The 288,358-nt window shown below is 40.7% G+C and overlaps 2 protein-coding genes across 6 annotated transcripts; both read left to right on the top strand.

Annotated features, from left to right (window-relative positions):
* The first annotated feature begins 102,533 nt into the window (after nt 1-102,533).
* GHR (growth hormone receptor) lies at nt 102,534-232,530 on the top strand. 5 transcript variants are annotated; one of them, XM_065662419.1, is made up of 11 exons: nt 102,535-102,823; nt 103,389-103,577; nt 142,445-142,529; nt 159,402-159,481; nt 217,770-217,899; nt 220,408-220,568; nt 221,577-221,755; nt 224,194-224,365; nt 226,596-226,686; nt 229,395-229,464; nt 229,723-232,530. In XM_065662419.1, exons 4-11 carry the CDS (start codon nt 159,412-159,414, stop codon nt 230,677-230,679), a joined length of 1,830 nt encoding a protein of 609 aa, XP_065518491.1. In that variant the 5' UTR covers nt 102,535-102,823; nt 103,389-103,577; nt 142,445-142,529; nt 159,402-159,411; the 3' UTR covers nt 230,680-232,530. The 5 variants fall into 5 exon arrangements, with proteins under 5 accessions (XP_065518494.1, XP_065518491.1, XP_065518490.1 ...); XM_065662420.1 differs by lacking the exons at nt 102,535-102,823; nt 103,389-103,577 and adding exons at nt 119,738-119,894; nt 120,033-120,120; XM_065662418.1 differs by lacking the exon at nt 103,389-103,577.
* A 16,960-nt stretch (nt 232,531-249,490) lies between these two features.
* CCDC152 (coiled-coil domain containing 152) lies at nt 249,491-265,010 on the top strand. Its single transcript, XM_065663875.1, has 8 exons — nt 249,491-249,577; nt 250,565-250,670; nt 259,293-259,361; nt 260,916-260,980; nt 262,478-262,580; nt 263,285-263,412; nt 264,282-264,365; nt 264,888-265,010. Exons 1-8 carry the CDS (start codon nt 249,491-249,493, stop codon nt 265,008-265,010), a joined length of 765 nt encoding a protein of 254 aa, XP_065519947.1.
* The last annotated feature ends 23,348 nt before the right edge of the window (nt 265,011-288,358 follow it).

Genomic DNA, 288,358 nt, shown 5'->3' with positions numbered 1-288,358 from the left:
GTTCTTGGGTATTATCTTCCTTCCACGCCCTCATTGCTTCCTAGAAATATCTTGCAAACATAAGAAGAGATCTTCACAACTAACCCATGAACTGGAGCTATCTATTAGGAGTCATGTAAATACTTAACAGCTTCTAGAGGTGCTTGGTCAGAACTTTCAGAAAACCTTGACTAAGTAAGTGATCAGTCATAATTAAACCAGGTGTACTTCTTTGATGTTGAAAATAATACTGAAGTATTTCTGAAAGGCAGACTAGTGGAAAGAGAGTACGTATGTCTTATACTGTGACTAACCTACTCAGATCCTTTAAACTATCAGCTTGTTCAGAAAATCTAATTTTTTTTTGTTTGAGTCATTTTGCATGTACATATTAGGCATGGGTTAGTTCTTTGATGAATTGCTATTAACATTAGAGCTCTCTGGAATGAATCAGAAATTTTCATGCATTATGTCATCTTTTACAGTCCTTCACCCAGTACAGAAGAATAATTTGTAAAGTGTCTTTGAATAATCCTAAATTAAACACAGAAATAAAGCATTTTTTTAAGTTAATCATAGAATAAAGAATAACTGAATTCTCCATACAGAAAAAATGAATTCAAAGAGTACCTGTTTTTTTTTTAGGTGAGTCATATATCATAAGCCAGCTCACCTAAAATGAGCACATAATAAAATGAAATACATTCCAAAACAGTAAAAGCTGATAGGTATGCAGGTGATCCAACCTAAGTAACCTGAGGTGAGTAACCGAATTTCAATCCATTAGTCTCTGTAAATGATGAAACCGTCCCACAGATAAAGCTGTTTGGGGTGCACTTGTAAAGTCTGGTATATTACTAACACTATATAGCCCTCCATTGTATCTTTGATGTTTAGAGATTAAGAGCAGTTATATTTGTCTTCTGGTAAGTTGTGAGGGGTGTAACTTTGTGCAATTGCCAATGTGTGAGTCAAAGCTTTAAAGAAACTGAGATACTGAACTTTGCTCATGGTTACTGCAGTTTCCCAGCCTTGGAGTTGCAGTTTGGCAAGAGAATAACTGAGACATTGGCAGTTTTACAGAATTCAAACAGAATTCATGTGTGTGTACATGGCAGTAAAGAATAACTACAGAAATAATAACTTCCCTATCAGATAAAAAGAGTTTTCTGTTAGATTTGATGCTTTGGAATTATTATCATTATTTGACTGTACTTGTATTGCCAAGTAATTGTCAGGGAACAAAACTGAGCGCTGGATCACTGATGATCCCTATTGCTTAGCTGCTAGAAAACAACAGTTATGGCTGTGCCAACCAGTGTTTGACTTATCTGTCCACTAAATTATGACATCTAGTCGAGGCACAAGGTGTAGCATGCACCAAGATCATGCTCAATAGGCAGTATGAAATAGATACACTGCACTGCCCTCCAGCACTGTCCCTGCATCTTCAGATACTCATGTCTTTCTGGCCATACTCTTGGGCATTCAGCAAGTACCCTCGCCTTCCAGCTTCCTGTTATGAAAACACCACACTGAAAAGATGCAGAACAACCCCCATTCTTTCAGGCACTTTGAGCTGGAAATTATAGCAATAATATCTCAGGGTACCATATATGGCTTCAAAGAACCATATGTACTGGTATGTGCCTCCTTTCACAGGGTCAGGATGTGGTTCTTTTTGGTCATATCCTGACTATATATGCTCAGATTTCTGTGAGTTTTGCAGTTGGTAACTTCTCTGACACTTGCATTTGTGCAACAGAGTGCTGAGGGGTCACTTCTGCAATATGTTGTTTTACTGCTGTGCTAGAGTCACTACTGTTGACTAAGAAGGACTCCCCTTCCTAGGCCCCAGCTGAGCATTGTAACAGTCCAGAGTGTTTAATGCACAGAAGTAAACAAATAAAAATAGTGGAGTATTAACAGTATTCACACTGGCTGCTTTAAGTATAGTATCTGACTTCAATGCAACTTGCGGCGCCTGAATTTAGGAACCTACGTTTTCTACATCTTGCCGAAGAAGCGATGAACTTCTATAAAGCAATCTGGATAGGCTCTCTTAAAAACTAAATTTAAGAGGATTTAGCTTGAAGAACATATTTGCAAGCATGTTTGCTAAGACTGAAATGAAATTCTTCACCTAGAAGTCAAAAATGGTGAGGCATTTACTGGAAAAAAATCTATGTACTTCTCATTATCTTAATAGTTATAGATTTGGAAAGAGAATTCAGTTAGGGATGTGTCTGTGCTTGTCAGTTGTAGTCTGTCACTTATTGTCTGGAATTTAATTCTTCTGGCAACCTAAGTGTCTCTGACTTTGTAAGCCTTGCCCTGCACTGCTTATGGCACATGTTCTCGTATTGCCATATGGTCCCTGAACCTAAAGACATATTTGATGATGATGATTCCAAGAATCCAAATGGTTGAGAATGGAATACTTATGAGGAATGGTTCCTTATTGTATCTGCTGGATAATTGAAAGTTATATAAGGCATCTTTTCCAGGAGTTCACTGTAACATTCCTCTTTCCACCTAGGCTTGGCCTTCTGGCTCCTTGTTCTCCATGCACTATGGTGTATTGAGTGTGCACATGATTATTGTTTTGCAGCTTCTTCTCTACAAGTAAAAATTGCCACAATTATTTGCATTCTTATAGAAAACACTTTCCAAAAGAGATTAATTTGAGAAAGAGGGGAAAAAAATTATCAAGTTTGCACTGTAAAAAATTACAAGGCTAGCACAAGGCCCATTACAAACTGATAAAAATATTTGGTTGATTCTTTTTAGACATGTTTAGTACTATATCTAAGTTCCCTCTGTAAGATTTTAATTAAAGATTCTTTACATATTGGCATAGTCTAGCAACTGAAGAACAGCTGTGAAGGATGAAATAAGATATCTGGAAAGAAACAAAAATTCTGTAGCCATTTTCTTACCATAGTATTTATAAAGTGTGCAGTATCAGCAATATGGGTTCATAAACCAGAAGACTATGCATGTATCCAGGTGTAATACACATCCAAGACACTGCTGAAACCAAACTTAGGTGATGCAAATCCTTTGCACAAATGCAGGTTGCAGTTTGACTATTCCCATGAAATATGGCTGAAGATGATAAACAAAAGGTGAAACTGAAGAACAAGCTAGAAAATGAGTGAAGTATCTCCAGTGATGACACAGAGGGAAAAGCCTGTCTAAATATCCATTTTCATTTATCTTTTGAGAGTAGGAGTGCACTGAGTCACTGAGCTAGAGGGGAAGTGGTAATACATCACATAGGCATATAATTCCTTTATTGAATCTAGTTTTGTGTTCAGGCAATTAGCACCACCCTGTTAAAACCTGAAGCACTTCTTAAGGTATGTATTTTCTTATTGATCAAAGGCATTTATTGCAATTCACTTGATAGTGTTTTAGAAATTTCCTGCTAGATTATGTACTCACTGATGTTTTTGCTAGTGAAGTACTGAAGAATACGGTGTTTTTATTTTGCTTTGTGAAGGCTCCCAGCAGACTGTAAAGTGCAAATGATCTTATGTGGCAACAAGAATATTATTCCCAAGGGAGTATCATTGCAAGATTGTTATGGGTCAATACCTGTTGTATTTTAATAGTAATTTTACTAGTTATTTGCGCTATTAAAACTCTTTGGAATTTAGTTCTGTGAATAGCAATGCTGAAAATTGGTTTGTTTCTTTTAAGATTGCAATGCCGGCTATAGTAATCTCTTCATGCTGAAGAGTCTTGATCTCTAAGTGTTAGATGAATTTGAAATGAGCAACAACTATGCAACCTTCAGGAGACAGAACCACTTCAGTGAGGATCCTGTAGCCGACCAAATTTTTCAAGTCCAGCTGTATAAATCTAGGTTAACAGACCTACTTGCAGAAGCTGCTTAAGACCAGTCTAGGCTGGTATAAAAGAATGGCTAATGAGCAGCTAGTCTGTGTAAAAGAGCTTAGAAGAACATGTCCATATCAGTTAGAATCATAGAATTAAGGGAAAATTTACGTTTGAAGGAACCATCTAATTTAACCCCTGCTCATGCTGAAACTGGATCAAGTTGGTCAGGACCTCATCCCTAGAGTGTTCTAGAAATCTGGAACGATGGAGTTTGCAAAGTCTCAGGCACCTCTTCGGTGTTAACAATCCTTATTGCAAAAGGTTGGGTTTTTTTCTTTTATCCTGATATCTAGTCAGAATTTTTTTTGCATCAATTTCTGCCAATCGCCTCTTGCCTTACTGCTGTGTACCTCTGAGAAGAGTCTGTCTTGGTCTTCACTAAACCTTACAACTGAAGCTTAAGACAGCAGCTAGATTCTCTTGAGCCGCCTTTTCTCCACTGTGAACAAGCTCAAGTCCTGCAGCCTGTCCTCATACATCACATGCTTCATACTTTTAAACACCTTTGTGCTCTTTTTCTACTTACGCTTCAACTGGTCAATGTCTATCTTGTACTAGGGGATCAAAACCTGGCTCCAACCATGGTGCCACCAGCAGAATTTTGGGGGTTTTCATCATGGGTTGGTCTACATGACACCAGGTCTGCTGGTGACAGATGGGGTATACTTATCTCAAAGAAGGAGATAAGCCTAGGGACTGCATGCCAGTGTTTGAGAGATGGTGTGCTAGCAAGGTCCTTCAGTCTGCCATCTCACTGGAAGCAGTGGAGGGAGATTCACATGGGAGCAAAGACACAAGGGTTATTGACGTGCAAGAAACCATGGAAACACATGAGAATGGTCACATAGGAATTAGAGCTTCTCCCCCTCAGAAAGATGGTGGGATCAATAGCCCAACAGAAGTGCATCTACACCAAAGAATGCAGCATGAGCAACAAACATGAGCAGGAAGCAGTGGCGCAGGCAGAAAACTATGATACAGCTGCAATCAGAGGTGGGGTGACTCACACAACTGGAGTACTACAATGTATGGTTATTAACTCTTCGGGAGGGACTGGCAAAGAAGGAGAGATGATGGGAGAGCGTATGTTAGGGAGTGTTTTGACTGTCTAGAGTTTTACAATGATGGTGAAAGAGTTGGCCGTTTGTGGGTAAGCATCATGGGGAAGGCCAACAAAGCAGATAGCATGGTTGAGTCTGTTACAGCAGGAGGAAGAGGCAGAGGAAATATTCCATAAGTAGCCAGAAGAAGTCTCACAATTGCTAGCCCTTGTTCTTGTAAGGGATTTCAATTTACCAGATGTCTCCTGGAAATACAATACAGTGGAGAAGACACAGTCCATGAAGTTCCTGGAGTGTGTGGAAGATAACCTTGACACAGCTGGTGAGTGAGCCAGGGAGGGAAGGCACACATTGGAGGTGTTGTTTGCAAACAGAGGACTTGTGGAACATGTGATGGTTGGAAGCCTTCTTAGGAAAGCGGTCACATAATGACAGAATTTTTGATTATGGGAGAGGTAAGGAGGGTGGTTAGCAGAACTGCTACTTTGGACTTCTGGAGAGCAGACTTCCATCTGTTTGGGAGAGTGGTTGACAGAATCCTTTAGGAGGTAGTGCTGAGGGGCAAAGAAGTCCAGGAAGGCTGGACATTCTTCAAGAAGGAAATCTTAAAGGTACAGTAGTAGGCCATCCCCATGGGCTGAAACATGAGCCAGTGGGGAAGGAGAACAACCTGGCTGATCAGAGAGCTTTGTCTGCAACTCAGGAGCAAAAATAGTTTATGAGCTTTGGAAGATGGGGCAGAAAACTCAGGAGGACTACAAGGATGTCATGAGTTTTTGCAGTGAGAAAGTTAGGAGAGCCAAGGCCCAACTAGAACTTAATCTGCCTGCTGCCATAAAAGACAATAAAAATGACTCTATAAGTACATTAGAAACAAGTGGGGGGCTAAGGAGAGTCTCCATCCTTTATTTGAAAAGGGGAGAACCACAGTGACAAATGATGAGAAAAATGCTGGGGTATTTCATGCCTTCTTTGCCTTAGTCTTTAGTAGTGCAACCAATTGTTCTCCAGGTATCCAGCTCCCTGAGCTTGAAGACAAGGATGGGGACCAAAATGAAGCCCCCATAGTCCAAGGGGAAATCACTAGTGACTTACTATACCACTTAGACATATGCAAGTCTAAGGGTCCAGAGGGGATACACCCAAGAGTACTGAGGGAGCTGGCAGAAGAGCTCACTGAGCTAGTTTCCATCATATCAGCAGTCCTGGGTAACCAGAGAGGTCACAGTGGACTGGAGGTTAGCAAATGTGATACCCATCTACAAGAAGAGCCAGAAGGAGGATCTGGTGAACTACAAGCCTGTCAGTCTGACCTTGGTTCCAGGAAACTTATAGAGCAGATCATTCAGGGTGCAACCACATGGCACATACAGGAGAGCCAGATCATCAGGCCCAGCCACCATGGGCTTATGAAAGGTAGGTTTTGCTAGACTAGCCTTATCTCCTTCCATGACAAGGTGACTGCTTAGTGGATGAGGGAAAGGCTGCAGATGTTGTCTACCTAGACTTTAGTAAAGCCTTTGACACAGTGTCCCACAGCATTCTCCAGGAGAAATTGGCTGCTCCTGTTACCCACTGTTCACTGGGTAAAGACTGGCTGGGTGGCTAAGCTCAAAGAGTGGTGGTGAATGAAGTTAAATTCAGCTGGAGGCCAGTCACAAGTGGTGTTCCCAGGGCTTAGGACTGGGGCCAGTTCTGTTTAAAATCTCATCAATGATGTGAATGAGAGGATCAAGTGCACCATCACCAAGATGACACCAAGCTGGGCAGGAGTGTTGATCTGCTGGAGGGTGGGAAGGCTCTGCAGAGAACTCTGGACAGGCTGGGTCAATGGGCCAAGGTCAACTGTATAAGGTTAAACAAGGCAAAGCGTTCGACACTGTCCCACATGACATCCTTGTCTCTAAATTGGTGAGACATCAATTTGATAGGTGAACCACTCGGTGGATAAAGAACTGGCTGGATGGCTGCACACAAAGAGTTGTGGTCAATGGCTCAATGTCCAGCTGTAGACCAGTAACGAGTGGTGCTCCTCAGGGATCGGTATTGGGACTGGTCTTGTTTAACATCTTCATTGCTGACATGGAAAGCGGGATTGAGTGCACCCTCAGCAAGTCTGCTGATAACACCAAGCTGTGTGGTTCAGCTGATATGCTGGAGGGAAGGAATGCCATCCAGAGGGACCTTGACACGCTTGTAAGGTGGGCTGATGCCAACCTTATGAAGTTTAACAAGTGCAAGGTCCTACACCTGGGTCAGAGCAATCCCAGGCATGGCTACAGGTTGGGCAGAGAAGAGATTCAGAGCAGCCCTGTGGAGAAGGACTTGGGGGTGCTGGTCGATGAGAAAATCAACATGAGCCGGCAGTGTGCGCTCGCAGCCCAGAAAGCCAACCGTATCCTGGGCTGCATCAAAAGGAGCGTGACCAGCAGGTCGAAGGAGGCGATCCTGCCCCACTACTCTGCTCTTGTGAGACCTCACCTGCAGTATTGTGTGCAGTTCTGGAGTCCTCAACATAAAAAGGACATGGAACTGTTGGAACAAGTCCAGAGGAGGGCCATGAGGATGATCAGGGGACTGGAGCACCTCCGGTATGAAGACAGGCTGAGGAAGTTGGGGCTGTTCAGCCTGGAGAAGAGAAGGCTGCATGGAGACCTCATAGCAGCCTTCCAGTACCTGAAGGGGGCCTATAGGGATGCTGGGGAGGGACTCTTCCTTAGGGACTGCAGTGACAGGCCAAGGGGTAACGGGTTAAAACTTAAACAGGGGAAGTTTAGATTGGATATAAGGAAGAAATTCTTCCCTGTTAGGGTGGTGAGACACTGGAATCGGTTGCCCAAGGAGGTTGTGAATGCTCCATCCCTGGCGGTGTTCAAGGTCAGGCTGGACGTAGCCTTGGGTGAGCTGGTTTAGTGTGAGGTGTCCCTGCCCATGGCAGGGGGGCTGGAACTAGATGACCTTGAGGTCCTTTCCAACCCTAACTGTTCTATGATTCTATGATTCTAAGTCCCAGTGCCAGGCACTGCACAACAACCCCATGCAGCACTACAAGCTTGGGGCAGAGTGGCTGGAAAACTGCTTGATGGAAAAGGACCTGAGGGTGCTGATTGACAGAGGTGAACATGATCCAACTTGTGCCCAGACAGCCAAGAAAGCCAACAGCATCCTGACCTGTCACAGCAATAGTGTGGCCAGCAGGGCCAGGGCATTGATCATCCCCCTGCACTGGGCACTGGTGAAGCTGCACCTCAAATCTTGTGTTCAATTCTGAGACCCTTACTACAGGAGAGATACTGAGGTGCTGGAGAGTGTCCAGAAGCTAGTGAAGGGTCTGGAGCACAAGCCTGTGAAGAACAACTGAGGGAACTGCTTCTTTTCATTCTGGAGAAAAGAAGGTTCAGTAACCTTATCGCTCTCTACAACTACCTGAAAGAAGTTTGCAATGAGGTGGGAATAGATCTCTTCTCCCATGCAGCCCAGAAAGCCAACCGTATCCTGGGCTGCATCAAAAGGAGCATGACCAGCAGGTCGAAGGAGGTGATCCTGCCCCTCTACTCTGCTCTTGTGAGACCTCACCTGCAGTATTGTGTGCAGGTCTGGTGTCCTCAACATAAAAAGGACATGGAACTGCTGGAACAAGTCCAGAGGAGGGCCACGAGGATGATCAGGGGACTGGAGCACCTCCCGTATGAAGACAGGCTGAGGAAGTTGGCGCTGTTCAGCCTGGAGAAGAGAAGGCTGCGTGGAGACCTCATAGCAGCCTTCCAGTATCTGAAGGGGGCCTATGGGGATGCTGGGGAGGGACTCTTCGTCAGGGACTGTAGTGACAGGCCAAGGGGTAACGGGTTAAAACTTAAACAGGGGAAGTTTAGATTGGATATAAGGAGGAAATTCTTTCCTGTTAGGGTGGTGAGGCACTGGAATGGGTTGCCCAGGGAGTTTGTGAGTGCTCCATCCCTGGCGGTGTTCAAGGCCAGGTTGGATGAAGCCTTGTGTGGGATGGTTTAGTGTGAGGTGTCCCTGCCCATGGCAGGGTGGTTGAAACTAGATGATCTTGAGGTCCTTTCCAACCCTAACTATTCTATGATTCTATGTAACAAATGATGAGAAAGAGGAAACAGCCTCAAGTTGTTCCGGGACAGGTTTATATTGGATATTAGGAAAAATTTCTTAGTGGAAAGGGATATTAAGCATTGGAACAGACTGCCCAGGGAAATGGTTGCCTCACCATCCCTGGGTATTTGAGGTATTTAAAAGATGTGTATATGTGGAGCATATGGACATGGTTTAGCGGTGGAGTCTGCGGGATACTCTTGCCTGTGCAGCCAGTATTTTATTAGGTCTCATTGCCTCACGGGCAATTGCTTTTGTGAATCTTTGGTTTTTTTTCTCTCATTGCCTTTGTCAGCCATGTTCAGGTTGTGCAATGAGACTGCTGTCTCTCCCTGCAGAAAGCTCCCCAGCTACATAGAGTTATTCTGCACCAGGTCTAGAATTTTCTGTTTGTCTTTATTGAACTTCTTGAGGTTTCTGCTAGCCCACTCCTCCAGCCTGCCAAGATCCATCTTATTGGCAGCCCAGCTGTTTAGTGTTGCCTTTCTAAAGGCATAGAAATTTATCTGATTTGGGCATGGTAAATCTATGCTGGCTTTTACTAATCATCTCTTGTCCTTCGTGTACTTGTAAATGGTTTCCACGAAGATTTACTCCATTATTTCCCAAGGGCCTATGGTGAAGCAGACAACTGTACTGCCCTTTCTGTCTTTTTCCAAGATGGATGCAATTTTTGCCTTTTTCTAATCAATGTAGACCATCTACTCCAGTCTCCAGGGCTTTTTAAAGATAACGGAGAGCTGCTTAATTATGGCATTGAGAGCTGTTCTGTTGAAACTGAATTTTTGTTGTGCCATCACCTGTAGACAGAGTTTAAAGCCTGAACAATAATGCCTGAAAAAAATCACTCATTTATACTGTAGCAGCTGGAAGAAGCAAGGTATGGAGGTGAAAATGAACACAGTGAAGATTAAAAAGCTCAGGATGGTTAAGGGACAGATTTTCAGTTTGTGTCTCAAGAGCACTTTTGGTTCTACCTCTCTCATCCTCCCTTTAGCAGCAGCCTAAAACAAGCTCTCCATACACAGTAGCTACTCCAGTGTTTTCCTTGTAAAAATAACTGCCTCTGAGAGTCCTAGTGAGGAGCTGGCATCAGAACTGTTGCTACTAGGTCCAAGCTGAGCTGCTGTTTTTCACACCAAGGGGCAGGGACAGGTAGGAATTGTCAAAAGAAGAGCCTGGGAGGAGGATGCAGCAGCAGCTGGGATGGGACTTTCTCATCCGCAGTGTTCTCTGCCTCTCACCCCTTGGTTCAAGAGCCCAGATTTCCAGAATGTGCTGCCACTGCCAGGGGGTGGATGACAGAAGGTGCTTGGGCAGTGTTTTTCCATCAGATGCCTGTTTCTCCTGTCATACAAGGAAAAGAATAGACAATATCACAATGGCTTGGGACAAGATGATACACAGAAATGCAGTCATAAGTTATCTTCATCAAATTGAAGGAGATAAGGAAGGATTTCAAGGGGTTTTTTTTTAAAGGTTAAAACTGCTGTAGAAACTACACAAGACAGTGCTAGGATCCTGTGAATTCACATAACTCTAGAGGTATACAACATACATCGGTGCTAGTGCTGGGTGATAATCAGGGAGAGAAATAGTCACTTTTCAAGTACAATTCTTCTCCTTCAAAGGTACGTTCTTAAAGTAGTCACATGAATCACTTTCTGTAAGTGCCTATTTTCAGTAATCTATATTAAGTGAACCAGGAATCATTTCCATATTCACACTTTCAAAAGCAAAATTATGTCACTTTTTATTGGTGAAAAATTCGCGATTTTGAATATGATCTTGATTAAGTGCTTTTAAAGGTACAGTGTCAGAATTAGATTAAAATGGAGTTTTCTTAGCAGCTGACTGTTGGGCCACTTAAGTACTGCTGCCAGCCCAAGCTAATGTAGAAACTTTCCTTTTTGTGAAAGCACATTCATATCCAATTAAACAAGATTTTCACCACATCATGAATATTCATTTCTGATATATTTATTGTAGCTTTAGTAATTGTGTTTTTTGATTTATTGTGCAAATATATTTCATACTTCATTAATAAAATTTCTGAGTAGGCTTTTGGAATTCATCGTGGAAAAGAGGAAAGTTCAGAGCTATGTTAGAGTTATGCATGGATTCCTGTGGGCTTCTTCATCTAGTCTCAGAGGTTCTGCATTACCTTCTTAGACACTTTAAGTCATAACTTTTTCAGACATACCAGTTATGATTCTGCATAGGAAGTATGGGAAGTGTGTAGCTCAAATACTTAAGCTTTCCCTCAGCTTTTTGTTTGTAGTATTAAACACACCTTAAATTATTAATTTTTTAGAAAATCAGACCCCATATTGAAATGAGCAGTCTTAAGCACATAAGTAAGATACAAACAAGAAATGAAAAAAAGAGAAATTAAATGTGAAAGACATCTCTTTGCCATTTAGAACTTAAATGTCCAATTTTTTTTTATCAGGGTGTCTTAAACAAGCTGCTAGGGACAAAGTCAAGTTCACAGTAACTGCTCTTTTCTTTCATATTACCTGCAGTTCAGATTACCTGGTTGATCTGTTTGTTTTTGGTTTTTTTTTCTTTTGAATGAACAAGAAGCTGGGGGAACGAGAGGTGGCACCTTGTTTACAGGCAAATATGCAGCTTGAAAAAAGCATGGTATTCAATCTTGTGAAGAGAGAAATAGCTTACTTGGGCGAGTGGCAAAAAATCTTACCAATTGCTTGACATCTCTGTACTTTACTCTTTGCAGAGCTAGTCTCATGTCTTTTTTGGAAGCATAAAAAGTATTATATTTTTCTGTCTTTTAACTTTGAGACAAAACTTCCCAGATGTTTCTATAGCAAAATCATATTCAATAAAAGCATCTCAATTCAAGACTATTTGGTCACCTTCAAGTCCAGAAATAAGTAAATAATACCTTTTGACATTGGATTTTATAGAGAACTTGATAGTAGAGACCTTGTACTTTGTTCTACTACAATTTTAGAGAGAGACAATCAGATGGTATCAACTCTTAATTCATCCTTCCTACTGCAACCACAATGTGGTTAAAAATATGGAAGCCACTGCACAGTAAACACACAGTTTCTTTTTCTTAGTTAAACTGTAAAAATAAAAGCACCATCTTTGTATATTTGGCTTGGAAAGTGCTTCTTCACGCTGTGGCCATTTCAAACTTATGCTGGACCTTAGCTCAATCTCAAAAGGAGAGGCTCAAAGAATTTGTAAGATACTAGTGCAAGCAAAGTGCAGAAAGGCAACAGAATTTTTCTGTTGACTCCTTTTCTAGTATTTAATGAACTTAAAGTATTTTTATTTTAATGTGTAGTGGGTCTGTTCCTGCTTTACAGTTCTAAATCTTCACTGCTGAAAGCAAATATGCAGTTTTAGTTTGTAGAAAGACTTGCACTTGTTTTTATTTTCTCAGTCCAAGCCTGTGAATTGGAAATGACAATAAACCTTGAAAGGAAAGCCTAAAGAAAGCTGTTCTGCTGAAGGAAAGAAGAGCTTGGAATCAGTCTGCTCTGTACCGGTTTCTGTATTTTGTGTGCTGTCCCATTTAAAGTTTTCATGCCTATATCATCTCCTTTTGATCCATTTCAAGAACAGCTGCACTGAGTCAGTATCCCAGTGCCCACCACTGGTAATTTTTAGAGAGCATAAGGGAAGTGCAAACATAGAGTGGTCTTCCTCCTATCGTATCTCCCTGCTTTCTCCAGTCAGTGGTTAGGAACTCACCAAGGTGGAGGCTGCCTGATTAGAGATAGATGATCTTTTGTGAGGCAGACACCCATCCCAGTAATATTTTGTTAGCCACCAGATGACTAAAGCTTGGGTTAAGTTCTCAATACATCTGCTTGTTACGGAGCTCAGCTCTTACACATGCTATCTTCACCTAACAGATAATAATTTAATATCCTTTACCACTGGCTATATACTGTTGCAAAGGGATAATGCATATCTCCAGCCATTATCCAAGTGGCTGCAAACATTTTATCTATTCATACCCTTTCCTTTTTTACAGTTATTAGTATTTTCAAAGCAAGTTCTTGATACTTTTCTTCCAGATCACCACTAGCCATTCTGTTACTGTGCCAAGTCATTGTTTTGCATTTCCCAGACCAACAGACTGTTTCAAGTTTGCTGTGTCCTGTGCTCCTGTCTTCCACCACTCCCAGCCCTGGTTATCCTACTATCTTCAAGAGTCTACACAGATCTCATCCCCTTTGTATGTCTACAGCACAGACCATTTCCCAGTCCCTCTAGTTCTTTCTTCCTTCAGCTTTTCTCAGTTGGGTGGCTCTCAACTGATGTGTTCACTTGGTCCATTTTCTTGCACTCAGTGCTGTAAAAATTCTCCATTTCAAAAATATGTTGAAAAAGTTCTTTGAGAACATCAAGTTCTTTTTCCTCTGTTGCCTTACATCATCTTATTGTGGTATTGGAAAAACTTGCCTAAAAACAATCTGGTTTGCAGCTAATGATGACCTCTCCATTTTTATTTATTTTTATGTGGGTGAATTTGTTGGGGTTTTTGGTTTGCGTTGCTTTTTTTTGGCGGGGGGAGGGGTGGAGAAGTTTGTTGGCTTGTGTTGTTTTGGTTTCGTTTTGGCCTGTGTTGCGGACTGGTTTTGTATGTTGTATAGGCAGGGAAAGGAAGCAGGCCCGTCTCCAAGAATATTTCTGGAAGTCTAATGCATGGGTTTTATTAACTTGCGTGCATTCAAAAATATGGGATGAATAAAGAAAATGCTGAGTATAATAGAATGGCACAGTTAAAGATGTGAAAGTGGGCTAAATAGTACCATGCAGGAGCAGAGAAAAGGTAGAATATAGGGAATTGATAGACTAGGGTAATGCAATACCAAGAAGGTTCAAACTTTATAACATTTATGAACTCACTAAAGTGCTATGTGCTGTTGTTTTTGTTAGTGGACAAACATTCAGCATTCATACATCCAGAGCACTTTCTGTGAAGGCAGTGAGTGGGCTGTAGCTATGTACTACTTTGGCAGGCAAAACTACTATAAAATCCAGAATCAAATCCAACACAGTTGCATCACATCTCAAAGGTAATGTAGCAGATGATAGCCAGCAAATTCTGTTGTTCCTTGTGTTAAATTCCATTTCTCTCTATACAGTTGTCTGAACCCCTTCAGCAACTTCTTTCCAGGGTAGTGCCTAGAGCATATTTGGAAATGCACTAAATTTATAAATAAACAGGAATCACCATTATCCTGTTAAACAGTGTCTGTATTTTATATAAAATAAAGAGTATATTCTGCAGAACTGGGGGACATGCAGGCACTGAGCACCAGTGAACCTGTAAAAAGGCTCCTCCAGATCTCAGCTGTAACAGCCCTGAGGTTTGGACTGCAGTATGGGACATGGGATAAATGCTTTGTCTAGGTTCCCATGGTTTTTAATAACTGGGAATCAGGGCATATGTGTTCCATCCTCAGCCTATGTTAGGCTGCTGTTGTCCACCTAGTTTCTGATGTATACATTGTGCAAATGGAGCAGGTCCTATTAAGGGAGAATGTGGGTTCTGCCTGCAAAGGAGAATTGTGGGTTCTTTCCACATTGGCAGGTAGGGTTCCAAGTTGCTGGGAACCGAAATAACTGCAAATGCTATGCTTTGAAATTAAGTGACTGCAAAGCAAATGGTTTGCTCATAGCTACATCACGGTTATGCAACGTTTTAATGCTCTGTGTGTGTCTGAATTCAGACTCTCTGTGCTTAATGAGGACAATGACAAAAAAGTTCTATAGCTGCTGGCCACTTCTGTCCCAAGAGCACTAGCCACTGCATCTAAAATGTGTTGAAGAACTTTCTGTGGTGCTGTTCATTTTGCAAACACAGTAAAACAGATTAACGGTGATTATATGTACAAATATGGGACTAGACCCCAAAAAGAACATTGAGTGTTGCGATACTTGGCTTTTCTACAGTTAACTTGGATTCAGAAGTCTAGTATAATGGAGACACATGCAAACTTTCTGCATAATCACTGTCCACCATTTTTCATATGCTATAGCTAGAGAGGTATCACTTTGCTGTTTCCATTTAGAATGTGGAATTCAGAATCTTCTCTTGAAAACAGAAGTTTAAAAGTCCTGTTCTTGCAGTGGGATGGAGATCTCACTTTTTAAATGCTGAGTGTTGTTATCTCATCTACTGAAGGATGAGACATCCTCCAAAAGCTTCTGGACAAATGTCCAGACTCAAATCCTTTTTCCCAAACATTCAGGAACTGAAAGGTTTTTCCATTGTATCCCTACAGACTTTCAGGACCTGCTGCATAAACCAAACTTTACTACTCATATTTAGAGTGCTGCTAATCCTTTATTTGAATCATCTGGTCTTATTGTCTGGATCTGAGAGGAGCACAGAGTGGGCAAGTTGAAGGTTACACAGCTACAGAAGTAGTAGACCATCATGTTCTGGCTGAGGCATTCATGTGTTTTATTCCTGACAGAATAAATTAAAAAGGCTGGTGGCAGACTGATGACAGTGTTGCATTTAGGTCCTAGTGTCTCAGTTCACTACTTGAGCTGTGGGGGAAAGTGCTTCTCCTACTGATTGTGCTGCATGGATAAACAGGACTATTAATCTACTTTGACAGGAAGTGGCATGAGTCATATGAGATTTAGCTTCTTCAAACACTTACATGAATGTGCCATTTTTAAAAAATTCTATTGGGAATAGAATCGGGTGCAGGAATTGAATTTCCAAATAGCACAGGCAGGCAGCAGATGTTATTGCTAGTATCTGTTCTCTAGAAAACCCCATCTGAAGAATGACCTGTTATTGTGAAAGTCAAGATTGCTGAAGAAATTTGCATTTACATCAGGGAGGAAGATGCTTCTTTCAGACTGTTATTTTCAGAACTGGAAAAGGCAACACAGAAAAATGACCTGAATAGATTTTTTTTTCCTTCTGATTTGAAGTTTAACTCTTCCCACGGGTGTTTTGATGTTTACATCCTTTTTATCGCTACCTAGAACACTACAGTAACAAGGTGTGTTTATGGATGGAAAATATATTCTTTTCCACTATGGAAAAAGTACTAAGCAGCTGTTGTCAGCATCTGAGCTAAATAATAAAACATAAAAAAAAAATTACAATGTTTGCTGTCCCCTGGCATTTATAATGCTGTGTTCTATGGTATGGGTTTCCCTTTCCACAGTCATGGAAATGGTCTTTCCAAAGTTCCTTCAATTATTGTTCAGTCTTGTTAACAGAGGTGGTTCTTGTGTTGCCAGCCACAACGTGGGCAATGTTGATATTCCATCTTGTATTTAGTTTACGTTGAGACAGTGCAGCTCCTGGTAGATGACACCATCTGTCTGGATTGTAGTCAGACAGGCTCTTTTAGTGAGTTAATTTTTAGCCTTAACAAATAATTACTCAGAAAACAATCTGAAAATTAAGTTATTTGAAAATACTGACCATATATTTCAAAACATTTATTAATCCTTTATTGTTGCTGGCATTTAAGTAGATATTAGTGTATATCCACCGACAAGCTTTGACTAAATGAAAAGTCAAGAATATTTTTCCTGTTCTTTTTAGTACAGAAGAAGAGATTTTAAGAAAATACGACATGAAAGAATGCAATAACAAGATAAAATACTTTTAAAATATTCAGTAATTTCTAATCTGTTCTTTGAAAATTAATTACTAAAGCCTGATTAAGACTGGGTAAAGAATGATACTACACCTGCACAACTAGTAAAGTAAGATGTTTTGTGCGTTTAAGGTCTTTCGACTCTGTGCCAGTTACTAGGCATGTAGAGTGTCTTCTCTGAAAAAAGCTATGACATACTCATCAGGAATTCAGCATCAGTAAATCTTATCTAACATCCCTGAAGAGCATAAATATTTCTCTTGGTTTACAGTAACTGTAAGAAGCTGTAAAAATCCTTTATATCACCAACAAATCAAAGCAAGAACTGTCCATCTCATAGAAGCACATCATTGTTGAAAACAGATTTTATTATTCTTTGAAGAAAGTTGATTTTTCTTCATAACACAAGCAGACAAGTAAGAGAAGTCTTAAGGAGACACCAGACAGAGAGACACAACTGGCTTTGTTCTGAAGGAATAAAAAAAAAAAGATGAAGGAGCTGTGCATTAAATGCTAGTTAAGTGAAGAATACCTGAGAGCTTTTCCCCATGCTAGTGATGGTTATTTTTCTCTTTTTAGGAAACAGGACTGAGAGAGAGGAGATTGCCAGCACTTTCTCTTACTAGGATTAATAAACAGTAGTGAATAATGTGATAGAGTCAAGTCACAAAGCAGTAACCATGCTGCTTGTATGTTTGTACCATAGCAAGTACAAGATTTAGATAAAATGGCAGAAGACCTTGTCAGCACTGATGAAAAATGAGTGGAAAGATTCCTACTGGGATTAGGGGAAATCTGCAGTGTCAAATTCTGCAACATGCTGCACACCAACAAGGACAGAAGCAAAAGGTAAAAATGCTCTAAGGGAATGGCTGTAATCCTTTCTGGATAAAAACCTCAAGAGCTTATTTCTTTGTGTTTGATTTATATTCAGTTCACTCATGATTTTCTTCTGGTTCTTCTCTGGAAGGGAAAATGAAGTAGAAGCGACTGTCGCAGGGTGCGCCTATACTGTTGAGGACTGGAGTTAAACCACAGAGATGCAATCATTTACCTTGAGATGTTATGAAGAAAATTCTTCTCTTATCACAATTCAAAACTTAAGTTTAATAATCTAAATCTGTGAACAGTTTGCTCGCAGTCAGGTCTGGCTTTCTTAGTGGAGAGTGGTTTCAGCTAACAATGTACAAAAATATGTATGAATGTGTGTCATATTTAAGTTGAAGTCTAAAAACCTCAGGTAAACACTATAAAGGTGAGCAACTACAAGAATTAGATTAATGTACTTCTAGGAACTGCTAGTAGCAGGAAGCAACAGTATTTTTATCCACATAGCTGAAAAGGCAATATCATACTAACTGCCACGTCTCTTCACAGGAGGGGTTCAGACAGCTCTTGACCACCTGTTAACTAATTCATGTTTCTGAGAGAATAAGGGGGTGCTAAGGTCATATCAGGGACTCTTCCACTGTAAAGAATCTCACCTCACACAGCTCCTAGACAAATAAGAATGACATTTTTGTATGCAGAGATCTATTAGTTGTGCTTTGAAAGCTTGTACAAATGCAGTCACCAGCAGGAAGGCAAAAAAAAGTACCTGCTTGATATTTTCAAATTGTGAGGAAGGTACTAAGCTGCCTAGTACTATCAAAACTGCCTAAATACTGTATCATGGTAGTATCCTCCATATCCCGATTAACATTAATCTTGGAAATTTGAGCACCAAGGATTTCTGGACATTTTCATGTATAAATGTTAGTAACACAGGACTTTCTTCTTTTTTTCTTTTAATTTAGGTTCAAATATAATATTTTCTGTATACATTCACTGCTGCCATCCACTCCCAGTGATGGCAAAGACACCCAGTGCTCTTGTCTTTCTATTGTGTGCTAGTCATCAGGCCTGATTCAGCAAATATATTGCTTATTACACTTATTTCAGTAGTCAAGTCATGGCTCAAGAACGGAGTATAATGTTGCAGAACACCACTTCTCTTTTTAGGACAGTGTTTAGGACATATCCTCAGTAGCAATACTCAGCTATGCATTGCTGGATGTATGGGGACTGCTAATGACTGCTCCTGCAGGACCTGCAGATGGCAGATGTGCTTATACTCCAGCTGTGCTGCATAGATTTGCATTTCCGGTAGCCTTTTGGGATATGGAACAGGGATGCTAAACCTAGTGTCACCAACTTTTTGCCTTATCTCTCTTGTAACTTAATGGACTCACTAGTATTTTGCAATATGGTGATCTCATTCTCCATTTGAAATGGCTCACTAAATTGTGTATAATGGGTGAGTCTTATCTCTCTGCCCTGTGTTGTATTACTGGTTGGGTAATCATTTATCCATTCCAGCCTTAAAATAGACACATTTTGATCATAAAAAATGGGCATTCATTTGAAGACAGAATTTTGCAGTTCAGCTGTGCTAAATTACTTTTATTGTAATGAAGTTTTAGAGCAAATCTTATAGTCTCCTTCTTGTTTGTCCATTATGAACAGTATGAAGAGAAATTCTGATGTAAGAGTGCTACCTCCATTTAGTACCTTTTTTACTTTCCTGTTTAATATTTATTTTGCAGCCTGTGCCAGTCCTGTGCTTATCACTTTACAGCTGGTCATTCATGAAGCTCTCAATTAGGTTTCTGAGCAAATCATAGAATCATTAAAATGATCTATCAATACCTCTGTCAGATCAGGATCTTTGTTAATGGCTTAAATATATTTGCAGTGTTTCTGAAGGAGGTGCTATGGTCCTTTGCCCAGGTTTGGGGACTTGAGAGGCAGTTGGGCTCCCTTTAAAAGTCCTCCTACACAACTCTTGACAAATTATTTAAATATTTTATTCCAAATCTCTCTATCCTTCAAATGATGATAATAATTATATCATAAATCTTTGCAAAGTACTTTGAGGCAAAACCACCACACAAATTGTAGGTATGCTCTTCAAGGTTCTGTCTGACCCTTATTTTTCCTCATTCAACTTATTTACTCATTTTCTGTCATCACTGTCACTGGGAATGACAAACATTTTTAGGAAGAATGACCAGGGGAAACATAGGATAGGCAAACATGCCTATCATGACAAACATTTTTAGGAAGAATGACCAGGGGAAAAACAAATATTCAAAGTCACGTGGAATGCCAGAAGAAGGCATCTGTAGTAAATGATGCTTTTCTACAGAAAAATCATTGTCACAGATTTTTAGAGCAGAGGCCAAATCTTATAATACATCAGCCTGGCATGCCGCAAAACAAATGTCTATAAGCCTATAATTTCTGTACTGTGATGATAAATATTCAATCAACTATTTAAAATAAATTGTTCAACTAACAGAGAATCCACTGTGTACATATATGGATAGTTACAGCACTTGAAACTAGTAACATCTTTTAATGCCAGCTTCTGATTGCTGAATTCTGTTATGCCTGTTATGCTTGATGAAGAAACTGTCTGGTATTAGAAATCTAATCATCTATATAATTATAGACCACCTCCTCTTGTCCAGATTTGACTAGGAAATGGACCTCAGGATCATTCTTAGTCTTCTTTTCTGCATAATTTCTAGTTCAGCATCTCTTTATCAGTTGTGGAACAAAAACTACATACAGTCTTTCAGGAAAAAGCCTGTATTGAAGCTAGATAACAGACCTGAACAGGTAGGACTATTGAACAATTGTTGCATGACTTCTGCACACAGTGGAGAAACTGACATATGTATATACGGTGAAGTATAAGCAGTGTCAGCAGCTAGTATCCATGGCCCACAGAGGTCTTCATGCTAAGTTTGGACATACAAGTGATACCTGAGAGCTCATTAAGTAAAATATACCTTTATAGCCAGTTCCATGCTAACCATCCTACATTGCTCAGTGAGAGAAACACATTGAGTGTGTTGGATACTGTTTTCAAGTCATTAGTATGTAGAAAGATTATAAGAATAATCAAATTTGTTTCCTAACCAAATTATACTGCATGAAGAAAAACACAATCATCTCTGTCACAAGCACAAATGTATCAGTGCTAATGAAAACTCCAGGGCAGATTTTAGCAATTTCATTACACACTACCTTGGAACACAGTAGTTCAATTAATTTCTGCAGTGCCACACTGCATTCTCAAATTTTCAGACGAGTTTCATTGAAAAAATTGTGTTTGATCTGCAGCCTTTAAGTAGTTAAAACAGGGATAGAACATTACTGGAGTTCAAATAGCTAAAAGCAGATGGGCTTTATTAAAAATACCAACTTTCAAGCCCTCTTAGAATAAATTTTTGTAAAAGATTCCTGTCATAGGTATGAATATAAAAGTCACGAAGTCTCCAAGTGTGGCAATTTTATACTTTTCATTACAGTAGTCCACTTAGTACAAAGAAATATATAGTGTCAGCCAGTCTGGCATAAGAAATAAAACTTGTATAAGCAATACATATGCAGCATTTTACAACGGTACAACAGAAAAAAATACTTTCAAAGTGACAATATAAGTGATTTCTGATAAAGAAACATAGGGTTTCTTTGGGTATATGTCCATGGCCTATAAAATGCCATTCTTCATCAAGAATTCCCATTCTGGTAGTCCCTTTTTCTTTATTTCTACGGCTTTCTTTTATTTTCTCTGCTGTCCAAGTTCTAATGCATGTTATCAGTCCCTCTGGGTCTGCAAATATTTTGTTTATTTTTGGGAAGCCAAACAACATATTCACTTATTCCACAATCTGCCATTTTGTGGGCTTGCTTAGAAAATACTGTTGACTGAAGAGGGATGTTTGTTCTCTGAGGGATCATTGTTGTGTGATTTCATATTTAATTTATGAAGATATTTTTATGTGCATCATCATCACTACCAGTTTCGGAAGACCCCTGGGGAAACAAACTTATGCATGTCATCTAGGGTACCCCTAACATGAAGATTTTTTTCCTCTTGCATAACTGTGGGTTTTCTCAATCATCTTTTGCAGGTTAGTAGGGCTTACTCACTTGTAATAACCAGCAGCTTCCCTGTTCTATTATACAGCTGGAGGGAAAAAAAAACCCAAACAAACAAACAAAAAAAAAAACAAAATCCTGATTATTTAACTCTTAATTTGGGGGAGGTTTCTAGATACCACTGATTTTTACCAATAATTTATTTGTCTAGCATCACATTTTCTGTAGCATCTTTACCTGTGTTTGTTTGCCAGCTCGTTCACTACAGCTCTATTTCTGACATCTTTTATGATTAAGAGTGTTGCAAACACATTATTCTTAAGCCACTGATGTAACTCCTTTTACAGCATGGTTTATTAACTCAAGGGTGCCTCTGAAGTTCTCGAGCGTTAACATTGGGAGCAATAGACCACCTGCAGGGCTCCTGCACTGTATAATATTTCTGATCACCAAGAGGGTTTCTGTGGTGCATTCACTGCCAAAGAGGTAACAAACAAGGTGCAGAGGTTTCTTCCCTCTCCCCCTTCCCTGTGGCATATCCTATTAACATTTGGTTCACAGTCTGCAACCAAGCCTGTATGTAACTCATGAAAAAATTTTAAAGGGTCCATTTCTTTATCACAATAAGTTCTGGGTTGAATTTCTGAGTAATTTTTTCTTTTCTAGATTGACACAGGTTGAGAGGACAGGTCTTTTTGAGGACTGAAAACTGATTAAGGTGAAGAAAGTAAAAGATAGGAGCTAATTATCACTTTTCAGGGTGGAAACAAATCAGCAGCTTTCATCAGAAGACTGGTGAAGGACAGGTTTTATTCAATGTTTTCATCAATGACTTTTAGAAACAAGAGCACGGTGAAGGCCCAGTGGTCCTTAAATAGTCTGAATTTTATACTTTCTGAAAAATTTTTTTTTTATTTTAATTTTTTATTTTTTTTTTTTTTTAGCAATAGCAGGTGCTTTGGCTTCTGTTTCTTTCACAGGAATATGAGTTATGGCCAAGTTGGATTTTCTTGGCTCCTGTGGTTCTTCACCTCGCTGCTCTGTGAGGTGATGCTGGCATTGAACCTTTGACTTTCAGAATGATCCAGGGAAAAATTCATCACTGGATCATTCACATCATTAACTGACAATTAAAGAATGAAAATAGATAACTTGACAACAATTTTCTTGAAATGGCTGCTAGTTGAAGTTTGCTTACTGGAAAACATTGTCAGGATAGATTTGACTGTGCTTCAAATGAGATTTGGGTATCACTGCGCAGAAAGAAGAAAGGCTTTTCTCTCATGCTGTTCTAGAGAAGTTTTCAGCCTTCACACTGTGTACTCTGAGAGTTTTCCTTCAGCGGTGATTTCTGTTTTTCATTTTTCACTGTCACTTAATGAGTGAGGTCTGTCAATACCGAACACGAAGAACAACATTTCCTGTGGTGGAAACATCAAAATTTAAAGTTTGTTTCCCTTTTGGATTATATCGTTTAGTGTTATTCAGATCAGTTACTCACAGCAAATGATGACACTGATGTATGAAATATAGAATTTTTCCAAACAGATGAATTACAAATAAAGTAGGGTGGAATTATTTTTCTAGTGTCAGGAAATTTCAACCATTTAAAATAACTGTGTCTGTGCATCCTACATAAATAAATGGAGGTATCTAATTATCATTCTCAGAACACTGCAGCTATTTTGCAAGCTGTCAGACATAATGCTGTAAAACTGTCGCAAGCTTCAGCTAAATGTCGCCATGCAAATGAACTCAATGTCTCTCACCAGACAGTGGAAACTGTTTGCCTGTGGGAGTTGTTTTAAAACATTAACTTGAATCCTAAATCAAGCAGCTGACAACAGGGTATACAAACAAATCCTGAAGGGGAGGTAAAATTTTCTTCACCATTTCATAGCAACACATTACTTAATATTTGAGACTAAATGGTTGTCCAACTAAAACCATAGCGATTACCTTCTTTTTATTTTCTCTTTCCCTCTTTTTCCTTCTATTCAATGCTGTAAGGTGTCATTAATTTCTCTAGGAAAGTAGCCATTCAGACCACATAACAGAATGTCTTACATTGTACACTGGCGCAAAATATAATAAGGAATAAGTGGGTATTCAATGCCTTCCAGTGCTTTCAAATCTCAGTGAAATAGTGGTTATTTAGAGCTACAGTCTTTGCACATGATAAGTTTCACTACTTTTTGAACAATCTTTTTTTTTTTTTGATGTTATGGATGACTTCTGAAAATTATCTGTGTTTTTTTGCAACCTTATCCTGTTATTCAGCCTTATTCTGAGAAACATTTTAGCACATGAATGATGTCATCATAGTTCTTGTGATGTTTGAGGACTTCATATTTCAAGTTTTGCTGGTCTAGGATGATACATAAAAACATTGTTTGTCAGGTATTCTGTATCTAGCTTTTGCCACATGCGTGCAAATCAGGGTGTGAATACTAACCTACTCCAGATAGACATGTACCTTTACTCAAGTCAGATTCCCAGTTACATCTTCCAAATGCACATATTAAACAAAACAAAACAAAGCAAACAAAAAACCCACAAAAACCAACAACAACAAAAGAGTGTCCCAAAACCATAAAAGAAAATGTGGACCTCAATAGAAAATTAGATCCTAGTGAGCACATCTTGTAAATTCAAGGGCCAGTAGTCATTTCAAATAAATAGAGTAGCCCTGATTTTCTGGTGGTATTGGTTTAGGTTTTCTGTTTAAAAAAATTCTGGATCTGTTTGTTAGTTTATGATATCATGATTATTCATTCATAATTACATGGATATCTTTAAAGTGAGTAACAGCTTGTTTAGCAAAGGGCATACTCCGCATTTTACGAGCTCTTAGAAGCAAGTAAGAAATAAATGCTCAGTTTCTCATTCAGTTATAAAATTATTGTGGGTGGTGTTCTTATGCTTTGGCACTTGGTATTTCTGTTTCAGAAAACAGACAATGATTCTGAAATGTTAAAAAATTACTTTGCATATATTAAATTCAGAAGAGAAAATTAAGTACGTGTGAATTAAAGAAATAGAGTACCTTCAATTTTGAGTATACTAGAACTGATGATGTAGGCTGTACTTTCATTTATATCAGTTTGGGAAACATGAAAATCACTAACAGCACAGATGATGAAGTTGAATGCCTTAAATTGCTTACTTAATATAGGAAGATAAAAACATTAATTTAAAGTCTAACCAGAATTCGTAAAGCTGATGATAATTCTTACAAATGGATTTTCAATCTAATCCACAGTAAGGCAGAGACAACCACGTCTGGTGCTTTCAAGAAGATTGCCATTATTTGCAGATAAATACTTTACTGCTTGATTCCAGTCTAACTATATACGAATGGTCATTTAAGAGGGGAAATCAGGAGAGAGGAAGGAGAGTAATGATGAGGGTGTAGGTCTCCTTAAAGAAATCACACCACTTCAGTTTTCATAGAATCATAGAATCATAGAATAGTTAGGGTTGGAAAGGACCTTAAGATCACCTAGTTTTGGCTGTATAGGAGCCTGAATTGTCAGCCTTAAAATGATTTTGAAAGAAGACTCAGGTCTGGATCCAGATTTATTTTGGTGCAAATCTTTGATAGAGCATTGCTGAGGCTACTCCATACTCCAATGGACTGGACTTTGCAAGCTTTTAACTACATAACTAGAGCCTTCTTTGCTGCATGGCTTCCAGACAGCTATGCCTTAGCCAAACTGCAAACCAGAAGTAACAGTTTCTGCAAGGTCTGATTCCTCCATACAAATAAGTAAATAGAGATGGAAAGAGAAAAAAGACATGTAAGGAAAAGGATAAAGAGAAGGATTATTCCCAGAAGAAAGAGTAAAACTGAAGTGGCCTGAAACAAACAAACAAGCAAAAGAGTGCTTGTGCTTGCAATTACCACCTCTTTTGAAGAAGACCTTGCTCTTCTGTATGCTCAGCAGATTGTCTTTCACAATCCTCCCACCCCCTCTGTCGTGGTTTAAACCCAACCACAAACCTCGTCCACTCACTCCCCCACCTTCTTGCCCTCCCCCTGCTCCTGGAGGGACGGAGAGGAGAACCGAAAAGAATGCAACTCCCACAGGTTGAGACAAGAACAGCCCAGTAACTAAGGTATAACACAAATCACTACTGCTACCACCAATAATAATAATGATAAAGGAAATAACAAGGGGAAAGAACACAACACCTCAACACCAGCCGACCAATAACTTGCCCCACTCCCCCCAGCCAAGCACCGACCGATACCTCATCCAACCCTGCAGTCTCCTAGCCCTTCCAGGTAACTCCCCGTTACCTCCCTGGGCATGACGTGCTGTGGTATGGAATACCTCTTTGGCTAGTTTGGCTCAGGTGTCCTGTCCCTGCTTCCTCCCAGCTTCCCCTCCTCCCTAGCAGAGCATGAGGCTCAGAAAGTCCTTGGTCAGACCAAACATTTGAGCAGCAACTAAAAACATCAGCCTTATCAACATTGTTCCCAGGCCAAGAAATGAAAACATAGCACTGCACTAGCTACTAAGAAGGAGAAAAATGACTGCCACTGCTGAACCCAGGACACCCTCTTAGCTACCAAGTAGTGTCTACAGAAAGAGAGGTTATAACCCAGAAGCACAGAAATGTCTTGTCATGAACCTGAGCCTGCCTTCTGGGGGCAGGCCAGCAATTCTAGAGCCAGTTCTGCTTAAGAGGAAGCACCAGGTTCAAATGGATACTGCCACTGGTAGTGCCAGTGAGCACTGGCTGTGCCACACACTTTGAGGCAAGGCACAGTAAGTGGTGATCATTAAAAGTGCACTTCTGCACCAAAGTAAAATACTTCGGACAGACGTGATGTTTGTGGTCAATACCTTGCATGATGTACGCTTTAGAAACCACTGAAGAAATTTGAATGTTTGTCACTCCAAACCACATTGCCATGACTCCCAGCAGCTAAAGCCCCTCAACAGTCATGTCTTAGAAAGAAAAATCTCTTTGGTGTTCAGCATCACAGATGACTGCCCTGCAGTGCTGTTTCACACAATTTGCTGTGCAAGGGGAAAGAAGAAAGAAAGAAAAGTAGCAATAGGCTGTCATTGCTGCCAGAGAATCAATATAAAATAAATCCAGGAGGAAAGAGCCTAACATATTTGAAGGTGTGAACAACACATCCATCATATATTTGAATTCATTTTTCATATTTATCTTACTGCTAAAGTTTAACCAATCGTGCTGAGTACTAAAAGGTTGGAACATGTAATCTAAGCCCCTCAATTATCAAAACTTTTAAATTTCTTTAGATCTCTCCTTTATCTGTCTAAACTGAATTGCTAAATTAATGGAATTCCTGTGGCACCATGATTCCTGAGACCTACTAAACACAGGCCGGTAACTAAAATGTATCTGTGTAGCTGTGGCTGTTGACTGTGTAGCTGATGTGGGTTGGCAGAAATTTTTAATTTTTAATTTTTTTTTCACTGCTGCAGTGAAAGAAATAAAGAAATTACATATGTAAATTCCTTTACTTCCTCTTCTGTCATCAACACAAGAATAGATTAAATGGAGCGCTAAAGCTATGGTTTTAATTTAAATATCTGTGCCTTTTTAATGGCTTTAATTTTTATTATTACTTATGTTAGCACTTAAGAAGCATTAACAAAGCAACTGAGGGAATTGTTAAATGCTAAGCATGCTTTATAAATGTTATGATGCTTTAATAATAGCCCTGTAAGTGGACTCTAACACTACCAATTATTTTCCTCTGTCTTAAAAAAGAGAGATCAGAAACAGACTGCACAAAAACCGTAAAGAAGTCATACAGTTTTTATAGAAACTAATCTTACATTTCATGGCTCATCACAGAACAGAATAAAAGTGCTATATATATTATTAAGAAACAAGTAGAATTTTGTATGACTATTGGCTAGAATACTTATAGGTAGAATTACAGTGTGCAGGAAGAGTGCAGGACTTCTAATATTTTGTTTTCTAGGGTAAGAGCCAGATAAATTTTACAAAAGGTAATCTGGTAATACAGCATCTAAACCAAACCTTTTGATCTTTGAATATGAGTATAAAAATTTTTAAAAAATCTCTAAATTATTTTAATTCTAAACACTGAAGAGATTTTTTTTTTTTTCCTAGGACATGACTGACTGCTTTGGGCTCTAAGCAAATTGCCAAATGCTTTCCAGCTCTTTGCTCTTAATGGTGTGATCTCTCAGTCTGGTGAATGTTGGCAGAGCTACCTCAGAGAGATGAGGTATGAGAACAGTTCAAAGCCATTCCCTACAGCAACATCTTGGCAAGGTTAAAGAGTTTAACAAGCCAGAACTAGTAGGTTGTAATCTTCCAATTCTAATTCTTTCCACTACATATTTCTTCAAAGCAACTTCCAAACCTTTCCAAAGTTTTATTATCTCTCTTTCTGGGATATTCTTCTGTATGTAATACAAATGCATTGAGTAACTGTTATTCTTTATAAAAATAAGAGTTAATGAGTATCAATGTTTAGACACAGGTCTGACTGGATAGTTTTGGAAGAATTCCTACTCTTTCCTAAATTAGTCAATATAGTTTTGAAATAATAATTGTGCCTATAAAAACAAATCCAAGAAATCATTAATAAAATTAAAGTCTGATTCAGAAGCTAAACATTGTGGGGAGACACAGAAGCAAAAGAAGGGATATAGCTACCTATTCTGTGCTGCCTTTAAGTCCAGCTCTAATGAATGAAACAATGCAACCAATCTTCCTTATTGACAGCAGTTTCTGAATGGTCCTTCCAGACTGACAGCATCAGCAGGAGAAGGGGATGGAAACATCCAAGGAAATTCAGATGATGGGATCATGTGTACTGCAAAGCTTAGAATCTTTATGGGTATACAATGTTTGCAATCACATACATTCATATTTTTTTTATTTTCACAAGAAATTTCAGACCAGCTTGGTTTTTAGCAAAGCAATATACTCACATGTATTAGGCAAAATGTTGAATCCAGCTTTGTATTTGTAAAAACATAAAAAACAGTCTTCCAAAGCAATTAGGCTTCTAATGTTTCAGTTCTTTATCAAACATTAAACAGAAAAGACAAAGGAATTTGCTTAGCTGCCTGACAGGTGAACATAAGTCTACCTCAAAAGAAGCAGAAGAGCTTACAAGAATGACAGAGTTGAAGACTTGCTTTCAGAGACCAAATTCAAGAATCTGTATTTTAACATTTGCTTGCACTGTCAGTAGGAGAGCCACAAAGAGAAGCAGAGTCTCTTACAGAGGAACTGGAAGAACCAGCTGTTCTAAGATGTTGATGTCTTTTTCCTCATTATATCTGGAAGATAAGAACTTGCTGCTTCTAGTTTCTAATTAGAAAGGAATTCTTTTTCTAAAGAGTATTCTCCTTCACTCTTCAACATAGTATAATGAATATCTTTCCTATAAATTTAAATAATATAAACTGCTCTTTGAAGCCAGTAGAAATTCAAATTTTACATAAAATTCCTTCGTAGTTGCTGTTTCAAACTAAACACAAAGTGAGATTTTGTGACTGAGCAGATAGATACATTTCCCATAATTTCTAGGTATATTAAACTATAGTAGGGATAGAAAGGTAGTAGAAATTCAGTGTCATTTAATAAAAAACATGAATGGGAATTTCTCTCTAGTACTGAGAATTTTATTTTCCAATATTAGTCAGGAATACTTTTTCTTATTTTTTTCATCCCTTTTCTCATCTAATTTAAATTAAGGCACACTTTTATTCCTAAAAGAGTAGTTATCAGTGATTTGGGGCTGAATTTTATGCTAGGTATGGTTTTATATATGTATATATACATTATTGATGTTTATTGTCAGTGTATTCTATCACATTCTTGAATGGTGACACCTAATGCAAAACTCTCATGGTAAAAGCTCTCACTGACTTCAGCAGGCTTCTGCCTGGGATATATCAGTTGAAAGACAGGTTTTAGTCTGGATGCCTAACTTTAAGAGCACATCTGATCCGCATTCCACGGCTCAAGAACTGAGCAATATCTGGGTTTTGGACCAAGTTCTGCCATGACTGTCATAATGTCTCTTTGCTTCTTTTAGGGGATCTGAACAGTAACCTCACTGCTGTCTATGCAAAGATTATAGTAGCAAGGGTTATTCTGAAGATTTACTCCAAAGTGTTTTTCTCTACTCACATCTCTTTGCTATTCCGCTCTCTCAGACTTGCCTTATTTTTTTTTTTTTTCAGGTGTATCTTAAGCATGAACCCAGAATTTATTTCCTTCTGATTTGATTATTTGATTTTACTCAGTTCAGGGCTAGCTACCTGTGGATGAAAAATGAAGATCAAATGTGTGTCCATGCTGCCCATCTGCCTTTCCAGGACAAGGTATTACTTAATCATCAGTTACTAACAGCTGTGCTATTTTGCAAGCTTTGATTTTGCATCTGTGAATATGGCTAGTTTTCAGTTCACCCAGCTGTCAAGCTCTACTGTTGTGATGCAGCAGAAGTATTGTTTTTCATAAGAGCTGTATTAATTGAACAAGAGACCAAACCTGTGCTTGATCAGCTTAGTGCAATAAAAGCACATTTTGGCATAGTACAGAAAGGCAGAGCAAAATAACTAAAACTGATTACCCTCTTTATCGCTGACTCAATTTGTTGGTTCCCTTGGCAACTGACATTGAAGTAGATGAAGTTAATAGCAGCCCGAAGGAGATCAACACACAAGATAAACTCCAACAGAAAAAGAAAGACTACAGAGGATGGAAACAATGACAGGTAGCCTGGGAAAAATATAGGGCAATTGTCTGAGCAGTCAAGGATCATGTTAGGAAAGCTAAAGTCCTCATCGAATTAAATCTTGCCAGGGACACCAAAGGAAACAAGAACAACTTCTCTAGCTACTTTGGTGATAAAAGGAAGATGAGAGAAAATGTGGGCCATCTCCAAAAGTAAAGGGAAGATCTGGTTACCAGAGACATGGAGAAGACTGAGGTACTCAACTACTTTTTTGCCTCAGTCTTCACCGGCAGGTGCTCTAGCCACACTGCACAAGTGACAGAAGACAAAGGCAGGGACTAGCAGAATGAAGAACCTCCTGCTGTAGAAGAAGTTCAGGTTAGAGACCATGTAAGGGACCTGAGGGTGCACAAACCCATGGGACCTGATGAAATGCTGTGATTGTGCATCTCTCACTCACCTCCTAGTCTGCTGGGCTGCTCCACAGTCTCAGGAGTTCCTGCCAGGCATTGGCCTTTGTGTAATGAGCTGGGAGGTGAAATGTCCCTTGACCATACCAAGAATTCTCACACGGCTAAGGAGGGAGGGAGGCACTGTACCAGGGAGTCCTGTTCCATGGGTATGGTGAGAAGTGAGAGAGGGGATAATCAGTCACCCCCTGACAGCCTTAGGACACTCCTTCCCTGGTCATGGCCCGATTGCAACAACTGCATTTTTGCTGGAGGTTTGAAAAATGTTTAGTAAGTATCAGCTTGGGTTGTGGCCAGGATGGAAATTCACTGATGACTAAAGCAAACCATCTTGTGACCCTATAAACAGTGGTCCTAAGAGAAGCCCTTCGAGCTCTCCTAAACCACAGTGGGCTGCCAGCAGCATGTCCCTCCGAGTGGGATGCCTCTCAGAGCTGTCAAAGTCCCAATTTTGAGGTGATCAGAAGACTGTCACTGACAGACAGAACCTGTCGTGAAGTCCTCCTCTCCTTGAGACCTGACCCTCAGCCGCTGAGAAATGCTAAGACATTAGACTCATGGAGAATTTTTAGCAGGTACCTTTATATATCTTTGTGTGTCTGTGTGTGTATGTGTGTATAGATTGCGATAGCAATTGCAGTAAATTCTATTGACTCACTTTATAAGATCCACGTTAAAAGTGCAAAGTGCTGCTAGGTGGCACTTGTAGCCCTTCAAACGTATATCGTTGACCAAGTCTGAGACTGAGACTAGATCTAGCTGCATTTAGGCTTCTTTGGGAGTTTAGAAAGCAAGCGGTCTATTCTGAACCTTGTGACTCAATGAGAAGATTTTCTTATTTTCTCTTTCTTCCATTAGACATACATATAAGTCTGAGACTAAGACTGGATTCAGCCGCACCAAGGCTCTGTCAGGTGTTTAGAAATCAAAAGAGTCAAACCTGAACCTTTTGACTTAACAGGAGGAGAATCTCCCCTACCCTTCCAACCTTCAACTTATATACAAATCATTTTAGCTTGATTCTACTTTGATTTTCATTTATATATTCCATTATACACAAACCATTGACCAAGTCTAAGAGTAAGACTAGATCCAGCCAAACCTAGGCTCCTTTAGCAGTTTAGAAAGGAAGGTGGTCTGTTCCCAACCTTGTGACTTAATGGGAGGGTCTGCCATGTTCTTTGCGCCTACAGTCTCTTTATCAATCATCTAGACCTCAATTTTACCTTGATTTTCCTTTTATGCTTTGTCCATGTAATAAGTGATAGAATAAACCTTGCCATCAAATTCTGTTTAATGCCTTTACGAATCATATTAAAACTGCTCTTGCTCATACCATTGATACCAACCCTAAACCACTCTTTCTCACAACAGATGCATTCATAGCTCCTGAGGGAACTGGCAGATGAAGCATTTAAGCTGCTATCCATCATATTTAAGAAGTCATGCCAGTCCGCTGAAGTTCTCACTGATTGGAAAAAGGAAACCATAATCCCCATTTTTAAAAAAGGAAAAAAGGAAGACCTGGAGAACTACTGGCAGTCTTCCAGTATCTAAAGGGGACCTACAAGAAAGCTGGAGAGAAACTTTTCACTAAGGGGAATGGCTTTAAACTGGCAGAGGGGAGATTTAGATTTGACATTAGGAAGTTCTTCTCTGCAAGTGGTGAGGCACTGGCAGAGGCTGCCCAGAGAAGCTGCGGCTGTCCCACCCTGGCAGCGTTCAAGGTCAGTCTGGACAGGGCTTGGAGCAACCTGGTCTAGTGGAAGGTGTCCCTTCTTGTTTCAGGGGGTTTGGAATGAGATGACCTCTAAGGTCACTTCCAACTCAAACCATTCTATGATTCTATAATTTCTATAGCCACATTAACCATCTTTTCATTGTCAGAAGAATGGAGAGAAAGTGCAAGTTTAGTGGCTGATTAGATTGCTATCAGTCCAAATGTAGCTACTCTGACCTAATTATTTTTAAAATATTTAAATCATGCTGTCAAGAAAATGGGAAACTATTGCATTATACCACTGCATCCTTTTCATTTACTGTTCTGTTGTCTCATACAGAGAGTAAGCAAAGTAAAATTTAATCAGTGTTTTGTGTGAAAAATCTCTAAGAAAATAACCCTCTTTAGAGCTTCACTGAAATGTGATCTACGCTCTGATAGGTATTTGATATAAAGTTGCTGCACTTGAGTTTTGGTGGTTTTTAAACTTTGTTGTTTAAAATGCTTGGAAATCCTATGAAAATCAAACATGCTGATTTACAAGAGTAGGGATTTTTTTCACTGATTACATAGTTTGCAAATCCACTGGACAGGAGGAAGCACTGTACATAGCAGCAATATATTTCGAGCGAGTGTGTGGATTTTCCACAGTCTTGGTTGCCTGTTTGGATGTAGTAATCTCACTTGGATGTATTTTTGAGTGCTCTCTCCCAAGCTTACAGAAGGAGTGGCTGGGAAATTACATTGTTTGTTCTGCTTACAGGGTGTTGTTCAATAGCAGTACTACAACATTTCCTCAGAAATGCGTGTTCTCATGTGGTATGATTTACTCTGGAGATTTTCTCTTCTGCCTTAATCCGGCCCCCATGGATCCTTATTTTTGACTTCTAATGAAAGTGATCCATAAGGATCTGAGAGCTGGTATCTGAAGATTTTTCACAGTAGTTATTCACAATTCTCCTTTCTTCCTTGAAGACAGCTTTTATGAAAAAGCAAACAATGGTAGAGGCTTATAGGCCTGTTTTCAGACCCCTTTGGACAATTGGATCATGAAAACCAGAAAACTGGGGAGCCAAACCTTTGCTCCTTGTGGCTATGTCTGTACTTTAGGATCTGAGAAACTTCCCAGTTTCCAGACCTGGACACTTGCCCTGAGCATGTTGGCTCCCTGTAGGACAGTATCTATGCAGTTTTCCATGCACACACATACATGTGTACATTCTGTTTCTAAGGAGAAATTCTGGGCACGTAGGCCAGCAGGGAGACCTAGTGTGTTCCCACAGAATACCTCATCTGGATTGCCTTGGCTTGCCAAAAAGCCTGCTTATGATGCAATCTAAATGCATTTAATGTATTTGGAATTACTTTTTTTTTTTTTTTTATGTTCTCTGAATTTTAAGTGAAATCATCGAGCTCTTCATTGGGATAGTAAGAGCAATAGCCCATCTCTGCATGTGTAAAAAGACACCCTTTGAACATTTTACAGAGCAAGGAATAATTATATCTGAGAAGTTTCATTATGGCGCTGCTTCAGAAAATTTTAGAGCTCTTCCAGTTAATATAGGTCAAGAGAGCAGGATTCTTACACACTGAATGGAAAACATTCAGTTGCCCATAAGAAACATATGCACTGCTGGCAGTAATATAGCCGCAACTGCAGTCATCTTTGGCAGAGTCAGATACTTCTTGTTATGTAGAAATATTTTCTCTTCTATTCTGTTTCCCTCTGCTGTTGAATATATGTCTAAGAGTTTGTAGACTTCACAGTGGACTTATCTGCCTACAGATTTTAAATCTGTTTCATAAGGAGCTGCCTCCAAAAAATAAAACCAGAATGAAAATAATAATAGTAATTTCAGTTTTCTCCTTTGGTGCTTATTTTTTTTTTTTTTTTTTTGATGTTTAACTAAATAAATAAAGCCTTGGAGCTTTTTACTGCATTTAGTACTGAGTGCTCACATATTAACAGCTGCACACAGAGAAACCTTTTAAAACAGGGTTCTATTTAATTAAGCCATATGCTAGCAACAAATCCTAACCCACTCAATTGTAAATTGTCACAGTTGTGCAGTGTGCTTTCTCCAGCTGAAATCTTATTTGCGTCGTTTTCTGCCATAGGGCAGATATCTGGAACAAACCAAATTGTTAGGCTTAATGAAGAAGAAAGTAAAAGGTCCTGACAGCCTGTTTTGTTTGTGAGCTTGAGTTCACCAGAAAGATCAGCAACACTGCGAGTTCTGTTCCAGGGTGGAGCTCATACAGGAAACAGTCACAGAAATGCTCTCAAGTGTGCTTTTTGAGACACAGGCACTGAAACGGTCCCATCTGGGATCAATGTCCTAACAGACTGTGCTAAAGATCAAAATAGGGGAAGCCTTCTTGGCACTAGGATATTAGGTCTGCTTACCTATTTTTCTTCTAAGCATTCTTCTGTGGGTTTACAGAAATAAAGAAAACAGAACAGAAAGGAAGTAGTACAGTACTTTAGGATTTCATTTTCTTTCTCTCTGTTGCTGATTAAAACAGACCAAGTGGTAGTATGAATAAAATGTATAAAGTCATAGCACTGCTTTGAGATTTCTGCCAGTGCCATCAACGAAACCATGGCAGAAGTGATATATACCATAGAGACAATGATAGAATTGTGACAACATATTGAAATAAGGTGAGGACGTAATGCTGCTGCCTTCTAATAGTGGAAAAAACATTCTGGCCACTTCCCTTGGCACAAGAGTTCTCATTCATTTCCATAATGCCAATTTTAAAGTAATTTTTCCCCTGCCCACATGTGACAGAGAAAACTTGTCACCAGCACTTTCCCCCAGTGTTCCATGATGCCTATAGAGCTACTGCTCTTTCCAGACCAGGAAAGTAACGTAGATTTGCCTTTAGGGATTAATTGCTTTTATTTAGTGTGATCCAAAGCATAATGAAGTCAATGAAACATTCTTCCTCAATTAAAATAAGATACTTCCTTTTATCCCAGAATAAGTTACATATGAAAAGTATCTGCTGAGTGAGAAACAGCTATTCTGTTTTGTCAAGAAAGATTAAGTGAATTCAAATTAACTCAGTTATTTTCCTCTGAGGATATTTGTGTGATACTCTAGTATTAGTACTACAACAGCCATTTTAGAAATTTAGCCTAATATGTGTATTAATATTACAATAGATGTTGACCAGCATTCCAGGAGCTTCCTGCTCTCCTTCTTTAAACTTGTACTACTTACTGGTCTGCAGCATTTGCCGTGAAATACACATTCTCTGAAACTGAGATTGTAAACATGAAGCTATTCAAGTGTATCCACTACTAGCAAAAATTAATTATCTGTCACTAAAACTCAGCTTTATCATGAAATAACTCCTTTATACAATGCACTACTTTACAAAGGGTCCTGACACTGAACATTTCTATCTAGAATGGCAAAAGTCTTTTATAATATCCTTCAGGTTAGTAGGGAACAAAGAACTATAACTTTTTCAGCATACAAAAGACATATGGACAGAGCCTTGTGTGGGATGGTTTAGTGTGAGGTGTCCCTGCCCATGGCAGGGGGGTTGGAACTAGATGATCTTAAGGTCCTTTCCAACTCTAACTATCCTATGATTCTATGAAATCTTTGTAAATTTGTGTGTTGAGATATGATATGATTACAGCTGTACTGAATTTAGAAATTAAAGCTTATATCCAAGGTGCTGCTGCTAATGGTTTTCACATTTTCTAAAGCAAATAAATTATTGGTGAAATTTGTCACTTGCATCAGCTCTTAACAAGCCTTTTAGTATCTTCAGTCAGCACTCTGCAGAGAACAAAACTGAATCTGATGTGGTTAATCATACTGTCCGCTTGATCCAGACGTGCATTAGAAGGAAAAAAGAAAACGGCCCGTTTGTGCTGAACTTCTGTAATTCATCTTCCCAACTCTCATTTCATCTTTCCAGTTATAATTCTAATATTGTAGAAGTTGACTGCATCAACACTACAAAACACGGAAAACTGTGCCTACATTTGCTTAGGTATTGTGTTGCTGTTATCTCCCTATCTAGTCTCTTTACTTTTGCAAGACTACAATCTTCAAAGTGTTTTAAAAAAAATAATTGGTGGTTAAATATTACAGTAGCACATAAAAGAGCTGTTATGTGTAGTCTCTTGCAGAATAGGTGGAGAGGAAAATCACACATCAAATTTATGGTGCAGCTCAATGAGAGTTTTGATAGATATTTGAACTATAAAAATCAATGTTTATTCTCTGAAATTTTTTTGTTGTTCCAGGAACAGTGAACCTGCCATGTCAGGTTAGTCATTCTTAAACACCAGGGTAGCTACCTGAGCAAATCTTGCAGGGTGAGACTTTACACATGAGTTCTGCAGTCCTGAGAAGGCTTCTATGCACTCTCTGTCTTTATATTGTCACACTCTCTCTTCTATACCAGAAATAAATTAGTTGATTACACCAGGATTATGTTAGTTCATAAATTTAACCGTGTCTTCATCAAATGAATATATCTGATGGGTCTTGCTTTATGTAAAGTTGAAGAACTATTATTCACAAAATATTGTTTGCAAATTATTGTCACTCAGGAGAAATTTCTGAATAATCTCCATCTTTCTGAAGAGACACTGAGAAACTCATTTCTAAAAGGGAGACAGAGTCTATATATTACATAATATTGGCGGTGGTTGAGCAAGGACTGAGAAAGGTCCTGTCATGTATTTCTATCCCAGCAACAAATGAACAGTGATTTGTACTTTAGATCATTTTTCTCTTCAGTTTCATGTCAATAGATTTTTTTTCTACTGCAGACCCATCACTCAGAGGAACCTTCTCAGGGTGTGAATTCAGCAGGACGCCGTGGGGCTGTCTTTTCAGAGAGATTCAAGATTACCTTTTTGCCTCTTTATCTCTCTGTTGTTGCACTGTCATTTTGTTTACTTCAGCTGCACAGAGCTCAGTGCCATGTGCTTGATGAGACAAGATGTGCAGAATTGATTTTTGAAACACTGTTCTTTGAATGGAAAGCCTGTGCTTTCCCAAGCATTTCTAAATGTGTGCTTTAGTGCTCTTTGAAGGTTAGTCATCTTCAGGGCGTGCCCAGCTCAACAGTCTAAAACTGAGAGCACATTAGACTTTAATCTTTTAAAATGCAGGTTGAAACCTATGTGGTTCCAAGGGGAAAGATTGTTTCTGGTTTACATTGGTTTCATGAACTTCGCTGCCTCCAATTTGGTATAAGATTTTTATTTTTAATTATGCTTGTTTCCTACCGAAAAGGCTTCAGGCTTGGTTTCATAAACATCTGAAACATTGCTTTGATAATAGTTACGATTTCAAACAGGAAGAACAAAATCTGTTATATTCTGTACCTGACAATTTTCACTCTTTTTTGGAATATGTATGGACTTGCACATACTGCCTGCACATACTGCAGTATGCTTCAATAATACTATCTAGGCCATTTTATTAGTGAGAATCTGTCAAGCCACTTGGAGTTGTTCACATTTTATATTGTCTACTTTCCCAAGTTTTCCTGCTGTTCCCTTAATTTCTCTAATAATCTTTGCATTTTGTTCTCTGCCTGCATGTTTTTATTGCTATATATGACATGCTAAATCAAGTAATATTTTTTTCAGTAGCTTCTCATAAATTGTGGCCACTCCTAGCTTTCCATGATCTGTTCAAGTACTATCTGTAGTGACTTGTCAGGAGTCAGCTGTTCTACAGACCTGATTAATAAGCCCTGGTCAGTTCAGGTCCTCACCACATGAATGCTAGAATTGACTTTATTAGTCCTGCAACAAAACTTCACTGACTTTTCACAGGCAAAAATTAATTTTGCCTAGCACTTCCTGTTGGCAAACAGAAGTTTCTGTAGCTTTGTTTACTTTAGTATTTAGTATCTGCCAGGAGTATATCTTTGGCAAAAAGTTAGGATTTCCTTATCTCACACAATTGACTAAAATGCCTGAATCTAACATTAACTCAAATGTTCAGGTACATCTTAATGTCACAATGCAGCACTATGTACAGCAGGCAATATGCTTAGGCAGAAAGCTCTGTTCATGTTCTCATGCTGCCTTCAGCTCATTCACAGCTAGCTCAAGTATCTGCATACTGTGCAACAACATTGTTTTAAGTTTTATTTTCTAATAGAAACTGTCATTAGTGAAATGATAGAATCATAGAATGGTTTGTGTTGGAAGGGACCAGTAAAGGTCATCTAGTCCAACCCTCCTGCAATTAACAGGGACATCTTCAACTAGATCAGGTTGTTCAGAAACACCATCTAACCTGACTGTGAATGTTTCCAGGGATAGTGCACCTACTGCCTCTCTGGGCATCCTGTTCCAGTGTTTCACCACCTTCATTGTAAAAAAATTTCTTCCTTATACCTAGTCTGAATCTCACCTCTTTCAGTTTAAAACAGTACCTCTTGTCCTATTGCTACAGGCCATATTAAAAAGTCTGTCTCCATCTTTCTTATAAGCCCTCTTTAAGTATTGAAAGGCAACAATAAGGTCTCCCCTGAGACTTCTTTTCTTCAGGCTGAAAAACCCCAGCTCTCTCTATCTGTCTTTATAGCAGAGATGCTTCAGCCCTCTGAACATCTTCATGTCCCTCCTCTGGACTCACTCCAAAAAGGTCCACCTGCTTCTTACGCTGAGGGCCCCAGAGCTCAAATGGGGTCTCATGAGAGCAGAGTAGAGGGGTAGGATCACTACCCTTGACCTTTGGTGCACACACAGAGGTTCAGTTTGTTCCTCTTCACTTTCCTAAGACATTTGATGGGGAAAGAGACCCAGAGTCCTACAAATATGCTGTGTGCAGCTGTAAAGCAGGTGCTGTGACAAGGGGTGATGGGTTTAAACTTGGACAGAGGAAGTTCAGCTTAGATATAAGGAAAAATGTTCTTTACTGTGAGGGTGGTGAGACACTGGAAGAGGTTGCCCAGAGAAGTGGTAAATGCTCCATCCATGGCAGTTTTCAAGGCCAGGCTGGACAGAGACTTGGACAACATGGTCTAAAGTGAGGTGTCCCTGCCCATGGCAGGGGGGCTGGAACTAGATGATTTTAAGGTCCTTTCCAGCCCAAGCTATTCTACAATTCTATGATTATGGACCTCTTCATTTATTACATAATAAAACTGATCATTAAAAAATACTGCCTCTGTAACTAACGTGACAAATTAGTATAAATATTTTAAAATAATTTTCAAAATGTAATGAGGCATAGTACTTACTTATATATGCCTATACATTGGTCCATTTACAGTTCAACATTAAGGACCAGTTTGGGAGTGGGGAAATCTACAATTTCCATAAACACTAATACATTTTATTTTTGGTTTAGCCCAATAGTCAGTAGGCTGATCACCCCCCTGACACTTCTCTCTGCCACCTCTTTTTATATTGTATTTTAGCTGGTAGCATAAGTGGCTGACATCCAAGATTTTAGCTGGTATCTGGAAATAAGCAAGCCAGGTATTTCTTCAGAGAATGCAGCATTTCATCCCTCTATTCCTAATTAATTCCATCAGACTCTCACAACACTAGGGACATCATCTAGAACTTTTCTGTTGTATTTCATATTTGCTATTTTCCTTAGTTTATCATATACATTTTTGCAACTCTGAACCATAAAGAATTATGTAAAGAGCAGTGTTAATGGAAAAAAATCACTAATTTTTCAATATATCAATATGACATATATATCAATAATACATGTCTCTTGTGATAGAAAATTTAATTAATTTTTTTGAACATGCTTCCCAAACCCTTTACAATTCTGGGTACAATATATAACTTCTTATTTCCTGTTTGAGGGGTTTTTTGTGTTTTGGTTTTTTGTGGGTTGAGGGTTTGTTTGGGATTTTTTTTTCTATTTACATGCAGCTCTGACTGTTCAGCCTCCTTCTGACTCCCATGGATAAATCCATCCTTGGAAACCCAGGGTATTCTTAGCGTATGCTTTGCAGCTACACAGCATATATGTAGGACCCTGGTCCCTTTCCCCATCAATGGTCTTGGGAAAGTGGAGAGGAACAATCTGAACCCCTATGTGTGAGTGTAAGACTATGATGTGATTTGTAACCAGCCATCGGTTACTGGAAGTCTCTGCCTAGGTTGAGCCCTGTACTTGCCCGTAATTTGTTAACTGTGACAGTTGTGTGATACTGCTGCAGCTGCAGATTGGCCTGCAGGAGTCTGACCAACAGCTTGTTGCAAATACGAGGTATATGATCGGACTCTACACCTTGCTTTTTCTTACTCAGTGTGTCTTTGGATATAGGAAAGACTCATGTTCTGGAATGCCTGATTTCTGCTTCTCTGTCTCAGTTGCTCCTTTGATCATCCCAGCACTTCAGTCCTGGTCCCACTGCTGCCTTGGTTTCCTCATTCCCTAACTATTCTATCATTCTGTAATTCCAGGCTCCCTCACTGACCCTCTTCCCTAAGTGAAGGGACTCAAAGTTCTCCTATCATGCTTCAGGGTTATGCCATCTCAGACCAGTAGTAATTCTGTACCAAGAGCAGGATTTAGCACTGATTAGGAGTAATTTGTATTATGTCTGCAACTTACAAAAGTCAGCTGCTATTAAAAGGATGCCTTTGCAGTTGCAGGTCTCCATGAGTTTATTTTCATATTTATTTTAATAGGGACAAGCTACTACAGTAGATATCATGTAAAGAAACATCAGCCATGAAAAAAGTGATGCTTTTAGTCTACTCTCAGTTTGTACTCCTTTGAATGCAAAGCAATAAATTGGTGAAGAAACTTAAGATTAAATAGCATTCTATTACAGGTTTTGCGTAATTTTAATTAGATTAAATTACTTATGAGATCCATCCTGTCAATGAACAGGGTGAATTTGGAGCTTCATCACAAAAAGTTATCAATTTGCATGAACAAGGTAACCTTAAATGAACTGGTATTTGCGAAGAATTACAAAGGTCAGAGTCTACTCTAATTGGCAAACTTTTTATCATCTATCTGATTACTCTTTTACTCTTTTGTTTGCTAAGGCACCAAGTCAATGCTGCATACCTCTGCCTCACTAGTTGAAGCAGAGCAACAGAGAATCATAGAATCATAGAATAGTTAGGGTTGGAAAGGACCTCAAGATCATCTAGTTCCAACCCCCCTGCCATAGGCAGGGACACCTCACATTAAACCATACCACCCAAGGCTTTGTCCAACCTGGCCTTGAACACAGCCAGGGATGGAGCACTCTCAACCTCCCTGGACAACCCATTCCAGTGCCTCACCACCCTAACAGGAAAGAATTTCCTCCTTATATCCAATCTAAACTTCCCCTGTTTAAGTTTTAACCCGTTATCCCTTGTCCTGTCACTACAGTCCCTCCCCAGCATCCCTATAGGCCCCCTTCAGATACTGGAAGGCTGCTGTGAGGTCTCCTCGCAGCCTTCTCTTCTCCAGGCTGAACAGCCCCAACTTCCTCAGCCTGTCTTCATACGGGAGGTGCTCCAGTCCCCTGATCATCCTCGTGGCCCTCCTCTGGACTTGTTCCAGCAGTTCCATGTCCTTTTTATGTTGAGGACACCAGACCTGCACACAATACTCCAGGTGAGGTCTCACAAGAGCAGAGTAGAGGGGCAGGATCATCTCCTTTGACCTGCTGGTCACGCTCCTTTTGATGCAGCCCAGGATACGGTTGGCTTCCTGGGCTGCACTGTACTAATAAATAGCAATGTCTGAGTTGCAGACAGAGCTGTAATGTTTGGTGAGGAAACAAAATCTACAGACGGGAAACACTTCTAAGTAGTTTCAGGTAGGACTTAATAGATACTCATATTTCTTCACCTGCAAAACTCACCATATATGACTGTACATCAGCCTGTTGACTACAGAAAATACTGTAAAGCTTGAGCTCATTTCTGTAGTACTCGAAGCTAAGTTTCAGGTAAAATAAACATGAAAGATTTTTTTAGGTTCAAATAGAAGTTATTGAAATAATGCACCAAATGATGACTTCTGTACCTGAGGTAGCTTTTGTGGATATTATTGTTATTAGTTGCTGGTGGTAACTGGGAGTTGCACTGATGAATATCAGTCCTCAGCTTCATAAAGGCACCTCTGCTCTCTGAGGTAGCTCTGCTTTGTGCTTTTTCTTTCTATTTGCTTTGCCTCATAGAAATAACAGAGGCAGCAGCATCAACAATGTTGAATTATGTATAAGGTGCATTGTTTCATTTGAGCAACATTCAAATCAGGGAATGGTGGTGTGATAACAGCTGTAGAGAGTTGTTGGAACACGATGTTATGCCACCTCATCCATGCCTGTTTCTTCTGTCACAGTATGAAAGATAAAAAGCCCTATTATTACCTACCCAAGTGTCAGAGTTTAGGTTCATGAACTGTAGTTGTATGATAAATTATACAGTGACATCTGTGGCAAAGCATATGCAGATGTGTTCTTCAGCTTCTTGTGAACTTTTTTAATTGAGGGGTAAGTAGGCTTGAGGTACTTCATGTTTTTCATGAGAAAATAAAGCAATTTACCACAGGTAATTTGCCTGTGTGTTGAAATTTTATTTGCACTATCTTAACCTTTCTTTCAGCATCATATTGAGAGACAAGGAAAGATGCTTTATGAAAAAGCATCTCAATGAATACAAATTCTTTCAGGGAATGGACAGGCAGATCTCAAGTGCATAGGAAATTCAAGATTACTTTAGATGCAGTGTAAGGAAGGCTTAAAAGAAAGATGGTGTCACCCTTTTAAATTTATTCCTAACTTCTCTTTCAGAAACATAAGCTAAGATTTTCCTAAAACCATTTTGAGTGCCGTATTTTTAAAGTGGTAATGTAATCATGGCATATATTTTCTATTTTATTTCCTCCTAGATAAGATGCAGTGCACTATTGCCCTCCTCAAGACTGTCATGAAAAGTTAATGCTATGTTTCCTTTATGTGTAGACTTTAAATGTGAGTGTATAGTTCGAATTGTAGATCAGTTGTCATTTTATTTCTAACCAAAATTAGAAATTAATTACCAAAACCAATATTAATTACAATAACAACAAAAACCCCAAAACTTAAAACTAGTGGCAAGGCTGTTCTAGGGTTTCCCTGAAGCCTTTCTCTCCCCATGCTGAACATCCCCAACTCTCTCAGCCTGTCTCTATAGGAGAGGTGCTCCAGCCCTCTGATCATCTTCATGGCCTCCTCTTGACTTCCTTGAGCAGGTTCATCTCCCTCCTATTTTGGGTGTCCCAGAGCAGAACACAGTACTGCAAGGGGGGTCTCACCAAAGCAGAGTAGAGGGGCAGGATCACCTCCTTCGACCTGCTGGTCACACTCCTTTTGATGCAGCCCGGGATACAGTTGGCTTTTTAGGCTGCAAGCACACAGTTCACGTCCAGTTTTTCATGCACCAAGATACCAGAAATTAAATTTCCATTTGCTTTTCTCCAAAGCCATGAAGTTATAAACCAAAATTATCAAATTGTCATGTCTCAATTAATGTTTTAATTAACCCCATGGAAAGAAGAATATATCAAACAAAGGAGAACACATATAGAGTAAAATATGTATTATACAAATACAAGAGCGCCACATAAGATGCTGGGGAAAAAAAAAAAAAAAGGTATACTCTTTCCATCCCAAATATTGTGAAGATGTGTTTTGTATTTAGGCTCTCACTGTATATATGCCAGTGAATCATGGGCTGATTTTCTTCTTTAGAAAGACGCATGCTGTAGCTTTTATTTCAGAACCTCTGGCCTTCTTAAAAGTTGATCTTTACCATAAATTTGGGCTACCAGCCTTTACTCACATATATCAGCTCTAGCTCAACATGTAAACAACCTTCACACTGATCTAGACCCACAAATCTGTGTTTGCCCCTTTCCTAACAAGAGTTGTCTTATTTGTGCTGAAAGACCGCCCTGGCTGTAACACCAGTTTTGAGACTAAGAACAGTTTATTACATACTTTTTGGCTCTGCTATAGGAAAGATGTTTTTCTGATTACTTCTCTTCAGCTGTTGTGATAAATAGTACAAAAGGTTTGAACACAAAATTAGAAAAGTAAATACAATTATGAGGCTTTCTGTGGAGCTGAAGGAAATCTAAGTTGCCGCCCCTGATTTAATGTGTCTTTGAAATTTTACTGATAAGTAGCTTTGATGGAGCAACCTGCTTTTGAGATGAAAGACCCTGACAGGAACGCAAGTTAACAAGATGTTCTAGTATATTAAAGCCAGCCTTTGAAACCTAGTATATTACCCCAGGTCAAAATCATTAAGTTAGAAAAAAGTAGAAAAAAACATAAGGTCACACTATTGCAAAAAAATATTTATGTTTGAAATGTAGAGTTAGGAAACACCTAGTCCAAGAAGAAGTCTGAAAGGCATATTTGCCTCTGAATACCTTCACAGGATTATGACTGAAGACAGCAGAGGAATACAGACAGATTTAGACAGAGATTGTTGTGCAGTGTGACGATTAACGTTTGAATGGGAGGGAGCAGAAGGGGATCAGCTAATATAACCTGTGAGCCTTTAAGCTCAGAGCATAAAAGCAAATTGTACTATGAAAGCACTAGTTTTGTGCTTACTACTTGCCTACCAATCCTTGCCACCTGAGGCGAGCCTTAAAGAAATTCCAAGAAGCTAGTCAGAGGTTAAAGAGTTGGTCGTGAAGCTGCAGAAGAAGCCACTGCAGAGACAAGTAAATCCTAACAATGGTTCCTCAGTTCTGACAGGACCTTTTAGTGTTTTGGTTTTATTTATATTTTTTTTGTGTTGGCAAATTCCCATCTGAGGCACTGGCAGCAATGCAGCTGAGGCAGCAAGGTTGGAAAGCTGGAGTAAGTGAACATTTGCCAAAAAAATGTAAGCAAATCGTTGGATTTGTAGTGTGCTAAACTTCACGTTGCCATGCCTTCACTGCTAGAGTAGCAGATGTATCATTCACAACTAGCCTGGGTATGTTCAGTCACAGCTGTGAAGTTATTCCTGTTTTCTCCTGCACAACACTCTTACTTGGTATTTTCATAAAGCTTATGAATGATGAGATGAGCTTCAGTGGAACATCATGTCCCATTCTGTTCCCATATATCCGCTTAAGATAGCACTTCATCATTGCCATTCTTCATCCCAAAAGTTCTTTGGAGCTCCACTTCCAGTGTGTTTGTTCCTCTACTAGGAAATCCATCTCCAAAAAAGCCAAATCCTAACAACTATGTAACAGCCCAGTCTGTGACACAGAGAAAGCCATTTAAGACACTATTTGTCTTAAATAAGTATGATCCTGTGTAAATTTTTCCAGGAATGGGAGCTGAGGGTGAAACTGCACAGGTTTGAATAATGCCCTGTGAAAAATCACCATAGCTGCTCATGGTTCAAATGTCATTTTTCTCCCTTTCACTAGGATGTCTTTTTTATCTATGTACTGCTGTGTATATCTGCAAGTAGGAAGAAAAACTTGCAGCATGATTCCAAAAGCTGCATTTGTACTGCCTCCCAGATTCTTTCATGTTCTTTTCTTGGTTTTGGCTAGCTTGCCAGTTCCATCATTCGACCTAACAAAAAGGACAGTTCAGAAGTGGAAATTTGGTTCCATTGCTGCTGCTGCTGCTAACATTCAAGGGCCAGGCTTTTGGAAAAGGTTGGTTGCCCTCCATTTCCATATATCCTTATCTGTCACTCACTGTTACATTCACGAGAATGGCCGAGTTAACAGATTCCTGCTGCACAAAACACCAGATGTTTAATAAGCAGTATTTGCCAACATAAACCTCAGCTAATTTATGTATTTTCATCTGTTTTGATTCTGTATATTGCAACAAATAGGTAATACAAAGAATGATGTGCTACATCTTCATAATTTACTCGAACATACAGATTTCTCTTCTTGAAGTCACTTGGAGCTTTAGCATCATCTTGAGTGACAGTAACATCAGGACTTACACCTAATCATTCAGTTTTCGTAAGGTCAAAGTAACAGCAGTCAAGAGGCAAGAAAGAAAAATAACAGCAGAGAACTAGTTATGCCTTCTTTCAAAAAAATTATTTCTAGAGTTTTAAACATGATCCTGCCCCTCTACTCTGCTCTCATGAGACCCCACTTGGAATACTGTGTGCAGTTCTGGTATCCTCATCATAAGAAGGACATGGAGCTGTTGGGACAAATCCAGAGAAGAGCCAGGAGGATGATCAGGGGACTGGAGCACCCCTTGTATGAAGACAGGCTGAGAAAGTTGGGGCTGTTGAGCATGGGGAAGAGAAGGCTGCATGGAGACCTCATAGCACCCATCCAGTATCTGAAAAGGGCCTACAAGGATGCTGGAGAGGGACATTTCATCAGGGGCTGTAGCAATAGTACAAGGGGCAATGGGTTTAAACTTAAACAGGGGAAGTTCAGGTTATATTTAAGGAAGAAACTCTTTACTGTAAGGGTGGTGACGCACTGGAACATGTTGCTCAAGGAAGTGGTAAATGCTCCATCTTTGGCGGTGTTCAAGTCCAGGCTGGACAGAGCCTTGGGCAACATGGTCTAGTGTGAGACATCTCTGCCCATGGCAGGGGGTTGGAACTAGATGAACATAAGGTCTTTTCCCACCCAAACCATTCTATAATTGATTCTATGCAGTCACACAATATCATCTCAATCTTACCACCCCTACCCCACAAAAAAAGTTTTAACATCTCTTTAGTTTACCTACAAACATTTCCAACTTCTTTTTCCTTCAGATCAAAGAAATACATGCTTGGAATATGATTAGAATTTAAAACAGCCAACATTTCTCAATTTGAAAGCTATCTTCTAAACATGACTTTCCAAGTCACCTATATTATTCTGATTTTCTTCCATGTTTTTTATTTTCTCAATCCAAACTGCAGGTCTGGTTCATTACTATACTGAAAATGGGACATTTCCAAATCCTGTGTTTGTAGAGTTTCATTAAAAAATAGCATAAACTGATAAATATTTGATTGAATAAGAAATTTCATTGCCAAAAAGATGTGCTCCAAATCTAAGTAACAGAGTAAAACTTTCTTCCTCCAGCCCACCAGCTTTCACCTCTTTGTATTTCACTTCTAGCTCCTTGTACTTCTTGTTTAAGCAAATCTTATATAAAAGGGGGCAGGGAGCAGAAGATTCATGGCTTTTTATTTGGTTATTTGAGAATACTTGAAAGGCTTTTCTTCTGACTGTAGTATTAGAAATTCAGGGGCTTTCTTGTTTCATTTTTTCTTGCACATCAGCAGTATATGCACATTATAAAACCACCAGTAAGCTGATGGCTTTTTATTTTTCTTCCCTCCTCCAAGTGAATTCATACTTCTTAAGGAAGACCTGGGAAGTTGTCATGACTAATGAAGGGCCATTGGAAAATATAGTTTTAATATAATACAGCTTAAAGAGTTAATCAGTCATGCTTCCTTCATAATAAATGAATGCTTGTCAGTTTGACTATGAATCAGCTTACTCTGTGTACTGATTTCCAGCAGAGATTTTTACAGTGTTAACACAAAATATTTAAAAATATTCAAGAAGCTTTTTGAAAATTACCTTCTCCCACAAAATATTTTGGTTTAGATGAATCAATCTTTCCAATGGAAACATGTTTTACCAAAAAGAAATAATTTCCAATCAGCCATAGCATCCACTACTGCCAATACTAAGCACTTAAAAACTCATCTGTTGAACCTCTGAAAATCTTTGTAAGTTTAGTACATCTGGGATTCATTTAATTTTCTTTCTGGTACATGTGAGTCAGATTGTTAAGCTTGCCTCCACTATCATAAGGATTAAGGTCTTAATAACACAAAAACAGATCCTGAGATGTTCACGTTATGAAATACATTACAGGCCTTGTGATGATATCTGCGTAACATGCTGGTAATGCTCATATGCAACTTAGTAATCAAGAAAACTGCTCTTTGCCCTGCTTCTTACTTCCTCTGTGCTCATTCCAGGGACAGGGCAGCAAGAAGCAGAGCTCCAGGGGCTGCAGGTGAACCAGGAGAGAGCTGGAGGTCAGACCTAGTCAAGGAGCACAATCAGTGGAAGGTTCATGGGGTGGAGTGGTGCAGTAGACCACAGTGTGCACAGGAGCCGAACTGGTGAGAAGACCCCCAGAATATAGCTGGTTTGGAGCTTGATGGGAAGAATCCATTATATTTAGCCCTGAAATAAAAACAAACAAACCTTGAAGGAAAAAAGGGAGCACCCTTCAAATAGCTAGAATTACTTCTATTTGTTTTATTAATATTCGTGTCAGTCACATCTAAGAATAATATTGCAAGTTTTAATGGAGTTGCTAATTTGCTTGAGACAGAGAAAAATTTCCAGGGAAGTTTAAATTTGAGAAACAAACCAAAATACAAAATGTAATTTCCAAACCAGATGTCTCACACTTCTGAGAAGGTTTGTGTGGATTGTCTTGTTGCATTTTTCTTGATCTGTGATTTTTAAATTAGGAAGTAGGCAGTGCAGCAACTTGTGCTTGTGTTATGCATCAGATAAATATTGTAATAAATTACTTAACTCCCAAGTGTGACTAATGTTCTAGTACTGCTTTTAAGATGTCTCTCTTGTGAATCACTGATGGTTGTATAAGTAGATCCAAATATTTTTGCCTTAGTAAACCCTTGACTATACTAACAATTTAAAAGGAAAAATAAAATGGAGCAGAACCAGTATGTCACCTCCCAATTTCTCTCTTCTACCTATGTTATATGCAACACATTCTGTTGACTGACCTTATCTGTCAATGGAAGAATATTGCCACTACTGTGGAGACTGTTTCAAGAATAATAGAAGTACAAAAATAAAAGTATCACTCTGTATTTTAAAGAGATTTTTAAGTACTTGAAGGTGTTTAGAGTTTTGCTTCTTAAGGAATGCACGTTTACTGTAAAGCTGTAAATGCCACAGAGTGGCAAAGGATAGGATTCTTGCCCTCAGTACTGAATTTATGGCAATCAAATTCCACCAGAAAACAGCACTTCTGTAAACTAGTAAAATATTCTGCAACCTGAATGAGTGATTTAACTGGGATAACTTGAATGTATTTGCAGACACAGTCTGACCCTGACCTTTAAGCATAGCTAGGATTTTCAGAAGCTGCCTGCACAACCTCCATGAGGTTACGGCTACCTTCTCTTGCTTGCTGCTGCTGGCTTCTGTGAGTGACATCGAGCTTATACAGCACAAAACTGATTAATGGTTTACATAAAAATAAATCTGTTTTAAGATGACCAAATAAAAGAACTCTGGCCCACAGAACACTTTGTTGAATAAGTGAACAGGATACCAGTTGGCTTAATATAAGAAAATTAGTGCTCCTTTTCCAACTGAATTAGTTCTAGACCTATCTAGGCATACCATGTGAGCTATGGGCTTCATTTTGGTGGCTTCTGTTGAAACATACATTGATAGGGCTACTACTCTGAAGATACTCAGTCAAAATAGAGAAAGGAATACACAATCAAAGAACTGTTGAAATCAGTGTTTGAATCAGGAATAAAACCCAGTGCTCTTTTCTTTATGGAAGAAGGCATGAGTTGCCAAATCACACAATTTCTGTAGTTCAGACTCTACTGTAAGAAATTTTCAGCTTCATAACATCATTAATAATTGTCAGTAGTTGATTTGTTCTAAAAAAACTGAAGATTTTGTACATGAAATTTTTTAAGAACTGCCTATTTTGCTTTTCAGTAAGGCACAGTAATGAGATCACCCAATTGGTGAGGTCAAAATGGAAAGGGAATTCACCAGTGGGCAATGGGGAAAAAAACCTCAAAGTCCAAAAGGAGGTGAATCAAGCCCTAAACAAATACCTTGAACTGATCTTTTCTCAACTTTGAAAGAATTAGCTTGAAGTGCAGTAAGTTATATGGCACACAAAATCCTTGCCATAGGAAAATCCGAATCATAATACAATGAGTACAGTCAAACATTGTTCAGTGAAAATATGTCACTTCTCAATGATCACTTCAATTTGTGTAAACCCAGACTCACAACTCTAGGAGCTACTCTAGCCTTTAAGCAGGAGATGATTGTATGTTCTTCCTGTTAAAGCTATTTCTCTTCACGTGAAAATATCTAAAACAATTGGTAAAGTATAAGGTAGACATGATCTCAATGTGACTTGCTCTTCCAGTGGTATATTTTTTTGTTGGCAGAGATATGGATGGGTCTCCATTTCTCCAGAAAATGTGTATATTTTACATGAAGAGTGCTTAAATAATATGCATATGCAGAGCTTCAAGCAAGGATCTGGGCTAAATCCCTACACAGAGGCTCGCGTAGGAACAATTCGTGGATTTCAGCAGGATCCAGTAGCTAATAGCTCTTCATGCTTCTACAATTTAGAAAGCATTTCGGGATGTCTGCAAATAGACACATGGTGGTTTGAATGTCAAAGCTGTGCAGCTAACAATTTTAGGCCTTTTATAATTAGGTAGTGGTAGAGTGGGAGTCTGAACACATTTTATGTGTCTCGGGTGTGTGGATGCCAAAATATTACTGAGTTTTCACCCTATACAAAGGCAATGGCTCTCAGACTGTAGAATTTCATTTTACAGTGACATTACTCCATTCCACCTCACGGGAAAACAAAGGGAAGTAAAAATCAACACTTTCTACTTCAGTTTTCATTTTTTGCAATTTTTGTACAACCACTATGATGCTGTAGCTTCCTCAGACCAGCACTGAGCACTGTTAAGCTTTTATGTGGTGCTTTGTTCTTCCAAAACATTTAAATCCACTTAGCCTGTTTCAAAATGTTGGAGCTATCATATTAAACATGATACATTTTGCTGACTGCTCCAAATCTGCAAGAGTGGAATAATACTGAACTCATTCTCCCCTACCTTTTTAATCATAATAATGAGCGTTTTCAATGTGCACAGCCAAAAGCACTGTGACGTTTTAAAAGGCTATGACTACCTTAATTCAATGTTGCTGTCATTTTAGACTTCAGAAGTGTGATTTTTTACTTTGTGGCTTTATGGCATGACTTTGCACAAGAGTTCAACACCCACAAACACAGGAATATTTTATTTCCTTGGTGACATTCACGGTGCTGAGCTCTCTTGCAATTTTCACTTTACGGAGCTGAGCTCTGTTATTGATCAGGCCTCGTTTTAAATAACAAGTTCTTGAAAATGTGGGCTTCAGAGTGGTGTAATGACTGGCTCATTTACCTGGTTCTTTCTCTGAACCATTCTCTAATTTGATATCAAATATGGCACTGAAAGACAGTAGGCTGCCTGAGGGGAAAGCAGGATGCATCTGAGATATTGCCGGTCTACAGCTGACTTTCTGGAATTCATTTTCCCATATTGGGATGAAACATCAGAAATATACAGACATCCAGGACATGCCAACAGCTGCCTTTGGGACCAAACCAGGTTAAAGATCTGCTCAGAGAGGGAAAGTTATTTTTTTTCTTTTTCCTTATTTTCTGTCAGCTCCTGATTAGGACTGCTTGTAGTTTTGTTACACTGGATTTTTATTGAAAGCCAAATGTCATAGGCATAACACTCCATTGAAAACTAAATTTCCTACAGATATGTTCCAATTCTAATAACTGCTGCTGAAGTACAACCTGGGTTTCCAGGAAAACTCATCCCTTAAATTGCCAGGGGTAGCCAGGGATCTGGTGATTCCTGAGGAGCCAGAGCTTCCAGAAACCATGGCTACATACTGACCAACTCAAAGCCAAGGGTAACTGCATTTCCAGCTTGTAGCAAAATAAGTGGTTTAGGGTTGCTCAAAGAATCACCATTAATGGTATTAGCAAGTGTAGTTTTAACACGAATTTATAAAAGTGAGTCTTAGCAAAGTTCGATGACACAGTTCACTCTATTACTTCTTACATGGATGAAATTTGCAAAGGAAAATTGAGGTAAAATTGAAATAAATTAACTAAAACAGAGACCAAAAGGCACAAAAAGGTAAGGGAGACCCTCCCGTTGAGTCATGAGTTTCAAGATAGACCCCCCCTTGCTTTTTCAAGTCCTTGTGGAGCGAGGTACAATCCTAGTCTCAATATTGTACAACAGTTTATATTTAATGTAATATATAAAAGGAAAAGCAAATAGAATAAGGCTAAAATTTCCTCATAGAAACTGAAGATGTGGAATGGTGAGGGACACCATCCTGTTGAGTCACAAGGTTCACAATAAACCCCCTTGTTTTCTAAACTATTGGTGCAGGTTAGGTGTGGCTGGATCTAGTTTTAGTCTCAGATTTGGTCAATGCTTTGTATCTAATGAGATGCAAGTGCTCCAATTCACCACAGATGGTATTTTACATGGATTTTACCTAGCAGCAGTCTGAAGTTTTAAGGTTAATCTTGATATTTACTAAATGGCTCAGTGGGATTTACTGCACTTGCTATATGGTGTCTGAATTAATTTACACGCAGACGTGCACTCACACACAGACACAAAGATATATAAAGGTACCTGCTAAAACTTTGCCTCAAGATCAGTGAAAGATTCATGTCAAACATCTTGGCATTTCTTAATGGGTGAGGATCTAGTGAGGGACATCAGCCCATGTCCCATCATCAGCTTTTAGTGACAGTTTTGTGATCACCACAAGCTTGAGAGTCTGACAAATCTGAGAGGCATCCCACTCGGAGGGACATGCTGCTGGCAGCCCACTGCGGTTTAGGAGAGCTCAAAGGGCTTCTCTTGGGACCACTGTTTATAGGGTCACAAGATGGTTTGCTTTAGTCATCAGTGAATTTCCATCCTGGCCACAACCCAAGCTGATACTTACTAAACATTTTTCAAACCTCCAGCAAAAATGCAGTTGTTGCAATCGGGCCATGACCAGGGAAGGAGTGTCCTAAGGCTGTCAGGGGGTGACTGATTATCCCCTCTCTCACTTCCCACCATACCCATGGAACAGGACTCCCTGGTACAGTGCCTCCCTCCCTCCTTAGCCGTGTGAGAATTCCTGGTATGGTCAAGGGACATTTCACCTCCCAGCTCATTACACAAAGGCCAATGCCTGGCAGGAATTCCTGACATTGTGGAGCAGCCCAGAGAATAGTAGGGGTGAGGTAAATGCACCCCCATACAGCCACATATGACACAGAGGCACCTGAGAGCTCCAGCTCAGTTAGGAACGCATCAGACCCCTGAACTGGTCTCCTCTGCTTCTCTGCTCTGACACATTTTAGAAATTGTTCAATCTGCCCAACTTAACAATAACAAAACCCTTTCTTTTTTTTTTTTTGTTTGATGTTCTTATGCTGTTGTGACCACAAATTGTACAAAAGGGCCTTCTACTGGCTAATAAGCAATATAAACAATGACTCTCACCAACGCCAATTTCTCTGTATCTTTTCCTGGGAAAAGTTTATAGTCAACAGCTTGTCAATATGATGTTTGACAAGGGCTTCAAATAAGCTGTTATGTGCTTATGCTGGAGAATGCACACTGAAGAAGATTGCTTTGAGGCTGTATACAGGGCATGGGAGACATAACAACTTCAAGCTCATGTGGAAACTCTGCCACAGCTCTGGCTACAGCGGGCTTGGTAAAATATACCTTTATGCCTAAGAAAACAGCACAAATTGCCCTTTTCTGATAGCTGCAGGTTTAAAAAAAAAATAAAGTACGTGCATCCTTTTCTTCACCATGTATTGTCACAGTATCCAGAAGAAAAGTGCTTGGAACCACACCACTTCCTGGGGCCTGGTGGAAAATACTGTTATTAAATGGAACAGCCAGCTTAGAAATTTGGTCAAAGGGTTATTGGATGGCATGATGCAATCTGGAGAGGGTCAAAGATGTAGAATCTGTACCCAGTCATCCAAGAGAGAAAAACAAAAGTTCTGCTATTCCGCTCACCCTTTAATTATATTAAGCTACACCTGTGGAAACAGGATGATCAGAGATTTGCAAATCAGATTGTGATTTGGAAATAATAACTCATTACCTTTGACGAAAGACTGGAAAAAAAAAGACAAACAAAACCTTTAGATGAGGTGACTAGGACATGGAAATAAGGATAATAAGAAGGCACTGAAACTATCCATACAAATAAAAGGCTGAGCTCAAGGTATTAACTGGGATGATTAACTCACATCATTTCAAACTGGGCACACACAGAATGAGTGATGAGGTTAACACTTCCACAAAATCAACAAAATGTTCTACTTTATCCTAGCAACCTTAAGTAACTTTCTGGATGTATTGTACAATCTCAGCAGGTCTGGCACCTGCTATTCCAAGTGTTGTTTTCATATGCAAATCATAGGCATATGCAGTATTTAAGCCTTTTTCTTTTGCACAAACAACCACACACCATATTGTACAGGATTCCTACCATGCCTTTCTTCTGTAACCAAATTCATCCTAGGCAAAACTTTGAATGTTTGTTTATAGTTTATTTAGCCTGTTTTGTTTGCTTGCTTGTGTGTGTAAAGATTTGGTGTCTTTGATTTAAATTTCTATCTTGTGTGACAGCCCCCCTGTGATGCTCTGCAGGCCAGAAGTCAAGATGAAGAATGCTTTCCAAAGTATTCTCCTTCATAATTTATTTCTGGCCTTCTTGGTATAGAAGATGGTCTAAAGAAGGTGAATATTCTATAGAAAATGAAAATCAGTGTTACAGGGATGATTCCTGGGATTTTGTCAGGCTAGGGATGTTATTTCAACATGATACTAAATTAACACTTAAAGTAATAGAAGAATTTTGGCTTTGATTTTTTTAATTCCTTCTTGCAACCTCAAAATTTTAGAGAACATTTCCCCAGAGACATCTTCCTGTCTTATTTCTGCCTCCAACACCTTTGGTTTTCATAGCATCTTCAAAACCGTTTTACTTCCATAAAATTGTTTTTGCGCTTGCCAGCTGTAACCCACTACTAGTGATCAAAACAAAAAAAAATTGAGATACTATGTTCAGGCTTTTTTACCTTACTGTTCTCTTATCAATTAACTGTGATTTATGTAAGGTCTGTAGTAAAAAGGGATCTAGTTATCACAGCGCAGAGCACAGTGGGTATCTGCTCGCAGAAGTATACTTCACATCTCAGTGTTTGGCGGCTAGTTTCTATAAACAACATGTAAAAACATTAAGATGCTTAGAAAACACATCCAAAAGAGCCAGCACACCAGAGTACTTACCAGATGAAGTCTAAAAGAGTGTTCACTAAGTTTTGTACTTTCAGGAGGTAGAACACAAATGTTTGTGTCTATCCAGGAATACAAAGGACTAAACCCAAACTTCTGCCTTCTGAATGCTGGTCCAGTCTTTGAGCCAAGCGAAGAGGGCATGCAACTGTTTCTTTAGCCCCTTTTTGTGCAGAACCTAGTATGACAGGCACGCATTATTGAGCCTTGGATTAGACCGTCGTGAGACAGGTTAGTTTTACCCTCCTGATGACGTGCTGTTGCAATAGTAATCCTGCTCAGTTCTAAGTCAGAATCCCACCTAGACGCTTGATGTGCTGTTGCATCATCGGTCACTCAAGATTGACCCAGGAGATGACAGTCTTGTTCAGAATGTGTGGGTTAAAGCCCTTACTGAATCTTCATTAGCGAAGACAGGCCTTCCTCATAGGAGAAGGAAAACTATCTTCAAACCCGGGCAGATGGAGCTCGTCTAGCCTTGTAAGGTCTTCCATCTAAGCGAAGGACACTCTTACAAAACCTACAACCTGAGGACTTTGCTGTCACCGTCCTAGCTATCTAGGCTGTGGCAGTTAAACCTCAGGTGTAAGGGTGGGGGCGGTTCTGCACACACTGTGCCTCACCTAAAAAATGCACTGCGCAGGCTGGAGGGGTTTACTCTCACTTGTCTGTATGGACAGGAGAGGGTCAAAACAGCAGGTGACAAGGTTCATTGGAAGCTGCAGATCCAACTTTGCATGCGGGCAGTTCAGGGCATGGGTCACTCGAGATTGCTCAGGAGATGACAGTCCTGGTCGGACACTTCCTGATGGCTTAAGCACTCTTTTTTCCAACCAGATTTGCCTATCCCACATGCCTTTGGTCATCGTGCTTGTAGTAAGCATGGTTAAAGCCGTTCCCAAGTCTTTGCTCACGAAGCCAAGCCATCAATCAATCAATCAATTGAGCCTTGGAAAAACCAAGGAGCAAAAACCTATCTCACAAGAGTCATAGTTAGGATAAATTCCTGAGAAAGTTTTAAGCCAGTGAACAGAAAATGAGGCACTTCTAGGAATGTTCTGAATAAAACTGTAGGAAGCTTAAAGTTAAGCAGAGACATTGGCTAAGGTGAAAACTGTCTTCTGATTGTGCTGCCTCCTGAGTTGTACTGTGCAGAGATTGCAAGGATTATCATTTCAATGGCCTCCAAACAGGAAAAAGTAAATACTAGGAGATAAATTGTTTAGTTCTTGCCTCCCCAGGATTTATTATTGTAGTGTCCTTGCAAAATGCAAGATGGTACTCATTTATGCTCAATGATAGATGTCTAATATCAGGACCAACAGAATAAAACTTAAACTGTTTATATAAATCAGATTTATTTTTATTTTTTTTTTTTAGTTTATGTAAACCTTGTTGAAATCACTGCAGTGGTCTCATAATATTGGTTCTACTTTCTCTGAGGAAACCAAGCACCTTGCTGATACATTCTCTCTACATAGTGCTTTTATTTAAACCAGATTCATATTATTTACTTACAGCTGACCTTTTTCATCCACTTTTCATTATTGTCTTTTTGTTAAGTTGAGAAATACTTAGTGTTTAAAGGTAAATATTCCTAATTTCTGATCTGTGGAGATGTTTCTTCATGTTTATATTCTGGTACTTAATCACTTGTTTAGATTTGAGAAATCTGAGACTAGTAGAATAAAACTGCTGTTGTGGGGGTAAGGGATTTGTGTGCATTTGTTTCTTGTGTTTGTTTATTTGTTTGTTTCTTACAAACTCAGGAAGCACTAAGAATGCAATTCCATACATAAACATTCAGTAGTCTCAAAACATAAAATCCCAAAACAATACTGAACCCTACCTGTAAGTAAACCAAGTTTCTAAAGTACTAAGCGTCAGCACATGCTCATGAGAAATCCAGACTGCACAGGAGAATCTAACCATTTCTGAGGCTTTCTTTCTCTCTCCTTGTAAACAAGTAGGAAAACCTGGCATCATAACAGCTGCCTATATATGTTTCAAAGTTGTAAAGTACAAGGCTAAAATCTGTTTTAGTTAATCACAGTTTTACCATTGACTTAAAGGGTTCCTGGATTTCATCACAAGGAAGGTTAGCAATTAAGTCCGTATACTTGTTTTAACAAGTATAAATTAGGAAAGTGGAAAAGAAAAATGTGGACTATGAAGAAAGATATTCAGAACCTTTAAGGTCTGTTGTGCTAATGACTATTAAAACACATTGTGATATTCCTATTGCTGAGAGAGAAATGACCAGTAAATGTTCTTTGCAGGCAAGGAGGAAACCAAAGAATATTATTAGTGAGAAATGCAGTCAATGAGCTAATTCTTGTCAAATGAAATGCTGTAGTGCAGCATTCCATGACAGTTACATAAGTTATAAGCAGTCTTCCAGTCTACAAGGTATCTCTGTAAGATTATTCAGTGTTAATGTACAGACATACCCTCTTTGTATTTCATTAAATAAAAAAATACAAGGATTAATAGGCAGACATATAGAAGAGACTGAAATTAAATAGTACTTGATGAAGCAAATCATCAATGTTGTATTTTGGCCAAAACCACAATTCCTATTCTTCTTAGAAGGAAATGAACTTTCACAAGAAATACTGTTTAGTGCATATTAAAAGCAAATCTACTGAAATTTAGATTAAATAATTGAGTGGGATCAAAGGTGGCTCCAATTCAGCACTTCTTAAGGTAGGTGTGAATGGGATGAGAGTCTTCCTGTCCAGTCTCTGGAGCAATTGTGTATCAGTTTTATGGTTGCTAATATGCAACACCTTACTTAGCTGGAGAGTGTTAAAATTCTTCCATAGTTCTGTTACCTCCATATTAACGTGCATATTTCAAATCCTAGACACAACCTGCTACTAGAACTCATCTTCATGTCAGGTAAAATCCCAAGTCCCACTAGTAAGGTTCCTTAATAAACACATCAAAAACAAGGCATTAATGGTTGTTTGAAAAAGGTAGTGCTCATGTCAAAGGAAGAAGAAAAACAACACATACCTGTAAGAATGACTTTATACTAAGCTTTATAAGAAACCTTATAAAATGAATAATGACAGGAAAGTAATTATGAAGCAGGATAAAAAAACAACTGGACTGTATCTGTTCAGGTTGTCTTAATATCTGTTTTCTGTGCCTTTCTAGGCAAATATACAATAAACCTCAGAAGGTGCTCACCTCCCCACTGGGTAGCTGCCAATCAAAATACAAGCAATTCCTTGCCAAAAGGCACACATGAACTTAAGGACTGATGCTGCAAACCAGAAGGCATATCTATTCTCATTAGTAAGTCAGACAGCTGAGGCAAATACAGGGTGTATTTTGGCCCATGAAAACACCTAAAAACACCTAAAATGACTAAAACTGCCTAAAATCGCCTTCTGCTGCCTTTCAGTACTCAGGCCAAAGAAACAGGAGACAGGAAACATGGTGGTATGCAGGGTTGTTTGCAATAGGAAGCAGAAGAAGGAAGAGAAACAAGATTTCAGAAGGGAGTGGAGTATACGACATTGTGGCAGATCTGGGACTGGAAATAGAGTGACATCATATGTTATTGTCTAAAAAGTGGGTGGATGTACCACATGGTGTTGTATGTGATCTCATCACCTGGTATTTGGGATTTATAATGGCTTGCCATTTTGTTTCATTAGAGTGTTTTGGTTTTATTTGCTCAGTGATTGCAAACACAGAGTTTACCTGCTCCTACTGTCACCTTGTGGGGAATTTCCCAGAAGTCACGGTGGAGGAGTTAAATTCCTTTAGTTTTATTCTCTAATCTGCTGGGTGTTTCCCTAGTCCACAGAAGATCATAGTATCATAGACCCATTAGGGTTGGAAAGGACCTTAAGATCATCAGCTTCCAATCCCCCTGCCATAGGGAGGGCCACACACTCTTTTTTGATCTTTAGATGTGTATATGCCTCAGACTTTTTCCTACCATTCAAAATATTTTTCTATTTATTTTCAATAGCATTGTGATAACTTTGTTCATGCTCTGTGTATTTTGGTATGCAATGTGTAACACAGATTGAATCAGAGAATCATAGATACTGAAACTTCATATGCTCATAGACTCTCTCTGAGCATTTGGGGTTTGCTTTGGGTTTTTTGTTTTGTTGTTGGGTTTTTTTCTAGTTATTCTCATTGCAATCTCTATGATATTTTATCAGAAATTCTATCCCAAAGTTTTATCCACATTCCTGCAAATGGACTGGTACAGAAATGATGGGCTAGTAGCTTAAAGTTCATTCACACAAAGATATTTTCGATGATATGTCCTTTTGCAAAACCTTCATTAATCTAACATTACTTGCCTTAACATTTCTCTCTTTTGGCATAAACCCCACAGGGAAGGACTTCTATCTCCACTTGTGTATTTCTGGGGTGCTTGCTGCGGTAAGACCCCAGTCTTGGCTATGGGAATCTGTTGTTATGTAAAAAACTAATATTATTGAGCAGTTACGTTTGTATAAATGAAGATACAATTTCCCTAGCAGAAGCTGCATGCATTTGACATGCATCAACTATTGGATGAGGGGTTATTTTAGAAGAAAAATATTCTTAAGCCATAAAAAACAACAGGAGACTAAAAATACATATTAAAAAAAGAAACGAGCCATCCTTTCATTTTCAGCTTTCAACTGGTCAATTTACCATAGATCTAAACAAATGAATAATGGAGTGCCTTGAAAACCTTAGTTATGGGCTTAAATGCTTCTTATTTTATTACCTGCAGGTCAAAATGAGCTGTCACATTAAGATGGAAAATAAGAGACACTAAGACCATCTTCCTGCAATTTGGCATATGCTGGGAGAAAATCAAAGAAAACATTTAGTTTATTGTTGAGATGGCTGTGTAGGAGATGCAGACGCAGACCATCAATAATGTCAATATTATACCTTTCAACAGAAAGACTGTGGAACTGTTACAAACATGTAGTAAAAAGATATGGACTTCAGCCTGTAACTAAAATACTAAAGGTACTGAACAGAGGCTGATAGCTTTCCTTCTATTCATAGCATAATTGCAGTTGTTTTCAAGCAAGCTATAACATGATAAAGAGTAAAAATTCAATGTCAGTAATATAATTGGGTATCATATATCAGTGTTTCTTAGCAACAGCCCATAATGTCCATTGAAGGCCATGCTCAAATAAAGTAATAAATATCAGTGGAAAATGTTTTCAATGAATGGTTACGTTTCAGGTTTTTCCCTCTTTGAAAAACCCCCTTGCTGATCTAGGTTGAAAACATGAATCACTAGATTGTTTTGCTTTGACCAATCTGTGTAAATTCAGCTGTGACAGCATTCCATTAAGCCAAAAACAAAACTTGCTTCAAAATAATTCCCTTACCTTTGCTGTAAAGGTAAATATTTTGTGCTGTCAGGAAGTCTGTCTTTTAGCCGCTGAGAGCTCTCCCTGAAACAGACTTGTGAAAGACCAACAGTGTTGAACACGTGTACGTATAAACCGTCACTTGAAGGAATAAAAATGCTTTTTTTCCCCATGTTCAAGATATATTGTTTAAGATACGTTATCAAACCTTCTCTTCTGAAACTCAACCCATTTCTGAAACCAGGTAAACTTTTAACATTTCAGCATCCAGACATGAAATTACTTTAGTCAAATTATAAAAAACAGATAAAGCCAAGGAATGAGGAATATATGTGTTTACTAATACCATGACATTCTATGTTAATAATTTTATAAACTTCTGATTCTTTATTCATTACCCAAAAGTCAAAAACCATTCTGACAGCAAGTCAGATCAGGATCAAATTCTCCTCTGCCACTCACAGATGTGGCTTCATGGACATTTGCATTATGTGACTCTTTCACCCCTGCTCTTGAGAAAACTCATCTTCTGGGTTTTATGTCTGATGTACCTTTGCTTTTGAGAGAGATTCCAAAGTGTTAGGGAGGCACACAATCTTACTGCTTTCAAAATATCAACCTTTTGTGACAGGGGAGCATGTAACATGATGTTAATGTTACAGTCATTTCATAAACATTGGGGTTTTTTTGAAACTGGACTTTGATCAAAGAATGAGCTTTCCCTTCTCAACACAAATGCTTCACATACATGTATACCATTTACTTTAGAAGTATTTTTCCAGTGTGTTAACAAGCATTTAAGGTCCAGCCAAAGAGCTTAGCCTCTGAAAAAGACACATTTTTTGTTAAAGAGAAAAAACAGATGACAGCTGAAAATAAGAGTAGTGGGCAACTGACACACATTAGCTATGAAGCCAGTAGGTATCCCTGGAAGTGGAGATCTGTGTCCATTTTGGTCCAAACAAGCCATTCATTACCTGACTCTCAGCATCTAGGGTTTCTCAAGGGTGTGGAAATGTTAACAACATTTCTATCTCAACAGCCCACTGAAGGCTTTATCTGGAGTGGAAAAATAACCAAAACAAACCGTTTTTCTCTACTGACAGCACTTCCCAGATAGCATATTTTTGGACTGGGCCTCTGGGCCAGTCTCTTTGCATTGACACTTCCACTCACAAGAGATAAAGCCCTGATGTCATCCAGAGAATATTCAAGCACTGATTGCAAAGCTGACTGGATTCGTAAACCCTGGGAGAGAAATTACTTGTTTTTCCAACTTTTCAAAACAAAATAGGAGCAATCAAAGAAAGGGCCCCCTTAGATGAAATAATTGCCTTTTGTCACACCATGCTGTCAATCCCCCCTCCAAGGCCGTGCGGGGAGGCATGTTGTTGACATAGGTGAATGCTGATAGTGCGTATCTCCCTCACCCCCACTCCAGTCAGACAGATACAGACCAGCTCTGGACAGGAACCCTTGAGCTCCTATAAACATGCCACTGAGGCCAAGGCGATATACTTTATACCTTTCAAGACTTTTACTGTAGGTCCATCAGCACTCTAGCATTGCTGTACAGCTTCTGAATGAGAGCCAGCTTCCATCTGCCAGGCCTCAAGCAGGTGCAGGACAGACACACAGCGCTGCAGTTGCTGCTGGAGATACGCCATCGGACTTACTCAGTACTGCATAGCTAAGGTAGGAGAATGGAGATTTCTATAGAGGCTCAGGCTACAAAACCTGAACCTAATGGTTGTCAGCACTGGAGGCTGCAGAGAAATCTGAAATTGGCATTTCTAAATCGGTGGACCCATCAGAAGTGCCTTCTATGCAGTTTAGCCAACTAAACCACTGCATTCAATCTGGCATGCTGTTTGGGCTGAGGCTGACACACACAAGAGGACTGTATCTGTCTCTCTCTTCTCCAATTCCCACATGCTCTTTTTCTTTCTTTTCTGCACTGCAGATGGTGAGAGGAGAAAGAGGTCATAGGGGTACATTTTTAACAAATCTACAAACCACAAAGTATCTCCACAAATCAAAATATGCTTTCTGTTTTCAAAACAAGAGGGAAGATAGGAAGCTGACAAAGCAGAACTTCGCTTTTTTTTTTTCATTATAATTCTGTGACATGCCTAGAAATCTGACATTTAATTTTTAGATTCTTTTTTTTTTTTCTTTTTCTTCACTGGAGGTTTCCTTTTGGGAAAATAATTTTAGATTTATGTTTGCGCATAACAGCTTACTCTAGGATCATCAGCAAAATATGCAAATATAAATATGATGTGGTACATGTGGTATTACTTTGAAAAGAAAACTAAATGAAATGTATACCACTTAAAATAGCATTAGCCTGCTAGGTAAACAGCATAGGCAACCTCTTAACTATCTCATAGTTGCATTCCACTTTACACAGAGGCAATGGTGGTTAAATAGATGGTGTGACGAGGTTGCATTTGAGGGGATAAATTTAACATTTTACCTGCTCATCATATCATGTTAAAATCACTTGCTCTAAAACAGTTCCTGGAGATCCTGTCAGTATTTGCTCCAAGACTTAACTAACCTTGAACTATACTAGTAACACACTAGGAATCTTGCTGCCTGTGCAAAGGTCCATGGTGGGGCTATACAGGTGTGACATGCTTGACACGGGGTAAACCCAAATCTTCGAGGAATGATCAGTGTCGAAACATGAGGTGTGTCCAGGAATGCTATGAATTTCTTGGCTCAGTCAAACCTACTGCTCTGAGAGAAAACCCTGGCTGCACTACAGTATAGCCAGACATTTCTAAACACTGGTGGAGTATTTACAGTTCATCTTAAGTATACAGAGATTGTAGTGTCTCTACATGGCAAAAATAGGAGTTTCATGATGGTCTTGAAGTGTGTCTGTTCAGTCTATTGTTTCAAGTGCATTTTTTAAGCCTTTTTAGACCTAAATTTCCCATTTCAATGGGTAGTTTATTTGACATTTTAAATCTGACTTACTTAATCTATTGGGGTGCCTTTCCATGTCAGAAAGAAAATTTGGAGAGGTAGAAAAGGAGAAGGAAGATTTTATTTGGATGAAACTGAAAAAGAGGATTTCCTGATTTCTTATACAAGAAACAAAAAATTTTTATTTTTAATGAACATCAAATTAGTCAAAATCTGTATTAACAAACTTCATTATTTATTTACTCTCCTGACTATTTTGCCCTTTTAATGCAACATTCTGTGGGTCTTTTTCCTTTTTAAAAAATTGTGGATCAGTTTGTTAACGTATAATGTCATTTCAAATATAAAAAATTGAGAAGGCTACTTTAGCAGTGTTGAAATCAGATTATTTCATTTGCATCAATTTCAAAATTTCCTCAGTTTTTCTTTTTCTAATAAAAATTATTTATTGAATTAATCTTATTTTTATTAATAATTCAATTTAAAAAAACCCCACAGTCATTTAAATGGTTCATCTATAATTTTAAACAATTGCCACTTTCTGTAGGAATTGGAAGTAGTTTTGGTGGAATGTCACTTAAGTCACATTTACCTCAGAGCTTGCTAATTTTTTGAAAAATTGAAAAGTCTGAAATGCTTGGGATTAGTCATTTCTAAAGACTTACATTGTCTGAGCTCCTAATTTTAGCTGTATTTGTTGTTTCTCTGGTGATAAAACCAAATATCATAAACCCAAAAGTGAACTTTTCATGAGCTTTTTACACATTACAGAAGTATGCTAATAACAATGCAGGATCATTGTCAGGCTTTTATAATTATCAAATCCTTTGAAAACTTTATAAACTCTAAACCAATTAATTCTGACTTCAGTGATACATATTTTACTTATGCATACTCTTGTCTACAGTGAGGCTAAACTGGTGAAAACAAATTTGTATATACTGTGTAATCCCAACACTGCAGTTTGTACAAAGTTCCTGAAAACCTTTAGTCTGCATTTTATTAGGCGTTAGGAAACTGGCCTTAAAATTTTGTCACGAACCTTAGCAATTGGAATATGCTTTCAGTATGGCAGATTCTGAGAGATGATCAGATGTGTGTCTATGAGCTATGAATCCTCACGTTACCACGTAGTTTTCTCTAGCAGAGGTTTGGAAATGATTTTGAGAATTTGCCCAGAGCTTACTAGCTACTTGAACAACAAGGTGATTATATCAGATTATGATATGCAGGTTATTTTATGGAGCAATAATCAGATTACTGAGTGTCTAGAACAAGAGCTCAGACTTCTGTGATTGATGTGCTTATTGCCTCATAAAACAGAAGTAGTAAGTAGGTCAATTTTTCCAGAACAAAATTATTTACATTAAAATTATAATTCCCAATTTATCTAAACTACAAGTGTAAATAATGCTATGCTGTTAGAAGACCTGGTTAGACTTCTGGTTTTCAACAAGCTGATACGACATTTGTCACTAAGTGGTGACGTTATTGTATTTCTAATTAGAATTGCTAAAACATCAGATGCCCTTGTTTGTGCTTCTTCAGTTGCTGTTAGCAAGTTAGGAAAACTGGTCTCCAGTAAACCAACAGCTCTGAGTACTCTATAGCACTTGGTTTCAGAAAGCTCAGACATGCCAAACTGTAAGGTCCATCCTTAGCACCCACTGGCATCCAACATGATGAAGAAGCATTGTGATTATAAGAACCGGGAGCAGAAGGCAGTCCCTTCCCTAAAAAGCCTGTACTATAAGCAGAGGAAGGGAAGTGCCGCAAGTCTGTGATTTATCTAAAGTCATGTAAGCAACTACTGGAGGAAAAGTCAGGAGTTTCCCATTTGCCATATTAACTATTTTATTATTTTTAGCTAAATAATCTTTGCTGTTATTGCTATTTATAATCATTATTCTGAAAGAAAAAATCAGACAAGTGGAAAGGTCATAGTGTTTAGCCTTAGGTGCTTTGTTCAGCTCTTTAACGATATTCGACATGCTTAGTATTAAAATTGAGATATAATTAAAGAATGAATATATGCAGTGGAATGCAGACAGACAAAAGAGTTATCAGCAAATTTAGCAATGCATGAACTCTGATTCTAGATTAAAACAGAACATTTTCTTCCATTTCAGAGTGGGAAGACAGCATAGAAATGTGCTATATCACCTTTCAGTGGGGAAGAAATGGTGTTTTCATGTTACTGATTACTAAATCATTCTCATGCCAAAATCTGGGCTGTGATATTTCAGTATCTGATGCCATTCACATCTCTCTGTCTCCATGTGCAATGCCAGAACAAAAGCATGCTCTCAATTTTTTCTGCACTATATAGCTGTTAGTGTCTGTGCAGTTATCTCTTCTGCTAACATTAACTAGCCTTCTAGTGCATTGCTAAGAACAAAGAACTGAGAAAAAAGACTGATGAGGTGGACCCCAAGGATCTGTAAGGCTGTGACTCTAATTGTAAGGAATTAAGAGATAAGAAATAATCCAGGAGCAATATAGTAGGAGAAATTAGAGAAAAGAGTGGAATAGACTGAAGAGACAAATAGATGTTCATGTCATTTCTGGACAAAAACATTTCTGACTGCTTGCAGTGTTCAAGAAAATACTGCAACTGCAGCAGGATATTTTGAAGATTTAGTACTACTCATGTACAACAGAAAGGTTTTTATCACAAGTTTCATGGATTCATCAATCTGCAATTGATGAGCATCAGACAAGGGCAGCTGCAGTATTATTGGCTACCTTTTCATAGAAATAACACTTATCAGTCAGTGTTGTTTTAATATATTATGATTTCTTAATTTTGGAGGAATTTATAATCTTCTAAATTTGTTGAAATATTCAGAAAATAATGTTATACCAGCCTGTGTTTAATCTTTGAAATAACAGAACTGGTAGGAGTATATTTATTTATCTGTGTAATTAATTGATTTTCAGTGTTTATGCTGCTGTTGAGCAGCATGTATGCGACACCAGTAAATCAGCAACTGTGACCTGAAGACACATTTTTAACCACCTACTAATGAAGGGATTCAGGGACACAGTGAACAGAATCCTGATGACATTTTCCTATGAGATTCATTCAAATAAAGTGTATATAAATTTGATGATGCCCCTGAGTTTGCAGGTGTTTGAGTCTTCTGAGGGACAGACTCTGATTTCATTCCTTAAGAAAACATAGTTTAGTGTAAAAAGTCATCTGAAAGAAAAATCGTACTCACAAGTGCTAAAATTTGTCCTCTTCATTAATATTAATGAAGCAATTCTGGTGAGACCTGAAATTTTGCTTAATTTTTGCATCTAGTCTCAGGGTACTGAAAACCATCACTTTGAAATATTTGAGAATATTTTTTTTTTTTTTTGCAGAAATGTGCATGGATATGTGTTGGGTTTTTGTTTGTTTGGTTGGGGTTTTTTACCCTGAAATTCTAAATTTTTTATTTAAATTTAGCATGCATTCATGGCCAACGGTTTATTAACAAACTGCTACAGCCAGAACCGCAGAGTGCATAATGCCAAGTATTGCCCAAAACTTGTTTCCCAAAGGCGCCACAGAGAAAGCACAGTTCAGAAGGAGGTATGTGAGGACTGTACGACCCCCAGGGTGACAGCAAGTTGTGCAAAACTGAAATAACTGATTCTCTGGTATCCTTCTGTGTGCATTCCATTGGGAGCAATCGCATTTCCATTTTTCATTGACCTGTATGAGTCACAAGGCAAGCAAACCGAAGGACCTGGGCTCTATCAATTACTTTAATTACTAGCCTAGCATTTTTTATTGTCCTAAGGTATTTTTCTACTATTCTGTTATTCCTCAAGCCAGGCACTTTCTCATTTTCAGCTTTTACAGTAATAAATTGATTACAGTTTTTATGGCATTCTCTGTTGCTTGGAGACAAGTGTCTATAAAACACACCTGGAGGCATTTTCTTCAGTTATGCCTCCCTCACCTGGCTCCTCTCTTATTCCTGTTCAGAAGCAGTCTGTATGACCAATGAATTTAGGGTGCTGCTTGGTCATGGTTTTCAGCACCCTTGGGGCTTGCTTCACCTTTCTTCTGATCCCACAGGGAGACACAGTAAGATGCTTGAGTTTTCCTTGTGATGCTTTCCAAAGCTTACACAATCATGCAGGAACAACCGTGGGAGCTGCAGTGTTTCATGTCCATCTTGCTAGGTAAATTCACTACCTTTGAAAACCATTCTCCAATCACAAATGGGTTAAGGTGTTTGCTGTTTGGGGGCTTCAGCTTGTTTAGGTATGTGATTGAGCAAAGTCAGAATTAGATGAAGCAGTAACATGATAAAGAACTGGGTGGCTGGCTGCACACAAAGAGTTGTGGTCAATGGCTCAATGCCCAGCTGTAGACCAGTAACGAGTGGTGTCCCTCAGGGATTGGTGTTGGGACTGGTCTTGTTCAACATCTTCGTCGCTGACATGGACAGTGGGATTGAGTGCGCCCTCAGCAAGTTTGCCGATGACACCAAGCTGTGTGGTTCGGTTGATATGCTGGAGGGAAGGGATGCCATCCAGAGGGACCTTGACACGCTTGTGAGGTGGGCTGATGCCAACCTCATGAAGTTCAACCACGACAAGTGCAAGGTCCTACACCTGGGTTGGCGCAATCCCAGGCACAGCTACAGGTTGGGCAGAGAAGAGATTCAGAGCGGCCCTGTGGAGAAGAACTTGGGGGTGTTGGTCAGTGAGAAAATGAACATGAGCCGGCTTCAGTGTGCGCTCGCAACCCAGAAAGCCAACCGCATCCTGGGCTGCATCAAAAGGAGCATGACCAGCAGGTCGAAGGAGATGATCCTGTCCCTCTACTCTGCTCTTGTGAGACCTCACCTGGAGTATTGTGTGCAGTTCTGGTGTCCTCAACATAAAAAGGACATGGAACTGCTGGAACAAGTCCAGAGGAGGGCCACGAGGAAGATCAGGGGACTGGAGCACCTCCCGTATGAAGACAGGCTGAGGAAGTTGGGGCTGTTCAGCCTGGAGAAGAGAAGGCTGCGAGGAGACCTCATAGCAGCCTTCCAGTACCTGAAGGGGGCCTATAGGGATGCTGGGGAGGGACTCTTCGTCAGGAACTGTAGTGACAGGACAAGGGGTAATGGGTTAAAAGTTAAACAGGGGAAGTTTAGATTGGATATAAGGAGGAAATTCTTTCCTGTTAGGGTGGTGAGACACTGAAATGGGTTGCCCAGGGAGGTTGTGAGTGCTCCATCCCTGGCAGTGTTCAAGGCCAGGTTGGATGAAGCCTTGTGTGGGATGGTTTAGTGTGAGGTGTCCCTGCCCATGGCAGGGGGGTTGGAACTAGATGATCTTGAGGTCCTTTCCAACCCTAACTGTTCTATGATTCTATGATTATTATGCTGAGAAAGGTTTTGGATTATGTCAGAGTTCAGACAAGGAAATCCAGACTAACGCTATGGTTCACAAGGGTAGTCGCTGGGTTTCTCCCATGGTTGCATAGCAGTATCATGTGTTCTGGGACAAATACTCTTTTGAATTTTATATATAAAATGTGATTTTTTTAATTACAATTCTTTATATGTAAATTAAAAAAAAAAAAAACCACAGAGGAGGGTGCTCCCCATCTTTCCAGACTTTCTACGTGTTTGTAAAATGAAATAAATGTACATACTAAAATTTTACACATTAAATAGATGTCTGCAATGTAATTTATCAGCAACATAAATTAATGTTTTTGTGCTTATTTTTTTGTAATGCAAAAATCCAGCTGCAATTAAAGCTTTCACTCTGAACAATGGGTTAATACATTTGTATCTGTGCACAATTTTGACATCAGTTTAACTGTTACCTGTTCTCACAATAGGCAAGATTTTTAATGCTCCTGACTTTCCCTTCTTCCAAAGACTATGAATACACAGAACTTAACCATGTTACCTCAGATAATTGGAGTAATTGGCTCCAGTGTGGCTGTGTAGTTGAGAAGGGATATACAAGAAAAAAAAGATAAGAGAATGCAGACTGCCTCTTCTCTTTATGTAAACCATAGCACAAAATAACATGAATAATTCAAGCAGTATCCACAGTAAAAGAAAATTGTGCCCCTTGAAATAACTTTGAAAATTTCTTTTAACTTTATTCCTAATATAAACAGATGCGATCATCTATGCAGAAACACAAACAAACATTAATGTTTCAAACTTTTTGTAAGATAAAGTATGCAATCTGAAGCTCTTTATGTTTTGGGAGAGCTCAAGATAGCTTCAAAACGTGTCCAGGCAATAAATTAAGTACTTTAAAAACCACCTTTTTCTGATGTGCAGTGTGGATTTTAGCATCTGTGAAGGACCTTAAGATTAATTTTTAAAATAGCACAAAAATAGAGAATTGCATTTCACTCTGCAGTTTCATAGTCAATTATTGTTCTTAAAAAAAGTTAAGAAAATATGTTAGTGCTTATCTAACAGCTCTGACTGCACGATTGATAAGGCACTTCGTTTGGAGTCTGCGAAAGGCTTTATTATCCCCTTAGCTAAGAAATTAAATCAGCCCCATTCTACGTACATGGCCACAAGCACAGCCACTCTGCCTTCAAGAGAGAGGTCCATATTCCATAGCAAAGGGCAGCTAACAAAGGAGCACAAATGTGTTTCATCATTCCATTAGCTACGTGTTTCACGACAGTGATGGACTGTTCTGATAAACTCTTTCTGAAGCTTCTGCCTCTCTGGGGATTTATACTCTTTCACCTGCAGCTGGAATTAATATGCAAGGTTAAGCCCTAGGTTTTCCTCTGCCTTATTTCTTGTATCTATTTCTACTGAATGAATACTATTATGTTGCTAACAACAGCTTGACTTTCAAATTTTCTCCGCTGAGATCTTAGAGAACATAAAATTTCCAGCCAGAACAAAAACAAGATCTTGCGCTTAATCTCACTCGTGATAGTAACTGTCCTATGGGCAGCTCTCCTGTTGATCGTGCCATGAGGCAGACACTTATATGCATTGCACAGCAGTGATGATATCACACATGACAGTGAGTGAAACACATATATCTGCAAAAGTGCCCACACCACACATCACAACAAATTCTGACTTTCAATATTATATGCTCTGTACCCACAAAATCTTTTGTGTGCAAAAATAAATTTAAAAAAGAAAATACTTTTCTGATCTTTGTAATATTTCTTATGTCTGAAACACATCAGCTGTTCACTGCACAAATCTATGCTATGCACAGTGTAGGTTACGCAAAGAAGATATTGATAGCAGCTATCATCCTTTTCTCTAGGGCTTATTTCACTGTTTGTTGTCATTCAAGCTGCTAGACAAAAAGACTCTTCTGCAATATTGTTTTTATCAAGATGATGGAAAGGAGAGATGCCAAGCTGTGCATTGTAATATGTTCATAAGATCCTAGTGATACCATTGCTTAGCAATACACCAAACCTTTTGCCTGCTATCAGCTTGAAAATTTCTTTCTTCCAATAACATGTAAAAATATTTGTCAGAATTCAAGTACTTTTGCATGTAGCAGGAGTAAAGTCAAAGGATCGACAAGTGTGAGCTTGAACAGCAGACCATGGCAATCAATTCTGTTGATTGCAAGAGCCCTTCAGGATCCCTCTTTTAATTAACACTGCAGTTGTTCCACTGTCTTGAGGATTGTTATGGCAATATTTGTGGCTGTAATTGAGTAGAAAGCATTTGTAGTGGAGAAACACACACATGCCACAGCTGGTCTTGCACTACTTCTATTACCTGATAATAAGTACCACTCAAGCATTTTCAAACTCTTAAGAGAAAAATATGCTCATATGTCAAAAATCCCAGTCATCTGGAGGGTGCACTTTTGTGCCACCGATACGCCAGCATGTCGTCTCTGAAGTTGTCTCAGAATGTTTTTTAGCAAAAAATGCAAGTCCTTTCTGCTATGCATGCTAGCAGAAAAAGAAAAAAAAAGGGACCAATAACAATTATTTATCACACTTCTTAGTCAGTAATATTGCTTTGATAAATATGTCAATAGTATAATTGGCATACATAGGCTGGCATTTCTTCTAAACCTTGGATAATTGGTAAAAAGTTCTAAATTCAGCATTTGAAGCTCAAGTACTTGTTTTATTATTATTGTTTATTTAGCTCTATCTTGAAATTCCCTCTTCTTGTTTTGCCAGGTGTTAATATTTTGCATGGTTACAGGCATGTAAGTTACTGCATATTCAGGTATGAACTCATTGTGATATTTCAAAGCCAGAATTCACCTTCATCATAAAGATTGCAAAGTGTGGACAAGATTTGTGCTTTTGGTGTAAGTGGGAAGTAATTGTTCAGATTAACAGAATTACTATTACATTATATATATAATCATAGAATAGTTAGGGTTGGAAAGGACCTCAAGATCATCTAGTTCCACCCCCCCTGCCACGGGCAGGGACACCTCACACTAAACCATCCCACACAAGGCTTCATCCAACCTGGCCTTGAACAATGCCAGGGATGGAGCATTCACAACTTCCTTGGGCAACACATTCCAGTGCCTCACCACCCTCACAGTAAAGAACTTCTTCCTTATATCCAATCTAAACTTCCCCAGTTTAAGTTTTAACCCGTTACCCCTTGTCCTGTCACTACAGTCGCTAACGAACAGTCCCTCTCCTGCATCTTTGTAGGTTCCCTTCAGATACTGGAAGGCTGCTATGAGATCTCCACGCAGCCTTCTCTTCTCCAGGCTGAACAGCCCCAACTTCCTCAGCCTGTCTTCATACGGGAGGTGCTCCAGTCCCCTGATCATCCTCGTGGCCCTCCTCTGGACTTGTTCCAGCAGTTCCATGTCCTTTTTATGCTGAGGACACCAGAACTGCACACAATGCTCCAGGTGAGGTCTCACAAGAGCAGAGTAGAGGGGCAGGATCACCTCCTTTGACCTGCTGGTCACGTTCCTTTTGATGCAGTTCAGCATACGGTTGGCTTTCTGGGCTGCGAGCACACACTGCCACGTGCACGTATATGTAAGAACTATTCATTTGAATAGATTTCTTTTTGAAAGCCTTGTCACATGAATTCTGTATAAGAATAGTAGAGAATTATGCAGATGAAGTTCAAAGAGAAAGTTAGAGAGCAAGAAAGGTACTGGATGAGCAGCCTCTCAGTCTGGCTGAGATCAAATAGCTGCAAGTAGGCATGCCAACACTGTGAATATGTGTATAGGCAATGTTTTCCAAAGAACCTTCACTGGTAAATTGACTTCCTTCTTTACATTTTCACCTAGTTGTATATAGAGTAAATCCTTTTTTTCCCCCACCCCAGTAAAATGCACTCTTACTGAAGCAGGAGAGTCATGTAGACAAGGTGAACTGATTTTAGTATATCAACTTTTTATGTCTAAATGGCCTAGAAATAGTCTGATAGACTTGGTCTATGTACTCTTTGGTTTTTCTAGCACTGCTAGTTTTTTCTTGCTAGCTGCATTTAATCTGCACATCTTTCAGATCCCACGAGATGATCTTTTGGTTTTGTCACAATTCCTTTTTTATCACTAATAACTGTATGGATATTTTTTCTGTCTTTAAATGAAGGTCCTTTTAATGTTCTCAAATAATCACTGCTGCAAACAGAACAGTAGTGTGAATTGAACATAATTGTTCAATTCAGTGCTGTGAAATGTGTATTCCAGGAGGTAATCCTTTTTAAGGAGAGATGAACATACTAATTAATATTTTACTTTCAGTCATAACTCTAAATAATATTATTGCCTTTCTATAAAAAATAAAATTACAGTTAAAGCTTAATGTATGAATACTGCATATTATATATATTACATGTCATATTAAATTACATAGCAATATAATTAGCAGTCAATTGACATGGCTGTATTAGTTAACAGTATTGGGTTAGGCAGTGTTATATGTGCAGCATTTTTGGTAAGACATTGTACATAAGGGTCTGTCTCTCTTTATAATGTTGATTATTTTCTCTGCATTTGTTACTCTGAATGGTAAAAGTCAAGAGACAGTAACAACGACAAAATTAAACCTGCCTCTTCAGCCTTCATGTTGCATAGTTTTTGTAATATAGTGATACAGAATTCTTTGTGGCAGAGCACAAGCACCATTGTTGTTGAACTGAACAAGTCATTTAAAGGCTCAAGTGAAGCCACTTGAACCTTCTCCTTGATGCCCCAGACTTGACGGAAAATGTAGAGTAGATGAGATAATGTTAGACTATTTATTTTCATTCCCCTCATTAATCATGGGATTTTGTCTTGCTTATTGCATGCAATCTGAACCTTGTTTCCACAATGAAGTAAGTTCTTTTATCTTAGGTTCCTCTCTGATGTTTGTTACCATAGGATCAGAGTAGTCTACAAACACTGAGGAGCTGATCTTCTCAGTTTCCTGATATGGTATTTTGTAAATTTCATAAATATTTATGTCAGCATTTACAGAAGCAGCCTCTGAACTGAGTGCTTCCTTACTTGTGTACTTCACTGGAGACATCATCCTATAGCTAGCTACCAGCGCTCATGGCATTTGCTGGCTACAGCTGTACTGACTTGTCAACATCTATAAAATCAGACTCTGACTGTCTCAGTCTGGAGACCTAGAAAATGGGGAATATGTCATTAGTGGTCCAGTGTGGTTGTTTTCTTAGTAAGAAATGAAAATCCACAAAGCTGCAGTCTGGACTCAACTTGCACCACAGTCTGCACTAATCCTCACTTTACTAACTTTATAGCTATCTGTTTAAATTCTTATTGTTAACCTCACCCTTTGAAATAATGCACATGGTTCTTTCTTTTATATATACATGAGCTTCACGGTAAAAATAGTAGTGCCATCCCTTCCAAGGGACAGGGTGTGCTGGTCAGGTTGAATTTTTCTACGTATGGGTCCCAGTAAATGTCAGTATGTCAGTCTTCTCACATGGAAAACTCCAGAGAGATGCTATGATTAACACAGATTTATTTATTATGTGAAAAGAAATAAAGAAACAAATTTTAATAAAGGTTTTTCCTGCACTAAACCAATGTGACGAGTCAGAACATTTGCATTTTCTGTTAGAGGAATCATTTAAGTGCATCTAGGCTGTGGTAGATGAAAATGCACTTGATTATAAAAGATTATGAATGCTTGACTATAAATGAAACTTTTCTCATGGGACAGGACTGACAGGTAAGGAAATTTGTTTCACACCATTTTTCTTTAAGATTAATTAAATGATCCTTTTGATTTTTTTATCTTTGATAATGATGGCACTTTAGTCATTTTAGAATTTTCTCCTGGTGTTCGTTTTTGGTTTTACTTGAGGTTGTTTTTTTCTTAATACTCTGTCAACCCTTATAAGGTTGCTTTTTGTTAACCTGAAAACTCCTAGAATCTGTGTTTCTGACAAGTCAACTACCAGTTATCTGAATTGCAGATTATTTACGTTACATGTAGACATAGAATCATAAAATCAAAAAATGATTTGGGTTGGAAAGGACCTTAAGATCACCCAGTTCCAACCCCCTGCCATGGGCAGGGACATCTCATGCTAGACCATGTCACCCAAGACTCTGTCCAAATTGGCCTTGAACACTGCCAGGGATGGAGCATTTACCACTTCTTTGAGCAGCCTGTTCCAGTGCCTCACCACCCTTACAGTAAAAAAATTATTCCTTATATCTAACCTGAATTTCCATTGTTTACGTTTTAGCCCGTTACCCCTTGTCCTGTCACTACAGTCCCTAATGAAGAGTCCCTCCCCAGCATCCCTATAGGCCCCCTTCAGGTACTGGAAGGCTGCCATGAGGTCTCCACGCAGCCTTCTCTTCTCCAGGCTGAACAGCCCCAACTTCCTCAGCCTGTCTTCATACGGGAGGTGCTCCAGCCTTGTGGCCCTCCTCTGGACTTGTTCCAGCAGTTCCATGTCCTTTTTATGTTGAGGACACCAGAACTGCACACAATACTCCAGGTGAGGTCTCACGAGAGCAGAGTAGAGGGGCAGGATCACCTCCTTCGACCTGCTGGTCACGCTCCTTTTGATGCAGCCCAGGATACGGTTGGCTTTCTGGGTTGTGAGCACACACTGAAGCCGGCTCATGTTCATTTTCTCATCAACCAACACCCTCAAGCCCTTCTCCTCAGGGCCGCTCTGAATCTCTTCTCTGCCCAGTCTGTAGCTGTGCCTGGGATTGCCTTGACCCAGGTGCAGGACCTTGCACTTTCCTATGTTGATCTTCATGAGGCTGCCATCAGCCCACCTCACAAGTGTGTCAAGGTCCTTCTGGATGGCATAAGAAAGACTGTTCAGGTATGGCATGAATCACTGAAGGACAGAATCGCTGAATACCAGGATACCAGGTTGGAAGGGACCTCATGGATCATCATCATCCTTGGAAAAATGTGATCCAGACTAGATGCCCCAGCACCTTGTCCAGCTGTACCTTAATACTGTCCAACACTGGGGAATCCACTGCTTCCTTGGGGAGATTATTGAAACGACTGGTTGTTATCATTGCGAAAAATATGCCTCTTGCGTCCAGTCAGAATTTCCCCAGAAGTAAATTAGGCCCATTGCCCCTCGTGTTTTCCAGGTTACTCCTTGTAAAAAGGAAGTCTCCATCTTCTTTGTAGCCACCCTTTAAATACGGGGACATGGTGACAAGGTCTCTCCTTAGCCTTTTTTCCTCAATGCTGAACAAGCCCAGCTCCCTCAGCCTGGATAGTGACAGGGCCCATTGACATGTAAGGGTCAGGTTCCTGTAACAGTTCATATACCAGCTCTTTTTTCAGTGACAGTGGGTCTGTGTCTGCATAAACCTGGATTTTTGTTCCCAAGGCCTGGGGCCCAACAGTGCTGGTAAAGGCAGAGGTGAAGAAAGTGTTGAGAACCTCTGCATTTTTAGTGTTGTTGGTGACTAATTCGACTCTCTTGCTTAAAAGAGGGCAAATATTTCCCTTCCGTTTCTGCTGTGGAACTCTTTCTTGTATATTTTGACGTTTCTGGCCAATTTCAATTTAAGCTGATTTGTTTTTCTAACTGCATCTCTGCACACCCTGGCAATGTCTTGTAGTTCTAAATGGTTATTCATCCATTTTTCCATCTCCGGTATGCTTCTCTTTTGATTTTCAGCAGACACAGAACGCAGCACCTGGGCCCACACTAGGTTTTGCATTTGCAATGTGTTGTGCTATGCCAGAGGCAACAAGCCCACCCAGAGCACCAGGGATAGTACAGAAGTGCATTGTATTAGCTCTGTGCAAGACAGATGAGGTCAAGGTGAATTGTTTTTTAAACCAGAGCTAAAAAAACCTATCTGTTTCCTGGTGGAGGCACTGGGGGTGCTTTGCACTACATTCTGTCTTACTAGCTTTATGTCTTTAAGGCAGGTCACTCCTGCATCCCTTTTTCTTTGGTCTGTAGATTCCTGTATAGAAGGTGTAGCCACATAATCCGAATTTAGGCGTCTAATTTAGGTGTTAAGAATCACCATCCAAAGATGTCTACATTCCTCTGCAAGCTGTTGCAGAGAATTTTAAGCTCTTGGATGTAGACGTTGCATTCCAAGCAGACAAGGTAGTTGAAAGTAGCTGAAAGTAGATAGTATATGTGTCTAGCATAATGGGGTTCAAATCGTACTGTGCCCTTGTATTCTATTACCCAGAAAAATTACTTCAGAAATAATTACCTGAAAGCTATTGTTAGAAAAAAAATTAATGTAGAAAGGAAATTTCAGCCTACTGTTCTCTCAGGTATAGCTGTTCTTGAGTTCAAAGTAAACAGAAGTAGAAATACTTTATAGCTACAAAAGTACTCAATGTGGGCAGGCAGCTGTCTGAGAGAAGTCTTCTCTCAGTATCTGTTAACAAAAAGAGGAAGTAAACAGCTGCACCAGACATCAGTTATGTGCCAGATGTACAATAACTTAGGATACTTTTATTAGAGAAAAAGTAAATTATGAAGTTGAAGTAATTGTAGGACGGCAACTCATGTCTGGAAACTTACAGAAACTAAATCTTTGACAAATATTCCCATAGGGAAATACCCTCACTGCAGCTGCAGCCAGTAATGTTAGGGTGAAAGAGCTTGAGACAAGAAAATCCTGGTCAATACTGTCTGCTTTTGAAGTAAAGAGTAAGTTTGTATTCTCTATAAGAGTGAAGCAGTGAAGGAGTCTCCTTGAGGGCCTAGAAGAGCTCACATATTGAAGATCAACAGCCGCTGGGAAGTGCTGTGGTAACGATGACAGATGCCTGTTGTGAGACAACAAGATCCATGGTATAGCTGAAAAGTAGCAGTACAAGTAAGAAAACCTGCCTTTTATACAGCAATACATTCTCTGCAGTGCTACATACTTCAGATACTGATTATTTCAGATACCTCTTAAATGGGATAAGGAGGTTAGCCTTCTTCAGACTTCTGCTTTGGACCTGTGAGAAGGTTAGTAATCTTGCCTGCTGCTTTTTACCGTGTAAATTTATTTTAATTCTTTTTTTGTCTTACTGGTTTATTGTTTTACCATGTTTCTTTATCCTCTTATTAAAGTTATGTTTGCTTGAACCACTTCGATCAGTGGACTCGTTACTGGTTTGTGCCTTATTTCCCAGGTTAACAAGAGAGAGTCTTACAGCAGACTTTCCTAAGTTTTCAGAAGGCACTGGTAGAGCTTGTACTGGCTTCCTGTGAGTGTTAATGAATACAGCCAGTTTATGATCGCTACTGCCTAGGCAGCCATAAACTTCCCACTCATCTTTATCTTCTACAAGACTCGGAGTTGAGTTCAACATCTTCTGTGCTGAATTATTTCTTTGTATTTTCAGAAACTCTTATCGAATAGGACTTGCATAGAAGGTTCCTCTCTTTGCCTTTCTTCTTAGAGAGGATCTGTGCAGTTGCAGCTGTAGAATTAGTCTGAGCTGTATTTTGACATTGTAGTACTTTCCCCTGCATTTGTAACTGCTCTCCTGGCTGTACGGTTTGGTGGCTGGATCCAACCCCACTGAAATCAGTGTAAAGGTTTTACAACTGGTGGCAGTTTGGTCTTGTCATGCAGCCTTGAAACTGGTTAGTCAATATACATGAAAAAAACAACGGTGTTTTGAACTACATAATGCCTACTAAATTAAGCTGAATTAATCTGAGAGGGAGGCATATCTCTTTCTGATGAAAAGGCTAAGTAATCCCTTTGCAATACTCCTTCATGTTTTTTTATGGGGATGTTTTGTATCACCCGTACACAAGTTTTCCAGGCTCACCTAATCATTATTTACATAAATTGATCCTCGAGGCAGAGTACTATGGATGTGCTTAACAGCAAATGCGCCATGCTTGTATATCCAGCCAGACAGCTACGGTAACATATGGGGGAAATGAAATTCTAAAATAAAGCAAAGAAATGGTAATAATGAGCAGTAATAATGTCAGTCAAGATTGAAAGTGATTAAAATGAACAGCATATTTAGTGAAGACTTTTTGGAGAGTGTGTGCAAAGATACCAAAAGACAGCATCAGGAATTACTGTTCACCTCTTCATTTGTGATTAAATCCTTGCTAATAACACCCTTGCTACAAGGTATAGCTTATCCCTCTCCCCCCAGCAGTGTTGACAGAGGCTGTGGAAATTCTCCTTTTGCTCAAGACAAAATCTGCTTTAACTCAAAATCGTGCAAGGCAGTTTTGACTTACGTCATACTAATCTGGTGGTAACGAGTAGGTTTGTCTGTAGATGCTCTTGTAGCTTCTGACTGTCCTTGGAAGCATTGGTATAACGGGAGGTAAGTCATTGGAAGTGGGCATCTGTAAGTGCCCTTCGAATCTCATGTGCTTTCTCATTATATTTTTTGCATTGTTTTTTTAGATTCAGAAGCTGGTAGGTCTAGATTTGTAAGTGAGATTAAGAAAAAAGGCTTACTGCCTGTTGTCTCTAAAGCAGAATTTTCTGTTCTTGCAATGCTGTGTTTTTCCTGTGGGGCAGATGTATTCTAAATCTGAATCTAGAAGCACCAGGAACCCAGATGCTCAGAAGATGATAGCAGTTGTAGATGTAGGGATTTTAGGGAATGATGAAGCTTGCTATCTCATTGGAGGTAGTGGGAATCAAACAAAGGGAAAATGGGAAGTCAAGAAGTTACGGTGCTCAAATGAGAAGACACATGGATGGATAAGAACACCAAGACAAGGAACGAATAGTGCTAGCTGGTAAAATAAGTTGTAGGCTAGCTAAAGCATGTGCATTTGGAACAAGAAACAGTTGAAGGGTGCATAGTTTAAGGCTAGGATAAAATGATGAAACAATGGCACAGGAATTAGGGTTTTCTCCTACCACAACTTTTACTGTCAATTGAGTATTAACATGAGAACTCTTTTTTATTTTCCCCACATTAGCAAGACAGCCAGGCTGATGTGCCCACTGCCCTTCGCTAAAAAAACTGGGCCCCTTGAAATGTGTATTCACAGAAATATATTCAAATAGATTCTTGCTAGCAACTCGTTGCAAGCAGACTGCTTAACAGGCTACATTTTCCCACCATTTGAGGGTCATTTATCAGAAAGTTATGAGATTATTGCCATATTAATCCAGTAGCTGATTTCTGAAAATGAATTTTGCTGACTTGCAAGACTAGGCTTTCAGAACTATAGAAGCTTCAATTCACAGCATCAGTCTTTTTTCCCAGCATTTTCAATATACGTAACAGCTGAGTCTGACTTGGATGAACTTTTAACTTCTCCAGAGTGTGGTTTGGGGTTTAGGGTTGGTTTGGTTGTTGTTTTTTGGTTTTTTGTTTTCTTTTTTTGCTTGGGGTTGGTATTTTTGTTCTGTCAAAGGCCCTGAGATCAATGTTTTACAGTAAGATAAACAATCTCTAATGTTTTTAACTGATTTTAAAGACCGTGTATGTATGTGTCATCAAACAAAAAGTCCAAATGTCAAACATTGCAAGAGTCAGTCAAGTGCTTCCTCTTGCATACAATGTTCCATCTCTTCCAGCTGGCAACTTACAGGTTTACTTACTGAATTTATTGAATTAAAGGTAGTTTTATTTTGTGCTCTGAACTCTTTTCATTTGAGCAGCAGTATTCAGCATGGGTACCTGTAAAAAGAAGTGTTACTGTACTGCTGTATTTTTGATTGATGGTATTTGCAATAGGAAATGCCTAGAATCTTTGATGGCTGCCCAAAAGAATAGCTTGCCCCAATTTGGTCTTATGATCGGAAATAGACCAGTTCTGCTATCTTTTTTTTTAGTCTGGGAAGATTATTAAGGTTCAATCATGAGACTGACACTATTGTTACCTTGGAAATTACCACAGTGATAGTTTTCAACAGTAGTGTGGCAGCATGATGTCGGTGTCCCTGCCTGCCGAATTCCCTGAATCACTAACTACTTCCTCTGCTGTTTTCAGTGAGAAAGAAATTCAGGAGAGGATCTAACTCATGTTTACATATTCTAGTTTCTGCAGTTGTCAAGGGTTTCTCTACAGGCAGTGGGGATAGATAAACATGTCCAGAGGGTGAAACTTTTCAAGACTCACTCTCTGGAAGCCTCAATTCCAATTTACAAGCTGGGATAAAACAGTTTTCTGCATCAGAAATGTATTCTGAGGATAAATGCATTGAAGAATGTAAGGCATTTGCACTTTGACACTACAGCTGTGTCAGTGCTGAAGACAGACCACATTGCTTCTCAATAAGAATGGTCAGAAAACTTACTGTGTCAGGGTAACTGTGTAATAGGAAATGGAGTTTGGCTTGGCCTGTGCTTCTGAAATGTCCTTAGGCTTTTGTGATGACTGAAGATACAGAGGCTGTGAGGACAGTAATTTTTTCCTTCAAATAGAGAAGAACTGAGAGAGTGTTTTTTTGCTCAGAGCTGAGCTGAGCTCTGAAAGGGAAATGAATTCAAGCAGAACACTAAAACGGAAAATGAATGGTTGTGCCAACTGATCATAGGCACTAATGAGGGTTTACAGCAATAAGTAAGCTGAGTAGAAAGCATTACTGTAGAGCAAAAAGCAACTCTTCACTACAAAGACAAGTGCATCCCAGTGTAATGGCCTGAATCTCAGATGAATCTGGTGGGAATGTAATCTTTGAAGATTGCCTAAGAGATAAGTACTCAGAGTTCACAGGCTGACTTAATCAAAGTAAGTTGTCCATTAACACCTCCTTCGTATCCCAACAGCTTTGTACCTTACAGCATTTCTCTTCTCTGGACACAGAAAGGAAGGCTTTTTTCCACAATTCCATTAGTGGTGAGTGATTTTATACCAAAACTGCTGGAAGAAAGTCATTTATGCCTCACTTCTATATTGTAGGATTTTTTTTTCATGTGTTGTGGATGGGGTTTTCTGTTTGTTTGTTTTTCTTCAAACTGAGAATAGGATATGTGTTACAGACCCTTGTATTCATATCCATTGCCCATTCTGTCTCACTTTCTGAACCTTGATCCAGGACTTCTCCTCACCACAGAAGAATTCTCGGACTAGCAGCATCCTACAGTAGTGAAATTACATACTTCTAGAGCTCAGATGTTGATGAAATATCACTCATCAACGTGAAATGCTGTCAGTGGCGACTTGGGGCATGAGAGTTATAGGACACACCTCCCAGGTTACCTAACCCCTGGGAAAGGAGGAAAGGTGGACTGGATTACCCAAGCTGATTGAGTCAAATCCAAAGATGATGTCTGTTAAACGGCTCCCACGTTTCTGAGGCCTTCTGCTTTGCCAGGGGAGATCACTGTATTCACCACTCCCCCACAGTAAGTGACACAGATGCCACAGGACCACTGTGCAGAGTAGCTTCTAGTAGGGAAAAATAGGGAGATAATGAACAGCTGGCCAGTTGGAGGGATGAGGCTCCTCATTTAAATGCCCTTGAAGTGGGTCAGTCACAAGGCAAAGTCTGGCAAAGATGCATTCATGTTACTCTCAGCCTCTGCCCAGACCATAATCAGAGGTCATGCCACAAACCCTGCTGACCTGGGAGCTCTGCTGGCATTTATCACACCAGCAAATAGTACACTTGCCAGCCCAACAAATTAAGTAGCTCTGAGGTAAAGTTGCAACATATGAGGCTCATTAGCTTGTTGGGAAATAAGCAGAACGTTATGGAATAGCACAGATTATCAGAAAAGTACCCCCCTGCTCTTGTGAGACCTCACTTGGAGTATGGTGCACAGTTCTGGTGTCCTCAACATAGAAAGGACATGGAACTGTTGGAACAAGTCCAGAGGAGGGCCACGAGGATGATCAGGGGACTGGAGCACCTCCCGTATGAAGACAGGCTGAGGAAGTTGGGGCTGTTCAGCCTGGAGAAGAGAAGGCTGCGTGGGGACCTAATAGCAGCCTTCCAGTACCTGAAGGGGGCCTATAAGGTTGCTGGGGAGGGACTCTTCATCAGGGACTGTAGTGACAGGCCAAGGGGTAACGGGTTAAAACTTAAACAGGGGACGTTTCTAAACTTCCAACCTATTGGCTATAAGGAGGAAGTTTTTTTACTGTTAGGGTGGTGAGGCACTGTAATGGGTTGCTCAAGGAAGTTGTGAATGCTCCATCCCTGGCAGTGTTCAAGGCCAGGTTGGACAGAGCCTTGGGTTATATGGTTTAGTGTGAGGTGTCCCTACCCATGGCAGGGAGGTTGGAACTAGATGATCTTAAGGTCCTTTCCAACCCTAACTATTCTATGATTCTAAGATTCTATGAAAAGTAAACACAGGATTAATGTCCCCTTTGTCCCTGCAGGCAGTATTTATCAGTTCATGACATAACCATAGCAAGTTGCTGCTTCCTACACTTACGGGTATGTAACTGCTCTGAACACCTTGTTTAACCATTTCTGAGCCCCTGATTTCCTTGAGACATAGCTGCAGGTCCAATTTTTGATCTTATGAAACATAGTAAGGAAAACAAGGAGTATTGTGATAGTTACAGCAGCACTTAATTTCTGCTCTTCCAAGCTGCATTTCACATTCAAGACAAGTTTCTTGGATTGTACCTTTGAAGAAGGTAGCCTCATCCTTCTCAAGGATGAAGGTTTGGTTTAAAAAAAGGTAATGAAAACTGTACATTAGTAGATGGAACTCAGATATTTTGCACTCTCAGCTGCCTATAGATGGCCAGGCCACTGCTAAATAAATAGCTAACATGCAGGAATAAGGGAAACATTTCTCTTAATAGCCTAAAGTATTAAAAAATATGTTGTTAGGCTAGATTATGGGAACTTGGAGGACTTTATATTTTTTTAATTATAAGGAAATAGAAGAGGCAATTTTGATATGGGTAAAAGAATAAAATGGAAACACTGTGACATGGAGTTGAAAACAGTAAGAGATACATCAGTATAGCAAAGGAAAGTTTCAAGTCTAGCGACCAGAAGGACTTCCATTATATCTGAAGATGCCTAAGTATTTTGGGGGAGAGGAGAAGAGGTAGTAACTATGAACTGAGCTGTCATCACTCAGAGGCAAAAGGAACAAACACCTGCTCTACAGAAGATAAATGAGGCCTGAATATTAAGAATGTGAAGAAAGATAATGATCACACCAAATCTGTACTTCAGAGTGTAATGATACAACATTGATAGCATAAAGGATGAGTGACACAAGCCTGAATGCTGCAAAGAGTCTACGAAATACAGAGGAGAAGTGATCATTCTTAGTGAGAGGCAAATTGACCCTCTTCTCTTCGAGCAACATGAAGATGATCCAGGTTATTATAGTAGGAGAAAGGACTAAGACATTCAGTGCATCTACTCTACTGCTATCAGTAAGAATCAAGTCATTCTCATCTGTTGTAATCAAATGTAATTAGGTGAAAAATGAGCAAATGAGTATATGTCAGGCTTAGCCTGCCAGCATTGGATTTTGATTTAGACTTGCTTCTGTAGTTTTATTAGCTTCACATGCCTTGAAAGAGGACATTTCAGTCTGTGACCCAGGGCTCTCTGCAGTTGTTTATCTTTCCTGTTTTAGCAAAAACACAAGGTCTATGAATAAAACAGGTAGAAAAAACAAGCAGCAAAGCTGTAACTAATAGAACTGATTAGCACCTTCTGTTATTAATGAAAGCACAGTTTATCATCAATATGAGGTTTTTGTTTAGTTCAATGACAAATGTTCCCATTAGACTCAACTTCAACTCTTGTAACAATAATCATAGTTTTCATTCTGCTGGGAAAAAAAGGAGTGATGATTACAAAACAATGGGGGCAGACGGGATTAGACTCTACTATATGCAGTATTGTGTATATTTGTAAACTTAGCTCCTGTGTTTCAATAATTCATAACCAAGTCAGTCTGACTTGGAGACTTGATAGATACTGCATGAGTGAGACTGGCAAAAAAGTTTTTGTTTCTTTTCCCTCTAGTCCTATTGCTCTTTGATTATGATTTCAGAGCTCACCCTATTTCTTCGCACTGTTTTGCTTACCAGACACTGAGTCCATTCTTGGAGTTGGTGCTCTTAGACCAAACCCAGCATATTGTGGAAAGGGAGCTCAAATGTTGGCAAGCAAGGGCTCCTGTAATCATTTATCTCATTAAGTAAATGTCTTGGTGCTCAGTGGTCTCACCTGCTTGAGTTCAGGTGCTGTCTTTCTTGCTGCAGCTGCTGTGGATAGCAAAGCTCTCACGAGTATGTGAATGGCCAGGCCCTGTGGTGTGGCCCTTATTTCAGCCTGGCAGATAAAAAACAGCAAATATTTTAAACAGCAGTGCTCAGAGCAGTCTCTCCTAACGTTAAGAATTTGTGTGTTTTATTTTAATTATGTAAATGAACAAGTCGATTCAAAATAACATTAAACGTTGTTTCTGTCAGGTATCTTCACTGTCTCCTTTCCTCTAACACACTTATTCAAATGGATCTTTCAAGCATATATCAACAAAATACTTGCAAGAAAATAAATGTATCTTGAGAGTGGGGAAACAAAGATAGTGCCCCCACCATGCAATAGGGAAGGAGTTAACTGACTTCTGATAACAGAAAAGCCTAGGAGTCCAAGGTACTGCAATCATAGGTGCAGATGCAAATAATCAGGTCAGCAACCAGATAAGAGACTCTTTCTCCAGCAAATCTTTGAAATTTGTAGTTCAATTGTAAGAGCAGGCTGGGATTGATTATAAGGAGCCTCAGCCTCTTTGAAAATATTAAGCAGAATTGAATCAGAGCTGTGCAGCTGAAATCAGGGAAGGAGAAAGGTGGGATTTGAGAAGGCTGGCAAAGGTTTTGAAAGAATATTAATATACATAAATGTTAACGTTTTCTTTTTACACATAGCAGACTCCCAAAAGGGAGGCTTGATGTAGGATGCAGCAGCTGAAAGGGGCAATTGAGACAACAAGGACAGCTGCTCTAGTACTTTTAATTCCATATTAAAAGTCTTATTTCAGAAAAGTGTATTTCTGAACTGTCATCTCTAAAATCTATGTCTGAGTCCGGGACAGGAGGGTTGGTGGTTGGAGATTACCATCTCGGAGGAGATCTCTCAGAAGTTCACAAAAAGCACCATTTAAAAACTGAGTGGATTTGCTCAAAGCAAGCTTTCGCCTGGGTTATGCAGGCAGAAAACTGGTAGATGTTTGGGTAGAGTATAATAAGACCCCCCTTGTTTTCACCGTACTGAGTTTTAAATTATGGAAATTAATTAGAGACAGCCCAAGGAAGCAGATGACCATGGCTACAGCTGTACTATTAAATGAACAGAACCAGTCACAGATGGGCGATGCCCACACTACATAGCTTTTGGTCATGGATTTCCTCTGGGCCCCCATCCAGCTCTTGTATAGCATAAGGGTTATTTCTTCGTGGTGGCTAAAACTGTGTGAAGCCTCAGCTTTCAGTCTGCCAGACCACTGTTTTCATAGCGTGAAACTGAGGGCATGAATTGCACACGCCTGACATCTACTGTGCCATGTACCTGGGGATTCAGGTGCTGCTGGGACAGCGCTGGAAGACTGTGTAAGAGTAAGGAGGTTTACGCATCTCCGTTCTGACTACTGGAAGTAGTCCCCAGCCAATATCATCCCTCTGACATTATTTAGGACTTGTTGACTCAAGTCAAAACTACGGCAAAGAGTGTGTTAAGTGATGGGGGTGATTTAGAGCCCAGTGAGCAAGCTTATTGCCTGGTCCTGTTCTATTTAGCCTTATGCTGAAAGTATATTCATTAAAATAGAGAAGATGGGATTTAGATCAAAATGAAAAAAGGGATTGCAGAACTGGTATCTGGATGCAGCCAGTGATGCTTAGGGAGCCAGAGTGCATACATGCACATACTCCTGTTAGGAATTCCAAATGCACGGCCTGTCCTGCTCCTCACGTGGCATGGCTTCGCTTCTTCCACAATAGCAATGGCCTCCAGCAACCACCAGCTCCACCCAGCACTGTAGTGACTGTGGAATCCTCAAGAGGAGGGACTATGGGCAGAAAGATGTATCAGACAAGGGACTTTGTACAGAGATAGGCAGTATTGACAAAACACAAAAAAGATAATTTACTGAACAGTGTATTTCACACACTGAAATGTGTGATCTGTGCAGGCTCTGAGGAGCCTCAGCAGAACCCAAGAAATGCTTGCATTCTGTGAGCCTCCCAGAAACCAGGTACTTTACTCCACTAGATTCAGCAGATGGACCACACAAAGGCCAATACTTTGTGACCGGGATTTCAGATTTCGCGACTCCAAGGCAGCAGATCCAATATATGGGAGCCAAGCAGCTGTATTTCTCCCCTCCTGTCAAAGCTGCAGGCTCGGGACCTTGGGTAGCAAAACATGGTGATCCCACGTAGGCAGTTTTTTAATTTCATTTTCAGAAATTCAGTTCGCTGGAAATATCAAAATATTCAGGGTTTGCTCCCAATCAAAACAAAGCAAACAGAAAGGAGTAAAAATTAAAAGTATTTCCACTGAACTGGAAATTCTCCTATTTGGTCAGGTCAGCAGCAGCATTATTAGAAAGTGAAGTACAAAGAACAATCAGGAAAATATCCGTTCATACTAGAATCAATTATTGTATCAGCATCCTCCCTGAGAGAGCACTAAAGCAGCATGATAAAAGGAAAGTCAAAGACAAGAGGCAATGAAGTAACTATCAATATAACTAGCAAAAGCACTGGGGAGGAAGTGAGTAATTTCGGGTAAAGGACAATTTTGACACACAAAAGAAATGGATTTTTGCAGGCTATGAATATATTTAAGCATAAAATGAGATGAATAATAACCATTGCAGAGGCTGAGTTCCAGCGACACAAACTTAATGCTGTGTTGCTTAAGATGGGTTTTGAGGGAGTTTGAGATGTTTAGATGACACAAGAGCTGAAAATAGTGAACTAGATGGCTGCACATGAATGGCAGAAGATGTGTTGAAGAACATCATCCTTCCCTCTCTGCCCACATGGGTAGAACTGAGAGTCAATGGTGTCTACCTGCATCTCATGACACCTGTCTGGCAGGATGTATGTAGACTCTGCACCTGATCCTATGGGTTGGGGATGTCTGTGTTTCACTTTTCAACACTTATTCAAAACTTTACACCCATTTCTGGTTTTGCTCGCTCAATAAACTCCATTAAAAACAGAAGACGGGGGGCGTGTGTGTGTGTGTGTGTGTGTAGGAGTAAGACAGCCCAAACATATGAAAATATTTTGTTGGAACCTCTGAAATAGGTACATACCAAAGAGTAATCCTACTGTTGCAATTCTTCTTCTGCCTGTCTTAGCCTACCCTACCTAGCTGTAAGTTTCTCTGAACTTTCCCGCTGAAGATAAATGTAAGGTTTTGGAAGTCCCAGTCCTTTAGGCATCTATTAAAGCTCAACATTGAGTTTCCACTTCTTCTGCAGGGCATCAGAAACAGTATCTGTGCTCCGTAAGTAACAGAATCTATACTTTCTTATGTGATATGTTTCCAGGATTACAAACTTCCCTTACAGTTCCCTGCCCTTGAGAAAGTCAATGGCTTGATTCATTATGTGAATTTAAGTTCAGGACCTAACAGGAATACTCCAGTGGCTCCCCTGTGCAGAGGCTTTTGACAGGCATGGATTGATGTGGGAGTGAAGGCAGAGGCAAACAGATCTTAAACCCTGTGTCCTTGTGTGCAATCAAGCCATGGCTGCAGCTGCTGGCCCCCTCATCAATCAGGGCCATGACTGCCCCAGGGCTAATAGCTGAAAACTACTACTTCAAACTTATAAAAGGTTGAATTTATGAAAATGGAAAATGGCAATTTTGTGACAGTTTGTTCCTGGAGGAAGTGCATGTAAACACGTTGTGTAATGCATATAGCCCATGTGAAGTCATGAGCACAATCACTACGGTGAAAGTCAATACTCTTTTTGCTAAATAGCATGTATGCAAGTAGCACAAGTCTCAATGTTGCAGGGCCCTCCTCTTGGCTGTGTCAAACATTTTATGGGATTATTTCTGTACAAGCTATTTCTAGATGTGGCCTGTGTCAGAGGTTTCGGCTGGCTGGCTATCTAAGCATCCGTTTACAAGCGTCAGGACAGATGGAATGTTATCAAGTACAGTCAAAGGGAACTGAAAAGGACACATCTGCTGGTGCTCCACTTTGGGACTACAAATGTTGTGATTAAAAATAAAGTAAAATTTACAAACCACACACTGGGTAAATGTCACTGACATTGTTTGAAGCCATTTAAACATTGCATTTGCAAATGACTTCAGCACTGATATCTAAACTGAACAGGGCTCAAGACAACAATGATAAATAAAAGCACAATTCAACTCAGAATTTTGACAAAACACCTCTTACTCTGTTTGGCTCTTTGGTCTTTCTGTTCTTTCTGCTCACTTGGTCAGTAATATAAAAATCCCTAAGAAAAAAGCCTTCAAAGAAAAAGTATAGGGAAAAGGTTATGTGCTTAGCCTTAATGTTATACACAATGTGTCACTCGGTATGTCACTCTGTATGTATCCCTCTGTACCACTCCGTATGTGAGAACTTCAAGTGAATAAAGCAAATTCGAACAAATTTAATTTTAAAAAAGTATGTGGACAGGATCATGACAAGCTGAGTGAAAAACATGAGGAAATACTGCAAATTAACTAAAGGAGTGAGGATATCTAAAACATGACCACAAAATGAACTTCTTGGCAAAGCACAGACTTATGAGTAAGATAACTTGCATAATACGATTATCTAACAGTAAGGATACAGCTTTGCACTAGTCTTGAATTACAGACAGGGGAAGAAGCTGGAATCATTGAAAGCCATTGGTGATGATGAAGTAAGAGGACATAACTGCTGCTGTTGTTAGACCAAACCACTCAGAGAATATCTGCTGTGGAAGCCTTTTTTATGAAAAACATGACAAATCATTCAATTCATAGGACCAGAGAGTCATGAGAGAGTTTAACTGTCCAAAGAATGGATAGAAAATGAAAACATCAGGACAGAGATTTATTAGCAAGTTCTAAATTGAAAAGCATTGGTCATCATTTCTGGTGCAGTGGAAAAAACAGAGAGAGTAGAGGCTCTTCTGGATGTGGTTCTAACCCATGAAGTGTAGTTATTTGAAAATAGGATGATGAAAGGCAACTTGGAGACAGTGACTATGCAATTACAGAGTTCACAATCCTAAGAAATAAAATAAGGGAAAAGAAGAAAATCATGGACTTGAAGCAAGGCAAACTTCCACCAACTCAAGTCAACAACAAAGTCAAAGGAAAATGTAATTAAGTTATTGTGGCAGGAAACAGAACCTATCCTTATCAGAAGGGGAAAGTCCTGAGGGATGATTTAGGTAAGCTAGAAGCTTAAGCTGATCTCAAGCTCACAAAGTTCCACCTGGAAATCGGAAATCAGATCAAATTCTAAAACATATAACTGCACGTGTATAAATCCCAATCAGAAAACTACGGCACAAAATCAGCATACAGCCAGGAAACACTTCAAAAGGTAATGTGCATTAATAATAAGGAAAAGTATTGTTTTTCTTGTCTATCTGGGGGAGTGGAGACAAGGTGATGACAAAACTGATGATCCCAAGGTCAGAGTATTCCAAACCATTGCATGTCAGCTGTAGGCACATGACTAGCATAATTAACATTCATGACAAACAGTTGAGAACTCAATCTAAAACTGGCAAGAAATAGGATGGGAGAGCATTAAAAAAAGTCCTCAAGTCAGTCAGACCAGATAGACCATAGTCTGTGATATTTTAAAAATTAGGTGAATTAGTCAGGTTACCTATTATTTGAAGATGGCTAAGATACATAAGACTGGGAAAGGATGAAATTAACAGCTGCCTTTTAGAAAAAGAGGGGAGAAAGAGGAAGAAGAGCCTAGAAATAATAAACTTCAACTCACCAAAAAAAAAAAAATCTACAATCAAACTATTTGTAAACGTTTGAAACAGAGCAGGAAAAGTAACAGCATAAAAAAGACCTAATTTGCTGATGCATATCTTTTAAAACCCATTTTAGACGAGTTTGCATTTAAACCCAGTACTTGATACTGTCATATCACAAAATTGGGGAGTTTACAGGGACCTGTCTTTGCTATGACTTTATTCAACTTTTTATTAACAATTGGGATAACAGTCTTAATACACTTGCAAATGAGACAAAGTTGGAAAGAAGTGCAAGTATAAATGTGTTGGAAGACATGATTCAAATTCGGAGTTACCTTGAGTAATTAGAGTACTGGAATGAAAAATGGATGGAATGCAAACAGGGATCATGTTCTGCGTTTAGGTGGGAATAACCAAGTTTTAAATAATACAGGCCAGAGAATGACTTTTTAAGAACTGGTTTTCCAGAGAAGTACCTGGAGATAATAGGTCACAAATTGAAGATGTATAAAAATTAACAATTTATTGCAAATGCAGTACACAAGGAATATGCTGTGATCTATAAACAGCAGTATAGATCTCAAGCCTTCCTCTTCTTGGCACTACTTAGAACACTGGGTAGAGAACTTGGTCCTTTGGGGCACTGTACAATAAGACTGAATAACAAGAGTTATGATAACTGAATAAGAACAGTTAAGCATTAAGGAAAATATTCTAATAATAAACTTGTGAATTTCTGACACAGGTGGCTTTGGTAGGTAGAGGGGCCTTGTCCTGGGTTCAGCAGTAACAGTCATTTTTCTCCTTCTTAGTAGCTGGTGCAGTGCTGTGTTTTTGACTCTCACCCTGGGAACAGCACTGATAACACCGACATTTTTAGTTCTTGCTCAGTAATGTTTACTCTGACCAAGGACTTTCTGAGCCTCATGCTCTGCCAGGGAGGAGGGGAAGCCAGGAGGAAGCAGAGACAGGACACCTGACCCAAACTAACCAAAGGGGTATTCCATACCACAGCACATCATGCCCAGTATATAAACTGGGGGCAGTTACCCAAAAGGGTTAGATCACTGCTTGGGTCGGGCTGGGTATCAGTCAGCGGGTGGTGAGCGGTTGTATTCTCTTCCCTTGTTATTTCCTTTATCATTATTATCATTGGTGGTAGCAGCAGTGATTTGTGTTATACCCTAGTTACTGGACTGTTCCCATCTCAACCCGTGGGAGTTACATTCTTTTGATTCCCCTCCCCAACCCTCCATGAGTGGGGAGGGCAGGGGGCGGGGGGCGGGGGGGAAGTGAGCAAGTGGCTGCATGGCTGAGCTGCCGGCTGGGCTTAAACAATGGCAGGCCTTCACCACTAAAACTTGTTAAAAAAGTCAAGAAAATACCAAGAACAAGGTAAGGACAGTTAATTCTGCTCTGGAACAAGTGAATGAACTCTATCAAGAGCTGATAACTTGAAGGTTTCAGCTGCATTTGGCTCCTCAGTGATTTAAATGTGGTTACCATGTCAAAATGATGACATGTGAAGCATGTCAAGCACCTGATTAGCAGGTGGTTTGCTCTGGTATGGGAGGAGCTACTGCTCAGTCTGGCTCTCTTAGGAAGAGAAGTAGTCTTCAGGTCCTGCTTTTAGTGAAGTCACCTATTTTCCTGGAACACAGCTTTATATCGAGGCTGCCCCCCATTACATGATACAGCTCTGGAGTCCTATAAGAACACTGCTGTTCACACGACTCCTGTTCTTTGGCCTCTTCAAGGCACATGGTATGCATCACATGGCTTCCATCCAAGGTAAAAACATTGTTATTCAGCTCCATTAATCGGAAAGGCTGGACACTCCCTGAACTGGATAACTCCTGAGTAATTTCTCTGTCAGCTGACTTTTGCCTTCACTGCCTTTCAGTACTTTTGTGAACACTGAGAAAACAGTTTGAAGTAACTGTGTGCAATTTCACCCAGGCAGTGATTAAGGGCCAGAGGACATTAGATCATGTGGATGGGCAGCCAAACCGTGTTCCGTGAATGGAATGGAAAGGGAACCCCACGGAGAAGAGAAGGACTTGTCATGTAAGAACAAAAAGGTCCAGAGATCTGCATTTTGACTGCAAGGTAGTTATGTCTTAATTAAGATTTCTGAAGGGAGATCTACCAGTGTAACCCCATCAGCAAAAAGGGCTCTATAATAAGAAAACCAGGGAACTACAGACAAGTGTGTCTGAGTTTTACTCCTGACTAGGTGAATGAGACAGAATATGACTGGACAACATGTGAGTGTACATGGTCTTTTTTAAGAGTCAAAGCGCTATCTCATATCACCTTATGAATTTCCATGTCTATAACAATAATCTGCCTTGAAAGACTCATTTGAATGATATGCTAACAAAATAGTATTAAAACAAGATTACCCTTTGCTTATGTTGTTTTTATCAAAATGGAAAGTTGATGTAAAAAACAAAGCTCTACAGAAAAAGGTTAATGTTACTGTCAACAGAAAGTGTATCAGTTATGTACAGAAGACAGCAACACACGTTTTGTCAGCCTGTCTCGAATCCCTTGCTGTCACATACGCTTAAGACCTGCCAATTATAGACTTCAAGCTGAATCATAAATTAAAGGATGCTGCTGTTCCTGGAACTAGCAGATTTATGGAAACAACAAAGTAAGTTACTTTGTGGTTTTGTTTATATTCTTCAAGGAGGCCAGGAAATTTAAATCTTATACTTTGTACACTGTCACCTTGGTCAAATTCTTGTCTGTTGTCTTCTGCATGGTAACACTACTGTTTTAGATTAAAGTGAATTTGAGTACCCAAATAATCAGTGACTTTGAGTACCCAATAGTCAAATGTAGTCTCTGCTCTAGCTTCTGTGATCTCTTTTCCACCTAAATCTGACAAACAAAAGAACTTGGAGTGGTGAAGAGGAATACATAGTGATAGTTGCAGAAAAATGCTCATAAAAACTGGGTAGACAATGAGTGCGTGCTCTGAGCAATAAAATATAAAATACTTTTGAAAGCGAGACAGTTAGGTCTCTAATACGTTGGAATTCAGGAACCTAAACTCAGAAAAGCAAGCCAAGAAAGCCTTGTTTATTGTGCTTACCTTTGTTTACCTTGTTTTGTTTACCCTTGTAAACAAAGCCTTGTTTACCTGTGAGACATTTTAGACACTACCATTTTAGACAGAAGCTTCACTGGACAACTAAACTTGTGCTATTGACAGAAAGAAATGGAGAACAGTGTGGACACATAGGTGGAAGAGGTGGTCTTAGGCTCTGGATTCCAGTTTTGCAGTATGTGCCTGGTTAGTGCTCAGCAGGCACTGAAAAGACTAAGGATGGTGTTCAGTTAGAATGCACAGGGCAACAGTCACACATTATTTATCTTAAAATTGATTTACATTTTTCAGTCTTCATTTGCAGTAGTTCTTCTAAAGGTAATATAAACCTCATTTTCAAGAAGGGGAAAATGGATGACCCAGGGAATTACAGACCAGTCAGTCTCACCTCTGTGCCTTTCAAAACCCTGGAGCAGATTCTCCTGGAAGGCATGCTAAGGCACATGAAAAACAACAAGGTGCTTGGTGACAGCCAGCATGGCTTCACTAAGGGGAAATCCTGCCTGACCAGCTTGGTGGCCTTCTATGATGGGGCTACGGAACTGATGGACAGGAGTAGAGTGGTTGACATCATCTACATGGACTTGCATTCAACACTGTCCCACGTGACATCCTTGTTTCTAAATCGGAGAGACAATTTGATAGATGAATCACTTGGTGAATAAAGAACTGCTAGATAGCCACAAGGAAAGAGTTGTGGTCAATGGCTCAATGTCCAGCTGGAGACTAGTAACTAAGTGGTGTCCCTCAGGGATCGGTGTTGGGACCAGTCTTGTTCAACATCTTTATCAGTAACATGGACAGTGGGATTGAGTGCGCCCTCAGCAAGTTTGCCGATGAGACCAAGCTGTGTGTTCCGGTTGATATGCTGGAGGGAAGAGATGCCATCCAGAGGGACCTTGACACGCTTGTGAGGTGGGCTGATGCCAGCCTCATGAAGTTCAACCATGACAAGTGCAAGGTCCTACACATGGGTCGGAGCAATCCCAGGCACAGCTACAGGTTGGGCAGAGAAGAGATTCAGAGCAGCCCTGCAGAGAAAGACATGGGGGTGTTAGTCGATGAGAAAATAAACATGAGCCGGCTTCAGAGTGTGCTCGCAGCCCAGAAAGCCAACCATATCCTGGGCTGCATCAAAAGGAGTGTGACCAGCAGGTCAAAGGAGGTGATCCTGCCTCTGTACTCTGCTCTCCTGAGACGCCACTTGAAGTACTGTGCACAGTTCTGGTGTCCTCAACATAAAAAGGAGATGGAACTGCTGGAACATGTTCAGAGGAGGGCCACGAGGATGATCAGGGGACTGGAGCACCTCCCCAGGTGAAGACAGGCTGAGAAAGTTGGGGCTGTTCAGCCTGGGGAAGAGAAGGCTGCGTAGAGACCTCATAGCAGCCTTCCAGTATCTGAAGGGGGCCTATAAGGTTGCTGGGGAGGGACTCTTCGTCAGGGCCTGTAGTGGTAGGCCAAGGGGTAATGGGTTAAAACTTAAACAGGGGAAGTTTAGATTGGATGTAAGGAGGAAATTCTTTAGTGTACGGGTGGTGAGGCACTGGAATGGGTTGCCCAAGGAAGTTGCAAATGCTCCATTCCTGGCAGTGTTCAAGGCTGGGCTGGACACAGCCTTGGATGACATGGTTTAGTGTCCCTGCCCATGGCAGAGGGGCTGGAACTAGATGACCTTAAGGTCCTTTCCAACCCTACCTATTCTATGATTCTGTGATTCTGGCTAATGTAACATCTACAATGCAAGACAGCCTGCTTAGTGCTGGAAGGAAGCCAGGATACCAGCTTTGAAATTCCTTACCTTAAAAAATGGAGCACTATATACACTGGCTGAAGCAAAACCTTCACTTCTACTCTCCTCCATCTCCCTTCTTCAGAAACAAAGCAAGCAAAATACCTCCATTGTCACTTTTCCCAGAAAACCAGAAACTTAGTCGATTCATTACACAATCAGGCAGGTCTTCATTTTATATAAGCTGTAGATAACAGCACGATGGATGCCTCAGAAACAACAGAGAGTAAGAGACTGCAGGCTGTGGCAGGGTGCTCCTTCATTTTCCTCTCTCGCTTTGCCTGTGCCTTCTTATCCTGCATGCATGTTCATATAGATTCCTTGGAGATTAGTTCCTTAAAGAAAATTCTCTGTTTTCACAGATATTTGTTGGTTAGGTAATTATTCTGCTTTCATATAAAGTATTCAAGCGAGCTTTGCTCTGTTGCTTTAAAGGAAGTAACCCAGACAACCCACAACCTAAAATTTTCCACATGTTCAGAGGCTGAGAGCAGAGCTGCTATTAAATATTGTTTTTATTTTTGCATACAGCAAGCACTGTGCATTCCCAGCTCTTGGCACAAGTCTGATCATGGTTGCAATATGCATTTCATTAGTATGGTTTCTCTTCATGGCAAGCAATGTTGTGCCGTAACGAAATAACCCAAATAGTACTTTTTTCAGCAATTCAATTTATGATGGAAATTTAGATTAGAAGAGTGGTTCTCTTCTCTCAGCTATTCTTACTGGTTAGATTAATAAAGAACATTAAGAAGGTGAAGTGAAGAAAGAGGAGGCATTAACCTACCTACTGCTCAGAATTTTTACTTGCTCCTATCCTATGAACAGAAATTTTGATGGAAAACACAGTATGTGCTTGAAAGATTGATCTACTCCCTACAAAGGTTATCTATTTTCACACAGCACCAGCGGACTTCTTTTTTTTCCCTAAGCTTTCTGAAGCTATGACATAAAGGGGGAAACACACATCCACCTGAATCATTATCTTATTTCTAAAAGATCAACATGTTCCTTTTACATCCCCTGTTTTTTCATTACCGTGTAAATAAGATCAGTGGCGATTAATTAATACAAGACACCATATTACTAAAAAAATATGGATTTATAGTCCCTGTGCCTGGAGGCCAGTAACAAGTAGAGTACCAAGTAGAGTACCAAAGGATCGATACTTGGATCTATCTTGTTTAACACCTGTATGAATTACTGGAGGAAGTAATGTGCATTCTCATCAAACCAAATTGGAGGAACCAGTCAATATGCTCAAGGGTAGGGCTGTCTTCCAGCGGGACCTAGAGAGGCTGGATGAATGGGCTGTACGAAATTCTGCCAGGACAATTGCAAAATCCTGCCCTGGCAAGAAAGAAGCCCATGCAGTAATACAAGCTGAGGACTCACCCTGTGGGGAGCAGTCCTGTTGAAAATGACCTTATGGACTTGGTAGACAGCAAATTGCCAGGTTCCTCAGCAGCAGTGAAGGCTAACAGCATCATGGGCTGTGTGAACAGAAACATAGCCAGGAGATGAAGAGAAGTGGCTATCCCCCTTCACTTGGCAGTCATGAGATGATATCTTGCATACTGCATCATTTTTTCCCTCCCTCTACAAAAAAAGATGTTGCCAAACTGGAGTTAGCCCAGCGGAGGGCCACCAGGATGCTCAGAAACTGGAGCATCAGCCCTGCAAAGAGAAGCTGAGGGACAAGGCTGTTTCAGCCTGGAGAAGGGAAGGCTCTGGGAGCACTTCAGAGTAGTTTTCTCCTTGCTACAGGTAGGTCATTGAGAAGACAGAGCCAGGCTCTCCACAGCAGTGCAATGGTGTCAGGAGGAAAGTCAATGAGTAAGTTGAACTGAGATGGTCAGTCTGGAGAAGAAAGGAAACCTTTTTCCCCATGAGGACAGTGCAGCAGCAGAGCAGGTTTCCCTAAATATTGTACAGTCTCCACCCTGGAAGTTTTTGAAACCCAGCTGGGTTAAACCCTGAGCTATAAGGTCTGACCTCCTAACTGATCCTGCATTGAGCAGAAGGTTGGAGTAGGGAGATCCCTTCCAAGCTGAATTTTCCTGTGATTTTATGATTGATATATATATACAATAAAAAACAAAACAAAACAACAACAACAAAAAAAAAAAAAAAACAACCCAAAGAGAATAGACAAGAACATAGATTTCAGCTGCAGGTAAGAATGCGGAATATGAACAATGTCTTGATTTAATCTCAGTCTCCTGCAGTTTTTCATGCACTTTTGAAAAATAAGAACTGCTTCTGTAATTTAATATAAGGCAGTTCCTTAGTCGAAACACATTCATGCTCACTTAAACCACAAATGACGGTTTGTGGAATTCTGAACTGCTCGGACTAGACTCAGAATCTCAGGCCTCATCTAAAAGCTCAGCAGGTAAAGCAGTATCAATTAAGAGTGCATTTTGCAATACTGCATTGGCAGAATGCCCAGCAACAAAAAAAGTCACTTTATTTCCTTCCAGTATAAACTCTTGCTAGCGGAAGACTTCGTTTTTCTGTAGCATAGACCCTGCACATGGACCCCAATAAACTGATTCAGAAATGTCTATATTAACATAGCTTTTGCTGACTATAGGAAACTACTGCCTGCTAAATCAAGCAGCCAGAGTTCAACTGTTGTAACTCCACCTATGGCAGGTTTTACCATAGCTACCTTTCTGCTGTACAAGCACAGACCTAAGCCAGTGCTTACACTAGGCATTCACAGCTAGTCTTGCAGAAATTATTGCCAATCATAACATACTGTGCACTAGCTGTAGTTACTTTAAAGTGAAGGAACCTCTTCAAGATGAAGAACTAGTATGAACTATTATGAACTAGTATAACATACTGTGCACTAGCCGTAGTTAATTTAAAGTGAAAGAACCTCTTCAAGATGAAGAACTAGTGTGAACTGAGCTGCTGGAATCCTACTCGACATCCTGTTGATAAACACTGACTTATGCAATAACATAAACAGAGAGCAATGCCAGATCCGGCTATCATTTCAGCTTCTGAACATGGTTCCAGAGCATCATGATCAGAAAGGAGAGCGCTTTCCATACACTCTTTGGAATGGGCTGAAGTGGCAACTGTGTGTATAGAGCAAAGAGTATTTACATTAGCTAGTGTTGGTATTACTGGATATCATGTCATAAGAAATGTTTCATGCCAGGACAATGAATTTGGGTATCTACCAAATGTATTCAAGCCAGACTTGCTTTTTCAGGCTTTTTAAGGGGATTGGAGGGAATCTGGAAACTGTATAATATAGCCTAAATGAAAAAGTACATAAGTATACGTGAAATAATACATAGTTTGATAAGTAGATATTTCCTAACAGATGTATAAAGAATATAATGAATTTCTATATTGTTGCTAAGCTAAATTTAAGATTCATGCTCCATCAGATATCAAACTCAAATATTCTGAAGCCAATTTCTGTTAATGATTAAAATACTACCACAGACTAGCAGCACAGAAGATTATAATTCCTCCAAAATCCTTCAGTGAAACTCAGTATATTAGTTACAAAGACAGACTACTTCATTTTTTAATATGAGAGAAACCCAGAAGTCACCGACCATTTACTATGCTTTTTATTTGTATTGGAGCAATGACGAAATTTTTTTCCTACAGATGCTTAACACATGTGCTTTTGTAGCTCCAGGACTAGCTGTGGACAGTGTGGAAACTTAAATAATTAGGGGTAAAGTCCTAATTATTAAAAAAGTTACACAAATAAAAAAATCTGAATTCTCTTGTTTTACAATTTAAGAGAATTGATTTCACAAACTTTCACCCCCTTCTACCTGTGTACTGATGACTTTCACTCCCCTAAAAGCCCCCCTGCCATGCCAAGCCAGGACCCCATCATAGCACCTATCTACATTCTTACCTGTCTCATGTCTTCCCAGTCCCATCCATACCCCCACCAGCTTTCTGACTGAAGATTACTTTAGCTGCTTTTGCCTACATCTGGTCTTGTTGGCAGTGAACTGTTTCACATTAATCCCCATGAAAGTAAACCACCTGCTATGAGAATGTTATCTAGCATACAGAAATCCAGAGATGTAGAAATCCAGAATATATAATAAATCTAATGATTTTTATATTATCTGTGCTTAATTGTACATATAATGAGGGACTAGTAAAGTACTTTTTCTGGTTTATCTATGTGGTATTTCATATGTTCAACTCTCACTGCTAGTGAGCCAATACAAAACTGTTCATAATAATCTCAGAACTAATTATATTACACAAGTGTCGTATTAAAACATGTCTGGAGCTGGAACACAAGTCTCTCTCTCCTCACACAGTGCTCCAACCACAAAACTACAGAGTCAGGATTAGGTCTGTGGTTGCAATTTCTAACCCAATGAGTTATTAATCATGCTTTGCCATAGCTTCAGTAGCAGAAGGCAAGAATAGAAGGCCTGAGGAACAACCACTGTATTTGACAGCACAGGCATCTCCCAAAAGATGTGGATGTGAATACGCCAGCTAGCGATAAGAACTGAAACTTCATGTCTTTGCACATCTATGACTGGAAAGGCTACGGTATTGTAGAATCATAGAATCATAGAATAGTTAGGGTTGGAAAGGACCTTGAGATCATCTAGTTCCAACCCCCCTGCCATGGGCAGGGACACCTCACACTAAACCATCCCACACAAGGCTTCATCCAGCCTGGCCTTGAACACTGACAGGGATGAAGCACTCACAACCTCCCTGGGCAACCGATTCCAGTGCCTCACCACCCTAACAGGAAAGAATTTCTTCCTTATATCCAATCTAAACTTCCCCTGTTTAAGTTTTAACCCGTTGCCCCTTGTCCTGTCACTACAGTCCCTGACGAAGAGTCCCTCCCCAGCATCCCTATAGTATTGGCACTGTCTAAAGAGGGTAGAGTTCTGTTTCGTGATTTTTTTTAAATAAGAAAAGGGCAAGAGATGGTTCTGGTGGAGCAGTAAGAAAGATGCATTTGTGTGCCTTAGTTTAAAACCTCAGCAACACTTCTGGCAGACAGGTATTCACATGTGAGGTTTAAATTCCAAATTCAAATTCCATTGATGAGGTCACATCTCACGGTCCATTTCGCCCCAGCTACATGTTTCTACCACCCTCTGCACCCCCCACTTGGTCTGTTACTCATGGGAGCGGGCACAGCGCCGGCCTGCAGTGCCTGCCCGGCTGAGGACTGACAACTTGCTGTTTGCAGGGCAGTCTTTGCGGCACACCATCCGCCCCCGGCTATGCAGCGCCCAGCCACACCCCTGCTCGTGCGAGAACAAGGGCAGGGCAGCACAAACCTCAGCAGCGAAAGCTGTTAGGACTTAAACGTCCGTGGGCCCTGGAACCCAGTAACTTCCATGCAGTGAGTGGCACCAACAGTTCTGTTCATTGAGCAGCAACAGGCAACTTGGGTGAGCTACAGTTCTCCTCTGCTCCTGGTTAATTTCACAGGGGGTTTTGCATCATAGTTTACCAGATGATTGTGAAACTCTTGCAACAGTGGCTTGTGTGGCTCTTGTCCACCTCTGTTGTTGAGCCAGCATGAAGTGAGAGGTGAGATAGCTGCTGCAAGGGCCTTAAAGATCTGTATGTCACTGCTGAAGTCACCTTTGTACATGCGGGTCCACCTCTGCTACTTCATCAACCTAAATGATACCTAAATAAACTGGTCGCACTATGCTCATTTGGACTCTTTTCTTTCCTAAGGTGTTTCTCAAGTGGTATCTTTATTATTGTAGGAGAAGCCAAAGCAGCCGTTCTGCCTTTTGCCTAGGCTCATGCATGCACTTACGCTGCTCCGCCGCACACCTAGTCACGGAAGGTACTCGCTTTCAGCTGCTCAAAGCCGCTTCGTCTCAGCCCAGTAGCCGCGCGGGTGACCCCCTTCTCCTCAAAAGCGGATTCCCCGCCTTCCCCCAAACAAACTCAGGGCTAGCCCTGCCCTCACCGCACACGCCGGGGCCGGGAGCCGGGCTCTACCCTCCCCTTACTCCCGGCGATCTCCACAGGGAGGCCTGCGGCGGCCGGTCCGCCGGACCACTCCGCGGCGGAGCAGGCGCCCCCGCGCAGCTCAGCCCGGCGCGGCGGAGCGCTGCAGTAGCCGCCGCCTCCCCCTGGACGGAGCCTCGAAAGTGCCCCGGGGCCGGGGGCCCGGCGCCCCGCCCCGGCAGACGCTTTGCCCTGGCGCGGCGCCTGCCCCAACCCCCTCCCTCCCGTCCGCGGCAGCGGCGGGGAGCCAGAGCCGGCGGTGATTGGGGAGCGGCGGCCGTGGGGCGGAGGGGAGGAAGAAGGAGGAGAAAAAGAGGAGGAGGAGGGGGCAGCCACAGAGCACCCCACTCCCCGGCACGGGTGGCGGGGGCGGTCGGAGGCAGCGCTGCCGCGGCCGCAGGGGGAGCGGAGCAGGGCGGGCTGTGCCCCCGCTTCGGCACGGCCTCCCGCCCCGCCCCGCGGGAGGGGTGCGGGCTCAGCCCGGCGCCCGGCCGCCCTCGCTCGGTGTCGTCGGTCGGTGCTGCCTCAGAAGTTGGGGCCGGCTGCGGGCGGACGCAGCGCGATGCCCGGCGGTGCCGCCGCCGCGGCGGCCGCTCGCTGAAGCGCTCCCATGGTGCCGGCGCCCGCCGAGGGGGGCCGCGCCCGCCGCCGCCCGCAGCGCCGCCGAAACTTGGGCGAAGTTTCCGAGCGAGTCGGTGAGTACCCGGTGGCGGTCCCGCGCCCTGTCCCGCCGCCCCATCCAGCGCCCGGAGGCTGTGAGGAGGCTTCCTTGCAGCGCCCGACTGCTGTCGGGCTCCGCCCGCCCCTCCCCGGCTCTCGCCCGGGGTTTGTGAGCGGCCCTAGCGGCCACGGAGCCAGAGGGAGTGCACGGCGTGTCCCGCTGGCGGGGCAGGCGGACCCGGTGCTGGCCCTGCGCCGGGGCAAGCGGGAGTGAGCTGCTGCACGGCTCGGTCCCGCGGCTGTGGGTGAAAGTTGTGCGACCCGGTGTGAATCGCGGGATGGAGGGGGAGGGAAACGCGGCCTGGGAGGTCCGGGGAAACGGTGTTCTTCGTGAAAACCTTTCCTGTGCCCGCTTGGGCTGAAAAAAAGCAGAGCTTTTTTAAAGAAGGTGAGCCGCCAGCGCCTCGGTCTTCCCTGATCGGAGTTTCCCGTCTGTGTGGTTCATTCCAGTTTATACAAACTCCCCCTCAATCTTTTCCCCCACCCCCCACCCTTCTTTTTAAACTTTTCATGCCATCACTAATTGGTCGCGTTTCTTAGCGTGTGGTCTGCCCTGCGTGCTGCACGGGGAAAAACGGAGAGAATACTTTTAAAGACAAATACTGCAGATACTCTGAGCATAAGTATGGAGAGCAGCGGGCGTTACTGCAGAGCAGTGACTGGTGTTTTCTCACAGCAACGTCCTCAGTGATACCAGTTACAAACTCACGGGCTATTTCTCGAGATCGAGTAAGTGGATGTGCATTAGTTACCTTTTCGGTAGTGTGTATCTCATTCAGAATTTCGTGTGTTACTAACTTAATATATTCAGTCACAGCTCCACTTTCCTTCTTGTATAGCAACTACAAAAGACCCACACCTGGTCATCCTTATGTTCATGGTTAAAACTGTAGCTCTCTGCTTGAGTTGGATCCCGTTCTATAAATGCTTTAAGGAAGTGTTTGCTGGTGGGAGAAACTGAAGTTAGTTACCAGGTAATGAGCTGCTTAACTTAAATCTGAAAGACTCTTAGCTGTAGCATACACTTGATTGCTCACACCAACGATGAAAATGTAGTTAGGAATAAAATCAATATAAGGAGATTTGTTAAGACTCACTTGAATACTGATATTTATTTAAAAGATGCTATTTTAAATAATGAGATTAGAGTAGATAGTTGAGATTTTTTTTGTGGCTGTGAGTGGTAGATACAAGTATTACTGAAAGTTATTCAGACAGATTGAAATGTTTAAATAGGAATGTGGTGTCTTTCATCTCCACCACATCTCAGTCTCGCATTACTAGAATTGCTGCTTACTGTGTTAATTCGGGACATTAGCGTGTTTTAATAACTATAAAAGACTGACAAACCAGAGACCTTGCAATGCTTCTGAGGGGTAATTTCTAAAATTGCCAGTAACAGTAGTGGTACTTTTATTAAATATATGAAAATAACTGTTTAAACTTACTCAAATGCACAGTGAAGTCATGGATACCCCCCAAATATTTGGGAGCCAAATTCGCCAAGTATGGTCAAGCATTGTTTCCATTGCCGTGGGACGTTTCATTGTCTCCCTGTGTTGATGTATCTGCACAGCACAGGGCAGCACCATGCAAGTACATAACACTGGGGGCTCTACAGAGGTGTTATTTTCTGTAGCACCATGAAGCACAGTAGCAGTCCTCCTGGAGAGCGCTTGTCTGCCTATGCCATACCAGGTGTGCTGGGGAGATGTACAGAGCTCGATTCCGCACAGTTTTACAGTAGCACATGCTGCTTCAGTCAGTCTGTGACCTGTTGTGCCCATTTCCAGTAAGGAAACCTCAAATTAATCTTTGATGCCATTTCCCTATTTCTGGGGTGGTAACTTTTCTTTTCCATGATTTCAAGATGGAGGAAGTATGATAAATATATACCAATATGTGTATATATGTACCAACATATATATGTATATATATATATACACATTGGTCCTTTAGGGTTTAACTTTCATTCATAATGTCTCTTTCCCTTGACCATATACACATTTCTGTTAATGTATATATAAACTCAAGGTAGCCCTTGCTCCTATCAAATGAAACTTCATTTTGCTGCAGAAATTGTTTGGTTTGGTTTTTTATCAAAGCTAGTGTTTATTTTGTGCTACTAATGGGAGCATCGAGCTGAATAAATATAACATCATGTGTCTTATTTAAAATACCAGATTTCCATCAGCAAAATAGAAGCTGTGAATATTTGTCATTGAGAAAGCAAAGTAGGCAGAGATGCTTTGATTTATTTTTTTTTCCCCTGATTTTAAAAAACAACAGCAACGAAAATTTTATTAGGCAGGACAGCACTTGAATTCAGCCCAGGTGAAGCTCTTGCAATCTTAAGGTAGGTGCCAAAACATTTTTTAGAGCATTGCAAATAAATAAAAATGGTAGAAATAACAAGAAGAGGAGATAAAGTTGATGGGGAAAGGAAGGACAAGGATACCAGCAGTGCAGTAATGGGTCTGCTTAGTCCACATGGGTGTCCCAAAATGCTGGGTTAGCTTGAGGATTAGGTTCCTTTTAACTAAAAGGATCTTTATTTTTTCGCCAAATGTTTTATCTGATGGCAGGCCCAGCAGAGCTGGAATGGTAAATTTGGGAGGAGGGCAGTGTGAGGAAAGCAGGCAGAGGTGGCAGTGCTGCCACTACTACAGCTGTGGCGAAGAGGAAAGGTTGACGCAATGAGATACTAGCTTGGCAGGAACAGATTTATGTCAGGACTTGAAGGAACACTTTGTGCTCAAATTGTTTATCTCAAGGGAAATCTGTCTTTATTGTATATGAATCCCAGTTTAAACTCTTTGTATGAGGTGTTTGTTTACACATAATACAAATATGTGAGTATCATTTTACCAACGAGCTGGTTCTTAATGTAGGAGAAACAGTGTTATTCCCAGTTAATTGTAAAAACTGTTTCCTGACAGAGATGGATGTTGTCCATATCACATTTACTGCAGATTATGAAATTAAAATTAATTTAAGCATGATATATTACTCTCTGTTAGAAAACAGGTATTCAATTGAAACTCATCACCAGAAACTTCTTTAATTATAAGTTAATATAAACTTCAGAAACACTTCACAGTAGTAGGGTGGTTTGTGATAGGATGGGACTTAACTAAATAAGGTAATGTTCCTTACTGTTACCTGAGAATCTCAGAGGCACACTGTTGTTAGCGTATAGAGAATAATTAAAATTATTTTTACTGAAGGAATAATAGCTGGAAAACACCATTATCCAGACTTCTGCATCAAGTCACTGATGCATGAGATACTTCTGTTAAATGTGTGGATGCATGTGCACAAAGAGTAACTCTTCAGGAGTAAGGTTATCCTACTGAATTTGTTACCCACTCAGTACCTGAAGGATTATAGTAGTAATCAAGCACTTGTGAACTTTAAACATTCGCCATTCTGTTCATACTTGCCATGTTAATCACATTTATGTGACTACCTTGACTTTCCAAAAAAAACACTGACCATGATGCTGACATCTCTACTTCTAAATCATGCTCAGTTTTCTAACTTTGAGTAATTAAGAAACTCCTATTTGTAGCATAGCCTGTTGTCCTGCTACATGTCCAAGCTAGTGGTTACATTTTGTGGAAGGGACCCACTGCATGGGATCATGGTCATGCAGGGGAAGGTCACACAGGGCCGCTGGAGATGCGGTAAAGACCATGAACTTTAGGGAATGCTGATGGGAGGATACAGAGCTCTGCTAAATTTAGCAGAAAACGTAAACTCTGCATCAAGAGAGTAAACAAAGCACCCATTCTCCTGATGTGAAGGGAGTTATGCTTTCCCATTTCTCCTTCTCTGTAGCCAGACACACAGCATTAGGGTATCTCAGTGCCAGACTTGTTAGGCCTGTGCATCAAGCACAGGTGACTACCAAAGTCGGTGTGTAATGTGGGAAACTGAACTCAAAGTGAGCAAAGAGATGTTTCACCAGCTTTACAAGCATTAAGGCAAAAGGTTTCTGTCTCTGCTTAGTAAGCTTACTGCTCATAATCCTAGAACAAAGATGATGTATGAAGACATAAATACGAATAATCAGTTGCATTTGGATACCATTTAAACACTGGGCAATAATAGGGATAGAGATAATTAACATTTAGAACTTCGAAAGCTGCCATAATACTGTCATAAATCCATTACAGTCTTCAGACTCTGTTCATAAGTAGTCAGTCCAAACATAAAGTAATATTTCAGATGTGCTACAGAGTAATTCCATGCAATACAGATTTGTCAGCAGCTAACACACACCAACTCTGAGGGGTAGCTGGAAAGAGTTCAGTTATTAGTAACAACCATCATGTTGCATCATTCAAGCACTTAAATTAAATTTGAAGTTTGACTGCTTCAGGGGAAAATGAGATTGGTAAAACTTGACCCTCAGTGAGAGAATGATCAAATCCTGACATTACCAGCAGCTGTTCTGGCACTGTGCTCAGTGGCTGTTAATTTGCACCCCAGGCTGTCATGGTGTTGTGGTCCTGGGCAGCCCCATACAGTCACTCAGTACTCTAGCTTTTGCCATGGTGCTTTTTCAGGTCTGGCCAACCTAGAACTTGGGGACAACAGAAGTATTTTTACCTGCTCTTCTCCAGTTAGAGACATCCAGTGGCTGTTTCTAACCTAGAAAATCTGCTGCACCTGTAGAATGCTGGCTTTGTTTAAATCCCAGTGGCCTGGTCCCATATTCCAACAGATGTTTAGGATGCACTGATCGTACCCTGAAGGTAGAAACGGTCCCAGTGTTAGCTCTGTGAACAGAAGTCCATGTGCCTGACCAGTATGCAACAGTTTTGGGGTTTCATCTGTATATCATTCATCTCTACAGCGTTACTGATATAGCCAAATAATTCCTTTTTGTTCCTGTTCGAGTTTGAGGATTTTGTAGGGATAGTTTGACCATGAAAGAGAGGCTGCAGGCAAGGAGAAACAGAATGAAAGAACCAATAAATTTTATTTCATCTGTCTCGGTTAAATGAGCGTGTTTGTCAGTTTTTGCTTCACTTCACGAATGGCATGCATTATTCCCAGCTGCTCTCAAATGTTCAGCTAGCAGCCTGGTTTCTGCTGTAATTCATGTTTTTTCTTTTTTTGCCTGCCTTTTTCACACACGTAGGAATTTATGGCAGTGTTAACTTGAGAATGAATTGGTGGAGAGGGCTCTCCTTTATCGTGTGACTGCAAATACTGTTTGAATTTGGTACTGAATGCTTATTAAATTGTGTTTACCCAAAAACTATGTTGTGAACCTACTTTATAATTGTTTTGAGCAATGCCTTGCATACTGTTCTCATCCAAAAAAAAAAAGCTTGAACTGTTTGGTGTTTCAACTTAATGAGATTCCTAGTGGCTTTATGTGATGCTGTGAAAAGTAAATGAAAAGAAAGCAAGATTTCTTCTAGATAGTGATTCTTGTCCCTTGCTTTGTTTGCACGAGTTGAAGAAGACTGTGATTACATTTGGGACGAAGATTTTCTGTTCTGCCTAGAGTAAGGAATGAGGATCAAGAGGAGAAAGGCAATTAGAAGCAATGAGCTGCTGTACCTCTGGCTTTGATTACTTTTTGTGGCTGAGCCCTGTAGGGTCTGTCTGGGGGATGCTATAGAACTTGCAACGAAACCCCCAAGAAATCATTGCTTTTGTAATGACTGCGACTGAATTTAGACAGATAGCAGCTCTAAGTCAGATGTTAAATACACAGGGCAGAATAGAGCATGGTCAGGACTCCAAGAGCCCATCTTTACTTCGCAGCGTGCACAGATCAAGCCTAGTAAGCTGTGCTGGGGCTTTTGTCTTGCGGATTGAGCCCTGGCTTTTGTAGGGCACACATTAGGGACATGCTTGCTACAGTGTGTCGAGCCTCCAGGAGGATTGATTTGCAACATGCAGAGGGAAATCCTGTCCACTTTTCTTGAATCTGTTTGCAGTTTTTGGCTTACCCACACATGTAACTGAAACACATACAACTAAAACTCACCAGACTTGACTTGTGCTCATTCCAAACAGTGCCAGCCTGCTGGTCCAGTACACGTGGATGAGCTGTTCTTACTCCTGGCTGCAACTTCACTGCAATAGGATCTGAAAGAGTGTGCAAGATGGTGCTTTATGCTTGTTAGCTGTGATTTTTGACCTTTGGAGAGCAGCAGTGAGTCCCTCAGTTCACTCTTGCTGGGTGGTGGTAACAAACACTGCACAGGAGAAATGCTTGTTACATGATACAGTCACTGCTGGCTGCCTGTATGCCAGCCAATCTTGGTGGTGCAGGACAGTGTGTACGGCATTGAGAGACTGCAGCCTGGGATGAAGAAATGGCCCCTCCACCTCCCTAGGAGGAAGACTATTTTTGTGGAACCATGTGATGAGCTCTGGTATCTTTCTGCACTAAGGTGTATTTAATAAGGGCGGCCATACCAGTTCAGAAACCATTTCAGAAAAAGCAGTCACTGTTGTAAAGCAGAACCTCATTACTGCTGGTTCTTATTTTTTTTTTTTTTTTTTTTTTGCTTGAATAGCTAATTTCATTGAAATAATAGGTAGCTTTGAGAGAATGAATTTCTTTGATTGTACTGGGTCCAGACACACTGTTTTCAGTGCATGTAATTTATCCACCACAAGTCACACGCAGGTGATTTAACTACAGTGGATGCCTGTTCATTCTTCAGACTTTGGCTGACCACAGGGATTCTGGCGGTGATGGCAGGAGGGATGGTATTCACTGGTTTAAGTGATACTAGGGGCCTGCCTAACTGACACCAGAGCAAGGAGGAAAGCAAGAATACTTGCATGAAGATCCTTTACACATCATTGATATTTCAGGCGTACTGCGTATAACTGTGTAGAACCTGTATCTGATGTACAAGGGAGCTAAGCAATATATTGTGCCCTTGGATGTTTGATACAGCTTGTGGCATAGGTGAATGCATTTAATGCCATGATGGAGAAAGTAATGCTGTTTAGTGTTGTACTCATGCATTTGTTGCAGCCTGTTCTGTTGGGTTTTTTTCCAATTACAAAAAAGTTAATGCTTTATTGAAGTAACCAGAAGTATTGTGAAAATAATTTCAGGTCTCTTTTCCTCTCCCATTCTATTGCTGAAGGCAGAGGGCTCTCTCTGTAAGAGTCCAAGGGCGCTTAATGGATCCAGTGATAATATAAAGTCCCATCTGTAAAAAATCAAGAACATAAGATTTAGGAGGATGGATGACTCCTGATTAGTGGTTCACACTGACATTGAAGAAAATGGAAATCTTCATACAGAGCTTCCATTTCTGTCGTCATACTCCTGCTCTGTATGCTGAGGTATGATTTCAGATGTAATTCATTTTTTAAGGAATTTTGGTCTATCATTTGAATGTTATTTCAAGCCTAAGGAACCTGGGAGCCCAGTTAACCACGAGATCTCAGAGTAGAAGAGGGAAGTTTTTCACAATGGGTGAACATGTTCTACAGGTGTTTCAACTTACTAAATCGTGCAGAAATGAAAAGGAGTTTTTATGATGTGAGGGATCAGGAGCCAACGACTGCATACGGATGGTGGATAATTTCTGGAACAAAACAGAATATGTGTATATAGAAAGGCTAGGATGTGAAAGCCTGAGGAACTTTGAGAAGACTGGAGTTACAGACTCCAAACTATTTGATTCCACTGTCTTCAAAACCTGAATAGAATGTGACCAGTAATTAAAACAGCATGCTTAAGAGCAAGTGTAATGATTTGTTTAAGGATGTTTGAGATGACTGGACTAAAACACAGTAAGACACCAAAACCCTCAAGATGATTAAAAAATTAAAATAAAACTTGAATTGCACCCAGAAAGACCTCCTCATACTGCCTTTTTTTTTTTATAATAGACTTTTTAATTAATACTGCTGTAAAAATTATGACACTTCATGGGTAAAGCTGTGTTAGGAGTAGAAATAGTTTGGTAGCATAGATGTCATTTTGCCAGAGGCTTACATTGCTGTGCTTTCCAAATGGCGTACTGGTTGCAGTGTTTTGTAGGAGCCTGTCAGTGCAGCAGCTCATAAAATACAAGGAACAGAAAAATGGTATTTTTGCATCAAAAACTGAAGTCTTTCACCTGATAATTTTTTATGTGAGCAGTTAGTACACATACTGTTTGTAGTGCACATTTTCATTTATTGAAGAAGTGTGTGGGGGGGGGAAGGTAAGATGTCAATAAAAATGACTGGCACCATTTCTTGTTAGAAATGAAACAGAATAGGTATCTCTCACTAGTTATTTTTTTTTTTGTCTGGAGTTTTTAAAACCAATTTTAAAAGGTTCTTTCCAAGGACTGACAATAGGCTGTGGCTTGGTAATCCTGTTTGTGTGAAGCAGAAGCTTGCACTTAAGGGCAAAAGAACAATCATCTCTCCTACTGTCCACATGTCTGTCACCTGCGCTGACCAGCTATCTTGAAAGTGAATACAAGAAGTACATTCGTTCCTATTCACATTGAGCAGTGCTACACAGCAGTGGCCTCAGCTGTGGCTTCTGGATCAGCAGGTCACACAGCTGTCTGTTCTTAGGGCTTTTTGTTTGCTCCATTGGGGTTGGCCAGACTCCGCTGCCCATGGAGGCATGTGCCAAAACCTTTGCTCAGCTGAGACCAAGAGCTAAATAGTCTTAGTCAATGGATTTCTTTAAGTTTGAACCCTTAGACACTTTCTGGTGTGGTACAAACTATTTTAGAAATTCCTTATGTTTACAGTATATATAAACATTCTTTATGTTGTTATTTTTCATAGGCTGTTTGGCAGCCTGTGTCTCTGTAACCTCCTACAGTGACATTCATTGCAGTTACTGACTCTTACTCTGTGGAAAAGTTACCATGACCTGGCCTGCCAAAGAGGGTGCAGACTCAAAGATGGAGAGGGGAGGGAGGAATGCTTTTAATCTCTGCTCTGTCAGTGTTGATACTGGCCATGAGGGAGAAGTAGGTAGATTACTTGCAGAGGCTTGGATAGGAGGCTTTCTTATTTTCTTCTGTCTGCTCTTAAGTAGTCATATTAAATAAATGGCAAAGGCAAATACTAGAATGCTGATCCACAGCTTACTGGGTGTATAGTCAAATTGCAGACATCTCTAACAGAACAATCCCTAAAGAAGGAAAATGTATCAACTTGTGTGGTTTATTTTATTTTATAGAATCTACATTGAGCTTTGTGTTAATTGTTATAATTAATATACCTAGCAAAGCTACTTCATTCCAGCTCTTCAGAATAAAAGCTGACGTTTAGTTTTGGGTAGGATTTTCTCAATTGTGTGGCTTAGAGGAAGCACGGAATCACTGAAAGATGCTTCCTTTATGGGATGTAATCCTAGTAGATTGGTATTCTCAGGATGCTCTGATTGCTTCCTACCTTAACAATACAGATAGGTGCTCTTCAAGAGTGATATTAAAGTTCCCTGTCAGAAGCAGTACACTTATTCACAAGCTGTGGCTTGTGGAGCACATTCAGACAACACAGATCAAAGCCAGCTTAAGAAGAGTTCTGAGCTATGCTTGGCCGGAGGATTTGGCAGCTGGGGCTTCAATCACCCATTCAGCAGCCTGGGATCACGCCTGCCTGTGTGCCATCCCGAGTTCCTTCCCCAGTCCCTCTCCCTGGGGTGCTGCCGAGCAGAAATTGAAGTCTTTGTGAGTTCAAGTTAATGTATGTGAACTCAGCAATCAATTTCCTCTGCACCAGTGCAGGAGAAGCAGCAGATGGTAAAGCCCATGTGTTAAGTGGCTATAAAAGAACAGAGCTGCAAAAACTGGGGAGGTGCCGCACTGGTGGAGGTGGAAACTTGTTAATAGAGAGTAGCAGGAAGCCTGAACAAGCAACCGTATTCATTATGGCAATAACTGGACAGTAATAAGGCATCTTGTGGGGAAAGACGAATGTTAATCTGCATTTTGTTTGCTTGGTGCAGTTCATGGCGCAGGTGGCTGTTGATTGTTTGTAGGTGCCAGAATAACACAAACAATACCAGAGGAATTCAGACATTTGAAAAGCAACAACAAAAAAGCACTGAAAGTACGTTGAACAGTCTAGCATTGATTCTTTATTTTGCATAAGCTTTCTGGGATGCATTAAGGGGCTGAGACATGGAAGTAGATGGTAGCTCTAACACAGTAGATGAAGGATGGAAGGTACGTACTTCTAAGTGGATACTATGGACCTTTTTGGATGTTCTGCATTATAAATAGTTGCTTATTGTCAGCCCTGGCTTTGGGCCCTGACTTGTGACCCCTATTGCACTTACCATTCATTCCTTTGTCTTAGAGCACTTCAGTTAATACCAAAAAGGATTAATGCCATTTATTATGTTGTTTTGTCATTCAAAACAGTAAAAACAAACAGAACTGCTCATATTCCCTCAAGGACTTCTTTGCAGACCCTTGTGTGTGTCTGGGTAGTGAGGGATGATGCTTTCAAAACCATCCTGGCAACTACTTTTGTGGAGTGATGCAGTACCTTACTGGGCTGTAAGTAGGGAGCTTTTGGCAGATGGCTTTACAAACTTTGGATGCATTTTATCTAGAATTAGTATTTCTGGCCACTGTTTGGCTCAGAGATGTAGCCGTGGACATTAAATGAAGGCTGCTTTTCTTCCTCTTATTACCAGCAAGTCACTGTGCAGAACACAGTCATTTAATTACAGTGAATTGAAGCAAAAGTTGAAACTGTAAAGAAGTGCCACCACAGACCATTAAAATTAATTACCATGGGATTAAGAAGACCCACAAAAATAGTGTTTCATCTTCAGCTGTTAATACAGTGGTGCACTGAGAAGTTGTGAAGGAAATTCAAAACAATCCCTCCAAGTTTTACCAAGATTACGCAGTGGAATCACTTGTTGCCATATGCTGAATGAGAGAGAACATCAGCCACCACCGGGGGGATTAGTTTTCTGAAATTATTCAAAGTCAAGTATCAGTCCAGTTGTTGTGGGGGGATATTGATACTCTGTGGACTGCCCTGCAGTTTGAATGACAAGTAAGCAGGTAAGTACGCTGTTTTGGAGGAAAGTGTTCCTCACCTATCCTGTTAACTCTGGAATGCATACAGCATCATTTATTTGGGAATTTAATGTAGCTGTGGAAAAGGGATTGTAGCATAGAATGTAGGATTGGAGTGAAAGATTTGGGCTGCATTTCCCAAGCAGTAGCTCCTGGAAACGATATGCAGCTTGTGGCTAGGAACAGGGCCATAGTCCTGGCCGTGACAGCAAGGGAGGCTCAGCAATGAGCTCAGAAACCTCAACCAGACATGAGCCTTCAGAGTCTGTGCTCATGGCACTGGTTTCCAAACCCTAGCAGAACCACTACAGCTGTTCTGTTTGGGTTTTGTGGGTTTTGTTTTTGTGGGTTTTTTTTCTTTTGCGGAAGAGGGTTTTTTGGTTTTCTTTCTCTGTTAGAACAGGGGAATACTTGGTTGAGTGTTTGGGTGTTGTTTTGAATGTATTATGCTCTTCATTTTTATGTAGTCTAGGAATTAGTAATAAGCTAGGTGCTGTTTGTATTTCATGGGTGATGTATCCAACCCAAGAGTCCAGGGACCCTACGAACAGACTATTCCTTTTTTTTCAAGCCATTCTCTTTGGCAGTGGCTTGAGCTGAAAGGTTTCCATGAATTAATGATTCATAGCTGAATATTGAGTCAGGCCATTAAAGTTGTCTGCTGATCAGACCCCCTTGAGCAGTTCATTAATAAAAAAGTGAAAATCCAGCACTGTACTGACTAAATACATGTAATTGCTTCAGTGGTAGGTGCTGCTGGGAGGAATCTAGCGTCCTTTCTGGAGACTGGTTTGTTGATGTATTGTATGACCCAGTTGACAGCAAGCCTGTCTTGTGAGGCACAGAACAATAATATCCTGCACAGCTACTTTGCTAAGTAATTGAAATACAGTGCCAGCATTATTTGGGACAGATATGTATTTGATAACCTGTTGCTACCAAATTGCATGATGGAAAGAACAACTTTTTTCCATCCTGAAACTTCCCTGTACTGTCCATCAGAAACCTGAGCCTGAGAAACTCTATTTCTGGTAAGATTTAAGGGTGAGTTTCTAGTTAAGGTGTTAATAGGCATATTCTGTTGCTCACTAGCAAATCTGTTTATTCTGAAGTTTGCCATACTGTACTAGAAACCTTGGCATTTATTCTATGTTCAGCATACTTTCAGAAAAGTCAGACTGTGGTGCCAAATTTATTTAAAAGTTATATTCATAAATCCAGAAAAACTTAACCAAGCGCCTCTTAGGTAATTTTAATTTCTAAAACTGGTCTCTGCCACATGATGACCTATCTTTAGAAAACAAGCACTTCACCAATCTCAGAATGGCTGAAAGCTCGCTTTTTAGCAAAAAAACGAAAGGAATCTGACAGGCCCCAAGTACGTATCAGTCTCCTTGTGGAGACTTGCCCACAGGCCCTCTGCTGTGCTGGGTCTTGCCCTGCAAAGTTAATGTAGACACCTGGAGTGGTTAGTCTGATCGTCTTTCCTACGTTTAGTTTTTCTGTTGTCTGAACTCTGCCTGAAAAGTAGATTGGCACATGTTCTCTTTATTTTTCAAATTAGTCATGCCAGCTATGCATAAAAGAACTGGAGCAAAAGCATTCCATATCCGTTGTTGTGTTTTATTTTCCAAACTAAAAACTGAATACTTGCAGCTCACGTCATTATATGCTTGTTATTTCTAATTACGTTTTGGCATGTTCCTGGGTGTTTTGTAGACGGGAAAATATATTTGATGGTTTTTCTTTAAACATGCAGCTGAAATGCTTCCATAATTAGGCTAACAAAAAAAAATATTCTGTGAGGTGGAAAACTGTTGGGAGAAATACATGTACAGATGTATTAACTTGTTCCTCTCTGACAGAGTAACTTGCATTGTCCCTTATTATCAGCAAGCATTTTGTGCTGAAGGAATAAGACTGTTAAATTTTGTATCTGGAAATCAGTCATTAAGCATATTTTGTTATTTTCAGAGCATGCAAGTGTGTGATTTTTCCCCTGCAGGTATTGTGTATGCTGCATCGTGTTTTACCAAAGGAAACTGTGGTGTTTGCATACCAGATTTCATACATACAAATTCATTAATGTACACAGAAGCAGATTTGCAGTTCCTACGCTTGAGATAAGCTACTAGCAAGCTACAGTAACTCTCCTGAAGCTGGTGGTAAATAGCAACTGCATCAGTGAAAAATCGAGAGTTTTCCAGCTGACATTCCCTTTGTTTCTTGGGATTTTATTCTCTGTTGACTGTCAGTTGACTATCCTGAATATGTGCTGGAGTATCAGAAACCTATTGTCTCCCAAAATAGCTGTGGTTCCTGACTCTGAAAGTAAATCTTCAGGCTCACCACAATTTGGAGTGGTACAGCTTTGTGGAGCACATCTCAGTACACAGGCAGCTTAGGATTGATGTGAAATATATTAGAAGGCTGTGCGTGGAAGTTGAAGGCAAGTATTTTTTACATAAGGTTGGTTAATTGGGATGCTTCTTGTTTTTCTGCCATGGAGGCTGTAGCATACACTGCAGTTTAGGGTGCCTAAGCTGCCTCCCTGGCTGGGAGCAGGTTTTTTGCTGAACTGATGCAACTTGCCCCACAGCTGCTGGGGTAGCAGGAGAGGTTGGGAGCCTGTGGCATCAAGAAGGGTTAGAGAGCTCCTTTTGGCAGCAGTTCACAGCCAGATTGGTTTTGGCTAGGCATGAAGCTACCTGCTGACAGCCCCGTGTACCGCATGCTGCCAGCCTTGTTGCAGGGCTGGGGCTAGAGGAAACCTTTCAGGCAGCTGGAGCCCCAGAACAAAGTGGCCACCTGCAAGGTGGCCCAGGTTCATTGTGAGACTCGGAGGTTTGTTGTCATGGAAAAAGAATCTGAGAGCCCTACAGTCAAGGCATTGCGATCAAAGACAAACCTTGGGCAGGATTTAGTTGTAGCAGTAGATGGGAAATACGACCAAATGGTGGCTGGTCTGTCCAGGTGATACTTCGTAAGTTTGTTAAAGTTGCTGAAGAATATTCACATGGTGTAATATTACGTATCTGCACTAGATACCTGAATTAGTCACCTACTGTAGAGATTCTACCGATTATGATAAGCATAAGACCTTAATTCAGCCACCTCAGTTTAGTACCTGCTCTTCAGTGCTGTGTGCAGAATCTCCCTGGTATGTGCCATGCTGTGATAAATGGGAGCAGACTTTTGGCTCAGGGGACAATAATTTATTACTAATACAGTGCCTTATCCATAGTTTGCAATTCAGTCAACTATGCTAAATAAATATGAAGATACCTGCCCTAGAGAACTGTCAGGCGGCATTCAGGAATGGCAGGATAATTTATAGTGCTGAACAAAACAAATACAGTCACATGTGGCTGCGCTGTGTGCTGTTTACTTGTGCTTGTAATGCGTTTTTTGTTGGCTGTATGCCTGCTGAAATCTGACACTCCCAGTATTAGTTGCCTCTTTGTGCCCTGCTAAAATAGCTGTAGGAAAGTATTTTTATGAAATCCAAGTGTTTAAGGGAATTTTGAACACAGCCTGATGAGGTATGACAGTGAAGGAATCCTTGAATATTCAATTTAGAGTGAAGATAATTAATCTCTTCTGTGAAGTATATAGGGTTTTCATTATAAGCTTGCCTCTGACTGGGTAAAGCAAAGTGGTATTTTCTGGAGGAAAAAGAACACAAGTGTTCAAGAAGCCAAGCCAGTTAAATCTTTTGGGTTGAATTAGACTAACAGTTTCATCTCTTAGAAGTAGTTGGGACTATATAACTTACAAATGCTGGGCTGGTTAAACACATTTTAATTAGAAATGAGTTTTTCAGTCTGAAGCATGATTTCAGGGAATTAAAAACTCCTAAACAGAAATAATTTCAAATAAAGTCAGATAGTAAGTTTGAATATTCTCAAGTATATTCAAATTAATCAAAATACATTTTATTTTGTATTGCATGAAATGATACGAATTGACTAGAAATAATGAAAAGAATAAAACAGTCCTCCTGTAGGATTATATAGCAGTATGAATAGAGCCAACTGATTTTTTTTTTTTTCATCACACAGAAAGGATATGCTACTGAATTGGTTTTTGCTGTTAGGCTAACTGCTGTCAGTTTTCTTTTATAGCTAAGCCATTGTTCACATGATGTTTCTGAGGATATTAAAATGCCTTGAAATGGATAGAATTTTACTAAATGATTATTTACTGATGCCAGGTATTAACTGTAGAAGATAACAATCTTGGTTAAGGATTACACTAGGCGTGATGCTGTTGATACCATGTGTGGGGACACATCTCTTTGTCTTCGAAAGAGTGTGCAGCGTGGTAGGGAAGCTGTCACCCCTCATGCAGATGGGAGAGCAGAGCCCCAGAGCAAACTGCAGCAAATGAGCTCCACAGGGTCTGCAGAGGCTCTGCAGCTCTTCAGGGCGTTTTGCTTTGCTTAATTTCCTAGCTGGAAAGTTAATTAACAAGCCTTCTTCACTGCAGTCAGTGCTCATGACAGCATCACAGCCACAGCGAGTCAACTGCTGCTTCCTCTACAACAGCCTCTCCAGGCTGCAAAGCTTTGGGCTTGCCTCCCTTCTCCCCAAAATGTCTCTCATCTCTTCCGTAAGCCACTCTGAACCTTTCTCTGCTAGTTAGGTTTTCCAAACATCGTATGTTCATTGCTGCCTTCTGTGCACTCTTTGTTTGGCAACAGCGCTGGAAAAGAGAAGCAGCCCAAAGGGAAAGTGGTGTATGTAGTCCTGGGAGTGGAGCAACTAATCACCTCTCTTGCGTGTGCTGCTCCCATTAATCACTACAGCATTCCTGGTGCCTGTGAGACAACGGGAATTTATCACTGACTCACATTCAGTTTGTGGTTCACCGCAAACACAATTTTTTTCCTTCTTTTTTTTTTGGGGGGGGGGGTGGGGGGGTGGGGGTGGGTGTGTCTCTTTTTTTGTTTCGCCTTTTTTTTTTTTCTTTGCAAAACTGCTGTCTGCCCTATCAGTCCTTACTTATATTGTTCAGTGGTAGAACATGACACTGACATTTAATCTTATAATAAAGCAATGACAAAACTGTCTTGAATCATGGGAAATCCCTATATGTAATCAGTTTTTTATTTGGGTTTTGCTTTTCTGGTGGGGGTTGGAATTTTTTTTGTTTTAACACTGCCTAGATTATATGTGCCTTCGAAGAAGCTTCAGGCTGAAAAATGCTTCAGTGAAATACACAAAATCCATTTCCAGGTTAGGGGTGGGCATAACGGGTTTCGATTTTACTGTGGACCTGGACAGGTCCCGTGGCTGCGTTAGCGTGGCATTGGAGCCCTGCTGCTGGCACTGTCCTTTGTGAGAGCAAACGCTCAAAGTCCTGTTTGGTTTGTGGTCAGTAAAGATCCTGGCACTGCTTTTTTTCATGGGTTAAGGGGTTAACTGTAGTGGCCAAACTAAGCTTCTGACAGTATAGTTTCCCCTTTGGCTCCGACTGCTACTTGCAAAACTTTGCAAATACAGCTCCTAAGCTGAAAGGCTGGTTTTCTCCAGCTAAAGGGTGAGCCTTTCTAAGAGCTTTTGCTCTCCCTGAGGTATATTGCAAAATGAGAATGTTCCCTTTGTCTCTGGCATCAAATCAGGTTTGTAAACTTTGTTAACCAAAGAAATACTGAGTTCATATTCCAAAATACTTGGAATCTGGTTGTTGACTTTTGGGTACACAAGGCCATTGCTCTCACTCAGTGCAGTTTTGCCCTTAAGCTTCCAGATGATCCCTGTACACATTTTCTTGTTTATTCCCTTTTCTGTCAGAGGGCTTGTTCCCAGAAAATCAAACATGAGCACAGTTTCCAAATTGTGCTGAGGGTGATCACTTTCTTTTGCTGTGAGAGCGGTTAATGGGACAGATTGTGGACATTTTACATGTTACTGATTTTTTTAGCACTGCAAATGGGAATATTTGAATTACCAGAGATGATGAATGGATGGGGTGCACACCTAGAAAGGGAGATTGGCAGGTAGGATGCGAGTGTGAGGTTTATCTGGGAGTTGTTGCCTGTAGGGAAAATGGGAAGGGGTGGTAGCTGGGAGGGACTGTGGCAGACGGTACTCACCAGCAGTGATTTCCTGACCTTCACCCACTGTCCTTGGCACAGCTTGCTGCCCCTCTGTCCTCCAGTCCATCTCCTTCCCTTGGACATCACAGCTTCTTTCTTCTTTTAAAGTTGACCTCGGTGCCAAAAGGTGAGCTCCCATTGAACAGCCTGCTTCTCTGTCTTGGCTGGGCTCCCACTCTGGGTTCTGGATTATCTTTTAATTGTTACCTTCTTGGTTTGGAGGGGGGGGGGGGGGAGGGCGGTGATGGAAGGGACAGAAGGCAGTACCAAATTATAAGGGTGGTTTATGAGATTTCGAAGGTGAAACTGCTCAGTATTGAGGAATAATGCTTTGTGTTTGTACAGCGTTAATGAATTTGCATTCCATTTTCACAGTGACAGCTCAGATACAATTACTCTGCTCCATAGGCTGCTTAGATGAATTCTGTATATTCAAGTGAACTTTTTAACCTGCTAAATGAATCACATGGAAAAAATTAATGCTAGTTACATTTAATTAAAAATTTACAAACCAAGCAGTAGAGTGTACACAAAGGCAGTGTTACCCTTTACGCTTAAGCTAATCAAGGGAAGCCTTGTGGTTTTTTGAGAGGTGAAGAGTATGAGCTTCTGCTACAGACAACTCACTGTAATAAAAGGTTGTTTTTTTTAAAAAAGGATGCTGTCCACTGGAATATTGTGAAATCCAGAAATGTTTAAAAAATGCCTGAGTGGGGGTATAGCCTCCTTTTCTGTTTGGTCTTGCGAATTTCTTAATTATGTCATCTTCAGAGGATTGGGGGGTGGTTGAAAAGAGTGCATATAGCAAGGTTCATTCTGTCTGGTTTACTCCCTGTATAACTCCACTCTGTTAAAGCATCTTGATAGAGATTCAGTCTTACACTTAGTGCTATAAAATGCCCGAAAACATATCATTTAGAAGGAGGTGCAGTATGCTTTTCTCTTGCTTTTAATAAAAGTTTATAGCCTGCCTTGTTGCCTACAGAATTTCTCAAATGTGACTCCTGAAGGCTGAGGCCCCAGAAGAAATAAGAAAGGTCATTTTTAAGCGCAGTTTTAAGCCAAACTCATGAATGTTGAATGCCTGTGGTAAGCTTGGTGAGTCAAATAACTTCTTAGCACAGTCCTATTCGCTGCCTTTGGTGTATGAGTGCTTCAGCTACTTGAAGAGAATGGAACAGCATCTCTTCCTACATACTCTTTTTCAACTTGTGAGCAGACTTACAGATATACATGTTACAGATACACATCTGTGTATATCTCTCATGCAGTGAGATTTCTAAACATAAGCCGCTGCTAAAATCACTCATGCTGATGAGATGGCATGCATGTCACTGAACAGGGTTTCATGTCTGGGTAGTGCTAAGGGAGAGCAACAGGGCATGTTTTAGCATAGAAATATTGGACAGGCTGTTTCAAGGGCAGGGAAGGGACAGGAAGTTCTTAGCAGTTGAACTACTGTGTAGGACTGACTCATACTTGTTTATATATTTAAAAAAAAAAAGTTTTCTTGTTAAAATAAGCAGCGGTTAAAATAAGTAGCAGTTAAATTATTTCAGGAGAAAAGAGTGTGCTCCCGATTAATAGGACATTACCCAAACATTACCAAAACACAGGAATTTCAGAACATTTCAGAATTAAGCTGCTTTTAAAAGTGAAGAAATCGTCTTCCCGTCTGTTCTTTCTACTGTTTCTTTAAGCAACAGTTAAACCCTGTGACTTTCAATACCATTTGCCATTGGGAGAAATGTGAACACCATGCTGGTAAACAGTTTTGCCTGTTGCAGTTTATAGGCACATTCAGGGTGGTGATAAATGGCTTCTATTAAAGAGAGAGACAGTTATGTTTAGTTGATTGTAGTGGAGTGGTTTATGCCTTTTTAATTGTTCTGCCTAAGATGTTTTCCTCCTCAGACACTGCACTAAGACATGGAAAAACATGTAAATGAATGTAACAAATACTAACAGCGTTCTAGAGCATTCTTCTCTCACAGGGAATGGTACCAGTTAACTCCTTCCGATCTGTGGCTCATAATATTGCATCCAAACCCAAATCCTTCATGTCCTGATAGCCCAGAATAGAGGTTTGGGTTCTTACTGTGCAGACTGTTAGCTGTAGCTGGTAGGCCCCCTTAGTAGGTTTGAGTTGAATGCAGCTACAGTTGTGCAGTGATATTTCTGTGTTTGTGTAACTGGCGTGCTTTGTAATCATCAGGACAACCTGTTGGAAAGTATGGCTGACTTAATAAGTGTGTTTTCTGATGTTTGTGTCTGCTGGAAGAGGGATTTGGAGAAGGGAGGAGAAGGAGTTACCGAGAAAGAGAAAAATGACTCAGAAATACTTGTCCTCTTTTCTTTCCCGTGTTTGGCTATTTCCATCGTAAACTTTGGAGTGATTGATGCCTGTCTGAATAGGATTGAGGATGTGAGGTAACTCTCAGAAAGTGAAATATTTTGCAGTTTTTAACCTCCTTACTGCACTACATTTAAACATGCTACATGCTGTCAGAGTTTATTAACCATGAAGGATGTTTGTCTAGTTCACACTGACTGGATTTATGATATCCTGCCTTTTTTTCCAAGGAGAAAAAGAAACACCAATGTTTATTCTAATTTCTGAAATTGCTAACATGATTGTGTTTATCCCACACTAAGTATGGAAGATGAGCTCCCCCAGACTGTTAAAGTTGCTGTGCATTAAGAAGTGTGTGCATTGCACTTAATGAAGTAGCACTTAGCTTTGCTAACATTGCTCTGGAGCAATACGGAGGCTCTTTTAACACATGAGTGGATTCCCAGAACTCTTGCTTTGTAAATAAGGTCTGTTCCCAGCAAGTCCTAATTGATAGTGACTGTTAATGTAATACCTGCTGGCTAGGCCTAGCCTTTACTAAAAGAGTTCTTTGAAACTTACTTATTGATTGAGGCAATCAATTTAGTTTAAAAAAAAACCCTCAAAATAACAAAAACAAACAAAAAAACCTCCCAGACAACCAAACAAAAAACCTCCACAACATTAATTTGGCCTCAGTTTTCTGATTTTTTTTTTCTTCTTTATTTGGTTGAATGAGTGAGATTAAAGTCTCAGAACCCTTGTCTGCCTTTTTATTTGTAAAGCATTTGGTGGTTTTGGTTTTACGTGTAATGATGGCTCCAGGAATTATGATTATATGGATATTAAATAATCTTACTTTCTGTGCAGGTTGACCAAAGGCTGTCCAGAAACAGATGAATAGAATTTGCTGAACTCTTTGTATCATCAGTTCTATATAAACTAATTATTGTTTATTTATTTGTCCAGAAGGTGAGGTTTAGTTGCAAGGTTGAAATGGCATTCCCCTCTTGCTCTCAGTCATTAGTACTCTGTATTTGCACAGTGCTGTACAGACATCAAGTATTGAACCCTTGTCTCACCATACTGACCTTAGCCAGGTCTGCTGCTGTCTACAGAAAGGATGGGAGCTGTGCTTTGATCCTTCTTACCTCTACTATTCTCTTAGAAACCCAAGGTTTGTTTTGATTGCCATTATCAGAGAATGGATAATGTTAAACATAGATCATCCAGCAGTGACATTCACCTAATGTTTTTCTGTCACCCTGTCTTCCTTTGCATACATTTCAGTAGTTGGATTTCTATGATGAATTACTTAACCATTGGAAAGTAATCAGCTTTTGAAGGGGTACCTCTTTTTATTCTCCTTTTGTGTATTTTTACTTAAAAGTGATGCAGTTACAATTTTGCACAACTTGTACTAGATACTGTACAAATACTCAGCAGAAGATAAAACTTTACCGATGAGTTGGAAAATGGTAGTCTCTAAACGGATGTGTGAAAAAAATTTGATTCTTGGTAAAGTTTTTATTAATATATAATTATTATTCTGTCTTAATTGCTGTGTGTTGTTTGCTTTGTGCTTCTGACTGCATTTTAGTGTTGCTTTTAGTTTGTATAGTGCAGTTTTATCTAGCACTACACCAGTAAGGGAGACGTACACGTTGGAAAAATAACCATACAATTTAACCGAATATTTTAGCTGGATTAATTTAAACTTAAGTAACAGTTTTTAGTGAATTAGATTGTGATTTTATGTGTTTTCTTACAAAGGGGTTGTTTGTGCTGCCTTGGAAGCTTGTTTGTGCCCTTACTCACTTTGTGTATCCCAGCTGTATTTGGCAAGGCAGTTGTACTCTGAATGTTTTGTTACAAGTTTATCAGCTAGTTGGGATAATCTGTCAGTCCTGTATCTGAAGTGGACACAAGATTAGTGTGGTTCAAAATTTATAGCTCAGCATGTGCTTTACAAGTGACTAATCCAGCCAATGGAGAATTGCTGCAGTTGTAAATGTTCTGAGAGACATATAGTGCAATAAAATAATTAAGCCCACAACTGGTCCATTAAAAATTAAGCATTGGTATAGCATAGAGTCTTTTGCCGTGTATGTAGTCATAAAACTGGAAGAACAAATTCCACAGTGCAGTTTTATTTTACCTTTGCTCTGTAAAAAAAATAACCATTATTAAGCATTTCTTTCCCAGCTGTTGTTACAGACTAACATATTAATCTGTAATGTATTTGGTGAGAAATGTGCTTAATAAAATATACCCTTATTTACAGAAAAGTAGTTAAAATATAATAGAAAATTATAAACATTTTGTAGTTCTTTTGGACATCCAGTAGTGTCATAAACAGTTTTGAACTTAGGGATTTTGTAGACTGTTAAAAAAACTGTAATATTTTTCAGTCTCAGAATTTTGCATTCTGCATATTCTGTTGTCTGTTATTCCCACCATGCCCCTTTATGGACCTCCATGGTTTTAGTCTTTGTTAATAGTTGCTGTTTGTTAATAAGACTGCATCTCTGCTGAAAATGGCTTGACAGGTGGTGTGATTGACAGCATTCAAGACTAGTAGAGAAATCTGTATTTTTCTCATGATGTTAAGTTATATTTGTTTCTTCAACACTGCAACTCCCCTTTGCTTCACTAGGATTCCCTCTTGCCAGCACCATGGGGTTGTGCTGATGTTAAGCAGTGCCAAGCAGTACTGTCTGGTTGTGCATCCTGCCATGCCAGGAGTATTTTTCAACAAGTGGTTTTGCTGAACAGTCTTGCTCTTGATTTTCATCCTTTTGTGACTTCTGCATGGGAGCCTCCTTGGATGTTGTATTTTGGGAAGCCACAGGATTATTGGGAGTGAGGTCAGGAGAGAGAAGGCAGGGCTGCAGCATTCCTGGTGTCATACCACAGCCACTTAAAAATGGCGTTGCTGCATCCCTCTGAGATTGGTGTCTAGGGCGGGTGGAAGTGGCTGCCTGGGAGCAAAGGGTTGGTACCATAAGGATGCCTGGGACTGTTCCCAGAACTGGGAACCAGCTGGTGCAGAATGGCCCACTTCTTTCCTATCAAGTTGTGTTGCTCTGAAGTCATGCTTAAGAACGGTTTCTAACGGCTGGTGCTTGACCCAAGCTGAGGGTTCTGCCAGACATCATAGTAACATTTTAGCTCTAGAGATAACCAAGGTTCATGGGAAATGGATAAACGCACTTGCAGGGAGACTGTGTCTGGGAGCATTCTTCTGCAAGGTTTAGTTTAGGCCCAGCCCAAATGGGGAGATGGGCAGATACTAGTTCTTTTTTCCTCTTCGCCTTTCCATATGGAGGTCAGTATGGCTTCAGCAAGCTCATGATTAAGACATGGATAGACCTCTGATGTTTTGAGTGAAAAGCTGCAGTCATCATGCACATCAGTAATGAGCCCTATTGATGGATGAAGGGATGTTGGCATGGATACTAAGGCCAAACTGGCCAAGGTTTTTGAGCAGAAGGAAGGGCTTGACTTGGAGGAGATATCATAGAATCATAGAATAGTTAGGGTTGAAAAGGACCTCAAGATCATCTAGTTCCAACCCCCCTGCCATGGGCAGGGACACCTCACACTAAACCATCTCACCTAAGGCTCTGTCCAGCCTGGCCTTGTGCACCGCCACGGGTGGAGCATTCACAACCTCCCTGGGCAACCCATTCCACCTCACCGCCCTTACAGTAAAAAACTTCTTCCTTATATCCAATATAAACTTCCCCTGTTTAAGTTTTAACCTATTACCCCTTGCCCTATCACTGCAGGCCCTGATGAAGAGTCCCTCCCCAGCATCCTTATAGGCCCCCTTCAGATACTGGAAGGCTGCTATGAGGTCTCCATGCAGCCTTCTCTTCTCCAGGCTGAACAGCCCCAACTTCCTCAGCCTGTCTTCACATGGGAGGTGCTCCAGTCCCCTGATCATCCTCGTGGCCCTCCTCTGGACTTGTTCCAGCAGTTCCATGTCCTTTTTATGTTGAGGACACCAGAACTGCACACAATACTCCAGGTGAGGTCTCACGAGAGCAGAGTAGAGGGGCAGGATCACCTCCTTTGACCTGCTGGTCACGCTCCTTTTGATGCAGCCCAGGATACAGCTGGTTTTCTGGGCTGCAAGCACACACTGATAGCAGAATGGCTTTTTAATTTCAGTTTATTTAAAAAAAAATGTTCTGCTGCATTTTGTGACTTTCAAGGGTGTCTGGGTCATCCATAAAGATGGATGTAACATCATAAAGACAGAGTAACAAGAAAGCCTGGAGAGACAAGGAAAACTCGCTGATGTGTGATGAGGGTTTTCTTGCAGTGGCTTTGGCATGGATTTCTATACAAATAGACCACCTGACAATGCACACCTTAATACTAAGGGTCTTTTTTCCTCTAAATCTGTAATGAATTGTCATCTGTGGTTCAATCTGTGGGGCAGGGACCTTGTGTAGAGACCTGTGGCGGTGACAGTTTGTACTGCTGATGTTGCCCAGTCAGCACTGTCAAGAGTACACTGAAGAAATGGGTTTTTGTATTTAGAACCTAGGTACATTTGGGGGTATGCTTGTCTAATGTTTTTACTAATTCTGTGTTCAGCCCTCCCTTTTATTGAAATTTCTTTTATTGTTTTTCAGAGGCTTGCTATGAGAACTTTCTCCACATGAAATGTGAATCCAGTTGTCCCTGCTAAAGTGTTTTGTTTTTGTTGTCGGGTTTATTTCTCTAAATTTAAACTCTCAGATGGACCACCATGGCCCTTCACTTTACAAATTCTGAAGTTAAGCACACTAAGTAGGAAAATCTACAGATTTCCAGTGACATCTTGACAGGGAGTAGTTGAACTTCAGAATTACTGATTTTCTGGTATCTGTAAGAAGGCATCAAAAGAACTTTTTTTTGCATATACTGCAAATGTCTGTTGTATTCATTTAACTCAGTGTTCAGTGAATCCCCTGATCACGTGCAAGAAATGCTTTTTTTTCCCTCTCCACTGATGTATAATTTGGGTTCTGAAATACTTTTTGCTCTTGACAGAACCCGAACATGAGCCACAGCTGAATGGTATTACATAAGGTGTACAGAAGCATTTGGATGGCTACTTGATGTGTCTTACTCATATACTTAATATTAAGGTTAGACTAATGAGGGAACTATTAGAGAAGGAGTTGGCTTTGTTATAGCATGTTGTGATGGTCTAGGCATTTTCACCTAATACCTAGTTTCACCTAATTTTCACACTCTTTTTGCAGTTCCTTGATCCTGTCTACACTCTTCTTGATCAAGTTTAAAATTTCAAGTTTATAAAATCCTGTCTAGATACCTTTTACAGCAGTGTCCAATATCTTGCATCCATAACATTTTCCTATAACTGAGGCTTAGCTCAGTGTGCTTTTCCAAAGTATTTCAATTTACATAGGACTTGTAAAGGATGTGATTATGATCCAAGAATTCCGTTTTTGTAGTAACATAGAAACTTATTTGCAGGTTTGTAAGTCATTACACAACAAATTCATAATCACACAAAGCTGCTGTTTTTAATAGAGACTTTCTAATAGAGATGCTACCCAAGGATTTTATTTTGTCTTTCTTGTTCTTATTATGTTGTATAATTGGCTTCTGGTAATATCAAACCACTAGGAAATTTCTCTCAGTAACATAATTACTCTTTAAATGTTTTAATTCAGTCTTAGCAAGGTCTGCTTTCCCAGAACCTAATATTTAACAATGAGACACTTGGAATCATGTGTGTGCCTTGCTGTAATTTTGGCAGTTGATGCAGTGATGTGTTCACATTGGAATACCTAGGGCTTGCATCGCTTCAGCTTTTGATGACCAGCACTGTCACTGGGTAGTATTTACATCTAGATGTACATTTACATCTATCTACATCTACAGTTACAGATCATAATTGGATTCAAAAGCTTATAAATGCATGGCAGCTTTCTCATAAGATTCACAACAATCCAACTTTTGTTAAAAATAAAATAACATCCAAGCTAAAAATCTCCATGCTTGGCTTTAATTTTCAAGGATTTCAGTACATGAGCTTTTGGGTTTATAATTGCTTTTATTCATTATGTATTAGTTACTACTGCTACTACTATGACTACTAGCATATGCATATGTAGAGTTTATACTGGGGGGAAACTACAAAGCAAAACGACAAATTTTGATGTATATTGAACTTAATGGGATGCTATTTAGAACATCATGGCTAGATTAAGTGTGAGCTGTATTTAGCAGCATGAGTTTGCAGTAGGAAAATACCTGAAATCAATCAAGTTTTTGGAGGAGACCTATCAAAACTCCTCGGGAAATTGTGCAGAAACCTCACTGGATTATACTGTCTGTAGGCTACTTCTGCAGAAGCTGATACACTCTTGATGCCTCTGGCGCCTGATGCAAGTGCTGTCTCCCCATACTGTGGCTACCAGCATGTGTCCCTAACACAGTCTAGAGAGAGGAGAGAGATCACTGTGCCATGGTGCAGGTGGTGTAACTATGGAGTTTTTCTCCTAAGCAGCTTGGAGGATGGAGCAATAATAAAGAAATCATGCAATTCTTGTTGGTCCTATTTGGTTATCGCAAGCCCAGTTTCTATAGATGGTGGTAGATCTCTGCCTTTTCTGTAGATGGTGGTAGGTAAATATAAGGTATGAAAGCTTTGAGTTTATTCATACTGAAGACCCACACTTAAAAATTCTCTGTTTAAATGGAGTTTTCTTGTCTTTATTTAGTTCTGTTGAATGACAAATGAATATGCTGTTGCCTGTAAGTAGTGTTTTGTTTCTAAAGCTGGCAGCTAGCAAGTAATTTGCTTTCAAAGTAGGATGGCTTAAATGGAAGGGACTAGCTAAATAAACTGCTTAATGTAATGTAGAAATACCAGGACTTTTTGATGGAAGTGAATACACCTAAAAGTAACTGTCAGTGATATTAAACCAAAGGATAATAATTTGCATATCTGCAAAATTCTTTGCATATACTTTAAAAATACCTGAAATTCATTATCTCAGCAAAGAATAAAGACCAAGACCAAGAGTTTTTTTAGGATTTAGACTAGAAATAACCCAAGGATTGCAAGTTTTGCTCTGGAAAACCGCTGATAGTTCTGGGGGCATGAAACCTTTGTCTCCAGAAACATAAAAACATTTATTTGTCAGGCTCGTAAGTGGCACCTAAGTTGTGGAATGTGCACACTTGTGAGACATTCTTCTCTTTAATACTATGTACTTCTATTTTTAGCTAAACACTGTATGAGGAGGTTGTGAATACCTAATATTCTCAGTCAGAATAAAATAGCTACAGGACAGATATAGAAGAACAAGAAAAGGCCAACTAAATACACACACTTTATGGCCTGATCCTGTTAATCTTAAACTAATGGAAATTCAGACATCTGCTTTATCTTAACCCACCAATGCTGGCAGCTTAAGCATTCCACTTTTTTTCACAACTGGAAAAACAAATGCCACTTTCTAAATAAGGAGACAGCAGTTAATTCTTTCAGCAGTGGGGTAATAGATTATTTCAACTTTACTTAGAGTTCAGTACAGTCATATGATTGCTTAAACATCTATTAATGCAGAAATATAATGCATTGTTTCTGCTCATGCGTATTATCCCATTTGCTTCTAATGCATAATTTTCTGTCTGTGCCTTTGCTGGCAGGTCCTAGAAGGTGATATGCGTTTGCAGAAGAGTTTGGATTACTAGTGACCTGTAACGAGGGATGTTTTTTTATGGCCATGCAGGTTGTTGGCTTTTTCTTGGGTTTTGGTGGTGGGATTTTTTTGAGTCTGGAATTATGACAATACAGTTCGACCCCCTTCAAAGCAAGGGCTAGAGTAACATACCCCAGGAGACTTAGCGCTGTGCTTTTGGTGTGTGTTTTTTATGGCAGTATTGTTAAGCACCACACATTTGGCATCAGGGATAGCAAGCCTTGGCACTCAGGACAGACAGGACAGACCACGCACAGGAGAAGAGTGGTGTGCAAATGAAAGCACCAGTGAATGGCTCAGTGTCACACAAGAGGCCATTGCACATTCAATCCATAGATGAGCCTGTGTCCACTTGGGTGAATAGGCAGTGTGTTGCACTGCCACAGGCAAAGGAATATTTTGGGTTTGAAATGTATTTCTGATAGTTGCTCACCACTGTGATAGACAGACATTGCCAATAACCACGCTAAATTGTTAGTCTGTATTGTTGGTTTGGGTTTTGGGTTTTTTCAATTGAGAACCATTTTATTCTGTAGTTTATCAGACTATTTTAAATATATATTATTACAGGCCAGTTCTGTTGCTTAACTTAGAACTTGTTCTTCCATGTTATAGCAGAACTTTATAAGCAGTTAGACTAGTTTACAGTGTTTCTTCAGTTTGTGTTTCTTCCCTGAAGCAGAACTGCAAAGTTCGGCTTTAAGAGACAAACCTTACCTTCACCAGTGGATCTTTTTCTGAATGGTGGGTGTGTTGTTCTTCTTCCTGTATTGACTTGGTTTACTTAAAGTTGACATTCATATAAACTGCTCAAGTACTTACATATGTAAGCTTTAGAGAAAATAAGGGAAAGTAATTTGAGCTCTTCACTTGAAGACTGTCAATAGCCAGGTGGGTTTCTATGATACTGTATTTCTTCATTGTAATTTCAGCTTAGCAGGGATCTGGTCGTAACACAGTTGCCTTCTAAGGTAAGCCCACCTGTTTGAGGCTTTTTTGAGTTAAAGCCAAATTCAGTATCTGTTGATGCTTTGAAAAATAGCAGTACTCTTTGGATGAGCACTGCGCTTGTGATAGTAGTGGTTTCAAGTAGTTACTTGATTTTTATAGTAAAGCAGACCTGCACAGCCACCAGCTCATAGTTTATTTAATTAAAGGCAGATTTTCAAGAAACACAGTTACATCTCTGTTCAGGTGGTAGCTACTGATGATACTGTTTGCAAAATCTTCACTTTATTAGAAGACAGTTACAAGACATGTTCTGCAACTGCATTTGCAAAAGAATTGGTGGTCTGTTTTAGGCAGATGTAACTTGGGCAAGCCGCAAGGGTAGCTGGATGAGATCCAAGCCCAGAGTAAACAAGGAGCAAATATACCCCTGAGGAGTTGGTGTCTCTCCAGGGTCAGAACCACAATAAAACAAACGTGATTGTAAAGGCACGATCTGAGCGGTAAGGGAGGGTCTAAATGCAACATTCATCTCGCATTTCGCCCACAGCAGTGCAGGACGGCATGTAAATGTGACTGGTGTCTCCCGTTGTCATGATGCCATTTTAGGGTTCCTCTTGCTTAGATAGGAAAAGATTTCCCTCAACCACCAGATTTCTTCACTGGAAACCTTAAATCTGTCATTTATTAAACCCAAATTCCTTAGTAGAAGTGCTAGGTGGCATTTTGGTGGACCTTGCTTTTTTTCTTTGTAGTTATTTCACAGAGTAAATACTTCTAGGCTGCCCACTTGGTGTGATTCATCATTTTTTTCCCTCAAGATGATGTATAAAGAAACCTTTCTTATACATCCCTCTTGCTTCACTAGAGTGAAGTGACACTTATTGTAACATTCTGTGTTCTTCAGAGCTCCATGTCAGTCATGTAGAATTAACTTATTAATTTTGCTGACAAATCTCTCCACGAAAGTGAATGGAAGAAGTGTAAGAAAAGAATGACCTTTCAGAGTTCTGTCTGATTCATTACTCATGCTTACAAAGGGATCTTGCCATAATTCGTGATCCCTAACTTGGGAAAGAAGCAGGTATGTGACTGCTGTTAGCTTTGGCAGTAGGCATCTTTGTAGGTTAGAGGCTTAATTAAATTTTTGAGAGCCCAAGGGGTTATTTAAACATCCATGCAATTATCTTAGTGTTCAGGAATTTTACATGTTTATTTTTAAAAACCTTTCTTCCTTAATTTCTCTTCTGGGACTGAAAAGAACAGATTGACATACTAAAATTGGTTTATTTGCATTAAATGTGTATTATGATAAAGGACTTCTCACTGTGGCTCAGAATAGGAATTATATTCAGAATATTGTTGCTATTCCTATTCCCTGCTGAATTTCTCCATCTGGTAATATTGCTGTTCAGGAAGTGATAACATATGCATGTAACAAGTTAACTGTAAAAGCCCAAAATGGGCAATTTGATTTTGCTACTAATATAATAGTAGTCAAGCCCTCTGGTCTGCGATTGCCAGCTTTAAATTATCGTGGTTGTTATAAATCATGCAAGGGGATTATGGGAAATAGAGCTTTCAGCTTTTCATTACAAATCCCCATTTTCTGTCCAGTGATCTAAGGGGGAATGACAAACAGCCAGCTGTCTAATAGACTTACAGACCGTTACCCTCAGCACTCCTGGGGATAGGAATGGGAAGAAAGATCATGCCTGAATTTTGCAGTATCTTTGGGATCATAGTGCTTCTTACTACACAGATTAATAGCTAAGAACTGAGTCCACTTCCCCACGTAACTGCTGCATAAGGGAGGCCTGGCAGTTTTCCATGTTAGGAACAGTGCATATTTTATACATGCATAATTGGCTAGTTAGGACTGAAGACAAAAAGAGCCTTTTTTAGGTGTTCATCTTCCCTGTGTGAGAGATGTTTCTCCTTTTTACCTTTAGAAGTATAATCAAACTCAAGCATTCCTCAACTAATGTGTTCTCTGCCCCCTTGTAAATACATGTATGTACTGTCAATGGTGGGCACGTCAGGACCCTGGAGCTACCTGTATGAACCCTTTGGATAATCACGGGAGAGACTGTCACAGTCTAAAGACTTCAGGCAGTGTGTAGAGGGAAATAAATATCAATTCTAAAATGAAGTCATAATAATTTAAATTTTCAAGCTTTTCATTTTACATCTTTAGATATTATCAGTGTTGTTACCTGTAGGACTAAGGCACAGGCTTTTCCCTGGAGACCCTGTTCCAATTGTAGATACTCTACACTTGCTGTCCACTGACTTTGGGGGGTTCAGGCTGCTTCTTTGGGATTGTTTCTTCCCAGGGTGTTTAACAAAGTGACACAACAAGATAATTAATTTTTGATTAATGAGCTCTGAGCTAAGAAAAAGGAAGAATTTAGTCGGTAGGTGACTAAATCGCTGGCTCAACTTCTAGCCCTGCTACATCTTTTTTCCTATCTAAAAATGATGGGAGCTCATATGAGTAATGTTAAAATCACTGTTCCTGTGGCTGAAGTTATTTGAGTTAGTTGTAAGACATTCCTAATGTTTAACTCTGACCTGATCCTTCCTGTGGCCTGTACTACTTAAGCACATCTGATGGTCATGATACGTACGTATGAGAGTCAGGATTTCTGAAATGCCAGTGCCTACATCTGTCACGAATATGTCAAATGTTCTCAGGTTCCTACTCTTGTTTCTGCCCACCAAGCTTATCTTGACTACTTTCTGGTTGTACCCACTCTTGTTTGGAGAGGAGTCACTGCGGCAAGAAGCGCTCTCAGCTTCCAACACTGCTATTGCAACCTGAGCCGCTGGAGGCAGTTTATTTCTTTTTTTAGACCTCTGAGTAGTCAGCTACCAAAGTAAGGTGTATTTCATAAAAGGGTCAAATCACTGATCACTCAAAAGTTACAAGTCATAAAATCATCAGAATGTTCTGATATTCAAGATGTGGTCTGAGAACTTAGTGCTACTTTAGGAGGAAACAAAGAGCTGTGGAGATGCGTAAGTCTTGGGGGGGATTTATCAGATCTGTGACAAAATGCTGATTATGATACTTTTTCCTTTAGAACCATTGTTGGGAGTTTTCAGTCTGACAGTGATCTATTGTATGACTTGTGCTGCCATGGCAATCTAACTGCTGTCCACTGTTCTGATTTGTTATTTTTGGCGAGGGAAGGTAGCATGCACCAGAGTTACGGCGAACAAGTTGAACTGAAATTTGTTTGAAATATGATCTTTTTTTAAAGTAATGTTTCTTTTCAGTAGAACTTTTTTTTTTTTTGTTGTTTATCTGTATAGATCACTTGTTTTCATTCTGAGTTTGGTATTTTATTTTTAAAACTTACGTTCAGGTTTGATTTCTAGAAAATTGACTTTGTTTGTCTTTATGCCTCATACAGAACTGCTTACAGAATTAACTACTTGTCAGTAATCTTTTCAGAGACTCACAGAAAAACAAAATTAAACCTGTGATTCTTCAGTCTGGATTCTTGTACACTGACAAGATAAATTAGAGCTTCATTAAAATGATGATTCAGTAATTAAAAAAGAGTATTCAGAGGAAAGGCTCAGAAAAATGGATGAAGTATAAATGAACTCTGCATTAAACTTACCATTAAGCAGAAGAACAATGAATCATAAATTGCATCTGTATAAATGCACATGCTTTCTGTGGGGAGACAGTAATTGTTGTGCCCAGAAGCATTCTCTGTAGCATCTCCCACTCAGTTACTGTCAGCATCAATTAGTCCATTATGATGAAAACTTCTGAAATGATCTGAGGTTAAAAAGACAGTTAAATATACAAACACTTTGATAAACATATCTTAGAAATGCAAGAAAACTGAAAGTTATGTCCTTTACCATCAAGTTGTAAGTGTTCCATAAGGAAGTTACTAGAGATTATCTGATTTGGCATACAGTGGTATCTTCAGGGATCTCTTGTGATACCTGCATGCTGAAGGGGGAAGAGGAAGTACTTTCATTTCTTTTAACTGAAAATGTTAAGTGCGTTTATCTGGTTCTCTGTTGCAATTATTTGGTACCTTTTGTTATATGGTACTTTTCTGTCATGTACTGTATAACCAAACATGAAAGAATTGCTGAGAAATACATAAGTTTATATATGTAAACACAAAAGTACATTTATATTCCTAATATAGTTTTACATTGGCTGCAGGCTGGAAGCTGTTTGAATCCTGCCATCAGTGGTCATCCTGCCAGTGCCTGAAAATAGGCCTCTTTGGATTCCTGCGTCTGATTTAAGATTGTTGATTTAATATTTTTAGAAGAGAAAACAAGCCTAAATCATTCAAGACGTAATTGGCTGAAAATATGAATTGCACAAGATGCATGTTCTCACTTGGCATCTCAGGAGAAACACACTCTGTAGGAATTCTCCACCCCCCTGCTGTGTTAATTTTGACCACCACATGCCCCCTAAAAAATTCCTGCAGAAGATACTCTTTGTTGCCTAGTTAGCCACATGTAAAGAAATCTTACGTTTTGGTACTGATGCTCTTATAGTTGGACTCCCATTTTGCATCAGATTGTCTTCTGACTTTACTGAAGTGTTTCAAAAAAGAACCAAGGAGGCTGTGTGGATGCAAAATATGCAGGAAAATCAGAGGCAGGACTTAAGAGAAAATAAATGATAACCATGATGAGAACTCACAGCATGAAACACATGTGTGATACAAACGTGCCATATACGTATATCCTGCTTTTAAAATAGAACCAAGGAAAAATACAGAAGTGACTATATAGCGACATACATTAACAAATATGTCACATGGGAAATCTCTCCTGGGCTTCTGTTCCATGGGTTTTGTAGGCTAGTAATGGCACGAGTAATGTTTATTTGAGATAAGGAGCTGCATTTGAGATCTCCCAGGGTGAAGTATTCGACTGCAATAAAATGCTGATTGCTTTCAGATGAGAACTTCAGAAGTTTTATTTTCTTCTTTTCTTGTAGGGTCACTTTTTAGATTCAGATTTTAAAAGGCAGAAATGTTTGAAAGCATGAAGAAAAGGGAGACTGAAATCAGCACTAAATGTTTCTTAAGCAATTTGTAGAGTTTGGAAAATCACTATTTGAAGTCATAGTGTATTATATGGCTCCTGCGGCTTTGTTAAACAGAGTACTAACATTAAGGCTCTTTGTTATTCAAAATTGTGGAGGAGAGCCAGAAAAGAAATAGATTAAAAATACACAAAGTACATGTGTATCTTGCAAACAGTTCATCACAGAAAACTAACAGAGGGTAATAGAAAAGCCACAACTAGCATGTAAATCTTAGTGACTCTCTTTGCCTTATACGAGACTGCATTAGTGATTGTTGGTGAACAAAAATAAGATCAATATTCCATGTTAATAAAATGTTTAACATGATTATGACATTCACTTATATTCCAGTAGTATTTGAATCCACGAGTACTTCAGCATAATGCAGAAACAGCTGATGAGGCCTGGATGCCTGACTCAAGGAAGAGTGTATAGCTGGGGATCTAGAATTGCTGAAGGGGCAGTGTTTAGCCCTTCAGCCTTTCATGAGTACATGCCTTCCACCTGCAGTTTTCTCTCCTGGCTGAGTTCAGCATCTTCCTTCTTAACAAACTGCAGTAAATCCCTTTGTTTAGCACTTAACCTGTTCACATGCACTCTTTATTGATAGCACCACTCAGCAGACTCAGAGGTCTATGTTCTGGATATTATTCTATATAGCCAAGTATATCCAGATTCCCTGTCTCCGCAAAAGGGCTAAGGAAGTGCAGTTCAGGTCTCCAAAGCTTAGAGCCATCTGACTTCAAAAGCAGGGAGAGAGGAGATCAGTCTATTTTGCTAAATAGTTTTGGGTGCTCCTGAAGAGTTGTGTTTTCTTCTTGTGCTGGAGAAATCTGACCCTTGCTAAACAGAAAGTGAACATAAACAATGATAAATGTTAGCTTTTTGGTGAAACAAAATGAGAGAGTCTTCAGTGAGTAGTCAGGAAGGCAGGAAATGAAGTAGATGTTTTGGAATTTAAGAACAAACTGGGCTTTTTAGATTTGCTGTTGAGTGAAGAGAAGGTTGAAGAACGTGGCCACTGTCTTAGTTTGCAGGTAATGCTTTGTTTGAATGTGAGCCATTTGTGGAACTTGTAAAGCCAGTTCTTTAAAAATGAAGTTCTTTAATAATGCTTAGGATAGCAACTGCAACACTTAATGGCCAAATTAAATTCAAAAGTACAAGTGATGGAGATTAGGTAAATTTGCAGCTATCCCCTAAATCTCCCTCCTTTGTTCTCAAAAACACTGTCCTAAGGTTACACCATTTCTAAAAATGGGGAAGAAATGAGAGCAGTGGAGGTTTTAACTTTGCCGAAGTTACACACTAAGGCACCAGTCAGTCTAAAATAAAATCTTTGTGTGTGAATTTTAAGCCCTATACTTTAAAGCAATAAACTGATCACCCACAGTGTTGATTAGTCATAAGCTTTTTTGATCCCCTAAATTTTGTTTGTATGTTTAACAGTTTGCCAAATCATGTCATATGTTGTGTTTTTCCTTAGAACAGTGACAGTTTTGGCAGCATGCAATTAATAGGTGATTTTCTTAATATTTTCCTAATATTCTCTATTTCCTTTCGGAAAAATGTTTTCTACCTTTTTACAGCCTTAGTTCCTTGAGCTACAGTTTTCATCTTTAGTTAAACAGCTTTGTTTTTCCAGACCCTTTTATATTTAATTTGCATATTTAGAAATGTTTAATCAAAAAGGAGTGGGAGATAGTGAGAGGAAAGGTATTCATATTATTCAAAAGCCAGGCTTTCCACTTTTGTAGAAAATCATCTGGAACTGGCTGATTGTGAGTTAACAATGCCGTCCTCTTATGAAAAGACAGATATGGTAGGATGTATAAAGCTGAAAGAGAGCTACGTGGGGTAATCCTTTTGTATTAGCTTTGATAACATCTCAAATAGACTGCTGTTTCAGACTTGGGCTAACCAGAGGGAGTCCAGAGGAAAGCTGTGGGAATGATCAGCAGTCGAGAAAACTTCCAGTTTGCACTTTATTTCAGCCTGTAGAAGATTTATTGTTCTTATTTCTGTTCTGGATTTCTGTATCTCTTCTACTTCATTAAAGAGCTTCTTCCATGTAGGTGTTATTATCAGTTGCAGCTGAGTGAGCCATTGCATATTTTTCTCAAATGAAAAAGATGTGGCAAGTGGGAGATTTCAAATAACATTTTTAGGTGCTTTCTCTTTTGAGTTTTTTTAGTCTCTGAAGTGTGGACATGAGAACTGGCTACAGTAACCCAGTAATATATTCTCAGTTTATACTTGGTATTTCCCTGTCGATTTATCAAGAAAATTTCTCTTTTAAGTTACTGATATGTCAGCAACAGTTTCAGCTTGTAGAGGTCTGGATTTCCAGCTTCCCAGATCTCAAAATACTTAATATATAAACATTGACTAAACTATTTGTCATAACATTCCTTCACCTCATGCAGATAGTTGTAGCTGGGAATATGACACATTTCACTCATGGAAGACAGCCTGAATTTCTGATACCACAAGAGCTACCTTACATGTCAAGTGAAATTGCTACCTACTCACAAAGCTTGAACTTTTTGTCTGTTTATGTCCTTCACAATGCTGATGGCTCCTTTTAAAACCCAGAGAGGTGTATTAATGCCTATATTTAGCTTTGCACAGCAGTGCAGGCCTCCTGAGCTATCCTGTCCGCAGATAAACTTGTAAGCCTAATGCAGTGGAAAACATAAATTCACCTTTCATCCCCTCTACAAGTGCCAAAACAAATTATCAGTTGTTAGCTTAGTGCTACAAAGAAAATGTTCTGGTTATTGTTATGTCAAAGAGGCAAAGAATGCCAAATCTGTAAGAAAGAAATGTGGTTCAGTGAAGTATTTCAAAAGTGAAGGGCAAGATTTATTGTTGCACTCCAATGTATATGAAGAGAAATGGGGGGGGAGGCTCTGATTTGCAATTAGAATGTGACCTCTTGTCCAGAGTATGAACAAGAGCAACTGGGTCAGGCAAGTGGGAGGATTAAAGGAGGGAAGCAGGTTAAAAGCGTTAGCTGTCTGAATTGATGAAAAAAGTGAAAGTTGATGGAAGGTTGTTTAACTGAAATGAAAAGAAATAAAATACAAGAGAAATACAATAAAGAGAAAATTAGGATTTCCTAGGCCAAATCTTACAAGAGCAAACAACCTGGAAATAGTTTATCACAAATTCCAGAGATCCTCTCATGCTAGTAGCCCAGCTTGATGGAGGGAGGGGGGAACTTCTAAGCAGTCTGTAAGGACTTGTAAGTCCAGGACATGTTTCTGCTTGGAAATAATTCATCCTTCCTCAATGGCCCGTGCAATCATAGGGTGTCCATTTTTTTACCATCTTCACAGCATGCCGTTTATAGCCTTCTCTTTTTTTGCCTGCTGCCAGCAACTTTTCAGTTCTGTACCTAAACATACAGAATCGTGGAATCACAGGATTATTGGGGTTAGAAGGGATCCCTTGACATCATCTCGCCCAGCCCTCCTGATCAGAGTGGGTTTTCATTAATGTAGTTGTCCTGGGCCATGTCCAGCTGGGTGTTGAGTATCTCCAGATGCCAAAACCTCTCTAAGCAGCTGGTTCCACTGTTTATCTCTTCAGTGAGGGTCTTTAATGAAGATACTAAACAGCATTTACCCTTGGGCTGCTTCACTAGTGACTAGCTCTCAGGTGTACTTTGTGCACTAATTGAAACACTGAACCAGGCATTTCAGCTGGTTCTCAGTCCACTGTCCACTTACCTGGTTTGTACTTTGTCAATTTGCTAATGCAGTTTTACACAGTATCAAGAGCTTTTCTGGTATCTTTTCAGCACCGGGCCTTTGCTTAGATGCTCTATTGAAGATCAAAAGATCTTTTCTCATATTTGGGAACCTCTCATCTTCTCCAGTATGTTACTCTTTGGTAGGTTAGCACAGGATGTATTGAGAAGATATAATGGGCATAGATCCCTATCAAGGGAGTGATGAGTTTGAGTCGCTTTGTTCGTGAAACAAACTAGTCCTGGATGTCCTTTCTCTGCGTGTCAGATGGGCCCTGTCTTAACTCGGTGCTGCAGTCCTTTAGCTTGCCATGTGGATTAGAATAATCAAATGTGTTTCTGAGAAAATGTGTCTGAAGAAACCTCACCTGTATAGTTCATTCACATGAATCTATATTCTCCTTTTGCTGAAGTTGCAGTTTTTCCAAGAATCGTTTAAAAGGTGGCTGCTTGCCATTTAAGCATCTAGCTTGCTACCTTGTGTGCCTCTTTTTCACACATAATGAAGTGTCAGAGCCAAGTGCAAATATAACTAACTCTGTTCATGCTTGTGTGGCTTGTTCTAAACGGCAGTAGTGCAGATAAACAGTGTCACTGCGTGCAGTTTGTGCTATCACCACTTGCTACCAAGAGTGGAACAAAATATTCTGATTACAGTCAGGTAGTCAGAAGTTACGACATACCCTTTTTGTTGCCCATAAAGTAGCTAAGAGATCTTTTATTCTGTTAAGCAAGATTTCAGAATATTTTGGAAAGACTACTGGAATAGTTTTCTCTGTTGCATTGTAGTAAGATTCTGATTTTGTCACATGATCATTTCCACTGGTTTTGAAACAGGAATTTGTCAGTAGTCCTTGGTAGCAAACTTGAGTCAGCAGCTGCCTTAAACTTCACGGCTTTGTTTCAGTCTAAGCTGTCCCTGTATTTTTGGAGAAGAGATTTGTGGCTCACTGGCCAATTACTCTCTCTGAAATGAAGAGTTCTTTTGAAAATCATCTCTTAAATTGACATAAGACTCCTTGCAGAATATAGGTGAATGGGGCACACAATCTGTTAGATTCTCACACTGATGTGAGCAGGCCCTTTCTGAAAAGTGGGATATTAGAACTTGGCTGTGCATATTATGGGGTAGACTAGATAAAGATTTACTGTGTTTGGACCTGTCTAATCCTAATTTCATGATGTGAACCAGGAGAGAAGAACCCTGCTTACAATTTTCACTTGAGCTAGCCACACAGAGTGATTTAATTTATAATATCACATATTATTATTGTTTTTGCATGGAAAATGCCTTCTATTATTTTCAACTGTTTATTTTCTATTTTTTTCAATGTTTATTTTCTCTGTATTCAGTTCAAGGATTTTATCTTTTGATAGTTGTACAGGGTATTCTGTTATTTTTTAAATTAAATGCAGAGGTGACGCTTAGCCTTTTACACATTGCACTGAAGAAGGATTGCTGAGAAGTATCATGAAATTTTCACTCACAGTCACATTTTGTTTTCAGTTCTTTGTTGTTTAAGGATCTAGCCATACATTAACATGAAACACGTAAAAGGAAGAAAAATCTTCTGGTAAAAATCAAGAATCGTACTGCTCCTTTTTAAGCTAGTGCTTGTACTTTCATCAAGGAAAACTCTCTTTTTAAATATCACTTCCTCCTTGTTAAGGCTGGGGCACTATGGCCCTAGGCATTCAGTCTGAATATATGCAGCATTTCTTTAGATGTTACTTGTGGGGTTTTTGCAGACTGTTTTCTTTTCCTGGTTATTTAAAGAGCCAGGTACTGTGAAATCCGGTCATTTTTTCATAGTCCCACCCACTAGGAACCAAATTATTATGAGTTACTCAATTAATGTGGGCACCATGGCTGACTTTTCAAAATGCTTTAAAAAGATGACTTGCATCCTTGAGAAGAAGTGACCTTCCATGTTGAATTAATGTTATTTTTATTTAAATACAGAAGTACTACTAATTCAAAACTGTTTTAGATGCTGCTGCTGTGCCAAATATCATGGGGAGTGATAATGTGCCTGGGAATTCTGAACATAACAAATTATGTACTTGTTTTTTTTTAACAGCTTGCCATCTTCCTGGGACTTACACACTATCGTTTTAGAGAAAAAGGAAATGTTGCTATTTTCAAATCACCATTTTTTAAGTTACTACATTGTAATTTATTGTCTAAAGTATTAATAGTGAGATACTACTCGCACACGCCCTCTTCTTGGTGACTCAGAGTTTGCTTCCAGTTCAGCCCATTTCCACTGTGGATGTGCCTTGAAAATGAGTCTTGATCAGTCACCCCCACTTCTCTTTGCCGTTTAAATCTGCCTTTGTGCATTTCAGTGTCAAGGTTAACATGGGATCCCACAGTTTGGCAAGCCCCTGGTGGCATGAGGCGTTTCAGGCAGCCACTGCCCTTTGAGTGAGAAGCCCAGGTGCTCCTACAGGCTGCCCAGCTGGTGGCCTTTCCCGAGGTGCCCTTTCCTGGGGGACAGCAGTGCCAGGATGCCTGATTAGATTTTGTTATGTCGCCTTCCTGCTGCCTGTGACCTTTGCCGATCTCTTTTATCTGTTTTCCCTGACTTTGTGTAGGTGCTGGGATGGCTGGAGAAGGTCGCAGTCCGCAGCTGAGCTGAGGGAGGCGTGAAGCATCACACATCCCCTGCTGACACTTGAGGTAGTGTGATAACCTTTATCTTACCTGCAAGTGACTTTAGGGTGAAAATCAGCTAAGTAGAGTGATCAATAGTGTCCTGCGGTGCTCTGCAGATAATCCTCACAGATCTGTGATCCATTAAGGTGGTAACAATAATATGCAGTATACAGAATTCTGGCTGGGATCCAGTAGTTGTATTTTAGTACTCCAGACAACAAAGATATTTGAATTAAGGCTGTCACATTCAATCCGAATATAAATTGATGACTTCAAGCCCATTTCTACCAATCTCTGGTAGCATTTGAGAAAAAGGACTTGGTAAGTCTTAGAAGTGCTTCAAAGCCGTTTTTTCTTGTCGGAGAAAAAATATACTGTATTTTAGTGAGGTATTTTTCATTTATGTTATTTGATGTATTATTTGCCTGACTATCAAAATACACAATGCTCAAACAAATGGAGAAAAAAAAAATAATTTGTTTTTCCAGGGAGTGAGAATGTTAAAATGCATATCAGAGCATTGTCGATAACAAATCCTGGTTTAAATGACACTTAAATGCTACCTAGTTTAAATGTATGTAATGTTTGAATGTAATGTATATCTGGAGTGTATTACTGAAAGCTTAATCAGATTACAGGAGGGTAAACTTGAATCAAACATTACACAGAAATACACTGTGGTGTAAGGGATTCAGACCTGTGCTTGCTCATGCCGTGGAACTGGAAAGCTGTTATATGGTGTTAAATGGCTGCATGAGACTTTACAGCTGCTATCTGTGTACTATAGCAGTTTTATGAGACTTAGCTGGCTGTTCCTGTCTAAGTGTACACAAATGTAATGCTATTAAATAGAACTGAAATTGTGGAGGTGTTTTGCTTTGGTTACGATACAAAAGGTAAATCTTGCCACCCAGGTTTTTAATGTTTTTGAAACCAGATGGTGGAATTCTAAGTGCATTCATTGCACCATGGTTCTCTGCTTGGGAGATTTGTCTAATGATATACTAATTTCGCTAAGAAAATAAGAAGGTAAGAATAGTGAAAAATTACTTGTAAAAATGCTTGTAAAGTAAGATAAGCATAACTTAAGAGTCATTATGGACTTCCTCAATCAAAGCTGTCTTTGTTGTGGTTACCGGGCTTTCTCATGCAGAGTTAAACACACCAGAAAAAGAGTTTATGAATGACTTCTCTGATTTTACAGCTGAAGCATGGCAACACAACCATACAGAAAGCTGTTTCTGTGGCCTGTTTTCCTGGCTTTCCAGACCCAGAGAGTCAGTCAATCCTTAGCTAAGCTGTCTGTTCCTGATTCCTCTGCAAGCAGCAGTGCAAGCAACATGCCCAGTGGTGGGAGCGCACAGCTTGGACATGGGGGGTCTGGCCTTGCTTCTGTGCTCCACCATGGGCTCACTCAGGGGTTCTACCACCCTCTGTAAACTCCCTGTATTTCAGCTTCCTGTTGGTGAATGAAGGCTAATAATTCTAAACTACCAGGAAGGACCAAAGCATCCCGAGCCTTAGGAAATGCTGTTACTTATGCAGCATCTGTTCTATTTGATGTGATACTGACACTGTGTTACCTGGGGAGAGCTCAAAACTTTTGCATTCAAGTGTGACCCTTTTTTTATTCTTTGTAGTGTATGAGTCCATTTGCCTGTTATCAAGTCTGATTGCTGGTGATAATCATTATCAGCAGTTGAACTTGCAGTTAATAATTATTATTGAGAAAAACTTGTATGCAATAAGTGAACTAAAAATCAGGACAAATTTATGTATCAGAGCAATTCAAAACTCAAACCTCTGCTGTGATACTACATAGTCTTAGTAATGTTGGGAAAATTACAATCTATGCAGAAGTGGTTTATCTAACGCTGCCATAAACTTTGTAGTAGAACATCAGAGCAGTCAGTCCCATCAATGCTTCTTGTGAACATTTTTGCTTATACAGGATTCAAGTATGGTTGGTAAGTGTTATTTATATTTTAGGAGCAGATGATATCATTGTTAGTGACTTCTTACAGAAAAAAAAAGAAAGAAGATTTTTTTATGTGGTAAGGTTTTCTAAAACCAGAACCCTTTAGATCTCCAAAAATAAAGTTCCCTGTGATACTATAGAATCATAGAATTCTATTGTACTAATAGTATTCATCATAATGTAATATTAAAGTTATTCAGTGTAAGAACCATAAAAAAAGGAGCCATCATACTCTTTCCCTTCTGCGTCGACAGTTTCCACACATTCTCGTGCATGTGAGACTAGAAAGACTGCAGTTTAGTCTACAGGGCCCAGTGTTGAGTGGGATGGTTACTGATGCACTGATTAAACTGGAGAGAGTCAGTTGTTAAGACGTTTGCTGACAGGCCCCTGTGCAAGCAGCCTTGCTCCCTATTTCAGTATAAAACTGGGTACTGAGGCAAGACTGTTGGTCAGGCTTCGGAGGAATTGGGTATCATGCTTAGATCAGCAGAGCCTTCAGCAGGATATTACAAAACTCTCTGTGGCTACAGTCCTCCCCTTTAGTCTGCTTGTCTTTATTGCACTGTGTGTCTAATGTAAGCCTTTGATCTCGCTTGGTGTGGGATTTTTTTTTGAGGATAGCCCTCACAAAATGGGTTTGAGTCTAAGAAATACTTGTGGTAGTGATGTGAATTTTGTCTGTAAACATCTATTTCGCCACAGTCCTGTGTAAAAAAAAAAAAAAAAAAAAAAAAAAAAAGGCTGCTTTCATAAAAGACAGCTGAATCTGCTCCAAAATTGCACTTTTTTAATCAGATAGTTGTAATGTGTTGGAGTTCCTGTAGAGGATGGAGTTTTAGCATCAATGGTGGTAGACATGCTTACAGCCAGCCAGCCTTGCACTGTGCAGCTCTGTCATTTGTAGCGCCTATTGCAATGTGTCCCGTTTTGAGTTGATCAATGCAGAGTTTATGTATTTTATCTATGATGTCTGAAGGCAAAGTTGCAGTGCAGAACTGTGATTGTTTTAGTCTCTGACATTTTAGGATTGGTAAATGTGGAGGAAGAGGTTTACATCCAAACTGTTAGGTTTTAAATTTTTCTTTTTTTAATCCATTGTAGCCGTATTTTGTGATGCTAAGATGGCTGGCAATAAATCCACTCTGTAATGTTCTGTGGTAGGTATGACATTGGAAAGGGATGCAGTCCATGCCTTACGCTACCGCTCACCTGTGGTATAAATGCAGGCAAGCCACTCCTCTTCCTAGAATCATAGAATCGTTAGGGCTGGAAAGGACCTCAAGATCATTTAGTTCCAACCCCCCTGCCATGGGCAGGGACACCTCACACTAAACCATCCCACACAAGGCTTCATCCAGCCTGGCCTTGAACACTGCCAGGGATGGAGCACTCACAACCCCACTGAGCCACCCATTCCAGTGCCTCACCACCCTAACAGGAAAGAACTTCTTCCTTATATCCAATTTAAACTTCCCCTGTTTAAGTTTTAACCCGTTACCCCTTGTCCTGTCACTACAGTCCCTCATGAAGAGTCCCTCCCCAGCATCCCTGTAGGCCCCCTTCAGGTACTGGAAGGCTGCTATGAGGTCTCCACACAGCCTTCTCTTCTCCAGGCTGAACAGCCCCAACTTCCTCAGCCTGTCTTCATACGGGAGGTGCTCCAGTCCCCTGATCATCCTCGTGGCCCTCCTCTGGACTTGTTCCAGCAGTTCCATGTCCTTTTTATGTTGAGGACACCAGAACTGCACACAATACTCCAGGTGAGGTCTCACAAGAGCAGAGTAGAGGGGCAGGATCACCTCCTTCGACCTGCTGGTCACGCTCCTTTTGATGCAGCCCAGGATACGGTTGGCTTTCTGGGCTGCGAGCGCACACTGAAGCCGGCTCATGTTCATTTTCTCATCGACCAGCACCCCCAAGTCCTTCTCTGCAGGGCTCCTCTGAATCTCTTCTTTGCCCAGTCCGTAGCTGTGCCTGGGATTGCTCCGACCCAGGTGTAGGACCTTGCACTTGTCGTGGTTGAACTTCATAAGGTTGGTATCAGCCCACCTCACGAGCCTGTCAAGGTCCCTCTGGATGGCGTCCCTTCCCTCCAGCATATCAACCGGACCACACAGCTTGGTGTCATCGGCAAACTTGCTGAGGGCACACTCAATCCCACTGTCCGTGTCAGTGATGAAGATGTTAAACAAACACCAATCCCTGAGGGACACCACTCGTTACCGGTCTCCAGCTGGACATCGAGCCATTGACCACAACTCTTTGTGTGCGGCCATCCAGCCAGTTCTTTATCCACTGAGTGGTCCATCCATCAAATTGATATCTCTCCAATTTAGAGAGAAGGATGTGGTGTGGGACAGTGTCAAACACTTTGCACAAGTCCAGGTAGATGACATCAACTGCTTTACCCTTATCCACCAATTCTGTAGCCCCATCATAGAAGGCCACCAAATTGGTCAGGCAGGATTTCCCCTTAGTGAAGCCATGCTGGCTGTCACCAAGCACCTTGTTGTTTTTCATGTGCCTTAGCATGCTTCCCAGGAGAACGTGCTCCAAGATTTTACCAGGCACAGAGGTGAGGCTGACTGTTCTGTAATTCCATGGGTCTTCCATTTTCCCCTTCTTGAAAATGGGGGTTATATTTCCCTTTTTCCAGTCGTTGGGAACTTCACCTGACTGCCATGATTTTTCAAATACGATGGCCAGTGGCTTAGCAACTTTGTTCGCCAGCCTCTTCAGGACCTGCGGATGGATTCCATCAGGTCCCACAGACTTGTGCGCGTTCAGATTTTTAAGATGGTCTCAAACCAGATCCTCTCCCACAGTGGGCCCAAGGTCTTCATTCTCACAGTCCCTGCGTCTGCCTTCTAAGACCTGGGTGGTGCAGTCAGAGCATTTGCCAGTGAAGACCGAGGCAAGAAATCATTCAGAACCTCAGCCTTCTCCAAATCCTGTGTAGCCAGTTCTCCCAAAAGCTTCCTCAGGGGGCCTACTTTGTCCCTAGTCTGTTTTTTGTTTGCTACGTACCTGTAGAATCCCTTCCTGTTATCCTTAACATCCCTGGCTATGTTTAATTCTAACTGGGCCTTAGCCTTCCTAACCTGGTCCCTAGCTTCCCGGACAACATCCCTGTACTCTACCCAGGCCGCCTGTCCTTTCTTCCTTTTTATATAAGCCTCTTTTTTCCTTTGAATTTTTCTCAGCAGCTCCTTATCCATCCAAGGAGGTCTCCTGGCCCTTCTGCCACACTTCCTTCTAGCTGGCATGCAACCTGAGCTTGTAGCAGGTGATCCTTGAATATCAAACAAGAGTCTTGGGCCCCCCTGCCCTCCAGGGCTATATCCCATGGAACCTTACTAAGCAGGCTCCTGAAGAGGCCAAAGTCTGCTCTTTTGAAGTCCAGGGCAGTGAGCTTGCTGCACGCTCTTCTCACTGTCCTGGGGATCTCAAATTCGACCATCTCGTGATCGCTGCATCCAAGGCTGCCCTGGAGTACCACATTCTCAACAAGCCCTTCCCTGTTGGTGAGCACAAGGTCAAGCATGGCACCTCTCCTTGTCGGCTCCTCTATTACTTGCAGAAGGAAGTTGTCTTCCACACAATCGAGGAGCCTCCTGGATTGCTTGTGCCGTGCAGTGCAGGGCCTGCGAGCGTGAGGCTTTTCCTATCTGTCTGTAGAGTGCTTCATCCACAGGTTCTCCTTGATCAGGCGGCCTGTAACAGATCCCCACAGTAATGTCTCCCACGGCTGTTTTCCCTTTAACCCTGACACACAAACTCTCTGTAAACTGCTCACCTGTCCCCAGACAGAGTTCCATACTCTCCAGCCTATCCCTAACATAAAGGGCAACTCCCCCTCCCCGCCTGCCAGGCCTGTCCTTTCTAAAGAGCCTGTAACCTTCCATTCCAACACTCCAGTCATAGGAGCCATCCCACCATGTTTCTGTGATGCCTATTGTATCATACCCCCGTAGATGTGCACGCATCTCTAATTCCTCTTGTTTGTTCCTCATGCTACGGGCGTTTGTATGGAGGCCCTAGTGTTTCCATTTTCCCATCTGCAAAATGGATGATGCCACTGACCCCACTGCACATTGTTTGAGGGTTTGCTGATGGAAAATATTGTCTGACAGCATGTCGTGGTTTAAACCCAACCACAAACCTCGTTCACTCCCTCCCTACCCCCTTCTTGCCCTCCCCCTGCTCCTGGAGGGACGGGAGAGGAGAATCGAAAAGAATGCAACTCCCACGGGTTGAGATAAGAACAGCCCAGTAACTAAGGTATCACACAAATCACTACTGCTACCACCAATAGTAATAATAATAAAAGAAGTAACAAGAGGAGAAAATACAACACCTCAACACCAGCCGACCACTAACTCGCCCCACTCCCCCCAGCCAAGCACCGACCAATACCTCGTCCAACCCTGCAGTCAACTATCCCTTCCGGGGTAACTCTCTGTTACCTCCCTGGGCATGACGTGCTGTGGTATGGAATACCTCTTTGGCTAGTTTGGGTCAGGTGTGCTGTCTCTGCTTCCTCCCAGCCTCCCCTCGTCCCCAGCAGAGCATGAGACTCACAAAGTCCTTGGCCAGAATAAACATTTGAGCAACAACTAAAAACATAGGTGTTATCGGCACTGTTCCCAGGCCAAAAAATGAAAACATAGCACTGCACTAGCTACTAAGAAGGAGAAAAATAACTGCTACTGCTGAACCCAGGACACAGCATTAAGAAACCTCTTTAGAAATAGTTTTGGCAAATTACCTTTAAAATTAATATGGCTGTTTCTATTGCTTGTTTTGCAGACACTTCTTAATTTCTTGATGGATGAGGTTTCCTTAGAGCAGATGTTGCGCACTGAGACTAAGCTTTTTCAGGTTTCAGCCTGAATTTCTAATTGCAATTTGGTATCTCCCTTATTCCAGAAGATAGCTTTCCTGGCAGTGCTATGCCAGCTGCAGGCATCCACTTGGAAGGTTATACTGGGCAATTTTCATCTTCACTAAACTAGTAACTGTTAAATGGGTCACTAAATCTAGCAATTACTAGGCATGGCTGGTCAGTTGATTCTCCTTAAAAGTCAGGCTGGCTTGGTTGCCCACTGTGATCTTACCATACTTCTTCCTCATCAGATCTTATCTTCTACATGGCACTCACCTGCCTCATGGGGTGAAATCAAGATAAGAAATAGTAAGCTAAATGCCAGTTAAGTTACATCTTCAACTTTCAGCAAAAAAATATGCATGTGTTTATGTTCTGTGTGTGCAAGCTCCTGCACACAAACCAAACCCCACTGCTGTTTCTTCCTTGTGAAGAATTGTTTCAGGACCTGTGATAAATGGCTGAAATAATGCCATGATATGATATAAAATGTAATCTGGGGGAAAAGTTGCTTGAAAGCATTAAAAAATAAAGCAGCATAACCAGTATATTTGTTACATTGACTTTGAATAAATTCATTTAGTGATATGAGCTGATTTGTCTCCCTGTACCTTGAAAAGTCTCCAATTAAAACAACAATTTAACAGTACCTCTGCTGTGGCTCTTGACTTAAAGGTGTCAACAGCTGTATCATAAAAATGTGTATCAAAAGTGATTGGTTCAATATAAAGGTTCTAGAGATCCTGTTTGGAAGATACCTAAAAATGCTGATGTTTTTTAAAGTCACACTTTGTTAAGTGTGGACATTGTCTACTTTTGTATGTGAAGTGCTTCATCAAAATATACTTTAAACTTAAAAGTTGGGTGTTTCGATTTCCATATCTTACCAAGTGGAGACAGAAGTTAACTGCCTTCTTAAGATTTTCTGAAAAGTTTGAAGAGAGATCAGCTTTTCTTCACAAATTATGCCTTACCTCATGAAAACTTGTTTTGGTAATGCTGCATTTAAAAATACTGAATAATTTGCTACTGGTCTCATTTAGTATCTCTTTCAACTTAGCGCTGATTTACATTAATAAAGATCTACCTCAAAATCTTTGTCTATGGCTATATAAAGTGGTTTGCAGTTGCTGAATGCAGTACAGTACTTTTTGGTGGGTGTCCACAGATTTTATATTCAGATTTGTACAGACTTAAAGCATCAAATCAGCAGAGAAACAGCACCAGGTATGATCGTTCAGAGGGCACAGAAAAAGCAATTGCAATCTCATTGTTTCTCATTAACAGAGACCTCCTTAGGAAGAGATACTCTGTTGCAATTATTTTGAAAAATGGTTTTAGTGAGTAGACATGCTACTCTGTATTGATTGGAATGAAATTTAAAATTAGCGTCAATCTGTAAATTACAGATGAAAATTAAATCAGTATAGTTCGCCCAAGGAAGCTGTGAATGCTCCATCCCTGGTGGTGTTCAAGGCCAGGTTGGGCAGAGCCTTGGGTAACGTGGTTTATTTAGTGTGAGGCGTCCCTGCCCATGGCAGGGGGGTTGGAACTTGATGATCTTAACGTCCTTTCCCACCCTGACTATTCTATGATTCTATATTTTAAACTGATGTGAGCTTCAGGACATGCAAAATTGCACCAGTTTAAAATGTACTGTTTACTGTTATATCGTCTGTCTAGCTGATTGATCTTTGTGTGCTGACCAAGTGACATTAAATACGTGAGTACTTTGAGTCATGAGTGGCTGTCCAGAAATTCTGCACAAGTCCTTTGTGTGTCATTTACAAGCTTTCACTTAATCCACTATTTAAGTTAATGACTTCATACATGCCATACAGGCTTTGTTACATAGTCTTTAGTCTGATTAGGAGCGCATGAATAATTTAGCATGCAGTTAAACCATGTAATTAATTTGGCTCATGGTATTGTACCATTAAGTGCTTCTGTTAGTCTAAGGTAAAATACCTGAGTCTTGAACTTAAATTTACAGCTTCTTGAAGATGTTTTTCCTTGAATATTTATATATATATATATAAAATATTGCTTAAAATTAAAACCCTGCTTCCCCCTGATTTCCTGAAATTGCTCTTTGAGGTCTGAAAAGCAGGTTTGGCTTCAAGGTGAAGAAAAAATGGAGGATACTTTGTTCAAAACACTGGTCTATAACCAAATGCTGTTTCAAAATGACAAAGCTCCTGCTGAACTCCTGTAAAACAGGGTCTGGTTGTAGCCCAGCATTTTGAACAAGTTAGCAATTTCAGGGAATCAACGGGTGCAGATCTTTCATGTTACGGAAAAGCTCCAAGAGATCAGATGCAGATTTATGGTGTGTGCAGGAATGTAACTGACTATATTTGCCTAAGTTACTAGGTAGTATGCTTTTTTTAATTTGAGTGATGCACAGGTACTAGCATACAGGAGAAGGCTTGAAAAGAAAATGCCAGTTATAACAGTGGCTGTGCGGCAGCACATAGAAGGCGGCTATGTAATACAAAGCATGCAAAAAATCGTGTTTGTTTTCCATCGTGTTCTAGCATTACTCCTGGTAATGTCACATAGGTGGCTTTCCACCACAATTTCTGTGCTTCATTTCTTCATAGTTTCCACAAGGTGCTAAGGACCCTGGCTGTGCTAGGGGAATTACTTGGCCGTGTCCTCATGTTAAATATTTAACCTTGCCTGCTTAAAAGTGAATGTCTTTAACTGCTTTGCTAGTTTGGTCTTACACTGCTGAGTCCTGATAGGATTTAAACTTTAATGCTAGAAAGACACTGAAGAGTTTTTTGGTTTTGGTCTTTTGGGTTGTGAGGCTTGTGGGTTTTTTGGTGGTGGTGCTGGTTTTGTTGGGGTTTTTTTGGGGGGGTTGATGGTTTGGGGTTTGTTGGGTTTTTTTTACACTGGCACAGAAATGTTTTACGGCACTGGAAATATTTAATTATAAAGTGTGAATACATGTGTCAGTGAAATCTTTGAGTAAGAACACATTTTTAGTACAGATTACAATGGAGTAGGTTTTGGTTTTGTTTTCCTTTTTTGTCATGATACTTGACATTAAGTTAACGTGTTATACTTCTTCAAATTGGAGTATACTTTTGCTTCTATAGAGAAATTCTCTTCTTTGCAATTGATTGTAAAAATAACAAAGAGCTATTTTATTTCTTTTGAATGACTTAGCTAAGTATTAATAATAATAATAAAAAAAAAAGTAGCCTAGGAAAAATTACTACTAAAGTTGAGAGAAGTGTTTGTAGCCTGGAAAAATTACCACTCTCATGAACAGGCCTGCATCCTCTTTCTTAATCATGCAAGTACACGTAGAGCTGAGTGTGAGCTCAGCAGTTCACATCTGCGTGATAGCAGCTGAATGTTGCAGTTTCTTTCAGGTGAGATGCATATATTTTACTGCTTCAATGTGTTTTGGGGGCTGAAAGGCAACAAGTCTCTTCCAATTTAAAAATTATCTGTGCGGAAGACAAAAACTGAAGACAATGACTTCCATCCTCTTTTAGCAATTAATTTTCTTCTCATGGAGATAATCATCTAGTCCTACAGCTAAAGTCCTCCTTCTGTTTACCTAGTCCCTTTTGTTACTGCTGTCAAAGCATAACAGATTTTATTGTAAATAAAGTATTGATATGCCATATGCCACAACCATCCTTGGACTTTATAGCACAGTTCTGGAGTATTACTTTGTAGCTGGTTTAACCTAGAACAGCTTTTTGTACAACCCCAGAGCAATAACCAAACTCAGGATTCGTTGTCGGGCTCCTTAACTACATCCAAGAACTTATAACTGTTTTGCCTGTTACAGGTTTAAGTGCAGTTTAAAACAGAGTACATAGCTGACACATCTATCTGTGGGGAAAAAGAAATCAGCTCTGGTAAAAGCACTGAATGTGTCTGTTACAGTGGGGATACAAATAAATTTGGTGTTAAAACGAAGCTTTCATATAGTCTCTATTCCAAAATTAAAAGGTTGTTCAGGTGAAAAGCAACCAAGTTTTCTAAATCCAAAGTGAGCAATTATTGTATTAGATTCAATTTTAACAATTGAAACTATTGTAAATTATTTAGCTTAAATAGAGCTTTAATTAATAAAATTGCCTTTTCTATAGTTTTAGTTAGTCAGAATGATATACCTTTTAATAAACTTGAAATTTGTGTCAAACCATGCATAATAAATACAGCTTTATGCGAGCATCCTTCGTTCTGTTCCAGTGATGCTGTCTTCTGTTGCTAAGCTTTGGTTGGTTGCTTGGTGGGTTTTTTTGTTTTTTCTATTTTCCATGAAATGTGCCCGTTAAAAGATCTGGGGTTTTTTAATTTACCACACATCATTTCTTCTTCTGTGGTATTATTCCTTGTTCTTTTCCTATCGCAACTAACCTCATGCACTAGATGAATGGTGTGTTATTCGTGCCAACCAAGACAATTTATTATTTCTCTTTCTTAACAGGGCTGAGTGTATAGCACTGACAAGAGTTCTATAAAAACAGGCATTCATCCAACTGCCACTGATGATTCAATCAAGCTGTAATATCAGCAAGCAGGGGAAGAAGTCTTTAGGTCCGTGGTGGTTTTAGATTGTGTTGATTGGAAGGGCTGTAACTCATTTCATCTGCAGAATGACTCTGTCCTGTTGACATTCAGGGAGGTGAGGGTAAGCAGGCAAAATTACTGCAGCTATGTATGATTAGTCAAACCGGTGTGCATGTTTTTATGCAAGCACAGAAAAAAGATTTCCTCATAGTGTCACTAATCATGCTGTGAGATAGCTGATAAGGAATATCCATGCTGAAAAATAAAGGCCTTTCACCCAGAAAAGTTCGGCCAGGGTATGTATGTATCTGTGTCTGTAATCTGTAGATACATAAACAAGATTCAGGACAGATCTGGAGAGCATGCAGTTAAATTCCCTTCTCAGAACTTGTTCTTACTTGGTAGTGGATGTATGTATTGATATGTATTTACCTGCATTGCAGTCTCTTGTGTTCTTGTCTGTGATCTGATGGAATGACGAAATGTAGCAATGTACAGAAAAGCTCCTCAGATTAATGCTTCACTCATTAATTTTGAGGTTTGGTTTGCAGGAGGGAGGCCACTTTTGGTTCCAGACTAGCTGCATTTGTTCTGCTTTGGCAAGCAGTGCTAAACTGGGGGTGGTTAGAGGGGAAAAAGTCTCTTGTATTTGGAGTACAGTGACGTAATAGAGATGGCAAAAGCAGAAGTCCCTTCACAGGCTCAGTTTAACAAGGTGTAATGTCCTTGTCCTTTCTTTAGGTCCTTTCAGGTTAAGGAGCTATTTAAATGTCAAGATCTCACTTCAAACAACAGTTTTGTTTATAAGCAAAACTTCTGATGGTTTACTTTGAGTGTTAACATTGTTACCTGACCAGAGTAGATGCGAACTGTTCAGTATGCTGTGACTAAACTATTTCTTTTTTCAGGGTTTTCTTAGCCCGATTTCCCCTATTTATGCTGACTGCTTTCATGTCCCACTGGAGAGATGTCTTGTTTAAAATCACTTGTGATTGGCCTTACTCCAGCATCGCTATAGAAAAGGGCCAAGAATTTTTTTTATCCTTTTTATAACTCCTGGCTCCCTTTCTGTTCTGAAGCAATTAGCCTGAGCTGACCCCTAGCCAAATGTTCCTGTGGTCAAGTTTCAGCTGGCTTGAGGACAGTCAGCTGCTGTATTTTTTTTTTTTCCCCTGGTTTTAGCTCTCTTCATCCTGACAAACTGCTGGAGTTGGTAAGATACAGAACATTATTCCTTAGAATAGTGTATTTCAGACACTGATTTTTTTTCCTGGTAAATAACTTCATTAGGACTTCATTAGTGACATGTGTCTTTCATTCACTTACAGGAATAGTGTTGGAAGGTAAATATGACTAGATTGTAGAAGGTCAGTTTTGTCCTAGAGCTGATAGAAAAGCTGTTTTTTGCTAAATTAACAGTGCAGCTTCTGAACAATACTGTTCTTGTTGGCAGCAAGCTTGCAAGCACCCTAGAGGAACAGCAGTGGGTAGCGACAAGACAGATTTGTGAGAACTGTGCAAGGCAGTAGTTGGCTGGTGGTGAGGCATATGGCACTTCAGAGAGCTCTTATTTCAGGAGTTCTGTTTTGTACCACCAGAAGCGGTATATGCTGGGGCAGCTCCTGCTTTGTGCTAGGTTTTCTTCCATGGTGGAGCTGTGGCTGTGTAGCTCTCCCTTGGCCTCCAGTACCTCCAGATGCATAAATTATAACCCCAGCCCAGCAATGCGTTTGGTGCAGAGCAGTCACAAAGTCCTTTGTGCCTCACAGCCCTATAGAGTGAGAAAGACCTTGCATATGAGTGCTACCCTAGGGCCTGTGGGTTTGAGCTCAAGGAGACTAGCTCAACTTGCCCTTTCCAGAGGCTGTTGTACAAAGGGTGAAGTGTGGCCCATCCATATTTTCGAAGGAGAGCAGTTGCCATTTTTGAGCTCAGTCCTGTCCCTGTTGGCAGGTTCAAAGTACACTGGTTGGATTTTTCTCACACATGCAACTTGTCTGGATGGATAACTCAGTGGAGGGTGCCATGTGGATTTAGGCTGAGCAAAGACACTGTTTCTTTGCCTTGCTAAGGTAGTGCGTTTGTGAGAATCCACAGAAGTATAATTTGTTTCTATACCACACTTTGCTAGTAAAAAGACCAGGAATTAAACAGCAACTTCAATCATCTTTGAGGTCTAGGAACACGAACTAATCCTGTGCCCTGTTTCAGAGACTTAGGTTTTTTAATCGAAGTCTGGCTTAGCAGGGACTTGTGCAATAATTACAGAATCCCTCTTAAACAAGTCATAGCAGCAGCTGGTGGGGTGCTGTGTCTTCCCCACCAACCTGGCTGCTCACTCTCATGCCTGTGCTGCTCCTGATGTGCATCTTTGTGGATTCCTGATAAAGCTGGTCAGCAAACAGATTTGTTACAATAAATGTTTACAGATTAATTTTAGCTGGACCAATTTCGTGAGAGTTCAGTGTGTGCAGGCATGTAAACAAGTCTGCCAGTGCAAGGGGAAGAGCAGTACTGGAATGAGATTGTTTTATCTGCAGCAGCAGGACCTTTTCGGAGTTCAAACAGGATTTTTGACCACTGGGATGTATTTCCAGGCTCTTGGGTTGGTGTTCCAGCTGTCAAACCACTCTTCCTGGGAGGAAGCCAAGATGACTGTTAGTCACAGACGGAGGGCATAACCATGCTGTGACAGCTGCACATGGGGGCTCATCCTGGTCCCAACACAGAATTGCTTGGTGCTGTAATGAAAAAGGAGGCAATGTTCACAGATGTGCTTTGAATGATTGACATTCTTTCCTCACAGGAGAACTCCTGTGAAGGTTTGGTCTTTTCTTGTGGCTGTTGTTCGGCAGGAAGAAGTAGGAAAGCTTGGAGAAGAGCAGTAGGAAGATCAGCAGAGGACTTGGAGAACAGGGACATGTGAATATAGACCAGTAGGGAATGCTTGGGTATTGATACAGGGAGGGAGCAGGATGGCTGTTAATAGTGACCTTGTGCTTAGGCCTGTGAAAGAATAAACAAAACTGTAAGGAAAAAGTAGAAGGACTGAAGGAGAGGGGGAGACTGTGTGATGGGTTAGAAATCATGTAAGAGGGGGGGAATTGGCAAATACAGGTGAGCATTTCAGGGATTTATTAATAAGAGACAATAAGAATCTTTTAGACAAGAGTACAGATGGACCAGGAGAAGGATTGAGCTAGCTGAAGGTGCAGCTGATCTCAGGTGAACCTCATGCTGTGCGAGTGTAGCGGCTCTCCGAGAGCATTGTTGGCCTGTGATTGCTTTATTAACTCTTCCCAGCAGCTGCAGCCTTCACTGCTCCTGGGCCTGCTGCTCAGGCTGCCTCTTTCTCACACTGCCCCAGATTCTCTGTAACGTGCCTGCAGCCTCACTGTCTCCCTCTCTTCCTCCCCATCCACTTGAGATTGTCACCTCTGGAGAGACCCATGCACTACTTGGCCAGGGGAGAGCCCTGCGCAAAGCCTGGCAGGTCCCCAGCGCTCCCTCAGCTCTCCTGTCCGTGCAGTGGCCCTGTGCCTGCTCACAGTGGCCGCAGGGTGCAGTGGGAACATCTCCTGGCTTCCCTTTGCAGGTCTCGGTTAGACTCTGCCAGCCTTGAGGAGCTTCAGTAAATGCCTCTTGTGCTGGGCCTGAAACTCAGGAATTGTTGAACAGTTGCAGTAATGAGGATGTCAGAAATACCTTCTCATTTTCCAGTTTTGTACTAAACAGCATGTATGAGAAATCTGGTAACAGCTTTGGTTTTTTTTTTTGGTAGTGTGATTCAATCTGTTCTCTTGGGGTAAGAAAACAAAGGAGGGAATTATCTTTTAAATGCAGTGTTAGCATAGTTTTAAATACTCAGTATGCATGTGTTTTACAGTTTCTGACTAAACTCAAACTTTGCTGATTCTATGAGGAGACTGACTAGGTTTTGATACCCAGATTTGACAGCACCAGTTGTTAATCAGTAGCATCCACTTAAGAGATTGTTACTCGTTTATAGGCTTGGTTGACTGAACACTTGTGATTTAGTCTTCTGTTAGATGGAGAAAGAAAATGTCCAGCTGAAAACACTCCAGTGTAGAAACAAGGTTTGTCATACCAGTGTATTGTCAAATGTGAAAGTGGAGCTATTAGACTCACTCTCTGCTGCCTCACTGAACTGGGGTGTCTGTACCTTAGCAGTTCTGTGCCACGGAACAAGAAACTGCTGCCTGACCTGCTTTAGCGTTTGTGTTCATTTTGGTGTTGTAGCTTTGTTTTTTGAAAGTCTGCAGTGGTCTCTGTGCTCCACTGGCATGGCTGTAAAGTGATCTGTGCCATGTATGTTTTCCCCTACTACATATGGTGACTTGGTGAGCTTTTGGGGGCATGGTATTGCACATGAAATTCTGTGCAGAAGACTGTACTGTCCGCAAGTCCAGTGCTTCTACCATTCCCTGTTGTTATCAGGTGCTAGTGATGATGGCAGGAGCAAAGTAGTGATGAGGTTGTAGACTATGTGTGTGTCATTCAGGTAAATTAGGGAGGAGTGTGGGGAGCCTGTAAGGGCCTGTTGGGTTATGCTTGGGTTGTAAAAGTTTGTATGGATTTGCTCACGTCCATCGGAAGGTGCTGTCCCAGAAGTATCTCAGGTAGAAGCTTCCAGCATGAGACAGCCTCCATGGCAGCCCCCAGAGAGCACCAAGGCCTGTGTTCCAAGTTCTGCAGGGTGCCACTAGGGAGCAGACCAGAGAATTAGCCTGGGTAGCTCTCACTCTTGCAGTACCATAGCTTCTGCTGCCCTCCCCACTCCTGGCATGCTGCCTGCCATGGGCAGTGACTGTAGGTACTAAGCCAGTGTTTTGCTATTAGCACCCACTTGGCTTTCTGGCGTGGCAGCTGGCTTATTAAACTGCCACCACTCCTCTCAGCTTTACTGCAAGTAGTTAGTTCTAGATCCAGGAAGGATTATACATAGCATAAAAGATGAATACAGCTTCAGAAGAACATGTGCTAGAAACACAGTCATCATATCATGGAAACATAAAATGGCATGGGTTGGAAGGAACCTTTGAAGGTTATCTAGTCAAGCCTCCCTGTAGTGAGCAGGGATATCTCTGGAGATACTGTACTTTTCCTACTTTGACATTTACCCTAGCTTAGTCATTGGAATCCATCCCCCAAAGACTACTGGGGGAGAGTGTGGCTACTGCTTGGAAGCAGGCTAGAGATCAGCAGTACTTGGTTTTTTTCTCCCTGTATATTAAATGAACTAGAAATTCTTAAAGCTAGTTCTCTTATAAAAATAGTATTTACTCTCTGTCCTAGACTTTAAGATGACTTACAACTTTATGAGGCAGTAAACTGTAAACTAAATACCCTTCTGGTTTAAATCCAATCAGAAATTCAATAAAACTAGATCATATTTTAAATGTCATGTCATATTACTTAGTAATATTGGTATATAAAGAAACTCTCTTACTGTCTTCTTTTATTACAGAATTAGAGGTATGGATCTTCGGCATCTGCTGTTTGCTTTGGCACTGGTCTGTGCAAATGACTTACTTTCTGCAAGCGATGGTAAGTTCTATCATACCTTTTTATGCCTTTGTGTGTGTACATATATATATCTTTATATAAAAAGTATTTTTATTCTGTATGTTTCAGGACTGGGCAGGTTCCTTGATTTCATCAACTGGGGTATATAATGTTGAAATGTGAAAAATACGTCAGTTGATCTTGTAAAGATAGTGGCTGCAATTGAAATATGCTGCAGAACGAAGCTGAATTTCATAGGCAGCGTTAGATGTGTAATGTGTGGACAGGCTGGATCAACATGGTGTTAGATACCTGGGTTTTCTTTGATCAGGTACTGAAGTAATGAAAGAGTTGTATGGGGTTAATTTTTTTTTCCTTTTTTTAATTGAAACTGGTGGGGGTTTACCTTAAGTCTTTTTAGTACATTTGTATATTAAATATAGAATTATTTGGGCACACAAGGGAAGCATTTTAAGTCTGTGCACTTTGGGTCTGAGGCCCATATGAACAAGTTTCATAAGAAATACACTTAGAAGAGGAAAGGTTATAAAAGGGATTTGAAAAGAACATGTACCCTGAACCGGCCAGCTGGCTGTGGGTAGCCAGCAGAAGCCTTTTTAGCAAGAAGCTCTGAAGGCACATCCTGTCGTGTCCATGATTCAATAGATCTGCTCAGGGTTCGCATCCACTGAACATTTCTCTGGTTTTCCACAGTTGTTCTTCGATCCTTACTCACCTCAGTTCTTCCATCTTCTGAATTAAATGGCAGGCTAGAAAGTACTTGGTTCAGCTACGCTTTTGCTGATGTTTTTTCTTGTAAACAGCGATGATTTAATACCATTTCAATACCATCCTGAGTGTGGTGGGTCCTCTGGGACTGATCTTTTACTCATTTGACAAAAAATACCCATTAACTCCGGTGGGAGTTTTAGGTTGTGTTAAACCGATCTGTTTGTGCTGGTTATGATCTGCTCCTATGAGCAAATGCAGCTTAAGTCGGTCTGCTCTGCCTTGTTCTGGGCTAGGGAGAGCAGTAACAGTTTCCCATAGTTACTAATTTTATGCAAACGTGTCACTGCTTCTCCCAGAGCTGTGGAGCAGAAAAGTGGCTCCTTAAGCCCCTCCTTACTTCCCAACCAAAATCAGTGTGAGCAGAGAAAGGCAGTTTGACAAGTAATTTTTTGGGAACCTGGGTTGGAAACAGCTTCCACAACAAACCGTAAGTCAGTGAGGGTTTCTGACATCTCTCAGTGTTTGTTGGTGGGTTTTCTTTTTTCTTTAGGTCCATACTTTACATGTAACTGAATTAAAATTAAATACCTGTAGAGTTGCAAACCATGTTTCATTCGCATTTTTAGTGATAGTTTTAGAATATGTTAATAAACCAAACAGCTATGGCAGAGTGGCCTGTAGGCATAACTGTGCTAGAGTTTAAAGGTATAATTGCCCTCCTTTGCACTGGTCCAGTCCTATATTTTCTTGGAGTTGTGTATTTAAAACTTCTGGATGCCGATATTTGGAGAAGCACTGGAGAGATAGAAGGGGTATTACCTCATTGTTAATGGGTACATTAAGCTGAAATAAGATAGAACTAAAACGATCAGTTTTCAGACAATTCTTCCATAAAGGTAATTTTGTTTATTAAAAAAGAGGCTTGGATAGGGAAAACACAAGTTTCTGTTATTTACTTCTATGTTATGTGGCTCAGACACCTGTCTTCTGTGTTAACCAGGAGGAGATTCTTTTCTCCCGTGAAAGCTTTTTCCTTAACATTTACCAAATTTGATTTTGGTTTCTGGTGTATCCAGCCATTGAAGGCAATTAATCAAGTTTTCACTTTTGTTCCCTACCTTCATTTGTTACTTGCAGCAGGACTTCATTCTGGGAAATAAGAGTGCCTGTTTAAGAAATGTCTAAGGAAGTGTGGGGCAGTGTTTATTTTCATGCTGTAATTGGGATGAAACAATATGGGGCCTTTAATGTGTTCTGAATCCTTCTATGCCTTCTGATTAGGTTAAAAGAAGAAGAATTTTCAGATAGTAATTTGCAAAATAAAGCTTTTTCTCCCTTTGTGTAACCAATCTCTTTAGTTAGACCTATCAACTGAAATAAAATTTGCTAATTCCTCCTTGGTTCTGCTCAAATGTGGAAAGTCAGTATTTCACAATGAAATATGATACATGTACCAGCTTTTATTCATTGCCTCGTACAGAATGGTCAGTAGAACAAAAACTCATGTGTTCTGACTTGCTCCTTACCCCACAGCATCTGCATTTTACAGTACATTCATTCAATAGACAAAAATAATCCCTTCCCAGATGCAGTCTGCTGGACCAATTGATTTCTCTCTCGAGCACATGAGGATTTTTTGATCATTGGCAGATGAGGTGTCATTCAGATGTCCTGTGTTTGGTAAAAATCTATGTTATGAATTAAACTTAACCACACCGTTGCCTTTGCATGACACTGTCTATACTGGTGAAACAGTAATTTCCGTGAGCTTACCTTCAGAAACAAAAATTGATGAATATTTAAGTTGTGTTCCTGTGATTAAATCTAAGACACAATACTAAATATATGTCCTGTTTTGTTGCATTGTTAAAGAACTGTGTGTGTTGAAGGGAACTGAGGTTTGTTGTCCCAAGAATAAATTTCTAACCACTAAACTGCTTGTAATACTAGGACACATTTATTCTGAGTAGCAGAAATGCTCCACTGAAAAAGTCAGGCAAAAAAGTGTAAGTTGAACAGAAATATTTGAGAGAAAATCCATTTTCCGTACTTGCATGATTTAGAACAGTGTATTATATAAAATCTGTTTATTAGATGTTTTGTTCTTTTTATCCTCCATGTGAGTGTGCTTGTACCTGCAAAAGAGCATCCAGCCTCACTCAGGTGATGTATTCTGACAGTCTTACAGAGCTCTGCCCAGCTTAGTCTTGCGGAGGCCTTACCATAAACTTAATTCAATGTGCTCCATACCTTCATGGTATCTGATACATTGCCTGAGGGACTGATCTACAGTCTCATGGTTCCCTAAAAACTCCAGTAATTGCATTCCTTCTGGAAGCACATAAAAATATTAGACGTATTTGCTAATCTTGCACCAAAGCATGTTACTGAGACAGTGTAACACTGACTTGTACGCGAAGGGTTTTATGTCTTGAAGGTAAATAAAGCTTACATGCAGTTTACTGAGAGCCTGTGCTTTAAGCTGGCTGGCTACTGTGGGGCTGGATCCACCCTTGGCACGCAGTGAAATCCCATACGTGTTTCCTCCTGGCAGGAGAGAGAGTGTGTGAGGCTAGCAGTTGGCCAGGCAGCAGCACAGCATTTGAGACCAGATACTGCAGATTTAGTCACCTATTTGCTGTCTCCAGGCTTGTGCCAAGTTCTGCTGGAGGCTTTCCATAGATTGAGCTTGTTTTCATGCTCTCCTTTTGCAAAGAGCTTGACTTGACAGCTTCTTAAACTGAGGCTGTGGCTAGCATGAACTGACAGGGGTACCGCCCGTCTCTGAGATGGTGATCCTACATGTGTCTGGTGCATGTCTACTTCAGGTCCTCTGTAATTCAGAGCTGAGCAAGTCTGAGACTTGCAGCATCCTACCAGGGCACACTGACCCACATGCTGTCCGTATCCTCAAGGTGCATGCTGTACAGTGGTTAAGAGAAGAACAGAGGCAGTGGTAGATATTAAGTGTAAAGGCCACAATAACAGAAAGGTAATTTATAATAGGTTTGTATTACTATAGCTAAATGGAGTTTGTGCCCTAAGGGTTCAAAAACTGTAAGGCCCATATTCACAGCTAATGAAGACATTTTTGTTAAGGCAACAAAATTTATTCTTCTAGAGAGTTTAGGTTGCTTTGAGGATGCAGAATTGTGTGATTATGAAATTTCAATTAATTTAGTTAATTAGGTACATGAACAAGAAGGAGTACTGCTTCAAGAGAGATTACCTACATCTTTGCAATATTAATTGTTCAAAGAAAAAAAAAAGCTTATATTCATGTATGCATATACAGTTTGTATTTGAGCTATTTATATTAGTTTGAAACTGTGGTGTTTCAAGTACATACCCAGCATACACCTAGGTATTTTGCTTTACTGTACCTGCTGACCTCAGAAGTATTTGAGGGGAATTGCTTCAGGCACAGATTGCAAAATGTTTAGGAACAAATTTTTGTCTGCTTGTTCCTTCTCTACAACTTATGAGTGTAGGTCACATAAGGACATAGAGGAATAATCTGGGAATTCATCCCAGTTAATAAAACAATACATAAACTCACACAGTTCCAAAACTAATTTTTTCCCAGTGAAAAGTGGGAAATGTCTTTTATCATTTTTTTTTATACTAGATCAAAGTTAATTCCAGACTGTTACAGCTATGCTAATGCAGCCTCTGAAGCAAGTTTAGAGAGACATTCATATTTAATATAGCACAATAAAAATGCTGGAATGAACTGGTTTTGTACCATGATAATTTTAAGAGCTACAAGCCTGAATTTATTTTTCACTTTATCTGATTTTAGAAATGTATTTAATTTTTCCATCACAACTTTTTTTTATTTATTGTACGAAACTCAATTTTCGTTATGCTCAAACGTTCTATTTTCCTCCCTTTTAAATAAGAAGTAGGATTAATAATTTTCCCTTCTGAGACATATCAAAATATAATTTTTAATTCCGTAAAAATGTCCTTCTGTTGTGCTAGTGTCTGCACACTTAGAATCAGGGAATCATAGAATAGTTAGGGTTGGAAAGGACCTCAAGATCATCTAGTTCCAACCCTCCTGCCGTGGGCAGGGACACCTCACTCTAACCCATCCCACCCAAGGCTTCATCCAACCTGGCCTTGAACACTGCCAGGGATGGAGCACTCACAACCTCCCTGGGCAACCTATTCCAGTGTCTCACCACCCTAACAGGAAAGAATTTCCTCCTTATATCCAATCTAAACTTCCCCTGTTTAAGTTTTAACCCGTTGCCCCTCGTCCTGTCTTCTCGAACTTGGATGCTTTTCATGCATTATACATTCAGATTAAACCATATAGGTGTAGGTGTGCGGAGGATATCAAAGCTCCCACTTACAGAGCTGCAGATGGAATCCATATCCCATGTATAAGACTTCAGTATCATTAGAAATACCACAGGGCAAGACACCTTCATGGGACTCACAGTGATGGCATAGGACCTGCAAGATACCTACATCCTTCTGTAATGGCCAGAAGCTTAAAGAACTCCATAAAAACCTTAAGGCTCAGCATCTCATATGTACCTGAACATCTGTTTTCAGGCAATTTGATGAACTCTATTGGCTTTTCTTTGTTCCAGAGACTGTATTGACTAGCTCTCTACTGACTGTTGGGAGGTTGGACACCTATGTATGAATCAGACAGGTATTCTCTAAGTACTCAAAAAATCTGCATGAGACTTGTAGTCAGGATATCTGCACCTTTTGAAGCAGACACTTGAAAGCAGGAAAAATATTCTAGGCAGTCTGAAATACCTTCAGCTATTTAGGCAACTGGTTTTTGCCCTATTTTGCATAAAGAGAGCTAAATATAGTTGTCTTCATTTTGAACTAAAACTTCACACCTTTAGCTGCCTTGTTTGAATATGCATAATTCTGTATTCTTTTTTCTGTGTAGTATCATAGAATCATAGAATAGTAAGGGATTCCAACCCCTCTGCCATGGGTAGGGACACCTCACACTAAACCATGTCACCCAAAGCTCTGTCCAGCCTGGCCTTGAACACCACCAGGGATGGAGCATTCACAACTTCCTTGGGCAACCCATTCCAGTGCCTCACCACCCTCACAGGAAAGAACTTCCTCCTTATATCCAATCTAAACTTCCCTTGTTTAAGTTTAAACCTGTTACCCCTTGTCCTATCGCTACAGTCCCTAATGAGCAGTCCTTCCCCAGTGTCCTTGTAGGCCCACATCAGATACTGGACGGGTGCTATTAGGTCCCCACGCAGCCTTCTCTTCTCCAGGCTGAACAGCCCCAGCTTTCTCAGCCTATCTTCACCTGGGGAGGTGCTCCAGTCCCCTGATCATCCTCGTGGCCTTCCTCTGGACTTGTTCCAACAGTTCCATGTCCTTTCTATGTTGAGGACACCAGAACTGTGCACCATACTCCAAGTGAGGTCTCACAAGAGCAGAGGGGTACTTTTCTGATAATCTGTGCTATTCCATAACGTTCTGCTTATTTCCCAACAAGCTAATGAGCCTCATATGTTGCAACTTTACCTCAGAGCTACTTAATTTGTTGGGCTGGCAAGTGTACTATTTGCTGGTGTGATAAATGCCAGCAGAGCTCCCAGGTCAGCAGGGTTTGTGGCATGACCTCTGATTATGGTCTGGGCAGAGGCTGAGAGTAACATGAATGCATCTTTGCCAGACTTTGCCTTGTGACTGACCCACTTCAAGGGCATTTAAATGAGGAGCCTCATCCCTCCAACTGGCCAGCTGTTCATTATCTCCCTATTTTTCCCTACTAGAAGCTACTCTGCACAGTGGTCCTGTGGCATCTGTGTCACTTACTGTGGGGGAGTGGTGAATACAGTGATCTCCCCTGGCAAAGCAGAAGGCCTCAGAAACGTGGGAGCCGTTTAACAGACATCATCTTTGGATTTGACTCAATCAGCTTGGGTAATCCAGTCCACCTTTCCTCCTTTCCCAGGGGTTAGGTAACCTGGGAGGTGTGTCCTATAACTCTCATGCCCCAAGTCGCCACTGACAGCATTTCGCCTTGATGAGTGATATTTCATCAACATCTGAGCTCTAGAAGTATGTAATTTCACTACTGTAGGATGCTGCTAGTCCGAGCATTCTTCTGTGGTGAGGAGAAGTCCTGGATCAAGATCATCACCCTCACAGTAAAGAACTTCCTCCTTATATTCAATCTAAACTTCCCTTGTTCAAGTTTTAACCCATGAACTCTTGTCCTGTCACTGCAGTCCCTAATGAAGAGTCCCTCCCCAGCATCCTTATAGGCCCCAGCTGCTCAATCACAAGCTGTAGGCCTTCAGCTACAGCCAAGGTGAGGGATCTTCTCACTGGATTTATAGGATAGCAATGGGATGAAGTGGCAGATGAGAGTTGTATAAAGGCATAGATTTGACTTTTAGGATGCATGGTGAAATTCTTAGTCTAAGCAGGTAGGTTCCTTTGAATTGCAGCATAGTATGTGCTGACAAAGGGAAATTTGTCCATCTCTTCCTGGAGTCAGGAGGTACCAGGGCCTTTGTGGCTTGGCTTGAAATATTCAGAAGAAAGATCAATAGCTGTGTGGAGTCTGAGCTGACAGAACGTTTTATGATTTAGAAAAACTCAAGTTCTATAGATTGGAGTCAGTGTAATGACAAGCTGTTTCTCACACATGAAGAGCATTCTTTTATTTTTAGTTTTTTGATGATCAGAAAGACTAGACATATCTGCATATGGAACAATTCTAATCTTGTTAGGAAGGGACAAAAGATAATGAAAAAGAGCATAATCTTTCTCTAGCTTAAGCTGTGAACTCCCTTGCGTCCTCTCAAATAGTAGTGCCATAATATAGTTGGTAGTAATTTTTTTATTGTGGTCATTTACGCATCTTAATTCTTCTAACTGGTGTGTCTTTGCTACGGCCTTTCTCTGCGTTACATATTTTCTCAAGCATAGGCAACTGTCTAAGTATGAAACATAAGCCAAAGCAGACCTGGCAGTAAAACCTGAAAAGCTCAAAACTGTGATCCATTGTAAGTGCATCCTGGTTTACGTGGACAGGGGTTGAACTGTCAAGAATGTAAATTTAAAACTTGTACCTGCAGACAAAGCCTTCAGAATAGCTGCTTTATTTCCAGAGGTTTCTAGTGTTTCTGAGCAAGAAATACGTTCCATAATGTAGAAGAAATTGCTATAGAGTCATCCCAGGAGCGAGGATCAGAAAGCTTGGCACAGGAATGTGTAAGTTATACCACTCTGCTCTGGCTAAGCCATTTCGGCTGGAGGTAAGATTCATTTTGGCAGAGAGCAGAGTAGTATTTCCATCATCACTTTCCACTGTGATTAGGCATGGCTTTGATGGCTAGCAGAAAAATCCAAGGGAAAGCCTTAAATCTGTGCACTTCTGAGTTATTTTCACCACTCTTGCTTCCCAGCCAATTGTATATATTTCAAATAAGCCATTTGTCTGGCCTCTGTGATAGTATGTGTGCTCTCATATTGGTAAGAAAGGATTTCACTTTCTTCTCTGTTGGGAGCATATATAGACTTTAACAGGAAGGGATTTGGGATTTCTAAGAGTGGAAGAAACATACTGGAAATTAATTACAGACAGGCCTATGTTTTGTAAGAAAACATAGAAAAAAAAACATAGTGCTGAAATTTTCAGGTTTAGTAATCTTAAATTATGCCCCCCAAAATCTGTACTTAGGCTTGTAATTGAGTGGATCCAGTGTTTCAAATGCTAACCTGTGTTGCCAGAGACATGTCTCTTTTTGTCAGTTCCTCCAACTACGTCTGTGACTCCAGCATTTACTGAAGTTTCCAGCCTCTGGATATCTTCACCCACAAGCCTGCCAAAAGCTCTTCATGAACAATCTGCTTTAGTCAGACATCCTGCAAAAATAACGTACTTGCCGTAGTTATCCCATTCACGTATCTCTGTTATCTTTAACATTCCAGCTATTGTGTTTATTTCCTTCATTGCTCTATAATTGCCGTTATTATTTTCTTCTCTTTTGAACACAAATTTGCCAACTTGCTGTCTTTTGATTGCTAGGTTTTGAGGTCATCTGCAAGAATTGGCCACACCTCTGTGGTTAGTGCCAGATGAAGTAGTCTTTCTGCCTCTCAGCTGCAATATTTGTAATCCCAGTGTACATCTTCACTCTCCCAGGCAGACCTATAGAATGCAGCCAAGCCATCAACAGGCATACTGTTCCTCCTGTGAAACAGAACTGTTCCTCCTTTACCAATGATGAGCTGTACTGAAAACTGCGGGCTGGCGGTAGCCACTTGTGTCTTGATTTTTGAGAAGAAGCAGTGAGGCTAGTTTGAAACATGAAATTTCGCCCATTGTCTAAGTAGCTAACAAGTGGGAAAAATCCTAGTTTCAGTTTTTACCTTAACTTGTTTTGATTTTTTTTAAATGTAGTTGTGTATTTAACTGATGGATGGGGTAGAGCAGTTGGTCTAATCTACCTGGACTAGTGCAAAGTGTTTGGCACTGTCCTGCACGACATCCTTGTCTCTGAATTTGAGAGACATCAATTTGATAGGTGGACCACTCAGTGGATAAAGAACTGGCTGGATGGCCGAACGCAAAGAGTTGTGATCAGTGGCTCAATGTCCAGTTGGAGATCTGTAACGAGTGGTGTCCCTCAGGCATCGGTGTTGGGACCGGTCTTGTTCAACTTCTCTATCAGTAACATGGACAGTGGAATTGAGTGCGCCCTCAGCAAGTTTGCCGATGACACCAAGCTGTGTGGTTCAGTTGATATGCTGGGGGGAAGGCAGCCCTGCAGAGAAGGACTTGGGGGTGCTGGTCGATGAGAAAATGAACATGAGCCAGCTTCAGTGTGCGCTCGCAGCCCAGAAAGCCAACCATATCCTGGGCTGCATCAAAAGGAGCGTGACCAGCAGGTTGAAGGAGGTGATCCTGCCCCTCTACTCTGCTCTTGTGAGACCTCGCCTGGAGTATTGTGTGCAGTTCTGGTGTCCTCAACGTAAAAAGGACATGGAACTGTTGGAACAAGTCCAGAGGAGGGCCACGAGGATGATCAGGGGACTGGAGCAGCTCCCGTATGAAGACAGGCTGAAAAAGTTGGGGCTGTTCAGCCTGGAGAAGAGAAGGCTGCGTGGAGACCTCATAGCAGCCTTCCAGTATCTGAAGGGAACCTACAAAGATGCAGGAGAGGGACTGTTCATTAGCGACTGTAGTGACAGGACAAGGGGTAACAGGTTAAAACTTAAACAGGGGAAGTTTAGACTGGATATAAGAAAGAAGTTCTTTACTGTGAGGGTGGTGAGGCACTGGAATGGGTTGCCCAGGGAAGTTGTGAATGCTCCATCCCTAGCGTTGTTCAAGGCCAGGTTGGACAGAGCCTTGGGTGGCATGGTTTAGTGTGAGGTGTCCCTACCCATGGCAGGGGAATTGAACTAGATGATCTTAAGGTCATTTCCAACCCTAACTATTCTGATTCTATGATTCTGTTTCATGTGAATTATTCAAACAGTTTGTACTGCACTAGCCAAATGAACTTGGTTAATAAAGAAGACTGTGCAGCAGGAGAAGGAAAAGTAGCTCAAGCAAACACTAATCCGTATTATAAAAGCATATTGCATAGGTTGCAATGAATCATTCCATGCAGCAAAGCACACACACAGAGCAAATTGCTTTCAGTGCCACCCATCTGTACCAGGAAAAAAAAATCTTTGTTACTGCACGTTCATGGCATACAATGAAGTGACCATGGGAAGGGGTAACATTTTTTTATTCATTTAAACAGTGACACAGTTATTGTGCAGTAACTTGCAGGTTTTTACAAACTTTTAGAACCAAGAGGCTGCCTGCAGCATTGCGCCTTTTCTTTCCATGCTGTTCTCTTCAAAAGTGGCAGTGTGACTAGGAATTGGCAAGCCATCATTGAGCAGACCTGGTTCCCACCAGTATAAATGTGGGAGTATTGTGTGCATCTCAGCAATATTTTGACATACATGGGTTCTCTTAAGGTATTCCAAGGGATCAGACGTCAAAGAGAAACATTTTAGCGTAGGAGTTCACAAGGTGCCATCCTTGGAAAACACAAAGCGTCCCTGAAAGCTTTGTGCTGGTCACCACCCCTATCAGAAACAGGATTCTCAGGGTTACAGCAGCACTTCCAGCATGTTGGATACTTCATGAACTGGAGCTGCCACTTGGAGGATACCTGGGTCCAACCCTGCAGAACATTTTGTCAGCTGGCTCCACGGAGTCCCCCAGTTGCTTGTTTCCAGCCTCAGCTTTCACTGTTGCACTCCAGCAGAGTATGGGTACCCAGGTGTTTATCTGCTTCTGAGGGTAGCAGAAATGAGGATGGTAATGAGATAGTGCTGGGAACTTGGCTGTTGTGTTTCTCTCCACAGTGGCAAGGTTCCCTGTGGGGAATAAAAATACTTGACCTGGGCTGTTTTCTTTTTCTGCTATTGGAGAAGTGCTCAAATAAGCTATGATGCTGCAGGTGGGAAGGAGAGCTGCAGAATACCCATAAGGACTCTTCAGACTCTCTACTTTGTTTTCTGCAGATTAGAGATTTCTCTACTTTGCAGAGAACATTCCCGCCTATTGCAGAAGCATGCTGTAAAATTAAATAGTAATGGCAATAGTTAGTTTTCTGCAGAACTTATAGAAAACACTCATCCTATTACGAATTTTGAATTCTTCTTGCGTAATGTGGTGAAGACTCTTTCTCAGAGAGAATTATTATAGTTAAAAACCTTCTACAAAGTAGGAAATTCCATGCTAAAGGGTATAGAATAGCCATAAAGTAGGGTGATTGGTCTATTATCTAAAGAGCCATGCATTATGTCAATTTAGTCCCATATTTCATTCTCATTAAGTTGTTCAAGGAGATTTTCCTGAGATTTTCAAAGAAAGCAACAGGAAACTATTAAATATTGTGTAGTTGGGAATTTATATTGTATCAGCCTTGCACCAAAGAAGTGAGATGCAGTGAACTTCACACCAACTTTAAAAAAGGACTCAAGGAAATCAGACATCACAAAATTTGTACTCTCGGCAAGCAAAGTTGGAAGAAACTTGACAAAAGCTTATATTGGTAAATTAATTGGCAAATATTATATATTTGGGAGTCTTTGTAAGTTATGGTTCTTTCAAAAGACACTTAGTGTCTGTCAGCTCTAGCTACTGACTCAGAAAGAGATTTCAGCATTCACACAGAAAGTGGTGGTTCAATCAGTGTGGATTTTCAGAGAGCTTTTGATACAACACCATAGTAAATGTTCCTTAAAAAAATGCCAGGGGATAAAATGGAAGGATTTCCATGGATTAAAAATTAATCAAAAGGGGAAACAAATGACCGAATTGTGAGCTCCCACTGCAGAGACACTGAAGCATGTTCCCCTTCAGTAGACTATACAAGCAGAAACTAAATCAACAGGATCTCTGCTGCTAGGAAAGCTCCCTGGCAGAATGGAGCCAAAAAACAGTGCAGTCCTGCATTGTGGCAAGAGAAGAGAAGAGAAGAATGTGAGTGAGCAGGAGCCCTCTGGTGCTGCTGGAGCTCTGCATGCACACATGCAAACTGCAGCACTACACTGCTGGAGCAATGGAGTGCAGCCTGGCTGGGGACATGCAAAAGATCCACCAGATTGAGAGGTGTGTCTTTTGTGGGCTGTCCCTAAGTATTACCCAGAACATATTCAGAGAAAGACCCTGAGAGGAGATCTGTTTATTCTGTATTTGGTCTGTGATTTTGTTTGTGTTTTATTCCCCTAGCAATGTATAGTTATGGCATTAGGGCTGACACAGAAACTTCAGAAGAAAATTTGAAAACTCACTTGGATCCAGAGTTCTTTCTTGACTCTGTCTGCTAGAACTCATGGTTTTTTACTTTTTAAAGACAAGACAATCAGAACAATTGCATGCCTGCCTGGCAAACACTATGTGCTTCAAGTTTCTTTTAAGAGGCACTTAGTGTTTGCCACCCATGCCTACTGTAAAGCAGAAAATATGTTAACATTTCATAAATACAGAATCTTAAACAATATCATGTCCAAAATAAAATAATGTCATTATGCTGTTTAAATTTGTGTTCTGTCTCTTCATCACTGAAGCACAAAACAAAGAATAATCTGATAATTTGACCTCAGATAGGAAATTGCAAATGTTAGGGAAGCAAATGTAGGTAATATATATAAATCTTAACATCGTCTACTTATTATTTGCTGTTAATAGTCGTATAGTTAATAATGCAATTCATTTAAAATGCTGATGCCGACTACACTTACTGTTGGATAGGATTTTATTCAAACCATCTGTTTTAATCCACTTGCATATATCCTGGGTTGATCTTTGCTTGCAGTGAAGTGTTCTTCTGGAAGCTGAAAAAATAATTATTAAAGGAATGGAAATTATTAGTGGTTCATGGTTTGGCAAGAAAGAGAAATGCCTTTTTAAGTTCTTAGTGTCTGTTTTAGAGGGCTTCTACACCAGAAATCATAGAATCATAGAATGGCTTGGGTTGGAAAGGACCTTAAGGTCATCTAGTTACAACTGCGCTGCCATGAGCAGGGACACCTCACACTAAACCATGTCACCCAAGGCTCTGTCCAGCCTGGCCTTGACCACCACCAGGGATGGAGTATTTACCATTTTTTTGGGCAACCTGTTCCATTGCCTCACCACTGTCACAATAAAGACCATCTTCCTTACATCTAACCTAAACTTTAAGTTTTAACCCATTACCCCTTGTCCTGTTGCTACAGATGAAGAGTCCCTCCCCAGCATCCTTATAGGCCCCCAACTTCGGATACTAGAAGGATGCTGTGAGGTCTCCACACAGCTTTCTCTTCTGTAGGCTGAACAGCCCCTACCTTCTCAGCCTATCTTCATACGGGAGGTGCTCCAGTCCGCTGATCATCCTTGTGGCCCTCCTCTGGACTTGTTCCAGCAGTTCCATGTCCTTTTTATGTTGAGGACACCAGAACTGCACACAATACTCCAGGTGAAGTCTCACAAGAACAGAGTAGAGGGGCAAGATCACCTCCTTTGACCTGCTGGTCACGCTCCTTTTGATGCAGCCCAGGATACGGTTGGCTTTCTGGGCTGCAAGCACACACTGCTGGCTTATGTTAAGTTTCTCATCAACCAACACCCCGAAGTCCTTCTCTGCAGGGCTGCTCTGAATCTCTTCTCCACCCAGCCTGTAGCTGGGCCTGGGATTGCCCCAAACAGGAACATGTTGAACAGAATCAGTCCCAACACCAATCCCTGAGGGACACCATTTAATATTGGTCTCCGGTTGAAATTGGGCCATTGACCACAGCTCTGCATGCGGTCATCCAGATAGTTCTTCATGCACCAAGTAGTCCATCCATCAAATTGATGTCTCTCCAATTTAGAGACAAGGGTGTTGTGTGGGACAGTGTCAAACACTTTGTATAAGTCCAGGTAGACAACATCGTCTGCTCTGCCCCGTCCATCAGTTCTGTATCCCCATCATAGAAGGCCACCAGATGGATCAGGCATGATCTGCCCTTAGTGAAGCCATGTAGGCTGTCAGTAACCACTTTGTTGTTTTTTGTGTGCCCCAGCATGGTTTCAGGAGAATGTGCTCCATGGTCCTGCCAGGCATAGAGATGATACTGACTGGTCGGTAGTTTCCTGGGTCTTCCCTTTTCCCCTTCTTGAAAATGGTTGAGGATGGGGTGTAAAGCTGTAATAATCTATGTATTGATGTTTAGGGTTCATCACAGTGAGGTGTTTGGAAGTATAACTCACCCCTCTGATTATTCTCCAGCACTTGAGTTGTTTATTTCACAAGGGAAAGATGAGTGGTTTATTAGAAAGGGGGTATAAAATACATGGTGAACAATGTGGAAAAAGAATTTATCTTCTAGTGAACTGTTTTGTTTTCCAGTGTGTTTTTCAGTGGATTTGTAGGGGATATCTCATCTTGATGACTAGTTGAGTTATCTTTGAATGCAACTGCCTTAACTATTTTAGTCAGAAATTTCCCTCTTATCCAATGATGCTTCCACTTGGCTCCAGAGCTCAGCCTTTCATGCTGTGAAGATCTATCAAGCCATTTCACAAGAAAAACACTTGCATCTAGAGCATTTCCACAAAAATATGAAATGGATGTGAGATCAATAACTTATTATCTTTCCTTTCTGACTCTGTAGCATTTGCACTACAGGAAGCTGTAGAAGTTAATCAAAAAAATCCAAGGTATCTCTTCTTACTCTTGGCACATGCCTTTCAACACACCTAGGGCCCTTGAGAACTAAAGTCCTGGCTGGACTATGCCATTCTTTACAGGGGTAGAAGGCAAGACTTGGCTCTTGAAATGATGCACTGGGAGCCTTTCATGATATCCAGCTGCCACAGCTGAGACTGTTTAACCTACCGTTCTTGACCAATCCAGTTAAGTAGTTACATCCTTGTCTACAAAACTCCTTACAATAATATTGCAGAACCCTTCTGACCAACACTTCATGTTAAGAGAGGTAGCAACGACAAAGCCAGCAAAAGTTAATGTGGTTGCCCAAAATATCCAGCTGCTATTATCTATTTTTCCAAGGCCAGGAACACTGCTCATTAAAGTAGGTTTTTCTCTGGGTTGCACTTTCTTTCCTCTGCAAATCAAGAAACTTTTTTTTTTTTACCAGGAGGAACACGCGTTACAGAATTTGCACATTTGCATGTGGTGCAATCTTGTGAATGTTTGTTGAGATAAGTGAGTGACAGTTTCCAGTCGTTGTTCTGCAGGAGGTGAAGGCTTCTTTCCAGAGGTGCAGACCATCTCAATATTACCAAAATAACCATATTGACCGTGCAGAGCTCCCAGCCTGGCATGTTATCTTATCCCGTCAGCAGGTTTGATATTCTGCCATGCCAGTTTATCTAGCTAATAGACTTAAGTAGCAGTTCTAGTTGCAGGAAAGACTGTGCAAGCATTACATCTATTGGAGTTAGTGGTTGGTCTGTGTTGTCCAGCCTTAGAACAGAAGACTTGATTGTAAATTATTGTTAAGTGCTGTTTTTCAGTTGAGATCTTCTTACCACTGGAATTCAGCAGGGGTTTTTTTCTTCCAATTTGTTAAGCCAAAAGTGCAGTTTTTCTAAGAGAATGAGGTTGTTTTCTTGTTTAGAGAAGTGTTGCTATTGAAGTTAAAGTCTTGCTATTTAATTTCATTATATCCCCTTGAAATCCCTTAAGAAATCCCTTAAGAAACACGATTTATGACCATGTCAGTGATTCATGGCTTTTACATCTCAACAACTTGCAAAGATGTGTGAAATACAAGTAAGATCTCCAGTAATCCCAAAATACTAGTATATGCACAATGGCTTTCTAGAAACAGCATAATTTTTCCCAAAGTCGTAGCTATCCCTAAAGGAAATAGAATGTTAGACTTAGTATGTGACTCAACCCTCTTTAAGGACAGAAGTGTCCAATAAAAATCAATAAAAATAATGTATGTCTTACATTGATAGGATTCCTGGATTTCATGAGAAATGGTCTCTGTATGTTGTTTTACTTGTCTGTGCAATCCCATCATGCATTAAGTTGCTGTTTATGAAAAGCTGCTGTAGTGTTCTTCCAAATTACTTTTAGAAAAGCCCTGAATCTGTCATATATCTGCTACACTGGGGGTAAAGTAGAGGTAGGCTGCCCTGACTTCTTATACCGGTAGGAAAGTCCCATAGCATTTCCTTGTTGTCAGCATAACACACTGTAGCTTTTAAATGCAGCACATTAAAAAGATACCTTCCTTTAAATCAGGGCAAGGCTTAGGTCATCGATGAGGAATAAAAACTGTTCCATATTTCGGATGACTACAGAATGGACGTGTCCGTAAAAGGAACAGAGCTGTCCTATTCAAATCCTTGCAGCACAGCATAAGGGATGTGTCAGGAGAACTGCTATATGGAGTGCTTTGGCTGTGCTCAGTTCTTAAGTGCTTTTTTTGGTGCTGAAATGTGAGATTTGTTCTACTGATTAAGCCTGTTTTGTTTGAGATTCTTTTTATTTCCCACACAAGCGGTGTGAAATTGACATTTTCATTCTTTTTGTTTCCTAAAGGAAGCGTGCCCCGGTTACCTGAGTTGTCACTAGCACTCATATCCCTTGTGGGTCTCAGCAGAAAGGCAAAGGGGTGGCAATAAGCTGAGCTCTTCAATTGAGGGGGAGGCATGTTGACAGGAGTGGGTGAGCTTCCAAAGCCACTTACTTGTGCTAAAGTAGGAAAAATCCCTGTGACTCCAGGAAGGGTAATAGTTCTGTAATAACGACATTGGTCTGAAACAAGCTTTTATCATCTGACTGTGCCACAGAAATTCCTCTGTGTTCTTGGAAAATTGATTAATATTTGTGTCCCTAGCTGTAAAGTGAGAAGGCACTTTAAGGATAAACTCCTTAATCAGTTTGAGTTGATCAGATATTATGGTGATGAAATTGCTGAGGTTGTGCAATATCCTCTGTCAACAGATTACATTTATTGTGTAGAGCAAAACGATAGAAAAATATCTCTTCTTCCAGTGCTCACAAAGCTGGCACAATGCCTCCAAGGCAATGGAAGGTGTCTGTGTGTCTCCCATGAGGCAGGGAGCATCATCAGCAAGCAGAGAAAACATTGACATCTGATCAGTGCAAATTTTTTGTATAAATTTGCATACTTGCAGAAACTGTGAGTTTCTTCCAACAAGCAAGAACTTGTGCTAAAGTGGGCCCATAACTGATTGTTGCCATGGGAAACTTTGAAACAGCCACCCACACACTTTATATCTGAATGAAGCTTGTGTTCAGACATAGTCTTCAATCTGTGTGTCAACAAACGCACATAGTGTGTGTGTGTGTGTGTGTGTGTGTACATATGTTTCTCCCCTGGTGTAGCATGGTTGAGTTACAAAAGGTTGCTTTTGATGTTGAAGATTTTGGTAGTGTCAGCAGCACCTGGAACACTGTGGGGCTGCTCAAGTGGCTGAGATGCCCACAGTACCGTTTTGCATTGCTTCAATTTATTGATGTTCTCTTAGCATATGTAAAGGCACAGCCAGTTCTAATTTCATTTTTCTTTCTTCAGTTGTGTCCTGGGTGGTTGTCCATGTGACCCTGCAGCCCTTCTCCCCACAGAATAACATGATACAAACAAAAAATTGGAAAGATGGCGCTTTTCAAAGAACAAAGTATTTTATTATGAATTATGAGCCTATTTTCCCCTTGTCTTGTACTCAGAAAGGCTGTATTGTCTTCTGTGATGTTTTCTAAAATACTTCTGTCGTGAGACATCCACCTGATTTAGAAAATCTCAGCTCAGGTTGCTAACCGCTTGGAGAAGCTGTGAATGCCCCAGTTGCCCATGGCAACAGGTAGTGACTGAGACATCTCTGCTGGGACAGGAGAAGGGGTGTCACAGGTATGTGGTTTGTGCTAACTACGAGTTAGTGGAAGTGAAAGTGGTGCTTGTGAAAGCTGCTTGTACAAGAAGGTGGTGCCTGTATCAAGCCTGTATCAATTCTAGATACCCTTTCTCAGATGTTACATTCTGCTTATTTTTAAGCTGCTTGGTTTCTGAAAGTTTTTAGATATGCTATTGAAGCCTAGCTGCTTGCTAATAAGCTGCATTAGAAAATCAGTAGGGTCAAGAAATGTAATTGTTTCACTATTATGTGTCAGCAGAGCAAGGACTTCTCTAAGTGTAGCTGCACCCAAAGTGTAGCTGCACCACCATCCTGTCAGGATCTGTGTGAAGCACATTAAAACGTATTGATGAAATGTTGTGGAAAAGACTGCATTGTCACTGGCTGAGCTGCACATTTGTTTTGGACTGTGGATTTGGCACCATTTATTGAGACAAAAGAAACACCAGCACTAGAGTACAATGCTTGGCTTCCTCCCTGCCTTCAAAACAGTCTAACCTGCCAATTCCTTCTGCGTAACCAAATACTGACTGGATTAATATAAATGTCATCATTTAGGACAGCAAGCAAACACTTGTTCCTGTCTGACACTTCTGTGGTGTGTGTGAGCACCTTTAACACCAGCAGGTCCTTTGCTAAATAGAGGATGCGCTGCAGTTGTCACGCAAGCATGGACATCAGTGATCCCATAACTGTGTGGCTTTATGCCTTTTGTTAGGTTGTTCCACTTCTCTCTTCCCTTTTTTATTTTGAGGGGGTATTTTTACTATGAAAGGATGGAGACTGTATGCATTATTAATCTGATTTGATCATGATAGAGGTACTACCATAGCCTTTGATTTTTAAAGATGAGAAGATAACTACAGATGAGTAGATGCTTAGTGGGATTTTGAGAAGTGATAGGTACTTAACTGTCATCTAATGGTTTGTGTGCTTGTATTTCAAAGAATCATAGAAAAGCATGCATTGGAAGGGACCTTCAAAGGTCATCTAGTCCAGCCCCTGCAGTGAGCAAGGACATCTTCACCTAGATCAGGTTGCCCAGAACTACATCCAGCCTGGCCTTGAATGTCTCCAGGGATAGCACATCCACCACCTCTCTGGGCAGCATGTTCCAGTGTTCTACCACCCTCATTGTAAAGAATTCTTTCCTCACATCCAGCCTGAATGTCTCCTCATTTAGTTTAAAATGATCACCCTTCATCCTGTCTCAACAGCCCCTGCTGTCTCTCCCCATCTTTCTTAAAGGCCTCTTTTAAAAACCGAAAGTTCACAAAAAGGTCTCCCCAGAGTCTTATCTTCTCCAGGCTGAATGAGGAGATCTCACATTGGACTAAAATTCTTTACATATCATTGTGACAGTAACGTCTAACGATATTGACAGTGAAAGTAAGAAATTAAACATCTCCTTATGAAGCTGCCTGTTGCATATTACCTCACTTTCTTAGTCTGAGTAGTTTACTAATGAAAAGATATTACTAAAAGCATGTGAATATAAAACATCTTATTGAAGTTTTATACTTTTTAAATCATCTTAAAGAATTTTAAGAATTTGTTAAACGGAATTGCTTAAATGCAGGCAGAAGACAGTTCAAGTTACAAAAGATTTTAATAATCCTAGAAAGTATCTTTCTCAGTGAAAAATCAATATTGTAGCTTTTGAAGGAGAATAATTTCATTTGTCTTTTCCACTCTCAATGTAACTGTAGTAGTAACAGTTAGTGTAACTTATCTGTGTTTCAGTGAGTTAGTTACCTTAATATTTTGTATGTGCTATGTGGGCCACTTGAAACACTTTTCTTTTTATAGATCTCGGAGTAGATAAATCTCTGCTTTCAGTTCCTTGAAATTACACAAGAATATCCACATATCTGTCATCTTATAGTTGCAATTGTAGAACTGGGGGCAAAATGGATTTTCTAATTGACTCCATTTTACTCTCACTTTGTAAAATACCTTCATGAAGAAGACAGATTCTTAGGAGCATGCTTTACTTTAAGCATTAAATGTGATAGGTAAGAACATATTCTAGATGTCGTATTTAATCTTTTGCCAAACTTACCTTCTGAAACATGAAGAAGACTTTGTAATCACAGAATTATAGAGTCATAGAATAGTTAGGGTTGGAAAGGACCTGAAGTTCATATAGTTACAACCCGCTGCCGTGGGCAGGGACATCTCACACTAGACCATGTCACCTCAGGTTCTGTCCAACTTGACCCTGAATACTGCCATGGATGGAGCATTTGCCACTTATTTGAGCAACCTGTTCCAGTGCCTCACTACCCTCACAGTAAATAACTTCTTCCTTATATCCAATCTAAACTTCCCCTGTTTAAGTTTAAACCCGTTCCCCCTTGTCCTATCACTGCAGTCCCTAATGAAGAGTCCCTCTCCTGCATCCCTGTAGGCCGCCTTCAGATACTGGAAGCGTGCTGTGAGGTCTCCACGCAGCCTTCTCTTCTCCAGGCTGAACAGCCCTATTTTCTCAGCCTGTCTTCATACGGGAGGTGCTCCAGTCCCCTGATCATCCTCGTGGCCCTCCTCTGGACTTGTTCCAACAGTTCCATGTCCTTTTTATGTTGAGGACACCAGAACTGCACACAATGCTCCAGGTGAGGTCTCACAAGAGCAGAGTAGAGGGGCAGGATCACCTCCTTCGACCTGCTGGTCACGCTCCTTTTGATGCAGCCCAGGACCTGGTTGGTTTCTAGGCTACGCGCACACACTGAAGCCAGCTTGTGTTAAGTTTCTCATCAACCAACACCCCGAAGTCCTTCTCTGCAGGGCTGTTCTGAATCTCTTCTCCACCCAACCTGTAGCTGTGGAAACTAGTCCTTTTTAATAACTGTGAAAATTGGACTTAGTTGTGTTTTCAACAAGAAAAATTGTGCAGATTTACAGGTTTAGGAAACAGTTTGAAATTTTTGTTGTATCACGTCTGTTTGGTTTAGGGTTTGTTTTCTTTTCATCCTTTACTGTGAACTTTAATCATGTTGAGCTTAGCCCAAAGGTTTCCTTGTTCCAGCTTTTTAAGCTGCCTAACCTGTGTAAATACATTAGGGCAGTTCTAAACCATTAGAAACAAGAGGAGATGGATGTGTACAAAGTTCAAATGTGTTCTGCTGGCTTTTATCATCAGTGTGAATCATGTGGCAATTTAGATGCTTAAAATAGTTTGTTGTTCATAAAACACAGCAAAATACAGCAGGTGAAATCTCTGTAAAAGAGACAAATATATATTGGAAAAAAAAATACATGTGGTGTTGTGGGAGGTTTCTTACTGGAAGGAAGTAGGGGTTTTACCATTTGTGTGTTTTCATTTATATTTAAAATTGCTTTTGCTGTACTTGATATGGTGTGTGTTGAAAGCTGTGAAAACTGAAATCCCTCTTCTGTCCTCAAAAATGAAATGGTATGGGAAGTTTAGGATGTATTCTTCCAGCACAAGGTTAAGTTACAACCATTTCACGAAACAGGGTTCAGTATTCCTGCTGAATTGGTTTCTCACCTCTCTCTGTTATTTCCCAGGACCTCCAGCTTAATTTCATATTGCATGCAGAATTGGTGAATAAAAATGTTTAGAAAAATTACATTTCTTGGGCCAGACACACAGCCTCCTCTCTGGATGCAGTCTGACAGCCCGTCCTTAAAAACAGCAGGCAAAACCAGTAAAGCCTTGTGGGAGAGTACAGGTTCAGGAAAGTAGATGGATTTTAGTTGATTGACTATGATTGACTTGAATGTTTTTTCATCTTGAATTATCATTAGGGTGCAGACATAGAACAATAGGTACTTAAGAATCAAGCATAGTAAGGTGGAATCCATCCAAATCCATGTAAGGAAAAGTTAATCCCTAGACAGAGTAGGCAGTACTTGCATGGACAAGCAGGCTAGGAGACAGAGAGCTGGAGGCATCTGTGCTGGGATCTGTTCTTTTCTACATATTCAGAAGCAACTCTGCAAAGGAGCTGAATGCTGAGGTTTGAAAATAAGAAGTTTGCTGATCCTTCACTAAACCATGAAGGGCTATCTGAAGAGCTGCAGAAAAGCCTGACAAGGCAAGTGCCTGGGTAGTAAATCAGGAAATGCTACTCTGTGTCAATAGAATAAGAGAAGGCTCAGGGGAGACCTTACAGCAGCCTTCCTACTCTAGGGTCCTACAGGAAATCTGGAGAGGGACTTCTTACAAAGACATGTAGTGACAAGACAACGGGGTAATGGCTTTAAACTCAAAGAGGAGATTTAGATTAGATACTAGAAAAATAATTCTTCACTATGAGGGTGGTGAGGCACTGGCACAGGTTGCCCAGAGAAGCTGTGGCTGCCCCATCCCTGGCAGTGTTCAGGCCAGGGTGGATGGGGCTTTAAGCAACCTGGTCTAGTGGAAGGTGCCCCTGCCCATGGCAGGGGGTTTGGAACTAGATGATCTTTAAGGTTCCTTCCAGCCTCAACCATTCTATGATTCTGTGAAATGTAGAAAAATGCTTGTAATCAAAATATAACCCTAACGTGCCATGTAAATCTGCAGGCTCCAAAAGTTGTCTCAGAGCTGGGATTTTGCCACCATGGCACCCTGTCCCCTGAGGTGAGCTCACTGCTTGTTGCAGCTCCGCTCGTCCCCACCCCAAAAACATGCAGCAGAGCGGGAAAAATGCAGAGAAGGTCACCAAGGATGATCAAAGCTGTGGAACAGGTTCTGTGGGGGTCTCCCTCTGCCTGGCATTCCCCAAGCTGTTACTCCTCAAATGCTGCTATAATTGATGTCCTGATACGAAGAACCAACAGCCTCAACAACAAAGGTGTCTCTCACATGCACTCTGCTGGACTGCAGCTGGGATGCTGGGTGCAGATACTACCTGATGGCAGCACTCAGGCTGCATCAAGCCATATCTTAAGAGGGAAGAAGCCCACTGGTGTAGTTAATTTTACACTGTGTTCCACTGTGTGCAGAACAGTGAAAGTAATTCTGGTTGGATCTAGTCCAGTTTATACTAACTATTGCATCAGATACAAGGTTTTTGGAGTAACACATTTAAAAAAGTTTTAATTGAGATAAAGACCTCACAGCCAGTTTTTAAAAGGAGGCAATAAGAGCATAAGGGTCTCAAAAGTCTTACGTTTCCGTGGATCTTTCCTTTGTCTGCCAACCTTGTGCTAGAGTTTAATGACATTATGCCTAAATGAAGGCTTAGTTGTTGAGCAGGAGTGATAGAAACGCAGTGCAGAATAAGAGCAGCTCCTGTGTTGGTATGTCCTCCTGCGTTCTGGTATTCATGCTATTTCCACAGAAAATACTGGAACTAGTTGGGTCTGTAGTCAGCATGAGGGAGTCCTTGGCTTCTTTTCTGCTTTTGGTATGAGATGAGTACCACTCCGGTTAGAGTAAAAAAAACCAACAACAAAAGAGGGACAAGGGGAAAAACAGCACAAGAAAAGCTTCAGAATATTTCAGAACGAGGATGGGCAGCCCTCAGTCACTCTTCTGGTAGATCCTTCTGCAGCCAGATTTTTCCAGCTGAGGAGGCTTTATCCCTCGTCAGGAATTGCAGACACGTCCAAGAACACACACTCTTGGCAGTGAGCTGGTGCCATTTGATGTAGCTGGAGAACTGAAAATAATTTAAGGGAAAAACTTCAGACGTAAAAGACATTGGGCATGGCTATCCAGTACTATTAGGTTTTAGTATATTTTGTGTGATTAAGGGAATTGGAGCCTGAGAATGGGGTTTTGTTTTGGGTGGGGTTTTTTCTTTCCTCTTAGAAATAAGCAGCTGAACAGTTTGCCCACAAATATAATACAGGACATAGGGAATTGTGTCAAACCTGATGTCACTTGTGAAATCCAAATTCTCTCTCTGCCTTTTTGAATAATGTGGAAAGAAATCAGTCATTGAAATAAATGTTCAGTCTTTGTTTTGTACTTCTTTGTAAATGCAGTTAGCTTATTTTCCAGTTTCTTCATTTGTGTTAAAAGCAGAGTTGTACAGCAAACCGTAATGTTGGATAAATCATTATCAGTAAAGCTTTAGCACATCTGGCGCAGGGAGAAAAAATGTAATTGTGAGGTTTGAATCACCACATTATTTTAATAGGGAGAGCTGCTTTCAAATAATTGTTTGCAGTGCCCATTAATTTAAAGCAATCTCACCAGCTGCCGCTCTGGGAGGATTGTGACCTCGTCACCCATGCAAGGCAAGTGCAGTGTAATTTGAAAACAGAAAATCCCTAGCCTATACTAGTGTTAAAATTTGATTTAAAATAAGTGAAATCATTTAGCAGCGGTACTAGTATAGCATGTTATGGTAAATGATCTTTAGAAAGCTCTTGATGCCTTCATATACAGTGCAGATTTGGAAACAGAACCATATATATAAGTTAAAATATCCATGGTGTATGCTGCTTGTGTTTGAGAATATCAAAATACTTAATGGAGATTTAAGATAGAATCACAGCATGTTTCACAGTATTATTTTCATTTAACTGCTGAGGGGAACAGAGATACAGAAAACAGTAATTTTCCATAAATCATAAGGAGAATGTGGTGGAGAAAAAAAATAAAATCCTAATAGTGAGAAAGCTTTCTCATTTTATTGGGGTTTGCATTTTCTATTATATTAGTAATAAAGGTGATGTTTTATAGTATGCATTATCCTGATAGACTGTAATCCAGTAATACTGCAAACAACCTTACTTGACTTTTCAGTTATTAAAAGGGAAGATCGATAGAACCTTGTGTATACAAGTCAAATCTGGTATTTTGGGAAGGGGCGGAAGAAAATTTCTCATGTGTTTGTTTTTATTTTATGTTTTACTTAACTACACATACTATTCCCCTCACTGAAAGCGTAAGATGAAGATAGGCTGAGAAAGTTGGGGCTGTTCAGCCTGGAGAAGAGAAGGCTGCGTGGAGACCTCATAGCAGCCTTCCAGTACCTGGAGGGGGCCTATAGGGATGCTGGGGAGGGTCTCTTCATTAGGGACTGTAGTGACAGGACAAGGGGTAATGGGTTAAAACTTAAAAAGGGGAAGTTTAGATTGGATATAAGGAAGAAATTCTTTCCTGTTAGGTTGGTGAGGCACTGGAATGGGTTGCCCAGGGAGGTTGTGAGTGCTCCATCCCTGACAGTGTTCAAGGCCAGGTTGGATGAAGCCTTGTGTGGGATGGTTTAGTGTGAGGTGTCCCTGCCCATGGCAGGGGGTTGGAACTAGATGATCTTGAGGTCCTTTCCAACCCTAATTATTCTATGATTCTATGATTCTAAGATAGAGAGATTTTGCGTGCAGTGCTGGTCACTCTTCAGATTTTATTAGCTCTTAGTCCACTGAGATCAAAAATTCCTGGCAAGTAATACCTTGACAATTTCACTTAGTTACCATATATAATTTATGAGAATACTTCGGCATTTCTGAGAGAGATGTGTTTATGAAATTATGTGAAGGATGTCTGAAACCTGAAAAAAAAAACAACCCATGCAGAATGTTCAAAAAAAAAGTATTATGGTACTGATCATGCTATATATATTCTATATTGGCCTGGGAAGGGCCTTAGCAGCCTGATCTAACTTTAGAGTTGGCTTTGAAGGTGAACTAGATAGCCACCAAAGAGACTTAACATTTTAATTATTCTGTACTTGTGTGATCCCAGATGGGCTGAGATGGTGAGTGTTCAGAGATGACTTCTGTTGAGTACTGAATACCCAGCCATTCCGTAAACAGCAAGCAAGCCCATTGTATAAGGCGGTGTTGTATGTAGGTATGCCCAGGTTGCAGTACTCTTCTACTAATTAGACAAATACATCATCTTTTATGTATTGCATTGAAAGCTAGGAACAGCATATCTGTGTTCTGAGAGAACAACATTCAGAGTTTACTGAGTTTCAATTATGTTAGCATGTAAATACTTGTAGGAGCAAGACTTCACCAGTGCTCTGTACTGCAGTTTGCAGTCCTATCAAGGTAATTTATTAATCTCAGACAGAACATTTACATTTCAAAGAATAAGTATGACTGTCAGGCCCTAATTTCACTCAACAGGGAGCTGAGAACCCTTTGCACCGAACAACACTCAAAAATTAAGGGTTCTTTCTGGATTTATTTTCCTGTGTGGGAGGAAATTGCAAGGATTGTTAAGTGACTCAGGGAAGCTAATGCTAGAAAATGGTAAGCTATGCTGAAGGACAGCTATTCTGCCAGATCCATGGTGCTCACTGAGCAAAACAGGGAAATGCAAACAGATGAAAGACTGGAAGGCCAGAGCAGTTTAAAAAGGTGAACTGAGTATGGAACTTTCTGGAAAAGGGAGGAATACATGAAGAAGGCTGATATTGGGTTTCCCTGCATATGAATGGAAAAATGGATTCAGCAAAAGATATTTTAGACTTCTTTTCTAATGAAAAAAAGGGAATCTGTAGCAACTGCATCTTTTTAACTTAAATCAAGATGACAAGGTAAGCAATATTTTCAGTTGATGAACATCCAAAGCTCTGTATATGAGCTCCATGCATACCACAACATAGGTACCCATTTCTATGCTTCTGAATTTTGGGTTACAAGACTTGAAATGCATTGATACTTTGAGTTAGGTTGGCTCCAGAAACAAGCAAACGAATTCTGTTCAGGTTTAGGAAATAGTAAGTTTCTCACCACACTGAGTGATTTGATCTTGCTGCTTGCAGTCACAAGCTAGATAGTCTTTGCAGTTTGGAGAGTGATTAAGCATCTTTATGAAGATGATTCTCTAAAAAGTAGACATTCTACTCTAAGAACAAATCATGGCTTAAGTCCATCAGGCTCATGATGCTTTAACGTGATCAAAATGAGCAGACACAACTGGAATCTACATGCAGCATTGTCATGGAAATTGGAGATGTTTGTTTCTATGTCAGACTAGTGAACCTTAAGCCTCTGCCTGTCATAACTAACTGTTAATTTATTACAGTTGTCCTGAACATGACAAAATTTTCCATTTGTCAACAGGACTTAGTTCTCCTAATTATGGCCTTTACTTCTTAATGAGTGGCACCACTTTTTACTGACAGAGGCAAAAGCATTTAAAATCATTTTTTCCAGATTTGTTTTCTTTTGCAAGGAATAGCAAGATGTTCCAGAGACACAGTGAGTTTTACTGTTGGAAACACGCCTCATGGGTTTAGAGATGTGCAACTATCATTTTCCCAGTCTCGCTGCCAGATGTCTAAGGAGACTGTTTCTAAATGTTAGAATGGTGAAAAACCTGCAGTGAATCACCAGAATTTCGTACTCTGTTGCTCAAATACTAATTTTCTAACTCTGTTGTGAACTGTGTAAAACTCTTTGGAATAAGACAAAAAGTATAGACCAGTGTATGGAAGTTAGGAAAAAAACAAGCATCATTTGGCCACTAGATGGAAACAGAAGCAGCAAGTGTGTATATGTGAGTGTTAGCTATATGGTTTTGCATTTCGCCTGGATATTTTAATATCTTCACATGACTATATAGAGAGTAAATAAAGTCATTTTTAGTATTGCTGTTCAAGTCAAGAATAAACTGGACAGCAACGTATAGCTGGAGTAGATTAAAAATGTGTAAGATTGAGAGCTGAAGTAGGAAGGGTAAGAATTGTGATCTGAGAGAAATCAAACTCAGGGAAGCTCTAAAAAAATGGTGTATACCGTGAGAGCTACATAATGCTGGCTCATCAAGAAGGGGCAGAGTCTGTAAGATTGCTTTCTCCTTTTTTTTTTTCATTAGAGTTTTACCAATTTTGTGTTCCTTTGCAGCATCAGGGAAGAAATCATCTTGGGTCTTTGAATGTTTCAGGCGTGACTTTCTGTGAGGAAACCTTGCCCTTTGAGAAAAGCCCTACAAGATCTCACTATGTCTCCAAATATTACTGTTTCCATTCAAAGTTGAATCTCTGAACCCTGTATTATTCAACTGTGGAACCACAGCCTGCTTAGTTTAGAGTTAAGCAACTGCTCTGCATAGTCCCTGTTCAGTCATGGAATTACTTGGTCACAGAATAACTTAGATCAAAGAAAACTCTCCAGGTCTCTAGTTCAACCGACTGCTGAAAGCAGGGCTGATTTTGAAGTTAGACCAGGTTGCTCAGGGTTTTGTCAAGTTTTGAATGTCTCCAACAATGGAAACTCCACAAACTCTCTGACACACCTGTTGCTGTCCTTGACCACCCCCACTGTGGGCCAAAAATCAGTCTTTGTGTCTAACCAGAACTTCACTTAGGACAATTTCTATCACCTCCACCAGCTCTGAAGCTGCTGCAGAACTTCACATTTCCCATGAGCTCTTCCGTAATTGCAGGCCTTGCAAAGCGTTTCCTTCAGTTGGCATTGTCCAGTGTCTGCAGTAAGAAGTTGTCATGATGGGAGTCAGTTTGTCTGGATTTTGAAAGTAATGTTCCTTCTTCAACTTTTCTGGGGAAATTTTAGACATCTCTAGCTAGAAATGCTTTAAAAGATAGATTGACAGCAACACAAGAATGATGGGCATGCTTCAACCCTGTTTCAATTCATCCTAAAGAAGAAATCCATAAAACGCTATGTGAACTGCAACTGTTTCTCTCCACTGATCCCTAAAGTTGCTGACTTTGCTGTGTACATCATGGGTGTCTAAAACTGGATTAAATGAATCTCACCTTTGCTGACTTCAATAGATGACCGCATCTTTCTGCTGCTTGTGGACATTGAGATCCATTCTGCAAGTCAGGGTGCAAACTTCATTAATATTGATAGATGCTATATTTTGAAGTACCTCTCCAACAGGGGAATGTTATTGTGGCATTAACAGCACCATATTTACCAATTTAACATTCACATTAATTTAACATTCAGTAGACTGTACTCTAATGTAGCACAACACTTTTATTGGCACTAAATATCCTGTTCCTTTGCTCCAAAATATTTGCAAAGCCTTTTAAATTAATGTAGGTTATAAGGGCTCTCTCTTTTGTTGTGCACATTTGCTGATGTGTTGGTAGCTTTGTGTCCTGTTTCTGTTCCACAGTGACATTCTATAATTTTTGGCTGGATTAGGCAGGATGAATTTGTTGTTCAGTCTGTGCAAGCCTAGACAGAGTTTTAACAACTGTTGACAGAAAAGGTCCATCATGGACAGGTATGTGGAAAAATGCCAGTGTGACTGGGAGTTTGAAGGAAAGCAAAAGAATTCACTTTCCAGCATCTTGGGAAGAAACCTGAATCTGTTTGCACAGATACTCTGGCCTTCTGGAAAAGTTTCATGGGTGCTTTTTATTGTTTCAGTGTGTATAAAAATTGATAGAGATGGAGCAAAAAGTTGTTTCTAACTTGCAAGCTTCCTTTTCCTGCTGAAGAGCCGCATTCTCAAACCAGCTAAATCAGTAGCAGATGCAGCAGTACGTGCATAAGCGTACATAAGAGGACATTTGGAAATCATAGCAGAAGGTACCATGCCAGATAGGAAAGAAATATGTGAAGCTGAAACAGGCATTTGTTAGGAGAGTTTAACAGTTGTTTTGTGAAGATAGACAGGAAAGGGGGAGAGCGGTTATGGGCTTTTAGGTAACCTAAGCACATAACCTACATTTCTCTTCAGCAGAAGTCCTAATCTGTTATTTAGGTAAGTCAGAAATGCCTAGAAGAGACAACTTCACAATTCATCCTCAGAAATATGTTTTAAACATTTACAAATTTTCCTCCTGTCTCCAAATCCAGAAGCCTTATAGCAGTGTATTGTTCACATTTTCATTTTCCTTTCTTGCTATCACATTGTGGTGTAAAAGGCAGACCAGCTGAGAAGATATTAAATGTCTGTCTTGGTATGAATGTACCAAGACAGACACTAAACTTCCTGCTACAAAGAACAGAGAGGCAGACAGAATTAAAGAGAAAAGGGTTTTGTGTCACCTCTTTTAGCAGTGTTGCTACTATACTATATTATTTTTATTACTTCTAATACTGCTAGAAGTGATTTTCATTGCTTCTAATGCTGTTAATGCAGTATATGTTTAATTGAAATTGTTATTGAACCCTTAAATGTACCTGCTCCAATCTCAGCATACATAGCCCTTCAGTTTCAAATACATCATAATGCTTTTCTTTTTTTTTTTTTTGGTAGGGTCTATTTTTGTTTTAGGGTAGTACCACCAATAAATATTTGGAGTTACATTGCAAGGATTCTATCAGTCTCACGCAACACCGTGACTACAGTCCTACAGTCCTATACATACCAGATAGACTGTGATTTACAAATACAGGTGTTTTAAGTGCATTTTTTTACCAGCCTTTCTAGCCTTCTCCAAAATAGCTTTATTTCATTATCTGAAAAAAGAGATTAAAAATGCATTTTTAAATACAGTTGGAGAAGTAGGATCAACCCTATGGGTCATAAATGAAAATTAAAGTGCAAAGCATTTGAATGGGCACTTGATCCACACAGCATGACCAAGAGTGTCACCTGTGGTGTCATATAGATAAGTAGCATCAACCAGTATTGATGTCCGCTTCCCTTTCTGAAATGCTGTGTGGAAGAAGGATGCTTGCAGGAAACCTGGTCTTGCATTTCCCCAAATGCTCTAACAGAGTTTTGATGTTAAGAATACAGAATCATAGAACAGTTAAAATTAGAAAGGACCATAAGATCATCTAGTTCCAACCCCCCTGCCATGGGCAGAGACAGCTCACACTAAACCATATAACCCAAGGCTCTGTCCAGCCTGGCCTTGAACAACGCCAGGGATGGAGCATTTACCACTTCCTGGGCAACCCATTCCAGTGCCTCACCAGCCTTACAGTAAAAAACTTCTTCCTTATATCCAAACTTCCCCTGTTTAAGTTTTAACCCGTTACCCCTTGGCCTGTCACTACAGTCCCTGATGAAGAGTCCCTCCCCAGCATCCCTGTAGGCCCCCTTCAGGTACTGGAAGGCTGCTATGAGGTCTCTACGCAGCCTTCTCTTCTCCAGGCTGAACAGCCCCAACTTCCTCAGCCTGTCTTCATACGGGAGCTGCTCCAGTCCCCTGATCATCCTCGTGGCCCTTCTGTGGACTTGTTCCAGCAGTTCCATGTCCTTTTTATGTTGAGGACACCAGAACTGCACACAATACTCCAGGTGAGGTCTCACAAGAGCAGAGTAGAGGGGCAGGATTGCCTCCTTCGACCTGCTGGTCACGCTCCTTTTGATGCAGCCCAGGATAGGGTTGGCTTTCTGGGCTGCGAGCGCACACTGCCGGCTCATGTTGATTTTCTCATCGACCAGCACCCCCAAGTACTTCTCTGCAGGGCTGCCTTCCCCCCAGTGTATCAACCGGACCACACAGCTTGGTGTCATCGGCAAACTTGCTGAGGGGGCGCTCAATCCCACTGTCCGTGTTACTGATAGAGAATTTGAACAAGACCAGTCCAAACATCGATCCCTGAGGGACACCACTCGTTACAGATCTCCAACTGGACATTGAGCCACTGATCACAGCTCTTTGCGTTCGGCCATCCAGCCAGTTCTTTATCCACCAAGTGGTCCACCTATCAAATTGATGTCTCTCAAATTTAGAGACAAGGATGTCGTGCAGGACAGTGCCAAACGCTTTGCACTAGTCCAGGTAGATTAGACCAACTGCTCTACCTCTGTCCATCAGTTCTGTAGCCCCATCATAGAAGGCCACCAAATTGGTCAGGCAGGATTTCCCCTTAGTGAAGCCATGCTGGCTGTCACCAACCACCTTGTTGTTATTCATGTGCCTTAGCATGCCTTCCAGGAGAATGTGCTCCGAGATTTTGCCAGGCACAGAGGTGAGACTGACTGGTCTGTAATTTCCTGGGTTTTCCATTTTCCCCTTCTTGAAAATGGAGGTTATATTTCCCTTTTTCCAGTTGTCGGGAACTTCACCTGACTGCCATGATTTTTCAAATATGATGGCCAGTGGCTTAGCAACTTCATTCGCCAGCTCCTTCAGGACCCGCGGATGGATTTCATCAGGTCCCATGGACTTGTGCACATTCAGGTTCTTAATATGGTCTCGAACCAGATCCTCTCCTACAGTGGGCCCAAGGTCTTAATTCTCACAGTCCCTGCGTCTGCCTTTCGAGACCTGGGTGGTGCAGTCAGAGCCTTTGCCAGTGAAAACCGAGGCAAAGAAGTCATTCAGAACCTCAGCCTTCTCCAAATCCTGTGTAGCCTGTTCTACCAATAGCTTCTGGAGAGGGCCCACATTGTCCCTACTCTGTCTTTTATTCACAATGTACCTATAGATCCCTTCCTGTTATCCTTAACATCCCTAGCCAAGTTTGATTCTAACTGGTCGTTAGCTTTCCTGACCTGGTCCCAGGCTTCCCGGACAACATCTCTATATTCTTCCCAGGCCGCCTGTCCTTGCTTCCAGCTTTTATAAGACTTTTTTTCCCTCAAGTTTCCTCAGCAGCTCCTTATCCATCCAAGGAGGTCTCCTGGCCCTCCTGCTGCACTTCCTTCTGGTTGGGATGCAGCACTCCTGAGCTTGTACCGGGTGATCCTTGAATATCAACCAACAGTCTTGGGCACCCCTGCCCCCTAGGGCTATATCCCATGGAACCTTACTTAGCAGGTTCCTGAAGAGACCAAAGTCTGCTCTTTTGAAGTCCAGGGCAGTGAGCTTGCTGCACGCTCTTTTTGCTGTCCTGAGGATCTCAAACTCAGATATGAGAGGGATGTTGGTGGCCCTGCTACTTGAAGTGGCAAGTATTGTCAGAAATACATCATTTTTATTCTCCTTGGGGAATATCATAACTGCTGCTACAAGTTCCCTGTTTTCCCCAGCATTTCTCTGCATAATGAAAAGAGAGACCAGCTTTGTGATGGCGAGAAGAACTCAGCTGTGACCTGGCCAATCCATAAAACCATATGTGAGGGCTACAAAATAATGCCGTAGGTTAAGCTTACTGCCCTCCTTGTACTAGAGGAGTTCTCATTAGTTGCTTTTTCCCAAGGTTGGGGGTTGAATAATGACAGAAAGGAACTGAAACTGACAGTGTGTAACCTGTATTTACACCAAATGTACTGTCAGTTACTCCTTTATAAAGTTCCCAAACTACTCCTTGTATTTTCTACCTAATGTTTATATTCTGACTAAAGCTTTATTTTTTAATCTTTTTGTAGAACATACCTGCAGAAACTGCTCTGTGCTCTGCTGTAATTACTTCCCAGATCTACTAATTTGCCAGCAGCCATTTTCTTTAATGAACCATGAAGGATCCATAATATGTAGTCATAATACTTATTTTACTGCTGTTAAGTTCAGTGTGTTCTTGTGGGACTGTGCCATCTGGAGAGCTTTATAAATACTTACAAATACTGCTAACAAGCTGGAGGCAGTCCAGCAAAAGGCCACTGGGTTGGATAGAGGGCAGGAGCACACAGTACACAAGGGGAAACCGGGTTTGTTTTGCATCACCTGCAGGGGCTTTTTGGGCAAGCTGGTTTCTTCTGAGATGTACACACAAAGAGTAGCAAGTCACAGACTGAAACAGAAGGTGACCCATTTGAACATAAGGAAGAGAATTCTCCCTCTGCAAGTGGAGCTGGTTTGGCTTGAGAGACCGCAGGATCTCCATCTTCTGGCAAGGCACTCAGCAGCTTGATCTAATTTTGAAGATGGCCTTGTTTTGACTACAGGATTGGAATAGATGACACCCAGAGGTCCCTTCTAACCTAAATTATTCTGTCATTCTCATAAATAAATGCATCATACTGTCCTGGGTTCAACAGCAGCAGTCATTTTTCTCAGTGTTAGTAGCTGGTGCAGCACTGTGTGTTTGACTTTCAGCCTGGGAACAGTGTTGATAACACCGATGTTTTTAGTTGTTGTTAGGTCATGTTTCCTGTGACCAAGGACTTTCGCAGTCTCATGCTCTGCCAGGGAGGAGAGGAAGCCAGGAGGAAGCAGAGACAGGGCACCTGACCCGAACTAGCCAAAGAGGTATTCCATACCACAGCACGTCATGGCTACTATATAAACTGGGGGCAGTTACACGGAAGGGCTAGATCACTGCTCGGGTCAGGCTGGGTGTTGGTCGGCGGGTGGTGAGCGGTTGTATTCTCTTCCCTTGTTATTTTGCTTATCATTATTATCATTGGTGGCAGCAGCAGTGATTTGTGTTATACCTTAGTTACTGGACTGTTCTTATCTCAACCTGTGTGAATTACATTCTTTCAATTCTCCTCCCCATCCCTCTGGGAGTGGGAGGAGGAAGGGTAGGGGGAGTAAGCGAGTGGCTGCATGGTTCTGGGTTGCCATCTGGGCTTAAACCACAGCACATACATAAGCACAACTTCGTGTGCATCTCTGTGCTTCCAAGCTCACTAATGATAGAATGACTGCAGGCAGTGTTGCTAACGCTTTGTGTGATTATGATTACCTAAGTCATCCTACTGAAATGTTCCCTCCTGCCTGTAACTCACCAGCAAATTTTTTTACTGTGTTTGCGAAAACATGCTCAGATTTTGGTACTCCCACAGGAATTCTCAGGGGTGTGTGTGTGTGTGTGTGCTCAGTAGAAACTTGCTTGCATTTATTAACTGAAATCTCCAAAGGTCCTGACATCACAGTTTGCTTAGGCTGTCCTGGCAATTAGCGCTGATGAGCCTGTGTGCGCCACAGATGGAGGGTGTCTGAGCACGCACTGTCCCAGGGCTGCAGAAGTGAAGCAGAGTTTCTCTCAGTGGCCACAGCCAGCTGCTGCAGCCTGGGCTCTGGCCAAGCCCTTGAAGCAAGAGCAGGAAGTCTATCTCTTGTGTGCGTTCAGTGACCCCCTTGTTGGTGCCAAGGCGGTGTGGAGGAGGGAATAAGTTGAAATTTAGTGGGGACAAGAACCAAACTGGGGGAAAGGGATATGGGCAAGGGTTGTGTTTATGCAGCTGTTTACAGGAGCTGAAGGAGTCCCAGTGGTCCTGTAGATGCCTGTCTGCATTATTTACCTGCTTGCATGCCTTGCATGGAGTTCCTGGAATGACTTTCTACATACTGCAGGGGAAGCTTCCTGAAAGTATTGAAATTTTGTTTGGATAAACTTTAGAGTAAACTTATCTGCCGTGCAGTTCGATCCAGCTCTCTGTACAGTCTCTACCTGAGTTATCTGTTGCTGGCTAGTTGGCATCATGCAGATATTCCCTAAAGGTGATCTAGCGCTGTGAAACTTACGGGCAGATGAGATAAGAAGCAGACAGGGTCTAACTTTTAATATTAACAAGAGATATGCAGTACTCCATCCAGGGGCAGTGCAGGACAGCAAGTGTGAAGGATATGCACCCAAGGAGCTAGGCTGGACTGGTTTAGATGGGGTGGGAAAGAAGGCACCTGTGCAGCATCTTGCTGTGTGTCGGAGAACCACTGTGGCAAGCAAGGAAAAGATTATGGTTGTCGGAATGGAAAAGTGGGGCTGAGCACAAGAGCTTGAAGATTGGGTCCTGTGTTAAGGACAAGTCAGAAGCAAATGAGAGGTTTGTGATACTGAGACACAAGGGATCACACTGTTAAAAGTGTCATGGTTTAAGTCCAGTCAGTAACTCAGAACCACGTAGTTGCTCTCTCACTCCTCCCTATCCTCCCCACAACTCCCAGAGGGATGGGGAGGAGAATCAAAAGAATGTAACTCCCACAGGCTGAGATAAGAGCAGTCCAGTAACTAAGGTATAACACAAATCACTGCTGCTGCCACCAATGATAATAATGGTAAAGGAAACAACAAGGGAAGAGAACACAACCGTTCACCACCCGCCGACCGACACCCAGCCTGACCCGAGCAGTGATCTAGCCCTTCCGTGTAACTGCCCCCAGTTTATACAGTAGCCATGACGTGCTGTGGTATGGAATACTTCTTTGGTCAGTTTGGGTCAGGTGTCCTATCTCTGCTTCCTCCTGGCTTCCCCTCCTCCCTGGCAGAGCATGAGACTGCGAAAGTCCTTGGTCACAGTAAACATGACTTAGCAGCAACTAAAAACATCAATGTTATCAGCTCTGTTCCCAGGCTGAAAGTCAAAAGCACAGCACTGCACCAGCTACTAGGAAGGAGAAAAATGACTGCTACTGCTGAACCCAGGACACAAAGAAATGCACAGAAATGCTTTGCATAAGCCCTACAGCCTACTTTCTTCCAGAGCCTGAATTAGAACTGGATTTCTTTGTCTTATCAGTCTGCTGCTTCATACCAAAGCGATGCAAATTTCACTGGCAAAGCACATGTCCAAGCCAGCTATGGAGCACCAGCAATTAGTCCTTTCCCATCCAGGAAAACACTGCAGGCAGTGTTGCTGCAGTTGACGTTCAGGAAGACTGGCTCATATTTACTACATATTTTCTTCCTCTGTGCCTGCATCTCTTTTCCACTGTGCATTAGAGCTGCAGGAAAAAAAACCATAAATCTGCTGGTGACTGAAATTCATGTAGGCACAGCACTAGACATGCACCAGTTTGGTCTCGTTAGAAGTAACAGATTAGCATTTTAAGGCATTAAAAAGGGAACATTTTATTACAGTTATTTTTTCAATTTAATCTGAACAGGCCTGTACTACATTTTGCAGAGGGTGCCGTGAGGGAATTGTTCAGGTACACCCTGTTCAGCATGAGTAAGCATGGTAAAGCCAGTCCCACCCTCTGTTCATTTCATCATGAATTAGTGTCTTTATTAGTGTGAGTGATAGGACTTAAATTGCTCAGAAGTTACTGTGATCCTGGCATTTTTGATTTATAAGCCAGCTTTCTAAAAAGCTGTTGAAATGTTAATGGCTGTTCAGTATATCATTGATGTGAACTTAAAAGATGGTTTACACAGAAGAAATTTGCCATTGTCTGTGTCAACAAGAGGTTTCTCACCAGAATGACTGTGTCAAAAGGTAAATCCATTTGTAAATTCTGTAACAAATGGCTAAATGCTCCGACAGCTGCATTGTACAAGGCTTTTAGAAAGGATGACAAGGATTCTGTGTCAGCAGCTTGGAGAGAGCTTTGCAGAGTTTTAGGGACTTGGTGCCTTTTCACTTACAATATTTGTGATGTTCATTTGATGTTTTTAGTGTTGTGCTCTTTAAGCAGGCTTCAGTAAGTGCCCATGGCCACGTAGCAGAGCTGTAGTTCTCGTGGGCCCTTATGGACTTCATAATACACAATAAAGTTCACACAAAATGTTCACCAAAATTCTGACTTTTTAGGAGCATAGTTTTATTGTCTTGATAGTAAAGCTCAGTGGTTTCTGTGGAGAAGGCAACACGGTTGTCAAATGCTGCACCCTAATTGTACTACGTCAGGATGCCAAGATCCCTTCAAAAATCTTTGGGTTTGGTTGGGTGTTTTATTTCCCCCTGGATTGAGCTGAGCTAGCCTATTTCCAGCCTCCCTTTTCACAAAGTCTGACGGGAACTTTTGGCCCTGAACAGAAAACAGCTCTGTGCCCTGGTAGAGTCCCAGGGTCTATCCCTTGGCATCAGCCTGCTCTCCTGGGCATTCAGCAGTGGTACATCACACGGTGTCAGGGTGAAAATCAATTCAGAATCACAGTCAGGAAGTGTGGGATATTGAAGAGAAAAGGAAAGAAAATAAATGTAAAGGGAAAGCATCTTGGGAAAAGAGTCAGGGAATTCATTGGTGGAAGCAAAGAACTCAGGGAGGGAAATAGGGAACAAGAGAAGACAAAAAGGAGGAAATGTAAAGAGCAGAGCAATTTCTGTCACTAGGTTAAGTGGTCAAATCTGAGATCTTAACTGCTCTGGAACAGCATGAAAGGGAATTTGTTCTCTGATCTTCCCATCATGTGAATGTTTGTTACTCTTTTTTTGCAGACTGGATTTAAAAAATGCCAGTGTTGCCTTTCCTTTGACTCTCGTGCTCCTAGGAGGCTGGCAAGGGTGCTCAGTTTCAACTTAAATGTATAAAAGTTGAGTACTTGGATTAGATTATTCCACTAATCACATTTCCTTACTAGCGTGTGCTTGGCCCTATTGCACTCTCACACATCGCTCACAAACAATACCATGTATTTGATTCTTCAGAGCTTGAAAACGAGAAGTATTTCTGGCTCTTCTCACAGTTTACAAACTACAGACCTACAAGCCGCTATGGCCCCTTCCCTGTGTTAAGCTCTCCTATTAATCTCTCAGACTGATCGTGGTGTATCATGAGTGACTGGATCCCCAGAGCTATGCGTCCTTTGCCTTACCTTCACGTGTAGTGCTGAAGCCACAGGGAAAGTTAATGCTGCATGAACTGCTCCACAAGATTTCCGAGGAGGCTGGGGAGGAAAGACCATGACCTGCAACAAATCTTTTTCTTTCTCTGGTGCAGTCTCAGCAGCAGAATCAGTGCATGGCAAAGCTCAGGAAATACTCAGTTACTTCAGTTCTTCGAGTCGCTTTTGCTTTTCACAGTTCTGCATAGGGAGCAAGCTAAAAACCACTATGAATGCTGTATGAATTCTGGTAAGCTGAGAAATTAGCTTGCTTTTTTTTTTTTTTTTTTTTTCCACAGCATCAGGAGTAGCAGCCTTGGTAGTGCTAAATGACTAGGTGTTGAAGGGCTTTACTAAGCTGCCTTTCTGTACAGTTTTGGTATGTCATCCTGTTTGACATTCTTCCTTTTATAAAAAAGACCAAAGAAATTACTTTGCTGATGGGGTGAACACGGGGATGTGGCTTAGTATGCCCCATGCTTGGCTACACTGCCAGAGCAATGCTTATATAGTAACTTGGAAGCAAGCCTGAGGAGACAGGGTGTAGTGCAAGAGAAGAGGACAGGACTTCACATCTCTCTAAACTATTAATTTCACACTATCATTGCCGTACTGCTCTTTGTCAGCTCTCTATGTATACATTATACATAACTCAGGTTTCCTAGCAGCAGTAAAATTGTATAGCAGGTTTTGGCAGGGAAGTGTGCGCGGATCTGAGCTTGCCCAGTATTTTCTGAATTAAAGTAGAAAAGAAAGTTTGTATCATGTTGGTGCTACATTACAAATGTTACCGAGTTTGTTACTTACTGATGAGGGATGACAAAACTAGGCTGACTGATGAATGTGTAATTTATTTTGTACCAGAAAAAATATTTTAAACCACTGTATACTCATGTCTGTCTTCCGGGCAGGCTTCTCTTTTCAAAAGCATTGTAAAACAGTAATAGCTGTGCCAAGAAGACCTAAAATTCCTTCAGCCTTGTAACCTATCTCCTATATCTTCAGTGGTTGCTTACCAAATGCAACCAGAGCAAAAGAATAGATCAGGCACTGAATATTCTGCCTTCCTCCAGTGTTGTGTGTTCGGGTAGGGGAGGCTGGAACCAGAGGTGGTGCCTTGATATTTATCACCCACCACCTGTGAGTTTTTTTCCTGTGAAGTTGACAGTTGTCCTCTTGAACATGCAGATGTATAAAATTTTAGTATCCCAAATGCCATGTCATAAGGACTTCCACCACTCAACTGCAAGTTGAGTGGAGAAATGTGTCCTTTTTTCCTCTGAATCTGCTACTTCCAAATGCGTTAGCATCTGCCCTTCTTTTATTTATTTCAAGAAACAGTGAATAGCCAGTCCCAGGTAATCTCTTCTGCTCTTTCTAAAACTAGAAAGATCTCCCTACTAAGCTATGGCTTTCCCAGGCTGGAAAGTCCTAGCTCATTTAATCGTAAAAAAATCTCTTCCTTAGCTTTTTTGATCACTTTGTCTGAAAACAGTTCGGGATAGGAAATAATTTTCCTTTCCAGCAGTGCTGGAGGGAGGAAGAAGAGGTATGTATATGTGACCATGCATGTGTACATACACTCCTGCCCTCTGCACCATGCTGGTTTCTACTCGCAGGTAACACCATTATAGGACTGGCACACACAAGTGGGTGAGGGCAGCCCAGAGCACAGAGAGCCCAATCATGCGAATCCACTGCAAATACAATGGCAGCTGTTTGAAGAAGTTTACAGGCTTTCTTCAGTGATAATGGGTAATGGCTCTTTGACTTACCTTCTGCAAGGCAACATTAGAGACACTCCTTTGTAGTGCTGCCTCTCTAACTGCTTAAGCAACTGATACTTTAATCTGCTCATCAGTTAACAGGTTTTGAAAAGGGCTTGGCACTTTTATGAGAAAAAGGATCCTGATTCGAGCTCAAAATATTTGCTGAGTGATTTCTAAAAGAAGAAAACTTGTAAAAACATATTTCATTTATAGCTTGGTGAAACTTACTAGGTATGTTTGGGGCCAGGTGTAGATTAATCTGTCAGCATTTTGCCACTGTTATAGGAATTTCTGACATGTGCCACCATGTTCTGTGCCCTCAGGGCTCAAAAGGGATCATTCCTGGGTTTGGTTTCCCAGCTCAGATAACAACACAAACATCTCATCGAGAGACTGAGACCTATGCTGACCTACAAAGCATTATATAAGCAGTCACTTTAATAAAAGTAATAGGTACATCTGCGCCTCTTGTGATAAAACTATGCCCTGTGCAAGGGGAAAGTGCAAATCTAGGCACGGTGTGAAGCCCTCACTGTGGTGAATAATGGAGTTGGGTTTCCACCAGATGATGGTGTGTTCCAAATTGAAAAGCTATTTTCGAAATTAAGAACACCCAAGTACTTCGCATGAGCAAACCACTTTCTCTGATCTGTTTAGGATTTCCATAAAGAACAGGTGCCTGACACTGAAATTATCATCTCAAATGAATAAATTATAGCAAAACATCAAGCAGTTGAAGACCAGATTTTGTGGTGGGATGTGTAAGGAAGACTTAGCAGATGGCATTTTTCTGCTACTCATACGTATTTTTATATGTTTCTGGCCTCTCATTTCTCTGCTCTGTCATGTGGACACTATGTCTACCCACACTAACTACTCTTCCCATCTTCCTGTTACTACTCTTAACTACTCTTCCCATCTTCCCATTTTTCTCTGTTATGCTAAGATAAAAGTCCAGAAATGATGGAGTTTGAGGGTTTTTTTACAATTATAACTACAGTCTCTTGGCTACCATAATTCTTCTTTTCTCTCATTTGAAGTGTTGTGATTTAATTTGGATGCTTACCTCGAGTTTAGTCATCTAGAAATAAACCTGTCTTTTAATACATCAGTATTTCACGTGTATTTCCGATGTTCTTTGTCTTTGTTGGAGCAATTTATACTTTGTTATGTATCTTTTTAATGATAATTTGACATTTCCATTTATTCGTCCTTGTACAGCTAAAAAGTGTAGTTAAAGAGTAAGAAAAACTGTGAGAGTGAAAATAAAACCCAGTTTTTCAGATTTCAAACAAAGCAAAGCTGGGTAGTAGGCTTGTATAAAACTTCATGCTGTTGTTATTTCCTAAACTGACTTGCTTATTCCTCTTTAATATACATGTCTCTCAAATTTGTTGGAGCCAGAACTGCTGGAGCTGGTTAAACTGTCAACACAGACCTGTCACCCAAAATTTCAGGTTCATTTAATTAATATAAATTGCAGTCCATAAGTCCATGTGTGGCAAGTGTAAACCATGCAAGCTGATTTCTTTTATCTTTTTTGCTCATTCCTGCTGCTGGAGTCACACCATTAGTCAGGACAAGGGACCACATGGATTTCTGCCTGAGCCTCTTACTCCATACCACGTGCCCCCACATAATTTTTAAGCTGGCACTCAGCTTCAGGTACCTCACAAGGAGCAAGGGTGGTTGTTGGCTTTTTCCCCTAGAATGAGCCAGTGAAAGAACTGGGCTCATCTGTGCCTGGCTGCTCATTACCAAACCTTCACTGGTGCCTCACACACATGCTGGCACAAGCCTTTTTGCAGTCACATGGGAAGCTGGTTTGAGGAACCGATTTGGCTGAAAAATACTCTTTTTCCCCCTTAGTGTTAGCTGTCACCTGCTTCCCTTTGCTGGTCTAGCGTACCACCTGGTCATACAGGCTCTTGCAGCAAGAGAGAGTGGGTGGCCCTAGAGCCTCCTTATTCCAGCCCTCTTTCCACAGCCAGCCATGCCTGCTGCAGGAGTTGACTGAAATCAAGGAGGAGAGATCAGTGTCTCCCTATGGCAGATCAGAGCACCTCAGCTCCTGTCTTAGGGGCATGAATTACGGTATTTGAAGTTAGAAGGCAAGAATCCATGTCTTCGCACCCAGAAAGCATGTTTAGAAGCCTAAGGTGAGGAAAGGTGGTAGAACCCACCCTGAACAAGGAAGGCTTTGGGACCGTATTCATGGCATGTGTCCATAACACCCTGGGAGGCATTTGATTGAGGAAGTTTTCACAACACTGTGCTGGGATTATTAAAGGAGACATGTCAGGCTTGTTTGTAGAGATCAGACACAACAGATTGGAGCATGGAAAGATTCCTTGTGCTCCTTTGCTTTGATACTAGCAGGGAACCCACAAAGAGATTGCCTAGCCTGTAGCTGTTGGATACGCTATTCCTCCTGCTTAGTGGAAATACATTATTTTAGGTTATGATTTAATTTGCTGTTTAGGTTTCTTGTCTTCGTATGTTCAAGAAAATACATGGTAGCATTGGATCCCCGTCAAGGGACCAAACTGAGTTAGGTCTGCATAAATGTGGTTCTTCGGAGCTTGACATAATGATAAAACTGCATCAGACAGTTGTTGTGTCAAAAGGCATTGCTGGTCCTGTAAGCGCAAAGAAGAGCTTTGTGAGCTGTGGGTTGTAATTGCACCATTAATTTTAAGTTTACACTGCCCGAGAGCGGCAGCATGTACTCAGAAATCCCTTGCAGAGCCAATCCTGGCCACCCATGCTGCAGCACGGGGAGCACTGCTCCTGATCACTATCATCAGGATTACAGCCCTTCGCAGCTCAGTTGTCCTCTCTTCTCACAACTGTTGTCATTTCTTTTCCACTGTAACATCTGGAGACTTTCAGCAGGACAAAGCATACAAAGAGTGAGCTGTGTGATTGCCTGGACACTGCCAGATAAGATCCATGGTTTTGCTTATTTTTTCTAAGAGCAGCTGTAGAAAGAAAGATTTTCATGTTTCTTAAATTATCAACAGTTTTTTCGTATTTTATAAGTAAAATAGTATTCTTTGTATTTTTATTGTCTTGGGCCTGACTCTGCTGTGCTAGGTCTACACACAGTTGGTAATCGTACATCCTAATACCATATTCTGTGCAGATATAGCAGAAGTGGTTTGCATTTTATTTCAGGAGTAACTATCAGAATGTGATGGCTTATGTCATTCACTGTAGTGGTTGTCTTGGTCACTGAGATAAACGGGCTGACAGAAACATTGACGTTTCGTATAAACTTTGCAGATTTTAGTGCTCTTTTGAGCCTTAAACAGCCCCTGTGCAGTTTGCATATTCCCTCAGGACATTGATCTTTATATGTGGCATGGTGCTGAGTGTTTCAGAGTAGGTAGAAGCAATCAATATTAGCCTCCCTAGGCATGGTTATTTTTTCCAAAACATAAATGCATTCCTGGTTCTAGCATTACTTTTAGCCCAGCTACAAAAGGAGGGTGATGGAAGTCACAGGAGGGGCCTCGCTCAGGGACTTCCAACTCAGCTTTTGCAGGCCATGGGGCAAACCCTCTTTCACTTGCATTGCTAAAAGCAGCAGGATTGCAAGCTGAAGAAGAATTTGCCTCTAGAGAGAAAGCATCCAAGTTTGAAGTGCTGAGCTCAGCTTTCCTGACATTAGTCCAGCACTGTGAGTGGCATTTAGCACTAGTGAACATCTGCCGAAGAAGGGCTTTTAGTGGAAATAGTGTTTTTCTTTTGGCAAAGTCTCTACTGCAGTGTTTCAGGAGACAAAGCCATTTTTTTCACAGTCTGCAGGGTTCAGTATTAATGGTTGATGTAAACCTGTCTGACTGTTCGGAATCATTCTAGCCTCACAATCAATGATGAAGAGCAAACATTATGGGCTTTTATTGATGAGTTCACTTTTCAGACATGCCAGTAAGTACAAGTGAGTCTGAAATGTTGCAACATATACAGACCGTTCGCTTTTACCATCTACTTTCTGTCTTAAGCTTTTTGAGATCTAATCTTTTGCTGTAGCTAATCTGTTTGTGTTGTGCTTCCTGAATGTCAACCTTCCACAGAAATACTTCGCTCTTTCTTTTTTTCTGTTTTCATTGAAAAATAGTTCTGTAGCTACCCAGCATAGAAAAGATGGACTTTTCTGAAGGAACCAGCATTTGTTTCAGGTGAGGATTTTTTTGTCTTGTCAATGACAGCTTGTGCATGAACTTAGGCTGGTTCTTAAGGCAAACACCAATTTGTGCAGTTTTTACTTTCTGACTTTTTGGAAAAAACAGAATAAGTATTACCTGTGGCTGTAATACAGAAGAATTGGTACCACTGTCAAGTTCAGTTGCATAACCATATGTGCATATTTGTGCATGGGCTTTCTGTCCACAGGCAGGTGTATGTCGCAGAAATCTTACCTTCCTATCTTCTCATGTAAAATTATTTAGCCAATCTCCTTTTATAGCTTCTGGCTCTCTGATGCTTACTAAGCACTCAGCCAAGTGTTTGTTTCACCAAGTAAGGCAGCAGGAAGAGCTGGCCTCCCTTGTGCCATCATGTTTGTATGAGGCTCTCTTGCTGTCCACCATTGTAAATGGCTTCAAATCTCCTACCCTTGCAGTAGGCTTGGCACCAGGCATCCATTCCCCACTGGCTGAGAAGCATCATCTGGCCCTGCTCCACTGCTGTGTGTGGTGAGAGACAGCAGAATTGCTGCACAGAGCTGCAGCGTGGTGCCTGGGGCAGGTGGCATTCACCCAAATGACAGGGACAGGGGACCGGGAGACTGCACAGGCAAGCAAACAGCCTTCTCACACAGCGACGGACAGTGACGACCCCGCCGTCAGGCAAAAGCAAACCTCTCATTGCAAATACAGCTCTTTGGGATACAAAGAATCACAAAATTTACGTTCACTTTTAGCAGTTGCTTTCTATAGCATACATTTAAAAAGAAGCAGCTTCCAAGTATAGTTGTCAGGATTTATAGTTTATGGTTGCGATTTTTTTGTCTTGCTTCTACGTGTCTTTTTTTTTTCCTCTGCCTTTTTCCACCTACTTATTCTGGGCTGCTTGTAGCTCAATGTAACCTCTGAAGTAACTGAAAATACAGAGTTATTTAAAGGTTAGATGAGGGGTTCAGCACTATAATTCTCAAGGTAGAGGTTCTGCAACTGTCTGTGACAAATTCTGTTGAAACATGGCCCATAATGTGTAATTCATCTCACCTTTCCAAACTTGTTCTGGCCCTGCAGAGCTATCAAGGTTTAGCATTTGCTTAAATAAACTGAGGCGGTATGATTTAGTGTATAATTAAGAATTGTATCTAAGTAAAAGGGTGACATTTCACAAGGTCCCTCTTTTAACAAAAGCAGATGTCTATATAGTGTAAGAACGGCGATAATGAAGAAGACTTTTTGAACCCAGTTAAAATTGCAATCAAGAAGCATAGTATAATGCAGAAAATATACTGGGTTAGACATCGTAAATGTTAGTTTTCCCCTCTTCAGGTACTGCTTTATCCTTAAAATCTGATCAATGAACATATGCTTATTGTAGATTTTTAAAACTCTACCCTTTAAAATTTTGGAAAATATCGCTATCAAAATCTTCCTGTTGAAAAAGAAGGTAACATCCTTCTTTATTGAGGTCCATTGCATTTGGACCTACCAGGACTAATGTGAAAGATCTGTGACTTTGTGGCATCATGATGACATCTATGAGACTTCCTTTAAGACACATTCCAGGGTGATTTTTTAGAGAAATTTAAAGATCCTGAGCAAAATTGGTAAATCACATGGTGTATTAAATAAGGCTGCCAAAATGAAATGTAGTAGAGTAGCCTTCTACCCAGAAATAAACTCAGTTTTGTTTCTGTTTGTCTTTGTTTACACAAGTGTAAAACACTCATGTAAATCCATTTTACCTGCTGATGTTGATTCATACAATTGTAAATCCAGCGCCAATTAGAGAGGAATCTTCACCAAAGTGGAACAGTTTCCTAAAGTAAAACCTAATAGCATCGCTCAGGGATGGTCTCACATGAATTATCCTTATAGCTACTTCCATTTATTGTTTTAAAGACTAAACCTCTTGCACTCATAATGTGTTTCTGCTCACCTGTAGAGGGGGTGAATCAATCACTTAATCCCATGTGCCTTAGTGTGCAAAAAATGTAGTTTTGGTCATTTTGTATACCTACAGCTTGCAGTTGTTACTGAGGAAATAGTGTGATTATAACTTTATTCTTGACACCTGTCTGAGTAGCAAAGTCTTTCTCTTGTTGTGCAGCGAATGTAGATGGAATTACACTTGCTGAGGCCATAGTGAAGATACCAAAATCTGGCTAAATGCCAGATTTAGGGGATTGTGGGATGATGTAAACTGAATTTTTTCTTACTAAGGCATTGGAGCAAAATCAACAGAAAAACTGCCAGCTTAAATGGTTCATTTGTTGACACTTAAGGAATAGCAGAGGGGTACCAAAAGAAAAATTAAGAGAACAAGGAAGGTTGGGCCAGAAGTGAAGTGGCACACTGTCACTGTGGGAGATGTGTTCTGCAATACTTGCCCTCAGGCTTTCCAAAGCTACAGGGTCTCCAGAGCAGAAAAGGTGTAGCCCATAGTAGTAATACCTCATGCCAATCTGTAGAACATATATCAGTGATTAACATACGGACTTAGAAACCTGAATGTAAATGGAGCTTCCTAACTGATTGGCAATGCAGTTCTAACACACCAAAGCAACCTGTTGGTGCCAGGATTTTCTGAGTAATCATTTTGGCTTTGGCAACGGTTCTTTCTTCCCACTTTCTAAGCTCAGTTTGGATTCATGTAATGAACCTCTCTTTTTCCCCCTTTTTTCCACTGAAAAAAAAAGCAGAGAAATGCATATGTCACCATAATTTTAGGGAGATTATGTGTGATTATTTGAATGACAGCTTGAATGAGGACATGTACAAAGCTCTTAATGTATTGTGTATTGAATGTCCAGAACCTGCTGACTTCAAGTGTGTACTGGAAAGCTCCTAGAGGATAACTATTCTATGATTCTATGATTCTGTGATCTGTGATCTGTGATCTGTGATAAGCAAGCACTATTACAGGTGGTATGTAAGATGATTTTTTGACTCACCTATGTTTCTTTGATTGCTTGAAACAATCATTAGTTGTACCCTTATTGACAGTGCCTGTTAGTCTTTTGCTAATTTAAATAAACTGTGAAAAATGTGTTGCTTCTGCATGAATATCACTCAGGTGAATGAACGTAATATCCTTTAAGTCTGTGCTTTTGTCAGAAGTGGAGTCCTCTTGGGCGTGCTGAAGACTAATATAACAGTAATTCTAGAGACCTAGGTTGGTCGTTAGAGAACTTGAATGTTTGCTCTTTATTTTGACCAGTAAGGAAATGGCGGTTTTTTCAAATGAAAATCAGGTATTTTCTCTACACTCCTCCTACCTCCTACGGTCATTTAAAAAGACTACTTCATGAAAAGACACTGGAAGAAAATGAGAAACAAATCAAATGAGAAATGCCCATTTTTTTAATAGCGATAAAACTCCAAATCTGTCCCTGGAGCCTCTGTTTCAAGTACTGAGAAGAAAAGCCCACACCGCCTCTGCCAGCAACTCTTCCTTAACTAATCTCTGAAGCCCAGGCGTGACAGCACTGGGTTCTCAGCAAGAGGGAGTGGGTGTCCGAGAAAGTCAGGCTCAGCTGAGGATACATACAACTTAAATCACTTTTGGCAGTTTGTCAGGGAAAAAAAAAAATATTTCCTTTATAGATCACTGTGCTTTTGAATATGATTGTTTTGTCCAAATCTCCTCTGCAATAGTGAAGTGAGTCTGGAGGCTTACTTTGGGGCATGCAGCACCATACAGAGGATCAGAAGACTCTTTTAGACTTACAGTTGGATCATAGAAATAAAAGCCGAAGGAAAATATGTATTATTCTGTTATGCTCAACTGCCTTCTGAGTCATGAATCTTCCCCATTTGCATTTTCTCTGGTGCTTTGTTCATCCTAGAGCTGAATCGCCAATACTTAGGGGGAGGAGGGATGAGTGTTGTTTTTCCACTGCTAACTTAATTCCATCAGTCTAATATCATTGGCATGGTTTCTCTCTCATTTGGTATTTACATCATCCTGGATTTCAGAGTAAGTTAAAATGTATCCAGCTCAGCAACTTTCCCATTTTGGGAAGAAGGTCAAATACTCCCTGTTCGTAACTTTAAATGTGTCAAATACATTTCCTTTAATGTGCATGAGTCCAGCTGGGATCCATAGTCATGGCCAAGAACTGATTGGTACTCTGGTTGGTTGGTTGGGTTTTTCCTAGTTTGTAAATTGGCAACATTTTTACATGATATACCACAATACTGGCTTAATTTCTAACAATTAAGAATGGAGATTGTGCTTTATAAATAATGTTAAAAGGACAGTCTGGTCCCTTCCAACCCAAACCATTTTATGATTCTGTAAGTCTGTTTAAACAGGGGACAGAACTGTTGTCACAATCATTTTCCTTTTGAAACCCAGCTAGGCAGGATGCTCTTACAAGAACACTGCAAAATGCAAGCAGGATAAATAAAGTGGAGAACAATGCTTTTGTTCTTCTCTAGAGTGTTTCTAAAATTTCACTGGAAAACTGGAAAAAGGGAAATACAACCCCCATTTTCAAGAAGGGGAAAATGGATGACCTGGGGAATTACAGACCAGTCAGTCTCACCTCTGTGCCTGACAAAATCTTGGAGCACATTCTCCTGGATGGCATGCTAAGGCACATGAAAAACAACAAGGTGCTTGGTGACAGCCAGCATGGCTTCACTAAGGGGAAATCCTGCCTGACCAATTTGGTGGCCTTCTATGATGGGGCTACGGAACTGATGGACAGGGGTAGAGCAGTTGATGTCATCTGCCTGGACTTGTGCAAAACTTACAAGGATTCTTAGGAGGGATTCTTCATTAGGGACTGTAGTGACAGGACAAGGGGTAATGTGTTAAAACTTAAACAGGAGAAGTTTAGATTGGATATAAGGAAGAAATTCTTTACTGTGAGTGTGGTGAGACGCTGGAATGGGTTGCTCAGGGAAGTTGTGAATGCTCCATCCCTGGTGGTGTTCAAGGCCAGGTTGGATGAAGCCTTGGGTGGGATGGTTTAGTGTGAGGTGTCCTGCCCATGGCAGGGGGATTGGAACTAGATGATCTTGAGGTCCTTTCCAACCCTAACTATTCTATGATTCTGTGACTCCTTGAAGCTGGTAATTTATAGTTCATGATTTATTGCAATAATAAAGCTATGAATTACTGAACATGTAAATATCCTGGCTGCAGTAATAAAACAGACACTCTAAAAAGCACAGGAGAAATACTGCATGCCAGAATGCTCTAAAATATTAAAATCAATTCAGTTTTCTTTGGGATCCAAGAAAAGTTATTATGGTCCAGACATGCAAAACCAGTGAAAATACCATATAAGCCCCTGTATACTTCACAGTCTCTGCAAAGATTAGGTTGGATTGTTCTTATCATGAAGAATTTTAAAGATTCAGCAGTCTTCAGGCATTCAAAGCCAGATAATTTTCAGTTGTCACTGTCACTGATCAGAGTATGGGAAGGAACTCCTCCGACTGCTTTGGGGGTTCAACTTTTATTCAGTGCACATGCCCTTGCTGTAGCAGGACTTGTCAGAGGAATCTCTTGAATGACAGGTCAGTGATGTCCGTTTGAGTTTCACTCCACGTTTGGAAGGTAACAAATGATCCTCCTGATAACAGTTCCTGCATGTTTTTTGCCTCCTTAGTTTCTGTATTGACTGTACATATGTGGTGACTGTAACAAGGAACTTAACCTCTAGACTGAAGAACAAGATAGCTGCTGACTCTTGGGAGAATCCTTCAAAGACTTCAGATAGTTGTTCTGTGGATAAAACTGGCATTTTTCCTTCACTTATTTCACTTAACTAAAAACCACACCAAATTGTACTACTTCAAATTTCAAATGGAGATTGATGATTTGTACTCCATGACAGTCTCTGTAGAGTACTGGGTACGATTCTTCTGTTGTGTGTTATTGCACATAATTCAGCAGCCATTATTTTGAAGACTGGTTAAAATCTGCACAAGCCAGAAGTAAGTTCAGCAATGGGAAGTACAAAAATCTACAGCTTTATACTGCTCTTCCAAAAGCAGCATGAATTAAAAGACCAAATGTCAAGAGTGAGATCAGATTGAGGGCCAGTATCTTCGTGAGTTACTTAATTCAAATGTAATGGGGGGGGGGGGGATAAATCACCAGAAACATCAGTATGCATTTGTACATTACCAGCATTGTTTCAGTGATAAAATACGGAGTTTGGGATGTGGTGTCATTGTAATTAACAATACACAGCTCCATCTGTCAATGTCCAACCTGCCAAGTTCATGGCCCTGCTTTTGTGGAGCACTGATTATAGGGCACCAAGTTATTGAAAACTTGTTAGATTCATGAGGAAGACCTCAGTGTTTCTGTTAACGCAGCCATTATTCTGAAGATGTCCTTAAACAGCAGTGCACTGCGTCATTGCTTGCGTGTTTCTTTTCACATTGTTGTTACAGCCACCTGCTTTCTCCTCATCTCTTACCTCAGAATCTCTCTTTTCGGTGATCCCAGGTACATGCAATTTATTCTCAGTGCTATAAGAATATGTATGTGCCAGACCAAGAAACTGTCATCTTCACTGTTCAAGCTGACACTGTGATTGCAAGCTTGCGTCACCTTACATGTTTCAGTTGCAGTTTGTCAATATTAAGTTTCTTCTGCTTTTACCTCTTTTGCTACCCTTTTCTGTCTCCCTCTCCCACACACTGACGTGTCCTCTGACGCTTTTCTTTCCAAACATACAGTCTTCTTTTCTCATTCTTTTTAATTCCTGTGCCTTTGTTCTGCTTTACTGTGTGCTCTCTGCTTTTGCTCCCTTTGCCCACTCCCAGCACAGATGTTAGTTGTGCTGTAACTTTTCCTTTGTAAAAACGCCTTCCGTGCAGCTGTGCCATTGGCAGCCCCAGGCCCACTTGCTCTGAAGCCAGGCTTGGAGCTGTCTTGTCCCAGGTCAGGCTGGAGCATGGCTGTCCTGTGCAAGCATTCACACCAGTGCTGTTAAAGCCCCCTCTCTGCACAGTGTCTTGTTGATAGCACATGGGAGTAGTGTTAAAACAAGGGAGTTGAGTTGTCTGATTTAGCCAGGACCATCAAGAATTGCCCTATCATGAATTTTCCATGAAGGTGGTTGTAAAGCTGCAGTTCTTAACCTGTTTTCATACCTAACAATCTCCCATCACCCCGAGTCTGGCGTGGTGAGTGTCAGTTTGGAGCCCAATTTGGGAATGCTGGATTATACTCCGGCTTGTCTTTCTCGAAGAAGAAAGTCCTGGTTCCAAGCACCCATACCTGGCAGCTTTAGAGGGCCTGTGTATTGGCTAGGACATCCCCTCACCACTGCGTGGATGCTTCATTGTGGTGAGCAATGGGTTTTCTTTTAGGCAGCTGTTAGCTTTGAACTGGGCTTCAGACTGGGAATGCTAGTACACGTGCAGAAGAAAGAAGGTTGATGGAGATTTTTGTCAGTACTGTAGTATTTGTTTGCTATGAGAAGGGCATGGAAGGCCTTTTGTGATGTTTGCTTATTGCACATACTGTTTGCCTGCAGGACCTCATTTGTGCCTTCTGTATTTTCTCATATGCCCTACTACATAATGTGAGTCAATACTGAAGAGCAATGGCCATAACAGATAAAATCATTATTCATTATTATTTTTATACGCACTTTATTGAAAATGTAATTTCAATTTGAGTTACAACTATATAAGCAATTAAGAGATAATTGGAAATGGGGTTGTTACATTAACTGCCTTCCATTTACAAATAACTGTGACCTCCAGTTCTACTCCTCTTTATATGTTACGTATCAAGGCAGGCCAGTTGATACAGCTTGCCTGTGACAGAAATCATGTGATTCCACTACTGCACATGGGAAGGCATGATTTGGAAAGCACACACACAAGACCATGGAACATGGCACGTGTTTATTCACATCGTGGCTCGTTCATGTACTGTCTTGTGGGCAATACTACTGAACAATACTGCGTGGTTGCTTTCACCCTAGCCCTGAGCCTTACTTATTTTTGTGTATACCCTTATGGACACCACATCCATGAGCCACATTGATGGCTGGTCTGTGGACACAGAAAGTGTGGGAAACCCGTAGTGTATCCATTGAGCTTTGATGCTGTATAAAAGTTCTGCTTTGGCAAGGTTTTTATTTTTTAACTGTATCAATCTCACTTGACAAGAAAAAAAAAGGGGAGACGTTTGTTCTGAAAGAGAACATGGTACAGAAGAGCCATTGCCTCTTCATTCAGTGTTACCAAGCTCCGTGGTTGTTTTTTTATTCTTCTGTTCATTGATTATGTTGCAAACGTGGTAAATCTTTCTGGCATTCCCCAAAACACTGTGCACACGCCCATCTATTAAGTGGGGATGCCTACATATTATTGCTCAAAGTAGCTGTCACCAAATAAACCTCCAGTGCACAGGTGACAACATACTCCTCTTTCATGTTCCTTAGCAAAACACCCATATTTATCAAGAAGTATTACAATATTTAGACCTACTCCATGGTCAGAATATTCCCTTGTGCAGCATTTCTCTTTACTGTGGACTGCAATATAGCATCTTAGAGTTGCAAAACTTTGCTTTGTTTCTGTTGAGTACTTTCTGGTACTGATGTGAGAAAAAAATACCTCCTCCCCAAATTGTTCCAGTACTTTACTGTTGGCCCTCCAAGGACAGGTTGTACCTAGAGCAAAAGCAGAGTTGGACTAGCAAGCAGCATGATGAAGAATTGACCTGGCTCTTGTCTCCACTTACTGCATCCCACTCTCTCTGTATATAATGTCTGATAATTTATTAGTACTAGAATGTACCTATTCAAAATATCATCCCTTGACAACAAATGTTCATTTTGCTGCAGAGCTTGAAAGACTCAGAATTTCCTGGTACCAGAGAAATCCACCTGCCCTTATTAAAGTAAATTGCCCAACATTTATTGAGCTTGGTGAATTCAGGAGAAAAACCTAGTTGATGGAGCATTCACTTTCAGTATAAAAATACGAGCTACAGTAAATAACATTCCAGGTCTTTATAACTGTTTCCCATTTAAAATGTTGCTAATTAATTCCCCTGTTTATGTTTTGATTTCCATCTTTTTCATTATGCTGTAGCAATGATGAGTTGTGTATGCTTTGAGACTGCATATACACTGTTGCATAAGGGTAATTTTGCCATTGATTTGCACATTGGAACATGTTATTCTTCTGTAAGTTTAAGTTTGCACTAGGTTTGATAGGTATCCTACATTACGATAACTGATAATTCTACAGAAACCGTCTACTATTACCACAACCAGAAGTACTGCCTTTTGTTCAGGAAAAAAATTATCTTCTTTTTTAATTTTCTGTTTAGTTAGCTTGATTATTTTGGGATCATTCATATACTCATTGTCGTCTCAACTAAGTGCCATAGTAATAAGATATATTTCTGTACAACTTGCATACTGCTCCACCATTGCTCCCGCAGAAGTACTAGAGCCTTGTTGACAGTAGGACTTTCCCCAAAATAATGATAACCTATTTTGTTACACCCTGGTTATAAACTTCAGTTCCTTACTCTTCCACACTCAAGGCTAGCTCTCTCTGAAGTTAAATTTTACTAGAAGGACTTCAAGAAAAAAAGACTAAGGGAACTTAATCTCTACAGGAATTAGCCTTCTGACACCTTTAGATTATAGGGGTTTTTTTTGTCTTAAAGTCCCTCTCTATATGACTTCCAGTAAACTACAGTTAAATACCGTGTTCTTTTTAAAAAAAAACAATAAAGAATATATAACATTGAAACTATGCTAAATGGAAAACTGCAGTCTGGTGACCCACAAACAAATGTAAGTAGAAGAGATGGCACATCTGCATTGCTGATTCTTTCCATAAACCGCACTATTGTCTTAGCTACTGTTTTGGCAAAGTTTCTTCTGGCTGAGCCAGTGTTCAGACCATGGCTAATCTGTGGTCATAACATAATGAGAGCAGAATGCGAAGAGATTTTATTCTTCTGCAGCACAGTTGTGGCAGCTGAACATTTACTTTCAGCCAAATAGAGGCACAGGACTAGGAACCTTTCTACCTGTCCTGGTTTCAGCTGAGATAGAGTTGATTTTCTTCCTAGTAGCTGGTACAGTACAGTGCTGTGTTTTGCATTTATTATGAAAATAATGTTGAATAAAGCCAGGAGGGAGCACAGCCAGGACAGCTGACACAAACTAGCCAAAGAGATAGCACAGCACATCAAGCCCAGTATATAAACTGGGGGGGAGCTGGCCAGGAGCCACTGATGACTGCTTGGGTACAAGCTGGACATCGGTCAGTGGGTGGTGAGCAATTGTATTGTGAGTCACCTGTTTTTCTTAGGGTTTATTCCTCTCTTTTTCATTACTATTGTCACTATTATTGTCATTGTTATTGTTATTATTATTATGTCTTAATTTATTATTAAGCTGTTCTTTTCTCAACCCACGGGTTTTACCTTTTTCCAGTTCTCTTCCCCATCCCATCTCAGTCAGGGGGGGACTGAGCGTGCACCTGCATGGTGCTTAGTTGCCAGCTGGGCTTAAACCACCGTTGTAGTCACAGTGGAAACCACAGGTTTTCCCATGTGTTCTACTATTGAATCTGCATATTCTGCAAAGCTATTATCTTGATTAAAGTGAGTGGTCTTATTCATGACAATTTGACCGGAACTTATTGGATCAGGTAGGAAAAGAGCAATTGTGTATCCATGTTTTGTTTTGCTTTTCTAGCCTATTTAAAATCTCACTTTGACAGCCTTTACTTTCCATACCCTGCTGCCTTTATGCCTAAGTGCATTCAGCTGTGTGCTATTGTGTTCATTTATCACATTCTGGCACAGTTTGCTCGGGAAATGGAGCTCACACAGGGTCCTGTACAATGTTGGTAATTTACTTGCATGAGAAAAAAGGAATTCAGGAGATCTATCCCAGAGGTGCCAAGTGTTATGTAAGTCAATATGACAAAAGTTTTCTCCAGTCAGTTACAAAAGCCTGGTGTTTTGGAGGCTAGAAACTTGTCATAGATACTGGGAACAAGCCAGCAGAAGATAATCTTTCTTACAAATGCAACTGGTCATAAATATATACTAACACATATAAAAAAACAGTAGACCAAGAGTATTTGAATCCCAAGCAGACTGCTTCCTGCTCAAAAACTCTTGTGCCTGTTGAAGTAATACTTGTGAGACAAAGAAAAGTCCTGTCATGAGGAAATGGAAAAGAGAGTCGGACCTCAAGGATACATTCTTCTGAATTTAAAGTGTAAGAGAACAAGTCTTGATCTGTATTCTGTGTGCATTGCTAATCCTCCCCATTGTAACTGATGCGACTTCTGGCTGTGTTATGATTTATTTTCTTAGAAGAGTTTGTACATCTTGCAGTCCTTAATTTAACTTGAGTATGAAGCTGATTAATTCAACAGAATTCATTATTAAGACATTGTAGAGCTTTTGTCTAAGATCCTGCTGAACCTCTCAAAATGTAAGAGAAGTTTTATTGTATTCAGTTAATTTCATATAAAAAAGTGACAGTGTAACATTATTGATCCCTGGAGATGAGGACATGGTCTTCATGGGCTTTAGATATTTTATGCTCTAGCTATAATATGGTGCGGGCATTAACAGAAATATTCTAATTTAGGAGGGTTTTCCAGTGTATCATTTTCTGAAATACTTAACCTGTTTCAGTAAAAATAGCTATATTTGTTCTTGATGCATGTAGCTGAGGATAGAAACAGGAAAAGCTGTAACATGTACTTCCTTGCACACTATCTATTTAGAGAAAAAGGGAGAGACTCCTCTTTTGCTGATTATAGGTATTATGCAGTTGAGGCAATTTTACTTACATTTTGAAAGTAAAGGCAAGAAATTTAGTTTATTTTCCTTTGTTTTGTTTTTAAACAATGATTTTGTTTTCAGTTAAACAGAAAAGTAAGTTTGAAAGCTGAACATATTTTAAAAGTTACAATACTGTTCTTGAATCTTTTATTGTTTTATTTTGGATGTATGTCATGACAGTTTGTAATTTCATGGTCACGTCCTGGTTTTAACAAAGATATCTACCACATGAAAATTGTTTAATAAATGATGTAAAAATGTGTAAAAGCTCAAATCCAGGTGAGTCAAAAGCATTTTGGGATTTAGGCCAAAGCTGTTAAATATTGCATTCCATACCAAACAAGATCACACATAATTGTAAAAATTGTCACGATATTTTCTGAAAAAGAACTGTAATATTTTTTATTTGCTGCAACACTTCATTTCAAAATTTGTTTCAATTCCAAAAATTTATTTAAAGTTCAGTGAAGTGGAACATGGTGGCTAAGAAAGAGAAAGAAAATTACTGTTTAAATCTTCCCAAGCAAATATCAGTTATTTTAGGTTGGCAAGAAGGCTTTGGGGGTGGAGGTGAGGGGTATAAGCTGCCACCCAACTCATGAAGTCTGTTATTAACATACGTAAGTTCAGGCCTTGTGAAATGTCCAGACTGTGAAATGAGGCAATAATATGGGACAAGCAAAACAGAAATTCCTAATATTCATATATTTTTGGATGCTTGACAGCATATAATATAAAGCACATCATTTGAACCGCTTAGCTCAAGAAATGCAGATTGGTCTGGTGTGGAGTGGCTGTGTCTGAGCTGTAAATAGAGGAGTAGACATGCAGGAAGGCTACAGAATCCTTATGTGTAGGAGGAAGCCTCTGGTGTGGATATCTGCACCAACTCTGAGTGTAAATACTTTGAACCAAATATTATCAAAATATAACCTAATAGAGCCACAGAATGGTTTAAACCATGACAGGGTTAACACTTCTATGCATGTGATCTCTATCTCATCTATCATCTATCTCTGTGCACGTGAGCTCTATCTCATCTTCTATGCATGTGATGCCAAATAGTATCAGTCACTTCATGGCCCTCCATCACTGCAGTTCTGACAAATAGAAATTGTCAATGTAGAAGTGACATGTGCAGAACAGGCACATGCTTAGAGCTTCCCTTGTCACTCTCAGAGCAAGGCTGTATCTACACAGTCATATACACAAATCTAAACTCAGTTCAAGGTAGCTACTCTAATGAGTAGACACATTGCAAAACTGCTCGGCTGTGTAAATACTAAGCTGTGGTTAGTCTAATACCAAACTCTGCAGTACTACAGGTAAATCAAGTGCAGGGCTAATTCAGGTTTATCTGTACTGAACTAATCAGACACAGCATCACCAGCTTGTTGATTCTCCCGCTGTGTTCAGCATTAGCTCAGCATTAGTTCAGCATTAGTTCAGCCTCACCTGGAGCACTGTGGGCAGTGCTGGGCCCCACCATTTAAGAAGGATGTGAAGGTCCTTGAATGTGTCCAGAGGAGGCAGCAGAGCTGGAGACAGGGCTGGAAGAAACATCCTGTGAGGAGTGGCTGGTGGCTCTGGGCTTGCCTAGCTTGGAGAGAAGGAGGCTGAGGGTGACCTCCTTGATCTCCTACAGCTTTCTGAGGAGGCAGAGTGGAGAGGGAGGTGCTGAGCCCTGCTCCCTGGTATCCAGTGGCAGGATGCATGGAAATGGTTCAAAGCTGTACAGGGAGGGTTCAGACTGGACATCAGGAAGCATTTCTTCACCAAGAGGATGGTCAGACTTCCTAGAGAGGTGGTTGATGCCCCAAGCCTGTCAGTGTTAAGAGGCCTATGGAAAAAGCCCTTAACAAAGGCTTTAACCAGAAGCTGTCAGGCAGCTGGACTAGATGATCATTGCAGGTCCCTTTCATTTGAAATAGTCTATGCTATTCCATTCAACTACAGTGGTGGGGTTGGCAAATCCCCGTGCTGTGTGTCAGGCTGTGATACTAACACTTCTACAGTGCGCAATAAAGAGCTTGCCCCATCTTTCAAATATGGCTTCCTACAGGTACAGTCATCTACATACATGAATGTAAGAAGAATTTGTACAAGAGAGAAGACTCATTGTACATATAAAATACGGAAAAAATGTTAATTATTCATAAAAAATGCTGAGTTTAATTTTAACAGCATGTTAGTCAGGCTTACGGATTTGTTTAATGTGTCTGCTTCTCTCCCCTGCCATGTTTCTTGACAGATCTTTCACGGTGGCCACAAATCAGCAAGTGCAGATCACCTGAACTGGAGACATTTTCATGCTATTGGACTGAAGGCAGCTTTTATAACCTCACTGCTCCAGGAACAATACAACTATTGTACATGAAAAGGTAATGATATGGAAACAACAGAAGAAAGAGAAAAAGAGAGAGAAGTCATATATTTTGCTGTGTCTGTTAGCTCATTGCTGTTGATTTTTTTGCTATGACATGAGCCATGCTTCTCTAAGGGCATTGTGTTTTATGTGCATATTTTTCAATGTCAAAATTTGTTGTTAAGTATGAAATTATTTGTGGCAACAAACATTACTTGGAAGATAATTAAGAACATGATCTTACTGCACTTAGGTCCAGGTTGCAGAATCCAAAACTGAACACTGTATGGCTTGGGAAATGAGATTTTAATAGGGAGCTTCAGTTTATTCCTTATCAGCCTAATGTAGAACTGTTTTGATACAAGCCCATTCCAAATTTTTATTAAAGCTTCTTAAAGCTCCTATTGATCAGTTGCTATATTAAAGTCTATGTGTGTAGGTCCAGGTGAAAAGGGTGCTTTGAGACTGGGGATTGTCTTTCATTAAGCTCTTTTCAACTCTTGATTCACATTCTACTTAAGTTCTTGCAATTTTCAGGTTGTTACAGTGATTAAACTGAAAGAGGACATTGACATTACCAGTAATGGCTATTCAGGAAAACAGGCCTTTTGTTTACAGGAATAGCAGGATGTAAGGTTTTGTTCCCTCTAATGGCCAGAGTTTCAGGCTGTTTTGTCTACAGACATATACTACTGGTAATGATAAGTTCGCCTGGCAGACTTAAGCCTAAAGGCAAGGATGGCCTTCTTAATTTTCTGGGATCTCTCAGAGATAATAAGGATCCAAGTTAGAACCACCATTTAAATGTAAATGTTTAGCTGATTGTTGTCAGTGCATGTACTGTGAGGGTTCAGACTTTAAAAATTAACAAAACTCCTGTTGTGGTTGAAACCCAACCACAAACCTCCTTCACTCACTCCCCCCTCTTCTTGCCCTCCCCCTGCTCCTGGAGGGACGGAGAGGAGAATCGAAAAGAATGCAACTCCCACGGGTTGAGATAAGAACAGTTTAGCAACTAAGGTATAACACAAATCACTACTGCTACCACCAATGATAATAATGATAAAGGAAATAACAAGAGGAAAGAATACAACACCTCAACACCAGCCAACCGATAACTCGCCCCACTCCCCCCAGCCGAGCACCGACCAATACCTTGTCCAACCCTGCAGTGCCCTAGCCCTTCCGGGTCACTCCCCGTTACATCCTGGGCATGACGTGCTGTGGTATGGAATACCTCTTTGGGCAGTTTTGGGTCAGGTGTCCTGTCTCTGCTTCCTCCCAGTTTTAACTCCTCCCTGGCAGAGCATGAGACTCAGAAAGTCCTTGGCCAGACCAAACATTTGAGCAGCAACTAAAAACATCAGCGTTTATCAGCTCTCTTCCCAGGTCAAAAAATGAAAACATAGCACTGCACTAGCTACTAAGAAGGAGAAAAATAACTGCTACTGCTGAACCCAGGACAACTCCATGATAAAGCAGTACCATGTACACGGAGCAGACCACATATTTCATCTTTGTACTAGAAATTGGGGTAGTGCAATGAAAGATGTGAATAGAGAATCCACATTAAAAGTATTTACGTTTCAATGTGCGAGCAATATTTAAGGCTCAGGTCTGAAGTCTTGTCACCTAACCCAGTCTCCTACTCAACACAAGCTGTAGTATCTAACCACTTACACCCTTACCAAGTCCTGACTCTGCAGAGCATTCCCTTTAAAAAAGTGTCTGGTCTCATCAGCTAAGCACAGGATCGGTGCTTACTGGCAGAAATGCTTCTTAATTTATGTAGCATCTGCCTTTTTACTCCTTAAGCACCCACTCCACTACTGAAGGCTGCACTTGGCATAATTGATTTAGCTTAATCCTCCTCCTGTACAGCTTCAATTGCTCTTGATAAGAAAAGGCATTTACAGTATATTTTAACAAAACAAGACTGAATTTTCACAAGATTCCTGTTCAGTCTGTATTTCGGCTGAGAGATAGTACCAAGGTAAAGAACAGCAATATCAGATCTGTTTGCTACTGGATTTGTTTTTCTAAAGTGACTTTAGGAACACTGAATAAATATCTGTCACTTTTCCTATAGACTTATTTCTAACAATTTGGTCATTCCCATTTTGCTTTATGTGAAGACATTTTTGGTTTTGAACCTGCTGAGTAGTTTCAGCTTGGCTGCATTAAAATGACCCTACGCAAGTGGCACTTTTTCTCAGTCCGAGAGTTCATGCCACTGTTTATACCTTTGGTATCTGCAAGATACACTTTCTGACTGTTTTTCAGAAGCAGCATCCAAAGCAGAGAAAGTGCCACTTACAGCACATGAGAACCTAAACACATTTATGCAAGTTGCTTACATAGTGGTTTGGTTTCATTGTAAACCATAATCAATATTGACATGTTTCTCTCACTTCCATGGAAGTTACAAGTTATCAGCAATGTGTCTTGTGACATCTACAATTTGTATTTTGTAAGATCTATAAGTCCCGCTTTCAGGTATATTACATTTTCGTTGTCATTCTAGGAATGATGAAGACTGGAAAGAATGCCCTGATTATATCACTGCAGGAGAAAATAGCTGTTATTTCAACACATCCTACACCTCTATTTGGATACCATATTGTGTTAAGCTTGCCAATAAAGATGAAGTATTTGATGAAAAATGTTTCAGCGTTGATGAAATAGGTATAATTCCATTATGCATTTTACCTCTATATTTTTTATATTGCAATAGCTGTGATGCTGTAAGCTTTTTTATTATTTCATTCAAATTTTCCATTGGAGAAAGGTTAGTTTCTAAAAAATATATATAGGAAGGGATTTGAGTTTGTAGCAAATGTAAGGTGATCCACACCAGAAAATACTGCCCAAATCAGAAGAAAGCTAAAAGGATAAAAGCAGATACGTGGTTTCTCTTTCTGAACACCAGTGATCTCTCAAATGTGTGCATATGAGCTTGCCTTTGTTGTCACTCTGAGCCATTTCTAAAGGACGCTACATGCCCTTCTTCAGTTTGAGCAAGGGTAGCATGAAAATCTTGATTCTGCAAAGTTCTGGAATTGAACAGTTTTTTGTTCCTGAATCAACAGTAATCTACAGAATCAGGATGTTTAGGATGTATAAGCTGGAATTTATATTTATTGCAATATGAATTGTAACTCTCTGGCACTTTACAAATGTTACTGCTTTTTCAGAGCAGTGGTGTACATATTTGCAATTGATTTATTCCTGCACATGACTAGAATACCCACTGCTCTCTTCAGCTGAGCAAATTTAGATTAGTTTTTCAGATGCAAGTGTTTCAATGTACATTTATATTAGTTACTAAATATTTATCTTACTGTGTTACTCCAATTACTGTTTTTATTTCTAGTGAGAATCCTGAATTTAAATTTTGATGAAGAATTGTTTATGTCTTAGTGTTTTATAAGCTGCTATTAGGAAATGTGGCCTAACAGTCTTCTTTATTAGTCACTCAAGTGAGATTTACGCAGAGTGACTCTACTACCAATGGCAGGGTGCCTTCTTGTTATCAAACCTGTAGTGACTTGTCATTGACTCATAGCTTTAGATTTTAATCAGCAAATACATGCTTAGTATGCTTTTTTAGTCTTGGAATCATTTAACAGTTTATAGTAAAAATGATCATTTCATGTTGAAAACTGTTTTATTCCAAATAATCTGTTTAAACAGTACTACCTGATCCCCCTGTCCACCTTAACTGGACTCTGCTAAATACTAGTCAGACTGGGATCCATGGGGATATCCAGGTAAGATGGGATCCACCGCCAACTGCAGATGTTCAGAAAGGATGGATTACTCTGGAGTATGAATTGCAGTACAAAGAAGTTAATGAGACAAAATGGAAGGAGGTATGAAGCAAATATTTATTATGCTATAGTCATAGTACAGCAAAGGCTCGTTCAGTCCCTAACAGTTCTGTACTGCTATGAAAAGTCAAAAGCTTTGTAATTGCTAATTAGATGATTACCTTAAGCCTTACACAATAGACCCATGTTCCTCTGAAGTTTTTTAGCAAAAATTATAACTTCATGTGTCAAGACAGTTGGCATTCAGGATAATAACAACAAACCCCGAAATCCCTTTCTTGGAGTAGAAAGTATAGTATCAATAGTCAGATATTTACAAGTTTTTTGATATATTGTTTTTTGTGAATCTCAGTTGTTTGAAACTATGCTTGGTAATTTTAGTAGTTGGAACAGGAATATTTTGCTACAAATATCTTTGGTAATGAGTTTTGAAACAGCAAAGAGATGTCCAGTTATACTCTTATTACTAGTTTTTTACAGAAATTTTAATCTTTGACTGCTTAAAGACACCATAAAGCTTTGTACATATAACTGATAAAAAAAAATTTTAGTACTTAAAATTGTGGTAAGCCTCATCATTACAGACAGTTGACTGCAATTCTTTTAGATGTTTCGGAATGTCCCTGTTTGATTTCTCGTTTATAGTATTCATTTCTTTCAGTCCATTTACTAACTGAAAATAACTTATGAATTGAAAGTAAAGTATTATAACAGTAAGTTATAGTGATAAGACCTACCTACCCAGGGTACCTCTGAACCGTTCTGTGGTAGTGCCTGTCTCCCCGTTTTCCACATTTTTCTGTTAAAACTTGTGAAAGCCATTGCCTTTGGCTGCTGTGTTGTCTGTCATGCCTGGGTCAGCCTCTGCCTCTCATGCACCCATCCCAGTGGTCACTGCCAGCATCCCAGGGGCTTCAGCTGTTCTGCAGTCTGCCTTAACGCCCTCTTGGAGGGCTAGTCTCACGCAGGCAGCGCAGGCACACAGCTCAGTGTGGCAGCAGGTTTGTCACACGTTTCTTCAGTACAGTGATCACAAGCCATGTACACTGACTGAACAGCCTGCATTAAGTCCAGCAACCCAGCAGTCTGGTTCCAAGCTCCCCTTCACATACTTTCTGAGTTTGCTATTTGCTGTCGTGCATTTTTGTTAGTTATCAGTTATCTTTTAGCATGTCTTTCTCGTACGGCTTTTAGTTGATTTAATCCATATGACGGACGCCATTAATCTATTCAGTTAATGGGGAACCTTCCCCAGTCTGTGCAACTTTTTCCATCCAGGTGTCTTACGTGAAGTTTTGCAAGTTCATTGATGGTCTAAGGACATCCTGCCCATTAATCAATCATATGTTCTTTAGCAACAGTTGCAATTTCAGATACGCAGCTGCAGTAGTTTTACCTCATATTCTTCAGGGCTCTAAATTAGCTTGCACAGTGCTTTTTTAAAGTGCTGCCATTATTAGAATTTTATAATACATAAAATTTTGTATTGTCCAGCATCCCTAATAACCCCCACAAATTGTATCAAAAAAAAAAAAGAAAGAAACACAAAAAAATACCTGTCAAACTTTAGGTTTTGTACAATTTCTTTGTGGCTTCACAGCACAAAATATGAAACATTTTTAATTCTTAGCCTCTGACAAGTTTCACCAGTATCGTCCTTGATTCAGAAGTAAAAGCAGAATGTAACATCTGCCACATGCATTTCTATTTTGAGCACATTTTCTTTATTTTTACATATATTTGCTTGGCTGTTGGAGCTGAAATACATGTTATCAGAGGAGTAACAGAAGAAGAGAGGTTTCACAAAATAAGACCTCTGATGTAACTTCCTGTATAGTTGGATATTTGGCAGTGTCTAAGTATGTTGCAGTTAATATAGAAGTCTTAAAACTGACAAGTGGATGCCAGGAACTCTCATGGAGTTTCCATTATCACATTTTATTTATATTTGAAGTTTCTGGGAGCTATGCGGTGTTCCCAAATGAACACATTTGTAAGATGCAGTACATTTGATTAGAAGGCCTTTCAATCATTCTTCTTCTTAAAATTAGTTCAGTAGTTGAGATTGCACTAATTTTAAGACTCCCGTGTTATTTTAACAATGATCTTGGCATTGTGAAGTTAGTAGTGTTCTATTACAATAGTAAAAGAGATTTACAACTTGGTAAGTGGGAGAGGTTCGCAAGAACTACTTAGGGCAAGTAACTTAAGTGGGGGCTGCTGTCTCTCTTCAGTATTTACAGAGTGCTTCGATTTTCGACTAAAGGTCCCCTGAATCAAAGCAAAGTCTGATGGCTAGTAAGTCAAAAGTAAAGGGTGTGAATTTTCTCTGAACTCTTCTTGTAATATACGTACAGTTCAAAGTAGCAAAAACACCTTCAAATGTTTATTTATGAGGTCAAGGAAAAGTGAAAAATTGCCAGTACAACTCAAACAAATAAAACTTCTCTAATAATAAAACTCAAACTTCTTTTTTACAGTTAGAACCCAGGCTCTCAACAATGGTTCCACTGTACTCTTTGAAGATTGGAAGAGATTATGAGATACGAGTCCGATCAAGACAACGTACCTCTGAAAAATTTGGGGAGTTCAGTGAAATCCTTTTTGTCTCTTTTTCTCAAACAGGCCTTGAACTTGTTCAATGTGCTGAAGGTAAATAAGTGAAGTGCTGCAAACTGTTCTTGTAACGGTGCTGTCCTTTTGTCTTTCTGGTGGTGGTGCTTTTCTTCTTACTGTTGATATCGTATGCTTGAATAGGTTGATAATTCATATCTGGCAGTGTTCAAGGCCAGGTTGGACGAAGCCTTGGGTAAGATGGTTTAGTGTGAGGTGTCCCTGCCCATGGCAGGGGGGTTGGAACTAGATGATCTTGAGGTCCTTTCCAACCCTAACTATTCTATGATTCTATTATGTGAAAATCATTTGGTGAGATTGAGAATGTCCAAGTTCAGAAGTAAACTCAGCAAGACTGTTTCACAGCTCATCAGAGAGCGAAAATAAAGATGGCTTAAGTATCAGAAATAATAACTGCTGTTGCACATCTTACAGAGCCTAAAATGCAGCTAAATCTCATACTTCATTTAAAATAAGTACTCTGATAGTGAAGAGAACAGTCACTTCTGATTAAGTGCTATACTGCTGACTAAGTTTGTTACCAAAATGTTGTGCTTTTCTGATCTGACCAATGCTATCAAAGACAGTGTTTTTCTGATTCTTGTTTCTGTCTTGTACTTGTTTTTAAAGTGCTCTTCAACACAGAAGAAGCAGCCATTAAGCACCACATTTTTTCTTTTAAAAGTGTGAGACGGTACCTTTTCCTAAAGCATTCTCAGGTCTGAGTAACTAAATTAATTTGTTAAAATATGAGCTCTTCAGCAAATTATTTTAACAAGCTGCTTCATTTAATTTTCCAGGGTATTAGTCAAGGTGTTAAACTACTCGTAAGCCTTGTCTCTACAAATCTCTTTAGATTCCCCTTTTTTAACTCTTCTTATTACTAGTTATCATTCCTAATTTATATGAACAGCTAATGTTCTGGACATGTGGCATTATTTTATTAACCCCAGCTGCATTAAGTTGTCATGGTTTTCATATGAACAAAATTAAAATACTGTGAAAATCTAAGACCATCATACAAGCACAGTTTTCTTCAATTTCTACAACCCAGATTCTGCAAGTTGATCCATATCCATCCATCTCACACAGAAGCAGTGATCTAATTTGTTCGAGAATTTATTCTTACTTGGTTTATATATCACCTCTAGGGACACATAATTAGTTTAAATTTTCTGTGTATTAAAAATATAAAGTAGTTAAATGCAATATTCTAACCTTTTGAAGAAGTTGGCCGTTCACAGGTCTCACATGGCAAGGCGTTAATGGTTCTCCATTAAAATAGGGACCTGTCTAACACAGACATATGCAGATAGGATTTTACTCACACCTGAAAACATGTCCAGTCAAAATCTAAGCTAGGAGCACAGGTGTAAACCTGGTACCTACATTTTATTTAAGTTAAAAAAAAAAAAAAAATTATATATTAACGTTCATGTATACAATTCTAAAACTTTCTGTCCAGTATTCTTTGGCCCCAAAACCAAGTGAAATGTTAATGGAAAATTTAAAATTGGAAACAAATGAGAAGAATCTAAGACTACAGCCAGAATAAATTTCTCTATACATTGTATTTTACAGTGTCAGCTTAAGTATCTTGGAATTGCCAGTATTTAAAAGATAAAATACTTAATTTATCAGCATTGTTCTTCATACCTACCAAACTGAATTTCTCAATGACTTAAATTCTTTGTAACTACCTGTAAGGTAAATAAAAAGGAGAAATTTGTATTTTTTTACTTGGTAGTTCATAACGTAATTCATGTTCAGCCTATATAAGGAGGAGTAGTATGCTTTTTGACATAACCGTATTTTAGACATTTTAGTATCTCTGAGAAAATAATAGTTTGCCTATGATTTAGTATGCTATTAATAATGTTCTCTCAGCTTGGGCGAACAAGCACTAACATGGTCTGCAGCATTATATGCCAACAGGATTACAGGATTGCATGTTCCAAGCAGGCAGAGTGTTCCTTATGGCTGGTTTTGCTACATATATTGTTTGTACTAAGATCTTGTTTATATTTAAAAACTCATTCTGGTTTTGCAAGGAGTTTGAGTGGACTCTCAAGTGCAGTATGGAAACTGTTAAGATCAAAAGGGTATTTTTATTTCTTCTTAAACCAGAATTTTCACAGTTAAGTGACCAAAAGTTCTCCTATCAGTTTTTACCACTCTGGAATCCTCAAGCGGTGAAAGAGGAGGTTGAGATTAAAGGTGCAACAGAGATGCAAATTCCCACTAACCTGATTTTGTTCTGTTGTTTCAGAAATTGAGTTTCCATGGTTCTTAGTTGTTATCTTTGGAACGTGTGGGCTGGCCATAACAGTGATCTTGATCCTGCTGTCTAAACAACCAAGGTAGAGAGGTTTTATTTGTAAGAATTTATGTACTTGTAGCCTGAAAAACAGGGGGCTTCAGTTGTTTCAAATCTGGGGTACTAGAAGCTATTTTGAGCGTTGTAGTCCACTCTCCTAAACTACATGGATGCTGACATATGTACATTCTGGGCCTTCAGTGATAGGAATGTGATTACACTGACATCTCCTTTCAGGGTTACAGAACATTTTCTTCTACAGCATTTATGTAGCTAATTTACTTAGGCTTTGTAGGGGATTGGGTTTTTAGCCCATGCAAGTTTTGTAAATACTATTTTTACCCACACACTGTTCAAAAGTTTCACACAAACATATGTCTGTCTTTCTGTTCCTAGACTGATCTCTATTTCTTCATTGAGCATAGGAGAAGAGCTTGAGGCACAGGGGAATATTTGGTCTCTGTGGATAGACTGCAGCTTCTACAAAATCAAAGGAATAAAATAAAACAAAGCACAGGATTGTGTCATTTAGGAAAACTACTAAATCGTATCATTTATAAAAATGAAACAATGTCACATATATAAAAATAACAAAATGGTCTCAAAGTTAATTCATCCTGTAATAAGTGTGTTCAGGGGTAGGTTTTGGCTGAATAAATCAGCTTGGATGTCATCCCAGGACTCCCCCAGACTATGGAGCAACACCGTGGTCAAGTCCTAGTGCATACATGCTTGTTGTCAGTGGTCTTGTATATACAATTCAAAAATTAACACTAAGGTGGTCTGCACGTACCAGCATAAGGACAAGACATTGAAGAGAAAACAATATGGTACAATCGGAGCAGCACTAAAAAAAATAATTCAGGCAAGCAGAACTATGCTTCGGCAGAGCTTCATTTCAGGAAGCTACTCCCTGCAAAGGCATCCCAGGCCCAGAGTTAAAACCAAGGCTTCTGATACAATGCATGACAAAAGCTTGATGTGTCAGAATAGAATAAGAACAACCGGCACATGGGACCAGGAGCTCACTAAGGTCAGCCAGCTGAGCTTACAGTGTGTCACAGAGATCATGAGGGCTGAAGCATGTCTGTGATCAGAGTTTATTAATATATTCCATGCTAATCATGACTGCTGGAGAAGGATTTCCTCCTCTAAGGATACTTAATCTCAAAAGTTTTTCTGGACCTGTGGGCCTGTACCCTTTCTTTCAAACTGGTGCATATGGTGGTGGGAGAGGCAATGCCTTCTGCAGATGAGTGGGCTGCTTGGGTTTCCCATCATGCAAAATACTCAGGTTCAGTTTCCTCCTGTACCTCAAAAGATAGTAATTCATATTTTTCTCTATTCTGATCTCACAAGATCTGAACCAGGCTCTGTAGAACAGATGCCATAGTTGGGTCATCCTCTTTCAGATTTGAGATGCAGGCTTGAATTATGCAAAGTAAGAAGGGAGCAGAGTGTATTTCTCCCTCCTGACTGATTTCTCCAGGCAGTGAGTGATAAAATCCTGTGTCTGTTTCATTAGAAGTAGTGCCCAGTCCTGTCAGAATAGCTGGTTTGTGGATTCAACTGTAAGTACAAGTCTTCAACTGGTACCCTGAGAGCCCAGCCAGTGCACAGCTAGCACAGTGCCTCCAGGAACCAGGTGGAAAATTACTGGATTTCTGGCTCTCATTGAGGCTTGCTGGGCAGACCTTCGAGGGTCTGCCAAAACCAGAAACAGCTGGGGAATGTTAACCTGCCATAGTTGTGCAGAACCTGTCTAAATTCCTCTCTAGCACTCTTTTAAGACTTCTCTGATCCTCTCTGGACCTTGCCAAGGTCACTAACAATGCAGCAAAACTAATACTTGGATTTGGATCTACCGTTCCCACAGCTTACTTCCTAATATAAGCTAGTAACCCACTATAAAGAGAATGTTGAATTTTCCTTTTAGGAGCTACTGTTTATCAGTTTGCAAAAGAAGCAGAGAGGCAAAATGGAGGAGATAAGCATGACGTGCTAGTGTTGGATTATTATTTAATGGAAAATCATCCTTCCATTTGTTTTTTTTTTCCCCTCAGAGAATTAGAAATCCACTTCATGAAGAGTTAGGACAATATGTATTTTCACAGTATGCAAATGCGTAAACAAGTTACTAGTCCTTGCTCCCCAAGGATAAAACCCTATCATTATTATATATTACTTGTTATGCTAATAATTCAGAAAACAGAAATGTCCTAAAGATGGCAAAATACTAGCTTAAGGTTTTGCAGTCGTGTTTCTGTTTTGTTTTATTTATTATTTCTAAGGTAATTCAGTCTTTTTCCCAACTCTCTTTTTCTGATCCCTTGTTTAAATTTATTTGGTTTATGCAAGACAGTATACTGTGTCCCTGAAAAAATAACTGGCAAAGTCAGTATGTACAGTGAGTATCAGGTTCCCTTCAAAATTATGTGAAAACGGAAACTATTGACAGAGCTCTAGGAGTTTGCTGTCTTTCTGAGAAGCATTAAAATATCAAAGACTGGCCTACAAAATGGATTCCCACATAAATGTATGTGTTTTCAACAAGGAAGGTTGCAGAAAACATGGTTTCTTATTTGCAATGAGATAAAACAATCATTCTTTTCCTTAGGACTATTTGAAATTGAATCTGCAAACATGTCAGTTTTGAAGAAATTCAGTATAATTGCAATGTAAAGCTCTCTTTCTCTAACTTTCTCAAAAAAGGACCTCTGTCAATTAAAAGCTGTCATTTATTTTTTCCAGGTTAAAAATGCTTATTTTTCCTCCTGTGCCAGTTCCAAAGATTAAAGGGATTGACCCAGACCTCTTGAAGGTAATACTGCGCTCTGAAATCTACAGTGGAGATCATTGTAGTAGCAGCAGGTGACAGTTGTTACCTCAGGCAGAACAATTTTGTAGGAAAAAGTTATGACATGGGGGGAGTTGCCACAGCACTTGTTTTAATTAAATAATAAAAAAAAACTTGTAATTATTACATCAGCTGCAGTTACCTTTTCTTAAGTTATCATCATAAAAAGCATGAACATTGTTACTATTTCCTGTATAATACTTATTTTTTCTTGCTTTGTAGAAAGGAAAGCTAGATGAAGTGAACTCCATCTTAGCCAGCCATGACAACTACAAGACACAGCTTTACAATGATGACTTGTGGGTTGAGTTTATTGAGTTGGACATAGAAGACCCTGATGAAAAGAACAGAGCCTCAGATACTGACAGGCTCCTGAGTGAAGATCATCTGAAATCACACAGTTGCTTGGGAGCAAAGGATGATGATTCTGGACGGGCCAGTTGTTGTGAACCAGATATTCCAGAGACAGACTTCAGTGCAAGTGACACATGTGATGGCATCTCTGATACTGATCAGTTCAAAAAGGTAACTGAAAAAGAAGATGATCTCTTGTGCCTTGATAGAAAAGATGAGTCATTTGCAAGCCTTGCCGACACAGACACCGAACATCTGCATATGAGTGCCCAGCCCGAAAATAGCCAGCCATGGTCACCTTTTGCAGACAGCATTGACTCAACTAGTCCATCGGTCCATACCCAGCTAAGTAACCAGAATTCACTGACAAGTACTGACTTCTACGCGCAAGTGAGTGATATTACTCCAGCAGGCAGAGTTGTACTTTCACCAGGCCAGAAATACAAGATGGGGAGAGCACAGTGTGAAGGCTGCACAGAACAAAACTTCACCATGGACAATACCTACTTCTGTGAGGCAGATGTGAAAAAATGTATTGCTGTGACTTCCCAGGAAGAGGATGAGCCACGTGTTCAGGAGCAAAGCTATAATGAGGATGCTTACTTCACCACAGAGAGCCTTACCACTACTGGTGTCAATCTTGGAGCTTCAGCAGCAGAAAACCCAAGTTCAGAGCTGCCTGTCCCAGACTATACATCTATTCATATTGTTCACTCTCCACAAGGCCTTGTGCTCAATGCAACCGCACTGCCTGTGCCAGAAAAGGAATTCAACATGTCTTGTGGTTATGTGAGCACAGACCAGCTGAACAAAATCATGCCGTAACTCTTCTTCAACTAGATGTGTGCAGTATTTCACAGCAGAGAGTCAGCTCGGGCTTCTGTGCTGAAACCAAAATGAAGTCTAAAAGTTTCTCGTTGTTCTTATAATTTTACCTGAAATGTTGCAACATAAAATAGTCATCAAAATATTCCTATTGTGCTCTGTAAATATCATCTGTGAATTTGTCTTGAGACTGTTTTACTAGCAGTGACTGTCTTGTTCTTGTGGGTGTTGATTTTTGTGATACTAAACATTGAAATCACTATGTTTGATGTACAGTAAATCATACATTTTGATAAAGCTAAAATTCAGGTGGTTTAAAGTCTAAGAACTTAGTAAAAACCATGCTGTTGGCAGAGATCTTTGTATCAGTAATTGGGAACTGAACATATAGGTGAAAAAACACAAAAGTAGCTTGAATAAATAACACATCTATTTTGATTTATATAAATTAATAAAATATATTTTAATATTTTAGTCATAAAACAAATGCTTTCTATTACACTACACACTGTAATCCAGTTATGATAGCCCATCTAAGGAATGCAGTTGCTGCAATCTTAAGGAGTTCTCTGTTTTATAAAAGTTTTCTTCGCAGCAAAAAAAAAAGGAAAAAAAAAAAGATTTTTACAGAGCCATTTTATACCTCCAAAGAAATCTGTAGAGAAGTTTTGAAATATTGTAGAAACAAAGTAACTGATTCTGTTACTTTCTTATGATAACTAAAATGGAGATACACATTCAATTTAAAGTTTTGTAGAAAACTTTAAAATAGTCAAAACATGGGCAGATTATTCTGTTCTTCATCAGATTCTGATTAATGCTACTAATATACCTTTTTATAAGCAAAATCTTGTTGACCACAGCATTAAACAGTGTGCAACTGTATTTTCACCGAAAATTTTTGAGAATACGTGAATAAGCTCCAGTAACTTAGCAACATAACCTCTTCACATTTGAGCAACTTGTGAACCCCTACTACAGCCAAAGGTATCGCTACACTTAGTAGTTCATGCCACATAAAGACTTGATTAAAAAAATAAAATAAGGACTTCAGGACTTAGCCAGCAGTTAATTTTTAAAGATACAGCAGGATTAAAATACTTCAGTGGAACAAGGGGATTGAATACAGTATTGTTCAAAAATGTTTGTTTTTGCAGCCTAACTGCATCTCCTCTGACAGCGTTAGGCAGACTTGCAGAAGGACAGGAGAGAAAACTGAAACTCAGTGGGAAAACTCCCTTTGTTCTTGTATTTATAAAGAACTTAATGGAGCTTTACAATGAGCTATTACTGCTTCAGAAGTTGCCTTCCTAGGCCATGTCTTCATCATAGCAGGGTTCTTTTTAGACAGTAAATAAGGACATTCATTTCCTTTTCCTAACCCTAAAAGAAGTGTATGAAGTGCAGCATATGCAGGTCTTGCTCATGATGTCTCCCACTGAACTCACTCATGCTCTCTTTGTGACCAACCGCTACAGGACTGGGCCCAACCATTGGGTGGGGTTTTTAAGTTTAGCACGAACTTTATGGTAAATGTGCATTAGTCTGCTAATTTGCTGCTATATTTTTCTAACAGCTACATTATTTAGTTTCATATAAAATTTCATAGATGATAGACACTAATGCAAGTAATGCCTATGTGTGTGTTTGGAAGAAGTTTCTTACTCTGTTTCTATTGCCAAAAATAGTTAAATACCTCAGTCAAACTCAGAATGTCATTTTGGTACTTTACTGGTCACACAAGCCATTATACGCTGGTCAGAAGATGTATCTTTCGGTTTCTATTTAACTTCCCTTATGTCAGTGTTTTGTTTGTTTTTCTCAAAAGTTTAATAAATGTATTGTCTTTGATCTGTCCTGACACGGTGTGTTTTATTGCACATAAATTGTTTCTTTTTTTTATGGAAAATAGATATTTTACTATGAGACATCAAGTATTTCTCATTGAATAAAGTAAAATGCAGCTGTTCTTGGAATAGAAGCAGTGCCTAATGAGATCAGTGTTTTCACTGATTGATATGTATACTGTTAAAAATAGAAACACGACCTAAATCTGTAGATGGAGATAGGACATGCTGTACCCAGAACTGGCCAAGGCATGTGTTACTAACTTAGCAGACCAGTTTACCTTTGGGTAGAACAGCCTGAGGTTGCAAATAAATAAGCCACACTAGTTCAAAAGCTATATGTACAGTTCAATCCACGAATCATATACTCTCACAAAACTTGGTAGTTTCTTGCATTGAGCATGATCATCTTGCTCCCATTCAGACACCAAATATATGTGTTAATTAAGGCATCTTGATGGAAATTTCACTTTAACTGTTGGACAAGATAAGTCAGAGAGGTGTTCTTTTATGGTTTATACTGTCTGTAGAAACAACTTTGTAGAACTCAGTGCAAATGAACAATTACTATGAATATGTATGCTTGCTTATACCTTCTGCTTGCAGAATTAAGCTTCAGAAGGCTTATGCCTGTAATAAGGGTCTAAAAATACCTGAGCTTGAGTGGGAGTCAAGTCACAGTTGACTGGTCACAGTTGGACTTAAAGAAATGGCAGGAACACCAACACCATGTGGGGAACTCCAGCTCCCGCTAGTCTCACCTGTGCCAGTTCCAGTACTTTCTGCCAGTGCCTTTCCATGATGCAACTTCCTAAAGCCTGCAAAAGTTGGGACAGTATCAGAAGTTACCTGCTGTTGAATAATGAGTTAAACTGTTGGAACAAAGTGTCTGATGAGCATCAGGGAAGAAAGGCAGAACCACATAGCCAGGAGCAAAAGAACGGGGAGCCAGAGTGATCTTGCCTATTCAAGAGCTCCCTCATGCAGCACACGCATGCAGGAAAGAAACAGGAAGAATACGCAGCTCAAGGTAGGTGTCTGTGTGCAGGGACATGTAATGACGGTAACTATCACCTAGCTCAGCTTAAACGGACTTTGGAAAGCCAGCTTGCGCTCCCTCCCACCTTCAGCAACAGCACAAGTAATCACATGCCTAATGACTGCAGTCTCTGTACAGTTCATACGTGGGTGCTTAGAAGTCCAAGTGTCAACCTCCCATTGTCTGTGAACTTTGAATTTTATGCCAGCAATCTACTGTTTTCCTACAGAACACAGCAACCTATTTCAAGATATGATACACTCACCAGACACAGAAGAGCTTGAATTAATGTGGTTCAAAAACAACCTGTTTATTTACTTTCACCTTTTCTTTCAAGCGGGCGAATATATAGCTGCTCTACAGAAAGAGCCCGTGGGCCAATAATTTTTTATCTTCTCTCTTATTCACACTTTTAAATAATGCTATATATTGTCCCACTACCACACATATGAGTCAAAGTGACAGAATTCATTATTTTAGAAATGCCTACTAAAACAGTACTTTCAAAGTTGAATCAATTATTAGAATGTACAAGGTTAAAAGAAACAGACATCACAGAAGGACGTTGAAGGTTTTTTGTGTAAACCTAGCAACTAACTGAATTGAAGCATTTTGCACATAAACCGGACACACTTCTTCCCATTCTTGGAATGACATTTTATTCATATATCACCTGGCAGAGGATAGCATGCAAGGCGATACATACAAATATACATATTCTGCCTATAGAGATGTATGTATATCTCCATATACAGGTGATATATACATATATGTATATCTCTATATGCAGATCTGTATTTGGAAACCATGTTGGTTCTCAAAAGCAAGGACTCCTCAAGTTGCTCTACTGGTTGCCTGTTGGTGTCATCAAGAAGGGCACCGAGTTTGGAAGAGCCTCTTTTGGCTTTGAGCTTGTTTTTTCCATCAAAGAAAATGTGCATTTCAAAGGCTTCAAGTTACTCTTAGAATGAAACAGCAACATCTAGACCAGTTTCCATTAAGATGAACAATTTTGTCAAACATAGTGACTTCTACTCTTTACTACTCTGAGTTGAAATATTTTTCCTGACTGATGACTTAGGAGGTGAGATCAGCATATTATGAGAGCTGTTCACTCTTTCTGCCTCAAAACTAGCATTATCAAAGGAATGTTTTGTATTTCAAAATAGCAGGAGTATTAAAGAAGTGAGGAGTGTTCTATGTTTTCAGAAATGCTTAAAGTTAATGATGCCAATCTGTGTTAGGAACACTATTGCCATTCACCGTGTATGCACCAGCACAGTTTTAAGAACTGGAAATAATGCTCTGCTTCAAAGAGAAACTTAAAACCATTTGACATGCAGCCACAGGCAAACATTTTTCCTGCACTGAGATGTGCTGTCTCAGGGGTTCATGACCAGATACACTACAAAAAGGAGTGCCTGATCTGAGAGGAAATGGGAGAAAACATTTAGAGCATGTTCTTGTTTTTATTAAAGAAGCAATGCAAACTTGGGGGCAAGCAAAGAGGTAAACACTACAGAAAATTAATTTTTCATGACCCATTTTTCAGTTCTAATTCAGAATATCCTGGTTCACCAGAACAGTGTTATTGGTAAGAATTTAACTAGCTTTTATAGCAAGTTGACTTTGAGGAAGTATCAGTGGATGTATTTCTCTCTTGGAACTGCTTCTGTTTAAATGTAATTTTACAGTACAAATTCTTCTGACTAATCAATTTCACAGAGTTGGTGCTTTAACTGCCATAGAAAACATGCCCTCATGCCACACAGAACCAAGATGCAGCCCAAATCCATTTCCATGATTTGCTTATTACTTAAACACTCTGGCATAACTCTATTGAGCAAGTGCCGTGGTTTAAGCACAACCGGTAACTCAGAACCATGCAGCCATTCAGTCAGTTTCTCCCTTCTTTCTCCCACAGTTCCTGGAGAGATGGGGAAGAGAATCGAAGGAACGTTAAGTCCCACGGGTTGAGATGAGAACAGTCCAGTAACTAAGGTATAACACAAAACCACTACTGCTGCCACCAATAATAATAATGATAAGGGAAATAAAGGGAAGAGAATACAACCACTCATCACCCACTGACCAATACCTAGCCCAGCCTGAGCAGTGATCTAGCCCTCTTAGTTTATACACTGGCCATGATGTGCTGTCGTGTGGAATACCCCTTTGGCTAGTTTGGGTCAGGTGTCCTATCTCTGCTTCCTCCCGGCTTGTCCTCCTCCCTGGCACAGCATGAGACTGCAAAAGTCCTTCATCATAGTAATCATTACTTAGCAACAACTAAAACCATCGGTGTTACCAGCATTGTTCCCAGGCTGAAAGTCAAAAACACAGCACTGCACCAACTACTAAAAAGGAGAAAAATGATTGCTGCTGCTGAACCCAGGACAGTATCCACTCCTTATTCCATATCATTCATGTCATGCTTAGATCCCACATTTTTCAATGTACCACCACTTTTGTCTCATGCATGTATATATATATATATATATACACATATAAATACATACACACACACACACACGCAAAGAGAGATATCATTCCTTAGTCCACAGACCAATAAAGTTATATTTAAAGTCCATGGACCCTATAAAGCTGCTGAATTCATCAATTCCGTGATGTCAGGCTCCATCTCTTCTAACAGTCTTTCAGAGCAGGAGAGACACTGTGCAATGTTGGATCGTTGCCTGCTGATGACATCTCAGAACTCATCTGGTTACTGCTGACCTCGTCTGCTTTCGTCAAAGTTTGTTCTTTGTCAGTATGATGGTTGGAGGGAAGTCAGGGCCAGTTGCTGGTGACCTTAAGACATCTAGTTGGTGGGCTATGAAAGTGCTACATAGCAGGCAACAGCATATAATTGAGTTCATTTGCTGTTTTCCCCTAAAATCAAATCCCCTTAAGGTACACATCGGACTTCCCCATGTTGCCGTATTACCCACCAAGTATATTCAAGTCCCTGAGCAAAAGCAATCCCACGAGTGGGTTTGCCTTTACCTGAAGCAGGAATAACCCAGGCTGTCTTTCCCAGCAAATTCTTTATGTGTACCACAGGAACTTTGTCCCCCTCTACAGTATGTAAAAGTTCTGACTGGGCTGGGCCAGCTCTGTTGGCAGATCCCCTCTCGTGTTGACCAACCAGGTGGCCTTTGCTAAGTGTGTATCCCAATGTTTGAAAGTCCCACCACGCGTTGCTCTCAGTGTGGTTTTTAACAGCCCATTGTACCATTTGATTTTCCCAGAGGCTGGTGCGTGGTAGAGGATGTGATACACCCACTCGATGCCATGCTCTTTGGCCCAAGTGTCTATAAGGTTGTTCCGGAAATGAGTCCCATTGTCTGACCCAGTTCTCTCTGGGGTGCCACTGTTCCAGTGCAGTCTGGATCAGTCCATTGCAGATGGCAGGGCTGTGTTTCCACCCCTGGGGCAGTCGGTTCCAAGTGTACTGGACACCCCTCCAAGTAAAAGCAAACTGTGGCCTGCACTCTGCTGCCAAAGGAATTCAGAAAAATGCATTGGCAGTATCAGTCATGGCATATCCCTTGGCTGCCTTTGACTCTAATTCTTATTGTAGTTCTAGCATGTCCAGTATGGCAGTACTTAATAGCGGTTTGATTTCATTCAGTCCATGACAGTCTACTGTTAGCCTACACTCCGTTAGACTTTCGCACTGGCCATATGGGGCTATTAAAGGGTGAGTGGGTCCTGACGATCACTCCTTGGCTCTCCAGTCTATGAATCAGCTTATGGATGGGAATCAAGGAGTCTCGGTTGGTGCAATATTGCCAATGGTGCACTGTTATGGTCGTGACTGGCACTTGTTCTTCGGCCTTCAGCAGCCCCACAACAGAAGGATCCTCTGAGAGACCAGGCAAGGTGGACAGATGCTCAATTTCCTCTGTCTCCAAAGCAGCAATACCAAAACCCCACCGGTACCCTTTTGGGTCTTCGAAGTACCCTCTCCTGAGGTAGTCTATGCCGAGGATGCATGGAGCCTCTGGACCAGTCACAATGGGGTGCTTTTGCCAGTTCTTCCCTGTCAGGCTGATTTCAGCCTCCAGTACAGTCAGCTCTTGGAATCCTCCTGTCACTCCAGGAATATAAATGGGTTCCACGCCTTGACAGCTTGATGACATCAGGGTACACTGTGTACCTGTATCTACTAGAGCCTTATACTTCTGTGGGACTGATATGCCAGGCCACCTGATCCACACAGTCCAGTAAACCTGACTGCCCCTACCTCCACCTGGCTGGAGGAAGGGCCCCTCTAACAGTGATCACAATATTGTTCACTTACATCTTGTTGACAGGGATTAGTCTTCTTTATCACAGCAGCTGGAATAAAATCAGCTCTTCCACTCCATCTGGGAACCTGCTCATCAGAGACTGAAGCTGCAGCTTTCATGGGATGACCAGCCTTGACCTTTGTTCTCCTCTTCAATTCACACACCTGTTACTCCAGAAGTGAGGTTTCAATCTCACTTTCTCATATCTTCTCCGTGATCCCGCAGGTAAAATCATAGGGTGACTGGTGGCATGTACCTCCTATATATTCTCTCTTGAGCAGTAGGGAGTCTTTTGTTAATAGCTGATACATGGGTTGATCACATGGGGAGCTGGAAAGATAGGACAGATCGTCTCTCAACTGTTTGAACTCCTGGTACAGTTTTTCCACAGCTGAAATGATGGAAGGGGTGAGATTGTCTTAGAACATTTGCAGTTGACGAGTCACTTCATCCACTTTTGGTGGCGCTACATCATTCCAGGTTATTGATGCCAGTGAATGGGTATATGATGATGGTGCACCCTGCATAAATTTCCGCCACATGGGTCATGTACATCAACTTCACTTCGATCTACAGATGCATTCCCGGCATTCAGCCTACAATATAAAATATAATAAATGCTCTGAACAATGTACATACATTCCAGCTGCTCCAGCCAATGAGTCGGCTTCAATTGGAGCTTGGCTCAGATGCCTCTATACAAACGCCTGTAACATGGGGAACAAACAAGAGGAATTAGAGATGTGTGCATGTCTACAGGGGTATGATATAATAGGCATCACAGAAACATGGTGGGATGGCTCCTATGCCTGGAGTGTTGGAATGGAAGGTTACAGGCTCTTTAGAAAGGACAGGCCTGGCAGGTTGGGAGGGGGAGTTGCCCTTTATGTTAGGGATAGGCTGGAGAGTATGGAACTCTGTCTGGGGGCAGGTGAGCAGTTTACAGAGAGTTTGTGGGTCAGGGTTAAAGGGAAAACAGCCGTGGGAGACATTACTGTGGGTATCTGGTACAGGCCACCTGATCAAGGAGAACCTGTGGATGAAGCACTCTACAGACAGATAGGAAAAGCCTCACGCTCGCAGGCCCTTGTTCTCATGGGGGATTTCAACCACCCTGACATCTGTTGGAACGATGGCACTGCACGGCACAAGCAATCCAGGAGGTTCCTCGACTGTGTGGAAGACAACTTCCTTTTGCAAGTATTAGAGGAGCAGACAAGGAGAGGTGCCATGCTTGACCTCGTGCTCACCAACAGGGAAGGGCTTGCTGAGAATGTGGTACTCCAGGGCAGCCTTGGATGCAGCGATCACGAGATGGTTGAATTTGAGATCCCCAGGACAGTGAGAAAAGCGTGTAGCAAGCTCACTGCCCTGGACTTCCAAAGAGCAGACTTTGGCCTCTTCAGGAGCCTGCTTAGTAAGGTTCCATGGGATATAGCCCTGGAGGGCAGGGGGGCCAAGACTCTTGGCTGATATTCAAGGATCACCTGCTACAAGCTCAGGAGTGTTGCATCCCAACTAGAAGGAAGTGCAGCAGAAGGGCCAGGAGACCTCCTTGGATGGATAAGGAGCTGCTGAGGAAAATTCAAAGCAAAAAAGAGGCTTATAAAAAAAGGAAGCAAGGACAGGCAGCCTGGGTAGAGTACAGGGATGTTGTCCAGGAAGCTAGGGACCGGGTTAGGAAGGCTAAGGCCCAGTTAGAATTAAACCTAGCCAGGGATGTTAAGGATAACAGGAAGGGATTCTACAGGTACGTAGCAAACAAAAAACAGACTAGGGACAACATAAGCCCCCTGAGGAAGCTTTCGGGAGAACTGGCTACACAAGATTTGGAGAAGGCTGAGGTTCTGAACGACTTCTTTGCCTCGGTCTTCACTGGCAAAGGCTCTGACTGCACCACCCAGGTCTTAGAAGGTAGACGCGGGGACTGTGAGAATGAAGACCTTGGGCCCACTGTAGGAGAGGATCTGGTTCGAGACCATCTTCAAAGTCTGAATGTGCACAAGTCTGTGGGACCTGATGGAATCCATCTGCGGGTCCTGAAGAAGCTGGCAAATGAAGTTGCTAAGCCACTGTCCATCATATTTGAAAAATCATGGCAGTCAGGTGAAGTTCCCGACAACTGGAGAAAGGGAAATATAACCCCCATTTTCAAGAAGGGGAAAATGGAAGACCCGGGGAATTACAGAGCAGTCAGTCTCACCTCTATGCCTGCTAAAATCTTGGAGCACATTCTCCTGGAAGGCATGCTAAAGCACATGAATAACAACAAGGTGCTTGGTGACAGCCAGCATGGCTTCACTAAGGGGAAATCCTGCCTGACCAATTTGGTGGCCTTCTATGATGGGGCTACAGAACTCATGGACAAGGGTAAAGCAGTTGATGTCATCTACCTGGACTTGTGCAAAGCGTTTGACACTGTCCCATACCACATCCTTGACTCTAAATTGGAGAGATATCAATTTTATGGATGGACCACTTGGTGGATAAAGAGCTAGCTGGACGGCCGCACACAAAGAGTTGTGGTCAATGGCCCGATGTCTGGCTGGAGACCAGTAATGAGTGGTGTCCCTCAGGGATCCGTGTTGGGACTGGTCTTGTTTAACATCTTCGTCGCTGACATGGACAGTGAGATTGAGTGCGCCCTCAGCAAGTTTGCCGATGACACCAAGCTGTGTGGTCCGGTTGATATGCTGGAGGGAAGGGACGCCATCCAGAGGGACCTTGACAGGCTCGTGAGGTGGGCTGATACCAACCTTATGAAGTTCAACCACGACAAGTGCAAGGTCCTACACCTGGGTCGGAGCAATCCCAGGCACAGCTACAGACTGGGCAAAGAAGAGATTCAGAGCGGCCCTGCAGAGAAGGACTTGGGGGTGCTGGTTGATGAGAAAATGAACATGAGCCGGCAGTGTGCGCTCGCAGCCCAGAAAGCCAACCGTATCCTGGGCTGCATCAAAAGGAGTGTGACCAACAGGTCGAAGGAGGTGCTCCTGCCCCTCTACTCTGCTCTTGTGGGACCTCACCTGGAGTATTGTGTGCAGTTCTGTTGTCCTCAACATAAGAAGGACATGGAACTGCTGGAACAAGTCCAGAGGAGGGCCACAAGGATGATCAGGGGACTGGAGCACCCCCTATATGAAGACAGGCTGAGGAAGTTGGGGCTGTTCAGCCTGGAGAAGAGAAGGCTGCATGGAGACCTCATAGCAGCCTTCCAGTACCTAAAGGGGGCCTAAAGGGATGCTGGGGAGGGACTCTTCGTCAGGGATTGTAGTGACAGGACAAGGGGTAACGGGTTAAAACTTAAACAGGGGAAGTTTAGATTGGAGATAAGGAGGAAATTCTTTCCTGTTAGGGTGGTGAGGCACTGGAATCGGTTGCCCAGGGAGGTTTTGAGTGCTCTATCCCTGGCAGTGTTCAAGGCCAGGTTGGATGAAGCCTTGTGTGGGATGGTTTAGTGTGAGGTGTCCCTGTCCATGGCAAGGGGGTTGGAACTAGATGATCTTGAGGTCCTTTCTAACCCTAACTATTCTATGATTCTGTGATTCTAAGTTGTCATCCTGCTTCCTTAGTGTAGCAAATGATGCTTTAGACACAAGAATTCCTTTCTCACAAGACTACCCCCAGCTGTTTAACTTCCATAGAAGAAGCGCTAGGAAGAAATTAATGGAGAGAAAAAAAAAAACAAAAAAACAAAAAAACAACAAACAAACAAAAAAATCCAAAGGAAAGTAAACAATCCACTGTCCAAATGGACTCCTTAATATAGGATTAATTAGACCAGATTTGCTAATGTTTGGAAAATGTAGTGCCTAACACAGAAGTATGTTCTTGTGGTGTACTAGATGTATTTAAGAAAACATGCTCCTTGTCAGTCTGACACATATGCACACATTTGTGTGGTTCAAACACTCACTACCATTGTGATATTTTCTTTAGGAGTACAAGAAAATTAGGTCAGAATTTCAGCATTATTTTAAAAGTACAAGAGATCCAGAATTACAAATAAATTATAAAATTATAACTAGAATAATTGTGCTTAAAAATGAAATTACAACAGTCTGACCCATCAGTATGTCAACAGAAAAATCTGATGCAAATGGGAAAGCAAAGGAATTCTGGCTGGGTTACTCAGGAAGCCAGTGGAAGCAATACAATTACTTTTCTTGACTTCTTCTTTCCCTATAATTATTCATCCTTAACGTTTATCAGCCATCTTTGTCTTGTCCTATTTAAACTGTATAGAATATCTACCTGTTAAATGCTTCCAAGCAAAAGAATTTTTTGCAGGCTTGCACCACGGCTTGAAGGACCGAGCTTTGGCACAGCTGGAATGATGACATGGCTGCAGCATAATTAGTAAATATTAATTTGTAAAGTGAGAATCTTTTGAGGAGAAAAATATTCTAGAGACTTCAAGTTTTACAGAAGCAAACTATAAAGACCAACAATCTATTTTTGCATCATTACATTATTTCTGAAACTGCCTCCATGTATATTATATTAATACACTCTAATGAAGAACACAGGGCATAAATATACTGTGCAGATATAGAAACTTTCTTCCTGTGGCATAGGCTAAACTTCTGTATTAATGTAATTAAACTATTTAGTCTAAGTATGTGATTTCTGTTTAGGCATGGATACCTATGTACATCCTTGAGAAAATTTAAACAAACTCAACACAAATGGTCCTCTGTTTCAAACACAGTGCAAAGAAGCTGTGCTACAAATTAATGTTTTCATAGAACCACAGATTGGTTGGAAACCACCTTAAAGATCATCTAGTTACAACCCCTCTACCACAGGCAGGGGCACCTTCCACTACACCACACTGCTCATAAGCCCTGTCCAGCCTGGCCTTGACCACTTCCAAAGTCAGGCCTTCGGAAGTCCAGGGCACTGAGCTTGCTGTGTGCCTTTCTCACTGCCCCAAAGATCTTGGAACTCCATCATTTCATGGTCACTGCAGCCAAGGCTGCCCTTGAGCTTCACCTTTTCCTCCTTGTCGGTGAGAACAAGTCCCAGCATAGCACCTCTCCTCATTGGCTCCTCTATTCCTGGGAGAAGGAATTTATCATCAACACACCCCAGGAACCTCCTGGATTGCTCTGCTGTGCTGTGCATCCAACACATGTCAAGTTGATTGAAGTCTCCCATGAGGACCAGGGTCTGTGAACATGAGGTTGCTCCTATCTGTCTATAAAGGGCCTCATCTGCTTGGTCTTCCTAGTTGGGTGGCCTGTAGCACACCCTGATTATAATGTCACCTGTCCCTGCCCTTCCTATAATCCCGACCCATAAGATCCTGGCCAGCTCCTCTACCATTCCCAGACAGAGTCCCACGCACTCCAGCTGGTCATTGACACAAAAGGTGACACTCCCTCCTCATCTTCTGCCCCTGTCCTTCCTGAAAAGCCTGTATCCTTCCATTCCAACACTAACATAACACAGGAGTCACCCCATTATGTCTCCATGCCAGCAAGACCATAGCCCTGCAGGCATACACACATTTATAACTCCTCTTGTTTATTCCCCAAGCTACGTGTGTTTGCATAGAGGCATTTAAGCTGGGCCCCACAGTGAAGCCGGTTTACTGGCTGGAGTGGCTGGATATCCTTTGTGCCACTCTTTACTCCTTGTGCTGTTTTTACTCTTGCTTGGGTGATGGTTGAGATTTTTAACAAAAAATATTGTTCTGACAAACTAAATGACTGCAAAGAACTCTTAGGCTGTAATGACATAGGAGGGGCTTTTCTCCTCTTGGAAATGGCACATACTAGTCTGTCTATGCAACAAAGTGCTGGAACATGATGTCTACCTCCAATACCGTATGGCTAAATATTTTCTTAATATTTATGCTGCAGACAAACACAGGTTATTCCAGACAAAGACAGGTAGGCAGCATAAAACAGTGAGCTGTTTTTCCACCTGTAGTAATTGATAAAGTTATTTCAGAAGGCAAACCAAAGCCATTTTAAACTGATCATGTCATACGGCTAACACAGAAGACTGTGTCATTTTTAGAACAGACCCTAATCACTCTTTTGGAGATTACAAAAATCCAGGTATTCACATAGTCATAGAATGATACACATTTTAGAAGATTTTATTTACAATTTACCTAGTTTTTACCTGCCCTTGTTGTTTTTTTTTTTTTTTTGCTTCATCCTGCATCACAGAATACTCCTGTTGAGATTACAAGAATATGCAATTCATATAAGCAACATCAGAAATTTATTGCCTACCAGTGTCCTGTTACAAATAATTAAACTTGTATTTTGATACACGTGATAAACACTAATGCTAAGCCATTATTTTTTCAATTACTGAAGCTATAAAGAAAAGATTAGGTCATTCTTTGCCATGCAAAAAGACACAAAAACATAAGAAAAAAATAATTTCTGGAACATTTCTTTTTTGTTTCTGAACAAAATAACAGCTCAAGCACATGCTGAAACTAAGTAGCCTTTTATGTTGTTTGATGACTCCAGTTATGAGGATAAGGTCACATACCAAGTTCAGGGTTTTTTTTTTCTTTCCTAAAACCTTCAACTCCAAGGAAACAAACATGCATGAGTGATGGTAACATGCAATCAACTACTTTTTCTCAGGTCACTTTAATGGCTACAGTATTATTTTAATAGATATATTTGCCTACACAGCTATATATCTCTATATATTTAAATATCTACATGTAAATGTGTTCTAGTATATTAACCTCCTTACAAAAGATGGAGTTCTATGTATTTGTGTATATTTCTTTTCACTCTTTGGACAAATACAGAACATTTAGGACAATGAAACAGAAATGGGCGCTTCTGTACCAAATATCCTTTCTGACAGACAACTTTCACCTCCTAAACCAGAAGAATAAATCTTTTTAGCAAGAGGAACAGAACACAGCAAACAGCATGCTGGTGCCCAAGATGTATAATATTACAATTTATCCCTATTTTACCAAGCTACTCTACAGCCTGACACAACAGGCTTTTAAACATGGTGATGAGTGCTCTAGCAGTCTAGAGCAGATTAAAACTTAGGGTCTTGCTTCCATGTGCTCTTCAAAATAAGAGAAAACAATCACTTTGTAAACTGAGTTGGATCTTGGCAAACCTTAACTCTGTAAACGTAGCTGCCACATTCTCCTGGCATGGCTGGGGTTGTAAGGAAGAGTATTAAAGACCATCAAAAATGTAATAATAACATGACCAGTAAAAAATTGCTCAAGCGTGTGCCTAACCATGAGATTTTAAATGTACACAGATGATGCTGTTTGTGAGAAACTGAACAGGAAACTTGGCAGGGACTGCCATCTCCTAGGTCTTTGGCACAGAAGTTTCTCACACACGGATGCTCAGAATGACAATAAAAGGTGTGAGAGACTGATCTGAAATCAGACTCCACTGTCCACTGTCTCAAAGAGTGGTATGAGAAGCTGAGATGAAATTCCACCAATCCATTGTCTCAGAGATAGGTGGAAAGTGTTGATATAAGACTCCAATATCCATTGCCTGGGAGAAGGGTGTGAGGAGCTGAAGTGAGACTCCCTCATTTTCCTGTGGGACTACATGGCTTGAATGCATCTGATTTCATGGGTATGTTATTCAGCAACCAGTGGGTAACTACCAGTCTTACATGTCTATTTAAAAAAAAAAAAAAAAAAAAAAAAAAAAAAAAAAAAAGTATCCTGGCACAATACTAAGTATTTCACGACAAAGTAACCTTAGCAGAACTTGCTACTAAATTTCAGTTACAGGAAACAAATAATGGCATTAACTTGCTCCTTTTCATATTTAAGCAGAACAATCAGCAGCATAACCCTCCATTACCACCAGCAGCATCTGTGTACAGTGCCCACCACAAGCAGACAGCATCCTGCCTGTGGTATTGACCTCCAGGTCCACAGCCCTGGGATTCAGAATCACTTCTTGTTGCTTTGGTTGTTGCTTGTGGGCTGCTGAGACCTGGGTCCTGCTGTTCCCCACCCACAGCCCATTGCCCTGGTACAGACAAAGCAACATGGTAGCCTGGAGAGAGCCCAGGGTCCAGGGCATGGTTCTTCCCTCCATAAACGGCATAATCCTCACAAAGCTGTTCTGTCTTCTTGCCTTCAGAAAATGGAACATTTAGAAAGGAAAGCAATAAAGGGAAGAAACCCAGCTCTGTACATCTTCAGTACTTCAGATTTGGAGGACTCCTGGGTTAACGGTTGACTTGATGATCTTAAAGGTCTTTTCCAACCTAACTGAATCTATGATCCTACATCTTGAAAACTTTCCTCAGAAGCCTTTTGTGGTAATTTCCCTCAGGAAAGGGAGTGGTAGACCAGGGAGTATCATGCTTGGTCGCCATAGTTACATGCACAGTATAAATACTGAAAAACCTGAGATAAAAGGAATCGATCGATTGATTGATCTACCACTCACAGAAGTGCTCCCATCCAGTGCCTATTTGCTGCTGTTCAAAGGAACATTCATTCACACACGAAGTCCCCCCTGAGCTGAGGTTAATGTCGATGTGAGGAGCCATTTGATAAAACAATTCACGTACTACACAGAGGAGTGAAAACGGCCTCAACAGGTGCTCCGCTGGGGTGTTTGAGGTTTGTGTGGGCATTTTGGTGAGGCAGGGAGCAGCTGCACTGCCCTTGGGGCTGTGTCAGGGCAGCATCGGGGCGCACTCCCCTAACCCTCCTGCCATGCCGCTCCGAAGACCGCCATCCGCCCCGCCTCGGCTCCCCTCAGCTCAACCCTCAGGCACTCCCGCCTCGAGGGCCTCAAACACGGCCCCGCAGCGGACGCGCGGTCGAGCCCACCAGAGGATGGCCGGCGGAGGGGGAGCGACCCCCCTTTCCCCCCGTCCACGGTCGGTGGTGGTACGCTCCGTTGAGCTGATTCCCCGCCTCCCGGTGCGTGTGCTGAGGTGGTTTGTGTGTGTTTGTGGTGGGGTGTCGTGTCTTGTCTGTCGGTTATACCAATGCACTGAGGAGAAACAGGCAGCACTTTGACCGCACGGTGCTCCTGAGGCTGTGGAAAGGTGTTGTTTCTAACTTTGATTTGTAAACGATGTTTTTAGTGTGCCTAGGGTCTTTGAAGATTAGTTAAAATGAAGTTATAATCAATGCAGATGACTGTCTTAAAGAAGGGTAGAGTCCAAAAACTATTGGAGTGCCTGTTACTGAATAATTTAGATATTTGATTGAGATATGCAGTTAAAAATTAGTTGACATTCTTTTCATAAATATAGGTTTCACTGCTACATGAAGTAAAAATGAAACCTTAAATTCCAAAATCAGATAACCAGCTACACTACTTAAGAAAGGTTACTTGAAGAGCATGGACACCAAGTGGTTAAAGAAAGATTAAGTACAATTGTCCATTTTATGGCAGACAAAAGTACATTTTAAATCCTTGATTTTCCCCCTAGAGAAATAAATATCACAGTTCAAAGCAGGGGTGGGAGACTTAGCAAAAATTTTTGAAAATATATGCAATAATTACATACAAAAATAAAAGTGATTCATTATCCTGCTGGAAGAAAACCAACATTAATTGGACAACAGATTGGGCTCTCCATCAGGGACTGTAGCGGTAAGACAAAGGGTAACGGGTTCAAACTTGAACAGGGGAGATTTAGGTTATATATAAGGAAGAAGCCCTTTACTGTGAGGATGGTGAGGCGCTGGAACAGGTTGTTCAGAGAAGCTGTGGATGCTCCATCCCAGGAAACATTGAAGGCCAGGTTGAATGGGGCTTGGAACCACCTGGTCTGGTGGAAGGTGTCCCTGCCCATGGCAAGGGGGGATTGGAACTAGATAATCTTAAGGTCCTTTCCAATTCAAACCATTATATGATTCTATGATTAGTGTTACATTTCAACAGGAGTTTTCAGCAATTGGCACTGTTGCCTGAAGTTCTGTCTTCTGAGAAAACAAATGATGTCATGGAACTGGGAAATACATAAACAAAATAGCATGCAACATGGCAGTTCCCATCCTCTGTCAAAATTTAGAGGGTAAAAGAGCATGATGAAAAGAAATGGTGTTTGACAGATCACATACTGACCATGAAAATGACTGGAAAGGTTAGGGCTTGGCATTTATAGTGTGAAGAATAGATTAGATAATTTATCAATTCATAGAATATTAAGATACGCAGTTGTTTTGCAGAATTGAATGTACTGAATATTTTAAAATATACTTTGACAAGTCATTAATATAGTAATAACAGAAGTCAGTAAGATTGATAACTTTGTAAAAATGTCCCTAATTTAACTTAGAAATGTGAGTTCTTGAATGTTACATACATTCTTAAAAATTATTGATTAAAAAAAAAAAGATAGCTTTATCTAATGAATTAGTTTTAATCACGCTGGGAAAACAGTGGATACAAGAGAAAAAATAGCATTAAACACACAGAACCGATATCTTCATATTACTGCTTTGGTGAAAAAGTTATGTACGCATGAAGACTTATAAATATTGAATGACTAAGAAAATGATTCAGTTATGTAAGTTCAGTAGTTGTAGTTGTTCATTTACAGATCTGTTTCCTCCTAACTTTACTGTAAGTATTTCTGCCTGGAAACCCATTCAGTTTCTGGGTAGTGCATGCTTTCTAACTTCTGCTCTTTCATTGCTTTTTTTTCTTACTTGTAAAAAGGCAGCTCATACGTTAACACATAGAAGTGATGATTTCATCTGGAATACATGGTTTGCCTGGCATTGGTTTTTTTGCTTCATGGAGCCTGATGCTCAGAGATAGTTTCAGTATTATTAGAAGGATTCATACTATCTCTTTCAGATTCATCTTACAAATATATGTTGAAGATTCTGTAAGCAGAATGCTAAAAATAGGGATTTATCTGGAATATATGTGTGCTTTTCAAAAATTTTGTCTATTTACTCATATGGTAAAATTTTTGTGCTGCAGTGTCTTATTACTGGTATTAATGCAAACTGTTTCTAAGAAAATGTGTAAGTAACTTGAAACCTGAGTAGTTAAGTATTAAAGAATCTACACTGATAAAAGATCCTGCACTAATGTGTGCCTGATGAAATCTTATTTGCTTAAGCAACATTTTTGAAGTTAATCAAACTTAATAAAATTTCATCTGTTGCCAACAAATAATGCACAGTAGAGAACAAGTAATTGTTTCTATTGATTTAAAGTGAGGGCAGGAAGACAAATCTGTTTTAATAGGGTATCTAAAGAGAAATTACTCACATGATTTAAAAGCATCCTATGTGCACACCACTGATACATTTGTGTACAATTGCATCCACTATGGAAGTGGATTCAGGTTTATTTTTTAATTGCAGAAAAAAAAAATCCCAGTTCATCTGTATCATCTTACAGGTTGGTAGATGTTCCTTGCACTTTCTGACATTCATTATGTTTTCTAGAAATGCAAGATCTTAGGTTCAAGTTTAGCTATACATGCAAAAATCTTATTTTTTTAAAAAATTACACTTTAAAAGTTTTAAGTTTGAAAGTTTTAATTTTTAAAAAGTTGTTATTCTGAGCACATTTGTGCACATGAAATCTTTTGACATCATATGAATAAGAAGTGTATGAATCCACAGATCTATATTTCACATATACAGTGATCACTGGTCCAGGAAAAAAATGAGTCACAGACCTGAAGAACCTATGAAAAGGATCAGTGTGGTCAACCTTGATAAACTTTTAGATAACATCTCAGAGATAGAAAAGGTAAGTGTAGAAGGCAAAAAATGTTGAAACTCCTAACTATAAATATTCTGTGACACTTTAATAAGCTTTTTGAGTGAAATTACTTCTAAATGGTATCAGCTTATTCTTTTCCCATAATGTCTTGTAGCATTGCCTTCAGAGCGTTTGTATTGACTGTATTTCAGTTATGAATGACTTCTGTGGATTCAGAGAAGCCTTTGTTTCTGTGCTAGAATTTTAATGTGCAGAGGCCAATTTTGACTTCTGATGAAAAGCATGGAAGTGTTCCCTTGTCTCAGTAGCTGCTATTGGAGATAACAGTATTGTTATTGGAGATAACAGTATTACACGGCTTGGCTGGACTACTCTGTCAGAAATTATTCCTTGTTCTTGAAAAATGTCACTGCCATAGCAGGAACGTCAGTTTTTTATTCCATATGCATTGAGCTATCTTTATTTTATATACATGTCAGTTCTGAAAAGATTGATCCACTGAGGAAAATCAGTACTGTATTTCTTGTTCGACCCACTCTGGCCAGCTCTCTGTGATTTCCTAGTCAGTAAATCCATGCTAGAGATAATATAAAAGGGGCATCTGAAGTAAATTTTGCATTTCTCATAGAAAAAATATACCAATTCCTATTCATACCCATTACTTATGTTGGTGCTCAGTTAAAGCACTGACAGCCTCATATGCCAAGCAGTAAAATGAACCTTGCCAAGGACTGATCCAGACTGTGGACTACCAAATTGAGAATAGTTCAATTTATAAGTAGTGATGTGAGTTGGCATTCTTAGTTTTAAAGAATAAACTGTTAGTAGCACAGGTTCTCAAGTCAAGCATCATTCTTCTCTATAACAGAATTTCCAGAATGCCCGATGAAATGGGTTTGTGACTGCAGTGTTGCAAAATTGTTAAATTTTATATTCATGTAAAACTCAAGATTTAAAACTTTAAAGACATTGTATCATTTGTATAACTAGTATAATTTTTTTCTAATTTTCTAGAAAATAACAGAAGTTAATGATGTAAATAATCTACTGGTTTTTAAGCTGGAAAAATGTCACAGATTGTTAACATTAAGCCAGTCAAAGGAAGAATCAGTAAGAGAAGGTAAGTTATTTTTAAAAAAAAATTGATGTTTTTTTGCATCTATTCTGGAAATTCACAGAATCACAGAATCACAGAATCACAGAATCCCAAGGGTTGGAAGGGACCTATTTTCAGCCATATAAAACATGAAAATAAAATAGCAAGGATCTAAGATACTGTGTGAAAACCAGTAATACTTAATCCTGGTTCATGTAATAGAATTCATGTCGTTTGCATAAACCAGATAACTTTAACCCACAGACATGCTCTGAGAACTGCATTTAAGTTACTAGTTTCCACCTGATGTTAATATCCATCCACTTAAAGATATTTTTGAGTGTGTGCAGTACCTATGCGAAAAAAACTTTCCTTCTGTATTTTTTTTTACCTTTTTTCTTTTGACTTTTTGCCTTTCCCATTCATGCAGGCCTCTTGAGCTTCTAGTGAACTTCCACAATTTACAAAGGCAGTATTTTTAAGCAAACTATCATGGGCAGTTTTACCTCAAATGCTAGCCTGTGAGTTGGATTAATCCACAAGCAGCTCAGATGTCTGTGTAGAACAATAGGGCCAACATTTGGGAAAAATAAGGTCAGGACTGACGCTAACGTGCCTCCAGCTGAGCTGTTCTAATGGTATCAAGATGACAAATGTTATGTTTCACCTGGTCACCAGAAATGTTTTGCCCAGTGAGAAATGAGCCAGGTGCATTCTTGGATGCATAATTTGCTTCCCTCTGAAATGTCAAAGATTGCCTGTAATTGGAGATGGCATGTCAGGCTTGTGGGGCTGTTGCTCTGAGGGTAACACAAAGAATTATGCTTCTTAGTAGCTTGTGTGATTTGGTTTGCTTAGGGACAATCCAATAGTCCAGACTGCCTGGGAATATATTTTCCTTGTACTATGTTGATTGGTATATTGAAGGTTTAGTATTCCCGTCTGAATTCCATTAGCATAAATTGGTTATGTAAGGACATAGGGTGTTGTTGGAATCTTGGTGACTTCTGCCTATACAAATGTTTAATCTCTAGAGGACTAAAAAACTGGCCCAAGTGATTACACTTTTTATCTGTGTAAGATTTAATCTCTGAAGAGGTCAGATTAAACAATGTGACAGCCAGTTTTGTGTTTTTTAATGTCACTGTCAAGATTTTATCTCATTTCCAGTTATGAAGTGTTAGGAATTGTATATTGTCATGTAAGGCTGATTTCAGTTAAGTTGATATTACTGTTGTAAGTTTATTCCACAGGCTGCACTTGTGTTACTGTCAGCTTTAATGCAATCAGTTGGGACTCTGTTTTGCTTTGTATACCAGATGTCATTATGGTGCTAAATAGTAATGAACGGTAATAACAGTGTATATTAATATTAAGAGAATTCAAACTGTTCATAGTGAAATAATCATACGGTATTTACTATTTCATAGGTGGAAATTATAAGCCTATACATCATAATAAAAATGATGTATAATCCTGCCAAATGAAGGAGGATTTTTATTATTGTTATTCTAGAAGTATATCTTTTCAGATGAGTAGTTGAAAAGAGAAACAGTATCTAGTACTTAGCGTACATCTGTGGTTGCTTATTCTTCTCTATAGAGTTGCTGAAAGATGCGTCTTTTTGTAGAAGTTTGGTCACTGACAAATGAACTTGCTAAGTGTTAGGAAACAGAATAAAACAGAGTAAAACAGAATAAAACTTATAAGCTTAAGAATAAAACTTAGTTTCATGCTGGAGTGAGGTTGCTATTTAGTTTCACTTAGAGATGTGATGGGACTTAAATAATTTAGCATAATCAGAAATTAATTGGAAAAGCTATTGAGTAAGTAAGTGAAGTTTGCTCATGATACCAGTCAATTCTGTTACACCAAGAATCTGGTGCAAAATAACGAGTGATAAAAAGGGGATAGGAAAACCAGTAACAGTGCATATGGGAGGTATTTTGTGCAGAGTGGTAGACCCTAGTTGGCTACTTTTCAGGGAAGACATACTGGTGTGTTTCTGGGTAGTTCTCTGAAAATAAGTGGTCAAAGAAGCAAAACCAGTGATAGGCAATCTTACGGGAGAAGCAGAGAAATGCATATCATGTCCTTGTAAAGTCTGTGAATATGTAAAGTTCTGGTCTGGATGTTTCAAAATGGACATGCCAGAACTAGAAAAAATAACAGAGAAGGTGGCAAGGTTTGCTATTGTCAGGGAGGAGCAGGGGATGGGCAATCAGGAACCAGTCATTTAACAAGGCGCACAGAAGCAGGGACTTCACCAACCAAGATTCACTCCCACTGTACCAGCGCAGGCCTGGCCCAAGTGAGGGCTGTCAGGATCAGCCAAGTCCACCTTACCAAATAAATATGTAGTGATGGAACAGGTCCAAGGTCAAGACGAGAGGCTGAGGCAGGATCAGCTTCAGAAATAGTAACAGGGGCAAGACACCATCTGTAATGAGGCATGTTTGAAATAAAGCCAGGAAGTCACTCCCTAGGTCATGAGGAGGCTCTAGATCTATATAGTATGTAGATCGCTGCAACACAGCTGTGCTATAGATCAGGGTAGGCTAAAGGCAAAAGCCTCAGCTTAAAAGCAGCTCGCAGGGGAAGGAGGGACAGCCCCTTCTGAGTCTTCTGACAGCTTTCTTCAGAAAGCTTTTTTCAAGGTCACCAGAGATACTCTTTCTAAGTTGGCCTTGAGTACAGCCAAACACCCAGGAGGTGTGGGAGGAAGAATGCACTTGGGGTCCTCACAGGTTTGGTCCCAATTTTAGAACATCGTTGAAGAAAGATTTAAATTGACTGGGTCCTTTCCAGCCTGAAGAGTAAAGCTGATATGACTTACAGCTGTAAAATTACGAACATAAAGTGACTAGGAAATGAATAGTCACTGTTTAATAAGAGAACTTGTTCATTAATTTAAAGCAATCAAAAGGAGGAACTTTTCCATATACTACAAAATACATTTGTTAAATCAATTCCACAGGAACTTGTGGATAACAGAAGAATAGATTAGTCCAAAAAAAGATTTTAAAAAAATTTTTATCAAACCTTAACATCTTTGTTAAACATAAAGGCAGTACCTCTCACTCAGGTCTCCCTTATTTTTTGTGAAACTGTCAGACTAGATTAAGGGTAACGTTTATCCAGCTCTTTTCCTTCTTTTCTGAAGTATCTTCTACTGGGTATTGTGAAGTGGGATAATGAACTGGGTTAACTTTGGGTTGATTCATTAGAGACATTTGTTTCTCTATTAAGCACAAAAGACAATGCAGGACAGTCATTCAGACACAGATCAAGAGGCTTCATTATTGAAAAAAACAGAGAGGAGGGGGATTATACAATATAGATTTTTAAAAAGGGGAAAGGAAAAGGTGGACAACAAATCTTATTTCAACAGAAACTATGGGATAAAAGCAGAAAAATGAAAGCAACAACTCAGGCAATCAGAGCAGCTGTGCTGACTGAAACAAGGATTGTGCAAGTAGGATCTGGAGCTCAGATAGTCTTCTCATCAATTCTCCAGGGTACAAGGGGGGACCTTAAAAAAGCTAGGAGGATTGACCAGGTTAATAAGTGGTTAAAAAGCTGGTGTTATAGTCAGGGGTTTGGGTGTCTTGAACACGGACCTAAGTTTGTAGGCCAGGTCTACTGGGGGTTGGTGGGGGTGCTCTGATAAAGAAGGGGAAGAGTGGTTTTGGTAGAAGGCTTGCCAGGCTGGTCAAGGATGCTTTAAATTAGATGCTGACAAGGAGAGGTGCCATGTTTGACCTCATGCTCACCAACAGGGAAGGGCTCATTGGAAATGCGACGCTCCAGGGCAGCCTTGGTTGCAGCGGTCATGAGATGGTCGAATTCGAGGTCCTCAGGACAGTGAGAAGAGCGTGCAGCAAGCTCATTGGCCTGGACTTCAAGACAGCAGACTTTGGCCTCTTCAGGAGCCTGCTTAGAAAGGTTCCATGGTATATAGCCCTGGAGGGCAGGGGTGCCCAAGACTCTTGGTTGATATTCAAGGATCACCTGCTACAAGCTCAGGAGTGCTGCATCCCAACTAGAAGGAAGTGCAGCAGGAGGGCCAGGAGACCTCCTTGGTTGGATAAGGAGCTGCTGAGGAAACTTTGAAGGAAAAAAGAGGCTTATAAAAGGTGGAAGCAAGGACAGGCGGCCTGGGAAGAATACAGGGATGTTGCCCAGGAAGCTAGGGACAAGGTCAGGAAAGCTAAGGCCCAGTTAGAATTAAACTTGGCTGGAGATGTGAAAGATAACAGGAAGGGGTTCTATAGGTACGTAGCGAATAAACAATAGACTAGGGACAACGTAAACCCCTCCGGAAGCTATTGGTAGAACAAGCTACCCTGGATTTGGAGAAGGCTGAGGTACTTAATGACTTCTTTGCCTCGGTCTTCACTAACAAAGGCTCTGACCCCACCACCCAAGTATTGGAAGACAGATGCAGGGACTGTGAGAATTAAGACCCTAGGCTCACTGTAGGAGAGGATCTGGTTCGAGACCATCTTAAGAACCTGAACGTTCACAAGTCCATGGGACCTGATGAAATCCAACCACGGGTCCTGATTGAAGCGGGCAAATGAAGTTGCTAAGCCACTGTCCATCATATTTGAAAAGTCATGGCAGTCAGGTGAAGTTCCCAACAAATGGAAAAAGGGAAATATAACCCCCATTTTCAAGAAGGAGAAATTGGATGACCTGGGGAATTACAGACCAGTCACTCTCACCTCTGTGCCTGGTAAAATCTTGGAGCACATTCTCCTGGAAAGCATGCTAAGGCATATGAAAAACAAAAAGGTGGTTTGTAACAGCCAGCATGGCTTCACTAAGGGGAAATCCTGCCTGACCAATTTGGTGGCCTTCTATGATGGGGCTACAGAACTCATGGAGAGGGGCAGAGCAGCTGATGTCATCTACCTGGATTTGTGCAAAGTGTTCGACATTGTCCTACACGACATCCTTGCCTCTAAATTGGAGAGACATCAAGTTGATAGGTGGACCACTCGGTGGATAAAGAACTAGGTGGATGGCCGCATGCAAAGAGTTGTGGTCAATGGCTCAATGTCCAGCTGGAGACCAGTAACGAGTGGTGTCCCTCAGGGATCAGTGTTGGGACCGGTCTTGTTCAACATCTTCATCGCTGACATGGACAGTGGGATTGAGCGCGCCCTCAGCAAGTTTGCCGATGACACCAAGCTGTGTGGTCCAGTTCATAACGCTGGAGGGGAGGAATGCCATCCAGAGGGACCTAGACACACTTGTGAGGTGGGCTGATGCCAACCTTACGAAGTTTAACCATGACAAGTGCAGCGTTCTACACCTGGGTCAGAGCAATCCTAATCATAGCTACAGGCTGGGCAGAGAAGAGATTCAGAGCAGCCCTGCAGAGAAGGACTTGGGGGTGTTGGTCAATGAGAAAATGAAAATGAGCCGGCTTTAGTGTGTGCTCGCAGCCCAGAAAGCCAACCGTATCCTGGGCTGCATCAAAAGGAGCGTGACCAGCAGGTCGAAGGAGGTGATCCTGCCCCCCTACTCTGCTCTCGTGAGACCTCACTTGGAGTATTGTGTACTGTTCTGGTGTCCTCAACATAAGAAGGACATGGAACTGTCGGAGCAAGTCAGGAGAGAGATTGCAGCATTGTCAATAGTAGTGCCTCACTTTGTTGATTCAATTTTTAGCAGCAGGGAGGAGTTAAGACTCTTCCATTGCCTCAAGGATTGGTGTGAGGAATCGAAATGGGACTCCGCCATGCACTGCCTGAGGGATGAATGGGAAAGAGCTGGTAAGACTCTTCAGTCCCTTACCTTGAGGACTGGTGTGAGGAATTGCTGTGCGTTATCCCAAGAATTGCTGCAGACGTGTGTGTGCAGACATCAGTTGAAGAGCTGGCTGCAAGACCAGGGAAACCGGTCCACCAGGAACATGTAATATGCGACATGAAGAGCAGAGGTACTCCCCCCCAACTGTTTACAAAAGGGGAAAAGGACATCACCAAGAGACACATCACCAGGGAGCCATTGCCATGAGGATGACTCCGGAAGGACACCTTTGTGAGGATACTTTCTGCCGATGACTACCGTGGACCCTGAGGGACACCCTCCGTGAGACATCACCATGAGGGCACCTCCATGAGACACACTCCATGGGGTACCTTCAAGGGGACTCCAGAAGGATGCCTCCACGAGGACTAACCACTGCCGGCGGACTCTTGGGGGACTCTCTGCTCTAATACTACGAGACTGAAGAACTCCCACCGCCAACGACGATGACAACAGATCCCCAAGACACTGCTGGATCCACAGTGGTGACTATCTACATCTCGCGTGCTCCTTCTGCACCCCAAATTCTTACTTCATTTTCTACCTCTATTCCAATCTGTCCTATCGCTATCCCCTTTATTACACTAATTTCCCTCTTTTTTACAATAACTGTCTTTTTGAAATGTGTAATAAACAAGAGTCCGATTACAGTGCTTGACCTTGTTTGCATCTTAATTTCACTCTTGGGATCACAAACTGAAACAGGGTCCAGCACTGGGGTTTTTCTCCAGTTGGACCCTGACAGCTTTATTTTGCCTTGATACCTTCTTTGCTAAACAAAGGTGAGATTCAGACCTGCAGTTTTTGTTTAGAGTGAATCTTTGCAGATGGGCTTAAGACAGACACAAGCCTGGAATTCTTGTCTTCTCCTCCTAAACCTTTTCTCTGGTGACTGAATGGACTCTTGTGGTGCAGGCTACAATTCTGAACTAAAATCTACTGTAGTTTCTAAAAAGAAACCAATCACATTATTGTCTGTGAGTACTTAAGGTGGCTGTACTTAGCATCTTTAGGACTGTGTATTTCTTGACTTAGTGTTTCAGAGGTGTTAAAGGACAAAGTGCTTTGTGTGATTGTCCTTTAAAAGAAGACAGTAGCTTCAGTTATAAATGCAGACAGAAGAAGCTGCAAGAAATTACAGATATTAAACAGGGAAGAAGAGCACCTTAGGCTGTTCAGTCTTTCTGCATGTAGACGGTATTCTTTAAGGGGAAGGAACCACGTGGAATCCATAACAGATGCTATGCCAGTGACTCACAAAGCTGCAACCATTTAGCAAAATTTTGCTTTTTCTTCCTTAATGTATACAAAAAAAATTTTGGGGTTCCAGTATTCTTTTCCAGTCACAACTGGAATCACAGAACAGATTTGCCAGGATACATCATTTAAAGATAAGAAAGATAAGCAGATACAAAGATAAGCAGACATAAAAGGGTGGCTTACACTTGAATAGCTGTGACTCATTGTGAGAGTAGCTGCTGTCTTACAGTTTACTGAAATGCATAGGTGTCTTTCGACTTTGTCCACGAATTGCAAGCATTCGGGTTTATTTCTATACTTTTCAAATGTTTAGGAGGGAATCTGTAGTGTATACGCTGCAAAACTGGTTGGTACAAATGAGCATGCTAACTGCCGCTTCCGCCTTCGATTAGGGTTTTTCCACAAATGCTTTTCGATCCAGTGCAGGAGCTGAGGACAGGCAATGTTTCTGTGCTGTTCGTGCTCCCTCTACTGGCTCCTTGGAAGCATGGACCGGGAGAATACAGCTGACTGACACACTCTGCTGCATGAAAAGCCGTGTCGATGCAAGAATAGACTAAGGGTCAAAAAGATTGAGTGGAAAACTGAATCTCTGAGCTGGGATCTCAATTCGTCTTCCTGACTCCATTATTTGTAATCTAATCTTCAGTTATATGATCTACAATTTGCAACAGAGCTTTGGTCTCATGAGACAAGTAGCTGTTATTTAGCATAATCTATCTGTTGCGGAAACTAGAAGTCCCTTAAATGCAGTGGTACTCTGGAAATAGAGAGAAAGGTTTTAAGAGTAAGCAAGAATAAGTAGGCAACGTCAAGTTTAGTGTCCCTAGTCTTCCCAGTCCTTGAATGTTTTGCTACTTTAGTAAGAAGTTTGCAAGGAACAAACATTAGGGATAAAACCAGTATTTCATGAAAACCAAATGTTGTATTACAGGCAGCAGTACGGTTTTCACGGTGCTAAAAATACAATTAAAAATAAAATAATTAAATACACAAGTATTTAAACTAATAAGCTGCATGTATGTGCACACAGACATAATTATTTTGTTTGAAATAACGGGGTTATAGTAGCATATTCTGAATCTCTCCAAATTTATATTGACCCAGAAGATGAAGTGAGTATGCTCTAAAAAGGGAGTGAGAAACTGTAGTAAGTGGATAGTGCTGGTCTTGTGAAAAAGAATCCTGGCAAAAACACTATCAGAAATGTAAGCCTCAGTTTCATTAATTACATCAAATTGCTGGAATGCTGATATGGAAGACTTCCATTATTGCCCAGAAAACAGTAACATCTCTGTTTTCTGGCTAGAAGCAAAAATGTAATAGCTTTATGAAATTGTTCATATTGGTTGACATAATTGTTTTTGATCTCTCGTATACTGAAAGCTAAAATTAAGCAGTAACCGTGTAATAATAATCTTAGTTATTTCTGTAGTCAGTAAGAAGACATAGACTAATATTTAATCAAGACAATTATAAAATGTTTGAGAAAAGTATATAAACAAAATATAAAATTAAAATTTTGAAGTAATTATTTAAAAATACCGGATTTCAAATTTCTTTTAGAATGTGCTACACTGCAGAATGTGATGAAGGGTTTAACACAAACCATTGAAAAACAGTGTAATGTGAAAGGTAAAAGCAAAAATGTTTCTACATATATATTGTACTGTAATTTTGAATAAGCAGGCATTTACTTTTTTATTATTCTATTTACTGTTCTTTTTCAGAGAGAGAAACTCACAGACAGGCAAGCAGAAAGGGGGGAAGAATTACCTAAAATCAATCTTGTGCAGACTTCGGTGGTCTGTGGTGCTTAATGAACGTCTGTTGCTATTATCCCACTTAGAATCCACGTGTAGAAGTTCTGCTTCAGTGAGGGGGTTTTTAATCAATAGTTGGACTTTAAATTTACTTCCGCATAGCACAGGCTGTTTTACAAAAAGTGAGATGTTATCATTCAGCTGTTGGACTGTAGTGTGTCGAAATGGTTATGCATAGTTTTTATCATTTGGTTAAAATAAAAAGGCTTAATCCTCCGTAGAATGTTATTAAAATGTAGCTGTTATCTATACCATGTAGTTAATTTTATACCCATTGTGTTTTCAAGGCATATAGGCATAAATATTGATAATACTCTAAAAATGTGAAGTATATAGTTGCTTTTAATACTCAAAGCGACATTTAATAATACTAAAAAGAAGAATAATATAGAATCATAGAATAGTTAGGGTTGGAAAGGACCTCAAGATCATCTAGTTCCAACCCCCCTGCCATGGGCAGGGACACCTCACACTAAACCATCCCACACAAGGCTTCATCCAACCTGGCCTTGAACACCGCCAGGGATGGAGCACTCACAACCTCCCTGGGCAACCCATTCCAGTGTCTCACCACCCTAACAGGAAAGAATTTCCTCCTTATAGCGAATCTAAACTTCCCCTGTTTAAGTTTTAACCTGTTACCCCTTGGCCTGTCACTACTGTCCCCCTCCCCAGCATCCCTATAGGCCCCCTTCAGATACTGGAAGGCTGCTATGAGGTCCCCACGCAGCCTTCTCTTCTCCAGGCTGAACAGCCCCAACTTCCTCAGCCTGTCTTCATACGGGAGGTGCTCCAGCCCCCTGATCATCCTCGTGGCCCTCCTCTGGACTTGTTCCAGCACTTCCATGTCCTTTTTATGTTGAGGACACCAGAACTGCACACAATACTCCAGGTGAGGTCTCACAAGAGCAGAGTAGAGGGGCAGGATCACCTCCTTCGACCTGCTGGTCACGCTCCTTTTTCTAAATTCTGTTTTTAAGATGCTAATTTTAGTTTTGGGGAAACAAGTACTTAAAAAGTTACATCTTCCAATTCAAAACTGTTGTAGCCATGGTAATAAACTTTGATTTTCTGAGCCAAAAAAATTTACATCTAGATTTTCTTGAATGTAGCAGTTATCAGAAAGTTAAAGACAGTTCGATATAGTAACACCAGGTAGGTATTATGATTAAACTATTAATTTTCTTTTAAAGAAGAAAATGGAGACTATGTAATTCTGTAAATGATGATTAGCATGTCTACACAAAAAGTTTTGTAAAGGTAAGGAGAGTCAAAAAGTTGAATTAATTTCCTTATTCTGGTTTCCTGCTAATAATACTGTCAAAATGTACTTCTTAGTGTATCATATAATTTCTTATTTACATAGATGAGAATGATAGACTAAAGGGTACCATTCACATCTTGGAAGAGAAATTAAAGACTTGTGAACAGGTACGTCGCAAGTGATCGTTCTTTGCGTAGAGGCATATTTGTTTATGTCTTTGTTAGCAGTCCATATACCGTTATATTCTTGGGTTTGCTACTGATACCATTATTGTTGCATTTTTTCTAACCTTTATTATGTGTAAAAAGAGAAGAGCTGTTCGCATGAAATATCAATAGGAGAATGTGTTAGAGGGACTAAGAGGTCAGAACTCCTAAGAGCTGAAAGTTTTGGCTCAATCTCAATTGCACTTTTTTTTTTCTTCTTGTATTTAGCTTCAAATTCAACTAAATTCATTAAAAAATCTAATCCCTTGAGTAAGACTGTATTTTTAGAGGAACTAAGGTTTTGATATTCACAATGCCTGCTGTACTGCCAGAGAATCAAGAACTGTCTGAATTTTGACTATAGCTTCTTTTGGACTAAATGCTACAAAGATAATGGGTCTGTACTTTTTGTCTGTATGTCATAATAAATTCCATTTGCCATCTCTCTACTTTTATCTATGCCATTCATTTTTGGAAAGGAGGTAACACCAGCAGTGCTAATCACTATTTGTGTTAGTTCTCTGTGCTAAGATTGAAGATCCGTTACCTCTGTAGGATTAGGAATCCCGCTGCTGATTTTCTTTGCCTGTGTTTGTACTAACCATGAGTTAAAATTAAATTTTTATACCAATAGAGGTGTCATCTGGACAGCTTGAGAATAAAGTAACACCTTCTGACAGATGTGAGGAAACTATGATTCTGTGCATTATACAGATGTATAGCATGGCGAAACTTCCTACTGTTGTCCCAAAGGCACTTTACTTGACTGTGTCTACATATACTATTACCACTGATCAGTAACTGCCTTTCTGACTGTTTCTGAGCATTGCTCTGGTTGAGTGGCTACCTACCTTGCCAGAAGGCTCTGACAAGAGTTTTGGAGTAAGTACTTCTACACTGCAGCTACTGCCAGTTCCTTGATAATTCTGGAGTAGTAATTGGAGCAAACCTGTGCTCAAACTCTTCTACTTGAGCACCAGTGCCGCCAGCATCACTGCTGCTGACATCACTGAGTTCTGGACTGCTGCCAGTATGAAGTTGTGAAATCCTTGGGATAAGCAATACTGAGAAAATTCATACTTTAAATACGATTTTTGTTGTACAATCTTACAGTCAAATATCCACAAATATAAAGCTGTATCACTTGCCTAACTGCAGTGCTGTATCAGATCCTTGGGGAAAGGAACGTTACTTCTCCATTTACCTGTTCTCCTAATGAGTACAGTTTCTGATTTTATATTAACTGATAGCTGCAGTGCAAAGAAGTGTGCTATATTTTTTGTCTGTGGACTTCAGTCAGATTGCATAAGAAGTAATTGGGCATTTTGAATTTACTAGATGGAGGATAAAGCACATACCGAATTACAAAGTATTTACATTTCACATGAATGCTGTGCTTCACAGAAGACTGAGAGCAGAGAAAACTCAGTATTTTTATGAAGCCTTTTATGTTCGCAGGAATATAAAGGTCAGATTGAGAAACTTATGAAGGAAATTAAAACCAAAGAGGAAGACCACAAATCAGAAATAATGAAGCTGAATTGCGATATGATGAAAAAAAGTAAGTTCTCCCACGACTGAATGCTATGGCATTAGGTAAAATATGTTGTAACCTATAGGAGCTACACCTTCATCTAGGAAAAGTACGAGTTCTGCTTCATTGTGGAAATATGAAAGCTAAAGATGGGTAGTGTTTAAATGAATTTTATCTTAGCTCAAGAGCAGACAGTGGCAAGGAGGGGTTAGTACAGCAACACAGGACGAGCAGAAATTCCCAAGCAGGTAGAACAGACAATGGGAATTTGGACCTAAAAATCTGAAGGAATTTAACTTTGGTTTCATTTGAACTACTGCTTTGAACTATCAGCTAGACTGCTTGCTGTTAAGAGTGTTCCAGCTATGCTCAGGGAAGCATGAGCATATGAGCAAATGAGCTATGCTCATCTTCACAAATAAATAATACTACAACAAGAAAAAGAATCATTTCAATGTTTATTTTTCCTGTTACTGACATAGCCTTGAAGAGGCTCATCCAAGGAGCTGAAAAAAGCCAAACTCTTTGTAAAATATGATGCTTCTTCAAAGAGACTTCATCTTACTGAGATAGGATAGCAGGCGGTTCTTACGTTCTTTGCTTGAATTAAATTGTTCTCCTGTGAAATGTTGATCTGCTATTCATTAAATTTTTAATATTTGGGAAATTATGTCATTTTTGCATCTAAACATCTTCTGTAATCATCATATTTGGTGTTACTGTGTTACTAGTTGAAGCAAAAGAAAGGGAGTATAAAGAAGAGAGAGAGAAAAAAGACCTGGAAACACAAGAGGTAACTAGACAGCTGAGAATTCAAAACGAAGAGAAGCAGAAAGAAATCATTAAACTGCAGATAGAGGTACACATTACAAAGCTGAGTTAAGATCAGCTGGGCTTTGGGTAAACCTAGAAGAGACTGTGTTGTGAAAAACAGTAATTAGTACTTAACAAAGTAATACGATGGTATCTGGGAGACTTCTAAAAATTATTGTCTTTACAAAGCTCAGTGGCATGTGCTCCTATCCAGAATCTGGGTATCTGAGCATGTGAGTTGATTCTGCTCAGGAATCGAATTCTACCTGCTGTAGGGGGAGAATGAAGTTTGCAGTTTTCTTGTGTTAAATCATTTTGACAATTTTGCTAGCTTTTGAGCCATACAAAAAATGTTTTGCTTATTTTTATTCTTTTTAACTTCTTGATGCTGGAAAGATAATCTTTTTATATAAACTTCCAGGAGCTTAAAGACTTCTAATCCTGTGGTGATTTGAGTCACAGAATTCAGCACGTATTTCATGGCTCAGATTTTAAGCCATTGTCATTACAGAAACAATAAAGGAAGTACTTCAAACCTTTTGCATATCGAAAAAGAAATAAGGTGTTAAAGTGTTTGGGCTGAGTTTTCCTTAGGACCTGAGGGAAAGATGATGGTTTCAGAGGTTTTTAGTATCCTCTGTATTTTCTCCCGCAGACATGCATGGTGGAGACTTCAAATATTTTAGTAATCATCTTGCTCTGCAGTATTTTGAGGTATTTTTTAAAGAAACATAACTTGTAATTGCATTCTTCTTTTAAATAAACTGAATTAGCTTCATTGTCCTCGTGTTAAATAGTAGATAACCTTTCATATACAAAATTCAATTAAAAAAAATGAAAATTATATTTGTATCATTTAACATACTTTTTTTCCCTAATCATATTTAATGTTTTGCTTTTTCTTGATTCTTTCAGTTCAATGCTAAACTGGCAACAGTTCAGGGTAGAAAAAGATCATTTGGTGAATCTTCTGCATTTCCACAAAGTATCTATAGAAGAGTACGTGTTTTTAAGTGTCCATATTCTGCAGATCCTAAACTCTGTTAGAGCCTGTTTCAAACAGCAGCTCCCTGGGGTTTTACTGTGTTTCTTCTGCAATAAAACTTTGGGGATCGGGGTGCTGGGGGAGTTGGCAGTTTCATGTCCACCTTCCTCTCGACGGTCCCTCCCAGCTGTAGACAACTGGTTTCATTTCTCTGCATTGAAGTCGATAAAGCTCAACAGCAAAAGCCCATACGTGAAGTGGGTTTAGTACGGAATTGTTAACCTGGAAACTTAAGATAAGAGTAAAATAAATTACTGTGCTTCAAATTATATATGTGTATTACTGGTTTTGTAGGCTTGGGATGTTGGAATGTCACAAGAAGTAGGATTTTGGGGAAGTCAGCTTTGTAGTTTTGTGACACAAAATAGTTAGACAAATATTAATACTATAATATTTCTCATTAGTAACAGCGTATTGTGTTGGTACATAATTCTGTGTGATGTTTAATAATGAAGCCTTTGCTTGCATTTTTACAGAAGCTGCAGAATTTCCAGGAGGAGAAAAACCAAGAACTTGAACGTCTCCGAAACACCATAAAAGAGTTAGAGAAACGTCTTCTTAAAGAGCAACAGCAGCACTTAAAAGAGAGGCAACTCTGAGTAAATGACATGATGTATTTCATTACTACATGTAATGAGAAGTAAGCTCAGTGTATTTCAAAATGTTTACAAAAAAGTAAAAACAAGATATGAAGAAATGCTGAATAGTATTTTTATTGAAAAGACTCTTGTCAAATATTCCAAAGCCATGCGTTCTGTGTATATTCAGGGCTACTTTCTTGCTCTTCAGCATTCACAATAAGAAGATTCAGGTTTCACAGGAGTAATAATTTTCCTATTAAACCATCATTAATTATCGTGTACACTTTCAGAGCAGTTTTGCTTTCTTGACTAATCCCTTCTTCATCCAGGAATCCTTCAAACTGTATTTTTACTTCAACCCAGTTAATCGAAGGTTAGGAATGCTAAGCTACAGACAGAGAAGTTATACAAGGTTAAGTGGTATATTATCTTAACAATCAATGCAGATTTATCAAGTTCAGCACTGTTATAAATGAAGATAAACATTAAGCCAGGATTACATTTGTCCTGGCTCTCCTCTTTCTGATACTGTTCTTGATTCTGCATGAAGAGTTGTTAACACTGTTTTTCACTTTAGGCATGATCTCAGCAAGTAGGTTGAATTTCTGAGTTGTTATAGAAAGCACTAATGGATCCTGATACCGTATCTAAGCCACAAAACTTAAGCATATAAATCTGTTACTTTAAAATAATGCAATTAGTGCATGTATTTTACGTTTGTGATATCCAGTTGTTCTGTCTAAAAAACAGTCTTTTCTCATACATAATGTGTATCTCCAGCTTAGAACAAAATGAAAAATATGGAATATATTCTGTTTTCTTAATAAAAAATTATTACAATGCCTTTTTTTGTCATCTTCTATTCTTGATTGCAAAACATCAGATCAGGAGCCCTTAGGTCATAGCTTATGCTCCCGTCCTCACAAATGCAAGCAGGATGTTAGCAGGATGCATCACAGAAACATGGCGGGATGGCTCCTATGACTGGAGTGTTGGAATGGAAGGTTACAGGCTTTTTAGAAAGGACAGGCCTGGCAGGCGGGGAGGGGGAGTTGCCCTTTATGTTAGAGATAGGCTGGAGAGTATGGAACTCTGTCTGGGGACAGGTGAGCAGTTTACAGAGAGTTTGTGGGTCAGGGTTAAAGGGAAAACAGCCGCGGGAGACATTACTGTGGGGATCTGTTAAAGACCGCCTGATCAAGGAGAACCTGTGGATGAAGCACTCTACAGACAGATAGGAAAAGCCTCACGCTCGCAGGCCCTTGTTCTCATGGGGGATTGCAACCACCCTGACATCTGTTGGAACGATGGCACTGCACGGCACAAGCAATCCAGGAGGTTCCTCGATTGTGTGGAAGACAACTTCCTTCTGCAAGTAACAGAGGAGCCAACAAGGAGAGGTGCCATGCTTGACCTTGTGCTCACCAGCAGGGAAGGGCTTGTTGAGAATGTGGTACTCCAGGGCAGCCTTGGATGCAGCGATCACGAGATGGTCGAATTTGAGATCCCCAGGACAGTGAGAAGAGCGTGCTGCAAGCTCACTGCCCTGGACTTCAAAAGAGCAGACTTTGGCCTCTTCAGGAGCCTGCTTAGTAAGGTTCCATGGGATATAGCTCTGGAGGGCAGGAATGCCCAAGACTCTTGGTTGATATTCAAGGATCGCCTGCTACAAGCTCAGGAGTGCTGCATCCCAACTAGAAGGAAGTGCAGCAGGAGGGCCAGGAGACCTCCTTGGATGGATAAGGAGCTGCTGAGGAAAATTCAAAGGAAAAAAGAGGCTTATAAAAAATGGAAGCAAGGACAGGTGGCCTGGGTAGAGTACAGGGATGTTGTTCAGGAAGCTAGGGACCAGGTTAGGAAGGCTAAGGCCCAGTTAGAATTAAACTTGGCTGGGGATGTGAAAGATAACAGACTAGGGACAACGTAAACCCACTCCGGAAGCTCTCAGGAGAACTGGCTACGCAGGGTTTGGAGAAGGCTGAGGTTCTGAATGACTTCTTTGCCTCGGTCTTCACTGGCAAAGGCTCTGACTGCACCACCCAGTTCTTAGAAGGTAGACGTGGGGACAGTGAGAATGAAGACCTTGGGCTCACTGTAGGAGAAGATCTGGTTCGAGACCATCTTCAAAATCTGAACGCGCACAAGTCCGGGAACTGATGGAATCCATCCGCGGGTCCTGAAGGAGCTGGCGAATGAAGTTGCTAAGCCACTGGCCATCATATTTGAAAAATCATGGCAGTCAGGTGAAGTTCCTGACAACTGGAAAAAGGGAAATATAACCCCCATTTTCAAGAAGGGGAAAATGGAAGACCCGGGGAATTACAGACCAGTCAGTCTCACCTCTGTGCCTGGCAAAATCTTGGAGCAGATTCTCCTGGAAGGCATGCTAAGGCACATGAAAAATAACAAGGTGGTTGGTGACAGCCAGCATGGCTTCACTAAGGAGAAATCCTGCCTGACCAATTTGGTGGCCTTCTATGATGGGGCTACAGAACTCATGGACAAGGGTAAAGCAGTTGATGTCATCTACCTGGGCTTGTGCAAAGTGTTCGACACTGTCCCACACAACATCCTTGCCTCTAAATTGGAGAGACATCAATTTGATGGATGGACCACTCAGTGGGTAAAGAACTGGCTGGATGGCCGCACGCAAAGAGTTGTGGATAATGCCTCAATTGCCAGCTGGAGACCGGTAACGAGTGGTGCCCCTCAGGGATTGGTGTTGGGACCGGTCATGTTTAACATCTTCATCGCTGACATGGACAGTGGGATTGAGTGCGCCCTCAGCAAGTTTGCCGATGACACCAAGCTGTGTGGTCCGGTTGATACGCTGGAGGGAAGGAATGCCATCCAGAGGGACCTTGACACGCTTGTAAGGTGGGCTGATGCCAACCTTATGAAGTTCAACCACGACAAGTGCAAGGTCCTACACCTGGGTTGGAGCAATCCCAGGCACAGCTACAGACTGGGCAAAGAAGAGATTCAGAGCGGCCCTGCAGAGAAGGACTTGGGGGTGCTGGTCGATGAGAAAATGAACATGAGCCAACAGTGTGCGCTCGCAGCCCAGAAAGGCAACCGTATCCTGGGCTGCATCAAAAGGATCATGACCAGCAGATCAAAGGAGGTGCTCCTGCCCCTCTACTCTGCTCTTGTGAGACCTCACCTGGAGTATTGCGTGCAGTTCTGGTGTCCTCAACATAAAAAGGACATGGAACTGTCGGAACAAGTCCAGAGGAGGGCCACGAGGATGATCAGGGGACTGGAGCACCTCCCGTATGAAGACAGGCTGAGGAAGTTGGGGCTGTTCAGCCTGGAGAAGAGAAGGCTGTGTGGGGACCTCATAGCAGCCTTCCAGTACCTGAAGGGGGCCTATAAGGATGCTGGAAAGGGACTCTTCATCAGGGACTGTAGTGACAGGACAAGGGGTAACGGGTTCAAACTTAAACAGGGGAAGTTTAGATTGGATATAAGGAGGAAATTCTTTCCTGTTAGGGTGGTGAGGCACTGGAATCGGTTGCCCAGGGAGGTTGTGAATGCTCCATCCCTGGCAGTGTTCAAGACCAGGTTGGATGAAGCCTTGGGTGGGATGGTTTAGTGTGAGGTGTCCCTGTCCATGGCAGGGGGGTTGGAACTAGATGATCTTGACGTCCTTTCTAACCCTAACTATTCTATGATTCTAAGAGAAACAAGAAAGACAAATTAACCCGTTACCCCTTGTCCTATCACTATAGTCCCTAATGATTAGTCCATCCCCAGCATCTCTATAGCCCCCTTCAGATACTGGAAGGCTGCTATGAGGTCTCCACACAGCCTTCTCTTCTCCAGGCTGAACAGCCCCAACTTCCTCAGCCTGTCTTCATACAGGGCGTGCTCCAGTCCCCTGATCATCCTCGTGGCCCTCCTCTGGACTTGTTCCAGCAGTTCCATGTCCTTTTTATGTTGAGGACACCAGAACTGCACACAATGCTCCAGGTGAGGTCTCACAAGAGCAGAGTAGAGGGGCAGGAGCACCTCCTTCAATCTGCTGGTCACGCTCCTTTTGATGCAGCCCAGGATACGGTTGGCTTTCTGGGCTGCGAGCGCACACTGAAGCCGGCTCATGTTCATTCTCTCATAGACCAACACCCCCAAGTCCTTCTCCGCAGGGCTCCTCTGAATCTCTTCTTTGCCCAACCTGTAGCTGTGCCTGGGATTGCTCCAACCCAGGTGTAGGACCTTGCACTTGTCGTGGTTGAACTTCATAAGGTTGGCATCAGCCCACCTTACAAGTGTGTCTAGGTCCGTCTGGATGGCATCCCTTCCCTCCAGCATATCAACCGGACCACACAGCTTGGTGTCATCGGCAAACTTGCTGAGGGCGCACTCAATCCCACTGTCCATGTTACTGAGAAAGATGTTGAAAAAGACCGGTCCCAACACCAATCCCTGAGGGGCACCACTTGTTACTGGTCTCCAGCTGGACATTGAACCATTGACACCAACTCTTTGCATGCAGCCATCCAGCCATTTCTTTACACACCGAGTGGTCCATCCATCAAATTGATGTCTCTCCAATTTAGAGAGAAGGATGTCATGCAGGATAGTGTCGAACACTTTGCACAAGCCCAGGTAGATGACATCAACTGCTTTACCCCTGTCCATCAGTTCTGTAGCCCCGTCATAGAAGGCCACCAAATTGGTCAGGCAGGATTTCCCCTTAGTGAAGCCATGCTGGCTGTCACCAAGCATCTTGTTGTTTTTCATGTGCCTTAGCATGCCTTCCAGGAGAATGTGCTCCAAGATTTTGCCAGGCACAGAGGTGAGACTGACTGGTCTGTAATTCCCCGGGTCTTCCATTTTCCCCTTCTTGAAAATGGGGGTTATATTTCCCTTTTTCCAGTTGTCGGGAACTTCACCTGACTGCCATGATTTTTCAAATACGATGGCCAGTGGCTTAGCAACTTCATTCACCAGCTCCTTCAGGACCCGCGGATGGATTTCATCGGGTCCCACGGACTTGTGTGCGTTCAGATTTTGAAGATAGTCTCGAACCAGATCCTCTCCTACAGTGGGCCCAAGGTCTTCATTCTCACAGTCCCTGCGTCTGCCTTCTAAGACCTGGGTGGTGCAGTCAGAGCCTTTGCCAGTGAAGACCGAGGCAAAGAAGTCATTCAGAACCTGTCACGGTTTAAGCGCAGCCAGCAACCCAGAACCACGCAGCCGCTCGCTCACTCCCCCTCCTTTCTCCAGCCCCGCTCCCGGAGGCATGGGGAGGAGAATCAAAAGAATGTAACTGCCACGGGTTGAGATAAGAACAGTCCAGTAACTAAGGTATAACAGAAACCACTGCTGCTACCGCCAATAACAATAATGATAAGGGAAATAACAAGGGAAGAGAATACAACCGCTCACCACCCACTGACCGATACCCAGCCTGACCCAAGCAGTGATCTAGCCCTTCCGCGTAACTGCCCCCGGTTTATATAGTGGGCATGACGTGCTGTGGTGTGGAATACCCCTTTGGTTAGTTTGGGTCAGCTGTCCTGTCTCTGCTTCGTCCTGGCTTCCCCTCCTCCCTGGCACAGCATGAGACTCAGAAAGTCCTTGGTCTGAGTAAACATGACTTAGCAACAACTAAGAAAATCGGTGTTATCAGCAGTGTTCTCAGGCTGAGAGTCAAAAACACAGCACTGCACCAGCTACTAAGAAGGAGAAAAATGACTGCTAGTGCTGAACCAAGGACAGTATCCACCCCTTATTCCCTACCATTCACGTCATGCTCAGATCCCACATTTTCAATATACCATCACTCTTATCTCACATATATGCATATATATATATATACACCCACAGAGAGAGAGAGAGAGAGAGAGAGAGAGGGAGAGAGAGAGAGAGAGATCATTCCTTAGTGCATGGACCAATCCCTATAAACCTGATGAGTCCATTCCGTCCATGATGTCAGGCTCCATCTCTTGTAACAGTCTTTCAGAGCAGGAGAGACACTGTGCAGTGTTGGATCATTGCCTGCCAATCCTGATCATTCCTTTACTGTAGAACTTGTCTGGTTTCATCAAAGTTCATGCTTTGTTGGGATGATGATCAAAGGGTAGACAGGGCCAGTCACTGGTGACCTGAAGACATCTAGTTGGTGGGCTATGAAAGTGCTATATAGCAGGCAATAGCATACAATTCAGTTCATTGGCTGTTTTCCCCTAAAATCAAATCCCCTTTGATTTGGAGAAAACTCCAGGAACAAACTTGCCAACAAAGTTTTCAAGCTGACAAGCAGGTATTCTTTATTGCGGCGCTGGGAGACACGGGGGATAGCTCCTCCTAACGTGTGTCTTTGTGTTGCTCCACAAGCCATCCTTATATAGTCCCTGGGCATACATACATTACATCATTTTCCAGAAAGTTCCCCACATGCGTACAGAATTGTAGTGGTGGTCTCTGAGGGTCGTTTACTTCTTCCAACAATCTTCATCACTTCTGTCAGCCTTTGAAGCATGCGCAGTAGATGCTCATAGCAGTTTAATTGGTTCGTTGGCACCAGAGACATAATAATCCTCCTGTCCTCCTACTTATCAGTTAGTTGAACTGTAGCCCATCCTGGCACCTGCCATTCCCAGATACTCCTTATCCCTGTGTCCTGTTCTTCTAGACTGTTTTTCTTAAAACTGTGTCAACTATAACAATTTATTTTGTACAAGAATGCTCAGTGTGTTCTCTAGCTGCACTCTTTTTTTCTATGCATCATGCACTTTAGTAATTTTCCATTGCTACAAAGCCATCAAACTTAACATTACTTAAAACTGATTCTAAAGGTTTATATATTCCATTTTGTGATTTTGTGTGCCCCTTGTCTCACCTTGAGGTACACATCAGACTTCCCCATCTTCCTGCATTACCCACCAAGTATATCCGAGTCCCTGAGCAAAAGCAATCCCACGAGTGCGTTTGCCTTTACCTGAAGCAGGAATAACCCAGGCTGTCTTTCCCAGCGAATTCTTTATGTGCACCACAGGAACTTTGTCCCCCTCTACAGTATGTAAAAGTTCTGACTGGGCTGGGCCAGCTCTGTTGGCAGATCCCCCCTCGTGTTGACCAACCAGGTGGCCTTTTCTAAGTGTGTATCCCAATGTTTGAAAGTCCCACCACGCGTTGCTCTCAGTGTGGTTTTTAACAGCCCATTGTACCATTTGATTTTCCCAGAGGCTGGTGCATGGTAGGGGATGTGATACACCCACTCGATGCCATGCTCTTTGGCCCAAGTGTCTATAAGGTTGTTCCGGAAATGAGTCACATTGTCTGACTCAATTCTCTCTGGGGTGCCATGTTGCCACAAAATCTGTTTCTCAAGGCCCAGGACAGTGTTCCGGGCAGTGGCGTGGGGCACAGCGTATGTTTCCAGCCATCCGGTGGTTGCTTCCACCATGGTAAGCACATGGCGCTTGCCTTGGTGGGTTGGTGGGAGTGTGGTATAATCAATCTGCCAGGCCTCCCCATATTTGTACTTCAGCCATCGTCCTCCATACTAAAGAGGCTTTAACCGTTTAGCTTGTTTAACTGCGGCACATGTTTCACACTCATGAATAACCTGGCCAATAGTGTCCATTGTTAAGTCCACCCCTTGATCATGAGCCCATCTGTATGTTGCATCTCTGCCCTGATGGCCTGAAGTGTCATGGGCCCATCAGGCCAAAAATAATCCACCCTTATGTTGCCAATCTAAGTTCATCTGAGCCACTTCAATCTTAGCAGCTTTATTCACCTGTTGGTTGTTCTCGTGTTCCTCAGTGGCCGACTCTTGGGTACATGAGCGTCTACATGGGGTACCTTCACCACCAGGTTCTGCACCCAGGCAGCGATATCTTGCCACAGTGCAGCAGCCCAGATGGGTTTACCTCTGCGTTGCCAGCTGCTCTGCTTCCATTGCTGCAACCACCCCCAAAGGGCATTTGCCACCATCCATGAGTCAGTGTAGAGATAAAGTACTGGCCACTTTTCTAGTTAAGCAATGTCCAAGGCCAGCTGGACGGCTTTCACCTCGGCAAACTGACTCGATTCGCCCCCTCCTTCAGCAGTTTCTGCAACTTGTCATCGAGGACTCCATATGGCTGCCTTCCATCTCCGATGCTTTCCCACAATACGGCAGGACCCATCAGTAAACAAGGCATACTGCTTTACACTTTCTGACAGTTTATTATATGGTGGAGCCTCTGCAGTATGCATCACCTCCTCCTCTGGTGACATTCCAAAATCTTTGCCCTCTGGCCAGTCCATGATGACTTCTAGAATGCCTGGACGACTGGGATTTCCTATTCGAGCTCATTGTGTAATTAGTGCAGCCCACTTACTCCATGTAGCATCAGTTGCATGATGTGTAGAGGAGACCCTGCCTTTGAACATCCAGCCCAGCACAGGCAACTGGGGTGCCAGGAGGAGCTGTGCTTCAGTGCCAATCACTTCCAAAGCAGCTCGAACCCCTTCATAGGCTGCCACTATCTTTTTCAGTTGGGGTATACCTGGCCTCAGATCCTTTTTATCCCCGACTCCAAAAGCCGAGGGGTCGACCTCGAGTCTCCCCTGGAGCTTTCTGCCAGAGTCTCCAGGTAGGACCATTCTCGCCAGCTGCGGTGTAGAGCACATTTTTTACATCTGGCCCAGTCCGGACAGGTCCAAGGGCCACTGCATGAACTATCTCGCATTTAATTTGCTCAAAGGCTTGTTGTTGCTCAGGGCCCCATTTAAAATCATTCTTCTTCCAGGTCACATGATAGACAGGGCTTGCAATCAAACTGTAATTTGGGATGTGCATGCTCCAGAACCCCAGAGCACCCAAGAAAGCTTGTGTTTCTTTCTTATTTGTTGGTGGAGACATTGCTGTTATCTTGTTGATCACATCTATGGGGATCTGGCGATGTCCATCTTGTCATTTTATTCCCAAAAGTTGAATCTCTTGTGCAGGTCCCTTGACCTTACTCCGTTTTATGGCAAAACGAGCTTTCAGCAGGGTTTGGATTATTTTCCTCCCTTTCTCGAAGAAACTTCTCATGCTGTATTGCCCCACACAATAGTGTCATCAACGTACTGCAAGTGTTCTGGAGCTTGCCCCTGTTCTGGTGCAGTCTGGATCAGTCCATTGCAGATGGCAGGGCTGTGTTTCCACCCCTGGGGCAGTCGGTTCCAAGTGTACTGGACACCCCTCCAAGTAAAAGCAAACTGTGGCCTGCACTCTGCTGCCAAAGGAATTGAGAAAAACGCATTGGCAATATCAATTGTGGCATATCCCTTGGCTGCCTTTGACTCTAATTCATACTGATGTTCTAGCATGTCCGGTACGGCAGCACTCACTAGCGGTGTGACTTCATTCAGGCCACGATAGTCTACATTTAGTCTCCACTCTCTGTCAGACTTTCACACTGGCCATATGGGGCTATTAAAGGGTGAGTGGGTCCTGACGATCACTCCTTTGCTCTCCAGTCTATGAATCAGCTTATGGATGGGAATCAAGGAGTCTTGGTTGGTGCAATATTGCCAATGGTGCACTGTTATGGTCGTGACTGGCACTTGTTCTTCAGCCTTCAGCAGCCCCACAACAGAAGGATCCTCTGAGAGACCAGGCAAGGTGGACAGATGCTCAATTTCCTCTGTCTCCAAAGCAGCAATACCAAAACCCCACCGGTACCCCTTTTGGGTCTTCGAAGTACCCTCTCCTGAGGTAGTCTATGCCGAGGATGCATGGAGCCTCTGGACCAGTCACAAGGGGGTGCTTTTGCCAGTTCTTCCCTGTCAGGCTGATTTCAGCCTCCAGTACAGTCAGCTCCTGGAATCCTCCTGTCACTACAGGAATATAAATGGGTTCCACGCCTTGACAGCTTGATGACATCAGGGTACACTGTGCACCTGTATCTACTAGAGCCTTATACTTCTGTGGGACTGATATGCCAGGCCACCTGATCCACACAGTCCAGTAAACCTGACTGCCCCTACCTCCACCTGGCTGGAGGAAGGACCCCTCTAACAGTGATCACATCTTGTTGACAGGGATTAGTCTTTATCACAGCAGCTGGAGTAAAATCAGCTCTTCCACTCCATCTGGGAACCTGCTCACCAGAGACTGAAGCCACAGCTTTCATGGGATGATCAGCCTTGACCTTTGTTCTCCTGAATTCACTCACCCGTTCCTCCAAAGCTGAAGTAGGTTTTCCATCCCACTTCGTCATGTCTTCTCCGTGATCCCGCAGGTAAAACCACAGGGTGGCCCATGGCGTATACCTCCTGTATCTTCTCTCTTGAACAATAGGACACCTTTTGTTAATAGCTCAGATGTGTGTTGGTACATGTGAGGAGCTGGATAGATCAGATAGATCGTCCCTCAATTGTTTGAGATCCTGGGACAGTTCTTCAACAGCTGAAATGATGGAGGGGGTGAGACTGTCTTCGAACTCTTGGAGTTTATGAATCATTTCATCCACTGTTAGTGGTGCTATGTCATTCCAGATTACTGTTGCCAATGAATGGGCATATGATGATGGTGCATTCTGTGTAAATTTCTGCCACATGGGTCGTGTACATTTGACTTCATCTGGATTTAAGGGTACATCCCCATTATTTGGCTTGATGTGACAGATCACCTGTACAATGGCTGATTCCCTCAGAGAATGGATGTCTCTCTCTAGAGTAGTCCACTTGGCTGAACAACTCATAAGTTCGTCCTTGTATGGAAACCTTTCTTTCACAGCTGCCAAGAGCCGCCTCCAAAGGCTGAGGGACTGTTTCTTTCTTGCAATTTCTTTGTCAATTTCCCCTTCCCCAGCAAGTGATCCCAGATGCTTGGCTTCCCTACTTTCTAGTTCATGACTGTCGGCCCTATTGTCCCAGCATTGGAGCAACCAGGTGATGATGTGCTCCCCTGGTTGACGCGTAAAATCTTTTCGCATATTCCATAGCTCTGTTGAGGTCCGAGGTCAAGAAGTCACCTTTTCTTCTTCGTCATGTGATGATGACTCCTGATAATAAGTGCATTGCCACTGCTTCTTCATCTTGGTCCTTCATCTTTCTTGTCTTTTTTTTTTTTTTTTGCTTTTCCCCTTGCGTACAGGAGCAACCAGTATTTGTACAAATTGGTCCTCTGGTTTAGCATCTGTTGTCAGGGTTTGGGTAGCTGCTGTAATTGTCGCTGGGGTTTGAGTAGCTACTGTACTTGTCAGAGGGCTGGTGTAGCTGCTGTACTTGGAGCTGGAGTAGCTGCATTATCTGTTGCTTTGCCATCAGATCCAGGGTCATTTGTTTCCTTTTCAGGGGGCTGGATAGTGTTGAACAGGGCTCTGTAAGCACAGGCCAAGCCCCAGCACGTTGCCATGATTTGTCCCTCTCTGGTATGACCAGAATGACAACACACCTCTTGTAAGTGTTTTACTAATTTTTCTGGATTTTGCACTTTTTCAGTGGTGAAATTACCAGAAAAGAATTCCCAGTTCATCTGTATCATCTTACAGGTTGGTAGATGTTCCTTGCACTTTCTGACATTCATTATGTTTTCTAGAAATGCAAGATCTTAGGTTCAAGTTTAGCTATACATGCAAAAATCTTATTTTTTTAAAAAATTACACTTTAAAAGTTTTAAGTTTGAAAGTTTTAATTTTTAAAAAGTTGTTATTCTGAGCACATTTGTGCACATGAAATCTTTTGACATCATGTGAGTAAGAAGTGTATGAATCTACAGATCTATATTTCACACATACAGTGATCACTGGTCCAGGAAAAAAATGAGTCACAGACCTGAAGAACCTATGAAGAGGATCAGTGTGGTCAACCTTGATAAACTTTTAGATAACATCTCAGAGATAGAAAAGGTAAGTGTAGAAGGCAAAAAAATGTTGAAACTCCTAACTTTAAATATTCTGTGACACTTTAATAAGCTTTTTGAGTGAAATTACTTCTAAATGGTATCAGCTTATTCTTTTCCCATAATGTCTTGTAGCACTGCCTTCAGAGTGTTTGTATTGACTGTATTTCAGTTATGAATGACTTCTGTGGATTCAGAGAAGCCTTTGTTTCTGTGCTAGAATTTTAATGTGCAGAGGCCAATTTTGACTTCTGATGAAAAGCATGGAAGTGTTCCCTTGTCTCAGTAGCTGCTATTGGAGATAACAGTATTGTTACTGGAGATAACAGTATTACACGGCTTGGCTGGACTACTCTGTCAGAAATTATTCCTTGTTCTTGAAAAATGTCACTGCCATAGCAGGAATGTCAGTTTTTTATTCCATATGCATTGAGCTATCTTTATTTTATATACATGTCAGTTCTGAAAAGATTGATCCACTGAGGAAAATCAGTACTGTATTTCTTGTTTGACCCACGCTGGCCAGCTCTCTGTGATTTCCTAGTCAGTAAATCCATGCTAGAGATAATATAAAAGGGGCATCTGAAGTAAATTTTGCATTTCTCATAGAAAAATATACCAATTCCTATTCATACGCATTACTTATGTTGGTGCTTAGTTAAAGCACTGACAGCCTCACATGCAAAGCAGTAAAAAGAGCCTTGCCAAGGATCGATCCAGACTGTGGACTACCAAATTGAGAATAACTCAATTTATAACTACTGATGTGAGTTGGCATTCTTAGTTTTAAAGAGTAAACTCTTAGTAACACAGGTTCTCAGGTCGAGCATCATTCATCTCTGTAATAAAGTCCAGAATGCCAATGAAATGGGTTTGTGACTGCAGTGCTGAAAAATTGTAGGTAGGCCAAAGGCAAAAGCCTCAGCTTAAAAGCAGCTCGCAGGGGAAGGAGGGACAGCCCCTTCTGAGTCTTCTGACAGCTTTCTTCAGAAAGCTTTTTTCAAGGTCACCAGAGATACTCTTTCTAAGTTGGCCTTGAGCGCAGCCAAACACCCAGGAGGTGTGGGAGGGAGAATGCGCTTGGGGTCCTCACAGGTTTGGTCCCAATTTTAGAACATCATTGAAGAAGGACAAATTGACTGGGTCCTTTCCAGCCTGAAGAGTAAAGCTGATATGACTTACAGCTGTAAAATTACGAACATAAAGTGACTAGGAAATGAATAGTCACTGTTTAATAAGAGAACTTGTTCATTAATTTAAAGCAATCAAAAGGAGGAACTTTTCCATATACTGCAAAATACATTTGTTAAATCAATTCCACAGGAACTTGTGGATAACAGAAGAATAGATTAGTCCAAAAAAAGATTTAAAAAAAAATTTTATCAAACCTTAACATCTTTGTTAAACATAAAGGCAGTACCTCTCACTCAGGTCTCCCTTATTTTTTGTGAAACTGTCAGACTAGATTAAGGGTAACGTTTATCCAGCTCTTTTCCTTCTTTTCTGAAGTATCTTCTACTGGGTATTGTGAAGTGGGATAATGAACTGGGTTAACTTTGGGTTGATTCATTAGAGACATTTGTTTCTCTATTAAGCACAAAAGACAATGCAGGACAGTCATTCAGACACAGATCAAGAGGCTTCATTATTGAAAAAAACAGAGAGGAGGGGGATTATACAATATAGATTTTTAAAAAGGGGAAAGGAAAAGGTGGACAACAAATCTTATTTCAACAGAAACTATGGGATAAAAGCAGAAAAATGAAAGCAACAACTCAGGCAATCAGAGCAGCTGTGCTGACTGAAACAAGGATTGTGCAAGTAGGATCTGGAGCTCAGATAGTCTTCTCATCAATTCTCCAGGGTACAAGGGGGGACCTTAAAAAAGCTAGGAGGATTGACCAGGTTAATAAGTGGTTAAAAAGCTGGTGTTATAGTCAGGGGTTTGGGTGTCTTCAACACGGACCTAAGTTTGTAGGCCAGGTCTACTGGGGGTTGGTGGGGGTGCTCTGATAAAGAAGGGGAAGGTAGAAGGCTTGCCAGGCTGGTCAAGGATGCTTTAAATTAGATGCCGACAAGGAAAGGTGCCATGTTTGACCTCATGCTCACCAACAGGGAAGGGCTCGTTGGAAATGCGACGCTTCAGGGCAGCCCTGGTTGCAGCGATCATGAGATGGTCGAATTTGAGATCCTCAGGACAGTGAGAAGAGCGTGCAGCAAGCTCATTGGCCTGGACTTCAAGACAGCAGACTTTGGCCTCTTCAGGAGCCTGCTTAGAAAGGTTCCATGGGATATAGCCCTGGAGGGCAGGGTTGCCCAAGACTCTTGGTTGATATTCAAGGATCACCTGCTACAAGCTCAGGAGTGCTGCATCCCAACTAGAAGGAAGTGCAGCAGGAGGGCCAGGAGACCTCCTTGGATGGATAAGGAGCTGCTGAGGAAACTTTGAAGGAAAAAAGAGGCTTATAAAAGGTGGAAGCAAGGACAGGCGGCCTGGAAAGAATACAGGGATGTTGTCTGGGAAGCTAGGGACAAGGTCAGGAAAGCTAAGGCCCAGTTAGAATTAAACTTGGCTGGGGATGTGAAAGATAACAGGAAGGGGTTCTATAGGTACGTAGCGAATAAACAACAGACTAGGGACAATGTAAACCCCTCCGGAAGCTATTGGTAGAACAAGCTACCCTGGATTTGGAGAAGGCTGAGGTTCTGAATGACTTCTTTGCCTCGGTCTTCACTAGCAAAGGCTCTGACCCCACCACCTAAGTCATGGAAGACAGATGCAGGGACTGTGAGAATTAAGACCCCTAGGCTCACTGTAGGAGAGGATCTGGTTCGAGACCATCTTAAGAACCTGAATGTACACAAGTCCATGGGACCTGATGAAATCCAACCGCGGGTCCTGATAGAAGCTGGAGAATGAAGTTGCTAAGCCACTGTCCATCATATTTGAAAAGTCATGGCAGTCAGGTTAAGTTCCCAACAAATGGAAAAAGGGAAATATAACCCCCATTTTCAAGAAGGGGAAAATGGAAGACCTGGGGAATTACAGACCAGTCAGTCTCACCTCTGTGCCTGGCAAAATCTTGGAGCACATTCTCCTGGAAGGCATGCTAAGGCACATGAAAAACAACAAGGGGCTTGGTGACAGCCAGCATGGCTTCACTAAGGGGAAATCCTGCCTGACCAATTTGGTGGCCTTCTATGATGGGGCTACAGAACTCATGGAGAGGGGCAGAGCAGCTGATGTCATCTACCTGGATTTGTGCAAAGTGTTCGACATTGTCCTACACGACATCCTTGCCTCTAAATTGGAGAGACATCAAGTTGATAGGTGGACCACTCGGTGGATAAAGAACTAGGTGGATGGCCGCATGCAAAGAGTTGTGGTCAATGGCTCAATGTCCAGCTGGAGACCAGTAACGAGTGGTGTCCCTCAGGGATCGGTGTTGGGACCGGTCTTGTTCAACATCTTCATCGCTGACATGGACAGTGGGATTGAGTGCGCCCTCAGCAAGTTTGCCGATGACACCAAGCTGTGTGGTCCGGTTCATAAGGTTGGAGGGGAGGAATGCCATCCAGAGGGACCTAGACACACTTGTGAGGTGGGCTGATGCCAACCTTACGAAGTTCAACCACGACAAGTGCAGCGTTCTACAACTGGGTCAGAGCAATCCCAATCACAGCTACAGACTGGGCAGAGAAGAGATTCAGAGCAGCCCTGCAGAGAAGGACTTGGGGGTGTTGGTCAATGAGAAAATGAACATGAGCCGGCAGTGTGCGCTCACAGCCCAGAAAGCCAACCGTATCCTGGGCTGCATCAAAAGGAGCGTGATCAGCAGGTCGAAGGAGGTGATCCTGCCCCTCTACTCTGCTCTCGTGAGACCTCACTTGGAGTATTGTGTGCAGTTCTGGTGTCCTCAACATAAAAAGGACATGGAACTGTTGGAGCAAGTCAGGAGAGAGATTGCAGCATTGTCAATAGTAGTGCCTCACTTCGTTAATTCAAGTTTTAGCAGCAGGGACAGTCAAGAAAAAACAAATCTCAATAATACTGAAGTCATAATGCTTATATGGTCATAATCAGTATGGATGTAGAGAGGAGGCAGAACTATTGGAATGCAAGGAGTTCGGTCAATGAGGAAGAGAGAGAGCAGAGCTGTTAGTAGCAGTAACAAAGTGAAAAGTAGGAACTTGAAATAGATGGAACATCCAGGAGGTATCCCCTTTTACTTCAGGGGGTAAAAGGTACGAGGCGCCAAAGGGACAGAAAGCATTTAGAAGTTAGACAGTTATTGTGGCTGTTCTGTTAGGTTAATGTGCTTACCAATAAGGCAAACACTTCATGTCATGAAGTGTTTACAAGTTTGTATTTTTTAGTTGCATTCATGAATGGTGATCAGAAAGCAGATATCCACAAAACATTTTGGGCAGGAAATTGCCATAAACTGCGGCAGATGCTGTCAGAGGAATCTTGAGGTAAACAGTTCCCATTTTACGGGAGATCGGTAGTGACGGTAATGTTAAAAGTATTTCACTGTAATGTTAGAAATATTTCACAAGGACATTACGGTTGTTGTAGTGATTATAAATTATAGTACGTATTTATAAAACCTTTTGCGTTTTGTGGTGGTTTCTCTCATTTTGAAATGGATAGAAATGGGCTTTGCACCTTCATCAAATTCACCTGCAACATTGACCCTTCACAAGGGGTAATAGCATACTGTGTATTCAGAATCAGACCACTGCAATGCCTTGTAAAACCTTTTTGAAAACCAAAGCACTGTGGGATTAAAAGACACTCGCTATTATTGATGCAGTTATGAAAGTATCCTCTGCAGAACTGGAGAAGTTATAAGGGGCCACACGGAGCACTGATACTTCCATTCTTACTCTGGCAACAGCTATCCTACCAGACTTCAGTTGTGCGAATTTGCAGGATGGTAAACCACTCCTTTTTAGAATATAAGGTTTATCAGTAAACCACAAAGCAATTCACAGAACAGCTAAGGCAAAAAACACGAGAGACCACATGGTGATGAATGGTTCACATACGATTCCAAATAAACATGCTACTTACAGCAGAGGAGCAGAGTGAAAGGGCATTATGGCAGGAAAAGCTGTTTCGTCTATCCTGAGGGGTTTGTGACTGCTAGTGGTGGTTGGGTGGAATTTGATGCTGCCTAAGGACTCTTTGTTAGTATGAGAAACAGAAATAGCACCCCGGAAAGTCTCCAGCAAGTGTAAGTGAGAACCTGAGGACCCCGTGATACTCCTGTTTGCAGGAAGTTTCTCTCTGGAACTTTTTAAAGTAAAAGCAGACTCAGAATTCTGAAGGAAATGCAAAGGAAGAAAGAAAATTTCTAAATCTCAAGGGATGGGGGGGAGTGAAACACTTGAACCGAAGATAAGATGAGAAAAGATGAGCAACTGGGCAAATGTATACATTTTCTGAATGGCCATAAATGGGCTTTTGTGAGAGACTGATCCAAAATCAGAATCCAGTGTCCATTGTCTCAAAGACTGGTAGAAGCTGAGAGAAGATGCTTCCTTCCTTTACCTCAAGGATTGGTGTGAGGAACTGAAATGGGACTCTACAGAGCATTGTCTCAGAGATGGGTGGGAGGAGTTGAGATAAGACTCTTCCGTCCATTGCCTGGGAGAAGTGTGGGAGGAGTTAAGACTCTTCCATTGCCTCAAGGATTGGTGTGAGGAATTGAAATGGGACTCCGCCATGCACTGCCTGAGGGATGAATGGGAAAGAGCTGGTAAGACTCTTCAGTCCCTTACCTTGAGGACTGGTGTGAGGAATTGCTGTGCGTTATCCCAAGAATTGCTGCAGACGTGTGTGTGCAGACATCAGTTGAAGAGCTGGCTGCAAGACCAGGGAAACCGGTCCACCAGGAACATGTAATACGCGACATGAAGAGCAGAGGTACTCCCCCCCAACTGTTTACAAAAGGGGAAAAGGACATCACCAAGAGACACATCACCAGGGAGCCATTGCCATGAGGATGACTCCGGAAGGACACCTTTGTGAGGATACTTTCTGCCGATGACTACCGCGGACCCTGAGGGACACCCTCCATGAGACATCACCATGAGGGCACCTCCATGAGACACACTCCATGGGGTACCTTCAAGGGGACTCCAGAAGGATGCCTCCACGAGGACTAACCACCGCCGGCGGACTCTTGGGGGACTCTCTGCTCTAATACTACGAGACTGAAGAACTCCCACCGCCAACGACGATGACAACAGATCCCCAAGACACTGCTGGATCCACAGTGGTGACTATCTACCTCTCGCGTGCTCCTTCTGCACCCCAAATTCTTACTTCATTTTCTACCTCTATTCCAATCTGTCCTATCGCTATCCCCTTTATTACACTAATTTCCCTCTTTTTTACAATAACTGTCTTTTTGAAATGTGTAATAAACAAGAGTCCGATTACAGTACTTGACCTTGTTTGCATCTTAATTTCACTCTTGGGATCACAAACTGAAACAGGGTCCAGCACTGGGGTTTTTCTCCAGTTGGACCCTGACAGCTTTATTTTGCCTTGATACCTTCTTTGCTAAACAAAGGTGAGATTCAGACCTGCAGTTTTTGTTTAGAGTGAATCTTTGCAGATGGGCTTAAGACAGACACAAGCCTGGAATTCTTGTCTTCTCCTCCTAAACCTTTTCTCTGGTGACTGAATGGACTCTTGTGGTGCAGGCTACAATTCTGAACTAAAATCTACTGTAGTTTCTAAAAAGAAACCAATCACATTATTGTCTGTGAGTACTTAAGGTGGCTGTACTTAGCATCTTTAGGACTGTGTATTTCTTGACTTAGTGTTTCAGAGGTGTTAAAGGACAAAGTGCTTTGTGTGATTGTCCTTTAAAAGAAGACAGTAGCTTCAGTTATAAATGCAGACAGAAGAAGCTGCAAGAAATTACAGATATTAAACAGGGAAGAAGAGCACCTTAGGCTGTTCAGTCTTTCTGCATGTAGACGGTATTCTTTAAGGGGAAGGAACCACGTGGAATCCATAACAGATGCTATGCCAGTGACTCACAAAGCTGCAACCATTTAGCAAAATTTTGCTTTTTCTTCCTTAATGTATACAAAAAAATTTTGGGGGTTCCAGTATTCTTTTCCAGTCACAACTGGAATCACAGAACAGATTTGCCAGGATACATCATTTAAAGATAAGAAAGATAAGCAGACACAAAGATAAGCAGACATAAAAGGGTGGCTTACACTTGAATAGCTGTGACTCATTGTGAGAGTAGCTGCTGTCTTACAGTTTACTGAAATGCATAGGTGTCTTTCGACTTTGTCCACGAATTGCAAGCATTCGGGTTTATTTCTATACTTTTCAAATGTTTAGGAGGGAATCTGTAGTGTATACACTGCAAAACTGGTTGGTACAAATGAGCATGCTAACTGCCGCTTCCGCCTTCGATTAGGGTTTTTCCACAAATGCTTTTCGATCCAGTGCAGGAGCTGAGGACAGGCAATGTTTCTGTGCTGTTCGTGCTCCCTCTACTGGCTCCTTGGAAGCATGGACCGGGAGAATACAGCTGACTGACACACTCTGCTGCATGAAAAGCCGTGTCGATGCAAGAATAGACTAAGGGTCAAAAAGATTGAGTGGAAAACTGAATCTCTGAGCTGGGATCTCAATTCGTCTTCCTGACTCCATTATTTGTAACCTAATCTTCAGTTATATGATCTACAATTTGCAACAGCGCTTTGGTCTCATGAGACAAGTAGCTGTTATTTAGCATAATCTATCTGTTGCGGAAACTAGAAGTCCCTTAAATGCAGTGGTACTCTGGAAATAGAGAGAAAGGTTTTAAGAGTAAGCAAGAATAAGTAGGCAACGTCAAGTTTAGTGTCCCTAGTCTTCCCAGTCCTTGAATGTTTTGCTACTTTAGTAAGAAGTTTACAAGGAACAAACATTAGGGATAAAACCAGTACTTCATGAAAACCAAATGTTGTATTACAGGCAGCAGTACGGTTTTCACGGTGCTAAAAATACAATTAAAAATAAAATAATTAAATACACAAGTATTTAAACTAATAAGCTGCATGTATGTGCACACAGACATAATTATTTTGTTTGAAATAACGGGGTTATAGTAGCATATTCTGAATCTCTCCAAGTTTATATTGACCCAGAAGATGAAGTGAGTATGCTCTAAAAAGGGAGTGAGAAACTGCAGTAAGTGGATAGTGCTGGTCTTGTGAAAAAGAATCCTGGCAAAAACACTACCAGGAATGTAAGCCTCAGTTTCATTAATTACATCAAATTGCTGGAATGCTGATATGGAAGACTTCCATTATTGCCCAGAAAACAGTAACATCTCTGTTTTCTGGCTAGAAGCAAAAATGTAATAGCTTTATGAAATTGTTCATATTGGTTGACATAATTGTTTTTGATCTCTCGTATACTGAAAGCTAAAATTAAGCAGTAACCGTGTAATAATAATCTTAGTTATTTCTGTAGTCAGTAAGAAGACATAGACTAATATTTAATCAAGACAATTATAAAATGTTTGAGAAAAGTGTATAAACAAAATATAAAATTAAAATTTTGAAGTAATTATTTAAAAATACTGGATTTCAAATTTCTTTTAGAATGTGCTACACTGCAGAATGTGATGAAGGGTTTAACACAAACCATTGAAAAACAGTGTAATGTGAAAGGTAAAAGCAAAAATGTTTCTACATATATATTGTACTGTAATTTTGAATAAGCAGGCATTTACTTTTTTATTATTCTATTTACTGTTCTTTTTCAGAGAGAGAAACTCACAGACAGGCAAGCAGAAAGGGGGGAAGAATTACCTAAAATCAATCTTGTGCAGACTTCGGTGGTCTGTGGTGCTTAATGAACGTCTGTTGCTATTATCCCACTTAGAATCCACGTGTAGAAGTTCTGCCTCAGTGAGGGGTTTTTTAATCAATAGTTGGACTTTAAATTTACTTCCGCATAGCACAGGCTGTTTTACAAAAAGTGAGATGTTATCATTCAGCTGTTGGACTGTAGTGTGTCGAAATGGTTATGCATAGTTTTTATCATTTGGTTAAAACAAAAAGGCTTAATCCTCCGTAGAATGTTATTAAAATGTAGCTGTTATCTATACCATGTAGTTAATTATATACCCATTGTGTTTTCAAGGCATATAGGCATAAATATTGATAATACTCTAAAAATGTGAAGTATATAGTTGCTTTTAATACTCAAAGCGACATTTAATAATACTAAAAAGAAGAATAATATAGAATCATAGAATCATAGAATAGTTAGGGTTGGAAAGGACCTCAAGATCATCTAGTTCCAACCCCCCTGCCATGGGCAGGGACACCTCACACTAAACCATCCCACACAAGGCTTCATCCAACCTGGCCTTGAACACCGCCAGGGATGGAGCACTCACAACCTCCCTGGGCAACCGATTCCAGTGTCTCACCACCCTAACAGGAAAGAATTTCCTCCTTATAGCCAATCTAAACTTCCCCTGTTTAAGTTTTAACCCATTACCCCTTGTCCTGTCACTACTGTCCCCCTCCCCAGCATCCCTATAGGCCCCCTTCAGATACTGGAAGGCTGCTATGAGGTCCCCACGCAGCCTTCTCTTCTCCAGGCTGAACAGCCCCAACTTTCTCAGCCTGTCTTCATACGGGAGGTGCTCCAGCCCCCTGATCATCCTCGTGGCCCTCCTCTGGACTTGTTCCAACAGTTCCATGTCATTTTTATGTTGAGGACACCAGAACTGCACACAATACTCCAGGTGAGGTCTCACAAGAGCAGAGTAGAGGGGCAGGAGCACCTCCTTCGACCTGCTGGTCACGCTGCTTGTTCTAAATTTTGTTTTTAAGATACTAATTTTAGTTTTGGGGAAACAAGTACTTAAAAAGTTACATCTTCCAATTCAAAACTGTTGTAGCCATGGTAATAAACTTTGATTTTCTGAGCCAAAAAAATTTACATCTAGATTTTCTTGAATGTAGCAGTTATCAGAAAGTTAAAGACAGTTCGATATAGTAACACCAGGTAGGTATTATGATTAAACTATTAATTTTCTTTTAAAGAAGAAAATGGAGACTATGTAATTCTGTAAATGATGATTAGCATGTCTACACAAAAAGTTTCATAAAGGTAAGGAGAGTCAAAAAGTTGAATTAATTTCCTTATTCTGGTTTCCTGCTAATAATACTGTCAAAATGTACTTCTTAGTGTATCATATAATTTCTTATTTACATAGATGAGAATGATAGACTAAAGGGTACCATTCACATCTTGGAAGAGAAATTAAAGACTTGTGAACAGGTACGTCGCAAGTGATCGTTCTTTGCGTAGAGGCATATTTGCTTATGTCTTTGTTAGCAGTTCATATACCTATATATTCTTGGGTTTGCTACTGATACCATTATTGTTGAATTATCCTTGCTCATCCAAGGAGCTGAAAAAAGCCAAACTCTTTGTAAAATATGATGCTTCTTCAAAGAGACTTCATCTTACTGAGATAGGATAGCAGGCGGTTCTTACGTTCTTTGCTTAAATTAAATTGTTCTCCTGTGAAATGTTGATCTGCTATTCATTAAATTTTTAATATTTGGGAAATTATGTCATTTTTGCATCTAAACATCTTCTGTAATCATCATATTTGGTGTTACTGTGTTACTAGTTGAAGCAAAAGAAAGGGAGCATAAAGGAGAGAGAAAAAAGACCTGGAAACACAAGAGGTAACTAGACAGCTGAGAATTCAAAACGAAGAGAAGCAGAAAGAAATCATTAAACTGCAGATAGAGGTACACATTACAAAGCTGAGTTAAGATCAGCTGGGCTTTGGGTAAACCTAGAAGAGACTGTGTTGTGAAAAACAGTAATTAGTACTTAACAAAGTAATACGATGGTATCTGGGAGACTTCTAAAAATTATTGTCTTTACAAAGCTCAGTGGCATGTGCTCCTATCCAGAATCTGGGTATCTGAGCATGTGAGTTGATTCTGCTCAGGAATCGAATTCTACCTGCTGTAGGGGGAGAATGAAGTTTGCAGTTTTCTTGTGTTAAATCATTTTGACAATTTTGCTAGCTTTTGAGCCATACAAAAAATGTTTTGCTTATTTTTATTCTTATTAACTTCTTGATGCTGGAAAGATAATCTTTTTATATAAACTTCCAGGAGCTTAAAGACTTCTAATCCTGTGGTGATTTGAGTCACAGAATTCAGCACGTATTTCATGGCTCAGATTTTAAGCCACTGTCATTACAGAAACAATAAAGGAAGTACTTCAAACCTTTTGCATATCGAAAAAGAAATAAGGTGTTAAAGTGTTTGGGCTGAGGTTTCCTTAGGACCTGAGGGAAAGATGATGGTTTCAGAGGTTTTTAGTATCCTCTGTATTTTCTCCCGCAGACATGCATGGTGGAGACTTCAAATATTTTAGTAATCATCTTGCTCTGCAGTATTTTGAGGTCTTTTTTAAAGAAACATAACTTGTAATTGCATTCTTCTTTTAAATAAACTGAATTAGCTT

Source organism: Lathamus discolor, chromosome Z (genome assembly GCF_037157495.1).
Source record: "Lathamus discolor isolate bLatDis1 chromosome Z, bLatDis1.hap1, whole genome shotgun sequence".
In the NCBI taxonomy this organism is placed as follows: domain Eukaryota; kingdom Metazoa; phylum Chordata; class Aves; order Psittaciformes; family Psittacidae; genus Lathamus; species Lathamus discolor.
This window is presented reverse-complemented; position numbering and strand designations above follow the sequence as displayed.

What these genes read in the sequence shown, in the direction of transcription:
- GHR (XM_065662422.1), top strand. Translation starts at nt 159,412, where the DNA reads ATGGATCTTCGGCATCTGCTGTTTGCTTTGGCACTGGTCTGTGCAAAT. An exon ending in TTTCAGCGTTGATGAAATAG is followed by an intron (nt 220,569 to 221,576) that starts GTATAATTCCAT and finishes CTGTTTAAACAG; the next exon opens with TACTACCTGATCCCCCTGTC. An exon ending in ACTTGTTCAATGTGCTGAAG is followed by an intron (nt 224,366 to 226,595) that starts GTAAATAAGTGA and finishes CTGTTGTTTCAG; the next exon opens with AAATTGAGTTTCCATGGTTC.
- CCDC152 (XM_065663875.1), top strand. Translation starts at nt 249,491, where the DNA reads ATGAGTCACAGACCTGAAGAACCTATGAAAAGGATCAGTGTGGTCAAC. An exon ending in GGAAGAATCAGTAAGAGAAG is followed by an intron (nt 250,671 to 259,292) that starts GTAAGTTATTTT and finishes AATTTCTTTTAG; the next exon opens with AATGTGCTACACTGCAGAAT. An exon ending in CACAAAGTATCTATAGAAGA is followed by an intron (nt 264,366 to 264,887) that starts GTACGTGTTTTT and finishes GCATTTTTACAG; the next exon opens with AAGCTGCAGAATTTCCAGGA.